Raw genomic sequence first — 251,826 nt, forward strand, 5'->3', positions numbered from 1 at the left:
AAGTATATAATTGTCAAATCACTATGTTGCACACCTGAAACCAACATAATATTGTATTATCAACTATAGCTCAACTAAAAAAAAAGTTGAATAGCCCTATATGAGACACGCACATAAAAATCATTCTTAATGCAACTTATTGCCAGAAAAAGTTTAGGCTACACACAATTGCATCTATTATTTGAAATATGACTAATAAGAGAAGAAAGTCTGAAACATATGGGAAGAGCATTCATTTTAATTATGCTCCAAGATGTTACAGAGCTAGAAATTAACAAATTCCAGGCAGTATGGAATAGATATATTGCTAATATTCGATCATTAATACAACACAGATAAATGAAACACCACTTCATACAAGGCTCAGATACTCTAAAAATGCATCTTAACTTTACACACATACTATAAAATGATAAATACTTAAAAATTACAATGCAAGGGAAAAATATTACAAAAAATACAATTTTTATAGACCCTTGTATGAAAGTTCTTTAAATTTCTGCCTTATGGAGTAATACCGTGCTAGATATCAGAACCAAAAGTAAACTATGTTCCTTGAGGTTACAACGCTCAACAATATACTGGATGTACTCTAAAATACCAAGTCGACAAGAACCAAAAGAGAAATAAAAAGACCTTCAATGATGTTGAGAGAAAAGAGATTAAGAGTAATCAACTGTGATACTTTGATTTCTGCCTCATTTAACAATTTACAACACTGTGGATGGAAGGAAAAAGAAGGGCACCAGTCCCAGCTTTACAGAAAGAATTTCCAAACTCAGGCAATTCTATAAGGCACTGTTTCCAATGCTCTCCATTCTTCAACTCTTTACATGGACTCCTTGTCCCATATCTATGTTTTTTTATAATTTCTTCATAAGTGTTCACTAAGTACACTTTGTTTTTTCTACTACCAGCATCCAAACCCAATAGCATTAAGCCAAACAAAAGAATCTATAAGTTAAGTCAGTTCTAAAAACACAAATTTTGGTTTAGATATTAATCATGAGATTTAGGCATATCCATTCCTCTGCTGCACATATTCCTACCTCCCCTTATCGACTACATCCTTAATTGTGAGGCAATATAAAGTTTTAAGATTTTTTTTCCCCTCATTGATGATCTGCTTGTTGACAAGCTGCTTGGTTGGCAACAGTATAAGGAACTGTTTGTAATGCCTGGTCAGAATAGAACAAAAAAAAAGATGTGGTGAATATCTGTAACATATTACAGTGGGCTTCTGCAGGCAGGCAGGAAGAATTTGCCCTACAGACTTCCAATACTTACTTTAGCAGGAAGAAAAATGTATCTTAAAGAGGAAAGAAAAAAGGTTAGATAAGGGAATAGAGTAAAATATTAATACTGTAGTAATAGCAGGGAAGGGAATGCTTATAGCCAACCAACCTTGTGGGGAAGCTTCTGTCTTAAAAATCAAATTTTCTCTCCCATTATTCTTTGAGCAAGATTAATAGTTGCTTTACAATAAGAGGGGCAGAAAGCCACTTAAAACACTTTTCTTCAAAGGTAGGGAATTTCTTTTTGAAATGAGCAGTTGAGAAAGGAGGTAATGTGATGGGAAGCTCACTCAAAGAGGTCCTCAAACATGCGTTGTCCCATTGCTATGTACGCTTCCTTCTCCTCCGGTGTCATCTGGGCCACCAGCTCTGGCCGTTGGCTCACTTCACTATAGGAGAACGGACGGCCAGCCACCATGACAATGGGGTCATCTGTTACTTCCTCAAACTCATCGTCCTCATCGTCCTCGTCCCGATGACGTGCAGCCACGGCTGCTGGACGGGGTGGGGAGTCATCATCTGATTCGCTGGTCTCACTCTCCGAGTCACTGCCATTGGCAGTGGTCACAGGAGCAGCGGCCCCCACTGAGCCCGCTCCGGCAGAGGGGGTCTTCTTCTCATGAATAAGCAGAGCCCGCATGACCTCCTCATTATCATCCAGCCCTACACGGCCCTCCTCACGCTCCTGAAATGCACCTATATCTATGCCACCTGGAAGAAAAAGCCCAGAAAATCAATATTCTCAAATATAAAAGGCATCCCTTTGTAACTAATGAAATATGTAATGTTTTAATATATTTAAATATAGGATAATATTATAACAAACTTCACTGGTTTCATTTTTTGAGCTACCATCCATAAGATATGCAAAATGTTTCTAACAAACTGGAACTTAAGTGATAGCTGGTTAAGTACATGGGTTTTAAGAGTAATACAGCCTGGGTCTGCATCCTAATTCTTTCACATGCAAACTATACCACCTTGGGCAAGTTATTTGGTCACTAAACTTCAGCACCTTCTTCTATAAACTGGGGTGATAAAACCACCTATCTTCTAGGTATTGAGATGAAAACATATGTAACAATGTCTATGAAGGATCAAGTGTACTAGCTAGCATAATAGGAAATCAAAACATGGCTTCTCACTTTGCTCAGAGTAAAAGCCAAAGGCCTTCAATGACCTATAAAGTCCTACATCATCTGGAGTTCTAAGGTTTGTGAGGATCAAGATGGCAGAATGGGAGGATCACCAGGTCACCTCCTACAGACTCACCAAGGTTGCAACTAAATACAGAACTATAACAAATAATCCTAAAATCTGTTTGGAACCATAAAGGCTCTGAACAACCAAAGCAATTTTGACAAAGAGGAACAAAGCTGGTTACAGTAACACACTCCCAGATTTCAAAGGATATGATAAAGCTATAATAATCAAAACAGTATGGCACTGGCACAAAAACAGACATGTAGCTCAATGGAGCAGAAATAAACAGAGAACCCAGAAATAAACCTGTGCTTATGTGGTCAATTAATCTACCAAAGGGGGCAAGAATATACAATAGAAAAAGACAGTTTTGTCAATAAATAGTGCAGGGAAAACTGACAGCTACATGCAAAGGACAGAAACTGGACCAATTTCTTAAACCTTATCAAACATGAACTCAAAACAGACTTAAAATGCAATGTAAAGACTTAAATGTTAAGACCTGAAACCATAAAACTTCTAAAGGAAAACATAGGCAGTAAACCCTTGAATATCAGTCTTAGCAACATTTTTTTGGATTCTGCCTCCTCAGACATAGGAAACAAAAAGCAATAACGAACAATTGGGACTACATCAAACTGGAAAGGTTCTGCACAGGAAAAGGAAACCATGAACAAAATGAAAAGGCAACCTACTGAATGGGAGAAGATATTTGTAAATAATATATCCAATGAAAGATTAATATCCAAAATACATAAAGAACTCAGACAACTCAACACCAAAAAACAAACTATTAAATTAAAAAGTGGGCAGAGGACCTGAATAGACATTTTTCCAAAGAAGACATAAAGATGGCCAATAGGTACATGAAAAGATGCTCAACTACCAGGGAAATGTAAATCAAAACTATAATGAGATATCACCTCAACACAGTCAGAATGGCTAATATCAACAAGGTAAGAAGAAGCATTAGCAAATATGTGGAGAAAAGGGAACCCCTGTACACTGTTGGTGGAATGTAAATTAGTGCAGCCACTATACAAAACAGTATGAAGCTTCCTCCAAAAATTAATAGAAATAGCTCATGATCCAGCAATTCTACTTCCAGGTATTTATCCAAAGAAAAGGAAAACACTCATTTGAAAAGATATATGCAGCCCTATGTTCATTACAGCATTATTTACAGTAGCCAAGATTTGGAAGCAACCTAAATGTTCACTGATAGATAAAGGGATAAAAAGGATATGGTGTATATGTACATACAATGGACTATTACTCAGCCACAAAAAAAGAAGGAAATCTTGCCATTTATGATAACATGGATGGACAGAGAGGGTATTATGATAACTGAAGTAAGTCAGACAAAGACAAATACATATGATTTCACTTATACCTGGAATCCAAAAATGAAATAAATAAACAAAACAAGACAGAAAGACTCATAAATACAGACAACAAACTCTTGGTTACCAAAGCAGAGTGGGATGGGAGGATGGGCAAAATAGGTGGAAGGGATTAAGAGATAAAGACTTGCAGTTATAAAATAAGTAAGTCACAGGGATGTGAAGTACAACATAGAGAATATGGGCAATACATTGCAGTAACTATGTACAGTGACAGGCAGTAAGTACACTTACCATGGGGATCATTTCATAATGTATATAAATGTCAAATCACTATGTTGTACACTTAGAAGTAATATAATATTGTGTTATCAATTATACTTCAATAAAAATAAATAATATATAAAGTCCTACATCATCTGGAACCTCTCCTGCCTACCTACTTACCTTTTCCTTCTTCCCCTCGCTCATTTTGCTCCAGCCACAGTGGCTTCCATGGTAGCCCTTGTACACACCACACACACTCCTACCTCAGGGCCTTTGTACTGCCTGTTTCCTCTGCCTGGGGTATTTTTCCTCTGGGTATCCACACAACTAACTCTGTTATATCTTTCATGTCTTTATTCAAATGTTACCTTCTTTTAATTTATCCTCACCCCTCATTTCTAGTGGTATTTTTTTCCCACAGCACTTATTTTCTAATGTATTAACTTATATCTATTGTCTTTGTCGTCTCCTTTCCCAGGACATAGGTTCTCCACAACAAACACTTTTTTTTAATTCAGTGATATATCCTATGCACCCAAAATAGTGTCTTTGACTTTAGGCACCGAATAAATACTTGACAAATGAGTGAATAAATGGCAATCTTATTTTCCTGAAGCAGTTTTCTTTGAACTCTTTATGAAAAGGAACCTAGCACTAGGAATGAAGCTTCTCTCACCACAAACCTCATTTCCCTTTGCATACACAGCTTGCCTGATATACTACTATAGATGAAAATTTTAAGAAAAACTTTTGTATTCTGAAAATACCACCAAACATATTTACATTTAAAAATAAAAAGGATTAAAGGTATTGTTTGGAACCTAACTCCTTGATTCAAATCCTGATTCAACACTTATTAGCTGTATGATTTTGACCAAGTTACTTCATCTCTCTCTGCTTAAATTTTCTCAAGTACAAAAAGGGAAAAACATAATATATCTATCTCACTGGATTACTGTAGGGATTAAGTGAATATCTGTAAAGTGGAACTTTAAATTAGTGTTATTTATCATCAGGCCTGGTACTTAGATTAGTGTTATCTATTATCGTCATCTGGAGAAGGTACAGAAATTACCAATCCTGGGCAAGGATGAAGTGACAGCATCTTCTCATTAACACATTAGAATGGACCTGCTGTAAACCTGGACATTGTAGAAAGCCTATTAGAATGCCTGAGATGAGACAATGGGCAGGTAAGAGAAAAAGGAAAACATGAACTGAGTTAAAAGTTTAGGTCAGAAAAAAAAAGGTTTTTGATAACAAGGATGTAAAAATGAGAATTAAAATCAAACTTTAAGCATTGCCATGGCTATCTTCCCTGTCTTCTAAAATCAGTGCTTCTAAAAAAAAAAAAAGAATTTTCCAAATAGCTTAATATTACTAATATAGTATTTTGATTAATGTTTAAAGTAAATATAAAATTAGGAGAAAAGCAATTTGGTTTTATAAATTAAATGAAGTCATATCTAAAATTTCTGACAAGGGTCTTGAGGGGCTTGGAGGGAAAAGGAATTGTTCTGTTATAGATGAAGACAGGCTAAATGAGCAAATCTCTGAGTGGCAAAGTAGAAACACTAGCGTTAGGAACAGGCTTATTTAATAGAGTTATAAATTACAAAGATGTATACTGGGAAATTGTCAGATTCACTGATGATGCTAAGCAATTCTGGGTGCTTAAAGGCCAAGCTGACAGCAAAAAATACAGGAAGAACTGAAGGTTGTATAAGTGGGCAGAAAAGTAGTAGATCTATTTCTATATTGGCAAGTGTAAGAAAATCTGCCTTTAGAAAAATAATCTAAAAAAAAAATCTAGGAGCCAAGATGGCGGCGTGAGTAGAGCAGTGGAAATCTCCTCCCAAAAACACATAGAGCTATGAAAATATAACAAAGAAAAATCTTCCTAAAATAGAGACCACAGGACACAGGACAACATCCAGACCACATCCACACCTGCAAGAACCCAGCGCCTTGTGAAGGGGGTAAGATACAAGCCCCAGCCCGGCGGGACCCGAGCGCCCCTCCCCCCGGCTCCCGGCGGGTGGAGAGAAACCGGAGCGGTTTTTTTTTTTTTTTTTTTTTGGCAAGCGCTTTTTGGAAGCCTTAGAGGGACGGGCCCCCGTTGCTGGGGAGGCAGGGTGGCGGGACCGGTGAGGAGGTGCCTGGGAACGGCGCCGGAGGACAAAGAATATCCCGCGTTTCTCCCTGCGAGACCTGGGGGCGGGTGCCTGAGACCGGTGCCTGAGGACGGAGGAGGTCGCGCGTTTTTCCCCCTTTTTTTTTTTTCTCTTTTTGGCGAGCGCTTTTTGGAAGCCTTGAAGGGACGGGGACCCCAGTGCTAGGGAGGCACGGTGGCGGGACTGGTGAGCGGGTGGCTGGGACCAGCGCCTGAGGACAAAGAATATCCCCCGTTTTTCCCTGCGGGACCGGTGGGCGGGTGCCTGAGACCGGCACTTGAGGACAGAGGAAATCGCGCGTTTTTCCCCTTTTTTTTTTCTCTTTTCTGCGAGTGCTTTTTGGAAGCCTAAAAGGGACAGGGACCCCGGTGCTAGGGAGGCAGGGCGGCGGGACTGGTGAGCGGGTGCCTGGGACCGGCACCTGAGGACAAAGAATATCCCGCATTTTTCCTGGTGGGACCGGTGGGTGGGTGCCGGAGACCAGCACCTGAGGACTGAAGAAATCGCGCGTTTTTCCCCTTTTTTTTCTCTCTTTTTGCCGAGTGCTTTTTGGAAGCCTTGAAGGGACAGGGACCCCGGTGCTAGGGAGGCAGGGCGGTGGGACTGGTGAGTGGGTGCGTGGGACCAGTGCCTGAGGACAAAGAATATTGAGCGTTCCTTCCCTGCGGGACCGGTGGGTGGGTGCTTTTTGGAAGCCTTGAAAGGACAGGGACCCTGGTGCTAGGGAGACAGGGCAGCAGGACCAGTGAGCGGGTGCCTGGGACCGGCACCTGAGGAAAAAAAAAAAAATCGCGTGTTTTTTCTTTTTTTTTTCCTTTCTGTTCCCTCTCTCATTGTTGCTGTTGTTGTTTTGGTTTGGAGAGTGCTTTTTGGAAATCTTAAAGGGGCAGGACAGGTCACTTAGACCAGAAGCAGGGAATCTGGGGATCTCTGGGCACTCTAACCCCCTGGGCAGCAGGGAGCACAGAGGCCCCTTACGGAGATAAATAGTCTCCTGGCTGCTCCCCCTCTAACGGGGCTCCACCATTTTGGAGGAACAGCCCCAGCCAGGCCAAGCCCACAGCAACAGTGGAGATAAACCCCAAAGCAACTGGGCAGGAAGCAGAAGCCCTGTCTGCGCACAGCTGCCCAGCACAAGCCACTAGAGGTCGCTATTCTCCCAGGAAAAGGCTACAAACCAACAAGAAGGGAAGCTCTTCCAGCGGTCACTTGTACCAGCTCTGCAGACTATCTCTATCACCATGAAAAGGCAAAACTACAGGCAGACAAAGATCACAGAGACAACACCTGAGAAGGAGACAGACCTAACTAGTCCTCCTGAAAAAGAATTCAAAATAAAAATCATGAACATGCTGACAGAGATGCAGAAAAAAATGCAAGAGCAATGGGATGAGATGCAGAGAAAAATGCAAGAGCAGTGGGATGAGATGCAGAGAAAAATGCAAGAGCAGTGGGATGAAGTCCGGAAGGAGATCACAGATGTCAGGAAAGAGATCACAGAAGTGAAACAATCCCTGGAAGGATTTATAAGCAGAATGGATAAGATGCAAGAGGCCATTGAAGGAATAGAAGCCAGAGAACAGGAACGTATAGAAGCTGACATAGAGAGAGATAAAAGGATCTCCAGGAATGAAACAACACTAAGAGAAATATGTGACCAATACAAAAGGAAAAACATTCGTATTATAGGGATACCAGAAGAGGAAGAAAGAGGAAAAGGGATAGAAAGTGTCTTTGAAGAAATAATTGCTGAAAACTTCCCCAAACTGGGGGAGGAAATAATCGAACAGACCATGGAATTATACAGAACCCCCAACAGAAAGGATCCAAGGAGGACAACACCAAGACACATAATAATTAAAATGGCAAGGATCAAGGACAAGGAAAGAGTTTTAAAGGCAGCTAGAGAGAAAAAGGTCACCTATAAAGGAAAACCAATCAGGCTAACATCAGACTTCTCAACAGAAACCCTACAGGCCAGAAGAGAATGGCATGATATACTTAATGCAATGAAACAGAAGGGCCTTGAACCAAGGATACTGTATCCAGCACGACTATCATTTAAATATGATGGTGGGATCAAACAATTCCCAGACAAGCAAAAGCTGAGGGAATTTGCTTCCCACAAACCACCTCTACAGGGCATCCTACAGGGACTGCTCTAGATGGGAGCACCCCTAAAAAGAGCACAGAACAAAACACACAACATATGAAGAAGGGAGGAGGAGGAATAAGAAGGGAGAGAAGAAAAGACTCTCCAGACAGTGTATATAACAGCTCAATAAGCGAGCTAAGTTAGGCAGTAAGATACTAAAGAAGCTAACCTTGAACCTTTGGTAACCACGAATCTAAAGCCTGCAATGGCAATAAGTACATATCTTTCAATAGTCACCCTAAATGTAAATGGACTTAATGCACCAATCAAAAGACATAGAGTAATAGAATGGATAAAAAAGCAAGACCCATCTATATGCTGCTTACAAGAAACTCACCTTAAACCCAAAGATAAGCATAGACTATAAGTCAAGGGATGGAAAAACATATTTCAGGCAAACAACAGTGAGAAGAAAGCAGGGGTTGCAGTACTAATATCAGACAAAATAGACTTCAAAACAAAGAAAGTAACAAGAGATAAAGAAGGCCACTACATAATGATAAAGGGCTTAGTCCAACAAGAGGATATAACCATTCTAAATATATATGCACCCAATACAGGAGCACCAGCATATGTGAAGCAAATACTAACAGAACTAAAGAGGGAAATAGACTGCAATGCATTCATTGTAGGAGACTTCAACACACCACTCACCCCAAAGGATAGATCCACCGGGCAGAAAATAAGTAAAGACACACAGGCACTGAACAACACACTAGAACAGATGGACCTAATAGACATCTATAGAACTTTACATCCAAAAGCAACAGGATATACATTCTTCTCAAGTGCACATGGAACATTCTCCAGAATAGACCACATACTAGCTCACAAAAAGAGCCTCAGTAAATTCCACAATACTGAAATTCTACCAACCAATTTTTCAGACCACAAAGGTATGAAAGTAGAAATAAATTCTACAAAGAAAACAAAAAGGCTCACAAACACATGGAGGCTTAACAACATGCTACTAAATAATCAATGGATCAATGAACAAATCAAAATAGAGATCAAGGAATATATAGAAACAAATGACAACAACAACACTAAGCCCCAACTTCTGTGGGATGCAGCGAAAGCAGTCTTAAGAGGAAAGTATATAGCAATCCAGGCACACTTGAAGAAGGAAGAACAATCCCAAATGAATAGTCTAACATCACAATTATTAAAACTGGAAAAAGAAGAACAAATGAGGCCTAAAGTCAGCAGAAGGAGGGACATAATAAAGATCAGAGAAGAAATAAACAAAATTGAGAAGAATAAAACAATAGCAAAAATCAACGAAACCAAGAGCTGGTTCTTTGAGAAAATAAACAAAATAGATAAGCCTCTAGCCCAACTTATTAAGAGAAAAAGAGAGTCAACACAAATCAACATAATCAGAAATGAGAATGGAAAAATCACGACAGACTCCACAGAAATACAAAGAATTATTAAAGACTACTATGAAAACCTATATGCCAACAAGCTGGAAAACCTAGAAGAAATGGACAACTTCCTAGAAAAATACAACCTCCCAAGACTGACCAAGGAAGAAACACAAAAGTTAAACAAACCAATTACAAGCAAAGAAATTGAAACAGTAATCAAAAAACTACCCAAGAACAAAACCCCGGGGCCAGACGGATTTACCTCGGAATTTTATCAGACACACAGAGAAGACATAATACCCATTCTCCTTAAAGTGTTCCACAAAATAGAAGAAGAGGGAATACTCCCAAACTCATTCTATGAAGCCAACATCACCCTAATACCAAAACCAGGCAAAGACCCCACCAAAAAAGAAAATTACAGACCAATATCCCTGATGAACGTAGATGCAAAAATACTCAATAAAATATTAGCAAACAGAATTCAACAGTATATCAAAAGGATCATACACCATGACCAAGTGGGGTTCATCCCAGGGATGCAAGGATGGTACAACATTCGAAAATCCATCAACATCATCCACCACATCAACAAAAAGAAAGACAAAAACCACATGATCATCTCCATAGATGCTGAAAAAGCATTTGACAAAATTCAACATCCATTCATGATAAAAACTCTCAGCAAAATGGGAATAGAGGGCAAGTACCTCAACATAATAAAGGCCATATATGATAAACCCACAGCCAGCATTATACTGAACAGCGAGAAGCTGAAAGCATTTCCACTGAGATCGGGAACCAGACAGGGATGCCCACTCTCCCCACTGTTATTTAACATAGTACTGGAGGTCCTAGCCACGGCAATCAGACAAAACAAAGAAATACAAGGAATCCAGATTGGTAAAGAAGAAGTTAAACTGTCACTATTTGCAGATGATATGATACTGTACATAAAAAACCCTAAAGACTCCACTCCAAAACTACTAGAACTGATATCGGAATACAGCAAAGTTGCAGGATACAAAATCAACACACAGAAATCTGTAGCTTTCCTATACACTAACAACGAATCAATAGAAAGAGAAATCAGGAAAACAATTCCATTCACCATTGCATCAAAAAGAATAAAATACCTAGGAATAAACCTAACCAAGGAAGTGAAAGACTTATACTCTGAAAACTACAAGTCACTCTTAAGAGAAATTAAAGGGGACACTAATAAATGGAAACTCATCCCATGCTCATGGCTAGGAAGAATTAATATCGTCAAAATGGCCATCCTGCCCAAAGCAATATACAGATTTGATGCAATCCCTCTCAAATTACCAGCAACATTCTTCAATGAATTGGAACAAATAATTCAAAAATTCATATGGAAACACCAAAGACCCCGAATAGCCAAAGCAATCCTGAAAAAGAAGAATAAAGTAGGGGGGATCTCACTCCCCAACTTCAAGCTCTACTACAAAGCCATAGTAATCAAGACAATTTGGTACTGGCACAAGAACAGAGCCACAGACCAGTGGAACAGATTAGAGACCCCAGAAATTAACCCAAACATATATGGTCAATTAATATTTGATAAAGGAGCCATGGACATACAATGGCAAAATGACAGTCTCTTCAACAGATGGTGCTGGCAAAACTGGACAGCTACATGTAGGAGAATGAAACTGGACCATTGTCTAACCCCATATACAAAGGTAAACTCAAAATGGATCAAAGACCTGAATGTAAGTCACGAAACCATTAAACTCTTGGAAAAAAACATAGGCAAAAACCTCTTAGACATAAACATGAGTGATCTCTTCTTGAACATATCTCCCCGGGCAAGGAAAACAACAGCAAAAATGAGCAAGTGGGACTACATTAAGCTGAAAAGCTTCTGTACAGCGAAAGACACCATCAATAGAACAAAAAGGAACCCTACAGTATGGGAGAATATATTTGAAAATGACAGATCTGATAAAGGCTTGACGTCCAGAATATATAAAGAGCTCACACGCCTCAACAAACAAAAAACAAATAACCCAATTAAAAAATGGGCAGAGGAACTGAACAGACAGTTCTCCAAAAGAGAAATACAGATGGCCAAGAGACACATGAAAAGATGCTCCACATCGCTAATTATCAGAGAAATGCAAATTAAAGCTACAATGAGGTATCACCTCACACCAGTAAGGATAGCTGCCATCCAAAAGACAAACAACAACAAATGTTGGCGAGGCTGTGGAGAAAGGGGAACCCTCCTACACTGCTGGTGGGAATGTAAATTAGTTCAACCATTGTGGAAAGCAGTATGGAGGTGCATCAAAATGCTCAAAACAGACCTACCATTTGACCCAGGAATTCCACTCCTAGGAATTTACCCTAAGAACGCAGCAATCAAGTTTGAGAAAGACAGATGCACTCCTATGTTTATCGCAGCACTATTTACAATAGCCAAGAATTGGAAGCAACCTAAATGTCCATCTGTAGATGAATGGATAAAGAAGATGTGGTACATATACACAATGGAATACTACTCAGCCATAAGAAGTGGAAAAATCCAACCATTTGCAGCAACATGGATGGAGCTGGAGAGTATTATGCTCAGTGAAATAAGCCAAGCGGAGAAAGAGAAATACCAAATGATTTCACTCATCTGAGGAGTATAGGAACAAAGGAAAAACTGAAGGAACAAAACAGCAGCAGAATTACAGAACCCAAAAATGGACTAACAGGTACCAAAGGGAAAGGAACTGGGGAGGATGGGTGGGCAGGGAGGGATAAGGGGGGGGAAGAAGAAGGGGGGTATTAAGATTAGCATGCATGGGGGGGAGGGAGAAAGGGGAGGGTGGGCTGCACAACACAGAGAGGACAAGTAGTGACTCTACCACATTTTGCTAAGCTGATGGACAGTAACCGTAATGTGGTTGTTAGGGGGGACCTGATATAGGGGAGAGCATAGTAAACATAGTATTCTTCAGGTAAGTGTAGATTAAAAATTTAAAAAAAAAAAAAGAAAGAAAGAAAGAAAAGGGGGATTACTCCTTAACAGGATAAAACTATTGGTAAATCAAAGATCAACGCATGCTTTAAATATCCTTAATGTTGATCACTTAAAGGGTGTCAGATGATCAGCTATGGAGGTACTCTTTTCTGATAATATTCCTTTCTCTTAATTAAAAAAAAAAAAAAAAAAGCAGTTACTGTGTGCTGACCTCCAATGAGTTCTGCACAGTGGTATAGAGGGCATGTCAAAGTGTGGGCAAAGGGTCTGTTTGTTTCTACGCAGAAGATCAAGGCCTAGCTTGGATACCCAGAAAATGAACTAAGATACGATATGAGGAGGAGCTTCCGGCATCAGCACTCTCTGGAGGACTCGTGCCGGGGGATGATCATCAAAAAGCCTCCACAGGGATCCGGACGATGCTGCGGTTGTGGCTGCATCCAGCCCACCATCTCCTGGACTTGCCATAAGAAGGAGGAGGGAGATGTCTAGGCTGGCATGTGCATACAGTGAGACAACGAATTTGACTGGATCTGTACTGTTGGAACTCAACCAGGAGTTGGGAGGGGTGCAAGTTGTAGCACCCCAAAATCTCATGACTATAGACTATCTATGGTTAAAAGAACATATGGGATGTGAACAGATCCCAGAAATGGGCTGCTTTAATTTGTCTGATGGTTCAAGTACAGTTGGAAAATATCCATCATATCATAGATAAATTTTCACAAATGCCTAGGGTGCCTAAATGGTTTTCTTGGCTTCACTGGAGATGGCTGGTAATTATAGATTTGCTTTGTTTATGTCACCGTATTCCTATTATGTCAATATGTGTGTGCAAATTAGTTAGTAGTTTAAAACCTATACATACTTAAGGTACTATACAAGAAGATATGTCAAAGAAATAATCAATCCTCCCAAGTTTCCTTCATATGCTACATCTATAGCTTTTCTTCTTCCTTCCTAATTACAAACTTTAAATAGAATTCGTGCCTCATATCGAATTTACCGAGTATCATAATTCCTCCAGGTGGTAAAGATACCTCGAGACAAGTGCTGGGCATAGAAGCCACAGGGCATAAATCTGCAAAGAAGTAAAAAGCTAACCTTTGCAAACAATATGGCTTCTCTCTCACTTACCAACTTTACATTTCCCTGTATGGCCCCGGAAGATGACTGGTTAGCCAGAGACGGGTAAGATTCCTCAAGGGAGGAACAACCTAAGACAGGCACAGTCGCAGGGGGGCCATCAGGTGAGAATTTGGGGATCAACAGAGGTGAGGCTCAGAACCTCACCCCCCCTGCTTTGAGAGAAATCTTCTGCATCCGTGGATGTCTTGCTGCCCTTGTCTAGCCTGGATTAATACTTAGTCCATAGGCACACACCTGATCATCTGATCATCTACATTTGCCTTCTTACAGCACTAAACTATGTTTTCTACCTTTATCTTGCATCTACCTACCACTTCAGCATTTTATTAAAAATAAAAATAATAATAATAATAGGAGAAATGTGGGATCAACATATAAATCAAGTACAAAAATCAAATGAATATTCATATTTGACCTGATGGTTTATAGGTCATATTGCATGATCAAAACCGAAAGTTTCTGTGATGACTGCCCTTGTACTGTTCACCATGTAAGAATTTATTCACTCTGTAAGAATTCGTTCACCATGTAAGAACTTGTTCGTTATGCTTCAGAAGATTGGAGACTGACGAGAATTAGGCTTGAGATGGATTAATGATTGTACATTGAGCATTGACCCCCCTATACTGAATTTTATTGTTGTTAACAACCATTTGATCAATAAATATGAGAGATGCCCTCTCAAAAAAAAAAAAAAAAAAAAATCTAAAAAAAGTCTATCAGATACAGGGCATGAGAGAGTCTTAAAAGCTCTCTGCACATGTTTCTGGAGTTGTTGGTCTTAATATCCTTCCACGCCTGAAGCAACAAACTGAACATCAGATAAAAAACAGAAAGATATTGGAAATAAAACTCAAATCATTAACAACGAATCCATGCATGAACAACATGTATTATTCTGGCCACTAGGTCTCAAGTAAAATATATGACTGGAGATGGTCCAGAAAAAGACAATTAAAATAAAACAAAAATGGTAAGTGGAGGTGGCTTAGGGGATGATGACTAACTTGTAAGGAAAGAAGAATCAAAAGGAATCCAAACATTCAGTATAGTAGTGAGGACATGACTGATGTGTATAAAATTCTGAAACATATTAAAATGACTATAAGTCTGAGGAAAATTAAGTGTAGGACAATTAAGACTCACTTTACACATTCACTGGATAAAGCTGGTTCCACTATCATAAAGCCTAATGAAGATAAATTTAGACATGATAGTATACTCTCCCATTTTCTACATAACGATTTGCAGAACTGAACTGGGTAGACTAGAGGGCTATTTAAAGCACTTGGGATTCAAATTCAATTATTCTAGGAATTATAAACACTGAATGCTAACCTTAATAGCCTAACTGTATATAATATTGGTTAACACTAGTTCTATTTTATTCAATTATGTTTCTAAGTTCAAAGAAAAGAAGGTTCAGTTACTTTAAGAAAGGAAAGAAGTCAGTTGGGGAAAAGACTCCTTAATTGCTTAAATTAAATTGCTGACAGCCTAACTACTATATAATCTAAAACAACTTGAGTCAAGATAACATCACAGACAAGCTAATCAGTGGGAAGGAGGAACAGTGAAGTATGGTTGCCAAGGAAAACATTTTTCTGATTGTAATTAAAACACTAAAGTGAATTACACTAGAGGTATTACCTGTTTTACCATCACCACTCAACTCCATACTACTTTTATGATTCTTTGCATACACAGTAAAGAAATGCTCATTTTAAAGGGAAAAGAGGTCAGGAGAAAGGCCAGAAACAAGTGGTTTTCACTTACTGATAATTCTTTTGCATTAAGAACCATACTCAGGTGATATGTTAGCAATGATACATAACCTGGGGATTGGGGCATGTAGATTCTAATACTGATGAAATCTAACCAGAGATAGAGACTCCCCTTCATTTCTGGTTCCCAGGTTCTGAGTAATCTTTGTCCAGGCTTAGCCTCCCATTCTCTATCCAATCATCACCCAAGTCCAATCATCACCCCCAAGTCTTTGAATCCAGTAACTTAGGCCACAAATCAAAATGTAAAATCTTGCAGTTCTCAAACTTCTGAATCAGAATTATTAACCCTTCAGAGCTCAAAGAGATTTCTAAAAATTTCCAGTATATAGTTCCATTAACTTTCTTGGATGATGAGAACCCTTGATCCTTTACTCAGGTGATATCTTTTTATATATTTCAGGTAGCACAAACTTCTCGGTATTTATGAGAAAGCAACAGAACAAGTTTGGACTAGTGCACAGTTATGGCTCCCAATTCAAAGAAAGGAAAATGCATGTAAATTAGGACAACAGAAGAATAAAAAAGAGGTGAATTTGGCCACTTTGAATACAATAGCACTTTACAAAGAAACCAAGATAATAGTAATTTCTCAAATCTAAAAATGGACATTTAAAAAGCTGTCTATTTGTTAGTTCAACTAAGTTGAAGGTAATGCAGGTACACTGGTTGGTTTTAATGCTTCTTGCTTGATTTCTTACTTCCTGCTTTAATGGAATTTCTTTGTAAAACAGATATAGCGGATTACCAATAAAACTAAAAATTGCCCAGGCAATTTCCCACTAAGTTCCTTCTGTGTTGAACCCAAGACATATTATTTTCCTGACTTCTACTCTTACCTTCTTTCATCTCTTCAGAACTAAATGCTCCTTGGACAGTGCTCTCTCTCAGCCAAATGGGTCTCTCTTTGGCAGATTTCCCATCGAGTGAGGCTCGATGAAGGTCTTCTTGGTCATCCATGTTAATTACAACATTCTGAGTGTATAAGTCCTCATAGGAGGGGCCTTTGGTGGCCCATGCTTCCCGGTGGTGCCCACCTGTCAGGCCAGCAGCCCCAGCAGCAGCTGCTGCATGGTCTTTGCTATATAAAAAGGTTAGAAGACAAAGTAAAATCTTGGTGTTGGAAAAGAAGTACAGCTGGGGAGGTGGTTACTTTAGTATTAAATGCTATTTAACATTCATGCACACAGGCATTAACAATTCTGAGCAACCTTTCTGATACCTCAAAGTAAAAGAGGCATGAGTTAGAAGAACATATCATATTTATATTTAAGTTTCTCAAAAACTGGATTGTCTGGTATATAAAAATGATTGCGATTTTATAGTTTAAGATGTTTTAATAAATCTACTTGGGAGAGGGGATACTGTTATGGTGACATAATCCACTTAAAGACACTAGTCTGGCAAAAAAATCTCTTTCAGTCACTTTTTTCAAGAGTATTTTTTAAAAAACAAAACAAAAAATCCCAAACAAACAAAAGACATGTTATATTTTTGAAAACACTCTCTCACCTCAACCCAGAATAATTCAAAGTGTTTCTGTATGGTTTTCTTTCTTTTGTGTGCTGAAATTCTATAAAAGTATTCTATCTACAAAGCCAGACCTTAACTTAGAATTCATGTTTTCCTGTTACTCAGCAGATAAGCCATGTCCCTATGCACAGACCAGCCTCCTTCCTGTAGAGCTGTATCTTTCTACCTCTACACCTCTGCTGACTCTTGTACCCATCCAACCATTTCTACCGTGAAGTTAAGTACCATGATCATTTCTCAGTCTATTTTGTTTTACTTTCGACCTGGACTACCCATGATCTCCTAAGCCTCTTTCAGACCTGATCATTCCTCATCTCTATGAGTTAACTTTTCAGTCTTTCTGCAGCTCCATTTTATCTGCTTATTTCATTTTCAATCTGCTCCACATTCTTTTGAATATATCTGATTCTCCAGGCCTAAGCTCATGCCTTGTCTATCTCTGCCTGCTACTGATGCTTTCCCCGCACCTTCTCTGCACAACTCTCTCTCTCTCTCTGTTCACATAGTTATGTTTTATCCCATAAGCTATCTTTATGTTTCATGAACTGTCTACTCACTGAGTGCCTGCTCTGTATCTTTCACAATACCTTTTGCTGAATTTGTTTCACTATCTACTGACTGACTCTCTGGGCCCCATGTTTCTCCGTTACTTCTCTTCCTTTTTGTTTCTAAATCTTTTCCATGGATCCTGGACCGTCTCCTGTGTGGAACCCTGCCTCATTTTGAGCTTAACCTAAACTTCTTCATGTATCTTCATGTTCTGTTACACTTCTCTCTCAGAATCCATTCACTATTTTTCTTTCTCTTTGGTCCTACTTCATTACTGCTTACTCCACTATTTTTCGTTTCTTCCTGGGCTCACGTACATCCACTTGAGTTTTCTGTCTCAAACTCAGCTGAGGTTTCTCTGAGGTATATCTGAGAATATGTAACTGATTGGCCCATCTCTCCCTGAGAACACTTTCTAATCATCCTCTGGAGGTAATCTCGGACTTGGCCCATCCCTCTTGTTCTGCCTCCTGATCTAAAAGGTTTGTCTCAATTTAATCCATACCTGTCCCTAGTCATTCTCTTCTCTCTCCTGCCTGATCCTGATCCACACTGTCTTCTTTTAAAAGGCTGTGTTGCTGCCATCCCTATAATCTGATTCTGCTAGAAGCTGGCTTTTTAAATTTTGTTCTCCCTCAAATGTTCACTTTTCTTTCTCTCCTCCTCTGTCTGGCCTGACCTGTACTATTAGGCTTCTGTGCTCACTCTACATTCTTAGCCCCTCCTCTCTCATCCAGTTGTCTCCTTGAATCCTTTTAATGTCTCGTCTGTCCTCAGCTAATGTCCTTATCATGTCATGGTGAGCCTGCTCTATCTGCCCCCAAATGTGTCTACCGGGGCTAGCCATATGCCTTTGCCTTTCTCCATCCACTTAGTGTTTCTCTAGCTCTGAACTGGCCAACTACATCTCTGTCCTTATGTTTCTCCTTCATCCAGGCCCATAAACGATCCAGTCACTCTTTCTAAAGCTACTGTTTCTCCCTATATATAATCTTGAACACATAGTTTTCATCTATGCTCTTTAGCATTAACTCTGAAGACTATCTTCTGAAAGTCAGCAAATATTCAGTACTTTGAGAAGAACAAGACAGAGGGAAAAAAGAACAGGACAATCAAGATTAGTGTTAGCCATGGTGTGGGCGATCACGGGGAAAACAGTGTAGAACAGAGAAGGCAAATAGTGAATCTGTGGCATCTTACTACACTGATGGACAGTTACTGCACTGGGGTATAGGTGGGGACCTGATAATATGGGTAAATGTAGTAACTACATTGTTTTTTCATGTGCAACCTTCATAAGAGTATATATCAATAATACCTGAATTAAAAAAAAAGATTAACGTTAGCATGAGACTAGTTTTAAATTGTCTTTTTTGTTTTCAGTACTCTGTCATAGAAACTCAACATTGGTTTTATTACAGTTTGAGGCAGAATAAATTTTACAAATTTTAAAATTTGGAAGAATCTTTTTTTAAAGATATTTTTAACCATGGAGAGTTGACTACACAGATTTCTACCTTCATCACAGACAAACAAATTGAAATCATCAGCAAATGTGACACTAATGAAAATCCAGATGACAGAAACGTAGATCATTCCTTTTGCATAATGAAACATTTCGATTTCTTCTATGGAGAGAATATACACATTTTACTTAAAAATGACAAAAGTGATAATTTAGTTTTGAATCATCTTATTTAAGAAGTTTTAGAACTTTAACCAAACTAACAATGACGCTACTTATTAAAAAAAAACAATGAATTACTATTGTCTCTGAGCTTCCACACAACTCTACCAATGTTTCCTTTCTTACTCTTGGGGCAAGATGGCTATTACAGACCCATCACACTCTGAAACATATCCTATAACACAGAAAGGCTAAATCAATAGCACTTCCAGGGTATTGTATCCAGGCAGTGGAGCTTGTCAAATGCTTGGTGACGCCACATGAGCCCAGGTCACACCTTGTAACCTAACTCCAGAACTTTCTCCTGACCAGGTGAAAGCAGTTCTACTTCACTCTGGCTGGCAGCTCCAAGTACCCCATTCTCTCTCTCTTGCTTGCCTCCATTTCCCCCTTTCTTCACTAGCAACCAGGCTTCTGGACAGCCTCTTTCCTGATCAGTTTATTTCCTCTATTTCCTGATTCTTCTTCATCCTTGGAGTAACCATCATTCCTAATGCTAAGTGAGGTGATTTGGTACAGTGAGCTGCTGTTGGGCCCCTGGCATCGCTGTACCAGACCTGTCTTTGAAATGGAGTGAGGGCTATCCAACTAAAGATCCTGGGATGGGAGGCAGACTGTAGTAGGTAGGGAACAGTAGGGGCAGGATGCCAGAGGTGGTGGTGAATGAATGCTATTACAGTGGGGAAGCATCTTGATAAATAGGAAAATAATTATAGTTAGAAGAAGAAACACAAAAAGAATTCATAGAGAGCACTGTATTGTGTGGAAAGCAATCAGAGAGAATGCTGACACATACCTCAACAGGAAATAACCCACAGGCTTAGAAAATTATTTATTTTTATAAAAGCAATTTCCCTCATAGTCTTCTATGTTGGAGTTACAGTATTACTTAAGTCAACAGAAAAATATTCAAAAACCAAATTCTTTACAAGGAACCAAATGACCAATAACAAAAATGTAAGGTTAACTGTGATGTGGATGATACTGGCTGCCTACCAATTGTGGCTTCTCTTTTCCTTACTGATTTTACTCAAATATTGATGGCTATTTGCTCCAAAGAACTCTAGGACCTTCCCCAGCCGTAGGAGGTCAACCATAACCAGTCTAAGCACCAATCATGTGATCTCACTTCCTTTGTCAGATGCTGGTTAAGAAATAAGTGTGTAAAGCAATTCTGGCTAGTGAGACATTGGAGGATAGAAAATGATGAAGACTGACCTCTGGGGAAGGCTTCTTCAGTCTTAAAATAAGACACAAAGAAGGAATGGTCCCTTCTTCTGCATTTGGACATTTTCATCTACATACGTTATCTAGAAACACATGGCCATCTTAGGCTTGCTCTCCTCATGGTCCCAAAGGACAACTAACAGGCTAAGTTCAGTGTAGTATAATCATGGAACAAATCTGATCCTTGAGGATGTAATGGAGCTGTGAAATTAATTCTGAACTCTACTACCTCAGGACTTTTGGTCATGCTAGACAAGTTTTACTTACTGGTCAAGCTACCTGTAGTTGGGTTTTCTGTTATCAGGGGTAAAGGCATTCTAACTTCTAACATTCTAACATTCTAACCCATGGTGCTAGGCTAGAAATTTCATAATAGCTTGTGTAGATAAAAAACTTTCTGTACAACTGGGTTGTTTTTAACCACCTAAAAGAAACAATTTGGTCAGGACTGCCAGGACTGGCATTTCTGCAACATCAGTACCAGAGTGTCTAAAATACTAAGAGTGCTAAAAACTACAGTTACAACTTGGAACTATTGGGTTCTATGAAGGGTATAAACTCTAAGCCCTCAGCTTCACTCTAGGAAAGAGAAAGAAAAGGGGTAGAGTAGGAAAACTCTCTGACCTCAATCTCATTGATGCTTTTCAAAAAAGAACATAAACTACTTTTTAGGGCCTGGCAAAACTAAGGCTACCTCTGCAATTCAAACATCAGGGTACACTGATAAGAATAGGAACCATAGTAAAAAGCATTAACCCACAGGTCATATCTACTATACTTCACTTCCAAGGGAGCTGCACTGACAACTAAGGAGGACAAGAAATGTGTGTTAAATGCTTCAAAAACAAAAAGGTGAATGCTGTATTCCTTAAAGAACTTCAGCCTTCAGAACTTGACTAGGAAAGTTCAAATAATCCCAAGAGGGATGACAAATTTAGGATTAGCTAACAATTAGCTAAATTGCAGCAGGCCAAAGCAGAGTGAACACTTGTAGTCAAACCTGACAATTTAAAGATTTTTGTCCAAGGCCCACACTGTTCTGTATTCAGTACAAACAAATTCATCACAGACACAAGTTAATCAGACAAGTACCGGCAGAGCTGAGAACCTGTGGAAGTCTTTAGTCTCCTGGTAAATGACTTACCACTCCTGTTTTCCAAAAGACAGGTAGTTTCAACAAGGGAGAACTTAAATGTGTTCCTGCTAAGAGCACAGGGCCTATACTCACCTCTGTTTCAGAGCTGGTATTTCTGTGGGCTCTGGCTCAAGTATTTCATAGGCCAAGTTCACATCCTCTGTCTCCCGAAGCAAAGCATAAATGGGCTCAATTTGTTCATTAAATCTTGCCAAAAGTGTGCGTGCATCTTTTTTGGGCATTGCTGATTCATCTTCTTCTACTTCTGTATGGCAAAAAGTACAGCGGAAAGTTCCTACAGAGAAAACAAAAATGTCAGGTCAGGGAAGAGAAATTCTCAAGACTAATCGTTGGCCAACAGTTTATATCTCCACTTCTCCTCTAACGTGTTATTATTAAAACTTTTATATATAAAGAAAAGATGAATTTTACAGTGAACATCTATCCACATGCCCACCACTGAGATTCTACAATCAATATTTTGCAATACTTATCACATATTAATCTATCATTTTTATTATATTTCAAAGCATTTTTTACTCCTAAGTACAGCATACAGTTTTTAGCAGTTTTTAATCACATTTCTAACATATTTATACTTATTTTAACTTTAAACCAAATTCTTGACAGCTTACCAGTGAAATCTGTACCCTTTCCCAGGAGCCTTCTTTTGCACATTACATATTTAGGTCTATGTTATGGAGAAAGCCAAAGAAACACCTGAAACCAAGTCTCCAGGCCATCTGTACATTGTCACAAGGGTATTTTATTTCTTTAAACTTATTAACCACTTATATCTTAAACAAATTTAACCAATCCATTTCCAAAACTAAAATTCAAGAAGCCTTACTTCTATATCCCTCACATTCAACTTACAACTAAATTGTAGTTAATTCCTTAGAAACATCTCAGATATTTCACTTATACTGTCATCTCTTCTGATCTAGGACCCCATTATTCAGGCTGAAACAACTTTCTAAATCTGGTCTCTGAACCTGTAGGTTCTCCCTCTCCTAATGCCACCATTTTTTCATCTCATCCCCTTGTTCTAAAGTCTATTTAGTAGCTGAATTTCTAAAGTCCATGGGATGAAATCTAAATTTCTCATCATAATATTTAAGACCACATACAATTTGGTCCAAAAACATCAAAACCCAACCATAGCCCTTTATCTGTCAAGTAAATTCAAACATTTGAGAGAAAATATACTAGACATCAATATATATTTTATTTGTTTGAGACTTTCTTTCTAAAATACTTTCATGTACACTTTTTAATCCTTATACCAATCCCGTAGAGTAGCACCAGAACTGAGGCTCTGTGATTTGTCCAAAGTCACAAAGCCAGCAATTTATAGACTTAATGCAATCTCTATCAAAATGCCAACAGCATTTTTCAATAAAATAGAACAAATAATTCTAAAATTCATATAAAAGCCCCCAAAAAGCCAAAGTCATCCTGAGAAAGAAGAAAAAAGCTGGGGGTATTACACACCCTGACTTCAAGCTGTACTACAAAGCTACAGTAATCAAAACAGTATGGTACTGGCACAAGAAAAGACCCATAGATCAATGGAACAGAATAGAGAGCCTAGATATAAATCCACACATACATGTTTAATTAATATACAATAAAGGAACCATGAATGTACAATGGGGAAAAGAGAGTTTCTTCAGTAACTGGTAATGGGAAAACTGGACAGCTGCATGCAAGAGAATGAAACTGGATTACTGTCTAACTCCATACACAGAAGTAAACTCAAAATGGATCAAAGACCTGAATGTAAGGCATGAAACCATAAAACTCTTAGAAGAAAACACAGGCAAAAATCTCTTGAACATAAGCATGAGCAATTTTTTCCTGGATATATCTCCTCAGGCAATAGAAACAAATAAAAAATGAACAAGTGGGACTACGTCAAACTAAAAAGCTTCTGTACAGCAAAGGACACCATCAGCAGAACAAAAAAGCAATCTACAGTATGGGAGAGTATATTTATAAATGATTCATCTGATAAGGGGTTAACATCCAAAATATATAAAGAACTCATCTGCCTCAACACCAAAAAAAAAAATAACCCAGTTAAAAAAATGGGCAGGGGACCTGAACAGACATTTCTCCAAAGAAGAAATACAGATGACAAACAGGCACATGAAAAGATGTTCCACATCACTAATCATCAGGGCAAATCAAAACCACAATGAGATATCACCTCACACTAGTTAGAATGGTCACTAATCAAAAGGCTAGAAATAACAAGTGTTGACGAGGATGTGGAGAAATGCGAACCCTCCTACGTGGTTGGTGGGAATATAAATCAGTGCAGCCACTGTGGAAAGGACTATGGAGGTTCCTGAAAATTAACTAAATATAGAAATACCATTCAACCCAGTAATTCCACTTCTAGGAATTTACCCGAAGAAAATCAAAGTCACATAACCAATAAAAGTAATGACAACAGCTTATTCTGTTACTTACTGAGTACCAAGAATCACTAAGCCTCTGAGGATGGGATCATTCTGGCCCATTTAAATCTGTAAAACTCACAGATTTAAAAAATACAGATGTTCCAAGGGGTAAGTAACTTGCTGAAGATCATATAACTACTAATTCTGGGGAGGGGGAAGGATTAAAAAACAAACTTGTTGAAACTCAAACTCTTAAACATGACTTAATAGTCTACACCACTAGCCCCACTGAGATCTACAGTTTGGTTCTTTTCCCAGTGCCAGGGATGTGCACCCTTCCTTCCTAACCCAATTTACTGGAGGGATTAAAAGAGATCATCCAAGTACTTCATGCCTGACACAGCAAATATGTAAACATTTAGCTATAAAAAGCTCCATATGTGACTGATACATAACTGCACCCCATAACCCTTCTTCCCCCAAGTAAGGAATAAATTAGACATCTTTGCCTTAATATAACCTAGATCCTATTGATAATATTATGGATCTAAGTTTCTTTACTGCTTCTCACACATGAACAGTCAAAACCATGAAAATTCTTTGTTCACAAAACCCTTTCTACAACACTCTTCATCCATCCTCCTGTCCAAATGGTTCCTAAACTTGTACATCTCTTCCAAATAAGTGAGAAAGAGAGAGAAAAGTAGCCCTTCATAGCTAGGGTGTGATGTTTTTCTGCCAAACCAAATCTCACAGATCACCAAAATCAGACAAAGTTCTCTGTGACGATGATGGAAGAGAGGTAAAACTAAGTCTGTCTGACTAAGCCTGAACCTGAGAACAGACAAAAGCAAGGTCTCTATACAGTCACAAAAATATCTCAGCTACCACAAGTAACTGCAGCTTCTTTACCAATTACAGTTTTAGCCTCACCCAGTGCTTCTTACCTCCTAGATAAGATTTATTAAGATACCCAATCATCAGGGAAATGCAAATTAAAACAACAATGAGATATCACCTCACACCAGTTAGGATGGCTAACATAGAAAAGAATAGGAACAACAAATGCTGGCGAGGATGTGGAGAAAGAGGAACCCTCCTACACTGCTGGTGAGAATGTAAACTAGTTTAACCATTGTGGAAAGCAATATGGAGGTTCCTCAAAAAACTAAAAATATAAATACCATTTGACCCAGGAATTCCATTCCTAGGAAGTTACCCTAAGAATGCAGTTTCCTAGTCTCAAAAAGACATATGCACCGCTATGTTTATCACAGCACTATTTACAATAGCCAAGAAATGGAAGCAACCTAAGTGTCCATCAGTAGATGAATGGATAAAGAAGATGTGGTACATATACACAATGGAGTATTATTCAGCCATAAGAAGAAAACAAATCCTACCATTTGCAACAACATGGATGGAGGTAGAGAGTTTTATGCTTAGTGAAATAAGCCAGGCAGAAAAAGACAAGTACCAAATGATTTCACTCATCTGTGGAGCATAAGAACAAAGAAAAAACTGAAGGAACAAAGCAGCAGCAGACTCACAGAACCCAAGAATGGACTAACAGTTACCAAAAGGAAAGGGACTGGAGGGGTTGAGTGGGAAGGGAGGGAGAAGGGGAATAAGGGGCATTACGATTAGCACACATAATGTAGCAGGGGGGCACGGGGAAGGCAGTAAGTATAGCATGGAGAAGACAAGTAGTGATTCTATAGCATTTTACTATGCTGATGGACAGTGACTGTAATGGGGTATGTGGTGGGGACTTGATAATGGGGGAAATCTAGTAACCACAATGTTGCTCATATAATTGTGTATTAACGATACCAAAATAAAAAAAAAGATACCCACCAAAATTTAAAAAAAAAAGATACCCAACCATAGAACTACCCCCTATTTCCTGATAGTACCCAATCCAAAGCAAACCCCCACCAGTTTTCTGAGTCCTTCCCAAAATTACCCAGTAAAAGCCCAATCGCTACATCTGTCCAGCAGTCTTAATGAGACAATCCAAGGTTCCTCATGGTGTGTGGCTTCCCTTGCTGCAGGAAGCAATCAACCCAACCATGTTTTTAACCTATGCATGTGTTCCTGATGGTCTTTGACTAATGGGCATCGATATAAAGAGTCTAGCTTACCAACTGGACAAGGATACTTTTTACCAAAATATATAGAGAACAAGCTTTTTTTCCTTGTGGGGAAAACATAAAGTTGCTTCAGTTATCTGAGTCCATGTTGTCCACTGGCCACCAAAATGGGTATGTCAGAAGCCAACGTATTACAAGTGCTTAGAGCTCAAGAGTGAGATTTAGACTAGAAATTTTGATAGTGGAATCAACAACATACAGATGGTACGTGAAGTCATAAAGTAGCTCAGAGTAGCCAAAGGGATTAGGAAAATGAAAAACACAGGCGGTAGTCAAGGTATAAACCCAAAGAAAAAGGAATCCTTGAGACAGAAATGGTACAATCAGAGGAATAGGATAGAATTTCAAGAAAGAGATGGAACGCTGTTAATTTTTTCAAAGTCAACAAAATTTGAAGACCAACTTTTATATTTAGTAACAAGGGTAGTTAGTGACTTTGGCTACAGATTAGTAGTTGGTATGTTATTTTAGATTATTCTCTAAGTATGCCGGGCTGCCTCAGAAATATAAATAATATACAGAAATATAAAATATATAATCCATATGGAAATTTAAAAAATCATATGAAGTAAGGTCTAAATCAGCTCTCGAATATCTGCTGATAAAAAGACCCACAAAGATGTGGGACCTATGTTGACTGTTGAAAGATGGGTACTTAGAGAGACTCTCAATGAGAACTAGAGAATATTACAGAAAAGTTATCTAATTCAATAGTTTTCAAAATTGTTTTTAAAGGAAGAAAACCCATTCCCCATGTGAGGAAGTACCTAATACATAAATATAAAAGCCAGTGCTCTGGTTGAAAGACAGCTATGACAAAGGACAACACTATTATCCTCTTACTATGTCCTCAAAGTATTATAAACAGCTTCCTCAATGTCTTGCACCAGGTACAATTTGCAATAGAACCTTTGTACTTGCTGTTCCCTCCACCCTGAATGCTTCCCCTCCAGAGAGTCACAGTTAATCTCCCAACTTACTTTAGTTCTTTACTCAAGTCACCTTACTAATATTTATAAATAGTAACCTGCCTTAGTAATTGGGTTGAGATGGTCTTTTAAGAATCTAGATCTTAACTTAGCGTTCATGTAAAAATCACTAGTGGAATTTTTAATTAATTACATAGGCCCTGCCCAAGAGATGCTGATTAAACAGTTCTGGAGTTGGGCCCAGGAATATAAATTTTAAAAGTTCCACAAGGAATTAATTCTAATGCATACCTCTGATGGAAAGTTGCTGTTAAGTAATCAATATGATAAATATCCTAACTCTTCTTGTTCACTGGATCATACCGCACTTAGTGTGCACAGAATATACTACTTGAGCATGAAAGAAGAAACTGGAATTGAAATGCAGAGCTCTGTACTATTTTTATCTTCCCACACGTAAGACCAAGAAAGCAAAAATCGGAAACAGGAAATCTTAGCCACATAAAAGAGAACATGCAAGCTAGATATAAGAGTGTGGCAGAGAAGGGAGAAAATGAAGGCTACAAAGATTCTCCAGGCACAGCTTGAAAAATGAGGGGATTAGAAGAAAAAGAAGTCTTCAATGATAACATATTGTTTGACTATCTACACTCATAAACCACAAAAGAACTAAACCTGGAAAGCTACTCTACAAATAATCCCATGCATGCCCACATAGCAAAGTGCGCCAAAAGTTTTATCCCAATCTAATATATGAAAGAACAAAGACTCAGATAAGTTAGGTTTACCAGGTCATAAAAACAAAAATTACTAAACCTGGGTTCAAACACAAATTTTTCTGACTCAAAAGACTTAATTCACTGCACCACCCTGAACTACACATCTTTCCCAACCTCCTATCACCCCTGCCAGCTACAATTTTGCAAAATTTCCCCACATATATGTAGGCTCTAACTTCTTAAAATATGGAACAGACAGAAAGAAACTTTGTAACAAAGAATTTATTTAACAAACATGAAGTACCCATCACATGCCTGGCTTTTACTCAACTGAGTCTTAATGTATCAGGTATGCCAGAGAATCAACATATATATGCAGTTGTAGTTAACTAACAATCACTGAAAGTAGACTGAAAAAATATCTTTTATAAATAGGTATTTCAAAATATCTTAGGGTTTCCTATTCAGTAAAATATGAATGTCCCAATTCTATGACCCAGGACTCTTCTCATGAAGGTTCTCACTCCAAAATGAGAAAAGAAATGGAGAACTAATTGGGGGATGAGAAGGGGAGATGCAGTAAGGGGTGGGGGGAAAAGTCCTATAAAATTTTTAACTCTCTCCCAAAGCAAAAAATGTAAAAACAAGAATGAATTGGGACTGGGGGGCAAAGGAGGGACTGGGAACAGAAGAAAAAACATGCAATTCAACAAAATTCAGATTTAACATTTTTCCTTTGTTAAACCCAGAAGAAGAAATGGTGTTTATTATACTGGCCAAGGTCTTCTACTTACGGTTTCTAACATGTTATTCATTTTAATGAATATGGTACTTATCTTAATTGAGTGAGCATTCATTCAGTCAAGGGAACAGTAAATAAATACAAAGAAAAACAAAGAAAAGCTCCGTTGCTTTGCTATGATTCAGGAGCTGCAGTGCTGAAGCAGGAGTCACGTTGAGGCCCAAGTCCTTCAGGCTTGCAAAGGAAACAGGCAGGATCAAATGTCTGCTGCTGCAGAGCCCTCAACCCAGCACGGTGGGACTGATGGCCCAAGGATTTCCCACCATTCTGCCTTCTTAAGTCTAGCCAATCATCTTCTGAGCTGCTTTTGTGGAGCTCATATTCTAGTGGGGACTAGTGAAGACAAAAAATAACAGCAGGTATTGGTAAGTATAATAAAGTAAAATAAAGTGGGTAAAGAGGATAAAGAAAAGCAAGGGTGTTGGAAAGGGGTACTGCTCTATTACAGAGGAAACTTAGGGAAGGCCATGCTGATACAACAAAAAATAAGTGGAGACTTAGAAGACATAAGACAGCCAGTCATGCACATATCTAGGCAAAGGAAACAGCACATAAAAGAGCATGTGAAGTCCAGGCATGCGTGGTATGCGCAAGGCATAAAAAGATGGCCAGTGTGGCTGTTGTGAACATGGGAGAGACTGGTAGAAATAAAGTCTCCAAAATGGGGAGGAAAAGGAGGGTAGATAAGACTTTGACTTTTCTTGAGTGACAAGAAAAGACTTTGGAGGCTTTTGAACAGAATGACATAAGCTGGTGTGCTTAGAAGGGTCACTGGCTGCTGTGCCAAACAGTCCATGAGGACAGCAAGAGTGAAAGCAAGGAGACTAGCCAAGTGAGTTGTGTAAAATCTAAGCAAGAGATAATGGCTTGGGTAACTTTTCTGGGCAATCTTATGAAAAAACTTTGAATAAACTCCCTCTTACTCAAAAAGCTTCAAGGAAAAACAAAAGAAAGAAGATTCCATGCTAAAACCAAGTACCTAAGACCTGAACTCCTAAGATTTTAGTGATATAAAGAGGAAACTATAACATTTTAAGATATAACACTAACATATGGGATTACTTTTACCACACTAAAAAACCAGCCATCATATATAACTTAAAAAGCACAGTTGGACGTTGTTTCCCCTCCCACTGAGTATTTTAAGGACCATGTAAATATGGGGAAAGGGAGTGAACTGGGGAACCTGGGAAAATAAGACTGCCAAAAATTATATCATTCACCATTACGCCACAATGTGTTTCTGAAGATGGCATAATTAAAGAGCATATTTTTCTATATGAGCACTACTATAACCAGGAGTTTCGATTCCTAAGCAAGGCTTTCAAATGAACTGAAAGTGACTAATATCACCCTCTAAAATCAGAGATAAAACAACCCCAAGCCTCTATACACTTTTTAAACATCAACTATTCTCCACATTAAAGGGTGCTTTGAAATTAGAGTTGAGAGAAATCATACGTGGTATAAAACAAACTGAGCTTATCAACCTACAACATGCTAAAAAGGCCTAGAAGTATTTGCCCAAGGTAATAATTACTAACAGCCCCAGACTAGAAGCCAGGGCTCTGGAATCCTAAAACTACACTGGCACTTCAGTGTCTTACAGCCTTTGCTTTAAAACAAACAAATAAAACTTCTGAAACTGACATGTCCACTATTATGCAAAAGGACTCAAGGTACTAAGTGCTCTAAAAACCCTGATAATACTATCAGAAGTCAACCAAGCACTAGTAACAATAAGCTGTTATAACAATATATTTAATTAAGAATCATTTTGTTTTCTTAGGTTTCAAAATGGTTTGCGGGGAGGGGGGCGCGAGGTAGGGCTGCGGGTGTAAGGTAAAAGGACTGGAAGGACATCCACAAAACTTAATAGTCATTAACACGTCGAAAGGTGGTGAGAGCAGGAATGGGCTGAGTGGGAGAACACAGAGAGGAAAAACTAGGTTTGCCATTTTATTCTACAAGTTTTTCTACTGTTTGAGTCCTTAACAAGTTTACATTCATATACTATCTTTGTATTTTTAGAAGAAAGAAATAAAGGTTATTCTGAACCCTCCAAAAGCACTCAGCTCCCCCTCAATATGCAGAAGCTATAGTCATTCTTGGGCTACTCTTTGAAAGCATTATCAAGTCCTTTGTTTTAATTGAAAGTTATAATTCAAAATTGTTCTGAGGCATATACATTAAAATCCTAGTCTCAGAAAGTCACCTTTTATTCAATTGCCAAACTTTATTTCATAAATTTCTTCAGTTTAATTGGGAAAAGGGAAGTATATGGGAAAAGGAATTGCTATTATACAATAGTAACAGGGAACATAGTTATATATTTCTTATATAATTATTTTACATTTAACAGAAAGGAATTTGAAAAATCATTCTTTAACAATTCACTGCAGAACACATAACACTGTAAAACACTCATCCACTTCCAAGCAAAAGGAAAAAAATAAGCAGGTTTAATGTCTTTTTTAATTCAGAAGATCTCTAATATATAATGACATATACAATAAAACCCTATACCCCAAAACTCAATTTATCAATTAAATTGGCTTGTGTCCTTCCTTAAATGAACACATTCAGATTTGGTCTAATCATGTATTATTCCTAGATTCTGAAACTCATTCTAAAGGGAAAAAATATACTATGCCTGGAAGGAAAAACAACAAATTGAAGTATGGTACTTGGGTGAATAGTAAAGCTTGCAATAAAGTCTTTAAATGAGTCCTAAATCAAATTCATCTCAACATGCAGTGAATAGGCAAAATGTCTGAGGTTTTGATAGGACTATTTGAAAGACAATAACCAATAGAATACTGTATATCAGCATCAAAACTGAAGAGCAGCTCTTCACAAATAAATTAGCTCCTATGTAATCAGCAACAAAATCAAGAAAAGATAAAACACAAAATTCTTTTTTTAAAAAAAGCTCCCGGATACTAAAAATTGAAAGCAAAAATTTTTTTCTTCAATCAGACCTAAATGTTTTTTGGGGAAGGGAAAGGTCAGAGGGAAGACTTATTCCTTACTCTCTTTCCATATTTTACGTTCCTCCAATGATCACAGCTGCCACCCCACCACCACCATCAAAAAAATCTACACCTCTGAGTTTTCCAGTATAATTTTCTAATGAACCCATACTATACAAGATTCCAAGTCAGTGACTGACCAAAATAATCCTACAAAAATTTTTTTGTGTTTCCGTTTTTAGCATTTCAGAAATTGAAAACACTACTTACAAGATATCTCCTGTCCTAAATAGAAAAGTAGCCTGCTCTATGAAGGCAGACATTATTGACAAGTCTTTTACATCACATAAATAGAGGACACTAATAGTTTTAAAATGTTAGGTTAAGGGAACTGAAGAGGAATTTTAATGATTTGGGGTAAGAAAACTGATCTGTCTATAAACCAAAACACTCTATCTGCAGTCACAAAGCAAAAGGGACTCCTCTGACTGAACCCAAATTTTATATATGAATATCCAAAGTAGACCGGAGTTTTCTTGAATATCACAAGTAACTTAGAACTAAACACTGGACAAGTTACAATTCCCACTGTTGGCTATTTTTAAGATTTCATTATTAGGGACTTATATTTTATTTCAGAGTTAGTTATTAGACTTCTTTTACACAAACCTTACAGTCTATCTAAGACTATTCCATGGAGCCACACAAAACAAGCTGAATCTCCATGAAAGCTGTCATATTCTTTCCTAACATTCAATCTAAAACATTCTAGAAATCTACATAGTCCTAGATTTATTTATTACTTTGTAAGTTTTCCAACCCCCAGAATACAGCATAGGCAGGTATAAATGCACTCATACACATTTCATGTGAGTAGAACTAGATAATCTCTTCCTATTTCTAAGATTTTATTAAATGCACACTTGTAAGTTTTTTTGTTTAATTTAACTTATTTTCAAGTTTATTAAAATTGGATTCCCAGGTCTTCAGGTGAATTCAGTAATAGGAGCTCCCAAACTATTTCTAGTTCAAACATCTAACAATTTTATCCCATCCACAATAAAACAACAGTGCCATATATGCCTTTACAGAAGCTATAAAACTATATTCTTTGGCCCAGTATTTTCACTTCTGAGAATTCTTAAAGAAAATCTTCAGCAGAAATAAAATGCTGACTACACCAAAGTATTCAAAGCATCATGTCTATATTGCAAAAAATATAGAGAAAATCAAAGTGCCCAAAAGGGGTGGAAAGGAAAATGGGGAAGGGAAAAAAATCACACGTATTACAACATATTTTGAACACTAGATAGAAACAGAGAAGTGTGATACATTAAGGAACCAAGGGATAACAAACTATTCTTAATTACAATTGCAATTATAGGTAATACGCAAAAGGCTAGTGGTTTTGTGGGTAATTTTTTTCTCTTCAAAATGTTCTCTACCATTATGAATGCATAATTTTAAATAAAAAATGAAAAATATAAAGCTATTTTCATATCATCTAGCAACATCTAAAAAGAGAATATGACCTCCTGCTCCCTTTGGGGAAGCACGTTGCTGGATTTAAGTTAAAAGTTAAATTTAGTTAAGTGCCATTAACTAAATCACTTAAGGTTGAGATTGCTAAAGTAGAAATACTAAGTCTATTTACCTGGTCAGAAAGCTTGCTAAATCTAGCTTATGCATTTATGAACCACAAGATTCTATTTTGCTGATTTGAGGGATTTCAAGTTGTTGCTGTTGTCTTTGTTTTGATTACATGAAACCCCCACATTTCAGGAAATAAAACAACTGGTTTTGCCTGATTAGGTTTCTGAAACCAGGGACTAGTGAGCAACGGGTAGGCTATTCCATTTTAATGAAATAATCTATAAATACTGTAATGGAAAAACCTCAGTCTTTTTTTCATTCAGTTCTTCCCTACTATGTGTTTTTCTCTGTGTGTCTCCTTTAGTAGTCACACATAATACTTCACTTCTGACACTTCTGGTCACCAAATGAGCAGAGGTTTTACCCCATATCAGTCAATTTTCTGTAAAACCAGCTAAGTGAAATACCATTTAATTCAATTCTGACACTTTCTACCTAGAGAGAGCGTCATATCCCACAGGTTAAGGACTCAGTCTCCCAAAACTGCCACCTCTGACTCCACTTCAGACTCTACTCACAAGCCCAGGTTATCACCTGTCCTTCTGACCAACTGGCTATAGATCACAAGTTACAATGACCCCCTCTTTGGATTCAATTAATTTGCTAGAGTGGCTCACAGAACTCAGGAAAACACTTACTTACATTTACCAGTTTATTAAAGGATATGATAAAGAATACAGAGGAATATCCAGATGGAAGAGATGTACAGGGCAAGGTATATGTTCCAAGCACATCTCTCTCCCAGCACCTCCATGTGTTCACCAACCTAGATTCTCTCCAAGTCCCATACTTTCGGGATTTTAAGGAGGCTTCAGCATGTAGGCATGTCATTCACTCCATTTTCAGCCCTTCTCCCCTAGAATGCAGTAGGGACACAGGGCTGAAAATTCCAAGCTTCTAATCATACTTTGGTCTTTCGGGTGACCAGCCCCATCAGGAGCCCACCCAGAGCTGCCTCATTAGAACAAAAGGCCCTCCTATCACCCAGGAAATTTCAAGGGTTTCAGGAACCCAAAGTCAGGAACCATGGCCAAAAACCAAATATCAGAACAAAATATGATCTTTGTGCTCTTATCAGTTAGGAAATGACAAAGGTGTTAGGAGTATTACACAAGGAACTAGGAGCAGAGACTAATATATTTTTTCTATTACCTCACACACATCTAACATCAAACATTTGGGGAGAGTTCAACTCCAGAATACCAAAGCCAAAATCTAAATGGACAGTAGGGAGAGAATCTACAATTTTTAAGAAAAAGAGAGGGGGTAGGCAAAAGGTGTAACCTGAAGTAGGAAGATCAGGCTTATGTGTGAATTAATACTGGTAAAACGATTCTCATGGACCTCAGAATTTCCTGAGCCCAGAATTGCCACATGGTCAGCTAGTACTTGCTACTCTTTGTCCAGTGGCAGAGAGCTGCCTATTTTATCAGGGAAACAGTAAAGTCTAGAAGGCTTTAAATCTACTTTCTGAATACCCCCGAACCGCCAATCTAAACCACAGTTCAACTTAGTTGTTGTTGAGATGGGAATGAAGATAGAAGTCCATTAGATACTCCCATTATTTGGTCAGAAATATCATATATCTCCAATAACAACCAGGAAATACAACAGCTTTGTATAGGTGTACAGGGCTGAGCTTATAGATAGACTGAGAATGTACTTAGCCTTTTGAGTACACCCCTGGTGAAGAAAGGCTTTGCAAAAGCTGCTGACCCCTGTATGACAGTCAAACAGAACATTAAGAGTAAGAATGACTTACACCAATCCACACACTTTTATGATGACATACATGACTATGTTAAAAATTAATCAATTTATAAAAAGGATTCATATTTTATTTTCAAAAGTTACTTTAAAAAAGATTAATAAACTGGAAAAATCTCACCTGTCATGGGATCAAAGAGCTGATTAGCTTCTAAGTCTGTAAAAGTACTACTACAGACAGGACATTTGAAAGAAGCCCGGTTGGTAGAATCCCTCTCATCAGTTTCAATCCTCCGTCTCATGTGGTCCAATTTATATTTTACCACATTAACAAGAGTACGATAATTGATAAAGTAGTAGTTATGGCGAGTGGTTTTCCCATCTGCAGCAGTCTCTACCCTCATTCTGCATTTGATGAACTTGTCTCCCTTTAAATTATTCAAAACTGATCGTAGTTGCTTCCGATCAAACTTGAGTAGCTCCAGCATGTCCTCCTCTTTCACACAGGGGTTTCGTATCAAGATGTCCAAGGCCAATGCATGCTCAATGCCATAAAATCCCCGGATCACATACTTGGCTAACCTCTTCAGTGCTGCAGGGACCTCAGTGAGGACATCTGGGTCTGCCATCGTGCAGTAAACTTCAACTTTAAATAAACTAAATTCAGGAAAAAAGAGAAGATGAGCTAGGCATAAGGACGTAATAATCATTTTAAATCTAGAATAATCAACCCATTAGGGAACTGGTGGTTACCATTATTCTTGGAATGCCACAAAGGTATTCAAAACATTGTTTTAAAAGATTTATAATGCCTAAGCATTTAACAGGCAACAAGATTATCCTCTAGAGTGCACAAAAAAGTTTACAACTAAAAAGCCTGATGTATTTCTTAGGTTGTTATTTTCATGATTTACAGGGTGCTGGATCACAAAAAGTAACATTACTTATAGCAATGATATATTACATAAAGTTCACCTTATTTTATGCAGAGAACACAAAAAAGCTAAATGAAGTCTCACTAATCTTAATGCTATAGATCTTTGGGAATGCTGGATACCTTCTGAGACCCTAACAATAAGCATACCCTTAAAGTGTCTTTATTCCTTTTCTTAAGTAAAACTTTTCTACCAAGATAGATTCTAGGACCTTTTACATAGTCATGGTCTCACAATAACATCACAACAGACCAAGTAATACCTAAGTATTAACCAATTGGGGTGATTGGCAAAATTACTGTTACAAATCTGAAAGAAGTAAAAACTTAGATCCAGAGAGCTTTACCAATTTTGCAAAGTTAAATCTGATAACCAATTATATACCATACAGTCCTTAAAAGTTTCCAGAAAGCACCCCCCACCCACATCCCCCGAAAAAGCCCAAGATATCCTTAAATACTGGGTCCCTTACAGGAAAAAGCAGAAGCTCACTATACCCAATTCTCATGTCATGACCCAGAAGGCTGTCTCCTAGAAGCCTGAATTAACATGGGCTAGACTTTCATGTGGTTGTTAAAAAGCCTGAGCTTTGGAATTCATACTTACACAGCCTGTGTTTTAGTAGCTGTGTGATCCTGAGCAAATCCCCTAAACTCAAGCCCCACTTTACTCTCTGAGAAATAAGGATAGTATCAACTATCTCAATGACACTGTTGTGATGAATAAATGAGAATGTAAGTAATATGCTTAGGAAGTACTTGATAATAAGAATAACTTCTATATCAATTTAGTATGTCCCAACTAAAAATGGCCAGGCTATCCACACTGGCTACACCATAGAGAAATTTTTAACACAGACATTTCATTGAACTAGATGAATAAAAAACATATTGTTAATATTAATATATTAATCGTTTCTATTGAAACTTTTATAAACTTTGTAAAAGGCTGGATCTATTAAAATCAGTGGTTATCAACCCTATCTGATTTAATCTCTTTTTATAAGAAATATTTTCATATCCACAGTACTGTCCTAAAAAGATATTCCTAAATAACTAATCTACACATATTTTGAGGGGGAAAAATAGAATGCCCTACCTGTCATACAGGAAAAGTCAAAGGCAGGTCAGTTATAATACAATATATAGTTCAGATTGTAAATACTCAGGCAAGACTATATACAAGAGTAGCACCCAAATCCAAACCTATAGTCCTAGGGCTTTCCTGCCATCCCAAGGCTTAAGGATGTGAGCAAGTGCCTGGGTTCAACAACATAGTATTGTAGCATACTAGAAAATTTATAAAATGTATCAATTTTATACTGGATGCATTTGGTTCTCCTGTCCAATTTGGTCTATACATTGTACTTGAACTCAGTTTTGTTTTTTTGTGGTTGTTTTATTTTACATGCTCAACAGTTGGCAAAACACAATATATGTTCAGAAACATCCAACAGACCAAAGAATGGCAGACAATGTCAAAATAACCTCTTTTCCAGTTATTTCCTACTATTGTATTCCCCTTACTGACCTCCCACCCCACACACTCCATTTTCCAGACCAATGATTCTCAACTCTGGCTATCAAGCAGATCATGTGGGGGACATTTAAAAACAGCCACCCTAGGCCCCATTCCCAGAGATTCTGTTTCAGCTGACCTGGGAGGGCCAGATTAGGCATCATCATATTTTAAAAGCTCTTAGGTGACTCTAATACATAGAAAAAGTCCCTGATCAGAGCTTCAGACAAATCTGGTGCTCAGCTGTTACATACCCTGCGCCAAAGTGCATCCTACATGGGAAGGACCCCGTGCTATTTAGCATTCAGCCTGTTTCCTTTGTTTAAAACACCTCAGGGGATCCTAAAGATTTGAGTAAGGGAATGACAAGAGGACTCTGCAATCCAATATTTTTGGGTTTTGAATCCCAGTACCACCATTTCTTAGCCTTGTAACCGTGGAAAATTCTTTTCTCATATATAAATGCACTAATAGTGTCTACCTCATAGAGTTGATAAATGGATTAAATGAGACAATTCACCTAAAGTGTTCCGCTTTCAGGTCTGGCATCATAAGAGTTCCATTAAGTACTGGTATTCATAGTAAGACCACTTTTTTACAAAAGTGACTCTTGAAAAGATGGCAAAATAATAAGGCAAACCTTCTCCTAAAAACACATAAAAGAGGAAAATACAGAAAATACAACTAGAGTTGAAAACAACCTGAAGACTAAAGAACAGACCCCCTATACCTTAGGAAGAAGAGAGGACCAACAGAAAAGAACCAGAAAGCATAGCAGAGACATCTAGTAAAAGGAAGAAACACAGAATCCCTGACAAAATGAGTAGAAAAGTGACTCATAACGATATGAGGAATGGACTGAAGTAAATGAAGACCCTGGAAATATTATGCACTATGGTAACCAAGCCTAAAAAGGAAGAGAGCAAAAACTGCAAAAGGACAAGATACATGCAACTTATGACAGGAACAAAATCAAAATAACCCAATAATATAATGGAAATGGCGTCACAGAACAGGAAAATTTTAAACAGCTATTTGTTTTGTTTTGACAATGTTTTTGACACAACATAAAATTTAACACTTAACCCTTTTTAGGTATAAAGTTTAGTGGTATTAAATACATTCATAATGTTGTGCCACTATCACCACCATCCATCTCCATAACTCTTCATTTTGTAAAACTGAAATATTATATCCATTAAGTAATGACATAGTTTAATATGTTATTAAACAATAACTTATAGTATTTGCTTTGAGCCAGTGCAATTAGGAAAAGTGCTACTATGAGAAATAGGTCAATACCAAAAGAGGAACAGGTTTGGAAGAAATGAGGCATTCACTTTGAGTTGGTTGTCTTTGAAGAAATATCACAGAATATTCCTGTGAAGGTGTCAAGCAGGTAGCTTAAGAAATGAAATTGTAGCTCAGCAAGGAAGCCATGCTGTTCCACCTTGTTATAAATCTCTACATTCTAAAATCCTCCTTCCCAGCCAGAGTTCTCTCCTCCACCACTTCTACTTCCCTACTAATGCTGAATTCCCTACTCAATCTCTGATTTAAGTTACTTAGGTCAGAGGTCTCAAACCACAGCCTCTGCTGCATTGTTTGACCCAAAGAATGTTTTGAAAGTTTCTGAACTCTTTGTCAACATTTAAAACCTGTGAGATTTCACATAAATTTCAACTTTCACCTCCTCTTAGAAACTGGAAATATCTGAGGAAAAATTAAGACTACGTTCCCACATGAAGCTGAAAGAGCAGCTGACAGTTTTAACAGGTAAAGATCTTAGCTGGCCTCTGAAGACTTCTGTGTGTGACCTCTCACTTGCTAGCCCTTGTTTCTTCTTTTTAGCCTCAGCGTCCATTTGTTACCTTCCAGGCTCACCTACCTCCCTACCCATTCCAGATCTCCAAAGGCATGTACACTGGTTTTGTTTCTGAACCATATGTATTCTAATCATACAAACATTTAAGGACCACTATGCACCAGGCACAGAGTTGGAGAAACAGTTTAAATAAACGCTTTCTCTGCACTGTCTACCCTTGTCAGCCTCATCTCCAGCCACACTGGCATTCTCTCAATTCCACAAGCTACACATGCTTTTCCCATTTTCGAGGCCTTTGCACATGCTCTTCTTTCTGCATCCAAAGCTAAGCCCAAACTTCTTCCAATCATCCTTCACATCTCAAATGAGGTATCCCCAGGGAGACCTCCCAGATTCACCTTAGCTCAAAATGACTCCTTTTTCACATGCTCCCATAACTCCCCTTCTTCGTTACAGTGAACAGACTTGTGCTTTCTCCATGTCTGTGTCTAAGATCAAGGACTTAATCATGTTCACCACCGACTTTCCAGCATCTAGCACGGCTAGTCAAGCACATCCATACAATTTTCAGTATGTCTCCTAAGCATGTGTTCTTCCAACAGGCCCACCCTGCCAGCTTTCCCCCCAGTTCACTTTCTCCATTGCTGCTTCCATAGTAGAAAAAAAGGCAGGCTATTGGAAACCCTCTCCTTAAAACTTCAAATGGTTTTTTTAACATGCGATGACAGGTTCAAATTCGCGATTTTAAAAGGTTATGATGACCACAGGTGCAAAATAAAACAAGGAAGAGCTGGGTGCGTGGCGTCCGGTTAGACTATTTCAGTGTGCTACTACTATTCCAGTTCTAGAACTTGGGTTCTATACATATAACTGTGGTTTTCTCAGCTACCATTTTTCACAGTACTTTCCATACTTTCATACAGGAAGCGGCATATCACCAGATGTCTCCACGAGCTCGGTTCAGTAATGTTCACTCCTGCCCACTACGAGACCTGGAGACCCTAAATTCCCTCGAACTCTGCCAGCTGGGTCCAGGGACCACACTCAGCTCAGCCAAGGCCGTCCTACCCGAGGTCGCACACGGGCCGCTCCGGGTCAAGGGTTCTTTGGAGGACCAAGTCAACACACAGCCAAGGGGAGGAAGGTAACTAAGGAGAAAGGAGCGAAAAGGGGAAGAAACCCTTAAATGCGACGCCAGGCCAGGGAATCGCGAACAATGAACAGGGAACAAGGTTTACCAAAGCGAATCCTCGAACACTCCCACTACAGCTTCCCTCAGCGCTTCAACTACCGCCTCAAACTTGTCGCGCCTTCACGCGAGAAAAAGCACGCCTTATTCCTGCGACCAGTTTTTGGAACCCACCCACTACTTTTAACCTGGTTGGCCAATCAGCACGGTGAAGCCTTCAATCAAGACAGTCTCACTCCGATTGGCCAATGAAATTGAAGGCCCGGCTTTGTATGCCCAGCTCTGATTGGCCTATAATCCCGGAACAGGCGTTAACCTGGGAAGGAGGGGTAAAATGGCGTCCCTGGACCGGGTGAAGGTGCTGGTATTGGGAGATTCAGGTAAGCGGCTTAATCCAACTCTGGGGCTCCTGACACTTTGAGTTATCCGTTAATCCTCAGCTTTAACTACTTCACCGCTCTCTCAACTAACTGGCTCCCCTGTGGCCAAAAGAGTTCTCCAGGCCCACAGACTACACTTCCCAGAGGACTTTGCTCTCTAACAAAACGGCGGCTTCGCGCGGGTGGGGACGCGGAGCCCGTGCGCTTTTCCGCCTTCGGAGCTTCCTACGTCAGTCTCCGGGCTTTCGGGACCTGGGGTGTTTTGTCAGTTCCATTGTTCTAAAGATAGGCAGGTGTAGAGTATTGTATTAGGCGCCATGCTAACTGACACAGAAGCTAGGAACGTGCCTTCAAGAAAATGTAATTAAGGAAGTCAAACGTGCACTAAGAATGACTGTTCCACGTGCTTTGCAGATTTTAACTTATTTAATCCAGACTTCAACCCTATTTCCCCATTTTACAGATGAGAAAAGTGAGACGGTGAGCTGCAAATGAAAGAACCAGTCTGAACCCAAAGCCCACTCACTTCTAAGCAATGTTATGAAATGAAATGCTGGGTGGTAGTCCTGCTTTACTCTCAACTGGGCTTGATTTCTTTATTCTATTTAATATTTTAATGTTAGTTAAAAACTATATATAATAAGAAATAGAGAAGATAAGGGCCATATTATGAAGCAGCTAGGACTTAATGCTGAGCCCGGTTGAATCCTAGCTTAAGATTCTTTTGGCACACTGGACATTTGAGTACTAGAAGTCAGGCTTTCCCCTTCCCACCTCACTACCCTTCTCTTTCTCACCATAATTCATACTCTCATTTAAGAACTTGTGATAAATGCTAACCTTGCTTTTCTGGACATGACCTTTGAATGTGTGCTCTGACCAAAGACACTGTCAGATGCTTGGAGGTGGAGAGGACATACCTCAGAGCTAGAAAGCTAGCCTTAACAGATAGCTAGCATACAGTTGTCAGCGTGAAGGGGAACTTGACAACATTTTCACAGTGCCTGAAGGTTATTTGCATTGCAAAATACAAAACAGAGCACTATTTAATATTCCCTTAAGAAAGTTGCATTATGAAATTCTGTGAATATAATCCAATTTATGTTAACTCCAGTTCTGTAGCTTGAAGTGGTACTGAAGGTAATTCAATAAAATCACTACAGATGAAGAAAGTAATAGTGATCTAAAGGGACTTGACAAGAGTATCACCAAGTGGGCTTTGAAACTGGAATCCAGAGCTAACACACTCCGGGATATGTGAAGGAATGATGTCTCTCGTCTTTAATTCCCTTTTCCCTTTTCTATTGTATCTAACAACCCCCTCATTTTACATATTCTTTAAATTAGTCAATTTATTCCTTTTTATTTTCTTTCTCACAAAAATACTAAAGTACCTACTATAGAGCAGGCAGTATATTAAGTGCTGGGATGGAATCAATGCATTACATAATAGGGTTGAATTGGCTGCTATATTAAATGTGGAAAAGTGACTGGGAATTAGTATAAGCTTTTTTTTTAATAGTTTGGTTGTACAACAGAGGACACAGCCATGCCCTCTAGGAAGTGATTGATCTTGTCACACATTTACTGATGTTACTGCCTTTTTTATCAGTTCCCTTTTAACAGTGATTTGCTATCTGAAAGGTTAGAACATACTGTTTACACTTGATTTGCCTTTGTATTCAAGCTTCAAAGTTTACCTTTGAGTAAAGGCTTATTTCCCTTGTGAAATTTTGAGGATTTCACAAATATGTAAAGGAATAACTTGGGATTTAGAAATTTGTTTTGTATCCCATAGATATATTTGATAATTTACTCAGGAACCCTGAAAAGTCTAATATGCACATACTTTTTTCTCTTTGTTCTTTCAGAGATAAGATTAACAGATTACCAACAGTGATATTTGGAGCTGGCATTTATTTAATTATATTTTTCCCCAAGCAAATAAAATACATTAGATCTAATTGAGTTCTAATGATGAAAACAGAATTAGAACCTCCCAGAATTCCTAAAGACATGAACAGTTAGCCAGTATTCCTGGCACTTCAGTTGTGCTTACCACTTTGTCTACCCAGTGTTAACTAACTCTTATCACCCAAAGCAGTTAATTCCTGGAGAGCTATACAGTATTACTGCATAGAGATGTTTACTCTGACCCAGTTAAGCTTAACTAGAATCTCAAGACTAGCATCAAACTGATAACTAAATGGCTAGATGGATGCCTCCAATGTAAACAAACCTAAACGGAAACACAAAGAATCAGTATGCCCTAAAGGCTGTGATACAGATGCAGTGCAGTAAATACAAAGACAAAGCTAAGTGTGAATACTCAAGAATATTAAATGTTAGTAGGTAAAAAAGTAAAAACAGTAAGAGGGAAACCTAGGAGAACGTTTGATTGAATTACATGAGCCAGCTAAAGAGGTCATATAAATTGATACCACTAAAACAAAGTAGAAAAATGGGTGAAGAGATCAACAGATAATTCTTAAGAGAGGAAAGAAAATTTATTAGCAAAGATGATCATAGCTTACATCTTTAACAGAAGGTAAAGAAATGCAGACTAAAGCAACATGTCACTTTTTTTCTATTACCAAAATAGCAGATGAAAAAGCACCTACATACATACTGTTGAGGTGCAACAAGACCTGCAGGCTGATATGCATGGCTGGTGGCAGAGTAACCAGATGAAAGTTGTCAAAAATATACCAACTTTAGTGTTCGTTTCCTTTTACATATTAATTTCACTTCTGGAAAGGTATGCCAAGGAAATAATTTAATTTTAAACAGAAGTTTAAACAGATCTTTTCTTAGCATACTGAAAAGTTCAAAATGCTCTAAATATCTAATAAGGAGTTAATTAAATTGTTATGTCTATTCTCTGAACTACATGGAGACATTAAAAATGTTTATGAAGATTCTGTAATAACAATATTTTAGTACTAAGTAAATACTAATTAAGGCCCTGCTTTGAGCATTGGAGATAAGAAAGATGAGTAAAACCCAATCACAACCCTCAAAGAACTTAAACAGAGAGAATAAAACCTACAAACAAGTGTAATATGTGTTTTAAGTGCTCTGTAGAAAAGTTTATAGAGTACAATGGAGACCCAAAGGATGGTGGATGGTGTGCTTACTTCTACCTGTGTGGGGTCAGAAAAGACTTTATAACTAGAAAATTGCTGAGTCTTTAAAGATTACTTCACCAGACCAGTGGGGGAGGGGCAATGACGGGACAGGAAGGGTAAGATATTCCATACAGAACCAGCTATGTAAGCAAAGGCTCATGTTTTATTGCTTGTAAGTACACCATGTATATGTTAACTTGCTTATAGAAAAACCCTGTTTATGGAATTATAAACCTACATGTTGACCATAGTGCTGTTCAGGTGATTTTTTTCCTTCTTTTTGTAATACTTTCTAGATTATCTATAAACATAATTTTTACAATAAAAAAATAAACAAGTGGCAGCTTCGTACACAATAATGCATGCAAGGAGATGGTTTAAATTTTTTATACAACTAGTGATACATAAAGATTTACCAACTGTACTTGCCATAAGGGCATCCCAAAATGCTGTTAATTGATTGACTCTACACATAAATGTATAAGGAGAACTCATTCCCTTTCCTCTTCATACAGATCTCCAAATGCTAGCCCCAGCATTAACAACTAGATTACATTATGCCCAGGGGATCTAAAGGAAAATTAAGTGCTGCCTTAAAATAAAGGGCCATGATGTAGAAGAGAGAGTAGAGTTATACTCTTTTCCCAAAGGATAAGTCTGAGCCAAGTGGTTGGCTGCCTTTTGGGGGTGAACTAGAGTGTCTTAGTATGAGATTAGGAAATGATAAATCCTATCACTGATAATGTTCAAGCAAAATTTGAGAGAACCACTGTCCTTGACCATCTTCTCTTTATCAATAAAGCTTAGTAAATGGTTGGGATGGTATAAACACCCTATAAACAACCATACTTTACCTATCATTTTTCTTGTATATGCTCAGTCAGTCTTAATTTTGCCATATAGATTTCAGTATGTCTCTTGTATTACTAGAGTTCTTTTATCTTTCACAGGTGTTGGGAAATCTTCACTAGTTCATCTTCTGTGCCAAAATCAAGTGTTGGGAAATCCATCATGGACAGTGGGCTGCTCAGTAGACGTCAGAGTATGTATTTCTTATATTTCAGTTTTTCAGTAGTCATATTATCCTCAAATACTAAGTCCTTCAAACTGCATGATCAAATTATAGTACTGTAGTTAAGACTAAATAGTAATAATAGGTGGGCTTTATTAAGCACCTACTGTGTGCTGGATACTATGCCAAATACTTTACATGTCTTTGCTTGCTTGATCTTTTTTTGACTGAAATACAACTACAGAAACTAAGGCATAGGGAAGTAACGTGACTACATTCACCCTGCATAAGAAGCCGTCAAGATTTGATCCTAAGTAGTCTGATTTCAGAGTTTTCAGTTTTAAGTACTATGCTGTGTTTCTGGAGTTTGCTTAGTATGCTCCATAAATAATTCTGCCTAAGCCTTTGGCACTGAGGTAGGCAACTTTTGACTAGAAATAGTGTAAAGGCAAAAGCTGTTTCTGGGTCCTCTGTTCCACCTCACATTAAGGGAACTCAGGTGCAGTTCCACTGAATTATGTATTGTCCCATATTGTTGGTCTTTGCTAATTCCAACTGCTGCTGTCCAAGTGTCTCTTCTGCTAGCATATCTCTCTCCTTTGAGTTAAGAAATTAATAGGAAAGGAATAGTAATAGCTAGATTAACAGTTACTTTCCTTCAGTTCTTTGAAGTTATTGTTCCACAGTCTGTGACTTATATTGTTGCTGATTAGAAATTTTCTGTCAGCCTAATTATTATTCCTTTTTAAGGAAATTTCTTTTCCCTAGTTTCTTTTAAAAGTTTTTTATGTAATTTTACTAACCTATGTCTAGGTATGGATTTGTTTTTAGTTATCTCATTCATTAGTAGTATGCTTCTCACATATGTCCTCATTTTTAAAAAATTTCCATTATGTTTGTCTTATCTCATTCCCTCTATCCTCTTCTTTTGAACTTCTATTAGATATTTGTTCTCTATTTCTTTGATTTGTAGTTTCATGTTTCTTATTCTTTATTTCTCAGAGGTGCCTTCTAGATGAGGTATGCATGTCTGCCTTCCGGTTAACTAGGAATCTCTTCAAAAAAATGTGCTTAGTCTTCTTTTTAATATAATCCACCCAGTTTTTCCTGTCAGTAATTGTAATTTTTAATTTCTAGATATTCCTTTGGGTTATTTTTCAAAAGTCGAAAGTTTTCAAACTCTCCTGCTTTCATTATGGTTTTACTTTTTATATTAATCATTTTCAACAGACTATTTTATGGTTTCTTTTAGAGTGTTCTGTTTTTTTCTTGGTGGTAGATATTCTACTTGCTATATATGCTGACTCTGTGTCATGGAAATGTATCTTTTGAGTGGTTTGTAATTCGTTGAAGATGATCACATCTTCAGCAGGATTTATTTTCCCTCTTCCCTGTGGAAGTCCTTAGGCCGTGTTGTAAAAGTATAGCGCCTTTCCATTTCTGTTATTGCCAGAGCCCTAGGGATTTCAGCAGTCCCTGTAATTTCTCAGTAAGAAGTTTTCATTCCATCTAGAGAATGTAAACTTCCCCAATATCCAATTGTAGGATGGGCCTGTGGTTCCCATATTTTGTGGATCTTTTACTCTCTACTACCCCTACCTGAGGTCTCTGACAAAGTTTTTCCTGCTTTCACAAAGCAGTGGATAGACTTTCTCCTGCTCTCTTTCATAGACTGAGCAGCTCATCAAGGGAACTACAGTCTGGTCTTTGTCACTCACCCACATATACCATTGCCTTAAAACCTGAAACAGATGTGTATTCCTGGATGGGCACAAAAACTCTAGGAACCAGCCCCTGAAGCTATATTTGAATCTGAGTCAGTTCCCACTTCTCACTCTGATTTTAAGTTCTTCCTTCATTTCTAGCATCTGGGGATTTCCCTTTCTTTCCCTTGAGCTTGCCCTCTTTATTTCTAAAAAATATTTTTATGGCATTTCAGCCTACCAAGTTCCCAAATTCTTAGGTACAGATGAAAAGCAAAGTCTAGATAATGAGTTCAGTGGCAACTTTGTTTAACTTGAGAGACCCAGTAGCAAGGTCTGGACAAAATTTCCCTTTGGACTTTTCTAACTCCCTTTCTGTGAGAGAGCATGGCATATTGAAAAGAAATGTAGATCTAAACTCCCACTTCCTAGGTCTGTCCCATATTACCTTTTGCTTCTTAAGGAGTGACCTTAGACTAATCAGTTTACTTCTCTGAGCCTTAGTATGTCATCTGCAAAGTAGAGGTTATTAATACCTGCTTTTCTAGCCTACAGGTTTGTAAGGTTTTGTTTTGTTTTGTAGGCAGGGAGTGGAGTGGAAATGGTAGAGTTGGCTGAAGGTGGCCAAAAGGTACAAACTTCCAGGTATAAGATAAGTTCGTTCTTGGGATATAATGTACAGCATAGTAACTGTAGTTAAGACTGAATTGTGTCAACCAGCTTATTTTTCATTAATGCTTATGTGGTGTAACTTACTTCCATCTTTTAACTTGCATGCTTCCTGTGTCCTTATATTTATGGTATATCTCTTATAAGTAGATATAGTTAAATTTTGTTTTAATAACCATTCTGACAGTCTTAATCTTTAAATTAGATTCTTGGACCCTGCCTGTAGATATTATGATTCAGTTATCTGCATTTTAAGAAGCACCTGAGATGATTCTGATGTAAGTGGTGAAGAGTGTTTTGAGGAACACTGGATACAATGTGGAATCATTTTTCCAAGTGGATGTTAAAGTGGTTAATGATAGGCATTAGAGCAGAAGGGCCAGACTGAATATGCTGATAGAAAGCTAGTATGTATTAACAATAAGGCAAGTGGGAGGGAAGGGAGGATAGTAGTCCAAAGCCTATAAACAACACAGGGTTTTTATATACGGGCAGAGGAATAATATACTGGAAGTAGCTTTGGAGAGGTAATCAGAATGAGGAAAAGTGAACAGCATCCATCTGAGCGGGCAGCAGGAGAAGTTGTGTCTTCAGGGTAGAGGTTGGCATCCCCTAATACAGTGGGGTTGAGGATAAGAATATAATGGAATTTTGTAACAATAGAATACAGTGCCAGGAGAAAAGTGGGAAGATTTGGAGGAATGAATCAACTGGGAGTTGAATATGTACAGATGAAGCAGAAAGCAATTTGGGAATGAGAATATACAAAACCAATTAAAGAGGTAAAATGTATGGTAACTGAGGATAAGAGATGTAAAATGTCTCGCATATAGTTGATGACAAAATTTTCAAGAGAAATTTTGTCCCAGCAGTCCCCTATATATGAAGGTGGAGACTTGGTTGTGTCTGTCTGTAAGGAGTGCTTCTAAACAAGTCCCAGAGAGCAGACCAACATGAGATTAGTTAGTTCTCAAGATTCTGACCAAGTTTAGAACAGCTGCAATTCCCTTTGGAAACCCCTGCTTTGGAGAAAATGAAGTTGGAGTTCCCATGAGTTAGCTAGACTGTAGATTTTTTAACTCTCTCCCTACTTCCCAGGAACACTGGGGAGGACATAAAACTGCCTGCAAGGAAGCTGGAATAAAGGCTGCAGTAATCAGAGATAAATGTCATGTAATAATGTGACTAATTTTACTGGAATGAGTATGGTACTAATTGACTCCTTCAATGGTAGAATGGAGTATGTGGGGATGAAAGTGACCTTACTTTTATTACTTTTCACTCTGTCTTGGGCTGGTTGATCTCTTCCATCTTTGAGAAGAGTGAATTTGAGTGACAACATAAGTAAAAGGCATTTTTAAACAATAATGTCAAGGAAAGTCATCATAGACATATGAATCATTTTGACTATTGTGTTAATACAGGGAGCAGTTCTTCCCTCTAGCAAGAATGATTAAATCTCATAAAGCTTCTACCAAAATAGCTTGGAAGAACACTTCTTAGGTAGCAGCTTTTATATTACAATTATAGCTTCTGTGTTATTGAAACCTGTGAGAGGGGATCTCCAGAATCAGTGTTGATCCATGAATACACACTTTTAAAACTCTTGGAAACAATTGTCCCATTTAGCTCATTTCACATTTGTTAAAAGGCAAACTAAAAATAGAGATAATAAAGGTGATAATGTAATTGTTTAATTTCAAGTACTGGGTGAAGCTAGTGAGCTTAATGTATGTACTCAGTAATTAGTAACATTTTGGATTTAGTATGCAGTGCAGAGGTGTTCATAACTAAACTGAAGGGAAGGAGAAAAGCTTTATTTCGTGCAATTCTTCGTTCATTACTGCCTTCCAATTTTGTTGATCCAAGTCTAATGAGATTAATATAAATGCATGGCTACTCTTAATTATGAAAGAAGACTTATAGAACTTAGTCTTTTCACAAATTATGAATAAAGAAATTGATTTGTCATTTCTAGTTCACTTTAATGGGATTTTAACTCTCTAATTTATACATTGCATACAATCAATATTTATTGAATTCCTCTTGGGCAGCATAACAATGTATAAACAATGAGAAATTTTTTTTTTAAGGCAATGTCTGTCTTCACTAAGAATAAGTGGTGGGATCTAGTAAGTGTGGCAAAGTGAAATGATCTTTAAAATAACAATAATAATGAATGACGCCTGACATTTTTTTGGCACCTATTTTACATACCAGTTCCTTAATACCCACAACCCTTCATACTCTTAGGGTCCCTATGTGGCAGTGAAGCAGTTGAGTCGCAGAAGTGCTAAATAACTTATCCAAGGTCACATTGTTAGTAAGCAATGGAGTTGAGATTCAAACCTGGGCAGTCTAGTTCAAGAGCCTGTACTCTAGATCACTGCTCTGTACTGCCACTTGTTCCAGAATGGTATTAAGAAAAAAAAGTATTCTAATGCTGTTGAATACAGGAATCACTAGACTCAAGTGGCATTTAAATTTAAATTAGCTAAAATAAGATTTAGTTCCTTAGTTGAACTAGCTGGATTTCAGCTGCTCAGTAGTCAAGAGACATATTGCTAGACATGTCTACATACTGGACATTTCCATCATTGCAGAAAGTTCTGTGGCACAACATTGATAGAGAAGATAAAGTGTAAACTTGAGCTGCTTGTAAAGAATAGAAAATTATACTGGGTGTTAATGGTTGAATCGGTGACCTGGGCAAAGGAAGAATGGACTATTCCTCAAGGAGGGGCATGTATATTATAAGTGAAAGAGAAGGCAAGATAATAAATCCGGTTCTGGACAGGATGAAGGGAGGATCTGAGCTATCCAACTGAAGCTATACAGAAGACATTTACAAATGAGGTGGTGAAATCCAAATGAACATTCTGAGTTGGAATCATCTATATAGAGATAATCCTGAACTGTGAGAGCTGATGTGTTTTTCAGAAAAGAAAAGTTAGGAAGAAAAGAGCTGGGGGAGAAGAATCTTTGGGTGTATTTAAAGAGTTGAAGGTGAAAAGAGGGATCAGACAAGGATCAACCAAAGAGGTAGGTGGGATAGCCAAGATGATGAAATTCCACAAAAGCAAAGACAGATGAGAATTTTCAAGAAGGAGGGATTGATTTTTAGTATAAAGCGCTATAGATACAAAGCCTAAGAGAGAGAGAGAGAGAGAAAGAGAGAGAGAGAGAGAGAGAGAAAGAGAGAGAATTGAATTCATGATGACAAAGCCAGTGCTGGCCTTTGAAAGTGCAGTGGACTTTTAGTGTTAAAAACCAAATGATGTGAATAGGCATAGGCAGAGAGGAATAGAGATGGAGTTTTAAATTAATCTTATACAGAGTTGAGAGATTAATAAAGGAGTGAATGGTACAGAATAGAAGAGAAAGGTGAAAGTTTTTTTAAACACTAGAGAAAATTAGTTTGGCTGGAGGCGAAACAAGATTCCTGGAAAGGAAGAGGCAATTAGCAGTAACCTTTATGTTATTCATTCATTCATTTATTCATTTAGTGCATATATTACATGCCTACTGGGTAACAGACCCTGCAAGGAGTTAGAAATAGAGCTGTGAATGAGACAATTCAGTTCCTGCTCCCATCGTAGTCTGCTGTCTGCTCATTGCTGTCCTTTTTTTCTCCTAAGTCCCTCCTAAGACATCCTACCTCTTGCCTCTCTAATAATTCTGCAGGCACACATACTAAACATTAGAGAGCACCTACATCATTTAGTATTCTTTGTTGATATGTGTCATTTTCTTTCCTAAATTTGTTTCTGCTTTTTGAAAGTTTACAATGAATAAACTCTTCCAATGAGACAAAACCTTTTGTATTTAGTCTTGACCTGGTTTCCAATAAAAAGGCAAGAGGTGAGTAAATGAAGTACCCAAGTGACAGTAACATTGGGAGTGTGGTTCTTTCTCCCATTTGATGATCAGTACATACTAGTTTGCTCCCTGTTGAGAAAATCCTTCCTTGTATAGCTGTAATACCTATAATGACTTTAAGTATCAGAGCCTTGATGACTGATTTAAATATAAAACCCATTTCTTATAGTTTGGCATTACCGCCCATCATGTTGGACTCTTAGTATAGTATTAGGCTACCACTTACTGTGTCAAGAGCAATACTTGTTATAATGTCAACCTTTCCCTTGGAGATCACTGGCCCATGTGAAAATATAGTTCTTAGGACTTATTCCATTTGAATTAAGTTAAATTTAGTATGAACTGAGCAAGTAGGAAAGGAAATAGGGCACCTTCTTTTGTAATCTTGGAAGGAAACATGAAAACACTTGATTGAATGTAATAAGACCTTGGAGGATGAGATATTTATACCATATAGCAAAATAGTGATACCTTTTATCACAGTATACTAGGCTAATTTCCATATCCACAGTAGTCCCCAACTGGTTTTGTTATTCTCATTTTTCTGTCCTATTGTCCTTGTTAGTCTACCATTGTCTACACTTAATGTCAGTGTGGTTATCTATAGAGTATCTTATTTACTTAAACTTTTCATTGGACAAAAGGATTTGGACAGAAAAATTATAAATAAGTAAAATGTATGAAGCATTCTGTTAGAGTGAGTTTTAGTGCATTTTATGACATCTATTTTTAACTGTAAGCTATTTTGCCATTTATTATTTCAAAGTTAATACATAATACAACTCCTTCCTTTTTTAGACAAAGAAACTGAGGCTCAGAGATACCTGGGATCATCAGTGGCAATCAAGGAACATAGTGTAGGCCTGATAACAAAATAGTTCCATCCTATAAAATCAGCAGTTCTTAACTAGGGATTGGAGCAAAATCATTTGGAGAATTGTTCAAATTATGCAAAGGTCCTGATTCAGTAAGTCTGGCTTATATGTTTCTTTTTTTTTAAGGATATTTTGTCTTTTTTTTTTTTTCAGCTTTATTGAGGTATAATTGATAATAAAACTGTAAGATATTTAAAGTGTATGTAGTGATGATTTGATAAACATTGTGAAAGGATTCATCTCACTCGGTTAACACACCATTACCTCAATTATTTATTTATTTACTAAATTCTTTGGTGAGAATATTTACATTTTACTCTCCTAGGATATTTCAGTGATACAGCATTTTCAACTATAGTCATCATGTTATATATTAGATCCTCAGATCTTATTTATCTGATAGCTGAAAATTTGTACCTTTTACCAACTTCTCCCTATTCCCCCCACCTTCTAACCCCTGGCAACCACTTTTCTACTCTTTGTTTCTATGAGCTGAGCTTTTTATTTAGATACCACATCTAAGTGCCACCATGCAGTATTTGTCTTTGTCTGATTTAATCCACTTAGCACAATGCCCTCTGGTTTCATCCATGTTATTGCAAATGACAGGACTTCTTTTTTTTTAAGTCTGAATAATATTCTCTCGTGTGTGTGTATGTGTGTATGTCTGTATGTGTGTGTGTGTGTATATATATATATATATGTATATGTGTGTATACATGTAACAGTAGTTATATCAGATGGTAGAGTAAGATGCAAACTGTTCATTGATGATTGTGTTTAGCAATGAGGAGGCCATTGGTGACTTTGATAAGGAATATTTCAGTGGGATGATTGAGGCAAAAGTGTGACAGGAATGAGTTCAAAAGAGAATGTAAGTAAAAGAATTAAAGACAGTTGAGAATAGACAGCCCTTTGGAGAGCTTTGGCTGTAAAAATAAAGAAAGAAATGGTATGGTAGCCAGAGGAGGGCATGAGGCCAAGAGAAGGCTATTTTAAGATGGGAAAAATTATGGCATTTATATATTATATTTATATGCTGGTGGGAATTATCCAACAGAGGGGGAAAATTTGATAGTAAGAGGGAGAATTGATAAAGCTACATCTTTTTTTTTATATATAGTCTTATATTAATTTCAATTATACAGCACAGTGTTTTGACAGTTACCCATATTTTTAAATCCTCACCCCCACTAGTGTGGTTACTATCTGTCAACATAGGAGGATGTTACAGAATCATTGGCTGTATTCTCCATGCTGTACTACTATCCCCATGACCAGCCTACCCATTATCCCCCTCACCCACCCATCCCAACCCCTCCCCCATGGCAACCACCTTTCCCTTCTCAGTGTCTTTGGGTCTACTGCTGAATAAACCTGCATCTTTGATAAGAAAGAAGATATGGGATCCCATATACAAGAAAGGGATTTGACCTTAGGGACACAGAGTTCATCTGTAATAACTGGAGGGAAAGCAGATTATATGGGCACAGATGCAGGGAGATAAATTCAGGAAGGAAAGGTTGTCGAAATTCTTTTCTAATTGCTTCTGTCTCAGGAAGCAAGGTTATTGACTGTGCTTGAGGATAAGGAAGAGTACTGGAAGTTTGAAAAAAAGGAGAAAGCATAAATAGGTATCTAGGAGTGGAAAAGAGGAAGTGGACTAGAACTGACTGAAGGATATCTCCAAAGGTAAAGTTGAATTTAAAATGAATCCAGTCTGCTTGAATGTGCTTTTTTTTTTTTTTTTGAGCTTCTTGTTCAGTTAGCTGGGTTGGGGAATGGTAGATATAATCGATATAATCAATTAGAATTTTGTCAGATGAATACACAGTGAGAGAGGCAAAGGAGTGACTAAAATGAGTCATGGAATTTACGTTTAGTTAGGAAGTGAGAATTAGATAGGGTCTTGTGGAGTCACAGATTATTATTAGAGGGAGAAAGCTTGAAAATAGGAGGTAATGATGAGAGTCAGAGGGTGAGAGGCTGATATAGATCGTCCAATGCTTTAAACATGAAATAGGGGCTATAATAATGGTTTTGATGGATTGACTTGTTAGGTTCATGACTACAAAGAAGGGACCCCGGAAGAGAAGACCTACTATATAGAATTATGGGATGTTGGAGGCTCTGTGGGCAGTGCCAGCAGTGTGAAAAGCACAAGAGCGGTATTCTACAACTCTGTAAATGGTAAAGCATTTCTCTATTTCTACCATATATTAATGGTCTAGGAGTACAGATCATCTGATATAGAATGCTTTGGGATGCTGGATTCATCTTAAGAAAGATCTGATATATTCACAACTCTTATTTAAATCTGCATATCACATTCCAATTTGTGTTTCTAGATTCTGTGTAATTCTGAACATTAAATATTTGCTTTGTCTAAGTGTTTCTATTTATATTATCATTAAACTAAATATTGAGAAATAAAATTGTATTTCAGGTATTCGACATAAAATATGGACCTTTCAAAACACTCGCCTGGGAGTGCTGTTTCTCTAATCAGTTAAATACGTACAATAGAACCATTAGGAGTTCCACAGTCTAAGCCAGATGTTATAGTGCTAGAAATTTCTTTTGTCTGCTCCATAGAGAGAGTCCTATGTAATTATAAAGAGCTGCCTAAGGGTGTTTTCAGGAGTGCAGAAATTTTATCCAGCCACAGATAATCAAACACCTGGGGTGGACTTACAGATGGAGGTGTGTGAAAGAGGACATAATTGCAATTCATAGCCTAGCTACTTGGTGTCAAGGGAATAAACCACTGACACTTGTGATTTACCTGTATAGTTTTATCATCAACTTGTCTTTTTTAAAATTCATTTCTTAAAACCTTTTTTTTACCATGAAATGTAATTTCAACTTGTCTGTGATTGATGTACTATGAGATTTGGCATCTCACCCCTTCGCTTCTGGTAGATGTTTAGCTATTATTCTACCTCATTTATACTGTGCTTAGATCAGTATTAGGTAAGCATTGCAATTATTCAGTACCTTTTTCATTCCTGTTTTCTTCTTTCAGTATCTTATCTTCCCAGATCAAAAGGTGTTGTGGATACTACAAAAAAATGTAGAGAAGGTTCTTGCCACTGGATACATACTACAGAATAAAGGATGCCTTGGTCAGTTCAGACCTATGTCCCATTTAGCTCAAAATTCCCTCTGAAAGTGTCACAGTCTAACTGAAGAAACAAAACAGTCATAAATGAAAGAAAATACAATTAATAGTGATATTAATATATGACATTATCCTGCAAGAAAGTATATAATAATGGCATCTATTAATAGAATGTATACAAATGAGAAAAACAGTAAGATAAGACTGGTATAGTGTTAGGAGACTTCTTAGAGAACAGGAGAAAAAGAAATGAAGCCTGGTTTAGATCTAGACTCCAGTGATAAACTTGGATTATATCAGTCAAATGACTTGATCAAAATTGTGATCTGGCAAAGAGAAATTTGGAAATATGACACTTTGGCTGTTTAGACCTTTTCGAGAAAGAAGATAAAAGTTATAAATAAATACTAAAGACTATTCAAATCCTAGGAAATGTGAAGGAATCCTGAGTTGCACACTTCTTAAGTACTGAAGAAAAAATCCATCTAAATCCATATATATGTGATTATCTTTTCTATGCCTGTTGTTCATTAGTGATTTGTTTCTTCCTTGAATATTATTGAAATAATTGCATATATCCTGTTAGTTTTACAAATAAGACTGAGATATATTTCTTTTTCTTATATTAAAAAAAAATTCCTTTTAAGAAAAATCTATTTCATGTTATTTGACCCTAGCTATGAAACATTTGTCTTGGTAGAAGTACTCAACTTAATTTATCTACCATCCTTTGTTTCCTAAGAAAGCAAGCATAGGATCACTCCATTTAAATGCACAGTATTTATTCTTAGCAGTAACTTTTCTCCCCTAATACCCTACTTTCTTCCCACTATGATGAGGATGACTGGGTCCCCAAAGGAAACCTGTAAAGTGTGTCTACCTCTCTCTCTCTTAAGATTAGATCATATTCTGATCACCTACCACCAGACTTCGCTTTGGGGCCCACTGTGGCCCATCTAGCTCATAGACTACAAAGCAAGAACTCTCAGTCCAAATGAAAGAAGGAAAATAAGGGAAAGGGGTGTGCAAATGTCCCTAACAGCTCAAAAGCTTTAAATAGAAATCCTCAGAAAATAAACTTTTCCCTCTCCATCTGTTAGTTCATCTGAGCCTTTGTAATCCTTGCCCTCTCCCAACCAAAATGCTCACCCATATAGTTGAGTGACATTAACACAACAGGGAAGGGAGAAAATACCTACCACTCCTTTGCCCTAAAGTGACATTTTTCTGCTTTCCCCCGGTCCTTTACTGTCAGATTACCTGTGTTCAAATTCTGGCTAGCCCACTTACCGAGTGACCCAGGGCGAGTTACTCAGTCTTTCTGATCCTCAGTTTCCACGTGTGTAAAATGAAGATAATGATTCTTACCTCATAGGATTGTTCTGAAAATCATAGACAACAGGGTAAAGCACTATATGTAGCATATAAGTGCTGAATAAATGTTAGGTAGGTTCTTTAATGGTAACTCTTTATCCCTTTTTTAAATTCTATCCTCTATTACATGTTTTTAATGGCTGAAGAGCCCCTCATTGAGGAAGGTATAGTGAGTGCAACTCAATATGAGGGCAAGTGTCAGATCTCTGTTCCAGAAGCCAGGAGAGATACAAATTTAACTTTTGCACAAATGTCTGTAAAAGCTAGAGAAGCCAAATAAGTCTAACTCTTCTGACCTTTTTCAAATTGATATAACTCAACAGTCTGAACTCATCAGTTTTACATCATCTCTTCACAGTAGAGTCTGGAAAGGACTGGGAGTTTGAAAACCTGTAGTCTCTTGACCACAAGATGATACCCTAAATTCTACATTTAAAAGCTTTTCCTCTTTTGTCTGTATCTTATTGTACTAAATACCTGCTGTGCCTTTCTGTCTGGAATATTAACTGATTCTGTGTATTTCTGAGCCTCATTACATTTTGTTATTTTTCTCAGTGTCTCAAAAGTCCATCTGTTTTCTACTATTCATATTTCTTGACTGTCTTTTCCTCCCCCCTTCTAGTGGCATTTTTTTTTTTTTTTTTGCTCTGCTAACTAAATCTCTTATAGGTAGCAAGCTTACATGGCAGTCATTAACTCAAAGACCCAAAATATTAGACGTTTCAGTTGATTAGGCCCAGGTTATCTGCAGGATAACATTTTGTCAGCTAAAGAATAGCAATTGTATCAAATTAAATCAATCCTATTTTAATAAATTTTTATCATTTAATATTCTGAGTATAATTAATATGTGTATGTATGATATCTATGATAGTACTATGTACAGTGCAGTTAAATTTTTGAATGAATAATATTTCATATACTTGAAGTAGTTTTGATTCTTTTTATTGATGAGGTAGCTCTGTAATTAGGACCAGGCAGAGCAGGCATTCATTAAGTGTTGAATGAAGAAAAAAGAAGACATCCTAAAAGTTTAATGACATTTTGTCAGTCCTTGTAGAATCTTAAGAATTATATAACTGACAGAGACAACTTTGAAGATAATTATTTGTAAGAATTTGTAGAGGAAAGTTTAATATAATCATGTTTGAGTTTGTTAGTCATGCTAGAATGCTAGGTTTATAATACTTGTATTTACTAAGCCTCACTTTTTTTGAAATGAACAGCAGTTGTTAACAGTATTGACGTCATTTTCTCTGATTATTTTAGGTATTATTTTAGTACACGACTTAACAAATAAGAAGTCATCCCAGAACTTGTATCGTTGGTCATTGGAAGCTCTCAATAGGGATTTGGTGCCAACTGGAGTCTTGGTAACAAATGGGTAAGCCCAGATTACATCACAGTTGGTTTGAAATGTTACAGCAGTTATAGGACTGTACCCTCTGAAATAACACTTTGTAAGGTCTTTGATTGGCAAATATTCTCTTCCAGTCCAGACATTGTCTCTTCACTCTCTTAACAGTGTGTTTCAAACAATAGTTTTTCATGTGAAGAAAGCCTGATTTTTCAATGTTTTCTTTTATATATTACATTTTTAGTGTCATGTATAACAACTCTGCCTAATCCCAGATCAGTTAGTCTTAAAATTAGGCAGTGTGATTCCTTACTTTTCAAAATTGTTTAGCTATTCTAGTTCATTTGCTTTTCCATATTAATTTGAAATCATCTTGTCTGTATTGACAAAAATTCTGTATGGATTTTTATTGGAATTGCATTAAATCTATAAATAAAATTGAGGATTTTTGTTGCATTTTCTAATCTGTGAACACAGTATGTCTCTCCATTTATTTTTTGAAGCAAATCCTAGACATCATATCATTTCATCTGTATATACTTCAACTTTAAATGATAAGCATTTTTTAACATAACCAAAATATAATTGTCACATGTAAAATTTCATAAGAATTCTTTAATATCAAATATTATTTTAATTTCCCCAAATGGCTCATAATTGTTGGCTTTTTCAAAAGAGTGGCTAAGGAAAGTCCACTCATTATATTTGTTTCCTTAAGTTTCTTTTAATCTTAAGTTCCCCTTCCCTTTTTTTTTTAACCCGCTAGCAGTTTATTTGTGAAAGATGGCTTGTTTGTCTTGTAGAATTCCTGTATTGTGCATTTTGCTGAGTGTCCCTATAGTGTCCATTAAACTTTTTCTGAATCCTAAACTTTCTCAAAAATGGTATCAAAAATAGTCTGTAAAGAGGTAAGGTTTTTGGTTCTGCCAGAGTGGTATTATGCTTTTAATATAATACCCAGTTATCTGTCTCTCTGTGATGGTAAAGTGTTGTCAGCCTTATCTGTCCATAATAAAATTCCCCAGTAGATTTCACCTAAAAAAAATTAAAGGATTTCAAGATCAAATTTCAAATTGTATAAAATTTAATGGAAGAGAGAAAAAAAGGAAAGCTAAAAGAGAAATAAGAGAACAAATTTAATATATATATAAAAACACGTGGGAATGTAATATGTTATGTTACATATATAAATAAATTTGTAGTATATTATGTGTGACATAATGTGTTAAGGTTCAAAGGATTATGTAAGACTACAAGTGACAGAGATATATGTGTATCAAAGATGGAATTTGATAAAATATATACAAAAATTTGTGTGTGAACCAGAGTTAGTAAATATAGGTAAAGAAAATAGTCCTAAAAGAGGACACTCTCAAAATATTCTCTAATACAGCAAATTTCAATTTTGGAACATGTCTCCTAGGTCACAGTTGATGTTGGTAAGCCTTGAACTCAAGACATTATTGGCTTTGATGCAATAAATAGAATAACATTTTTATGAAATGTGAGGTTACATAATTCAAAATAATTGTGTTCTAATTCTGAACAGTAATTGAGGCTCACTGAAATTATTATGAAGGGCAAAAAGATTTAGTAATTTTGCTCATAAATACATGCCCAATTTAGATTATTCAAAGAAAGAGAAAAATAATGTCAAAGGAAGAAAAAAAGCTATGCTCAACTGGTTGTATTGATTGTTCCATGCCATATTAATTTACTGTCATAAGGTGTTCACAGCCAGATTTTGCTGACTATAGTAAACTGAGCTTATAACATGTCAGAAATCTAAATCTGTTTTCTCATATGTGAATACGATTTAAATTAATTGAACAACATTGGGCTCTATGTTCCTTTCAGTAACAGAAGGAATACCACTCTATCCTTTTGGGTAAAAATAAAGGATTGTAAAAGCCAGTGACCCAAGGCCACTAACCCTAAGTGATCCTGATTGCCTGTCCTCTATCTCCCATGGCTTTCTTTTCAGGATAAACAACAATTTGGTACTTAATTGTTCCTTTTACTATTCATTTTACATTTCAGCTGTTTCCTTTCCAGTCCACTTGTTGCATTCTTCTCTCCCCCAGGCTATAGCATCACCCATGGTTGATTTATTCTGGCCTTCAGCATCGCTACATCTTACTTTCTTGAAATGGTCTATTTTTCTTTACTATTCATAGGCAGAAATGTACATGGTAGGTATAGAGCTTATGCATAATGCCAGAAGCTTGCCATTTTCCCCTCTGTCAAAAGGCTTGAGTACCATGCTAGGTTCTTGGGTTTTCCCTCCACATAGGTTTGAATCCACTCTCTACCTCTACCTAGAAAAATCCCTGAGCTGTTAGCCTTAGAAGACAGATCTTTAGGAAAAGTCAAGTCAACCTACTTTCATATGCTTGGTGGGCACTCAGTAATAGATTGCTCAAGTAATCTATAAAAACTCATGGGAGCATATTTGGAGTAGTTAGATGAATATTTGGAACTCTAAAGATGGTGAGGATGGATTGATAAATGAACAAGTAGATAAAAGAAATTGGGAGAAAAGTAGGTTTACAGGTAATGGGTGAGTAAGAGTCAGTGAAGCATCAGTCAAATAGTATAAGCAACTTGCATTTAAATATTAACACATCTATATCAGAAAGATAAATTCTGTTCACCTCTTCATTATTATTTATTGCAGGGATTATGACCGGGAACAGTTTGCTGATAACCAAATCCCACTGTTGGTAATAGGAACTAAACTGGATCAGATTCATGAAACCAAGCGCCATGAAGTTTTAACTAGGACAGCTTTTCTGGCTGAGGATTTCAATGCAGAGGAGATTAATTTGGTATGTATTTTCATTAATGCATGTTTGTGTTATTATCAAGTAAGGGCAAACTGAACACTTCACAAGTCAGATATTCTCACAAAAGAAGCTTTATACTTGAAATCAGGGATTTGGGTTCTAGTCCAAAATGTAGTAAAGATTGGAATCAACATAGATTGTCAAATGGGCACACCACTTCAGCCTCCTTGTATGCTATCTGTTGCGATATTCAAACTTTGTTCTGTAAATAACATAAAAAATGGGCTTTTTCTTGAAAATATTTTTTAAAATCGCACCAAAATCAAAATAATTAAGATGACCGAAGGGTCCCTGATACTGTACCTTGATTATTCTTGCTTTAAAAAAGCCTCATAGCTTCTTAAACTATGGAACTTACCTTAAAAGGCAAACAAATTGATAAGTGAGAAAACTGTAAACAATGAAGTGCTTTATAAGCATTAGTTTATACAAATGTAGGCATATACAAAAGATTGAGATTTTTGGTTGCATTAGAATTGGATGCTAAAAAGGTTGAGTTCTCATATAAGCCCAAAGAAGGATCCTGACCAGCAGCTTCAGTCGTGGTTTCTGTGTCATTGTACCCAAGTAGGGTTTCTGCAATACAGTCAGTGCCCTGGCATTCTAGATTTGTGGTGGTAGTGGTGACTTAATAATACTAATGGATAACATTTCTTGAACACTTACTACCTGCTGTATACTGTTCTAATGCTTTATGTACATTATCTCACATGCATCATCCTCACATCAGCTCTCTAAGGTAAACACTCCAGGTATCCCCATCTTACAGATGAAGACCAGAAGCAGAGAGAGGTAACTAGGCCAAGGTTACGCAGGTCACACCAGCCACTCTGACTTCAGAGTCTGTGTTCTCCAGTTAAGCCTATTTTCCACATAATTCTCCTTCAACTAACATTTAGAATTTTGGAGCTGTAAGAACTCTTAGAAATCATCTAGGTCACCAGTTATTCAAACTTGACTTCATATTCATGTTACCAATAGTGCCTGTGAAAAATGTTGAATAAATGCCCCATAGCTGGAGCTCTTTATTCATAAGGTCTGACAGGAGGACCAGGACTCTGTAATTTTAACTGATGACTCAGGTGGTTCTGATGCCCTTACTCTGAATCGACATTGGTGAGCAGTGCTTGGCTCAGCCCCCACCTCCGCCCCCATAGCTGAGTCAGCATCTGCCTGCCGTTCCCTGCTCTGCCATGGAGGCACCTCCTCTTCCTCAGCTGCCACCATGGAATATTCAGCTCTATACCATGATAATTGCAGAGGATCCCTGTTAGAAAGAATAGATGATATCCTTGTTGAAAAAGTGCTGAAGTTATTTTGTTTGAACATTATTTCCAAAAGGAAATATATCATTGAATACACTTAATTTGTTTCCGTAATTAATGTATTTTGGAACCTGTTTCCAGTGCTTGTGGGTTTCTGCAATCACCTAGATATTTTTTTTTCCTATTTTACTTACAGATACATCTTTTCATTGTTAACAAGATGTAAGTAAAGGTGCTCAATTGGTGGTACCTAGCACACATGGTCTCCCCAGAGTTCACAGATAACATAGTATGGCATTTTATCAGTGTCTGACTTCAAGAACACAGCAGAAACAAGCAGATCTTTTTTTTTTTTTTACAATATACCTTTTATTTTTTAACTTTTTTTAATTGAAGTATAGTTGATATACAACATTATACTACTTTCAAGTATACAACATAGTGATTTGACAGTTATCTACATTATTAAATGCTCATCCCAACTAGTGCAGTTACTGTCTGTCAACATTAGAAAGATGTTACAGGACTATTGACTATATTCTCTATGCTGTACTATCCCTGTGACTAATTTATATTATGATTGAGATTTTGTGCCTCTTTATCCACTTCACCTAGTTCACCCACCCACCCCAAACCCTCCCCCATCATAACCACCAGTCAATTCTCAGTGTCTATGAGTCTATTGCTGTTTTGTTCATTTTGTTTTGTGTTTATTCTTGTAAATGAAATTGTATGGTATTTGTCTTTCTCTACCTGGCTTATTTCACTTAATACCCTCTAGGTCCGTCCATGTTGTTGTGATTTTGTTTTCTTCCAACAACATAAATTCCTACAGGTGGAATTACTCGGTATGGTATTTCTATTTTTAGTTTTTGAGGAACCTCTGTACTCCTTTCTTCACTGATTTATATTCCTACCAACAATGAAGGAGGGTTCCCTTTTTTCCATATCCTTGCCAACACTCATTATTTCTTCTCATTTGGACAATGGCCATTCTGACTGGTGTGAAGTGATACCTCACTGTGGTTTTGATTTGCATTTCCCTGATGATTACTGATGTGGAGCAGCTTTTCACGTGCCTGTTGGCCATCTGTATGTCTTTTTTGGAAAAATGTCTATTCAGGGCCTTGGCCCATTTTTTAATTGGATTATTTGTTTTTTTGGTGTTGAGTCATATGAGTTCTTTATGTATTTTATATGTTAACCCCTTATCAGATGTATCATTCACAAATATATTCTGCCATACTGTAGGTTGCCTTTTTGTTCTGTTGATGGTATCCTTTGCTTTACAGAGTTTTAGTTTGATATAGTCCCACTTCTTTATTTTTGCTCTTGTTTCCCTTGCCTAGGGAGATGTATCCAGAAAAAAATTGTTCATGCTTATGTCAAGAGATATTTGCCTATGTTTTCTTCTAAGAGTTTTTTGGTTTCATGTCTTATATTTAGTTCTCAAATCCATTTTGAGTTTACTTTTTGTTTGGTGTTAGGGAGTAATCCAGTTTCATTCTCTTACAGGTAGCTGTCCAGTTTTCCCAAAATAGTCTTTATTGAATAGACTATTTTTCCCCATTGTATATTCTTGCCTCCTTTGTCATATATGAATTGACCATATATGTGTGGGTTTATTTCTGGGCTCTCTGTTCTCTTCCATTGCTATATGTGTCTGTTAACAAGCGGGTCTTGTGGATATAAGGAAGAAAGAAGGAGGAGGAAAATTGGGAGTTTCAAAAAGAGACAGCAATCAAAATGACTTTAGCAAATAAATATGAAGCCTCAAGTAAAAAACCAATGTAACAGATTAGTGCTAGCGACTTTGGCTACTGTATGAATTTACTTAAACTATAAAAAAGTAAGAATTAACAAATGTATGTATCAAAGATGAAAACAAAGTTATCATCTTATGCCTGAAAAAAGGCAGATTGTTTACATTATAAGTAGGGAGAAGATTACTTATTTTTTTCAGATCCTGTTAGGCTTACTGTGTCTAATCCAAATGTTTTTGTTACAGTTTACTTCAAAGTGATCATATTGAAGCATCTTCCCTGGGTAATATTCCTTTCTCTAGCTTAGACAAGCTCTTTAGAGCTATTAATTTTCAGGCTTTGCCCTCAGCCATGATCAGTGGCAGAGGCTCTTTCAAGTCTAAAATTCTCATCCTGAAATAGGGTTTCTCTAACCTGGTCAACCTGAAATTGTGAAGCCGTAAAAACTGAATTTGGGGGGGTTTTGTTTGTTCCTTTCCTGTTTGATATACCTTTTGTATTTAGTACTTCAGCTCTATTTGGAATCATATCTGAAGTCTTGACATTCTGATGGCTATGGAATCAATATCCAGTTGGTAAAATATATTTAACACAGGTTTATCTAAGGTCTGTCTCTTACATGCCCCAACTGCTGAATAAATGTGTTCAAATATTACTTCAAATACAACAGTTCACACAATGATGTTTCAGTCTATTTAATCCATATATGGAATTATCTTTTATTATGTTAGGTGATTTTGTGTCTAAAAATTCAACCTGATAGCATTTTCTTCGAATGAAGACAGAAGGGAACTAACATTTTAGTACCCACATACCAGGCATGCATTATCTCATTTAATTCTCACCAAAATCCTATGAGATAAGTATTGTTTTCCTTTCCCCATTTCACAAATGAGTAAACTTAACTTAAAAGGTTTGGTAACCTAACCAATATCCCACAATGTGGATGACACTCTGGTGTTGGGACAGATATTCAGATTCAGAGCATTCTGGCTTCAAGAGACCTCTGATTTTTCTAGCACTTCATAATTTTTGAAAAGTTTGTTGTAGTCTCTTTTTTTATGGTTTTGGAAAACATATTTCAGTTTATGCCCAGAATATAAAATGTGTCTTGAAATGCTGCATATGGATAAAATAGGTGATTGTTACAAAATGAACCAGAAAGAATCGTGTGGGTTTAGAGATTACAAAACAGAGTTAAGTGTAACAACAATAATTTTAGTTTCCCAAGGGACAAAGACAATCTACAACTGAAAGATAAATACCATCCTTGCAAAAAAGCCTACATGATGTCCTCGTAGTTTGGTCTTGGGTGGCATTTGAGGCAAAAATCAAAGTTCTGTCTCTTGAGGTGTCAAGTAAACAATAACAAGCAAAGACAACTCCATACTGGAATACCAGGAAAAGGGATTTGAAGGTCTTTACTAATCACTGTAATTTACTAGGCATTTCATTGGAGCATTCCAAACTGTTTTGTCTTTCTTGGCCACGTTTTTTCCCTATACTTCAAAATCCTATTTAATTGTGATATATATCTATTTCTATTATTGTTTGATTATTATTAATAACAATTGATATTTAATATTAATAAATGTGCCATTTTTCTATTGTTTATAATCCAGAAATATATCTTGTTTATTACTATCTTTATGGCCTACTGAGAGATTAGTCCCTTGCCTTCAGTGAGTGAGAAATACCTGCTGTTTTGTTTTGTGCTTCTCTAACTCCTTGCTTTCTTGCTTCCTACTATTTGTATGAACTGAACTGCACATACTTAATTAGCTGAGCACTGGTGAATAACTAGTGCTAAAAAGTGAAGTGTTAGCTGTTTTTAATGTCTCTGTTTCTGCTTTTCAGGGTGAATGTAGGTAGGTCACCTGGTAAGTACTTTGGTTTTGTTATGAGTAAGATATCAGCAATTTTATCTTCCTTTATGAATTATTTGATGATGAATACATTGGTTCAATGTCCTCTAAAATTGCTTAAATAACAAAAGTGGCCTTTCTTCCTTTAGCACTTTCCTCTCACTTTGTGCATCATAATTTGAAAATTGCTTGACTATTTTATGGGAGTGTTACACCTAATATTTTACTATAGAAGTGTGCAACAGGAACAGTGATGACTAACAAAGAGCTTACATTTCCAGACTTTTGATTGTGGATTTGCTGTTTCATCTTCTAGGATTGCACAAATCCACGGTACTTAGCTGCAGGTTCTTCCAATGCTGTCAAGCTCAGTAGGTTTTTTGATAAGGTAATGATTTCAATTAAGTTATTTTTAAACTTAATTTATGTGTTATGAGAGTTTAAATTCTTTGTAGAAATGCTTTGTCCTTTTATTCTTTTGTCCTAAATTTCACAACCTGAATAATACTTGTTTTGATCTCTCTTATCTGTTGGTATAATTGCCCAAGGCCTGCTGACATATTTATTCTATCACCAGTGTTATCTAAGCAAAGGATGAAAGCTACTGGATTTCAATGGGGTTTTTAAAAGCTGCCTAATTCCCTGCCTTAAAACAATTTATGTTTCCTTTTCTAGCTCTTTTTTACTTATTTACCCAAACCTCTGCATAAAAGGCACTGAACTGAGGAGATTCATCTTAAAGCCTTGCGTTCTTGTTTTCCCAGCTACTGATGTTCTTTCTCCACATAAACATTACAGTTACTTTTAAGATGATGTCATCTTCTCGATTCCCTAAATTTCCCTAACAGAAACCTTTGCATTCCAGTTACTGACTCTTGCTAGCTTCATCATATTGTCCTAAACTGGAAATAAAATGTAGAGTGACTCAGCACACTAGCAAAGTAGAGCACTGTTTGTCTTTCCTTTACAAGGCCCTACAGCTTCATTGCACATGATATTGACCAGTTTAAGGTTTCTGCACAATGTTGACATTGTGCAATAAAGTAAAATAGAATTTATTTCTGTATTTCTAAAAAGATTAATTTCTGTATTATATTTCCTCTTAAGTGTAATTTTTCAAGAAAACATTTCTCTCCTCACAGCTTTTCTCTGTGAATCATTTTCTTTTACCCATTTAGGGCCCTTTTGTCCAAAATGTCAGCAGAATATAAGCCCCACACTCCTCCCTGTTTGATATTGGACCAATGGTAAGTTTTGGTTCATTGCCAATAAAGGTACAAGATGTGGCAAATAGAGTAAAGGTGTGCCAAGATAGTGACTCCCCTTAGTTATCAGTGCAGCCAGAGCTCCCCAGGCTGGGTGATTGGCAGCATCTTGCACTTACCCCCAGTGTGCTATACAATTTAACGTTTTCTGAATGTGCCATGATATTAAGAATGTTGGGAAGCACTGTAAGGAACCAGATTTTTTTCTCCAAATTGTTTTCAAACTTAAAATATAAGAACTCTGTTTGGTCTAGATCAGTGGCCCCCATCTGAAACAATATTCTGTCCCTAAAAGCAACATCTTACAGACCTGTGTCTAATATGGAAAGATCCCATGATATATTGTTTATGCTTTCAAATAATTTGTTGATTTTGAAATTAATATAATAAGATGTAATAAGTTATAGCCTAGAGAGACACAATAGGTAATAGACTAGCATGACCCAAATTTTCAGGCAAAGCTTTATTTTAAAAAAAGTTAGAGAGAACTTGGTTGGTTTTAGGAAGAGAGCAAGATTGGGTAAGAGGAAGACATTGCAAGTTGAGGGTAGGGTATTATGAGCAAAAGCAAAAAGGTAACTTCTCTCTTCATTACCTAAATCACAATGAAAGGTATATGAATTAGGAGGTCAGCCAGACCTCCAGAGTGTGGTGGTTGCCTGAAACTAAGGGATCTGGCAGCTAAATTTTGCCCAGTTTTCTATACATCATATTTTCCAGAATTTAATGTAAAGATTTTTTTTTTCAAGAAGGAATCTAACTCCTCCTCTAGACTCACCTGGCTAGTAGTAATTCCTCTCCACTCTAGGATGATAGGATTTTTCTATCCTGCTATGGAGAGAGGAAAGAGAGTCAGTCACTTCTTGATTTTTCTGGGGTCAAGTATTTTGAGATGTATGCTACTCACAAGCCAGCTTTCCTGTCTCAGGCACCAGTGAATGTAAACTTAGCCTGGGTTACTTGTGGCTAAAAGTAACCCAGTCTCACAGATGGAAAGAATCTAGATGACTTGGCAGTCAGGCCAGCCAGAGCAAGGTGGCACAAACCTGGGGGAGGATGCTCTGCTCTTATTCAGAGGTGCTCTTAGCTTCCTAATTATAGATGCCAGTGTCTTAGAGTTAATCTCCAGCTAATTTGTATTCTTACCTGATTAACTTTTCTTAATCACAACATCTCTATGTAAAGAAAAATAATATTGCTTCTGCAAAAATTGCAGTGTTAGAACAATTCATTATTTCCTAAAATTATTTTTCATCATCTGAAAACATGATGCATTTAAACTTACTTTGTTAGAGGCATATATTTTGAGGATTCCCCACAGTATTTGTATGGATTTGTGCACATACAGCCACTGCTTTACCTAGTTTCTCCTACTGACCAAAGATAGACAGTTCTGAAACTGCTGAAGTAAGGGTGCAGATTAAGTCCCTAAAATGAAGCTAGTTGACTGTCTATGATAGTGTGTCATCTGTCTGCATTGATGACCTACAGAATATATCACTGTGTTTGCTAGAAGAATGTGGCAAGTCATTGCATTAAACAGAGTCTTCTTTAAGAAATAGCTGTACTCCTGTAGCAGTAAAAGTGCTTTTATCTTAAGAATTCTGTTTGGTATCTTCTGGGCTGACTGCTAGGAAACCTTGAGCCAAATTCGCCACCACACATTAGGAATTGCATGGGATCCTATGTCATTCTGATTATTTAGTTGTTTTTGTTAGCTCTTTTTTTTTTTATCTATCATTAATGCTTTTTGGAATGAGGCCAGATTTTATGGAAATACTCCCACAGTCCTGATCTCATTAGCACCAGATTTAACTCATTACACTAGATGTCTGTAGCTATTGAAAGCACTCTTAATTTGGATATACACTCTGTAGTGCCATTATTGTCTACTGCAATTAATGCTTTTTCCAGGTATGTGTACTAAGCTCTTAAAATCTTTGTTTCTCGCAGGTCATAGAGAAGAGATACTTTTTGAGAGACGGTAATCAGGTGTGTATCTATCTTTTATTGATAAAATGGGTTCTTAAATTTGGATAGAGTATCCAAATTTATCTTCAGAAGTTAAAAAAAGGGGGGGGCGGAAATCCTTGTAGGTACCAGCAACTAATTTACTTCTGTTAAACACAAAAGAAAAAATAAGATGAAGGGAAAACATGGGCCTAAGAAACAAAAAGAACCCAGTGATAAGGTCATATTATAAAGTAATAGAAGCAATATAAATATAAGACTCCACAGGTACATATTGCAAGTCAATCACAATGCATGTAAGTCACATAAAAGTCCATAGGTGAATATTCTGAGCTTCACCTTCATCTTCTCTGATTTAGATGGCACTATCACTGATTTTTTGGCAAGTGTTTTCCTTTTTGATGGAATTTGTTTTTATTATTGAATCTGAAGAAGAACTCAGAGATAGCTCTTTAAGGAACGATGAACTGACATAAAGAAACAGAAAATAAGGTGAAAAAATTAAAAGCTATTAGCATTTGAACTCTGCCTGCTTAACAGGATTATCTTTCCTGCCTACAGGTTCCAGGCTTCCCTGATCGGAAAAGGTTTGGGGGAGGAACATTAAAGAGTCTTCATTACGACTGAATTACACTCATCCTTTGGGAGATGAGCAAGCAGTGACGGTTTTTTACAGCTTTCTTCTTGCTGTGTCGATTATTAATGTCTCAGCCTTTTAATGAAGTCATCTTAATATGACACCCTTCAGCCTCACCGTTTAGTGGAAAACTGAAAGGAAGTGACAGTGTGGGAGGTCCAGACGTTGTCCCCATTCTCTCTGTTCCTGACCTTTCTGTCCCTGTTTCTAGATTATGTAAAAGCCTTGTGGAAATATGAGATGTTGTCAGAGTGATGCAGTAAATGAGCAGTGACAGGAGTGCTGCAGAGAAAATGTGCTCTGGCCTGGAACTGGAAGGTTTCTATGGGTCTGTAATTTTCCCACACTCCTTGCTGAAGGCTTAATTAAGTACTTCTAAAATATATCTCTTTTGTTTTACCTTTGTGAGGGGAAAGGTTATGTTAACCAGCCCTGAGTTGTCCACCCCAAACAGTCCCTGTCATTTTCAGAGAAGCAAAATGGTGTTATTTAATTGTCTCCATCCTCATCACACACAAGGATGCCTAATAATAGCCACCCTCGTCTCCCTCTCCTCTCCTTTGCAAATGGCTCAGTGGCTGGAAGAGGCAGACTAATAGCTGGAGTTAAATATAAATAGATTAATAATACATAGAGAATAGCAGTACCAGAAAAGAATTATTGTGTGAGAAACTGACAGCTCGCTAAGTCCTTCACTCTTTAGGTTACAGCTGTCTGCACTCTCTCACTGTTTTCTGTTTGGAAATAGGGTGAAATCTAAGACCTGCACAAGGGCAGTAAGAGACATTTACAGCGTCTTCAGGGATTTGGGCGGGGGGCTCTTATTTTTGAAGGAAAAACTCAACTCCTGAAATGTCTCTTAACTGTAGTTAGTAAACTAAGTGTCAACAGAGTAATTATGGAGAATTAAAGGAGGTTCCATGGCAACACATTTACATGAATTATGGACTAGGATTCTTGGATTTCTTAATCCAAAGTTTTCTGGGGGTGGTGTGTCTATAAAATGCATCATTGTTCTTCATTACTTTTTTTAACCCATCTTTTTTGCTTGTTTAAATCTCTCTGCCCTAGTTCTTCTTTAATATGTAAAGCTGGTTTACAAAAACTCATTTGCTGCCTTATTCACCACCTTTTCACCCATCTTCTTTCTGGGTCTGCTGCAGGTCTCTGCACTACGAATTTTGCTCCATATTAAAAAATAGTAATAATGACTACACAGTTGCAGTTTCCATTTTAAAACTAAATTCACATTCTATATACGATTTTAATTAAATTTCAGAAGCACTTTGGAAATCAAGGTATGCTAAAAGAGGTTATTAAAGTTAGAATGTTAATGCTTTTAGAAAGGCAGTCTTGGGAATTTGGAATAGATTTTTAAAAGCACTTTTCATCAGCTAAAATATTCTCCAGGTTTTCTTTGCATCCTCCCCCACAAAATTTGACCTCAATTTCTTTTTTGACATAAAGAAGAGCTATGCAAATCAGGATCCACATGTGGAATTTGGGACAAGGGTGTTTTGACAGAGGCTGTGCAGGTGGGAAGTGAAAACCAATGCATATACACATAGACGTAAACCCACACAAGCTCCTTGTATTCCTCTTTTGAAAAATAAATTGCAAAGAAGTTATACTTAGATTACAAAAATAATGCAAAAGCAAAAAAAAAAATCAATGACCTTTTCCTTTCCTCCCCTTTATTCCTCTTCTTTCCTTTAATTAAAAAAAAAATCTATCCCAATTTCCTTATTTTCTCCCTTATTAAAAAATAAAAGTAAGCCATCACTGATTGCTTCACGTTCAACCTTGAAAAATTAAGAGTACTTCTCAACTCCATTTTAGCTCCAGGCATACCTTGTTTTATTGCATTTTGATTTATAGCGTTCCACAGACACTGCATTTTTTACAAATTGAAGGCTGGTGGCAACTGGCATCTAGCAAGTCTATCAGTACCATTTTTCCAGCAACATTTGCTCACTTCATGTCTCTGTCACATTTTGGTAATTTCTGCATCATTTCTAACATTTTCATTTTCACTATTATATTTGTTATCATGATCTGCAGTATAGCCTTTTTTAGCAACAAAGTATTTTTTAATTAAGGTATGTACATAGTTTTTTTAGACAATGCTATTGCACACTTAATAGACTACTTTTGTGCAATAACATATATTCGGTGGGAAACAAAAAATTCATTTGACTCCCTTTATTGTGATACTTGCTTTATTGTGGTCTGGAACCAAACCCACAGTGTCTTTCGGGTATGCCTGTATAGTTTTCTAAGGAAAATCATTTTTAATAATCTAAGGTAAGTTTGTTGCAAGTATTAGTAGCAGCAAAATAAGACTGTTTTCCTAAGTGAATGTTTTTAGCCAGAGTTCTTCAAAAAGAATGCTTTGAAGCATTTTTCTAAAACTTCTGAGACCTGCTTATAAAAATTGATTTTCAGTAATAAACAAATATAAAGACCAAAATACTTCCTAAGAGCTGTTAATTAAATCTTAATTTTTTTTTACATTCTTGATGGAACAAGTTATACAGGTTTTTTTTTTTCTGTTGTCATTTTGATGTCTAACCAGTGTTCTTACTCATTGTGGAGGCAACCAGATGTGAAGGCATATGGCCACTCAACTGTCCCTTGGGTGGCAAGACCCTTAGTTGGAATCCACCTAAAGGACTGGGGTTGGTCTGTCCACCTTAATGCTCTAAGAAGAAAAACTGCTTCCAAAGGGGTTGATCCAAACCAGCTTTATCTCAGGTTCTCAGGAGTCCCTCACCTTGAGGCAGCGGTGATATAATCCAAGTATCTCGACACTGCTATTTTTCTGTCCATTCTGAAGGCAGGTTGCATGGACCTGATCTGCTGGGACATCAGAGTGGGGTAAAGAGGACTTACTGCCCGCCATAATCAAAGCTTTTGCATCTTCATTTCAATAATGTGTTTTGTAGTATCCACCTAGGAAGGGTCTTATATAGATATTAATAAAGGTTTAATTGGAATTTTCAAATTCTTAGAAGTTTGAAGCTACAACAGGGTGTCTGCACTGATTTACTGTCAAAGTTTGAGGGAGGATACAGTTTGAGGAAAGGAGAAGGAAATAAAAAATTCACTTCTCTGTAGTCCCAAAACTGAGTTAAATCAGTGTAGTAGGACAGGAAGGGTTCCAGGAAATCTAGCCATGGGAGAATCCTGAGCCTCAAATGCTCGACAATGTGTTTACTTAATGCAAAATTGGAGCTGGAGCATGCCAGGGCTGCTCCGTGGAGTGGAGAAGGGATCTGATTTCCAGCTAGTCAGTCAGCACCTCCATTTAAAACTTGAAGCAATGGCTTTCAAACTCAAAGTGCATAAAAATCCTCTGAAGTGCCTGTTTAAATGCAGATTCTAGGATTTCATGGGCCCCCTTCAATGCTGTGTTTGGGATAGGGCCAGGATTTTGTGTTTTTAACAAGCAAGCAAGGTGATTCTGATGCAATAGTCCAGGATTCACGCTCTGAAAAACATAAGCTCACCAAACACTAGAGAATACATGGACTGTAGGCTGTACTTTATGACACCTTTATATCAAAGTTAATATTTGGCTTCCTCTGCATGCCTTTTAATGAGCTGAGCCATCCCTCCCTCTCAGGGCTGTACATGCCACAGCAATCCAGTGGTTGTCACACCCTACGTGGGCAACACAAGGACTGTCTGCCTTTGATGTGCTACTACTATTTCCTACCCTCCAGGTGTATCTATTTCTAATAATCTACCTTCTTTTGTACCACATTTATTTTCTCAACTAGCTAACTACTAAGCTTTACCAAGGTTATCAGTAAGCAATGATGAAGAATTAAACCCCTAAAATCCCAACAAAAATGTAAAATCATGCTCAGTACCATCAAGTGTATCAGGTAATCTAACAGTTCCGTGTTTTTCCCAGAGGCATTAGTCCTGGGGTCCTCCATCCTCTAACTCCATTCTGGAGTGATTGCTCTGTAAAACTGTCACACTCTCCTCCACATCCCCTGTGGCAGCCGCCAGCTTCCTGGATGTTTTCTACTTTCTTGTTGTGGATCAATAGTCTTCCAACAGGGATAGGTACAAATATCCCCTCCAAGAGGTACATGGGCACTGTTTTAAGGGAATCGTGTTCCAGATCAATTCCTAAATACATGTTAAAACTGATCAGCTTGTGAATGCAGCTTAATGCTAGTTGTTATCTCCCACCTCTCTTTTCACAGTCCTTTTCCCACTACAGAAAAAGGAAATTCTTACCTATAGTAAAATGGAAATAAGGCATGTCACCCCAGGGTGTGAATGTCTTCAGGATGCCAACAAAATATTAGTTTTACTTAAGGACTTTCTTCCACTTTCCACAATTTAATGCAGGGCACTAAATGAAGAGTTCCTGAAAACAAAGCAAAGAGAGCTTTGGTAAGAAATAGGCTGTGGCACATTCTTTCACTGCAAGGCTTCTTGCTTAGCCTACTAAAATACCAAACTAACATTTTTATCAAAAATAATTATATAGGCAAAGACTATAAATTAACAAAGTTAAATTAATTATAAAATGAAAGCGTTATTTTCTCAACCCTTCCTAAGTAAATGAGACAAAGCACCTGTAAGTGAAAGGGTAACAGTTAAAAGTCCATGGTTCTAATAGCTGAGTAACAAAGACTTTTCCAATCTGGTTTCCAATTATTTCCTTGGAACAAAATTAAGAACCAATTGAGCTATTTACTGATATTAAAAATAATGTCTAGTGATAGATCAATATGTGATTTTGGTATTTAATTCGGGAGAGTGACACCATAACAAAATGCCTTCCATTCATATCTATTTATATGAACAAATTTTCTCAACACTTATATGTCAGTGTAAGCAAAACAGAGGATTAAATGATGCTGCATCATGTCTCATTCTAGAAATAAGAATCACTTAATTCATGGATATATGAGTTAATAGGAGGAGGAGCCATCCATCTCAATAAAGAAAGCATTTCTAGAAAGACTTTTATCTTTTATATTTAATAATTATTTATCAAAATGTATAGTAGTTGCAGGTCACTGTCCTAGAGAAGAACCCACGGGTAAAAACAGTTGCTGATAGCGTCCTGGAAGTGCAGTGGGAGAAGAAGACTGGCAGTTTCATCCTTAGTACACTTGGTTTTCATCCTACTCCCCACTCCCTGGTGTTTGTGAGTATGGAACTCGTCTGACTTTTCTTCCAGAGCTTCTGTGGACAGTAAACCTATCTTGTGCTGCTGTCTTAGAGAAACAGATACCTGGTGTCGCCAATTCCTGCTCCTTTTCCAATTCTCCACCTTAAATGTTCCCCATATCACTTCACTGAATGCAGCCTCCTCTGCCTGGGTTTTAGCATCTCTGTTTTTATTGCTGACCAATTTGATATTGTGACTGTGTTCTGGTCTAGAATGCTTGCCTCACCCTACACGCAACCTGCTCCTTCTACTGGAGTCTTTGAGTGCTAGAAGGCACACGCTGCCCAGAAGTTCCCGTTCCCCTGCTTCAAGTGTATGCCAAAACTCTCCCCTTCTGGAAAGCCTTCCCTCACCAGAAGACTACCCCTCCACTCAGCTACATCAGTCACTGTCTTGTTCTTTGAATGCGCTGCACTTCCACTTCTCTGTACACACTCTTCCCTCTGTTCAGTACCCTATCCAACTCGTTCTGTGTGACTTGGCTCAGACATCATCCTTTAGGAAGCCTACCCTCCCTGTTAGGGCCATAGCACCCTGCCTCTTCTCTGACAGCACATTCGGCACTATTGTAATTGGCCCTTTATTGGTCAGTCTTTCCAGTACGCTGCCCTCCTGGAAAAGAGAACTGTCTTAGTCATCTTTCTATCCCCCACAGTGTCTGGCACGTGGCATGTCCTCAATAATTATAAAATAAATGAGTGTGTAATTACATTAATTACATTGTGCAGTTACACTGATTTTGGAAAATGGAAAGCCATCAAACAAAATCAGAACTCTCTGTTCCTGTGTTTTATTTATGCTCATATTCCCTGTATGTATAAAACACAGTGCCTGGCATGTAGTTACAAAGGAAATTCTTGTTTTATTGAATTGTTATAAAAACAGAAAAAGACATAAAGTTAATCCACTTAGGAGGAATCTCTATTATTTGGTGATAGGTTTATTCAATTTTAAATATTTTCATGCCCCTCAAAGTAATTTTCATCCAGTCAAGGATCTGTTATTACTTCCTTACTCTTTCAGAAATCTCAGATCTTAGGAGAGAACTTAAACACCTCTGAAACCTGCTTTCAGATCTGATTCAATGAAAGAGCATAAGAAGTTTATGGAAAAATACAGCAAAAAAGCTTTTTCTTTGTGTTTTATTGCCTCCCATACATTTTTTTTTCCTAGCCACCAAAGAATAACTTCTAGGATCAATAGAGATTCAAGACTCAATGTACTCATACATTACATTCAGATGCCAGAAGTATTTTTTGTAATTCACTTTTGATTATGAGTCTGCATATTGCAGTTCTAATAAGAACTTTGTCTCAGTAAAGCTGGTATCTACACCACCCCTTCTCCCAGGTTTGCATATAAATTCAAGGGAAGTTTATGTAACAATACAATGTCATGTCTATGCTGACATATGCTGAGATGCTCTATAAGTTGTCTGTAGTCTGCAGGCATCAGTTTACCCAGTTTGCTACCAACCTGTCACTTGTTTCTGCTGAAATGGCCCCTTTCAATCTGGCCTGTGGTAACACCTCATACACAGGCAAATCATTCTGCTGTTACTAAAGAGTGTGGGGAACCTCTGGAGGTCTCTTAGACTTGTTTATCTAAAGCAAGGAGTGGAAACTGGCAGCTCATAGCCATTTCAAACCTGCATGCCTGTTTTATGACAATTATAGTATGAGTTACCTCTCACTGCTTAATAGACCACCCCAAAACTTGGTAGCATAAACAGACTCTTCTACAAAAAAGACATACAGATGGCCAACAGTCTCATGAAAAGATGCTTCACATCACTAACCATCAGGGAAATGCAAATCAAACCACAAAAAAATATCACCTCACACCAGTCATAATGGCTAGTAACAAAAAGACAAGAAATAACAAGTGTTGACGAGGATGTGGAGAAATGGGTACCATTCTACACTGTTGGTTGGAATGCAAATGGTGCAGCCACTGTCAGTATGGAGGCTCCTCAAAAAACTAAAAATAGGAATACCATATGACCCAGTGATTCCACCTCTAGAAATTTACCTAAAGAAAACAAAATCCCTGATTCAAAAGAACATATGCACCCCTATGTTTATCACTGCACTATTTACAGTAGCCAAGATATGGAAGCAACCTAAGTGTCCATCAACAGATGAACAGATAAAGAAGATGTGGTACACATACACAATGGAATATTGCTCAGCATTAAAAAAAAAAGCCTGCCATTTGCAGGACAATGGATGGACCTAGAGGGTATTAGGCTCAGTGAAATAAGCCAGGTGGAGAAAGATAAATAACATATGATTTCACTTATTTGTGGAATATAAAAACAAAGCAAAACAAAATGAATAAAACAGCAGTAGACCCAGAGACACAAAGTGACTGGTGGTTACCATGGGGGAGGGGTTGGGGTAGGAGGGTAGGGAGTGTGAAGGGGATAAAGGGCACAAAAATTCTCAACCATAATATAAGTTGGTCACAGGGATGGAAGTGCAGCATGGAGAACATAACTCAGTGATTCTGTAACATCTTCCTATGTTGACAGATAGTAACTGCACTAGTGGGGGTGAGGATTTAATAATGTGGGTAAACTGTTGTACCACTGTGTTGTATACTTGAAACCAATGTAAGATTGTATATCAACTATACTTCAATTAAAAAAAAAACTTAGTAGCATAAAGCACAGCATTCCGGTTGCTCACAGTCCTGTGGGTCAGCAGTTGGGCTAGGTTTAGCGGGCACCTGTGCGGGTCTCACCTGGGATCACTCATGTGTCTGCAGGCATCTGGCAGCCAGACTGCCTCATTCACAAGTCAGGAAATTAGTGCTAGGCTGTTGCCTGACATGTGGTCTTTCATTCTCAAAGAGGCTAACCCATTTCATTGCATGGTGATCTCAAGTAGCAAGAAATGGACAAATCCTAAGGCACAAGCACTTCTCAAGCCTCTCTTGTGTCATGTTTGCTATTAGCCAAATTAAAATTCAAGGAGGTGAGAAAAATTTCATCTCAGCAAAGTCACACTGCAAAGGGTCATGCATACAAGGATGGGAGGAAATTGTGGGCATTTGTTACAATCTACCACACTAGTTTCATTCGTTCATTCATTCATTTGTTCTCATTTCCAATGTTTAAAAATTGGCCCTTCATGAACAAAATAGCAGCAGACTCATAGACACTAGGAAGGGACTAGTGGTTACCAAAGGGGAGAGACTGGGGAGGATAGGGTGAGAGGGGGAAGGGGATTAAGGGGCCCAGTAATTTACAGTCACAACATAGGTTGATCATGGGGGCAGTAGTACAGCACAGAGAATACAGTTAATGATTCTGTAACATCTTACTATGTTGATAGTAGGGGTGAGGACTTGATTATGGGTAATTGTTGAACCACTGTGTTATGTATTTGAAAGTAATATAAGATTGTATAGCAATGATATTTTTATTTTAAAAATTGGTACTTCATGTAAGTCTTATCTGAACAGAAACAATTAGCCTACTCTAACCATTCACATATCCTGCCTTGCCTGTTGAAGCTGAATTTGTGACAGTAAAGCCTAGTTTACAAGATTGTTTTTGAGAAATTAAATGAGGTAACATCTATGGAAAAATCTGGCATGAACAGGCACTCAATATATGGTCTCTTCTTTCCTTAATACAATTAGCCATGAAGTGGATACCTGACCACAGCTAAGAAGAATAGCCAAGGTGAAGGACAAGAGAGTCCTAAGAAAGGTGGCTGAAAAGTAATCCCTTGGTCCATTTTTAAAGGGATAAAGGCATTAGGAAACAAGATTCTTAGAGAATTTATAAGAACACTAAATACATTTAAGAAATTAAGAGGGACAATAATAAACATCTCAGACTGTGTTCTCTTCAGGCTTCACACAGCTCATCCCTGGGAGACACCTATGAAGAGTTGTCAGACCCGGTCCCTGTTTGAGGCAGCTATCCGAACACCTGTGTCAGAGCACAATTAATTTTCTCATTTGTCTCCAGAGTGAACACTCTGCCCTGTTCTTTCCCAGCCTGAGTCAGGACTGAGTGGAGAAGCCTCTGCCACACACAGCAGGCACTAACTACAACAGTTCCTTTCCTAGAGAGCTTTACATTCTATGTCTTTAGTAATAAGCCTCCTTCTTTTAACTGAAACAAATTATTGCCTAATCTTTAATTCAGGTGAGGAGGAGACAGGCCCCTGCAAACTCTTCCAGAGACAGCCTGAGTTTAGCAAAAAACAAAGGCAATTGTGTAAGCAGTTTGGCAAGAAGCCTGCTGGACTTTCTCCCTAGTGTATCTACTGGTTAGTTAATGTTTGTGGCTAGTTTCAGTGACCTGCTGACTCGGGAGCACACTGACGCAGTGGGACTAACAATCCCAGAGAGTGGTTTGAAGGAAAACAAAAGTATTTGGGCTTCATATCCTCTCTGTTTCTGGGTTTCCTAAAGTCGTCACACTTGTTGCAGAAGGAATATGGCTGAGTTGAAGGTAAGAGACTATCTGGCAAGTTCTCAGCCAGAATGTATGGAGCTTCTGAGAATTCCAGAGTGTCAGGGTTGGAAAGGACTGAGAGAGGCCCTGGCCCAGACACCTGTGCTCAGGGGCTTCGCCATGGTGTCTATAGCCATGGTTGGGGCTGGGGGCATGAGGGAGACTTGATAAAGAAAAGAGAGAAAGGTCTTATATGATGTTCCTATCTTGCCTTTGTTCATTTCAAATACTTTCTTGGGAATCTGTAGACACCATAAGAGCTACCCTCCATCACAGGCAGACACACGTCTCACCATGCCTGTTCCCCAGCCTCCACTCTCTGACTCCTTCCTTTTGCTGCAGCTTCCTGGACTGCATCCAGCCGTCCAGTTAGATATGTTTAATCTATTCAGTTATTTTGAGGCTCACAATCAGCCCTTGGCTAGTAGAAGCCCTAGTACTTCCTCTAAGAAATAATTCCTTTTTATTATTTAATGTGCAATTGAAAAGTATGTGTGGGTAATGTGCTATTAATGAATTAATTCATATTGTAATCTTCAAAATAAAGCTGGGATGTAAGAACTTTTGTTCCCATATAATCAGTAAGGAAAGTAAAGAGTAATTAAGTGACTTGCCCAAGGTCACTGGTAAAAGGAATGGAGACTCGATTAGAATCTGGGTTTTTCTGAAACCAGGCAGCTATCTGTGAACACCTGTGTCAGAGCACAATTAATTTTCTCATTCCTCTCCAGAGAGTGAACACTCTGTCCTGTTCTTTCTCAGTCTGAGTCAGGACTGAGGAGATAAGCATGAGTTCTCCAAATAAGCCTGAGTGACATCCACTAGACTGAGTGCCTTAAGGCCAGGGAAAGGGAGTATGTCCCCAGTGTCTAAAACTGTGCCTAGTGTCTAACACAGGCATGTATCACTGCCCAGCAGATGCATGTGAAAGCAAGTAGAATTGCTCAGAACCTTGACTCAAGCCAAGTGGACCAGACTCCAGGCTTTTTCCCAGAATGCAGGGTTTGAGCACCTCTCTAATGTCCTTCAACTGATGCTGAGTTTGAAAAATGAAACATTTCCCTAATTTATAGGGATCCTGAAAACAGCACTGATGGAGTCTGTTTCTCTATCTTTTTGCCTGATGGGTAGTTAGAAAGCCTGAGAAAGAACTCTCCTTCTTTCATTCAGCAAATATTATGTGTTAGCAAATGATGCCACAGATTAATATCGAAAAGGAACTGCATCTGAGGTAGGTGGGGTCAAGAGAAACTTCTTGAAGGAGGCAGTTCCTAAGCTGAGTCTTAAGACAAGTAGAAATTGGTTAAGTGAAAAGGCATGGGGGCCAGAGGAAACGACAAATGCAGAGGCACAGCCCACAACCTGCATGTTCTGGGGTCCAAGAGTGTGTCTCCTGTGTAAACTGTGTAAATATGAATTGCTGCAGGAACAGCCAAGTTGAGATACCAGGAGGGGGTTGGATGTATGGATCTGGATCTTGGGGGAGTGGGAAGGGCTAGGAGAATAGATATGGGAAGTCATCAGTGGTGATAGCTGAAGTCTTGGAAGAGGGAGAGTGCATAAAAACATTGTTTCCTGATGAAAATCCTATGGGGTGTTCAGCAGGGGTTGGAAACATCCTTACCATTTATAAATAAATTATATCTAAAATCCTGGCACACTGAAATTTTTAAGCAACTCATTATGCACAGCACCCTCACACCAATGTAAATTGCATGCTGGTCTTTGTTCTCAATTTCAAAGGTGTCCTTCTCAGCCTGCTGTCTAATCTCCCCAAGGAAAGGTTAGCTCTAAAGATGAGAAATCCAAACACAGAAAGCCAGATTGCATCATTCTAATCAATAAAAATTATATGAGTTAAAAAAATATTTCTCAGCTTTCATTTCTTCATTTGAATGGATATGTCAACACAAAGCCTTAAATGGGATCATGTTTACATAAGAGCAGCACAATTGGAGGAAGAAAATTGGAATGATAAAATAATTAAATTTAAAATAGACCACCCTATGTTCTTAAATTGCTTCACTTCTACAAGTGTTGATTTCCTCATTTCTAAAATGAAGAGCTGTTTAACATGCAGACTTTGGGCCCCACCACCAAATATTTAGATTCACTAGGTCTGGGTCTGTATTTAACAAACTTCTGGGGTGATTCTAACAATTCTACATAACTATTGTATTAGCTTCCTGTTTGTGCTATAATAAATTACCACAAATTGAGTGGCTTAAAACACCACATATTTATTCTCTTACAGTTCTGGAAGTCAAACTCTGAAATCAGTTTCACTGGGCTGAAGTCAAGGCATTGGCAAGGCTGGCTCCTTTTGGAGACTCAAAGGGAAATCCATTTCCCTGTCTTTTCCAGCTTTTAGAGGTTGCCCACATTCCAGAACATATGGCCCTTTCTGCATCTTCAAGGCGCATCACTCCGATCTCTCCTTCCATCATCACATCGCCTTTTCTGTAGGGTGCACCCAAATAATCCAGGATTTCTCCCCATCTAAGATCCTTAATCACACCTGTAAAGTCTCTATTGCTATATAAGGTAACACTCACAAATTCCAGGGATTAAGACAAAGATATCTCTGAGAGTTATTATACAACCTACCGCAATAATCTGCAAGTTCCCCTAACAATCTGTATGCTATGTTCCCAACAAGGTTAATTGGAAATACTAGACTCTCCACAGGACAAAAGATAGTGTAGTTCCATCTCTGCTCTGACTTCTCTCTCTTTACTGCATGCCCAGTAAAAGGAAGTAAGGAGTACCATCTTCTCATCCCACTGGGGTGTTACTAGAATTAAAGTTAGGAGAAAGCACCTCTTAAAACTACTCTGACAATAAATCATATCTTTGGGACCAAGTGAGAATTAAAAAGGTCTCTACTGGGGAGCTGCCAATCAACTGGTGGTACCAGAGTTACATGGAGCTCAGCGATTTGTTCATTCATTTAGAAAGGATGCATATAATTCTCTTGCAAATAAATGAAATCATATTTTCTTGTTGTATCAAATTATTCAGAAGTCTGGACAGAAGAAAATATATAGCCACACTTGCTTAATGTTAGATTTTATTTATATATATATATATGGTATATTTGTACATAGTTCCTGAGCCAGCTGGAGTTGAATGCTTAGATTTTCACAGCTGATATAAGTAGAGTTCACATTCTGTCCTTGACGTCAGAGCCTTGGGGAAGCAGCTGCAGCATATTGCTTCCTCTAGTCTGATAGCTTCAGCATTGAGGGACACGGCACTTTAAAGCTTGAATAAACTCATCTGTAATGTCTCTCCCACAGGATTAGGAAAACCAACAAGGTCGCTGAGAGTGACTCAGCAGTTTCCACCTTCCTCTTCAGCCAATGCACCACAGCTAAGATTGAGAAACCGGTTCAGAACTCACACCTCTCAGAGTTGGGTGGCTCCCTTCCAAGCCACCAGCTGTTCTTTTGACTTTCTTTCCTATTTCTTAAAGCAGTCAGAAGCAAATGCTTCAGAACTACATATATTAAGTCTCTTTCCCTTCGTTCCAAACACACATATAACCCTGGACTCTGTGCTGAGGCCTGCAGTTGCAAAGAATGAGGAAGGTTAATGAGTAAGCCCACCGGTGCCTGCCAGAAAGCCCAGCTGTGCTCCTCGCGCTCCGACCGCCCGCCTCTCTCGCGGGGAGAAACAATGCTGCAGCTGAACAAAGCGAAGGCCCTCTAATACCCAGTGGCTGCAGTCACACAGTGGCCTGAAATTCCATTCCCCACAACTGAAGATAATTTGGGGTCATTACCGTTTCTAAGCAGCTCAGATTCAATCATGTTGACGGTGGGCATGAGGTTCATTTAGAAGGAAGAAAATTGTTTTCAGTGGAGAGTCGGAATGCGGGATAGTCTCTGCCACTTCCCCAAAGCAATCATTCCAACCTGCATGCTGCAATCTCTGTATAATAGAACTCTGTGTTTTTAGTGCTGATGGATTTTCAAATATACCCCCAAAATTGTGTCTGTTGGCAAAAAGAATAATTTCCCTTTTCAAATTCCTTCCAAACTGAGAGAGCTGTTGGCCTGGTCATCCCCCATACATTCAGGCCCGCTGCATCAAGCTCGTCCTCTCCGAGCGGGTGAGAACTCCTAGGGCTTGCCCTCTACCCACTGACGTCCTTCCCACATCTCCTACAGACATGTCCTCGGATGGTGGCATTTCACTCGCTGAGTGAGACCATACTTTCATTATCCTAGGCTAAAATTAAGTACATTTATTAGGAACAACTATGGGAAGAAAATGGCCATAATTTTTTCCATATTTAAGTTAGAGAAAAGGGGTTCTAACCTCACTTACATGCATTCCTATTAGAATAGGCTGTAGGTGAAATGCTAAATCAAACAGTAGGTATCTGCCAAGTACCTTCAATAGGCCAGGCACAGAGCATACAGATGAAACAACGCTGCCAGTCCCAGACATCGTGGGGCTTATAAACTAGCAGATAAGCCCGACAGTGAACAAGAACTCACAGGTGGGTTATGTGTTGTAGGGGTAAGTGTTAGGGGCTCCACATACTTTACTTTGTTGAGACACTGCCAACTTGTTTTTCTTTGGGTGTAAACAGAGGGTAATCAGAATAGACTCTCTTGTACCAATGTGAACAGATTCTGGTCTGGCACTTCTCCCAGAAGCCACCATACCTTCAAGCTTCATTTTCCCGTATCCACAATGGATACAAACATGTATACAAACACTCCATAGATAAGCCAGGTAAGGTAGGCGTATTCCTACAGCAAGGCTGGTTTGAAAAGCTTTCTCTCAAGGGCACTTCAGTCAGGTTGGATCCACATACCTCTTTATAGTTGCTCATTTCAGAGAATAGAGAGGGAATAGAGCTCCAAACTCAGGGAGGTTACAGTCTAGGAGGCCCAGGAAGTTCCTACTAATCTAGAGTTGAGGTAATATCTGAACCATCTCCCATCTCAGGATCTCCCTGATAGAGTCAAAATTAAAGAATCTATTTTTGGAGTGCAATAATTAAGAACAAGTACATAGATTGACTAAATACAGCCAAGGGTGGAGAGTGTAAGCAATACACAGTGTTCTTCTCCCAATTAATTGCCAGTCTTTAAAATTCACAGAGAGCATATTATCTTTCCTACATGTTTCACATGCCAAGACATTGCAGAGATATTATGTATGGAACATCATACACAAACATTCTATAAGGAAATTCTTACCTTTGTAGACTGTTAATGTTGAGAAATGCTCTTTAAATCTCATTATGGTGGCCTTTGTGTCTTTGTCACATGCAGTACATTTCTGGATTTGGGAACGAGTGTGCCTCAGAGGACCCTCGTTGTCCAGGAGCCCTGCCAGAAGGACAGGTATGAGTGAATAGAATCTTAGCTTAGAGAGCTCTGAATTGTAGAAATGAATGATCAGCCCTCAGGCCAAAGCACCTCCACCTACCTTGGCTCTTGTAATTTATCCTGTGAACTGTTTAATATCACAAATCATTAAGACAATTGGGATACATAACAATGACAATACAAAGATTAAAGTTGGGTGGTAGTTACCTAAGGCAAACAACCCAATCCAAATTGGTAAGATTAACTACAGGACTTTGAGGAGGATCCTCTAAGTTCAGGCTTAACGGGACTTCCTTGTAGTTCCTTCGAACAGTATTAGATATAAAAATGATGAGAAAATGTATGTATACTAAAAAAAAAAAAATGTATGCCCAAAGATGTCCACACTAATGTTGGTTACAAAGGAAAAAAAATTTTTTCAAGATAATTTGAAGAATTTTTCATGGCATGAAAAAATGGTCTTTGATACAGTGTTTCCTCTTTAAAAAATAGTCCACATTATTACAGAACTACAAGTCCCATAGGATCCCCATTTTGGAAGATAAGAATGGAAAAAAATATATTGGTATGTCAACATTGGGTTACTTCTGGATGGTGAGATAATGGGTTATATTCTATATTTTATTTCTTCATCAGGGAGAAGAGTCACCTAAAGAGTTATTACAAGAAATATACATGGGTTGAGGTCATATGCAGTGGCTCAGAGTATCTCCATCCAAGACAAAATTCCTCAGCTGAGTTGCTTATTGGGAAGGTGGGATGATTTTCTGACCTGGAATGTTATTTATTGCCTCCTTTGTTCTAGAATAATCCTCAAGTCTGCCCCTACAATCTGTATGCTGAGCAGCTCTCAGGATCAGCTTTCACTTGTCCACGGAGCACCAATAAGAGAAGGTACCAGGGTAATGGTTAATTCTGACAAGCAGACTGTGGGAGTCACGACTAGTACTTAGTGTTACCTCCTGCACCTGGGCCACAGCCTCTCAGGGCTGCCCAAGATCCTGCTTCTCACAGGCTATGCTCTGTGTTGGACTCAGGGGAGGACGGGCCTCGTGTCCAGCTAGAACCGAGTGACTGGTGGGAGAAAGTGAGAGAGCAGCTGCACAGCCTGGAAAACGGATATTCAGCTCCATTTACAAATTCTCATTTGTACTCTGAAGAAAATGTCCCCAATAATCTGTCCTTACCGTAAGGATTGTCTGATTGAGTTTTGGGTTTTGGTTTACATATTGTTGTTGTTTTTAATAAGCATGGACTCAAAATTGTAGAAGACTCAGTGCAGTATCTTCCCAAGATGATTAGAAACATTATGTTCTTTGCATGCAAATGTCGGATAATCCAAGCTTGGGCATTTGAAAGGTCATGTATTATGGTCCCTTGTGGTTTGAATTAATAAGGCTTTTACTCTTTGGAATTTGCCTTTGCTGGAAACCAGCACATTCATTAGCACAATGTGTCATGGTCCCTGTTTGCTCCAGTCCTACAAGCCAGGTCAATGAACTTGCTCCCTTGATTAACTCCTATGGGCAGATTGGGTACAGCAGGGTTGTGGTTTAAGCGTTGTGACTTAAACAAGTACTGTCTAATTGTAGGAATCTCAGGCTAGGGCATCTGTGAAGAGGGCTGCTATTGATATTGGAGATTTAGAGAGGGGGCAGGAGGTCTTGTACTGCTTAGTGGAGGGAACTGGGTTTATCTCTGCAGAGTCTTCCTGAGAAACAAATGAGACAGTGAGTACAAAACACAATGGAACACATAAATGATAGACTGTTTCCCTTAATGGTAAATCATGCCCATTCTGGAGTCAGGCCCTTGAGTTTAAATCCTGGCTCCATCTCGTTCCAGCTCTGTGACCTTGAGCAAATCATCTGCCCTTTCAGAGTCTCTAGCTCCTCATTTGTAAAAGAGGTAATAATAGTACCTATTTCATAGTTATGGTGAGGATTAAAGGAAATAATGTATGTAAAGTGCTTAGCAGATAGCATGGCACGCGGTGAGTGCTCAGTTAATATTAATTAATATAATCATCTTTATTGCCACCAAAGCAGTTTCTCCCTCCAATACACAATACCCCTGTAAGGCTGTCAGAGAATTGAGTGTGAGATACGGCAGGGGCTATGCCACCATGTTAATGTCAATATTGCTTCTCTCTTGATACATGCATGGGGAGATGAAGAGATAGTTTACCATACTTATCAAAAAATGAGGGGTTAATCCTATTACTATTTGACCATCTCTTTCCCTATGCAAGTCCAAATAGTCAAGATAAAGTAAGCACAGAGACAATCCCTGTCCATTCTGTTATGACAGCCTGGCCTCCAAGACTATGTTCTTGACTTTATGACCCATTCACTAATGGGACACCTGGACTCCAGATCCTGCTGCCTGCCCACATTATTCAGCAATATCTCCAGCCAGCAGGAGCTCAGCTCCATTCCAGGAGGCTGAAAAGGAGCTGTTGACATTTCATTAAGAAGCTGGCACTATTCCCTGTATTGGAATTAAATCTCTGTCCAAGACAATGTAGTGCTGCCTGGGAAGTTTTATAAATTCAGCTAAAAAACAAGGGACACTAGGTATGGCTCACCCATCTGTTAAGAACTGTGCAAAGGTATCCACAAGAATTTTGTGAAAATGCTCAAAATCCCCAATAAGGAGATGGAACCAGCCCCATCCATAAGTGAGCAAACCTGGATTCATAGTTACTCACTACTCATTTAAACCACAGAGTACAGGGCCCCCGCAAAACCATCAGAATTCTATCTAACAGGGATTAAGTTTTATCAAATCAGGTAGCTTATTCCTGAGGTGAGAGTCAGGACAGGGAATGTGGAAAATATGGACCATCATGAACCATCATAAAAACCCCGATGCTTAGGGATAGATTGAGAATTCAACAATTATCTAATAAGTGAACACTTACTGTGTGCCAGCCATCTGGGTACATAAACTGAATCCTCACAACAATCCCAGGAACAGGATGAGGAACATCGGATCAAGGAATGTTCGTGACCTTCACTGGCTCGCACAGCTGGTTCTAAGAGTCACGCACGTGCTGCTGGGTATACCTCTAGGAGCTGGAGATGCTTGGTTTATTCACAGCCTGAAGTCCAGCGTCTGAGTCCACATCCTCTAGAGCTGAAGGAATCAAATGGAAACTGAACAAATTTAGTCTTTTTATCTCCCAAATGGTTCAGTGTGGAGCCAGGCCATCTCCACCCCCTGAAATAGACTGTCCTAGGGCTTAAAAGGCCAGAGCTCATTCAAGCAGGCCTGGTTTTCCATTGTCAGAAGTAGTGTTCCTCTTCCTCTGTTCACCATCAGGGTAATGTACTCTGAAAGGACAGGGGTCCCTCTTAGTGATTTTCAGTGTCCCTCTCAACTTCTAGAAGGTTCTCCTCCTGAAGTCCTTCTGGGCTCCTTCACCAGAGTCTTCTTTTCCTGAAGCCTGAGATCCAGGTCCTGGCCTGGAGATCCTTGGCTCAAGCCTTGACATATATAGATAGTGAAAAGAAAGAAAAGAGAAGAACAGAGAGGAAAAAAAAGGAGGGCAGGCAGGAAAGAAGGAAGGACGTAAAGAAAGAAAGAGGAAGGAAGGAAGGAAGGAAACAAAGAAGCCATATATGTACTATAAGAAAATATGGACAGATTAAGTCTTATAATTTTGGAGTACAGAAGTGTTAATTTCTTATAAATTAACATAAAAAAGACAACCCAATAGAAAAATGGTAAAGGACTTGTACAAGTAATTCAGAAAACTTACAAAGGACCAATATATACAGATTCTCAACCTAATAAATACAAAATAAAAATGAAATACTATTTTTACCTATAGTGCCAATTATTAGTAATAGCCCATATTTGTGAAGATGTGGGCAATCAGGCACTCTCACACACCATTGTCATGAGAATAAAGTGGTACAACAATTTGGCAGTTTTACTTGTATAATTGAAGATATCTGAGAATATATTAGAAAGTTGTAAAGTTCTGATGCCTCTGAAGATTGACCCTGAAGAAACCGGAGGAACAAGCCATTTTTGGGGACTTTAAATTACTTGAATTATTTTTACCACTGACTAATACTATTTTTATAATTTTAAAGAACATTGATTTATATTTCAAAAGTATCCCATAAAACCCACCCATATCTCTCAATCTGCATAGGATTCATTGTCCTTATCTTCCAGAGCAAGGATTAGTACTTGTTGATGTATATAAGCTAATGTTTTTCTATGGATTTTCCTGCATGATGTCCTTCCAAGTACTTCTCCTTCCTTTACAGTTGTCATTGGGAAAGACACTTCATTATTTTTGTCAGTTTAAGAACAGCCAAGAGCTAGAGCCTCAGTTTGAAGAGTGACGGGTGGAGTGGGAAGGTGGGAAGAGGACAGGGCCATGGGCAGCCGTGGCTATTAAGAAGCGACACTGTCATTGCTTCTCACATTAAAGCCCACAGATCGTTGCTGACTTGGGCGTCCTCCTGATGATACTTCCTGTGCCAGGCTGTGTCTTCCTCATAATATCACCCTAAGGTTTCCGTGTCCTTGTTTCTACCAGCTGGCTATATAGGATTCTACCTTCAGTTTCTCACAAGCCCTTTGGATCCATTGACCAAGGCCATGTCACTCACAGCTGGGATGAAGTTGATCCTGATCCTAACCAGGTAACCTGCTTCTGTGAGTCGGAACATAACAAGTATCCAGAACCTTGAATATAAATATTTGGTGGGAAAAATCAACATGCTCTTAGGCGCGTTTGTTTTTATCTAAACTTACCACAGAATATAGAAACATATTCAACACATGTATCTGAAAAGAGGGCTCTGCTATAGGGATGAGAGGCTTGTTGTCTGAGCTGGATTCTTTAAGTCTATTGTGGTGACAGATTGCCGTCACATTCTCCATAGACCTAGGAACTTCCATTCCTTGCCCAAGGGTTTCCTCCTTTTGGTCTAGTGGCCAATGAGCTTTTCCTCTGCGCATCAATATTATTTAAATACTCTGCTTTTAGTAATGAGACAGACTCAATGTTATACTGAACAGAGCTCTATTATTTTTTTAACCTTCTGAGCACCCCAGTGTATTCCCTGTGTCCCTCAACTTAGGTACATGTCACTAACAGGTATATAGTGCAGGAGGAAAAACAGACCTGGGTTTGCTTCCCTTCCCTTCTACTTACCCAGTGTGTCTTTGAGCCACGGTGTTTCACCTGTAAACTGGGGTGATCACGACATGTGCCACGCAGTGCTGTTGTGAAGATCACATGAGAGAACAGGTGTGAACATGCTTTGCACAGCACCTGGCACATGGGAGACAAGAACCATGACTCTGATACAGCCATTTTGATATATTCACTTAAAGCAGAAATAGTACATATACGTATCAGAGTTTATACTCTGGTAAATTTGTTCTTTCATCTTTTTTTTTTTGTTCCAAGGTCCCCATCTGCCAAAGTGGCAGAAAACAACTTCTTCTCAGTCTTCCCTGGGATCCTCTGATCTTAAACAATAGCAACATAGGAGCAGGCGCTGGGCCTTGCTGCTTGGTGCCCCCTCACTAGGTGGTCTTACGATGCTGATTGTTCTGCTACCATCCTGCCAGGTCTCGACTTCTTGACCTGTAGTGCTGGATATGCTTCACATCCGTTCCCTCCTTCTGGGAGCTGCCAGTTCACAGGCTGGAGTCCCATCTATATTCAAAGGCCACACAAATCTATCAACTTTTCCCTCTCCCTCCCCCTCCTCCACCCCCTCTACTCTTCCTTCCCACTGCTGCCTCCCTTTGGTTTACCAACACATTTTGTCTATGACTACAAATCCCCTTCCCCTAAATGCTTAGACTTTTCGTAGAACAAACGCCAGAATAATTCATAGTCACTTTTGGTTTCTTGCTCTGCTTCATCTCTTCCCTAATTTTGGAAATCTCAGAGAACTAAGTACCTGCTTGACTGCTACTCACCCCCACCCTCAACAGGGACAGAAACAGAGGCATTACAAGTGGAAAAGAAAATGTGAGGTAACAACTTAAATCACTATCCAGGATATTTTGTCTGAAAAGCTGACCCTTAAACTTGTGTGAAGTTTAATGTGTGACACCCTCCCCAGGCCACCACTGACCTATTAGCATACAGGGAAAAAGTCAGGCCCTGCTCCAACCCCAAGCCCCATAGGCACAGTCCTCTGCCAAGACACAAGGCCAGGCTTTCAGGCCCTGTCCTTTTCACCTTCCTGTCAGGGCCCTTGTTCAGGGCACAATTTGCACAACTGATAGGGGTACTCTGCCCTCACCTTGTCTTTGAGTCTCACCTGGGGTCCTAATCCAATCCCATCTCACAACCTTCTCTCCATATTCCGGTGCTAGGAATGCATCTGGAAGACCATCCTCATTTATCTGTTTACCTCTCATTTGACCAGGTACTTCCCCACTCATCTCATAAAGGACCATAAATCCTTTTAGCTAAAATCACTGCTCATTCTCTAAGAATCTGCTTGATTCCTTAGTGGATTATATCTAAAATTCTCCTATTTCTCTTGTAGAGTTATAAGGGTCATTCTCTCATTTGTTTTAGATTAATCATTAGATCTGGCTGCTTTATAAATGGAATTCATCTTCCATTAGAAAATATAAAGGATGGATACCTATACTTTGTTAGGATTCATAGTCAGGCTAAATAAATTAAGCATTTATTATAAACTAGTTTTGAAAAGTTGAAAAGGTATTTAGACTACAATAAGTTTTCTTTTCTTTGGGTGGCATAGGGAATCCCCAGTTAAGTTTCTAACAGTTCTCTCAAGTATAGCCAAATGTCATAATATACAAAGGAACAGGATGGTTGTAAAGTCATCAAGGAAGACAAAAATTAAGCACAAAGAAAAGTACCTCTGAAAATTCCTTTAATTGCCAATAAATTATAGAATACATGGGTTTGGGTATGCTACCCTGTACAGTAATTCCCATGTCACTAAATTTGAGAACCATTGAGCTAGACTGAAAGTAGGATTATAGAAAAAGTCCATAAGTAGATGTTTGGGAATTCAAATCATAGAGCCTTTAAGATAACTATCCAATTAGTGGTAGAGGGGATGGAGTGGAGAGTGACTGTGCTCCTGCCTGCTCATCTCATCCACACCAGTCATCTAAGCTCTAAAACCTTAATCCATCTTCATAGGTCCATTTGTGGTTGTGTGGGCAACAGTGGAGCCACACCTATTTTATATCATTTTATTTGGGGTTGGGGGTGAGGTTTTAAACCCAACCTTTAAGGAAAATGTGAGTGTGATTATAATATGCTCAGTAATATCCTTTTATTATATTATTATTATCTGTGACTACTATTGATACATTTTATTTAACACAAATACACACCTTTATAGTGATTATTTTTGGGGACAGGTTGTTTATTCATGGAAGCTACCCTTGTTCTGATAGTTTTTCTGGTTTCATCTCATTATAAAGTAATACATAATTTATAAAAACACAAATGACATAGAAATGAACAGAGAAGAAAATGGAAGTGTCCCATCATAGGTGAGAGTTGAGTATGCCATTTGGGCATGTTTGTTCATTATTTCACCTGCATTTAAAAAGCCTGCATTAATATGGAGGCAACGAAATAACTGCATCAGAAGTTTCTGCTTGCTCTCTAGTTGACCCTCAAGCATACTTGTTTTCTCTCTCTTTCTCCATGTTTTCCATCTAAACTTGCTTTGCATTTCTCCTTGAGCTTGTTGCCTTTCTCCTGTTTTGAATTCCTTCAAATACTTTTTTATACAGTAGCCACCAAATGAGTTTCTTCTCCAATATTTCCCCTGCTCATTTTGACTGTGTGCTCGCACACATTGGGACAAATGCGCCCCAGAACTCAGTACTGACTCTGTGAACACCAGCTCCATCAAGGTAGCAGCTTATCCTCCTGCTGTTCTCAGAACCAGGTCACCTGCCAGCCTGTTTCCCCCGCCCTGACACCCTAGCTGTTCTCGCTACATTTATCCTTTTGTCTTTCATTTACACCTTCTTGACAAGTTGATATCTCTTCCCAGTTTTGTTTCACTAATAACCAGAGCAGTCTGCATTTAACACTTTTCCCCTCTTATAACTCCTTCCAAATATATCCTCCAGACTTGACAAAGAAGTATGAGAAAATTATATTTAGGTGCCCATCTGACAGTCCTTCCCAGATGAAGCCTGTATTGTAGGTATGTCTTCAGTTATCACAGGCCAAATCAAATAATTCATCAGGTTTGCCAACTCCCCACATGAGCCATCTCTGGGAATTTGAAGACCTGAGACTGACCTAATGTTTCCTCTAAGAGAGCATCAATGGGAGGTGCTCTCCACCTCCAGGACATGCAAATTACTGCCACCTCTGAGACCCTCCCAAGAAGATTGGGACTGTGTCCCCAAAACCTTAGTTTTCTTTTAACAGAGTTTTAATCAATTGTCGAAGAATTAATACAAACTCTTTGAGTATTTAGATTCAGCCTGTGGACATAAGAAGTTCAATCCATTAATATCTCATATAAGAAATACACCTAGTTGTGTTCATCGTGTGCTGTTCTCTAGCTTCTAGAATCTCAGAATTTAACAAACAAGTCTGTATCCAACTGCGATTTTACAGATTTCAATTAGCATTCCTCAATCAGCATTCATCTTTTAACAGTCAAAGTCCTTTAACATTTATCTTTCTTATTACTCTATCCCTAATCTCTTGAGTGCTGGAAAGTCAGACTCCTGACCCAGTGAAGCCTCAGCTGAGGAAAATCACCTTTTAGTTCTCAATCAGTATAATTTGGACCAAGAGATAAACACCTCAAAGCTAATGAAAGGCCACATCATAAAATTCACTCCACCTCCAGGATATGCAAATTATCAAAAATGTTTCAAAACAAAATACCCTTACAAGGTGTTTGTTATCTAATTTGTCAAACTGTTCAGGTCTCATCACCCTAAAAGCCCCCTCTCTCCAAAAATGTGTTGGGGTTCTCACCTCTTTGAGGTTTTGTCCATCTCTTCTATTCATAGCCAGACTTCTTGAGAAATTAATCTAAACTCACTTTATCACCCCCATTCATCCTTATCCCTTTTTGATTTAGCCAGCCCAGACCACTCTATTGAAAACTATTTATACCATTTTAAGCAATAATCCACCCCCCACCATTAATACGTTTTTATTCCAAACACACATACACCTCAATGCCCTATCATCCCACCAGCACAGTTAACCACTGCTTATGTTTTGGTTTCTTTCTTTCCAGTCTTTTTCTTTGTACATATATAAAAATCAATAAGGTTTGGGGTCCCACACAGCCAAACACCAAGTAACTAAAAATAATTCCAATCTTCATTTGCTTCTGCTGAAAACATTAAAGAATATATCCTACAACAACACTTTTTAAATTTTCCTTTCCCCAGTTTTTCCCAGATTTCAACCTTCTCAACCCAAATTTTCTCTCATCTCTCCTCTCATGTTCCCCATGCTCCTCAAGCCTAACCACTGGTTCGTGGCTCCCCACCCCCTCTTCCTCCTACCTTCTGTCTCTAAAAACAACACAGAGCAGGTCCCCACCCCTTTTCCCTAGAGGACCACACGTAACATTGAGCTATATCAATGGTGAGGCTGGAGTTCAAGGCACTGAGAGGAGTGGGAATAGACAAATCAGAATTTTCCATACGGGGCAGGGAAGAGAAGGGGAAGAGGCTGTGAATACTTTTATATAATTGCTGTTTTAAAAAATCAGTCACATATATATTTATGAAATTAAACTCATGCCATAATACAGCATGCTTCCTCTGCTTGTCAGAACACCAGTCATATTGGATTAGAGCCTACCCAATTACCTCATTTTAGCTTAATTACTTCTCTAAAGACCCTCCAAATACAGTCACATTCTGAGGTACTATGGATTAGAACTTTGACATGTAAATTTTTAGGAGAAAATTCAGCCCATGCAATCTCACTATGATTCCTCCCCTTTCCTTCCAAGTATCAGTTAGTGATTCCCAGTTTTGATGGACATTTTTTGCCTTAAATAGGGAGGGTTAATCACTGTTGAAAAGAAATACACAGCCTGGGTGAGCTAAGAGAAGGAATCCTCTTGCGTAGCAGAGGATTTTTCTAGCCCACTTCCTTTTCCACCTCACCCTCCCCCACCACCCCCCAACATGTACACACACCTCAACAGATGGGATTATAGAGATCTAACTTCACCCAACATCACTCCAACCCAAAACTTGGTATGACCTTGTAGGCCACATTGCAGAAAGTCAGTCCCACCACCCTAGAGTTTGGAAAGCATTCTGGGACTACCTTCAAAATGGATCCTCATTTACACTCGATTGTCCGCTTCTCCCTTTTGCCATCTTCTGCACCTCCCATATTTTGCTTTTTAATATCTAATAAATAGCACTCATTCCCATGACATAAACTATCGCCTCTCTGCAATCAATGTGTTTTACAAATCTCTCCTCCAACTTCAAACCCACATTGGGCGTTGTCATGTATCTGTCACAGCTCAATAGGTTCCACATAGAAGTCACCATAGTCCTACCTGAACTCTCCTACCTCCCTAGCTATTCTAGGGCTGTCAGTGACACAACCATTCTTTACACACTCAGGTATGAATCCTTAGAGTCATCAAGAACTCTTTCTCCCTTTACATTGAATTAGGTGCTAAGTCCACAGAATGGTGATACCCAGGTATACATTAGAGTTACCACAGGAATTTATTGAAAGTGTAGATTCCCCAGACTCACTACCCAGAGATTCTAATTAAGTAGATCTGGGGTGGTACCTATGTGTCTCTCCAGATGTCTTCCATACGGGTTGCCTCTAGATCACACTTTAAGAAGTACTGCTATAGAGTTTGTTTCCAAGATGTCTCCAGTATCCATACTCTCCTTTTCTTTAAAGAAATTGAAGTACAATTTTTAAATTGACATGTACTCTCCTATTAGTTTCAGGTGCACATCATAGTGATTTGACATGTTTACATATTATGAAATGATCTCCACAGTAAATCTAGTTACCATCTCTTACCACAAAAATTTATTATCATATTATTGACTATGTTGCCTATGCTGTATATAACATCTCCATGGCTTATTTATTTTATAACTTCTTCCCACTTTCTTCATTGAACCCTTCCAGTATTTCCCAGCATGTTTGAGAGTAGAATCTATGTCTCCATCATCTTAATATAACCTCCAGTGTCCAGCATGTGCCTTCTTCCAAATAGTAGAATAACAAATATTTGTTCAGTTGATTCCCTGATAGCTCAGATCCCATCATCCTATAAACAGACTAGTTTGCATTTCCCCCTAAATGCATTCACTTGTGTTTGCCAACACTGCAGTGCATATTGCCCTGTTCAGCCATTTTTGGACAACTTGCTGGCTCTTCTTACAGTGCATCTCCATCAACTTGCATTTCATCCCTTGGAAAGATGTTGGAGCAGTCTTCAAACTAGATTATTTCCTTGTGTGTGCCTCCTATTTTTCACGTATAAAAATGTCAAATAGGCCAGGACTTATTCCCGAGGAAACATTCCTGCTTATATTTCTCTTCCAAAGTAACTTTTACTTATCCATTTTATCAGAAGTATCCACACTTCTAGGGCCTTCTGTAATAGGTTCCCTGAAGGCAGACTGTCATGTTCACCTCCAGCATCTAGCATAAAACCTGGCATACAGAGGTTCAATAAATCATTTTGAATGAATTTATATAAGGGGATTGGACAAGAATGCTGACACTGAAGGACCTTAGCAGGGTTTGGGTCTCAGAAGTCAGACTGAGCCAGGGCAACTTAGCACTAGAGGAGCAGTAGTAAATAGGGGTCAGATTGAAGTACAAGATCTTTTAAAGGAGGCAAAGCTTAGGTTCAGGAGCCAGGAAAATCATGCATAGTTTGGAAAGCAGATCAAGACAGCCTGAGATTAAGAGCTCAGGGTACAGGTTACTAAGAGAGGCTGAAGGAATGTTGGCATTAGTTCTTAGTAGAGACAACTTAAATGCTTTAAACCATCAGTTTTTTTACTTCTAAAATAAAGATGATAACAATCATAGGACTCTCTAAGGGTTGTAGTGAGAATTAAAGTCATCTAACAAATATTTATTGAGTGACTACTATGTTTTATCCCCTCTGCTAGGTGCTAATGAATGTAATGCCCTTAGTTTTATACTCAAGGGCAATGTCAAATAGGAATCCAGATTTCTATCCATGAAAAAACATCATCCAAATCCATGAAGGTTCATCTTTTTTGTGGCCCCATGAAATACTTTTGAAAGTCTAAACAAAGTGCAGGGACCTAAATCCACCTTACCTGGGCTCTTATCTATTACCTCAAAGAATTTCTAGGGTTACTCAAAGCCTGATTTCTCTCCACCAAATCATATTGCCTTTTCCCTCAGTTTCTAGATTTGCTGAAGAATTCAGTGAGCCACGGCATTATTTTATTCAATACATTCCAACTTCCCTAGTCTGGACTGAAATTCACTGTAGTGAATGACTCTGGGCCTCTCCTATCCATAGCTGCTGCTAGTAATTGTTTACACATTGCGATTGCTACCGCATCTACAAGTTACTTCCAAATTCTTGAATAGGTGGTACTGACTAATGATATGTCTACCTCTAGCCAGCCAATGTTGTTGAGAGTATCTAATTCATTGACTCTACATGAGTTCAAGGCAATTTTGGAGGGAACCTCAGTCATCAAAGAATCTCAGTGTTGAAAGGGACTTTCAGATCATCTAATCCAACTCTTGATCATCTGATTCTGGAAACACTGAGGCCAATTCTCTGGCTTGTTTTTCATCCCTGAGCATGAATTTCAAATCTTGATCATTAAATGTTGTTAGTGGTTCTCTTGACAATGCTTTTTAAATTATTTTTTACTATTTCTAATAAGTTTATTTTCCAATAGAATCTTCAGAATACAGCTGTAAAATAGGTGAAGCAAGGATAGAAGTGAAAGGAGAAACAGACAAATCCACAATTACAGTTGGAAATGTCAACACCTCTGTCTCATTAGTTGGTGGAACAACTGGACAGAAAATCAGGAAGGATATGGAAGAACTGAGGATTTTTTACATGTATAAAGAACTGACTTACATTTTAAGAATAATCGTTGGACTTTTAGAAACATTTGTCAATTTCCAGCTATTGTCTGAATGTCATTTTGACTTCCCAAATCTCACAGATTTGCTTTAGTATTGTTCTTTGAGATATTAACAATGTTCTCAATGCCTTACATTGATTCATTCAATCAATCATTCTACACACATTTATTAATATCCACTATAGTCAAGATATTGCATTGGGTAGTACAATTAATTTCATTGTTTTGAAATGTTTTATAATTAAATTCTGTATGGGGGACACTTTAGCAATAATATGTGGTATGAATAACATCTTTTATTCATTTTATTATTATTAAAGAGTTACAGGACTAAATCAGTTAATAAGCACCCTTTATTATTTCCAGAAGCTCTTCTCTGAAGAGAATTATGGAATTACAGTTTTCTCCAGCATTCCCTTGTTACATGTAAGAAAAGCCACAATTCAGAAAGAGAAAATGACTTGCCGAAATCATGGGATAAATGGGAACCGGAGGCAGTAGCAGAACTCAGGTATCCTGGCTCAGCCCAACACACAGCCCCCTGTGCAAGCCTTAGATCAGAGGGTTACTGCTCCACAGCATGAAATTAAGCTAAACATCTGGCTTTAGCAAGAGATGGACTCTTCCTGTTTATCTTCTCCCTCCACTCCATAGAGTTTTCCTGTTTATCCTCCATTCCATTACTTTTCCTGCTTATCCTCTCCCCACATCTCTCTCTTCACATTCAACAAGATATCACACCAAAGCTCCTGACCCAAATCTCTTGCCTGAACACCTAAAGCTGGCTACTTCTTCAGGGTACTGGGTTTATCAGACCATCTTGGGATCTTTATTATCCTTTGTGATATACTGAATACAGGCATTGTACAATCTGTTGCAATCAGACATAACAGATACATTATTCCTTTCCATATACTATCTCCATCATTTGAAAGGCATCACTTTTTGTATCAGAGAAGGCTCTTCAAGGCCACTGTCTCATCCAGGATGTGGGCCCTTTTGAAGACATGCTTCCCACATCATCATGGAGGCCCATCTGCCACCCAGGCTCTGTCTCATGACTCGAGGGCTAGTGTGCAACAGAAGACTTTGAAAAACTGACCAGAAAAAGCCTACTTAAACCCACCCATCAGCCTCTCTGGTTCAGTCTTCCCATTCACAGAAGATGAACCTCCTGTTTGGGAGCCAGGACTTTATTTCCACCCACAACAGGTATTTTAATTTCAGGAAGATCTCAATAGCATTTTCTCAGTGCAACAAACCAGACAGAACTTCCCCTTTACTAGGATTTCTCTTCTTCCTGTCTCTCTTTCATATCTTTCTTTCTGTTTCTTCTTTCTCTCTCTTTTCATGCTCTCCTTTTTCTTCTTAGGTTTATAAATCCTTAGACTTGTATTATTTACAAATCCTTGCTATTTGGTGACTGGCATGTCACTGTCACATCTGGCCCAAGATACCATAATTTTATTGATGGATTAATTGCTTGGCTGGTTGGCTGAGTGGCCTTTCCGAACATGACGCCTGGTTCAGCCATCCAAGAATCACAGAATGTCTGGGTTAGATACACTGATTCTTAAACTGTAGCTGCACATTAGAAGAGCTTTTATAATATGGAGATTTATAAAATACTGGTGATGGCTTGCAGGAGTCCAGCTCCAGCCAAGGGGTGGGATGCCCGAAGGTGCAGGACGGAGTCGGCGTATGAAGAGACAGGACACGGAGTCAGATGGAGGTGGTCTCTCGACAAAGTGCCGATGACAGCTTTATTTATACCATTTTGCACAAGGATATGATTTTTTATTATTCTGATGATTAATTAGTATAGGCAGTTGGTTAATAAGTATAGGCAAGCTTTTTTCTTTCTTTTACTTTCTAATCTATTCATGGTTGCTCAAGTGTTAGACAGGTGATTGTTTTTCTGTTCCTTGACCGAAACTTTTCCTATCAACATGTACTCTATTGTGTTTTACATTTCTATGCAACGTAGTTTTTAAGTAGTGCATGTGACTGTAGGAGCGTGCAGTATGTAGCAGCGACTATGGAGTCTATCAGCTCAGGGTGAAATACAGCTCAGTGCCACAGTTAGCTAGGATTCTTTCCCACAAAAATATTCTTAGAGGCTTTAATAAATTTATAATCAATCTAAAATCATAAACTCATATTTTCACTTTATACCCCTTTATAGGGCACAGTAGGCAGCAAACTAAATTTCCCCTTCTTATCTACATTTTTCTTTCTTCTGTGTGGATACCAAAATCTCCCTTACATATGCTACACAGGTTTCCATGACTCCACTACTGCAGGGACTAAACAAGTTCTTACATGGTGAACAATGCAAGGGCATTCATATCATAGAAACTGTTTCTGTTTTAACTACAAACCTTAAACTATAAACAATCACGTCAAATATAATGTATGATTATTCATTTGATTTTTATACTTTATATGTGAATCTAATAAAATGTTAATGTAGTAGGTAAATGCAAGATATAGATAGAAAGCATAATTTAGAAATGTAAGAAGGCAGGTGTAGATGATCAGGTTTGTGCCTACAGACCAGGTATTAAACCAAGCTGAACAAGGGCAACAAAACATCCACAGGTGTAGAAGATTTCTCTCAAAACTGGGGGGGTGAGGTTTTAAGCCTCACCTCTGTTGGCCCCCTTTTTCTCACCTGATGGCCCCCCTGCGACTGTGCCTGTCTTAGGTTGTTCCTCCCTTGAGGAATCTTACCCATCTCTGGCTAACCAGCCATCTTACGGGGCCATACAGGGAGATGTAAAGCTGGTAAGTGAGAGAGAAGTAATATTCTTTGAAAAGGTTAGTTTTTCACTTCTTTGCAGATTTATGCTCTGTGGCTTCTATGCCCAGCACTTGTTTTGAGGTATCTTTACTTCCTGGAAAATTATGGTACTTGGTAATTTCACATATGAGGCACAAATTCTAGTAAAGGGCCATAGTTAGGAAAGAAGAAAAACAAACTATAGAAGTAGTAGAGGGAAGAAAACATGAGATGATTAATTGTCAACAGGGTTATTCTATTCAATATTTTCTCATGACTGTATTTCTATAAAACTTTCCATCACTAGTTTCACTAGCAAAACAAGGGGGGCCTTCTCAGTGGAAATGGGGTGGTCAATGTTTGACTAACAGCAGATTTCGGTACTTTATGCTAAGATCGCCATTTGGCCCCTGCGTGTTCTATTCTTCAGGAGCACTGTCCTGAAAAGCTTCTGGGAAGTTTATGTTCTCATCTTTTCCGTGCTGCTTAGCAAAGGTTAGTTAGCTTAGTCTTTGGCAACAATGCAAGCAAAAACAAAGCCAATAGTATAATGGAAAATAACAAAATCAAGGTGGGTAATAGAGGGAGCCAGCTGCGAAGGCCCCTGATTTGTGGGGGTCTTCCTCCAGCCTGAGCTTTGCTACACAGCTTGAGTAACATGGCTCCCAGAAATGGCTGGGCCCCACCTTCACAGATTCTGATTTAATTTGGAATTGGGTCCAAAGTCTCTCTGGATGATTCTTGTGGGTATACAGGGTTCAGAATCTCTGGATATATTTAAAATTTTGCTCAAGCAACCACTGATCTGATACTTAAATCCCTTCTATCAGGAAACCTGTAATGATGACTCTTCTAGGGAACCAAGATTCTTGGTAGTATTATCTTCCAGGGTTTACAATCTTCCAGGGTTACAATCTTCCTGGGTTTACAAGTTGCACTGTTACTATACAGGGAAGGAGCAGGGAATGGATAGTAGTAGACCAGAACCTCCCCTCAAAAAGTCAGCAGTGCTTATCTGTGGTGCCCCCCCAACCCCTGCTGTCAGTTGTTCTCAACTGGGGAGATTTGTCCTCCATGTGACATTTGACAATATCTGGAGACGTTTTTGGCTGTTACAACCTGGAGGAGTATTACTGTCACCTAGCAAGCAGAGATCAAGGAGGCGGCTAAACATCCCATAATGCACAGGACAGCACACCCCACACCCCTAACAAAGGAGAATCCAATGCAAAATGTCAATAGCACCATGGCTGAGAAACTCTTTCTGCGAACCTTGCTCTCAGGTTCTCCCAAAGCCCCCAGGAAATATCCTTAATGGAATTAGACCTAACCCTTTTGCTTCTTTCTGAAGCATTATTTCAGCACAGTTTTCAAATCAACATTTTACATTCTTTTCAAGTAGTCCCAGAATGTGATCATTCTGCTTTGCTTTTAAGAAATAAAGGCTGCTGCCTGTGTATGTCAGAGAGGCAGAATAATCCCAGCACTGCCTTTTCCACTTGCTGCTTCCTCTCCCACCTGGCTGCCTCTCTGAAATACAGAAGAGCTGAGCCCCATGACCTAGTGGAGGCCCTCCGCGCCTGACTTGACCAGGTGCAGCAGCCAGTGGAGCAGCCCTCGGGGTGCAAGTCACTCCGTTAGAGGTCCTGCAGCTGCTAGTTTATCAGCTGCCAACCTGGCTGCGTCAGGCGGGCTGCTAAGCTGATTAATAAGTGCTGGGATGACACTTCAAGTAGGGCCCAGATGCTGGTTTTTCTTCCCACTTCCTTAGATCATGTCACTATTAAATTAAAAATTGTTGTGATTTAAACTGAACCATCACGCGGCCTGGGAACAAACGTGGGGTTTGGTGAAGAAACTGAACCTGGTACTGCATTAACTAAATCCAATCTCAGCTGCGTACTTTCTTTCTCTTAAAGAAATAATTCAAAACTCTGAGGGCTGGAAGTAGAAGTAGAACCTTCCTCTGCAGTGTCAGGAGCCCACACAGAGGCTGGCATGCCAGGAAAGGGAGCTGATTATAAATAGCATAAAAAGCAGCATCAGTCAAAACTCACTGATGTGCCTGAGCCAAATGTTAAAAGGAACAAACAGCTTCTGAAATAAGAAGCAATGATCTTTTTCCATTTTTGTAATTTAAAGTGCTAAGGAATGAGCATAGTATATATACATAGAGGCTGCACACACACATACCCTGCATATACACACAGAGCCCAGCTGAGCCCCTTTAAGCAAATGATGGATAATTATTAATTTTTAAATATCAAAATCAAAAGTAGTCAGAGCCTCACAGAGGGAGCAGCTGTCCTTTTTCTGTGTAATCAATGTTATTCATTTACAAAGTCTATGGTTTCCCCTTGTGAAATAATTTTCCTATATGTGTATTTTTTGTCCAGCTTAGATGGAGACCATTTGATATTCCAAAAGCATCTCAGAAGAAAGTGGATTTTGTGACTGTAAGTCAAAACTATCCACACAGTCTCACTGTTCTCCCTCCCATGGCGAGTGATCCAGACAGTTGCAGGTTGAATGCCAAGCAGAAGCCTCCTTAGACACAGGCAGCAGACAGTACCACCTGCCTCTGCACTGGGACTGGCCAAGGGATGCCTTACTTACAGGCACCATGTGGCCCCTGACCCCAAAGGGCATAGTGAGCTATTCACAACATCTCCCAACAGCCAATGGAAATTGAGCATTTACCTACCTCAGTTTCCTCTGTTTTTGGCTAGAACTGGGGTACTTAGCCTCTTTTCCCCCATTGACTTCTTTGATAGTCTGGTGGAGACTATGTTTCTAAATGCCTGAAAAAAATACATAAAATTACAAAGAAGCTGATTATATTGACAAACAATGCTAAAAATATTAAAATAACAAATTTGGTTTGGTTTATAGTAACATATATGCTTCCTTGTTAATGTGCTAAATCACAAGATCTATGAAAAGATCTAATAACTCTGGTTGTTAGAAGTATATGGGCATAAATGACATTTGGGGATAGCTGTAACAAATGTAATGTAATATAAAAATATCTATCATTTCTATGGATGAAATGTTCCATAGAGTGAAAAGTTCCAGACAGTTCTAATACTGCTGTGGTTTGTTGTTTATATTTATATTAATTGATGGAAATGATAAATTTCAGAGATTAGTAAAAATAAATATATATTTTGTCCCCAAATATATGAGCTTCCCACAATGGACCTCTGGGCTAGAAGAGCATCAGCTCAGGGTGGCAACTCTAGTTAATATAATGCTAATCAGAAGTTCTGCTTGATAGTTATAGGGAGTATTAGAACACCTGTGCTCAGAGCAAGGCATATGTAGGGGACAGGGAGAGGAGCTACAAGGAGGTGGGGCTCCAAGAAGCTGGTGGGCGGTTCTGCAGCCCAACCTCAGGTCACAGCTTACTTAGTGAGAGCCCAGGTGCCAAGCCACAGGCCAAACTGTTTGGATCATGCTGATTTCCTTATCCATTTTAAGTACTCCAAACCCTGTGGGGACTCTTCTAAATAGGCCCCAAATTTGCAAATTTAGTTGAAATACAAAAAGAAATCTCCTACTCTGTGTAAATTATGGATGTCTGGAAGAACAGAGCTCCCTCCTTTCAGGCTCTCCATCCACAGGTTTGGGGCTGAGGGCTGTTTTGAGAAGGCCCATGTGTTAAGGTTTCTTGGACGGTGGATTATCAACAGAGAAGATTACAGTTGGTCAGAATGTTTTCCTCTGCCCTATTCTGGAAAGATTAGGGCTGACCCTACTTATAAGGACAGGGCTGCCCAAATAGTGGGGCATATTTTAGGGTCATTAATAGGTCCCTAAGCTGCAACTTTGCTCCATGAGTCTCCAAAAGAAATCCAAAGTGATAAATACCAAAGTGATAAAATGCCAAAGAATGAATTAACAACCTGTAAACTCATCTGATGTAGCTGTTAAGACAACCTAGGTTAGGGCCATGGCTGGCAACTAGGGTGAACCATCACCTACTAAACATAAATCAATAAATTCTGGGCTGACCAGAGGCAGGCTGGATCACAAATATACCACTGGTCTCAGAGGGAAAACCCTAGTAGAACCTTGCCTCATAGCTCTCAGGAGTCAGGAGGGCTGGCCTCTTGGATACCACTCAATTCATCCTTTCCTCTCCTATGGTCTCTCCCATCTCCCAGGGCCTGCACACCTTGTGTGGAGCTGGAGACATCAGGTCTAACAACGGGCTAGCTGTCCACATTTTCCTCTGCAACACCTCCATGGGGAACAGGTAAGTGGCTCAGGGCTGGAACAGGATATTACCAAGGGCTGTTGGCCAGAGGATGAGGGCTGGGTCATTGTTTTGTTATTGTTTTCCCCAGTGCAATGTTGATATACATTTACTACTAAGAATAAATAAGCAATAACTGACTTCTGTGGCATAAACAGGAAGGTCACATAACAATGCAAATAGAAAAGGGTTAATGAGGCACTGGAATGTAGTAGTAGTCCAAGAGGTATTTTGACTTTACCAAGTTTGGGTCAGAATATAACTAATCTCTTAAGTTTCCCCAGGGCTGTTGTTGAGTCTAAAGTCATACTGCATGAGCAGCCACTATGGCCACCAGTTGGTGGCAGGTGAAGCTGTCAGATATTGGCTTCAGCTAATAACTTTGGGTAAGCTTAAAGTTACTACATAGAAGAGCTTATATATTGGATATTTTTTAAACAGAAAAAATACATAAATGGTATTCATGCCTTTTCCAGTGGTTTTGCACACTACTTCTGGAACCAGACTATTGCTTCCAAAGCCCAATTCCACTCTTTCTGGCCGAGATCACAGGCCTATGGCAAGGCACTGGAGACGTCTCTTTGGGACTACCTTCATATCAAGCCACTTCCCATCTCTTCCCTTGAGCCACACTAGCCTATCATGTGTCCTCCTGCTTCAGAGCATTTGCACATGCTGTTCCTTCTACCTGGAGCATTATCTCCCTCCCCAAACCCTCGCCTAGACAGTTCTTTCAGATCTCAGGTCAAATGTCTCTTCTTCAGGGAAGCTTTTGCTCACTCAAGTCCACTATTCTTTCATTCCCCTAAACTTGACTTTTCTTGTGCCATTAGAGTTGGTGATGATGTAGTTCAGTAATTCTTGATTGCTATCTGACTTCCTACTAGACTCTAAGCTGTATGAGGGCAGAGATTGGATTGTTTTGCTCACTATTTTATACTCAGCACTGAGCCTGGCACATAATGGGTACTAAACAATAATTTGTGGAATGAACTAATTTGTCTGAACAGTGCTAAAACTGAAAATCACAGGAATTATTCTATGTTTCAGATGCTTTTACAATTCAGATGGTGACTTCTTGATTGGTAAGTCCTTGAAGATTTCAGACCCCTTTGCTGTGAATTGATCCCTAGTCATAAACTGCTTTTTAACTCCATAAATATTATTTTCCTTCATCCTTCAACCTGTCTTGTTATATCTTCTAGATAGTAAAATAACTAACCTAAGCTGTCAGAATATGCATTTTCCTCCATAAGACTCAATTAAGCTCTTTTCATTGGAATAAAAAAGGAATATAACTTGATAATGGGGGGAATCTAGTAACTACAATGTTGCTCATGTAAGTGTATATTAATGACACCAAAATAAAAAATTTAAAAAAAGGAATATAATCCTTAGGCCTTTTACTCTTTGTGAAGTGGTTCTCACATAAAAAGAATTGCTTGCTGTTGTCCTTTCCTTTTTGTTAGTTCCCCAGAAAGGGAAACTTCTCATTTACACCGAGTTTGGCAAGATACTTGTGCAGCCCAATGAGATCTGCGTTATTCAGGTTGGTGATGTGTCCCCCTCTCCTCCTTGCCTTCCCTAATTTTAGAGCAATCCAAAGATGTTGCAGCTGCTGCTATTTCCAACTCTAAAATTTCTCTGTCATGTCTGAGCAAAGGGGAGTAGGGGAATGAGTTTTAGTTATGCAGAAGGTCCCTGGACAGAAGAGTACACAGGCTTGACTGCCTGCTTTGTTTTAAAATAGCACACAATCACAAAGCAAAGAGCATTATCAATTCACTTTCCTAAATATTTTTACACTTGGGATAAGACTGTTTTATGGATGGGAGTGGGGGTGGTGAGGATAGATTTCTTTAAAATTTGACTAAATCAGGGCACTGTTATCTCTGAACCCAATGAGAGATCAGACTAGAATTGGTTTGGGTCACAGATGTGATTAGGTGGTAAATTTTTCTTTCTAACTCATCTCTGAGCTGGTCACCTCTCAAACATAGTTTAACAGACTATATAACTTTACTTTTGCATGTGGGGTAGCTGTGGTTCTGGGGGAGCTTCTTCATAACTATAGATATGATTTGGGAGGGCACACCAGTGTCTGCTTTCTGTTCCAGAGAGGAATGCGGTTCAGTATAGATATCTTCGAGGAGACCAGGGGCTACATCCTGGAGGTCTATGGTGTCCACTTTGAGTTGCCTGACCTGGGACCAATTGGTATGTCCTCACTACAACCCTCTAAGCCTCCCTTGAAATACAGGACACCTGATTGCATGACAGTTAAACATCCTTTTCTTATTATCTCTACAAACTTCAACTTTCCTCTCTAGACAACTTCTTCTCTGGACCGAGTACACTTGGGAATTTCAGAAACCCACTGAAACTCCAAAAGCAATCTCAGACCTTTTTTTTCAGGTCTCTTTAAGTTCAGGGGCTCCATGCAGTACGGCTGACCCATCTGATGAAATGAAATCTTCATTAATATGCTCATCAGTGTATCAGTCCAGTCCAGACTATCAGCTAGTCTCAGCTCCTAAGTTGTGCTGAAGGTAATGAAAAAAAACCTCATCAAGGGTAACACAAGCACCTTCCCATAAATACATGCCTAACAGAAAACACCCAAGCCAACCCATTATGGATTCCTCTGTGAGTAATAGATAAGACTACTGGGGAGCAAGATGGTATGTGGCAGGCTTCTGGCTATACAGTGTACACCCTGAAGGATATAGAAGCTTAGGTTACTGCGGGTTAAGTTACCATTTAAAAACAACTTCACAGAAAGATGAGATTTGACTAATTCTTGATCAAAAGTTGAGGAAAAATTAAGAGGAAAGGAGCAGCTTAATCAAAACATAAAGTGGGAAAGAGCTTTGTGAATAGGAGGGAAGTCATTTTCTTAAGTCAGTGGGTTGTGTGTAGACAATGTACTTGGGAAAGCCATACAAATGGCAGGTGCTTTGTTCCTATGAACTGAGAGACAGGTGTGTCTCTCACATTCCTACTAAGCACACTCCACAAAAGCTACACTCTTAACAGTCAGAAAAGTCTCACAGCTCAGGGCTATGAAGGGGCTGGAAACCACAGCCTCCATGAGGCAGATGACAACTTCCAAAAGTGAATCAAGCCCCCCCCAACCCCTGATTCTTCTGGCAAGCTGGAGGCAGAAGATGTAGGGGAGACATGAAGGTAGTAGAAAGGTTGTTCTTAAAACATCTCTTGGAATGAAAGGAGTGGTTGGGAAAATTGGCCCTTGGTTTCATCTTTGGCATGTTTGCTGAAGGTGGTGGCCACACCTCCCAGTTCTTCCCTTCCTTGTCAACAGCTTTTTTAGAGCAAAACAGGGACAGGCCAGCATGTGCCTCCTGGTCACTCCCCTGGGGGAATCCAAAGAGAGGAAGGTGGGAGGCAGCAGAGAGGCAGCTGGAGCCGTGGTGGGCCGTCTGTCACCGCCCGCTCTTCCCACTTTGGTCTGGCTTCCTGCTGCTCTACAGTCAGAAGAGCCTCCAGGTTCCAGGGAACATGTACACTCTGGAAAATATATATAATTTACTAACCAGCTGGGAGCTCATACTTTTTAGCCCTAGGAGCTGGAAATGATAAAACACTCTCCAGGCCCTCTCCTCTTGGAGTTAAATTATATTTCTGCACTTATGCCTTTCATTTTTGGTCTTTTGATTTATTTCCTTTCTCTGGAGGAACACTCGCTCCTAAGCAAAGGTAGGCAGGCGAGTCCTGCCTGAATACCTTTTCCCTGAGTGGCAGACAGATTAGTCAGGCTAGAGAGCAATTTTACAGACTTGGGTTGACTCTGAGTTCTGCCGGAGAAGTGGAGGCATGTCTAGGGCAAGGGTATGTAGCCCTTCCTTTCTGACACCAAGGACTGTAGAGGAGTTCAGGAGTCATCAGGATTTTCTTAGAAAAAAGGTCCGTCTTCTTCCAGATCTTCCCTTTTATGCTTTTCTAGTCTTTTCCTCTTCTCCCCTCCTCTCACCTGTAGCAATGCAATAATGCATGTAACTTGGTTTATAAACCTATTCACTCTACAACGTTAGAAGGTGATGCTGGCAATGAGGATGAGGATGATTTTCATGATTTTTTTTACTGACCAAATTCCTCATAAGAAGTACCAGATTGGAATTTCAATGAGCTTTTTTGAACAATGAAAGCAAATTATGGAGTGGCTCTTGACATGAAACTGTGGGCGTCTTTCCTTTGTGATTAAAAAGTGTCTAAAATACTTCTGGGTCATTGTGTTTTAGGAGCCAATGGCTTGGCCAATCCTCGTGATTTCTTGATACCCGTTGCATGGTATGAAGATCGCCAGGTGCCAGGTGGCTACACTGTGATTAATAAATACCAGGGCAAGCTATTTGCTGCCAAACAGGTAAAGTAAGAGGATCAGCAGACAGGGAGGGAATGAATAATTATTGACCGCCTACTGATTGCCAAGGCCAATGTTAAGAACTTCACATATATTATATCCTTTCATCTTTACCATACCACTAAGATACTACAAATAAAGTATTATTTGCTTTATTTGTAGTCATGAAAACAAGCCAGGTAGTGACAAGTAATTTCCAAATGTCACAGTCAATGGCAGAACCAGCATTCAAACCCATATCTGTCTGACTCCAAAGGTCATGCTCTTTGCACTCACCAAGCAATGAAATCCTGGCAATAGGTATGTCTCCATAAATGGTGTGGAAAGCATAATATACAGGCAGGATAATATGTTCTGAAAAGAGAATAGTTGACAAGCAGATTATCTAAGGTTTATATTCACCAATGGCCAACATATTTAAAATTCAAGCAATGACTGATACAAAGCAAGTAGAATTCAGTTAATTAGCTGCACTTGTTTATACCACCAGCCTTATAAACCCAGGAGATTAGCAAAGGCATAGGTAATAATAATAATATAACATGTAATCTATAAAAAAATTAGCATATATTACATCATTTAACATACTGAATACATAATATATTAGCATAAAGTATCATGTAAAAGTAATCCAAAGAACTCTTCTGTTTACCATTATTTGTTTGCTTTATTTTTGTCCATTTGATTTATTGTTATATTTTGCCAAGGTATGTTATTTTCCTTGGACAGCATCTGGAAGGTATGCTAACCAGTAGAAGTTAAATAATGTAGCACTTAAAATTAATCTCTGAGAGTTAATTGTAACCATCATTGATACATTATCATTCATATTCTCTGGGTCAGAGACCATTTGCATAAGAAATTCTGAGGGAGGCTTGTTTAAAATGCAGATCCTTAGATTCTACTCCAGCCTGGCAAAAATGATAACCTCTGGGGATGGGGCATGAAAACCCACATGGAGCTCTTTGAGAACTTCTTGCCCTCCCGCACTCACCAAAACCAGGGACTGTGTCTACCAGAGGCTCCGGGCAGTGACTACCTGGAGAGCAGTCACAGCAAGTGCCTGCCTTCCACACCAGGAATCCCAGATGGTGGCCCAGATTATCTGAGAACTGATGACATCCACAGAGTCTCACAATTGTGTTTAAAATTGTTGAAAAGGCACTACTTGGAGAATGTGCTGTGCTTCTGCTGCACCTGTGATCAGAAGCAGCTGCAGCTTATGAACTGGAGAAATAGGGTTTGTGGCTTAGCAAGGGACAGTCTGAGGGCATGGGAGGCAACCACAAACTGATTCAGGGTTATGCTGCTCCCAAAGGATGGTGTTATTAAATTATGAGAACAAAATCAAATAAAAAGAGACAGTGATGCCAAGTACAAACTGTAGACTCACAGCTATAAAAGCATTTGGTGCCAAGATCCTCCTTTCTTGCTTTTTTTTGTGATCAGGATGTGTCCCCGTTCAATGTTGTGGCCTGGCATGGGAACTATACCCCATACAAGTACAGCTTGAAGAACTTCATGGTCATCAACTCAGTGGCCTTTGACCACGCAGTAAGTCTGCACCATGGAGAAGCCCTGGGGATAGGGCAACCCTTGGGTGGGAGTGGTCCACAGTAGACCCCTGACCTTCAGATTTAACATTCCCAGTGTCACCCTTGGAAGCCTGAGATATTGTCCTTTGACATTGTGCTGACAGGAATTGGGGTCATCTATAGCAAGAGTTCTATAGCTCAGTTCTCCACACAGAGTATTTACAGCAAGTCTCATAGGTAGCTAAAAGCTTAACTCCTTCTTGGAAAATGTATCCCAAAAAGTAAGCCAACTGCTAGTGTTAGTGGTGGAGTGATGAAAGAGGAACATTTCTGGATTTGGAAAGTCCTCTGTTCTGCTCACAAATGCCAAGAGTCTACTTGCTCTGGCTGCCTACTCCACTGCCTCCAGTCCTGGCTGTTTTTAGCAGTGATGAGGCAGACAGCCCTCTTCTAAAGTTCCTCACATGTTCAGTGCTTGAATTTAAACTACAGAAATTCTAAAGTATGAACTCGGTCACATTTATCACTCAATTAGGGGGCTACAGCTAGGTCCCTGGTCTACAGTGCAGGCCCCCAAGGCCCCACATTTGTGATAAAGTGCTTATTCTGAGATCCTGGGGAAAAGTTTGTTTTGCAGCCTAGTTCACAATAGATTAACTTAATCTACAAGCTGGAGGGATAATTAGAGAGAAGCCAGAGACAAAGACAGAAAAATTTCTCTGAACCAGTTCAGCTTATCTCTAGGGGGGACAAAAATACCTTTCTGAAGAGCAACAACTCTTAATAAAACTAAACTAAACAGGAAAAAAAAATGAGGCATCAAGCCCAAAGCAGCATGACAAAGGACCTGAGACACTGATAGAGCTGTATTTTAGTCTCATCACCTTTTCTTTAACAGTTTCAGGTCATTTCTCATGACAGATAAGATGCTGGCTCTCACAGCAATAAGAGTTGGTTTCTCACTTGCATTTACACATGTTCAATCTCCTCTGCCTTGATGCCATAGGTAGTTTTTCAAAATTCAGGTCTGAATATTCTACCCTGCATTAGAAAACCTTTGCAGGCTCCCTGTGGTTTAGGATTAAGTCTGAGCTCTGAAGCGTGGTATCTGTGCTCTTCACCATCTGGCCCTGGACTCATTTTTCAGCACCACCTCTCACCCCTCTCCCTTCTGCCAATGTACTCTGGGCTTTAGCTTTCTTGCCTCCTGACAAAATCCCTGTGCATTTTGATGTCTTCCCTGTTTTCTGGGCTTAAAATGCCTTTTCCTTTCTTTCCTTCCTTCCTTTCTTCTTTTCTTCTCCCCACTCTCCCTCCCTCTCTCTATCTCCTTTCATTTTTCAGGATCTACCTCAAATGTCACCTCCTCTTTAAAGCCTTCTCTGATCCTCCAAAGCAGAGCCACTATCTCTACTCCCTTGGATCTGTATTTATAAAGCTAGATTGCCCTTCGTCCTTTGCAGTGATTAGTTATTCATGCACCCGTGTTATTACTCCTTCAGTCCTCCCCCCTCAGTGTGAAAGGGACAAGGAATAGATCTCAATTGTTAAATCCCAGACCCTTGCATGGCATTTGAAAGCAAACATAATCACTAAACTGAAACTCAATCTTTTCACTGAAGGATTCTAAAGTGCTTTTAAAATCATATTGTGCCCTAATCCATTACTTCTATGCTACCAAACTAGTGATATAAGTGATATATTTTAGACCTGAGAGTCAAACAAGGGTAAGAAAGCAATGGGGTGTCATCTAGAGTCTCTATGATTCTCCCAAAGAGAAGCACATCCTATATCTATACCAAAAATTGGATATTATTCTATTTCCTTTTTAATCCAAACATCCCTCCTGCCACAAGCTCTCTGTGGCACATCCCAGCTCTAGTCACCCCAACCTGAGGGTGGAATGCAGGCACCACTGGGTGGTACTTAGATGAAATGGGGCTCAGCAGGGTGAAGAAGCAGCTCAGAATCCTCTTGGCTGGTGTTAATTCAATTTGCTTCAAGCACAGCAAGAGAGGAAAGTCAGATGAAAGATAACTGCACTTCAGTGACAAGCCTAGACTTCTTATCCTGGCCTGTGTGGTTTGATCAGAAATCAGAATGTGGGGGACACGTGTCACTGCCCAGCCACCTCCCTTCCATCATGTGTTCAGCCTCCCCTTGTGCTTTCACAGGACCCATCCATTTTCACAGTATTGACTGCCAAGTCTGTCCACCCTGGGGTGGCCATCGCTGATTTTGTCATCTTCCCACCTCGATGGGGGGTTGCTGATGGGACCTTCAGGCCTCCTTATTACCACAGTAAGTCTCTCCTTTACCAAGCCACGTTTGGAAACCAAAGAGACAGCAAAGGGGTGAGTGTTACCCATTGGAAACACTTCCATGGTGCTTCTGGACACCCTGCTCTGGCTGGAGTTCAGGATCCTGCCTCCCAAGGTCGAGGGCTGCTCCCCAGACTTCCAGCCACTTAAAGACCATGGCTTCCGCAGGGGGTGATTATGATATGCTGACTCTGAGAAGGAAATACCGTGTAAGGCCTAGAGCCCAGTTCCAGGCAGAAAGGCTAGTTAAATGTGAAGCAAGAATTTTTTTTACATTTCAGATGCTTCTTTTGGGGAGGAGGAACAGTGGGATGCTATTGTTCAGCTTTTTGTATTTGGACCGTTCATTACCTGTGCCTGGTTCAAGAGCCAGTAAAACGTGCCATCTCCAATGATTTTGGTGGAGTAAAGCAGACTGTAGTCCACACTAGGGATGAACCCTATTCTGGAAGCAGTTTCTGCAGAACATTTGTTGCCTAGAACAGAACTTAAATGACCTATTACTTTTATTCTATTAATATTATTATTACTAACGGCCAGGAATTACTGACCATTTTCTAAGGCTCTCTTTCAAGCTCTTTAAAGGTATTAACCTATTTAATCTTCATAACAGTTGTAAGAGATAGGTAGTATCATATCCCCCGCCCTTTTTTTTTTTTCAGAAAATGAAACGGAGACAGGAATGATTAAGTAGCTTGCTCAAGGCCTCACAGCTAGTTAAGTGGTGGAGTCAGGATTTAATTGAAGGTGGTCTGATGCCAGAACAGACACTGGTGACCACTAACTAGCACAGTACCCATACATGATGGGCATCTAATAAATGTGTATTTAACAAGTGAATGCATCACCAAGAATGAATAAGGCATTTCATAGCTGACATGAAGTTGGCATTTTTAATTGTGCTGTATGTAGCACAGCTATAAATTCAGCCTAAAGGTCAAGGTACTATTGCACCTCTTGGAGATTGCATTTTTGTACTTACAGTTCTGGAAAAACTATGAGGTGCATTTCAGCTGGAACATTCTTAAAAACTAACCCCTTTACTTAGTTAACCTCAGGGCCTTCTGCTTATATGAAGCTCCTCTCTCTGTGTGTCAGCTCCCAGGAGCCAGGGCTCAACAGGATAGAACAGTGCACTGAATGGGCCATTTAGGCACTTGCAGAGGGTGTAGAACTAAGGGCCTCAGGATGGGAAGAAGACTACCTCATGGCCAAATTCCAGCCCCACCTTTTTCAGATGACACCATTATGATGGAGAAAAGGAAACAATCAGTTACCACTACAAAGATACCAGGTAGTTTGTGAATAGAGTCATAAGAAACTACATCCTTTCTGAAGATTGTCAAGCCCATCACAGGCCCCAACTTCTCCTCCTCGAAGTTGGTCCCTAGAGGACCTATTATCAAGGAGAGAGAATTGTTCTGGTTTATAGCCTGTACCTCACATGCTAGTCCTAATAATTTGCAATTTCACACAGTTCTCGTATTGAGGTGGCTCTATGTGTCCATAGTGGTTTCCAAATATTAGTATGTGTCAGTGTCACCTACAGGACTGTTAAAATACAGACTCCTAGGTCCCATCCTCAAAATTTCTGCTGCAGTAGGTTCAGGATAAGCCTGAGAATTTGCATTTGTAACAAGCTTCCATGCAATGCTGATGCTACTGTTCTAGGCACCACACTTTAGGAACATTAAAAATAAGAGGCACTGAGGAGTGACTGGTGGTTACCATGCAGGAGGAGCTGGGGTGGGTAAGAGGGATAAAGGGTCACAAAAATATCAATCATAATTAATTTTGTCACAGGGATCCAAGTGCAACATTGAGAATATACCCAATGGTTCTATAACATCTTTTCTATGTTGACAGACAGTAACTGCACTAGTGGGGGTGAGGATTTAATGAGGTGGGTAACTGTTGAACCACTGTGTTGTATACTTGAAACCAATCTAATACTGTGTATCAACTATACTTCAATAAAAAAATACACTTAAAATAAGGTATATAAAAATCTCTTAGAATACTTTTTAAATATTTTATATCTCCAGGGTCCACTGTCAGAGAATTTAATTAGCTGATGTTGAGGTGAAACCTCAGAATCTGCATTTGAAATAGCAAGTCAGGGGATTTTGATGCAGGAGGTATGCAGACCACATGTTGAAAAATCCTGGCCTGGGGCTTGTTCTACCCTCCCTGCCCCTCCACCCCAGGGAGAGAGAGAACAGAGTAGTCTGACTTGGACAAGTCTGCTATTATGCTACAGCTCTCAAACCACTCCTTGATTTTGGTTTGTCATTGAATGTGCCTGAAACAAAGGACCTTGTGAAATGCTTCTTGTAATTTTTAAAAGACTCTCAAGTAAATTTGGCCCAGAATAGATAGACCTCAGAAAGGTATGGTTGCCCTTATTTGGGAAAAACCACAGAACCCCAAGTTAGAAATTATTTTTGCCAATGATATTAAAAATGTTGTTTTAGTAATAATCAAAATCTTTGCTACTTTAATGTGACTTTACAGGAGAAGTGGAGAATTATTTCTATAGAAATATTGCCTCTGGTCATCTTAATGTACCTTAGTTAACTGGATTCAGCATTAAGCAGAAAGGCAAGGTCTACCCTCCCACTGTCCTTTGAAATATGGAAAATGATGTAGCAATGCCATCTCCAAGGTCATTGCTACCTAAATTCATATTCGGATCAAAGCTGAATTCTATATTTCTCTCTTCTTAAAATTAAGCCATGAAAGTGACCCTGAGGATAAATACCAGACTGAGAAGTGTGACAGCATATTTAAGAGATGAGCAGACTGCTTTTAGAATATGACACTGTATGCTTACAGTTGCTCCTCCTCTCTTCTCCTTCATGGAGAAACAAGAAGAGCTACGATCTGAGTCCTACCTTTCCTGCAGGGACCTGAAGCAGCATTTTGTTTATTGGGCAGGATAGGTATGGCTGCTTAGTCAATTACAGAACTATTTTGGCACGTGGTTATATTTCACATGTAAGGAAGAGAGGTAGGGTATTTATCATGTCAAATGTTTGGCTTAGTAAGGGTTGTCAGTGCCTTCTCTCTCTATTGTATATGGTTTACATCCTCAGCACTCTCACAGGACTTAGAGATTTACTTCTCTGTGCTTCATTTTGCCCATGTGTAGAGTGAGTATAGTGCCCAACCCAGCAGGTGACAGAGATTTAACATTACAAAGTGTCCAGCACTATTAAAATAAAAGAGGATGTTATCTATCACTATGAATAACTTTAAACAGGCTACTTCTTATCCATCTTTATCACAGTACTTAGCACAGTGTCTAATTATATATTTGGAATAGATGGATAGGCAGATGTACAGTGCAGGGGATGGACAGATGAACGGATAGATGGATAGATGGATGGAAAGACACTTAAATTTACTCAGGTGTTGTATTTCTTTAATTCTTGCTCTAAATGTGCTACTGTTCTAATGAAGAGCTTTATTTCAATAGAAACGTGAGATTGAAAGTGGGAACATGCTAATTTTTGTCAAAATTTTTTGACTCAAAAAAGCACAACTATGACCACTGCACTTAATTTATATGAAAGCAAATTTCCATTTAACATGGGAGAAATTTCCAGAGTTCTTTATAATAGGTTCCTTTGTTGAGAAGAGAAGAGAGCTTCCATTCTTAGGAGGCATGCAGGCAGAGCCCAGGAGGTAATCTGTCTGGAAAGATACAGAAAACTCTTCTGTTCTAAGTAGAAGTACGAATCCCTTCCAATTTTAGGATTCTATGAGGAGAATGTCAATGGAAATAGAAAAGAATAGATCTGACACATTTTGGAGAATGGAAAAATAAGACGATATTAGATTCAGATCTAGAAGATGGTATTTGCTAGAATATACAGCATTTGTGGAGTATCTTTTACAGACACTAAGATCCTTTCATACAGATAATCATTTGACAATGGACTCCAGGTCCAGGGTTCTTTCCATTACATCATCCTTCACACACACACACATCACTTTAGTTCTCTAGATTGGGAACCAGGAATATGGTGATGCCATGTAATACAATCTGGCTCTTTGGCGAGGGACTCAGATCTGGGAAAGAAGAAAAATGTTGATATGGGGCTTTTAAGCCCTGATGATGGAGTATATCCACTCTTTAGAATGATTTGCATTTTAATTATCATTAAGATTCTTGTCTGGGCCTGATTTTCTTTAGATCCGGCATAATTTCTTTCTTGCAGTGGAATTTAAGATCTCTGATAATCTTCATGGACATGGGGTAGAGCTTTGTCTACTAATGAGTGTTTAGTGCTTTTTTTCCTACCTGTACTCTTCATTAATCCTAAAAAACTTATCAGATTCTCCTATCTTACGAGCATGCTTCAGAAATAATGTTTAAGAGATCTTGGTGTTTTAGGGTCTTGCCTTGGATAATAAAACTAATGTTGTTTTCAACCTTCCCAGGGAACTGTATGAGTGAATTCATGGGACTCATCAAAGGTCACTATGAGGCAAAGCAGGGTGGGTTCCTGCCAGGGGGAGGCAGCCTGCACAGCTCAATGACCCCCCATGGGCCTGATGCCAACTGTTTTGAGAAGGCCAGCAAAGCTGAGCTGGCACCTGAGAGGATTGCTGATGGCACTATGGTAAGCAAGCTAAATGCTAGGCTCTTGTGGCCACTGGGCTCCCCAACCTTGTTGATAGGAGTGGCTGTTTCTTATTTCTCCAAAGTCACAGAGGAGGAATCAGGAGAGGAGAGTGTATGTAATCTTTCTGTGTGTATGTACACACCCAGGTGTGTAGAGTAGGCCCCTGACGTGGTAGAATAGAAAGAGCTTTGGACTTGGGAGTCGGACCTGGGTTCAAATCCTAGCTTCTAGTTCCCGAGTGATGTTGAGCAAGTCACTTAACTTCTCTGTGCTTCATTTTCCCCATGTGTAGAGTGAGTATAGTACCCAACCCAGCAGGTGACAGAGATTTAACATTACAAACTGTCCAGCACTATTAAAATGTAAGGGGATGTTATCTATCACTATTCAAATGTGAGGGGTCTTCCCTTCTCTGTATAAAGCCTTGTTGTGTATACACATTCTGTCTCAGAGTCATCTCCTGCTTTTTTGAAGCAATTCCTAGAGCCATAGTAGCAGGGGATGCAGGATGCTACCTTCAACTGGTTTCTCAAGACAAAGAGGGTCAGGAAGCCATTGCCTCACTCGAGTCAGGGCTTGTGAACAGCAGTTGTCAGCTGTTTTCTCATTTTCTTTTGCTCTCCCTTGGCATGGGATGAAACTGATGGGATTTAAAACCTGTTTTGTATTCCTTCTGTGTCAAGCTGTAAACACTGAGGCTGAAGACAAATGCATTGGCTGCAGTACCTGCTTTTATTTTATTTTTGCATTCTTTGAGGTAGAGTTTATTATCATAATGAGCAATTTTGCTAAATCATATGATGCAAATTTGCTTTACATTTTTAAACAAATGCTTCAATGCTACTTGGTTTTAAAAATCAATAGCACACACCTGCAATAGTCCACACCCAGCCTGAGAACTACCTAAGTTGGGAGCATTATCTGTCTGTCTCTCTCTCTAATGCATTTGCTTTCAGTCGCAATTCCAAAACCTGAGTTGACGGAGCTGATCTGCAGAGGGAGGGTGCAAAAAGTCCCATCTGCTTGACTTTGGCTTTATTTCCCCTTGCAAGTGTCTCTGCAGAGTTTCTGTAGAACCCCTACATCTCTACGAGATGCAGTTTGACAGTCTCAGATAAACTATTGCCTCGGAAGCCTCCTGGAGGTGCACATGCCACTCCATTATCTTTGGTGCCCAGTTTAGATAGTCAGTGCTGCCAGGGAGCAGTGTTCTGAAGCAGTGAGACAGGCTAGGGCTGTTTTTATGAAGAGCAAGACTTCGGGAAACAGCTAGAAACTGGAGCACAAGTGAGAAAAAGCTCTGTGTAGGAAGGTCAGGGGTTGGGAGACCCTGGGTAGCCAGGGAGTACAGACTACATGCTTGGGGAGGGTCCAATACCTTACCCAGACTTTGGGTCTCCCTCACCATTTTCCATTATATAATTTGGACCCAGGACCACCTATACACCTTATCCTTATTCCAATTTGGAATAAATTAACTTTACACAATACTATTTTCATAGCTTTGCTAGAATGGGGTTTTGTTACTCCAGTCAGAGAGCAAGTCTCCTAAGGAGGAGTTATTAAAGAGACAACAATAATGGCCACAATATGGACCCTTAATATTGGCATAGTGCTTCATAATACACAAAGTTCTTCCATATGATCTCATCTAGTCCTCACATCCAGTCTATGATGGAAAGTCAGGTAGGGACAATTATCTCCATTGTTTTAGGCAAAAAGGAGTTAATGTATATAAGACACCAAATATTAATGTGTATTCTAGGGGTTGTGGGACAAGAGAATTTTTATCTTATTTTTGTCCATCTGTTTTCAAAATTTCTAACAATGTGGGCACATTAGGATCACAGAGTTTTGTTTTGTTAAAGCCACAGTGGGTAGGGAAATCAGTAGTCAGTGAAGCTAGAATGTCTAAGATGCACAAAGCATTTGTATATTCTTTCTGTTGCAGACAAAAACCTCCTGAATTCAGACCTTTCTGGAATAAGGCTTTTAAAAGTACTACAGCCATTCCCATCTCCCCTTTTCCTCTTGGTCAGAGTCTTGAAAAAGAAGGGTCAAATCTCAGCTCTGCCACTTCTTGCTACCAATCACTTTGGACAAGTTATTTCCCAGCTCTTGAGCCTTGGTTTCCTCCTCTGTGAAATGGGGATTATGGTCTCCCTCACAAAGATGCACCTACAGTAAGTGATGGCCACTGAGAAGATGACTGTCCCTAGGACTCTCTTGTGCCCTAGACTCTAGCAAAGTTAGCTCCCTGATGCTACAAGGACAATGTGCTGCTTACATGCCCAATTCCATCCTACAGAATTAAACCTGAGGCTCAGAAAAGTTCAGGAAGGGTCTTTTACACGGCACATCACCTGCTTTTAAGGGGTAGGCCAGAGCCAGAACCCAAGGCTTGAGCTAGCTCTGCTCACATGCCAACACACAAAATTTACTATTCAAAGATCCTGCCTACCCACATCTTCTTTCTTGACATCTATCCCTTGACATCTAATCAGATGTGTCTTATTATCTACCTCACCTCTTCTCTCTCATCCCCACACAGGCATTTATGTTTGAGTCTTCCCTAAGTATGGCTGTCACCAAGTGGGGGCTCAAGACCTCTAACTGTTTGGATGAGAACTACTACAAGTGCTGGGAATCTCTCAAGAGCCACTTCACCCCCAATTCCAGGAACCCAGCAGAAGCTAACTGAGACTGGAGCAATGCTATCATAATTGAGAATGGATTTGTGCAGTTTCCTGTAGAATCTCACACTCTTTGGCAATATTGGGGGAGGGGGTTGCTTAAAATGAGAACTCACTTTTTTAAAGTCAAGTAAGTGAGACATTTGTAGAAATGTATTTGGAAAGTTCCATGTCAGCTTAATTACTCAATAAATACTTGCTGGTATTCTGTGGAAGTGGCAACTGGTCATAATCAGGTCTTGATGAAGCATACCTGTAATAGCCAAACTGGGAGTCCATGAGACTGAACCAAGACTAGGGCCCCTTAGCATGTGTGCCTGAGTGCCTTTATTCTAGAAGTGCAAGTCCAGGGCATCAACTACACAAGGCCACAAGACCAAACCACAAGAAAGGAAAGGCCAACATAAGGACCATGAGCTGAGGAGGAAGCCAAGGCCAACATCCCAGGTATCAATCCAGGCAGAGGGAAGCTCAGGGGGTCAGCAATGCTCCAAAGATGCAGTGTCATCCTAAAACAGATGGGTGGCCAGGCCAGCTGACTGACTGTCTTGCCAAAGTATTTCAGCCCTGAACAAGTTCACTATATAGTCAATGAGACCAAAAAAATGACAATGGAACTTTCTTGGGGTGAAAGGGTTTATATCCAACTTCTTTCCCACAGTGGCAGGTCAATCACTAGAATCCCATCCACTCAGAGCAAGTCTGCCTGCGGCAAGCCGGTCTCTACCTCTGGACCTCTCTATCCCCAAAGCCGTCTCAGTCTCTGTCTTCAGCGCTGCCACCACTCCAGCTTCTGCTCTCCTGCAGCTGTGCAGCCCAGAGCACTGGGTGGAGCTCTTCATACAGACTCAATAACAATGTACTGCCCACATGTGCACAGTGAGCAAGCCAACTAGGGCCAGGTGAGAATCCTGGCCATAGGAACCTTCCCTTTCTCCACATTGTCTAATCTTGATAGTCAGGTAGTAGCCAATATGGTGATGATGAACAAGAAGCTCAGCCACCAAGAGTGAGCATCATTCACCAAGGGTGAACAACTGTCCCAAGTTTTGCATTGAACACCCCACATCCCAGGAAACTCCCCAATCCTGCTCAAAGCAGGACAGTTAGTCTCTGTACTATTCAACTCATATATCAGTCCCTTGGGTAACTATGCATTGACTCCTTTCTATGTTCGAGAGTGAGACACTGGGAATGAAAGATTAAAAAGGAAGAAGTTGTCTCTCCCCTTAACAAGCTCAGTCTGGGAAGATCAGGGCCAAAGAAAATTAAGGCCCAAGCACAGAACCACAACAAAACAGACAGTTCTCCCTTCCTGTGGTCAGCATCCCTTCCAGGGCATGGCACTGCCTGAGACTCCAGGAGTGAGTTGAGTAGATTCTCTGCAGTGAGAAGACAGACAAATCAAAACAGAAAGGAATGAAAGTGATATTTGTGGCTACTTTTGTCCTATAGTTTTAGCATTTCCCCCACTTTGTTGCCATAGTAGCAATTTTGATATGCTGCTACCAAGTTTTTATTTAACAGTATGTAATGATAGCCGGCTATGTGTCAGGGCCTAGGAACTAGAGTTACTAAATAAAATACAAGATGCCCAGTTAAATTTGAATTTCAGGTGACTCACGGATAATGTTTGGTATAAATACATCCTATGCAATATTTAGATATACTTATAGTAAAATATTACTTACAGTTTATCTGAAATTCAAATTTAACTGAAAAGCCTGTATTTTTATTTGCTAAATCTGGCAACCCTACCAGGGATATGGTGTTGAAGGAGACAGACACAGTCTTTGCCCATATAGAGGTTACAGTCTAGAAAGGGAGACAGATGAAAAAACAAAATAATTACAAGTTGTGAAACACATCAAACAAAACAAACAGGAAATGAGAAGGGAATAACAGGTAGGATGGGGAGATTTTCTTTTAGAAAGGAAGGTCTTCAGTGAAGAAATGACATCAAGCCAAACCTAAAGGAAAGGAGCAAGTCACAGGAAGAGTGGGGTTGGACAGGGGTGGGGTGGAGAAGAGAAGCATTTTTAAGAAAAAGCCTTGTGGGTTCAAGTAACTGAAAGATGAGCAGATGTGAGGAGCCCAAACAGAAGACATTGTCCCAGACTGCTAAGGCAGCAGCAGGGACGTAAGTGGATAAACTCCCGAATGTTTCAGAGTAGACCTGAAAGGGCTTGTTAGTGGGCCAGATGTAAGAGGCGAGGGAAAGAGGACCTGAGGTCAGGGTGGGTTGTGACTGCCTGGTTTCTGGTGGTGGTTATTTCATGGTCTCATGGTGAGGGTATCTTTGAGGGTGACAGAGGTTGCTGTGCCTTCCAAATGTTCCTTAAATAAAGAAGTCTTAAACATTGTTAACTAGTAAGGCAGTAAATACCTTTCAATCAATTTAAAAATTGACCACAATTGCAGAAGTTGCCAGTGGCCCACCTATACCCCATCAGCAATCACCATCCGGTGCTGACTGGCTGCTTCCAACTGCCAGTACCATATGGGCAGCTCTGCCTGAGGCCCACGCCAGAACCTGGCAGAAGTGCTGAAGACTAAGGCTCTGGATGCAGCCTTCAACGAACGACAATGGGAATGAGTGGATAAATGGGCCAGACCTCTTTCCCTGTGCCTCTGAGCACTGTGTTGGGCTGGCTCCCTGCACCTTCCAGAGTGAGGAAGCTCCACTGCCTGTGGTGCAACTTCTGATAATGACCTGCTATTAGCTTCCTTCTCTCTCACTTCCCCACTCTCCTCCCCAGTGTTGCTTCCAGGGCTCTTCTGTCTCCCCAAGCTAAGACAACCACTAAAATATTTCATTCCTAAACTCCAACCTTTGCACAATGAGCTCCTTGTAACCCTAATCTTACACACACACCTAGACTCTCACGTATTTAGGTTCTACCATCAGTTTGGTGGCAAAAGCTTCCGAGAGCCAAGGAAACGTTCTGGGTTTACATCCATTTAGTGTACAGGCCCTTGTAGTTCATCTCCCTGCTGCTGGCAGGAACTCGTTAGCAGGAGGCAATATTTTACCCACCAGGCTGTTCACGCTAATTAAAGAAAGACTTAGCTTCCTTCTGCTGTGTTTCAGATCAGCTAGAAAGATTTGTATCATTTTCTTGATTCACTATTCTCAAAGACACCTTCCTTTACCATACTCCTCAAAAAAATATACCATCTCTTTACTTAGTAATAGAAAATCTTAAAAATAAAATAAATTTTTTAAAAGCCACCTTGATTAAACACACCATGAAAAAACCTCCTTCAATGACAGGAGAGTTTTCTGCTGGATCCCCTTGGCATCTTTATATTTTTCCTGTTAGAGTGGGTCAACAGAAGCCAACTTCTCTTTTTCCTTTTTGAGAGACTTCTCTAACAGCTTGGACTATTAGCAGTGGCCCTAGACCAATGGTTCTCAACAGGGCTGATTTTTTTACCCTGCCCCCAAAACATCTGGCAGTCTAAAAACATTTTTTGTTGTCACAACTGTGGAGGGTGCTACTAGCATCCAGTAGGTAAGGTTAGGGACACTGGCAAACATTATACAATGTTCAGAACAGTTTCCCCACAACAAATAATTATCTGGTGCTGAATATCCATACTGCTGAGGCTGAGAAACCCTGCTGCAGACACAGTAGTTGTCCACTTCTGCTCTCTGGTGGATCTCCCGGCAGCTTCTAAAGCTCTAAGTGCCCAGGGTATAGCTCAGATCTACTAAATTAGAAACTCTGGGGATGGGACTCAAATGAGAATTTTTTTTAACTCAGGTGATTCCAATACATGGGCAATGCACTGTTTTAGAAACTACCTTAAAATCAGTATTCAAAACACCCTGTTCCCAGCCTCAGATCCTGGTACAAACCAAGGCTTCCTAGGATCACCTCCTCAGAAAGGAGGTGAAAAATGCCCTAATGCTCTCAACATTCCAACAAACACAGAAGGAATGAGATGGAGTAGGGTGTGTCGTGAGGGATTACCCAAGAGGACAAGCAGGCTACACGGCAGGAGCAGGGAGGGCCACTACTTCCCAATGCGGGAGCACAGGAAGAGGGCTGGGAGGAGGGCAGGAAAGTTAGGAAAACAAAGGATGTAAACTAGAAGTTAAAAGTTAATGTGCAGTTTCTGTGTTGCGATTTCCCAGAGTGATGCAAGAGTTATCACTTCTGGTTCTAAAGGTAGTTTTATCCTTCCAGAAAGATGTCTTACTACTAAATGGGGGGTTGGGGGGAGTTTGCATGCTGACATTTAAAATTCCTCACAACATGTAGTGATCAGCTAGCCTTCAGTTTGATATAATCAACTGTATATATTGTATCACAAATCTGAGTTATGTCCAAAATTTATCCCTTTGTGAGTCAGTGTAGCACAGTTAAGTGAACAGATACCAGAGCCACATGCTTAGGTTCAAATCCAGGCTTTACCACTTAATAGCTGTATGACCCTGAGAAAGTTACTTACCTCCCTGAGCCTCTGTTTTCTCAGCTGTAAAATCTGGGTAGTGATACCTCTTTACCTACATCATGAGGAATCCAGACTCTGGAATCTAGACAGTGCTTTCATACCTGAATGAATTGAGCAAGTGACTTAACCTCTCTAAGCCTCATTTTCCTCATTTGAAAGAAAGAAAATGGTTTATTTCACAGGGGTTTGGTGGAGGTTAAATAAGACCATGCATTGAAAACACTATTTTCACACATAGCATAGGCAAATATTAGCTATTAATATTGTTGTTTATTATGGCTATTGTGACTCAGTTAATACTTATTAGTTCCTACTTTGGGGAAGCTATTGTGCCACCTACTGTAGGAGACACTGGAATGAGTAAGCCAAAGTCCTTGTCCCTAAATACACTAGCATTTAGCTAAAGATTCTAATGCAATAAGTAACAGAAGCCCAAAGTGTGGAAAATTTAGAAGTACTGCCTACTTTCATCATCATTTAAGTCTTAAAACCAGAAAACCATATTGAAGTTCAATTTAAAATCTCAACAGTGCATATTAATAGCTCAATTAAAGTGAAAGTTAAGACAGAATCTAAAGTGGCTCGTATATAAGTAGTTCATATATGACTAACCACAGAGCTTTTCCAGGAGAAATTGTGCCTAATCATGTGAGCATTTTGGACTCTAATTAGCCTACTTTAGGTTTTTTAAATCTAAAATTATACCAGAAGCTTTGATACAACACACTATAGCACTATTAACAATGATATCTCATAAAAATCAAATGTATGCAATTCCATAGTCTCTGGAAGAGAAATTTAACAAGTGGAGCAGTTTTGCTCATTCATGAGCATTTACTGGCTTTATTTTTGATCCTATGAATAAAATCTGAAGAACAGGTATACTTTATGATACCATTTCTCTTCATAAAAGGACATGGTAAGCCAGAGACGGGTAAGATTCCTCAAGGGAGGAACAACCTAAGACAGGCACAGTCGCAGGGGGGCCATCAGGTGAGAAATTGGGGATCAACGGAGGTGAGGCTCAGAACCTCATCCCCCCTGCTTTGAGAGAAATCTTCTGCATCCGTGGATGGTTTGCTGCCCTTGTCTAGCTTGGATTAATACTTAGTCTAGAGGCACAGAACTGATCATCTACATTTGCCCTCTTACAGCACTAAATAATGTTTTCTACCTTTATCTTGCATCTACCTACCACTTCAGCATTTTATTTAAAAAAATAATAATAAGGGAGAAATGTGGGATTCACATATAAATCAAGTATAAAAATCACATGAATAATCATATCTGACTTGATTGTTTACAGTTCATGATGCGTGATCAAAACCAAAAGTTTCTGTGATATGACTGCCCTTGCACTGTTCACCATGTAAGAACTTATTCACTATGTAAGAACTTGTTCATTATGCTTCAGAAGTTGGAGACTGTTGAGAATTAGGCTTGGGATTGATTAATGATTGTGCATTGAGTCCCCTATACAGAATTTTATTGTTGTTAACAACCATTTGATCAATAAATATGAGAGATGCCCTCTCAAAAGAAAAAAAAAAGGACATGGTATCAATATGTCTTAATTGTAACTGGGAAATCTAACAATAGACTAACTAGGACTTTACTTACCTCATTAAAGAAGTTTGAGGTTGGCAGGTCAAACAGGGACAATGATAGCATGAAGTTATGTTGGACCCAAGTTCATTCCAGTTTTCGGTTCCACTATTCTTGACACTCTGTCTTATTTTCATTCCATTTCAAGGCCTCACATCCTTGTTCTAGGTCAGAGGAAGGGGAAGAGCACAAGAGTGAAGAGATAGGATCTCTCCTTGGGAAATTCCATGTATTTATTCAGGGAAAGAAGCCCTCCCCAGCAGATTCTCCTTATATCTCAGGCACAGAACTGGGTCACACGTCCACCCTTAGACCAATCCCAGATTCATTCCCTTGAGCTGGGATCATGCCGACCCTCCCAATGATAAAGCATCTACTACCAACTTCCTGAACAAATCAGAGTTCTATCACAAGGAAAGAAGAATGAGTGGATGTCAGTGGTGACAGCTAGTGTCCACCATAGATATTGTTGTGTGGAAACTTGGCAAGAAAAACATGGGAAGAGCTGGATTTCAATCTAGTATCTTCCCGCTCTAGCCCCAAACCAACAAACCAGCTAACGCTTGCTTTACCCAGAAAATACTCCAAACATCTGCCTGACATCTCTCCAAATACAGTCTTCTTAAAATGGCTTTTCAACTCTCCAGTTTGTATGAGGTAAGGACGTTGGCTGGCAATTGTCTCAGTTGTCCCAAAAGTCTCATTTCTATTCACAAACAGGTGACATGGGCAGAGAGTTCTTAAATCAAAACCAAGAATCTTAATCTTCAAATTAGCAGTTTCTTAAAGAATTGGACAAGTCGGGGCGGAGCCAAGATGGAGCTTGAGTAGAGCAATGGAAATCTCCTCCCAAAACCACATATATCTATGAAAATATAACAAAGAAAACTCTTCCTAAAATAGAGAACAGAGGACACAGGAAAACATCCAGACGACATCCACACCTGCGAGAACCCAGCGCCTCGCGAAGGGGGAGAGGAAGGCCACAAACCAACAAGAAGGAAAGCTCTTCCAGCCGTCACTCGTACCAGCTCTGCAAACTATCTCTATCACCATGAAAAGGCAAAACTACAGGCAGACAAAGATCACAGAGACAACACCTGAGAAGGAGACAGACCTAACCAGTCTTCCTGACAAAGAATTCAAAATAAAAATCATGAACACGCTGACAGAGAAGCAGAGAAAAATGCAAGAGCAATGGGATGAAGTCTGGAAGGAGATCACAAATGCCAGGAAGGAGATTACAGAAGTGAAACAAACCCTGGAAGGATTTATAAGCAGAATGGATAAGATTCAGGGGCCATTGAAGTAATAGAAACCAGAGAACAGAACGTATAGAAGCTGACATAGAAAGAGATAAAAGGATCTCCAGGAACGAAACAATACTAAGAGAACTGTGTGACCAATCCAAAAGGAACAATATCTGTATTATAGGAGTACCAGAAGAAGAAGAGAGAGGAAAAGGGATAGAAAGTGTCTTTGAAGAAATAATTGCTGAAAACTTCCCCAAACTGGTGGAGGAAATAATCGAACAGATCACGGAAATACACAGAACCCCCAACAGAAAGGATCCAAGGAGGACAACACCAAGACACATAATAATTAAAATGGCAAGGAACAAGGACAAGGAAAGAGTTTTAAAGGCAGCTAGAGAGAAAAAGGTCACCTATAAAGGAAAACCCCTCAGGCTAACATCAGACTTCTCAACAGAAACCCTACAGGCCAGAAGAGAATGGCATGATATATTTAATACAATGAAACAGAAGGGCCTTGAACCAAGGATACTGTATTCAGCATGACTATCATTTAAATATGATGGCGGGATTAAACAATTCCCAGACAAGCAGAAGCTTAGGGAATTTGCTTCCCACAAACCACCTCTACAGGGCATCTTACAGGGACTGCTCTAGATGGGAGCACTCCTAAAAGGAGCACAGAACAAAACACCCAACATATGAAGAAAGGAGGAGGAGGAATAAGAAGGGAGAGAAGAAAAGAATCTCCAGACAGTATATATAACAGCTCAATAAGTGAGCTAAGTTAGGCAGTAAGACACTAAAGAGGCTAACCTTGAACCTTTGGTAACCACGAATTTAAAGCCTGCAATGGCAATAAGTACATATCTCTCAATAGTCACCCTACATGTAAATGGACTTAATGCACCAATCAAAAGACACAGAGTAATAGAATGGATAAAAAAGCAAGACCCATCTATATGCTGCTTACAAGAAACTCACCTCAAACCCAAAGACATGCACAGAATAAAAGTCAAGGGACAGAAAAACATATTTCAGGCAAACAACAGCGAGAAGAAAGCAGGGGTTGCAGTACTAATATCAGACAAAATAGACTTCAAAACAAAGAAAGTAACAAGAGATAGAGAAGGACACTACATAATGATAAAGGGCTCAGTCCAACAAGAGGATATAACCATTCTAAATATATATGCATCCAACACAGGAGCACCAGCATATGTGAAACAAATACTAACAGAACTAAAGGGGGAAATAGACTGCAATGCATTCATTTTAGGAGACTTCAACACACCACTCACCCCGAAGGATAGATCCACCGGGCAGAAAATAAGTAAGGACACAGAGGCACTGAACAACACCCTAGAACAGATGGACCTAATAGACATCTATAGAACTCTACATCCAAAAGCAACAGGATATACATTCTTCTCAAGTGCACATGGAACATTCTCCAGAATAGACAACATACCAGCCCACAAAAAGAGCCTCAGTAAATTCCAAAATATTGAAATTATACCAACCAATTTTTCAGACAACAAAGGTATAAAACTAGAAATAAATTCTACAAAGAAAACAAAAAGGCTCACAAACATATGGAGGCTTAACAACATGCTTCTAAATAATCAATGGATCAACGAACAAGTCAAAATAGAGATCAAACAATATATAGAAACAAATGACAACAGAAAGCCCCAACTTCTGTGGGACACAGCAAAAGCAGTCTTAAGAGGAAAGTATATAGCGATACAGGCACACTTGAAGAAGGAAGAACAATCCCGAATGAATAGTCTAACATCACAATTATCAAAACTGGAAAAAGAAGAACAAATGAGGCCTAAAGTCAGCAGAAGGAGGGACATAATAAAGATCAGAGAAGAAATAAACAAAATTGAGAAGAATAAAACAATAGCAAAAATCAACGAAACCATGACCTGGTTCTTTGAGAAAATAAACAAAATAGATAAGCCTCTAGCCAAACTTATTAAGACAAAAAGAGAATCAACAAAAATCAACATAATCAGAAATGAGAATGGAAAAATCACGACAGACACCACAGAAATACAAAGAATTATTAAAGACTACTATGAAAACCTATATGCCAACAAGCTGGAAAACCTAGAAGAAATGGACAACTTCCTAGAAAAATACAACCTCCCAAGACTGACCAAGGAAGAAACACAAAAGTTAAACAAACCAATTACGAGCAAAGAAATTGAAATGGTAATCAAAAAACTACCCAAGAACAAAACCCCTGGGCCGGACGGATTTATCAGAATTTTATCAGACACACAGAGAAGACATAATAACCATTCTCCTTAAAGTGTTCCAAAAAATAGAAGAAGAGGGAATACTCCCAAACTCATTCTATGAAGCCAACATCACCCTAATACCAAAACCAGGCAAAGACCCCACCAAAAAAGAAAATTACAGACCAATATCCCTGATGAACGTAGATGCAAAAATACTCAATAAAATATTAGCAAACAGAATTCAACAGTATATCAAAAGGATCATACACCATGACCAAGTGGGATTCATCCCAGGGATGCAAGGATGGTACAACATTCGAAAATCCATCAACATCATCCACCACATCAACAAAAAGAAAGACAAAAACCACATAATCATCTCCATAGATGCTGAAAAAGCATTTGACAAAATTCAACATCCATTCATTATAAAAAATCTCAGCAAAATGGGAATAGAGGGCAAGTACCTCAACATAATAAAGGCCATATATGATAAACCCACAGCCAGCATTATACTGAACAGTGAGAAGCTGAAACCATTTCCTCTGAAATCGGGAACCAGACAGGGATGCCCACTCTCCCCACTATTATTGAACATAGTACTGGAGGTCCTAGCCATGGCAATCAGACAAAACAAAGAAATACAAGGAATCCAGATTGGTAAAGAAGAAGTTAAACTGTCACTATTTGCAGATGATATGATACTGTACATAAAAAACCCTAAAGACTCCACTCCAAAACTACTAGAACTGATATTGGAATACAGCAAAGTTGCAGGATACAAAATTAACACACAGAAATCTGTAGCTTTCCTATACACTAACAATGAACCAACAGAAAGAGAAATCAGGAAAACAATTCCATTCACCATTGCATCAAAAAGAATAAAATACCTAGGAATAAACCTAACCAAAGAAGTGAAAGACTTATACTCTGAAAACTACAAGTCACTCTTAAGAGAAATTAAAGGGGACACTAATAAATGGAAACTCATCCCATGCTCATGGCTAGGAAGAATTAATATCGTCAAAATGGCCATCCTGCCCAAAGCAATATACAGATTTGATGCAATCCCTCTCAAATTACCAGCAACATTCTTCAACGAACTGGAACATATAGTTCAAAAATTCATATGGAAACACCAAAGACCCCGAATAGCCAAAGCAATCCTGAGGAAGAAGAATAAAGTAGGGGGGATCTCACTCCCCAACTTCAAGCTCTACTACAAAGCCATAGTAATCAAGACAATTTGGTACTGGCACAAGAACAGAGCCACAGACCAGTGGAACAGATTAGAGACTCCAGACATTAACCCAAAAAAATATGGTCAATTAATATTTGATAAAGGAGCACGGACATACAATGGCAAAATGACAGTCTCTTCAACAGATGGTGTTGGCAAAACTGGACAGGTACATGTAGGAGAATGAAACTGGACCATTGTCTAACCCCATATACAAAGGTAAACTCACAATGGATCAAAGACCTGAATGTAAGTCAAGAAACCATTAAACTCTTGGAAAAAAACATAGACAAAAAGCTCTTAGACATAAACATGAGTGACCTCTTCTTGAACATATCTCCCCGGGCAAGGAAAACAACAGCAAAAATGAGCAAGTGGGACTACATTACGCTGAAAACCTTCTGTACAGCAAAAGACACCATCAATAGAACAAAAAGGAACCCTACAGTATGGGAGAATATATTTGAAAATGACAGATCCGATAAAGGCTTGACGTCCAGAATATATAAAGAGCTCACATGCCTCAACAAACAAAAAACAAATAACCCAATTAAAACATGGGCAGAGGAACTGAACAGACAGTTCTCTAAAAAAGAAATACAGATGGCCAACAGACACATGAAAAGATGCTCCACATCGCTAATTATCAGAGAAATGCAAATTAAAACTACAATGAGGTATCACCTCACACCAGAAAGGATAGCTGCCATCCAAAAGACAAACAACAACAAATGTTGGCGAGGCTGTGGAGAAAGGGGAACCCTCCTACACTGCTGGTGGGAATGTAAATTAGTTCAACCATTGTGGAAAACAGTATGGAGGTTCATCAAAATGCTCAAAACAGACTTACCATTTGACCCAGGAATTCCACTACTAGGAATTTACCCTAAGAACGTAGCAATCAAGTTTGAGAAAGATGCACCCCTATGTTTATCGCAGCACTATTTACAATAGCCAAGAATTGGAAGCAACCTAAATGTCCATCGGTAGATGAATAGATAAAGAAGATGTGGTACATATACAGAATGGAATATTACTCAGCCATAAGAAGAGGGCAAATCCTACCATTTGCAGCAACATGGATGGAGCTGGAGGGTATTATGCTCAGTGAAATAAGCCAAGTGGAGAAAGAGAAATACCAAATGATTTCACTCATCTGTGGAGTATAAGAACAAATGAAAAACTGAAGAAACAAAACAGCAGCGGAATCACAGAACCCAAGAATGGACTAACAGGTACTAAAGGGAAAGGGACTGGGGAGGATGGGTGGGTAGGGAGGGATAAGGGGGTGGGGAGAAGGAGGGATTAAGATTAGCATGCATGAGGGGGAGGGAGAAAGGGGAGGGCTGTACAACACAGAGAAGACTAGTGATTCTACAACATTTTGCTATGCTGATGGACAGTGACTGTAACGTGGTTTATAGGGGGAACTGGTATAGGGGAGAGCCTAGTAAACATAATATTCTTCATGTAATTGTAGATTAATGATAACAAAAAAAAAAAGAAAGAAAAGGGGGATAACTCCCTGATAGGATAAAACTAACTGCAAATCACCTATTAATGCATGCTTTAAATATCCTTAATTTTGATCACTTAAAGGGTGTCAGATGATCAGCTATGGAGGTACACTTTTCTGATAATATTCCTTTTTCTTAAGAAAAAACAAAAACAGTTCCTGTGTGGTGACCTCCAATGAGTTCTACACAATGGTATAAAGGGCATATCAAAGTGTGGGCAAAGGGTCTGTTTGTGTTTATAGAGAGGATCAAAGCCTAATTTGGCTACCCAGAAAATGAACTCAGATACGATATGAAGAAGAACTTCCAACATCAGCACTCTCTGGAAGAGTCATACCAGAAGATATCATCAAAAAAACATCAGCAAAGATCCAGGTGATGCTGCAGTTGTAGCTGCATTCATCCCACCGGTTCCTGGACTTGCCATTGGAATGAAGAAGGAGATATCTAAGCTGGCCTGTGCATACAGTAAAACAACAAATTTGACTGGATCTAAACTGTTGGAACTCAACCAAGAATTAGGAGAAGTGCAAGTTGTAGCGCTCCAAAATCTTACGACTACAGACTATCTACTGTTAAAGGAACATATGGGATGTGAACAGTCCCCAGGAATGGGTTGTTTTAATTTGTCTGATTTCTCTCAGTCTGTTCAAGTTCAGTTGGACAATATCCACCATATCATAGATAAGTTTTCACAAATGCCTAGGGTGCCTAACTGGTTTTCTTGGTTTCACTGGAGATGGCTGGTAATTATAGGTCTGCTTTGGTTATGTAACTGTATTCCTATTATGTTAATGTGTGTACGCAATTTAATTAGTAGTTTAAAACCTATACATGCTTAAGTTACTCTACAAGAAGATATGTCAAAGAAATAATCAATCTTCCCATGTTATCTTCTGTCTGCTACTCCTATAGCTTTTCTTCTTCCTTCCTAATTACAACCCTTAAATAGAATTCGTGCCTCATATCGAATTTACCGAGTATCATAATTCTTCCAAGTGGTAAAGATACCTCAAGACAAATACTGGGCATAAAAGGCACAGGGCATAAATCTGCAAAGAAGTAAAAAGCTAACCTTTTCAAACAATATTGCCTCTCTCACTTACCAACTTTACATTTCCCTGTATGGCCCCGGAAGATAACTGGTTAGCCAGAAACGGTAAGATTTCTCAAGGGAGGAACAACCTAAGACAGGCACAGTCGCAGGGGGGCCATCAGGTGAGAAATTGGGGATCAACAGAGGTGAGGCTTAGAACCTCACCCCCCGTTTTGAGAGAAATCTTCTGCATCCATGGATGTTTTATTGCCCTTGTCTAGCTTGGACTAACACTTAGTCTACAGGCACACACCTGATCATCTAAATTTGCTCTCTTACAGCACTAAAGTATGTTTTCTACCTTTATCTTGCATCTACCTACCACTTCAGCATTTTATTTAAAAAAAATAATAATAATAAGGGAGAAATGTGGTATCCACATATAAATCAAGTATAAAAATCAAACGAATATTCATATTTGACCTGATTGTTTATAGTTCATAATATGTGATCAAAACTGGAAGTTTCTGTGATGACTGCCCTTGTACTGTTCACCATGTAAGAACTTATTCACTATGTAAGAACTTGTTCACCATGTAAGAACTTGTTCGTTATGCTTCAGATTGGAGACTTACGAGAATTAGGCTTGGGGTGGATTAATGATTGTACATTGAGCATTGACCCCACTATACTGAATTTTATTGTTAACAACCATTTGATCAATAAATATGAGAGATGCCCTCTTAAGAAAAAAAAAAGATTTGGACAAGTCATTTCTCCTGTTCAAACCTTTCCAGTAGAATTAGGCTTGAAACTAGCAGATCTTTAAAAATCTTCCCAACTCTAACATTCTATATACCTGTGAATGTACTAGAAAACCTACCTAAAAGGGCAGACAGGAGCCCTGCTTTTGAAGGTGCCATCTCTTAGACCCTCCAGGCTGGATTAAGCATGTTTTCTCAGTACTGGACTCCATACAACATCAATCTTTATTGACTCAAAGAATCGTTTAAGATATGCTATCTGGAGTCAGGCAGTCCAGATTCAAGTTCTGTCTCATCCCTTATTAGCTAAAGGATACAAGCAAATAACTTAACCTGTCTAAATCTCCCCTGCATAAGGAGGATTTTGAGGGTATGTTGGGAGGGGTGTAAAGCCATTCTTTAGCTTAGTGCCTGAAACACAAGTAAAAGCTTATTACTCCAAGGAGCTGGGTCATCTTCCTGTTAGTACCCTTGGTGCTTAGTATATGCCAAGCTCAGTGTTTGATCAATGCAAAGGAGACTTGACCACCAGTGTGCTACTAGATTTCAATAGGACACAGACTCCGCTGCTCCAGTGGCTCCAGGAAACTGATGAGCCGCAGTACCTGCAGACCAGGAGTAGCTCATTCTCCTTGCACCTGCATTGGTGCCTCTCCCTAATGCCCCAATGGGACCAAATCACTTCTATGCCACTCCTTCTGCACAACATGATTTTGGAGAAGCTGCTTATTCAGCTTCTAACTGATGGCTTTGGGATAATACCACCACCATCTCCATGTACTCTCAAGTAAGCCACTCCACATAAAATACTACTACTCCTCTTTGATGCTCTCTGCATCTTATACAGAGTATGGAAAAAAATTGTTTAGAAAACTGTTTTAATTGATATGAAACATGAGGGGAAAAAATGCTTAACTGTGCAAATGCAGTTTCAAAAATGTCCCCTACCACCTTCTCTTCCTTGCCACAGCAATTTCAAATTAGATCGCAACCCCTGAGTCCCTCCTAGACTGATACTGGAGCAGCCTCAGCCAGTTACCTCCTTCCCCAACCCCCAAGATTTTTCCAGAGCTTAATTATTAAATAAGAAGTGAATGATTTAAATGCAATTGGTGATAGAAGTAAATAATTGACTCAGAACTGATGAGGTGATACTCCTTTTATCATGGGGAAAATAAACTTGAACTCTAGCATCAGGTTTGCTCCAGAAATCTCAATGTTTCACCAGCCATCCATCTCCAAGGACATTCAGAGGTCAGATGTCAGATTTTCAGCTTGACTTTAATCCTTTAGATCTTGAAGCTTGGAGATGAAATTAATGCACTGCACTTCCCTGGGATGATAAAGGGTCTCCAGGTAGATGACACGGCGCAGTGTCTTTCCAGGCTACAGTGGGAATGAGCAGAAGGAGGAGTTTCTATCTCAGCTAGAGAAATGGCAGTAAACAAGGCGGCCAGAGGGGAAAGTACTGGAAGTATTACAACTATAGTTATAGGAACAAATGGGTCCTCTAGTAGAAACACAATAAAATTTTCTAAGTTCACACAAAGGTAGAAAGTGGCAGTGGAAGTTTTGAAAATTCAAAATCTTTGAATATATTCATAGCATTATATTTTTACTCATTTTAAAGGGCTATCTGTATTTTTTAGTCATGCATATTTGATGAAGGCAGTTTCTTGTACAGATCTCTAATCTCTTCATATACCCCATTAATGATCCTGAAGAATGTAGACATAATCAATACTCTGTATCTCCCCCAAAGTTATGAGAAGACTGTGTCAGCTGCCACCAGGAATGAGAAAAAGTAAATCAGGACTGAACCTAATGAGATTTTGATCAAAGTACGAATATAATCTTTTTCTCCAGGCAGAATCCATAATAAAGGGAAAAAAAGTCATAGTAATTAAATAAACCATTCTGGTTAGAGAAGCAGTATTGTTCCAGAGGGGAAGGGATGTCACACAAGGATAAAGAATTATTAAGACTGGCTCTTCATGCATGTGCATAAAGGGGAACTAATAGAGATAATATATTTAGACTTTCATAAAGCTTTCAACAAGTTCACATTCAAATGAGTCATCCTGGGATTGGCAGGGACTGCTGTGTTCTGCACTGACGGCTGTCTCAAAAACTGAAAATCATTTGATCCCTAGTCTTAAAACAGCCTGATTACCAGTCATATTCCAGCCTCTCTTGCCCCAAGATCACCCTCCAGGATCCAGAATGATCTTCTAAGAATGCAAATCCAATCAGATTTCTCCCACTTCATACCTTCAGTGGCTCCCTCTGTCATCAAGTTGGAAGTCTAAACTACTTCAATGTGATAAGGGCCTTATGATCTGGTACCTTGTTACCTTCCTCACTACAGATTTCTTGGATGCTCAGTGCCTGAACCACTTTCTTATGGTTGGGAATTCCTTACCTCTTATACTTTAGAGCTGAACATGCCACATGCTTGCTTTTTCAGCCTCCCTTGTAGCTAGAATTCAGGCACATGACTTAGGCTCAGCCAATCGTATGTCCCTGGACTCAGGAGCAAGTGAAGGGAAGATACAGAATCTTGGGAAATGATTTTCATTGGCTGTGGTTGTAACAGGTTCCACTTCTTGGGCCAACAGAAGCAGCAGTACCAGTGTGAGCTCCTGTGCCCAGTGCCTAGGTCTTGTGGCAGATACAAGGCAGCATTAAGTGCCCAAATGAGGTGCCAACTGGTGTTCTTACCAGACCACTTCTGGGTGTGATTTGGGGCACTGTTAATAATTTTAAAAATCTTTTGAAATTAATCATTAAATTCTATTTTTTTATTTTTAACATATTACTGATATACACTCTTATGAAGGTTTCACATGAAAAAACAATGTGGTTACTACATTCACCACTGTTATCATATCCCCCCATACCCCACTGCACTCACTGCCCATCAGTGTGGTAAGGTGCCACAGAGTCACTATTTGCCTTCTCTGTGCTACAATGTCTTCCTCATCCCCCCACACCATGTGTGCCAACCATAATACCCCTCAATCCCCTTCTCCCTCCCTCCCAACCCACCCTCCCACACCCCTTCCTTTTGGTAACCACTAGTCCCTTCTAGGAGTTCCATCAGTTTTGCTTCGTTGTTATACTCCACAAATGAGGGAAATCATTTGATACTCATCTTTCTCCACCTGGCTTATTTCACTGAGCATAATATCCTCCAGCTCCATCCATGTTGCAAATTGTAGAATTTGTTTCTTTCTTGTGGCTGAGTAGTATTCCATTGTGTAGATGTACCACCTCTTCTTTATCCATTCATGTACTGATGGACACTTAGGTTGCTTCCATATCTTAGCTATTGTCAATAGCACTGCAATAAACATACGGGTGCATATGTCTTTTTGAATCTGAGAAATTATATTCTTTGGGTAAATTCCTAGGAGTAGAATTCCTGAGTCAAATGGTATTACTATTTTTAGTTTTTGAGGGACCTCCATATTGCTTTCCACAATGGTTGAACTAATTTACATTCCCACAAGCAGTGTAGGAGGGTTTCCTTTCCTCCATATCCTCATTTGTTGTTCTTAGTCTTGACACTGGCCATCGTAACTGGTGTGAGCTGATATCTTATTGTGGTTTTCATTTCCATTTCCCTGATAATTAGTCATGTGGAGCATCTTTTCATGTGCCTGTTGGCCATCTGAATTTCTTCTTTGGAGAATTATCTGTACATACTCTCCACCCATTTTTTAATCAGGTTATTTGATTTTTGGGTGTTGAGGTGTGTGAGTTCATTATATATTTTGGATGTTAACCCCTTGTCAGGAATGTTGTTTACAAATATATTGTCCCATACTGTAGGATGCCTTTTTGTGCAGTTGATGGTGTCCTTTGCTATACAGAAGCTTTTAAGTTTGATGTAGTCCCATGTGTACATTTTTGCTTTTGCTTCCCTTGCTCAAGGAGATGCATTCAGAAAAAAGTTGCTCATGTTTATATTCAGGAGATTTTTGCCTATGTTATCTTCTAAGAGTTTTATGGTTTCATGACTTACATTCAGTTCTTTGATCCATTTCGAGTTTATTTTTGTGTATGGGGATAGACAATAATCCAGTTTCATTCTCTTGCATGTAGCTGTCCAGTTTTGCCAACACCAGTTGTTGAAGAGGCTGTTATTTCCCCATTGTATGTCCATGGCTCCTGTGTCATATTAATTGACCATATATGCTTGGGTTAGTATCTGGACTCTCTATTCTGTTCCACTGGTCTGTGGGTCTGCTCTTGTGCCAGTACCAAATTGTCTTGATTACTGTGGCTTTGTAGTAGGGCTTGAAATTGAGAAATGAGATTCTGCCTGCTTTATTCTTCCTTCTCAGGATTGCTTTGGCTATTTGGGGTATTTTATGGTTCCATATGAATTTTAGAACTATTTGTTCCAGTTCACTGAAGAATGCTGTTGGTATTTTGATAGGGATTGCATTGAATCTGTATATTGCTTTAGGCAGGATGGCCATTTTGACAATATTAATTCTTCCTATACATGGGTATGGGATGTGTTTCCATTTATTGGTATCTTCTTTAATTTCTCTCATGAGTGTCTTGTAGTTTTCAGAGAATAGATCTTTCAGTTCCTTGGTTAGGTTTATTCCTAGGTATCTTATTTTTGATGCAACTGTGAATGGAATTGTTTTCCTGAATTCTCTTTCTGTTAGTTCATCATTAGTGTATAGGAGTGCAACAGATTTCTGTGTATTAATTTTGTATCCTGCAACTTTGCTGAATTCAGATATTAGATCTAGTAGGTTTGGAGTGGATTCTTTAGGGTTTTTTACATACAATACCATATCATCTGCAATCAGTGACGGTTTAACTTCTTTACCAATCTGGATGCCTTTTATATCTTTGTGTTGTCTGATTGCCATGGCTAGTAGTAGAGAGAGTGGACATCCTTGTCTTGTTCCCGATCTTAAAGGCTTTCAGCTTCTCGCCATTAAATATGATGTTGGCTGTGGGTTTGTCATATATGGCCTTTATTATGTTGAGGTACTTGGCCTCTATACCCATTTTGTTGAGAGTTTTTATCATGAATGGATGTTGAATTTTGTTGAATGCTTTTTCAATATCTATGGAGATGATCATGGTTTTTGTCCTTCTTTTTGTTGATGTGGTGGATGATGTTCATGGATTTCCTAATATTGTACCATCCTTGCATCCCTGGAAAAAATCCTACTTGATGATGATGGATGATTTTTTTATGTATTTTTGAATTCGGTTTGCTAATTTTTTTTAATGTATTTATTTATTTTGTTGTCATTAATCTACAATTACATGAAGAATATTATGTTTACTAGGGTCCCCCCTTCACCAATTCCTTCCCACAAACCCCATTACAGTACTGTCCAGGTTTGCTAATATTTTGTTGAGTATTTTTGCGTCTATGTTCATCAGGAATATTGGTCTGTAATTTTCTTTTTTGTGGTGTCTTTGTCTAGTTTTGATATTAGAGAGATGTTGGCCTCATCAAATGAGTTTGGGAGAATTCCTCCTCTTCTACTTTTTGGAAAACTTTGAGGATGGGTATTAGGTCTTCACTAAGTGTTTGATAATTTCAGCAGTGAAACCACCTGGTCCAGGAGTTTTGTTCTTAGGTAGTTTTTTGATTACCAGCTCAATTTTGTTGCTGGTAATTGATTTGTTCAGATTTTCCGTTTCTTCCTTGGTCAGTCTTGGAAGATTGTATTTTTCTAGACAGTTGTCCATTCCTTCTAGGTCATCCAGTTTGTTAGCATATAATTTTCCATAATATTCTCTCATAGTTCTTTGTATTTCTGTGGTGTCTGTTGTGATTTTTCCTTTCTCATTTCTGATTCTGTTTATGTGTGCAGACTCTCTTTTTTTCGTGACGAGTCTGGCTAGGCATTTATCAATTTTGCTTATTTTCTCGAAGCAGCAGCTCTTGCTTTCATTTATACTTTCTAATATTTTATTCTTCTCTATTTTATTTATTTATGCTCTAATCTTCATTTTATTCCTCCTTCTACTGACTTTGGGCCTCATTTGTTCTTTTTCTAGTTTCATTGTGAGTTTAGACTGCTTATATGGGATTGTTCTTCTTTCCTGAGGTAGGCCTGTACTGCAATAAACTTTCCTCTTAGCATGGCCTTGGCTACATCCTACAGATTTTCTATGGTGTTGAATTATTGTTGTCATTTGTCTCCATATATTGTTTGATCTCTGTTTCTATTTGGTCATTGATCCATTGGTTATTTAGGAGTATGTTGTGAAGCCTCCATGTGTTTGTGTGCTTTTTTGTTTTCTTTGTGTAATTTATTTCTAGTTTCATACCTTTGTGGTCAGAGAAGCTGGTTGGTACAATTTCAATCTTTTTCAATTTACTGAGGCTCTTTTTGTGGTCTAGTATATGATCTATTCTTGAAACTGTTCCATGTGCACTTGAGAAAAATGTGTATCCTGATGCTTTTGGATGGAGAGTTCTGCAGATGTCTGTTAGATGCATCTGTTCTAATGTGTTGTTCAATGCCTGACTCCTTACTTATATTCTGTCTGGTTGATCTGTCCTTCGGAGTGAGTGGAGTGTTGAAGTCTCCTAGAATGAATGCATTGCATTCTATTCGCCCTTTTAATTCTGTTAATATTTGTTTCACATATGTAGGTGGTCCTGTGTTGGGTGCAGAGATATTTACAACGGTTATATTCTGTTGTTGGATTGACCCTTTATCATTATGTAATGTCCTTCTTTGTCTCTTTTGACTTTGTTTTGAAGTCTATTTTGTCTGAATCAAGTACTGCAACACCTGCTTTTTTCTATTAGTTGCATGAAATATTTTTTTCTATCCCTTCACTTTTAGTCTGTTTATGTCTTTGTGTTTGAAGTGAGTCTCTTGTAGGCTGCATGTAGTTGGGTCTTGTTTTTTAATCCATTCAGTGACTCTGTGTCTTTTGATTGGTGCATTCAGACCATTTACATTTAGGGTGATTTTCAATAGGTATGTACTTATTGCCATTGCAGGCTTTAGATTCGTGGTTACCAAAGGTTCAAGAGTAACTTCCTTACTATCTAAGAGTCTAACTTAACTCACTTAGTATGCTATTACAAACACAATCTAAAGGTTCTTTTTTTCCCCCTTTTTATTCCTCTTCCATTCTTTATATATTAGGTATCATATTCTGTACTCTTTGTCTATCCCTTGATTGACTTTGGGGTAGTTAATTTAATTTTGCATTTGACTAGTAATTAGCTCTTCTACTTTCTTTACCTCTGGTGACAGCTATTAAACCTTAGGAACACTTCCAGCTGTAACAGTCTCTCCAAAATACACTGTAGAGATGGTTTATGGGAGCTAAATTCTCTCAGCTTTTGCTTATCTGGAAGTTGTTTAATCCTGCCTTCAAATTTAAATGATAATCTTGCTGGATAAAGTATTCTTGTTTTGAGGCCCTTCTGCTTCATTGCATTAAATATATCATGCCACTCCCCTTCTGGCCTGTAAGGTTTCTTCTGAGAAGTCTGATGATAGCCTGATGGGTTTTCCTTTGAATGTGATCTTATTTCTCTCTCTGGCTGCTTTTAATAGTCTGTTGTTATCCTTTACCTTTGTCATTTTAATTATTATGTCTTGGTGTTGTTCTCCTTGGGTCCCTTGTTTGAGAGATCTGTGCACCTCCATGGCCTGAGAGACTATCTCCTTCCCTGATTGGGGAAGTTTTCAGCAATTACTTCCTCAAAGACACTTTCTATCCCTTTTTCTCTCTCTACTTCCTCTGTTACCCCTCTAATACAAATACTGTTCTGTTTGGATTGGTCACACAGTTCTCAGTATTCTTTCATTCCTAGAGATCCTTTTTTTTCTGTGCTTGGCTTCTTTGTATTCCTGTTCCCTCATTTCTATTTAATTTACCATCTCCTCCACCAAATCTAATCTGCTTTTAATACCATCCATTGTGTTCTTCAACGACTGGATCTCCATCCTAAATTCGTTCCTGAGTTCTTGAATATTTTTCTGTACCTCCATGAGCATGTTCATGATTTTTTATTTTGAAATCTCTTCCAGGAAGATTTATTAATTCAGTCTCACTCGGTCCTTTCTCTGGTGTTGAGATTTTGAACCAGGTCCCTTTGACATTTTATTTTTTTATGTGGTGCCCTCTAGTTCCCAGAAGCTCTACTCTCTGGAGCTGCTCAGCCCCTAGAATGATGTTGGGGGTTTCAGGGGTGTGGTGCTGGTGCCTGGGGGGAGGAAAGAGCTGTTTCCTGTTTCCCGCTGTTATGCCTGTCTCCACTGCCAGAACCAGGAGCCAAACACACAGGTGTACACCTCTATGCTTTGTGTTTTTAGCTGTCATAGGTGGGGCTTCCCTCTGGCTGGCCTGACACCAGGGCAGCGGCTGCTGGTTTGCAAGCCAGGTGCAGGTTAGCCGGGAGGAAGACACAGCAGGCTGCATATCACAGTGGGGGCCTTGGAGTTGCGTAGCCAGCCAGGGGGATGGGGTGCCTGAAGATTAAGTTCTCAACCTGCTGGGCAGAGCACACCCAATTTTGTCTACTTGTCCTTTCTCCTTAGCAGTAAGCTCTGTACAGTCTTTGCCCCTTAGCAGTCTTCTCACTGTTACAAAGTCTCTCAGACTGCCCACGCAGATCAGCTGGATATGAATTCCTATTTTCCACAAGCAGCTGGAATCTCCATCTCTCCTGATATTCTGCCTGTCTTAACTTTCCAACCCCACTAATCACCAAAGCACCATGCAATGTAGGTTCATGCTCCCAGAGCAGATCTACAGGGCTAGGTATTCAGCAGTCCCAGGCCTCCACTCCCTCCCCACTCTGTTTCTCTTCCTCCTGCCAGTGAGCTGGGGTAGGGAAAGGGCTTGGGTCCCCCTGGGTCACAGCTTTGGTATGTTACCCCTTTTCATGAGGTCTGCTCTTTTCTCCAGGTGTATGCAGTCTGGTGCAGCCTTCTTTCCTGTTGCTCTTTTTGGATTAGTTGTATTAATTATATTTTCATATTATATGTGGTTTTAGGAGAAGGTCTCTGTCTCACCTCTCATGCTGCCATCTTTAATCCAATCTCCTAATCATTAAATTCTTACAAGTGCACTGTTCAATGATTCTCAATGTTAAAAAAGGTTTTAAATTTCTGATTATATCTCTCTGGGTACTGCCTTCTTTCAAAGTTTAGGCACCAAAGATACACTGCAAGTAATTCCACTCCTAGGAATTTACCCAAAGAAAACAAAATCCCCTATTTGAAAAGATATATGCACTCTTTGTAATAGCCAAGGTATGGAAGCAACCTAAGTGTCCATCTCGATAAATGGATAAAGAAGATGTGGTACATGTATACAATGGAATATTATTCAGCCATAAAAAGAAAAGAAATCCTGCCATTTGCAAAAACATGGATGGATCCGGAGAGTATTATGCTCAGTGAAATAAGCCAGATAGAGAAAGAAAAATAGCACATGATTTCACTTATTTGTGGAATATAACAACAAAGCAAAACAGCAGCAGACTCATAATGAGAAGTGACTAGTGGTTACCAAGAAGGAGGGTTTGAAGGAGGTGGGGGTTGGGGGGAGGGGGATAAAAGGGCACAATAATTCGCAATCACAATATAAGTTTAACTACTGTGATATACATTTGAAACCAACATAACAGTGTGTATTATATTAATTATACTTCAATAAAAATTTTAAAAATTAAAAAAAGATACACTGCAAATGTTTTTTCTGTTACTAAGGTGTATTAGAATAGTGAAAGACAACTGGTAAAATCAGTATCTTTAATTTACCTTGTTTAAGCCATAAAATCATTAAGAAAAAAGGTATACTACATCAGAAAATTAGGGCAGATAACAAAATTAATATTAAGTGGTCAGACCTAAATAATAAATGAAATGCAAATTTAAAACTTTTCATCAATCAGGTTTAAAAATAATATATACTCCCCAAGATCTTAATGGGTGTCACTGTTCTAAATCATAATAACTCATATAACAATGATCTTGATAACAATGTGTTATTAGTATATCCATTTTAAAGATAAGGAAATTAAGACACTGAGAACTTAAAAAACTTTCCAGGTCCCTTCATCAGTACGGGGCAGAGCAGGGCTACAAAAGCAAGGTCAGAGAGCGAAAGTTCCAACCCTCTGATCACAAGGTTGGTTCTGGCAACACCTTACCTCGAGGTGTGGTCTCAAAGTTGCCTCATTAACAAAAGACCACTTTATAGATCTCCTCACTTAGGAAATCCCAAGGATTTTAGGAGCTTTGTGCCAGAAACAGGGACAAGGAAAACATATATTTATTATAAATCACAGTATCACAGGATTTCACTTTGATCTGAAGCTATGCCTATGTCCTGGTCATTTTGGACTTCTTGTTATGGGAATTGATTGACATAGAGGAAAAAGTGGTTTCCGTACTGGTATCACTAAGTGACCTTGATTACGAGGGGCTAGGTTGCCGCTACATACTAAGGTCAGGAAGGGATATGCCTGGAACCCAGGAGAGTCACTAGTGCACCTAGGTGCTTCCATGTCCTCTGGTAACTGTAAACAGGCAACTGCTGCCAACAAAGGTCTGTTGACGAGGCTGGCCTGGAAATGAAGGTCCTGGTGACTCTATCAAGCAAGCAATCTAGACCTGCTCCAATGATGGCCAAGGGAAGAGACATCTAGAAGGCACAGTAGGAGGAAATGCTATCAGTTATAGCCTCACACCAGTTACAACAATGTGGACTATGGCTTCTGCTACTAACCCTCATATACTGAGATTATACCTAGCCACCATCCTGAATGATATGTTACAGACTGGACTTTATGTGTACAGATCCAAGCAGCATATGGAGTGGTTGAGGAAATCATATACTTGTGCCAGCGTTGCATCCTCTTGGCCCTTCTTTTTCCTCCAATTGCTGCTGCAGATGTCAGCTGTCTGCAGGTGTGACAGGGCAATACTTACTTCAGCTGTACAGCACATCACTTGTTTTCTGCCTAGGCTTCCCTCCTCCATGCGAGATGCCTGTTAAGAGCAGTCAGCAATTCTGAGGCATGCCCATACCTGGAAGTGCAAGGGAATTTAAGTGCATAAGACAACTCATGACCAGAGAGAAGAGGAGCTAGTGGATATTCCCTTTTTCCAGGTCTGGAGCAAAAATTCTGTGTATCACAGGGCTCCTTGGGTCTCTAGTGGAATTAAACCCATTACTCTCAGAAGCCAGTAGAGCATACTCAATAGGTTTTCCCTCTATCCCCGTTTCACTCTTTCCAGTCTCCCACTCAATCTTCTTAAACTGTCTGCATACAAGCTTTTCTCTCAGGCTGTTTTGGGGTACCCTAGGCTCATACAAGGTCCAAATGAGAGAGTATTTGTGAATATGCTTTAAAAATTAAAACCTATGTATTACTGTAAATCAGCTCTACAAAGCATGATTTTCCTCCCACAGCACTTGATTTTACTCTGCCTTTGCAGACCAAACTGTCATCCAACTGTTTCAAGATGGAGATACACAGCCTGGGGTAGCTTTACTTTATTGAGCAATACTCTGTTATTTCATTTTCAACTTCATGACCTTATGAGGTAGCAGGCATTACTATCTCCATGGTATAGATGAGGAAACAGAGGCCAGATATTCCAGCTGTTAAGCTAGAACTAGGATTCTAGCCCATGCTAGACCTCCAAAGCCCATGCTCTAAACCATTTTACTTCTGTTACTCGGCATGGCCTCCCCTCTGTCTTCTCACCGTGCAATGGCCCCAATCTTGCCATACCTAACACACCTTGCCCTTCCATGTTCCTATTCTTCTCTGTCAACCCTGTCACTTTCAGAGTCTAGATCAAATGCCATCTCCCTGGACAGAACTGCTTCCCCAACAGCTTGCCTATATCACTTTCCTGAATCTCATATTTTTTACCACACTGCTATTACTTTCTGCTGCATTTACCACTGCATTTGGTGCTGACAAGAGCTTAGGTATTAAGTAGTACAAATAATGAGCAAATAGTAATTTTTGAGTGCACAGCTGTCAGAGTATGTATCCCTTAGCAACAGGGCTTACCTTTAGCTTACTGAATGTTGTAGTCTCAGCACATAGGACAATGCCTGGCTCATCAGACACTCTTGGTGAATGATTAAGTGAATGAACATGTATCTGTTTCTTCATGAAACTGTAAATTCTTACAAAGTAAAGAGTCTACAATGTCCAACAAATGTTTGAGTCAAGGTAATATTAAGAATGAGAAACTACTTAATGATTAATAGAAGATTTATTTAACTTAAGACATACAATCATCATTGCCAGACTTAGTATGAGATATTAAATGTTCGATCCAATTTTCCTTCCTGGATAAGTTTTTCTTTCCTATCCTGTATAGACAGAAAAAGAAGTACATTAAAAAAAATACATTCTGACTATGTTCATTACGGTATTATTTACAACAGCCAAGATAAGGAAACAACCTAAGTGTCCATCAATTGGTGAATGGATAAAGATATGCTATATATTTACAACAGAATACTATTCAACCATAACAAACAATGAACACTTGCTATTTCATATATACAAGCTCACTGATACAGATAACAGACTGGTCGTTGCTAAAGGGGGTCATGGGTGGGTAAAATGAGTGAAAATGTGGGGGTCAAAAGGTAAAAACTTCCAGTTATAAAATAAGTAAGTCATGGGGATGTGATGTATAGCATGGTGGCCATAGGTAACAATATTATTTATATATATATATATGTATATTGCACATTTGAAAGTTGCTGAGTAAATCTTAAAAGCCCTTATCACAAAAAAGGAAACCATTTTTTATAACTATGTATGGTGTCAGATGTTAACTAGACTTATTTGTGGTGATTATTTTGCAATATACACACACAAAAAAAAAAGTTGCTGGAAAAAAATAAAAACAATGGATTCTAACACAACACACAATACAACTCTGAAAAACATGACTGAAACCCTTCAAACCTAACCTAATTCCAGTTCCCCATTATCTAAAGCCTCAGGAGTATAGGTGAAGAAGTAGTTTAAATAAATAAAGGGACAGTGAGAAATCACTCCTATTGAAAAACCTTACCCACATTTTAGTAAGTAGAATTACATTAACCCACTAAAAAACATACATTAAAAGCAGAATGTAAATACTTTCTGGGTAATTGTGACCTGCCTTCTGTTAAGCAGATAATTTATCAGATAATCAAAATATGTGAGCTTTAACAGGAGAGTGCATTGGCTGATTTAAGGCAGAGCTAGATGACTGAGTTTCAGTCTAGACAGCAACATAAGGCCTGTAGGCTGAGGCTGGGGGTTTTGTTCCAGAGTGGTCGAGCGTCATAGTTAAGGCAGGCTTTCTCTGCAGTCATATACCCAAGCCTCTAATGGCAGGGATTCCCACCAAGCTGCTTTGCTTTTCTGTTGTTACAGTATGTGACCAACATAACTAGAATTCATGTAAAAGGGGAACACACTAAGTGACTTATATATTCTGCTAATAACCCAATAAATAGCTCTTTTTAAAACAAGTGAACTAAGAAAACTCAAGTCAAAAGTTTGCAAAGATAATATCTAAAGGTAAATCAGAATAGGAAAGTTTAACTTTTGCACATCTTCTAATGTGAAAAAGAAATTTACATTTTAAAATTACTTCTGTATTCTCTTGCTTTAATATTCACAGTATAATTTCCTTACATCATCTAAAGCAACCAGGAAAAGGCTCATGAACTAAGGTAAAGTCTGAGGCACTTTAACTGACTAATTTATTACTTTAAATTGCAGAGCAGCCATTAAATTAAATCTGGAAGGTCCAGAGACTACCATGACTTTTAATAAGGTATAGTTCCATATGAACTAAAATGATAAAGCAATAAAACCAAACACATAATTGAAACTTTCTGTTTTAACTCTTGCTGAAAAGGAATAAAGATAAAAAAGAGAGGAAATGAAGGAAGAGCAGGGGGCCACGATGGCAGAGCACTGGTGGCAATCATCAAGAGAAAGAGCTGCAGGCAGCCCAGAGGGAACCTATCCCACAAATACTAAGCACCGGGTCCTAATACTTACTCTTTCAGTTTTGAAAACGTAATACCAGAAGAAGAGGGGCCCAATTCCAAACAGAGCTCCTAAGAGTGAGGTCTTGGGAGTAGGTCTGAAATTAGGATAGACATTTGCTGATCTTGCGTAGGTCCAACGAAGCAAGGCAGGATCTTCCTAAAATTAATGAAAACAGAAAGTTACAGGCTCTTAACCAAAGCCACACTGAGATTATTTCATCAGGACTTCGGTGTGGGAATACAGGAGATGCCTTCTGTTTTTTACTACAATTAAGGATATACCCTGAATATTCCTGAAGAGCATCAGGGAAGATCTTTCATTTCTAGTATTTATTCAATAATCCTCTGATAATCTTGCTCAAATCCCTCAGAATTTAAAACACTCTTATAGCACCTTCAGCTTTATTTATTTAAGATTTAAGAATTCAAATCTTTTTAAGCTGTCAGAGAAGCCACCTTTTCTCTTTGATCATTATCATCTTTTTCTGGATTGTTTTTAGCCTCATTGTCCTTCTTGAAGTATGACCAACAGAACCATATAGTATTACTGATGAAGACAGACCTCATATACTCTATCATGCTTTATATTTGTTTCCAGAATGCTTGCTACTTCTACCACTATACTGGTCCTTCCAGGCTACAAATAAGCTGCAGGACGGGGAAGACTGAGGTATGCTAACTCTGAACTTTAGGTTTTTTTAAGTGGACTTGGCTGATATTTTAGGAGCAAAATTACTCTTTTTCACCCTATTAAAATAGCTTTGTGGAAAGGACAGGGTTGTTGTTAAAGAAAAACAAATTGTCTTGGTTAAGAAAAAAGTAATTGTCCATTTTAATATATTTATAATAGAATAACTATGTAAGAATAGCAAATCTACCCCAAACACATAATTAATTTGAATTAGCTAAATCCCCAAATGATTTTATAAAGTTATTTGCTCTAATTAACTGATAGATAAAAATAAGCAAATGAAATCAACTTTAAAACTTTAATACAAATACGCTGTACTGGAGAATATTCAAGTCCTAACTAATACATCATTATTGGTAGGACTAGAATAGTTAAACTGGATGTTCCACAGTAACATTTTAAGCCAAACTGTTTGCAGAAACAGTAAAGGTGAAGACACAAGATATAAATTCAAGGGGATGTTTGAGCTCAATGCCTGAAAGTATAAATACATCTATTCTTCTACCTATCCCTTCTGTTATTAATGTATTTGAAGGATTCCCATGATAGAATTCTCAACCTGTCAGTCACCTTTCTATCCTTTGGTATCTGCTGGATTTTTCTTCCAAGAAGACATTTCATTTCACAAAAATATCAGTATCTCCATGACTATAGTTCATTGAGCCTAGTACTGTCGGTTAAGAGAGTTTCCAAAACACACATCACAGGAGACAGTTCTTTACCACCACTCCACGCCAAAAGGACTATTGGCAGCATCTGACATGAGCACTCCTTCTTGAAAGGTCTTCACTTGACTTCCAGGGAACATACCTGCTTGGTTTTCCTAACACCCCGGTCATTCCCTCTTAGTCACTTTTGTTCTCTTCTTCCATCTCCCCAGTCTCTTACTACAGGACCTCAGACCTTGTTGGTCTTTCCTATCTACATTCACTCCCTTGATGATCTTCTCTAGTCATATGGCTTTAAATATCCACCTATAGGCTGGTGGCTCCCAGAATTATACCTCCAGCCCTAGACCTCTACCTTGAACTCCAGACATAACATCCAACTACCTGCTCAACACTGTCATGTCATATAACAGGCATGTCAAATGTGATGTATCTGAAACTGATTTCCCAATATTCCACTCCACCTCCATCCCTGCCCCTTTAGCATTCTTCTGTATTTTGGTAAAATGCAACTTGATTTTGATTGCTTGGGTCAAAAACCTTGGTGTTATCCTTGACCCCTCTGTTTCTCTACACCCCATATCCAATCTATGAGCAAACTTGATTGGTTCTACTTTGAATACATACTCGGAACTGACCACTTCTTTCCATCTCCACTGCCACCACCCTGGTAGCCACCATCAACTAAGAGATTAAATTACGGCAAAAGCCTCCTAACTAGTAGTGTCCCTGCAGTTGCTCCCCCATTGTCTCTTTTCAACTATGCAGCCAGAGAGATGTTCTTAAAATGTTAAATCCAGACTATGGGACTTCCTACTCAGTGAAAGTCCTTACAATGACCTACAAGGTCTGGTGTACTCTAGTCCCAGGTACTTTTCTGACCTCATCTCTTGCCACATCATTCTCTAGTTGGTCTCTTCACTATCTGGGGAATTAAGAGGGCACATTCCTGTCTAAGGCCCCTTCACCCAAAATGCTACTTTCCATAAGAGCTGTATGACTAGCTCCCTTGCCTCACTTCTTTCACTTTACTAAAATGTCACCTTCCATGTGAGGCCTTTCCTGGGTCGATCTAAAATGACAGATGCTCTTCCTTCCTACTATATTTTCCTAATCCTCTTCCTTGCTTTACTTTTCTTATCACTTTTCACTATCCAACATGCTAAGTGACTTAGATTTTTAATTTGTTTGTTATTTGTCTCTCCCACTGGAAGGAAAACTATGAGGACAGGGGCCTTTGCTTGCTTTGTTCTTCACTGTTACTTCAGCATCTAAAACACCCTGAGCAATCACTCAGTCACTGAATCAATCATTCTTAAAGATCAGGCAAAGAATTTCCATGTATTGATCAAGAATGATCAAGTGCTAGACACTCAATTAACAGAACCAATGACACAGGATTTTATATGACAAAATTTAAACCTCCCTGAAATTCACAGAACTAGAAAAGAGAAAATGGGGATTAAATCTCCACTCTGTCTAACTCAAGGCTTTATTCTTTTTTACTACATGATACTCTGTGGCACATCAAAACCAATCATGTAAGTACATAACAAACGTCTCTCTCCGTATCTTCCTGTGAAAAAAGGTTCTGGTTGGAAGTAGTACAACCAACTGATTAAGCAAATGCTTTCAATTACACAGACCAAGTTCAAATTCTGCTCTATGACTTATTAAGGGAGTATTACTCTATGACCTACTTATTTTTCCCATGTTGTCTTATCTGTAAAATGGGGATAGTAATAAAGCATAACTCTCTGGATAGTTGTGATATTTGACTATGTTCAGAAAGGATTCAGATAGTACCTAAACGTGGTAAATTTCCTTCTATCTTCACAACTTCCAAAATTTCCTACAGAACACCAATGCAACTGTTAGGAAAAATCTTTTTTAAAGAAGTAACACATTTGACATATTTAAAGAGCTCTGGAGCTTTTGTACAGAAAATTATCTAAAAGCACACTGGTTAAATAATAATAGCTATCAGTTTACTTGGGATATACAATGGGCCAGGAATATCACACAGACTATCTCATTTAACTTCACAGCAACTTTATAAAAACCATGGGTACTGGCATCTTACTACACTAAGACACTGACTGTAATGGGGTATGGCGGGGGACTTGATAATATGGGTGAATGTAGTAACCACACTGGATTTCATATGAAACCTTCATAAGAATGTATATCAATGATACCTTAATAAAACAACAACAACAACAAAAAAAACCATGGGTACTACCATTCCCATATGTGAAGATCAAAAAACTAAGGTTCAGAGGGCTAGAGCAAATTACAAGGTCATAAAGTTTGCAAGTATGTGGTGCCTTGGCGTCTAATTTCAAAATCCAAAGTTTCAACAAGCTGCAGGGTCTTTTAAAAGACATGAACTGAAGATACACTATATTCCCATCAAGAGGGAGCAATATTTGCAATTAACTGTTAACTGAAAAGTGTAAACCGCTTTAAACACACACACAGATTTTCTGAACTCTCCTTACAAGCCAGGTGCCGTGCCAGCGGGTCACGTGCCTTATCTCATTAATCCTAGCAGTTTCCTAAAATAGTAAGTATTATATTATCCCCATTTTTCAGACAGGAAAACAGGCTAGGCAACAGAGATGAATCACTTTCTCAAGGCTGTAAGGGATCAAGGCAGGTCTCAAACCCGGAACCTGTCCTTCCTGACCACCAAGCTCTATGCCCAAGGTCAGAGGGCTAGTGAGTAGGTCTTCTCTCCGTGCCTGGAAGAGGGCCAGTGCTAAGGCCCTGGTAGGGAACGGGGGCCGCCTGCTGCGTGGTCCCCCTTGCCAGGGCTGGGCCACCCAGCCGGAGGAGACCGCCCGGACTCCGGGCTTCGGTTCCCGCCCGGCCGGCTCCCCACTCACAATGAGCACTCGGCGGTTGGGGTCATTGTACTGAAGCAGGTACTCCCTTTTAAGCTGGGACCTTATGGCCAACCGCTCGGCTTGCGCTTTCCGGGCTTCCGAAGATACGTCGTATTCAGCTGGGTCGAGGGTAGTGGGCAAGGAGGCCAGACGCGACGGCTTATACTCGGGGAACGACATCTTGGCAGCCCGGCGCACCGACTGCGCCTGCGCAGCACTGCGGTCCGCCCCTTTATTCTGACCCTCATCCTGAGGAAGTGCGCTTGCGCGTTAACCGGACATTGAAGGTGCTGTTTGGCAGGGAACTTGGGCTCCTTTCCTCACAGCCTTTGTCCCGCGGTCCTGGCCCGTAATGGCGATCTGCGCGTGCGCAGCGTGGTTTCCGCTCGTACCCCTATTTCTCTCCCCAAACCCTGCGCCCCAGAGTCTAACGCTTGTTGCTTTTCATTAGCTTCTTTATCTCTTCTGACATCGCAGTCTATTATGTGAAGTTGAACTTTGTGGGACAGGCAGAGAAAGGAAGCGGAACTGATCGTGGAATCCTGTTTTGTTGTGGGTTCAAACAAGCTTATGTGACCTTGGACAAATCGCTTAGTGTCTCATGAATTTGCTCTTTCTTATCCTGGCGATACGTCCACATAGCAAAATTGATGTGAGGATTAAAAAGGCGAATACATGTCAAAGTGCTTTGAAAAGCATAATTACCTATCCAAAAAAAAAAAAAAAAAGAAGCTGTACATTACCACAGTGGATCCATACAACATCAGTAAAAGCTTTTTTTCATAGCACAAAATAATGTTTAATAGGAAAATGATGTTATAAGACAAATGCTGCCTGCCTGACTACAGATGGTCAAGAAAAAAGATGAGTTACTGAATAAAGCTCTTGAAGAAACAGTATCTTAGTTAAAGTACCAAAACTTCTAACCTAAAATCCTTAGCACCCTTAAGGTGCTAATAATGAAAAAACATACTTAGTGATATGAAATACACATAGGGACATTGTGCCTTACTGTGAAGGATGCTTTGGGGAGAAAAGAGAGGTTACCCCAAAGAAACCTCCACTCCTACTGTCCTTCCTCCACCACTACCGCCAAGGGGAAAAGCTCCTTCAAGTTGCATGGAAGTGTCTTTGGGTACCAATCAGATATTACTCAGGGGAAAACATGCAAACGATCTTTCCATAAGTCAGGCAAGGAAAACTGAATCAAAAGAGAGCTTCAGCTTGGAAAAATGTCTGGAGACATGTACGTATGTGGGGAAATGGTTGCTAAGCAGAGACGGGACATAGAAAGTGTTGGCACTTGAAGTGATGAGCAGCACTGCTGTCAAATTTATTCAACATTTTCATACTGTTTTAAAATATTTATTAAGCACCGACCGCGTGAAACATACAGCACACTAGTCAGTCTCAGTCAATCTTCCAGGCTTAGTGGGGGAAATGCAGATGAAATAATGGACAAGGATTTCCTCTTGGAGGAACTGACAATCAGGCAGTACAGAAAGAACAGGCAGAATGTGATAATTTTGCAAAGCAATTTAATGTCCATATAAATACACAGCAAAATGGGCTCATGAGAATGCAAGCTGAGGGAATGTAGAAAAAGACATTTGAAACACTTGATTTTAAAGGAAAAAAAGGAGTTGTGGTTTTTTTCGAAGGTGTTTTCAAATATTAAGACAAAATGAAATGAAGGAGCAGGTTGTACATTCTAAAGACTATGTTGATAACGTTTAAAAACACTTTTGTTTATAAATTAGACACTGATCTAGGAAGAAGGGCATGTGAAAAGAAAAAGAAAGGAGTACAGTGAGTATAAGCCAGCTGACAAAGTTTAAAGAAAGACTTCTTAAGGTTAAGAGAGCAGGAAAGAGAAAATGAACCTCATCATTTAGCTTTGGATGAATTAATATGGTTATACGCGCATTTGCTTTATTATCGTAAGGATCGTTTAAAGGGGTGTTAAAAATGTGGAATCCTAGGTTCTGTTCTGCTCTTAGACATTTAGAATTGATCTGGAAGGGGAACGCGGGAGCCTGTATTTTTTACAGTTTCCGGAGGGGTTTCTTATAATATTCATGTTTGGGAAACACATATGAGTCCAAGAGGTCCTCCTTTCTCTCTACCTTTTCCCAGAAAAAGCCCTCTTAGAGTGATTCTATTTAAGATGGAGATCTATATTTCACAGCGGGACAAAGACTTAATTGGGACTTTAGTCTTGAAATAATGCAGTTATTATGAAAATGAATTTATCTTATGTTTAACACATTTTAGGTTACAATTACAATTGTGTGCTGATTCTGATAAATCAAGTGTTAATTTGTGGGTATGCTATTTTTATATCATTTGTTTTACATTTCTGCATTTGACTTTTGCAGCAGGGTCGTATTTGCAAAAGGCTTTATCCGTTTTCCCAAGATCCTCTCTTAATCCTTTGAAACTAACTTATTTCCATTGAAGCACTGAATGTCATTATCATTCTTATTGATTTTTCTCTTTATCATTTGTTATCTGGTCCAACTCTGTGAGATACGCCTTTATTACTGACTTTACAAGTGGATCGTTCAGTTCATCAACATTGCTTTCATCAGTTTCCTGAAATTCCCCATCTTTTGCAGGATTTGCAATCGATTTCTATTGTATTTGAGGGCCGGATATTTCCAAATGTAGGACCAAGACTTTGATAGGATGATTGTAGACGCTAGGGTTCGATTGAACAATTTAAGTGGGGAGCAATTTCACAAGTGGTTACTTCATCAGTGAATAGGTTACGTTCTGAAGACTTTTACTTCTCTAAGAAATCTAATAGAGTGGATCAAAATTTATTGGGACATGGACTGTAAGGACTAAGTATATGTACTTGTATTTGGCTGGAAGAAGGGGGATGAAGTAGTGAAGCAGAAGTGGGGCAGTCAGGCTGTATGAATGGGGCGGGGCTTCAGGGAACAGAGTATCTTTAGATGAATATACAAACTGCAAGCAGTAAGTTCCAGCTTATAACAATATGAAGAGCATTCCTTTGCTTAATTGCACAGGGTTATAGAAATATTTGTGAATAAACTCTTAACTTTGGGTTAAGAATAAACCCAATGCCCAGAGATTTAATATATCAGTGATTAATAGCAGTTGACATTAAGTGAGTACTTTCCTTTATTATTATTTTTAAAAATCTTGTCCTAACATCGAATGTCAGGAAAGGGCTCCCTCCTTACATGAGCCCTCTCCAGTACCCTGGCAAAAGCCCTGGAAATGTGTTTACATGACCATCCTGGTTTTATAAGATTAGAAAAAATAAGATATTTAAATCACAATTGCCTGAGACTGCTGTGTCTCTCCTCCCTGATTTGCATTCTATCAAATTTTCCTTCCTTTGGGTGGTATTACAGTGGCCTTAGACATTTTGGGAATCTGGCGAATGAAAGTTTGGGTTTAGTGGAATATATTTATTTGATTCACATCAATTCTGGATGGAGTTGAGATACTGCTAGCCATCCAGATGCAGGAGTGGCTTCCCGGCATGCCACCACCAACCAGTGTGCCATGAAGGTGCAGGGTCAGCTTATATTGTGATATGAGCTTTTCCTTTGAATGCTGGCCCTGGAAATTTGTGGGTAAAGGAGGAGAAACAAGGTTTGAAATACACAGAACCAGAAGCTAATTTGTGGAAAATTCTTCTAGTTACCATTGGAATTTTTTCTTAAAGAAACCCCTCACCAAACTATGTAAGCTTCAAGTCCCATCAAACCTGGATCTTCCTTTTTGTCAGTCCTATTAAGGCTGCAAAGCAGAGATACCAAGTGCTCCATGAATTAATTTAATTGCAAGGAGATCCAGGAACATGGAGTAGCAAGGAAAGTCATCTCTCATTCAGTTTTGTAGCCTTCCTGGGAGAAAGCTTCCAACTTGTCTCCCAAAATTGATATGAACAGTGGCTCCAAGGGAGAATAAAAAATATTCTAGAGTTTTCAGCTTTCCACTTAAGCTCTAATAACCACTTTCTCTTTGTTTACATAGCATTGACTCTTCCTCCAAAAGATATTCTTGAGTCAGTTTGACACTGTGCAGTGTAGGTTGCCTCAAAGCCCCACATGGGAGGTTGGCTTTCATTGACTCTAACTCACCTGTGGCTCTGTTGACCTGGCCACTGTTTAAATCAGTCCTGAGTAAGATTACGTGACTGTTTTTACTGAACAAATACACCTAAATCACAGAAGTTAATCACATTTAGGAAAGACCCATATAAAACCACTTGTTTCAGAATTGGTAATGTATCTAGCAGGCACTTTGAGACTACATAGCCTGTCCATTACAAACATATGGCACTCTCTATGCATTTCCACTACAGCTTTATAAAAAGTCTTGCTGTTTTGGAGGGCAAATCTCTCCATTTTCTTATAGTTCAAAATTGTCGTAGCTACTTTTGTTCCTCTTTTCCTTTTCAGATGAATTTTAGTATTAAGATGTCAAGTTCCATGAAAAAAAAATCCACTGGGTCTTTGATTGGAATTGCACTAAAATTATAACTTGATTTGAGGAGAACAGACATTTTTATTATATTGCATCTTCCCATCCTTGATTGCTCGTGAGGTCTTTTATGTCCTTCAATCATGTTTTTTAATTTTCTCAGTAAAGAATTCTGGCTTCTTTTATTAGATTAATTCTTGCTACATTATAGATTTCATTGTATTGTTTATTTTTCCTATTACATTTTCTAAATGGTTATTGCTGGTGTATAGTAATATTACTGATTTTTGTTTATTGATCTTAGAACCAATATCCTGGTTGAACTTTTTGTTAGTTCTGTTAGCTTTTTACTCATTTTTTGGATTGTTCTATGTAGTCAGTCATATGCTGTGCAAACAGCAGTCTTGCCTTTTCTTTTCCAAGTCTTATACTTCCTTTTTTCTATCTCTTCCTGCATTAGCTAGGATCTTTAGTACAATATTGTATAGTAGTGGAAATAGAGGGTCTCCTATCCCATTCCCAGGTTTAATAGGAAATCTGTTAGTCCACTATTAAATACATTTGTTGTAGGGTTTGGTAGAAGCCCTTTATCAAATTAAGAAAATTCCCTTAAATTCCTTGCCTGAAGTTTTTTTTTTAATCATGAATGAGTGATAATCGATCAAATGTTATTTGCACATTTTCTTGGATCTATTCTTATATGGTTTTTCTCTGTTAATCTGTTGAAAAGAGAACTTTGGTTGGTTTTTCTGATATGGAGTCATTTTGGATTCTGAAATAAACTCTACTTCATGACCATGATATGTTTTTTAATACACTGATGAATTAAATGTATTAGCATTTTATTTAGAATTTTACCATTTATGCTCATAGGTGAATTGGCTGTATAATTTTCTTTTTCTTCTTTTATTCATCTCTAGTTTTGGTACATATTTATATGAAATAAGTTGAGTAGATTTCCTTTTTTATTTTTTTTAAACTCTCCAAAACATTTGCACAAGACAGGAACTTTTTTCCTTGAAGGCTTGGTAAATTATCTTACAAAACTGTCTGGATCTTCCATCTTTTTTTAGGGGAGACTTTGGCTATTGATTCAATTTATGAAATGACTATTTAGGTTTTCTGTCTCTTCTGGAATCAGTTTTGGTAATATACATTTTCTCAAGTATTTTATTTTAAATTTGTTGCCATAGAGTTTTCTAATCTTGTTTTCGGATTTTAAAATCAACACCGTCTTTATAACTATGATCCACTTTTTGCTTCTAATATTGCTTATTTATTGCAACTTTCTTTCTTCATCCATCTTGCAAGAGGTTTGTCTACTTTGTCTTTCCAGATAACTCATTTTTTAATTTTCTGGATCATTGCTAACCAATAATTTTCCTCTTATGCTTATTTCTTCCATTTTCCTTGAGATTACCCAAATATTCTTTTTCCAGCTTCTTAAGCAGAGTGCTCATCTCATTCATATTTGTTTTCATGCTTTATAAATGTTTTATGCATATAACTGTGTATATTTTATTCTAGCTAAATCTCCACAAGTTTTTATTAGTATTTTCATTGTCTTGTAGTTCTGAGCATTTCATAATTTCCATTATTTTTTCCTTAACTCATGAGTTATTTAGAAATGCATTTTTCACTATCCAAAAGTTTTTTGTTTTTTCTGTCTTTTTATTGTTAATTCCTAATTTAATTGCATTGTTCTTATTGGAGAACTTTGTATGCTATTAGTTCTTTTTGCTGAAACTCTCTTTGGGACTGTGTATGTGGTCAGTGTTTCATTTGGTTAGTTTGATTTTTAACAAACCATTTTCTGGAAATTTAACAGACATATAGGAAAATGCCCACATCACACATATGCTGTTTACATACATACATGGGTTATTACAAAGTGAGCAAACCCTTGTAATCATACATAGTCATTTTTATAATAGTTCCATGTGAGCTTATAAAGAATGTATACTCTGTAGTAATAGAGTGCAAGGTTAGATAAAGCTTGTCAACCATGTGTAGATTGGACCTCTCATATGCTTATTCACCTTTGTCTATATGAGCTATTTCCACTATAGAGGCGTATTGTATTTTTCCAATGCCATTATGGTTTGTTCCGTTCTCCTTGAGCAAAATTAGAATACACAGGGTGAATTGAAGGAGATACGGAGACATTTTAATGCATGCATCTGAGAAATGTTTTTACCAAAAGTCAAAACAACTTATACATAATGGTTTGCTCACTCTATCCATTTAGTGTGCTGTATACAAAGCAACCAGGAAAAAAAGATTTCTGCTTAAAATATACAGTACACTTAGAAACACATCTGTCATGTAGACATATCCAAAAGCTTATGAATATTACATCTTGCATTCGTCTTCTTCAGAGACCGTCTTTTCCTCCTAGTCATAGCATTTATCTGTTCTTATTGCTAAAGTCACTTACGTAAACACATATTTGTACTTGAAAGGAACAATAAGTTTCCTACACAGTGTAAGGTGACATTTTCTTGCAAGTTGTCCATTTAACATAAAAGAGAGTTAATCCTCTTAGCTGAGGCTATGTCATGATTTCTTCGGGATACAGTGCTGCCCTATCATCATCTTTTGCTTGTGAGCAATGACCTCCTAGTTGGTTTTCTTAAATCCATCTGCACTTGCCACACCACCATTTCTTTTCCATACCACAGATAGAATGACATTGTTGTAGCACTCATAATTAAACCCTTACATGGTTTCAGGAGTCCATGACGTATGCTCCCTTCCTCTTCAGCTCCTCTTGGCTCCATGCTCATGTCTCTGTCTATGCTCCAGCCACACTGCCCTAGTCAGTTCCTTCCTTCCACAGGGCTTTTGCACTTACTCTTTACTTTACTTTACTTTAAATATTAGACACTATACTCCTTTTCTTCCTTAAGAACTGACTCAATTCTACCCTCTTAACTAACCAACAAGGTCAAATCCCTCTATGACTCTATGACCTTTCATATCATTATAGACCTCCCCTTTGTAACACTTATTACAATCCTAATTTCACATTTTTTAGTATTAGTTAATCCCTACCATAATCTCCACTAGAATGTAGCTCCTTTGAAGACCAGGACCACATCAGTCTTGGCTCACCCTACATCCCAGCACCAGCACAATGCCTGGCCCATCATAGCAGTTGTGACAGACTAAACGACCAGTTGCTTTCTTCACTTCAAGGTTAGTATATTAACCAAATGTGCCCATGCCCCTCTTGCTGACTCTGCTTTCATCCCATGCTCACCTCCAGGCCATACTCCACACTCATGACCCTTTCCCGCCCCTCCAATTTAAAGTTCAAGTCCAAAAGCATTGTTCAGGAATGTATATTTTTACTGACAATTTTGTGTGGTTAAGAGGAAGGGGTATATCACAAAGCAAATGCCCTAACAATGCCCTTTTACCATCTCTGCTTTTCCCCTAGTCCTTAGTGTCTGTAGTAGCTGGAGCTGTCTCATCCTTCTTCTTTTCCCCTCCTGCCTGTTCTGCTCTGGGAACCTCTCCAGCCAAGCTGCCTCCTCCTCCACCTGCGTCTAAGTCTATACTCAGCAAACAAAAGGCAGCCATAGGCCAAGCCACAACCTAAGGTACTTAGCTCATAGGGCCACATGCATTTTCAAAATTTGGAACAGAAAGTGTCCTTTTCTTCATCTTATGCTTTGCTTGATGAAATTCTTCCTTCCATCAGTGCCATCTTATGTCTTCCCTTGCTGTCTGTGGCCAGCTGAAATCTTATATCCATCAGAGTCCACTTCAAATGCACAGATTTCTGGAAACCTTTCCATAAAACCCATAAGTCAATGTGATTTTTCTCTTCCCTAAAAATGCATATTACTTCTTTTAATATACTTGGTATTGCAGGCAAGGTTATGGCTATTTTTCTCTCCTTCTCCTTTGTGAGCAAGTTCTGTTTCTTCCTCTGCATGTCCCCTGAAAAGCCTGGCTCAGGACTCTGCACATGGCAGGCTCAACTACTGGGTGAGTTACAATGAGACATTTTTTATTTCTTTTCTTAGGTTTTTCTTAGGTTTCAAGAAAGCTACTGAATTCATGTTCCTAAAGGGCAGATATCCAATCTTTCAATTTCAGAATTAGCTAGCAGAAACCACTCCCACAGGGGAAGGAACTCTGGAGGTACGGTGGGTGTGTATAGTACAGCTTTTGGTTTACCAGCGTTGGAGAGAAGGTCTCTATCCAGATCATATATGCAGTGGATGTTTCTGCCAGGCTTTGACTCTAGCTTTCTAAAAGGCAGCACCAGTCTGGCCCCTAAAAGACTATCAGCATCCCTGAAAGAGTTTGAGTCTGGCTCATATGACTTCTTAAAACCTCCAAGAAGATGGATAATTTAAAATGTTGGCATATGAATTTAACCTCCTGATGTCTAGAGAGAGACCTATTGCTAGCAGTCCGTGTTCTGTTATTATTATTAGTGTGATCTTCAGTTGATCAAGTGAACTGATTTCTCAGTGTTTTAAGTGTTTTGATCAAACAAAAGGGGCAGAGGCCCAGTGATGGGACTTTCTTCACATGCATATGGCCACCTGAGGGCAACTAAGTTATAACTTACCATTGTGTACTCAGATTTTCTGCCAAATTATATTTATCTTCTTAACATGAAACTGTAAACATCTTTAACTTCTTTAATTCCTATTGGCATCTTCATTACCCTGGATTAAATAAAGATAAAAAATAAAATGAAGTCCTGGGTTTTTTTTGACATTTTAAAAACATCTTTTACATTTTAATTCCACTTATTTTATTCTAATTATAATTAATTCCATTATTTTAATTTTTTTAACATTTTTTCCATTCTAAAAGTAACACAACCCATGATAGGAAAATAAACAATATAGAATAAAAAATTAAAATATAAAAAAATCCGTATTTCTACAACAAGGTCACAAGATTTTTGACATTTTTTTCTCCCTATCTTTTTTCCACGTAGAGGATGTTTTTTGAAAATTGTAATCACGCTTTAGATATACTGTATTTTGCTTTTTCACTCAGGTGTTTAAGCATTTTTCTGTAGTATTTATAATGGATAATAATATTCATAATATTGTGGATACACAATCCTCCAACAAGATGAAATAATTGTGATTTACTTAGCTATCTCCTTTACTTGCCCTTAAAGTTGGTTAAAAAGAAAAAAGTATTAAAAAGTGCTTAAATAAACACTGCTTTTCTAAACATTGCACATTTACTCGTGGAGTTATCTGCCTTTTTACAGTTCAGTTTATCTTTGCCTCTCCTCTGCTGACTTGTCCAGATGCTGTGTCACCTCCAGCTTTCCTGGCACCCCCTGGTCAATCCCATGAAGCTCTGGGGTAAACAGGCTTGATGCTTCCTTGTCACTCCTCACGGGGTCCAGGAATTCTTACTGCCCTATCATCCCTCCCAACAGGGCATACTCTTAATTTCTCTTGGTTCAGCCTTATCCTGAGCAGAAGCAGGCCAATTCCCAGAAAATCAGTTCAATGGGAGCCAATTTATGAATGACTTCTCTGAATGGTGAGCTGACTAGGGGCCAACCACCATGAGCCAATATGAAGGCTGTAGAACACAGCCAACGTGGAGCCAGACACCTGGAGCTTCAGACCTAGGCCCCTTCCCAAGGCCCCTGCAGTTTATCACCCTATGATCATTAGGCTAAAGACCTGACCTCTCTAGCCTGTTTCCTTTTCTGTGAAATGGATCCCTAGACAGAGTTTTGGAGATAAAATGAGATCATGTATTCAAAGCACCTGATGTAGGAGCATCATGCAGGGCCTGATGGAAGGGTGTTAGATGCCTTCCTCTCTGGAGAATGATGGGAAAGATCCAACAGTTGGCAAAATGTTTGATCTTCTACATATGAATCCTAGTTTATTCTCTCTTTTAAAATCCAGCTCCTGACAAGTCTACTTCTTAAAAGGACCAGCCCCCCCTTTTTTCTAAATATTCTAGAAATATACAATCCACCCAAAGTTTTAAAATACACTTTTGCGGTTGTTTTCTTCACAAGTGGTAAAGACAGTTGGATATAATATCCTTCCAGGAGTATTTTTAAAACATCAGGGTGACTTCTATTTTTTTATGGAAATTTCCAAATATACACAAAAGTAGAGGAAACAGTCCACGAACTCCATGTACTCATCCCTGAACTTTTTACAGTTTTAAATGTTTTGCCAATGCCATGTTATCTATCCCCCTACATATACATTTCACTTTTCTTTTTGCTGTATTATTTTAAAGCAATTCCTGATGGTGTTTCATTTTACCAAAAATACTTTAGCATGTATTTCTAAAGGTTAAGAAGGTTTTTACCCTGCATAACCATAATGCTATTATCACACATAACAAAATTATCAATAATCTCAGGAGCATTTTAAAAACAAAATTCTAGAAAAAGCAAGCAAAAGGAATGAGTAATAAAGAATTTCAAGCACTACAGCGCACAGTTTGAGAGGAGGCTTTTGGCAAAGGGGATGCTTTAATTCTTGCAAACGACATCACAGACCCAGATGCCACCGTCTTCTACATTTCGAAATTGGATTTACTTTCTTACTCCCCAAATGTATTCCCTAGCTCAGTTCAAGGCATCTGCATGCACCCAGAGGCTCAAGCTCAAGACCCAGAGTCCTTGCAGTCTGCCACCCCACCCCACCCCTCTCTCTGGCATTCCATTTTAACACGTTCTGACGTCCTCAGTGTCAAGGGAAATATTGCTCATATCCATCCCCTCCTCTCCATTCCCACCTCTGCTCCTTTTCCAGGCCCCCATTATGTATCTTCACACTGAGGTATTGAAAGGTCTTCATTCAGGTTACCCAGAAACAGAGCCTGAGATGAGGATTTGACTAAAAATAATTTGAGAGGTGAGCCCAGGAGACCTAGAAGCTGAGTCAGGGAATGAGACAGGGAAATGAAAAAAACAATAGAGGGTGTGTTATCAAGCTCTGCAGAGCACTGAAGCTCCAACCCCCTGGAAAGCTCCGAAGGACAGTGCAGAACATGCCTCAGAGTCATCCCACCCAACAGGCAAGGAAACTGGGGTTTTATCCATCACTCTCCGCCCAGCAGTGCTTAATGGCTGTTGTCAGGGACAAGAAGTCCCCAGCACTTCTGGCCTGCACTGCGTATGGGCTGAGCATGCTGCCAATCAGTACAGAAGGTCCCAGGCCTTCCTTGCATGATGGTGAGTATGGAGGGGATGTGGACAGAGCACTACCAGCACTACTATATGGTTTCCCTTCTCACTCTTTTCCCCACACCCAGGTCAAGGAGGACTTTCTAAAAGGCAAATCTGATTCTGGCACTTCTCTATTCAATAAAAGATATATGTGGATGATTAAAAAAAAGCAAAGACCAATCTTACCCATTCCCCCTGGTGGAAATGACTGTCTTGAGCGGTACTGAACTATGATCCTGGGCACCTTTGGCATACCTTTTGCAGGTAACTGAAGTTTAGATTGGACTTTGAGAACTACATGTGAATTCAATGGACAGATCATTTTATTCATATGTTCATAATCAAAGCCTTGTTTATTTACAGAACTGGTTGGGAGGGAAAGGGACAAATGATTGCCTCTGGTATGGATTACACTAGTGCTGCCCTTTATATCTTTACCTCTCCAAGTAATGTATAGTGCCTCTCTCCACCTGCTGCTGCACCAGAGCTATCGGGACAAAGCTTGGTTCTTTATACAGCCACATTATCTGGGAATCTCAATGTGATTTATGTGCTTACATAACTTCTCAGATGAGTCAGCATGCTCATCAAGAAGGCAGCATGGTGCGCTGGAAAGAACAAAGCATTTGGTGCCAGGTAGAACAAGTTCAGTTCCTGCACCTGCCACTTTTGAACTGTTAGACAAGTTATTCTACCTCTCCAAGCCTCAGTTTATTCCTCCAACAAACAGGAAACAGGGTACCTACCTAGGAGCCTTTTTATAAGGATCAAATGTGGAAGAGAACACTCATTGTGACATATAACAGGTCCTAAATCAGTGTTCACCTTCCCCATCCTATATTCTGACTTTAAGCACCTGGCAGCAAGTTCTTGACCCTTTCTGACCTACAGTGAGTAGAAAATGCTGATTTATCTTTCTCTGCTTTTATCACTCATGTATTTTAGATGGAAGTCCAAGCCAGTTCTTTGTAAAGGAAAATTGCTCTTGCTCTACTGTGGGCGAAGCAGCTACATTAAGTACGTGTGAAGTAGTCCGTGCCAGCAAGGGCTGGGGTGTCCTAGGAAGGCCTGGCTCAGCCCCGACTGCAGTGGCCAAGCCAAAGATCGCTGGCGTTCAGAGGCAACTCTGCCTGCTGGAAAAGCAAAACGTGCAGGAGGGGACGTGAGCTCGCATCTGCATAGCTGCTCGCCGCAGTGCGGGGAATTTAAAAGGCGCTGCAGAATGAACAAAGCGGCAGCATAAATGAGGGCGCTGTTGTGCCGCCAGGGCTGCGGACGATTCTAGAACTGTTTTTCCCAAGTGGTTGAAACAAATGCCTGCAATTTAAAATAAAATAAATAAATAAAATCCCTGGTGGACAGATGAACGCTGCTGCAAATATTCTTCCCTGCGGGCACAACGCGCTGGAGCAGGATCACCAGACAAGCTCATTTCCAGGTCGTTACAGCCCTCAAAACGCGTAGTTAGTAATCAGATTAGGGGCAGCAGAGCGAGTATTTGTAATTAGGGGTTGATCGGTGAGTGTGTTCATAAAAGCAATGAAATCTCTAAAAAATACATCCGGAGCCAATCTTTGAACTTAGAAACTCCAGAGTGTTTGGACAAGAAAGGTTTTTTCTGCTCATCCAGCTGTTCTGGTAATTTTTAAGTGCTAAAAAAAAACCAGCAGAGCCTTTTTTTTTTCCATTAAAACCTACGCACTCTCCTTCTGTAAGGCAAGTAAAAAGGATGCTGCTCTGAGTTGGGGAGGCGAGGAGGACAGGGGAGGGTGTGGCTCTGGAGCCACAGCCTCTGAGCCTCCGCTTTAAATCTCCTAGTGTGGCCGGGAGCCGTGTCTTCGGAATCCTGAGGTGCCCTGACCACCGTGTGAAAACCTCTACTCTACCCACGCTGCTTCAAACTTCAGTTTCCCAGCTGGTAAGATGAGGTTCAAGACCAGTGTCAGCCCTAAAAATGGATATTCTAAGAGTAAGACAAACAAATAATAACACTTTTACTAAGCACATTATATACCTGATGCTGGGCTAGGTGTTTTACATATAGTATCTCATTTAACCTCCTAACAACTCTGTGAGGATAGGGCCGTTAGCCTCACTTCACAGAGGAGGGAGCTGAAGCTTGGAGAGGTTAAATAACTTGCCCCAAATCACAAGTGGCAGAGTTGGTTTCTAATGAAGATCTTTCTGATGCCAACCCCTGTATTCCCAAGTCCAACACATACTGTTTCCTTATGGGCTTGCTTTGGGGTTTCCATTCAAGGCCGTGACCCATTTGGACTCACATTAAGCTAGGAATATTTAATGAGAGGAAGGAGCATGCTGTAGCAAATGATAAAATGACACCAAGTGGGTGTATATAAGGGGAAGAGAAGCACAAACTTTTAAATGCAGTATCTGAGGTACTTTGTTTACCTTATTCAATGTCATCCTTATTACAACTTTCAAAGTAGGTGTCTTTGTTTTTTCCATTTTACAGATCTAAATCAGAGAGGTCTAGCAACGTTTTTAAGAAAACAGATATTCTGTGTAGTTGTTGGGACTATAAGCTCCCTAAGGAGCTCTCTCATTTGTGCTTCTGTCATCAACGCCTAATACAGTGCCTGGTACATGGATGGTGATCAGTACACATTTACCAACAGAGGAACTGAGGAAAATGGCCATGTGTTACATTCAAATCTGACCAACTCCAAAATCTAATTCTTTCTACCACTAACCTCATATAATGTATTAAAACTAATTGGTGTTTGGCCACTTTTTCTTAGCCCCATATTTACTGCATAATTGGGAGTGTTATGAGCTCTGGCTCCAAAGCCCTCTTGAAGCTCTGGCTACATAATTAGCTACTGAGTTCCCATCTCTTGGCTGAATCTATAATTAAGCAGGTTTTGTAATACATAGTTAGACATAGTCCCCAGTTCCCTAAAATGCGTAACATTCACCCAGAGGACCAGACTTGGAGAAAAACACAGGATTGGAAAATGTTTTATCATACTCCAGTATCATTGTTCTCCCTGGTCACCATAAGCAATTACAGAACAGAAAAGTGTGGCACCTTTTTTTTTGTAAACACAAATTTAAAAGGCATACACTTTCACAGAGCTTCTTTATGGTGCATCTTAGAAATGAAACAACTCTTGACTCATTAGCACACAGTAATATTAATGTATTATAGTTCCTGTCCAGGGTGGATGAAGGTAAGGAAAGAAAGATGACCATGCATGCCATACTAGAAGGGCATACTCACAGGTGCCTGTGATCTTGCCCTGCTAATGCTTCAGGACTCAACAAGGAAGGCCTGGTGATCAGTGAACAGATGGTTCTGATAAAGAACAAACAAATCATATCATTCATATCATTTCTCCTCGAGTTTCTCACTCAGGGACACTTCCTCTCTGATGTGTTGACTTGATGGTGGCTCCTGTCAGCTCAGTGTTTTCAGTTGTGTACTCATCTATTTCTTCATTCCTCCACTTTTTCCAAGTATTTGAAGGGCTCTCATGGGCTCAGTCTCTGCAAGGTGCTGTGTGGTACAGGAGTAAAAGAGGATGAGCTTCTAGATTCTGTGGGCTTTACTGATAATATACCTGGAACTCAGATGTGACCATGAGGCCCTCAGCAGCTGAGCTGCTGACTTATTATCACCTTCCTTTCTTGCCAGTTCCTAAGAGCTTAGGAAGGCTTTCTTGTTACTGTGGCTTGGAGAGTGTGATTCTCCTTATTTCCTTCTGCTCAGGGGGTCACCATGACATCAACACAACCCTGTCCCTGTTGCCTTGAATGAAATAGCTCCTGTGTAACCATGCTTGCACAATCAGAGAGGTGTCAACCCCTAACAAGTCAGTCAGTTGGAGGAGATGCAGGATCAGTTCACCTCTGCAGATAATTCTTCTTGCTTCCTACACTGAGTTTGGACACCTCTATTTCTGGTCTGTACAAATCTACTGTTTTCATCCAAAATTTTTTTTTTTTGCTCAGGGCTGGAACTGGCTCTCCCAGAAGTCAAACATGCTTTTTATATTTTTCTTATTTCCTGCTCTGAGTTTCCCTCGGTAACATCTGTCCTGGCCAAAAAAAAATTTTACTAACAGTTTTATTGAGATATAATTCATCAGTTTCAAGTGTACAATCCAGTGGTTTTTAGTATATTTGCAGAGGTGTACATCACCACTAATTTCAGGACATTTTCCTCACCCCCAAAAGAAATCCCATGTTCATTGACAGCACTCCCCAGTCCTCCCTTTATCCAGCCTCTGGAAACCATTAATTTAGTCTTCATTTCTATGGGTTTGCCTATTTGGGACATTTCGTATAAATGGCGTCATACAATATATGGCCCTTGGCAACTGATTCCTCTCAGCATGCAGTGTTCAAGGTTTATTCATGTTGTAACATGTATCAGTATTTCATCCCTTTTTGACTGAATAATATTCAATTGTGTGGATATATCACATTTTGTTTGTCCATTCATCAGCCAGCGGATGGTTCAGAATCCACTGTGATGAATATGCTGCTATGAACAGCCACCAACAGGCTTTTGTGTGGACATATGCTTTCAAATCTTTTGGTTATATATCTAGAAGTGGAGTTGCTAGGCTGGCTCAAAACATAGGGAAACATTTGTAATGATGCTCATTCCTAGCTCTGTTTCCCAGGGAATAGGTTTCTCTGTATTCAACAAACAAAACGAAATGACCAACAGCAGGAACTTTTTCACTAGGTCCTGGACAAAACAACTGCTTTTCAGGTGCAAAGCCCAAATATCTCCACGCTAAACAATATGCAGCTTTGAGTGACTCTAGACTGGGGACTAGTCACTGCAGTGACTCATTACCTAGCAGCTTGCAGCGCCCAGGGAACGTACTCAGAACCAGCCTTTTCTGTGCAGGTTTCATCTGATAAACAAAGGAACATTTACAATAGTGTCATACCTGCTTAGAACTGATTTCCTGAAATCTCCTTTCCTATCAAGAATCTTGGGCTATGACATCTGGGGGTTCGCACAGCACGGAATAAGTAGTTAACCTTGGAATCCTAGATTGCCCTTTCCTCACCATCCGCTCCAGGCTTCCGTCTATAACTGAAGTCCGCCCTCTGCTGGTCTCGGGCAGCCCAGACCCACAGCTGGAGCCGCCGGAGCGGGTCTCTTGAAATCATGTCTTCTCCAGGGAAAATTTGGAAATTGCTACAATTTATGTCGCTATAGCAATTCAGAGAAATGACATCTTCTGCAGAGTGTTCCTCTTTTATTTATTTTTTTATGTTTGTGGGTTTTTTCCTTTTATTTAACAGAAGCAGAACTGGGCCAGTTTCAGTTATTTATGAGCCACTTTGACTTGTGATGAATAACCATTATTTGTATGCATGTAGTGCCTGCCAAGGCCCTTCTGCGCCTATTGACTCTTGAGTCACTAAAATACTTTTCCATGGTAGAAGTGAGCAAGGGCTATTTGAGATAAGAGAGAACACAATTTATGGGCTGTCATCTGTCTAGCAGTTTTTTCAGAGGTGGTTTGAAGACTGAGTGTTGATTAATGAAAGAGACTTCTCCTCAAATTCTGTGGGATATCCATTTGCCATGTGAGAAGCTGCAGGGCATCAGACATTTGGGAGTCCTGAGCAGCCACTGGCAACCTTAGCTTTCCCTTCCTTCCCCGTGGGCATTCTGGTCAAGGAAGCAGATCCAGGAGGGACACGAAGGATGAGTGGGGCAAGGAAGCCAGAGCCTGCAAAGACATCAGACTGAGCCCGTGGCAAGAGGAAAGGAGAGAGCCAGAGGAGGGAAGAGAGGTAAGAGAAAGGACCAGTGGGCACGGGCAGAACAGAGCACTGAAGTGACTCAGTCTCCTGGAGGGTATTTAGTGCTCTCTGCAGTGCAGCTAACTGTACAAATCTGTTTTGGTTTTAGTTCACAAAGGAAAGGGAATCCATTTTGACGTTTTTACCCCGGTCTTGAAAGTAAGCCTATGCTCTGACCTAACATTTTAGGAACATTTGTACTTCCTGCTCTGAGAGAAGTGCAGCACTTTCAAGAAAGAAAACTTGCATTTTAGAGAGATGGTTTGGGTCTCTAACCTCTGAGTAGCAGGGGGTTGGGAGTGGGGAAGAGAGCTTCTGTGTGAGCATACATCCTAGCCAGAGGTCTGGTTATCTGCTCCCCACCCCCCCCCCGTGTTCTGCATATACAGCCAGAGTTGGGGCTCCACTGCCTAGAGCCCCAGCTGGCTCCATTGCTGCCCCAGGGCCACCCAGTGGTCTGACGACTCTGTCAGTGTGCGTGAGCTGAGGCAGCCAGGGCTCAGGGCATGACAGGGGTTCCTGTGTCGTGTTCCTTCTCTTCCCCTTCATTCCCTCTTGCCTCCTCTCTCACCTCCTTTGCCTGGTGCTGTGGACTCAAGTTCTCTCCTCCTACATTCCCCCACTCTCAGCCTTTGTGACCCAGAAGTCCCTCCCTTGAGGAAAGACAAGGCTCACAGCCTTCCTTGTAAAGGGTGCTGCCCCTTTAAAATCAGCTGGGAGAGAGGTCTTCTGCCTTTCCTCCCAGAGATGAAGGCTATTCTTAGCAGTAAAATGGGCTTGGCATCTAGGGAAACAGTGTTTTTCTTGTTTCCGCCCAAGGGCTTTGCATATTGCAATTCCTCTTCTTTCTGCAAAGATAAACCAGGAGAAACAGCAAGCCGTGCCATCACTGTTGCTGTGACAGACTCTTCCCAGGCTGGCTGGGTGGGTCACCCCAACCCCAGAAAACCAGTTTAATTCTAGCAGTCACTTTGGAGGCAAGAAGACTGAAGGCCAAATGAGCTCCCTCCAGGCCTCCCCACAGCACTCTGAGGCATGTGTTCAGTGTTTGCTCAGCCAGCCTCCGGCATGCAGCCTCATTAGGACGTCTCTCAGGACTGCCCTCACTGGCGTTGGGACTGTGGCAATCAGGGTATTTAAGCCCCAGCATTATAGACAGCAGACTTCGGAGAAACCAGGGACGTGGGAAATACAAAAGAAGGGGTCGGGAATGGAGGAGAAGGAAAGAAAAGAAAAAGGGCGGGTAAAACTCGAGAAGACTTACGTAATCTGATGCCACTTTGAACCCAGATGGTGAAGTTCTGCAGAGTGGCCAGCAGGGGGAGCTCAGGCAGTGTGTCAGAACTCCAGCTCCAGGTTGCCAGGAGCCAAAACCTCCGGACAAACAAAACAATGAACCTGGGTTCTCTTAGGTTCTGAACTCAGAGAGGCTCAATCCAAGGCGCCCTGATCTTCATCCTAGAGGACCCAGCTAGCATCTCGCAGAACGCTCTCTTATCGGGTCTCTCTGTCTCTCCCAAACTGCTTTCTCTGTGTTCTACCACTAATCCCTTTTCTCAAGCTTTCTATTCTTTGTGTGTATATTTTATGTAATTCTGGTTTTCCCTGAATCTGTGTTTCTGCCTATGCTTCTTTCTTGTTATTTCTCTGTATTAACCTAGGCCCATGAGTAAATGTTAATGAAAAATGAATAGAGATGAACCCAGCCACAGGCTAAGCTCTGAAAGATTTGGAGATCTGGCACTTAAAATAAAAAGAATATGCTGTACAGAAAAATGTGGCTAATTCTACCACCATTTAGCTGTGCAGTCACGTCTTTGGTATTCGTTCTCCCTTCCCCGTCCCCTGAGCCTGCTGCCCCTACCATCCCACAGTCTCTGCTCCCGGCTGGTTGCTGTGAGGCTGCTACCCAGTCCCTCCCTGACCAGCAGAACAAGGCCTCCCAGGGCTTTTAGAGGCGATGCCCACACCAGAATAGTTGTACCTCTATTGTCACTGGGACACAATTTTTTGTTTCTTAAGTAAAACCCAACCACTTCATTTCCAGAGCACACTGGAGCTCTTGGAATGGAATGGGGAGAAATGGAGCGACCTGGCCTTGCGTCCACCTGGATCTCTTGCAGTCCAGCGTTCTGGTGCTGACTGGATCTGGTCATCTCTGCCAGGGTATCTTTACTCATGGTGACTTTCCCTCGGATCTTCCTCATCAGGTTTCTCTCCACACTGACCCCTGGGGGCCTCTAGCTCATCACACAGTCTGTGTGGATCTGACCCCTTGTGAGAACAGAGTTGAAATTCTTTTTCTGGGCTTTTTGGCCTTCGGGAATCAAAATATGCAACTATGCATGTATTTAAAGCTTCCAGAATATCCCATGACAGTCAAGAAGCACCCCTAGCATCAGCTGGAAGGCCTCTTTGCCTGGAGCACACAGAGCCCAGGTGAGGGCGCTGAGTGTAGCAGCAGCCTGGTGGCCCCAGGGCAGTGCGATCAGGGGGCTGTCTCAGTTCCAGCCCAGCACTGCGGCTATGGTGGTGGTGATGACGTGTCCTCATTTCTACATGTTGTGGTCCCTGCCTCCAAATACATCCTGTTCTACTCAGGTTCTCATTTTTTAGATCCTAATCATGTGTGTTCCGAGAAGCAGATTCCAGGCCCCATCATCAGGGAGCAAATGCTTTTCCTGGACTGAGGCACTGGGTCTCTGAAGGGGAATAAATAGGACACTGCCGCAGAATGCCAACACCAGCAGGCAGGTGGCCTCTGCAGTGCAATCCATAATCTCCGTGACTTCCAAAACCAGAAGAATTGTTACATGACTGTCTAAATTAAGCTTTGCATTACTTTAGAAACTAACAAAGCATTCCTTCCCACAGACACTGTTCCCAAATTAAACACTTGGTGCTCATACAGCTGTGCATGTATTGGTGAACTGCAGAAAGAAAGATCCTCAGGAAGGGAAGAGGGGGCTGCCTAGCAAGGGAGGGGAGCACAGAGGGGAGTTCTTGGGGAGGGCGAGCTGGGGATCAGGCAGCAGACTGCTACAATGGTTAGCAGAGATTGTAATCAAGTTAGTGAGGGCATGAAATGTTTTTAAATTAGTAGGTCTAAATAAGTGTAGGTGAACGGGATCCATTATGATCAAGTATTTAAAAGCATACTGTTAAGTGGAAAACGTGGTGAGTGGCTATTCCCCACCTCTAATCAGTCAGCACTGGAGAAAATAAACTACCAAGGTGGTGTCTTAAGGTTCCCGTGAGGCCTGCTTTTCATGATCTGACAACAGTTAAACACTCGAATGGGTCACAGAGAATAGCTGGGCACTCTCTTCTAGAGGCAGTTACGGTGCGCTGCTGTTCTGCAGGGACCATCTCTAGTGGAGACAGAGGCCTGACCTGGATGACCTAGCTCCCCACATTCTCTTTGAGATTGGGGAAGAAAATAACTTACAAAATTAGAGGCCTTCATCAGCAGCTGAAAAGAAATGGGCAAATAGAAGAACACAGTCCCCACTGACCCACCTCTCACGACGTGCCAGGGCGCCTTCTATCCCACTGCCTCTGTGTCATTTGTTTCATAAAGTTGTGCCTAGATCTGTTCTTGCAAAGATGTGAGTCATTTTCGTAATTGTTTTTTAGAAAGCCCTTGTTCACAAAAATTCTGTCTGCAATATTTGGATTGGCTGGCAGGCCTCTCACTTTTCCATACAAGCTGCCCCAGCTTAACTCTGGGTCTCTTGCAGCAGGGCATCAATTATTTGGTGGTGATGTAACTTGAGATTCAGGTTCCTCCTGGAAACCATTTTCATAGGGATTTCCTCTGCATGACAAGGAATGCAAATGGAGGTTGGAGAGAGTAGAGTAAGGAGGTAAATACATCCAGGTTTAGCCAGGTAGTGTGTTCTTTGAGGCTGAGGGACCAGGAGGCTCTGCCTGCTGCAAACAGCTCAAGCCTCCCAGAGGTGGAGAGCTGTGCTGGACACTGGCTGCCAGCTCTCCCTGTGGTTCCAGGGCAGAGCCCTGAAGAAGCTGTCCTCTGGTTTTGGCTGTGTCCCAGATTAGCTGTTTGTCCCTGGGCCACTGTCCTCTCTGGATCTCAATTCCATTGTCTGCAAAAGAAAAATATTCACGTAAACATCTCTAAGTTTCCAATAAACAGTATGTTCTGACATTCTGTATGACCTTGTGTTTTGGTTTTAAGTATTAATGATACTTTCACACACTTGGGTCATTTGATCCTCACAACCACACTATGAGGTAGGACAGAAAATTTCCCCCATTTTAGAGATTAAGAAACTGAGAATCAGGAAGGTTAGGCTAGATGATGTGTCATCACACAGATAGCGGCCCAGATCTTCTAACCAGCTCAGTACTTCATCCTTTTGTGGGTCCAGTGTGCCTTTGAAGTCACATAATTATGGATCAGGTCTCCAAAAAATAACTTGGAGTTTTCAGATGCTTAAGCTTAACATGGACCCCAGGTAAAATTCCCCACTCTCTGCCCTCCTTTTGAACTCTTGCAAATGGGTGTGTACCTTGCTTCTCTGACCGGATTGGAGGTCCAGGCCCTGTGTTTTCTCCTCCCTTCCTCTGCCCCCCAGGAAGTGTCACAGAGCCAAACCCTTAGCAGAGGCTGTTGCACTGCTAAGAAGAGGAAAGCAACGTAAGAATATGAAATCAGTAAGTGGGACAGGTGTCCATTTCCATGTTTGACCACTTGTCCTTTGACAATTGGTATCCTTGTACATGTCCTTCCCTAGATGGTCATCTGCCTGCCAAACTATTCCCCAAATCCTAGAACACAGCATGGTTTCCCATGGTGCTGGCAGCCATAGCCTCCTCAGCATGATTTCTCAGGCACATAAGATGGGCTGATGGGCACACAGAGATGTGGCCTCAGTGATTCATGCCCTAGGAGCCTGGTGTAAGTAAAGAAAGCAGACTAGCTGCCTCAGGTGGGGAGAGTTAAGGTCATGGGAGGGGCTACCTAGAGCTTAAGCTGAGAGGGAGAGGTGAAGCAGAAGGGGCAGGGGCCTCGGGGAAAGCCACTGCCAGTGACATCTGGGCAACTGGAAGGAGAGAGGGCCTCCTGGCAGTGGGAGGGGCGGGCAGGCTGCTGAATGCAGGCCAGTGACGCTGAGCCCGAGTCCGAGGCCTGTGTATGCTCTCTGGCTTCTTGTGTACAGTTAGCGCTGAGCCTTGGTGCAATCTTGCTTCATCTCTCTAGACCTCTAGCCTCATCAGCAACTGTGACTTCAATTCTTTCATCAGGGCTGCAAGAAGGGAATACTCAGTGATGATCCAGGGGCAAGGACAATCGACTAGATAAACACAGATGGCTCCAGTTAAGACCTTTGCTCCATTATCCTCCTGCCATCTCTTTATTATCCTATGTCCCAAGTCCTTACTTTCCCAGGCTTGGTGGAGAAGGAGAAGGATTCCAAGACTGTTGTAAGCTGGACTACTCCCTATACATGAGACCATCCCATACCCAAGGGACTAACTCAGTTGAGCTCCACTGGCCAGAAGAAGAATCTGAATTCCAATCAAAGGTGGTCTCTGCCTGTTCCCTTGCAGATGCCAGTGACTCCACTATGAGAGAAATCCTAGAGCTACAGAATATTAGAGACAGCAGGGACCCTAGAGGTCATGTATTCATCCAACACCCTGAATAACAAATGGGGAAACTTAGAAGTATGGCAAATGCCATGTGTGTCCAAGGCCGCCCAGGAAGTTAGTGGAAGAATCTGTACCAGAGACTGGAGGTCTTGATGCAATCCCATACTAGCTCTCTTCCTGTCTGACCTGACTCTGGGGCCTTTAGATACCAAAGGTTTCCATTCAAGAGCAACTCTGAACAACCGAGGAAGGATGGTCTGAATTTGTAAAACTTCTTTGCGGGAGCAACTGTTCTTTAGGAGACCTTTTTATGTTAGAGCCAGTACTAAGACTCTCTCCCTGCCTCCCTGTGGCCCTGCGGCCACCAAACTGCCTGTCTAAGAAGCCTTTCTGGCTGCCAGTCCTGTCCCTCCAGTCAGACATGGCACCTGATCTCATGCTAGTGACTCTCCACCCATCAGGCAGTCCTGGTGCCTCCTCCTGGAGCCAGGGTGGTGATGCCGTCAAGTGCAAGGTGGAGGTGGAGCGCCTGCAGAGACCCTTCATAATGTCTTACAAGCAAATAACCCAAGATTCCAGCTCTTCTATACTCTCTTTAGCTCACCACTTCCAAAAGCATCCAGCACACTTGCATTCAACCTGTGGATCAAATCAAGTCAAATTAACAGATATTTGTTGAGCTACTATTGGCAAGCTAATGTATTAGGTGCTGAGCTCTATACAAAGGAAGCTTGATTCCCTGCCTTCAAAGGTCTTATGGGCTAACTTGGGGAGACCAGGTGAAATTACACTTGAAGTTCATATCACAAGGCAGCAATACAGGAAGTGCCATGCAGCAACAATGGGTCATTTGTAAAATCATTAGAATAGACAATTTGTGTATTGGTATACAGAAGAAAAGAATACTGTGAAATGAACAGTCCAGAGAAGTCTGTAGAAAAAGAAAAGTATGATCAGGTCTTTAAAGGATGGGAAGAATTTAAAGGGGTGGAGAGAGGGAAAGAGCATTCCAGAATTGGTAATTGTGAAAAAAGGTACAAAAATAGAAAAATCCAAGTGCGTTGAGGGTAATGAATAATAAAAATTATAGTGGCAGATGATGGTTATCATGTATCAGAAACTACTCTCAGCAGCTAACACTTATTAATTATCTTGATTCTCATGCAATTCAAATTATTGCTGTTATTTTCATATTTTTACAGCTGAGGAAACTGAGGCATAGAGAAGTTTAAGTAACTTACCTGCAACACAGCTTGTGACTGAGCTGGGATTTGAGCCCAGAGGCTACACATTCAGCCACTGCTTCTCTCACTGTGGCTGCGGGGGCTGATTTCTTGGAAAGATATGTTGGGGGCAAATCATAGAGGACCTTGAGCACTATGTTACAAATTTGGACTTGATTTTGTGGGCAGCAGGTTTCTGAACAGGGAAGTCGGTTTAGGTTTTAAAACTGAGGTACACACAGGAAGAAAATCCTAAGGACACATTCACATAGGAAAAAGCAGAAGGAAATATATTTGCTACGTATAGATGCCATTACTTTTCATGAGGACCTTGTCCAGAGTTATTTCTGGTGGCCTCTGAGATCTTAAACTACCAGGGGATCAAATCCTCAGTTGGTGGCACTGAGGGAACAATCAAAAGGTAAGCAGCCCTCAAATCTACCCAGGCCCGTGCTCAAAAGCTAAGTGCCAACATAGGCTTGCAGAATGGTGTAGATAGGGAGAGAAGAGACAGCAGGAGAAAGTGGGAAAGTGGAGGGACAGAGGATGTCAGAGAGCAAGGGAGAGGTCAGCAAAATAAGTTGGGACCTTGTGTGTGTAATTCAGCAATACCTTAAGCATGATTGAATAAAAGCTTCTGGAAGAAGAAAACATGTCATCTATCTCCTTGATTATTTTGCAGTAGCAGATAATTTCTTAGTCCCTTCCCTCTCTTTACAGGCTAAAATGGAAAATCTTTTTTCATGCATGGAATGCTTTTATTTCTCTCTCTTCTTTAAGACTCAATTTTGCTAATACATTCCATCAAGGACTATAAAGCTGAACTTTATATGACCATGCAATATAATGAATGTGGAGAGATGAAGTAATAGGACCTCTGAAAGGGTGGTAATTGAAATAAGAGCATCTTTTTTCTTTTATTTTCCAAGAACTGTATGCACAAAGGAGACTGCTCAAGCCAATCAAGTAAAAACATAAGGTAATTTAAATCCTGAGCAGAGATTAGGTAATTGTTTTGAATGGGACTTTGGGAGCAGTCACAGGAGATGAGGCATCATCCTGTTGAAATGGTCTTCAGGGAATATCATGTTTGTGTGAATGTTGTTCAGTTCCTGAGTCACAAGCATGGGTTATAGGCTGGCCTTAGTCTGGGTTCCTGGCAAAAATTATGTACCTACTCTTGTAAATGGTGGTATTCAACATAGGCATTACCTCGATTTCAGCCACGCCTTCATGAGCCCTCTTTTGGAAATGGACTCCAAAGCTGAGTCCCGGCAGCTGTTCTGTGTCCACTCTCTGGAAACCAACAGAGAAACAATGTGGAGGTGGGGTGAGGAATGGTTCTTGAATACCCAAATCTTATTCTTTTGAACATGTATTTTTGTTTGAAGAATGAGTTGACTAGTCCTGTCTACATGGGGGGCAAAAACACTCTAAGAAAATCAAATGGGGTCATACAGACATCCCCTCTTCAGTCATATGTATGGCTTTCATAAGCTGTTGGTGTCCCCTGCCTTTGCTTCCTTCTCAGCTGCTGCTGCTGAGACCTTAGCCCATGCCCAGTCCCAGGTCATTTCTGGCTAGCCCTATGCAGAAGGGGCTTGGAAATAAGTCACATTCCCAGACCCAAGTTCTAGGAACCAAGCCACTACTTTCAGACTCCTGTGCTGAGCCCACATTCTTCTCTTTCAGGCAGATCTGGGATATCCAGTACCAAGAATAAACCCAGATGCCTGTGTGGCCGGCCCCACAGACACAGTTCTTTCTGTGTTGGCCCAAGTTCCAGAGGTGAGCTGTCACCCTGCTTTCCCCTCCTAAATTCTGATTTACTGTCCTGTCTGGAACTCTACTACTTCTCCTTCTAAAACTAGATACTCTACCCAACTTTCATCCATCCTTGTCCCTTCTTCCTGCTAGTTGAGTTTTTCTCAGTCATAGAGTGATTGTGCTGTCCCACCTGTCTCTGCTGCATTCACTCTGATCTCAAAGCAACTGGCTGCTTTCATCTGGCTTCTGGTTACTCATCCCCAAACAATATACTCTAATACATACTATTTTATAACAAATTATTCCTTTTCTGTCAGTATTTTTTATTTTTATAGTTAGGACACTATATTGACTTTTAAAAAATATGTAGAATTATTATTTGTAAACTTCCTTTCAGAATAGTAAATGGGATCTCACAAAACCTTCATTTAAAAATAGGTCAGTGGGTCTGACCGGGTTAAGAATCCTTGGCTTAAGTGGATACTGTGGAATCATCTGCTGAAAGCATTAAGGGGCTGACGATGAGGTCGGTGCATTCCCAGGAGAGGCTGTAGCTCCTACCAAGGGGTCTCATGGGCAGTGTCCCCTGGAGAAAATGACCGCTTCCCAAATTTCTGCATTTATCCTCATCAGGATCCCAGAAGTTTTCAGAATCCAGGGTCACTTAAACCAATCAAATCCATGAGGTTACTCGTGGCCAACTTACACATTTATACTGAGAGACACATCTCATAGACTAAAAAGCTTCTGTCCACTGCCCAGGGCAGCCAGTCTCAGAGCAGAATGAACACAAATGCTGAGCAAAGGGCACACAGGGTAGTGAAGAGAGATCAGAAGAGGCAGTCCTGTAGCACAGCAGAGCATGCTTCTCCTGCAGCCGCAAAGGGCAGGCTCTGCTCTGCACAATGCTCGGGCCCTCCCTGCCAACTTAAGATTCCTTGGGTTTTTCTTTTCTGCAGCCCAAGCTGACCACTCCCCTGTGTCCACATCCCCACCACCTTTTCACAGTCTTCCTCCAGGCAATGTACAATTCAATTGACTAAATATCTTCTACTAAATGATGCTCACATTCTGGTCCTGCTTTCCTCTGATCACTCCCACATCGTCTACTTTGATCAGAGTTTTGTGAGCCCACGTATTTCAGACAGACTTTTGCTTTACTCCCACAGATAATTATTACATCCATTGTCTGCTAATTTTACTAGTTCCACTCAGAAGGTGACCTTATGTCCCTGGTCTCCGAACTCATGAGAAGGAGACTTCCCACTCTTGCTTCATCCTGACAAAAGTGATACCAGAAATGAGGGCTAAGACTGATTCAGACTATTTTCCTGCTCTGCATCCATCCCAATAGTGTTCTTGATTCTTATCTCAGTCTAATAAAGAATATTCTTGCCTTACTCCAGCTCCTCACTGAACCCAACGCCCACCTTGGGTGGCAAAGTTCCAGCCTAGAACAAGCCGGAGACCACCCAAATGATGACAGTAATTGATTATGGTTCAGAAGAGATAACACAGGCATGAGAGCATGTGGGGTTTTTGTTTGTTTGTTTGTTTGTTTTTGTTTTTGAATACAAGTGACTCTCATATAGACTGGTCAGGGATGGAGTGATGAGCTGATTAACTGAATGGTCTAGTTAATTAAATGACCATATCTATAACATAGACAATGATTTTCAAAGAATTATTAATGAAATACAACGAATTCAAAACCTATATTAGCTATAGTTTAGTTGTTTTTTTCATGGACGACCTTGGGGAGGTGTGCTTGCCCCTTTGCACCTTACATTATTACATTACAGGCTGAAATAATGTTTTCTGAAGCTTTTTGTCTCAGTCACTCAAATTCTCAGTCCTCAGTCCTCATCAATGCTGTCTTTGCCCTTTGACTTCCTAGAGTTGAAACTCTCGCTATTATTTCTGCATCAGTACGAATCTATCACTTTAACCTCCTTGTAGCGTCAGCGCACTCTTGCGTTACTTTCAGTAAGTCTGTTGATTGGATGTGAAGAAGCTTCCCTCACCAAATCAAGGATTTATGTTAGTGTATTTCTGTAAGGCTTCAATGCCTTCCTTTCTTCTTCACTAGAAGAAGATACCGTAAGTACAGCACAAGTTCATAATTTTCTACAAGAGTTTTCATTAAATAATGATGAATGAATGAAATTTAGCACAGGATGTAGTTTAAATTTATTTAGTTATTTTGTTCTCTGTAGCCCAAGCTGACCACTCATTTATTCATTTATTCATTCAGTTAATTTTTCATTATATTAACATTTATTAAGCATCCATAATGTGGCAGACACTGCATTAGGCATTAGAGATACTAAGATAGCAAGTCATGGTCACAGTTCTCAAGGAGTTCATGGTGTTCAAAAGGAGGGACAGGTATGAAAAAATACAGTTTCAACTCAATGTAATAGGTATGCTACTGTGGAGGTTTGATTAAAGCTCAGTGGTGGAAGAACAAAATGATCAACTCTACTTAAGAAGGAGGGCTGTAAAGGGGGTTCACAGAAGAAGATGTTTCTACTGAGTTTTGAAGGACATAAAATTTGTTAACTAGACATGACGAAGAAGGACATTTCAGGAAGATGGAAGAACATGTGCTAATGTACAGAGGCAAGTAACAATATTATAGCTTCTAGGAACTGGAGTCAATTTGATGGGACTGACACCTAAGACAAGACCTCATGGGAGATAGAGCTGGAAGGGTTAGATCCTAAATGGTCTTGAAAGCCTTGATGAAAGGTTTGGATTCACTCAGTTGGCAGTGGGCAGTCAGTGGTGGGTGCTACCTGGGGAAGCAACACAGTCATATCTGTATTAGGAAAGATCATGATGGAGTTCATGTGGATGGATATGTGCTAAGACCAGAGGTAAGAGATGTAGCTGAAATAGCTGGCTGACCACTGAAGATTCATGATCCCCTTCTATAATATAGACCATGCTGGAGAGCATTTGCTCCACAGAGGTTGACGTTTTCCATCTCTCTCCAAGCGGAGTCATGTGACCAGCTGTGGCTAAAGGAATGTGAGTAAAAGTGTGCACGTCATTCTGAACCAAGGTGGTTAGGTGAACCTACCCCATGCCATATCCCTTTCCACAGCGATCCTGGAAGCCTCATGCTGAAGATGGCTGTGTCACAGATGGAAAGAACCTGGATTCCTGAGTCAGAGAAAAGGTGCCCAGAAGAGCCACCTAACCAAGAACACCTACACTGGACTTTGCATGAGAAAAGAAATAAAAATGTTTGTGTTAAATCCCAGAGATCTAAACATTGTTAAAGTGGTTAGATCACCCTGACTACCTGTGGTTTGCAATATTTGAGATAAGATAGAGTCTTTCCATGTTACATGCTGAAGTGTAGGAGCCCTTGGAGAAGATAAATGGAAGATGAAAGGAAGAGGGATAATAATTTATGGGTATTCTTGAGAAGAGAGGAGATGGGATCCAGAGTATAGGAAGCAATAGCTCCTTCGAGGAGGGAAGGAGGGATGTCTTTGTTTAAAACAGGATGGAAGACATAACTGTGAGTGAGCAGTCAGAAGCCGCCTAGTAGCTACATTTTCTCTGAGAAGTTGGAGGTAAAGACATCTTAAAAAGTAAAATGCATAATAGCAATAGCACAAACTATGGGAGGGTGATGCAGTTAAACTGTTGCAAAAGTTCCTGCCTTATTAGGAAGTGGTAAAATCAGAGGTACTCATTTGAGGTAGACTGTAACACATCCAGGATGCATACCATGATCTCTCGGGCAACCACGAAAAAAATTATCTAAAAATGTATAACTAAAAAGCAAATAAAGAAGAAAAATGGACAAATGAAAATGTTTTCATATCCAAAAGAAGGCAAGAAATACTACACAAACACTAATCAAAGTAAATTTGATGTAGGTAAATTAATATCAGACAAAGTAGACCTTAAGGTACATATTGCTAGGGACTAAAAGTGACACTTCATAATTATAGAAAGATATTTTAAAATACTACCCATTTCTTTCTTTCTGTGTTAAGTTCTACAATTATCTAATAATAGAATAACTACCTTCAGGTAAGATGATAATTCCAAAATACCTTGTCATTTCAAGCACAAAAATATGATGAAACCAATTTTTATAAAATTACTGTTTATCCATGCATAACATTAGACTTTTTAAGAATGATACCTTTAAAAATGTTAGGACTATTACAACTGCAGATGACCAAAGGTTTTATTTGTACCTTTAGCATTAACATATGTAAAAATACACATTGTATCTGACCTGTTTAATAGTCTGTTTCTATTTCCTGAAGTCATGGGTAATGATTTCACTCAGAAACCAGGGGTTACTTAGCACTGCCAAAATAGACCAGTTTCATTAGCTTAATGAAAATTGTTCAAAGGCAAGACCTTCAGCAGCTATTACGTGTCCTGATTAGAATTCAAATCATTACACGTCTTTTAAAAAACTAACTTTACTATAGCTACATGTTCAGCTATTTTTTCAAGACATGCAACTAGCTTCTAAATAATCTTAAATAAAAAGTAATAAATGTAAATCTATAGAGCTTTGTACCAGTGTAAAGTTCTGTTATTATTTTTCACCAAACTCTGAATGTTACCATTCAGAAACCATATATAGCTCAATGAGATGCTTTTGCTCATAAAAAAAAAACCTTTATTTTTTCCTCAGTGAGCTGGAGCCAGAGATAGAGATACTCTCTAAATGTTTAACCAGAAGCTGTTCAGATAGAACACTGTGTAGGATAAGCAGAATGTGTCCATTATTGAACAGCTTCATTTGCATAAGGACCAACAACAAAACAAAATGGCAAGCCAGTCATTTCAAGCCTTCATGTCTTACAGGCTTATGATCTGAAGTTTACTGCACATATGTGACACACTGCAACTGGGAGATTTGAGAAAATGTGACCAGAGCGTAGGGTTCTCAGAGGAGGGAGTGATCATCAAAACCCAGAGGAGGCATCCTGTGGGGAGAGGAGCTAGAACTTCTGGTAGGTGGAGAAGAAGGAAGCTGGAGAGGGGAGCATAGCAGCCTTGGCCTCACTCTCCTCCTTTTTCTCACCTCCTGCCAGTAGTGGCCAACACAACGGGAAAATAGAAGACAAACTGAGGCAGGGTAGGAGCAGAGTAAGATGGAGAAGCATACGGAGAGGATCTGCGTGGACGCAGGGAAGTTACATAGCACAGGGGCCCCTGCAACTGTCTGGATAGAAGACCACTTACTGAATTTGAATCTCAGCTGTGTTGTAATCTGTATGCTGTGTGACTCTGTGGAAGCCACCTAACTATTCTGAGCCACAGTGTCCTATTCTGTTAAAATGAGAGGAATAAACTTACCTTACTAGTTAGTGTAACATTTAGTGCATTACCTGGTACCCAGTAAGTGCTAAATAAAAGATGTTACCATCCCTTCTCCATTAAACTTATTCTGTGCTTGCCTCTTTTAAGCCAGGCCTAGGGATCTACTTTCTTTTCAATGTTAGCATGCCTTAGAAAAATCTTCTTATGCCTAAAGGCCATGGGAAAGTGTCAGGATCATTCCTAGGCCAGGTACATTACAGTAATAATTGCCTTGGATCAGGATACTATTTAAGCAGAAAAACATTGACGTTTTAGTCTTCAGTAATGCTGCACACACTACAAGGGACTGATTTGGTCTTTAAGCAAATGATTCAACATAAATTACCACCTATTTACCAGAAGCAACAGTTTATGTCCTAGGACTGCTAGACACTGACATCAGCTGTACCCTTATTTGTCAATGTCAGGCAATAAGGTGCTTGGCATGCAGAACACTTTTGTTGGATCACTTTTTGGGTAGGCTCAGAAGATTGACTTTAAGCCAATTGCTCATTCCAAAGATTAGAAGAGCATTTTGTATTGTAAACCGCATACCAATTTGTAATGCCATTTCCAAGTTCTGAAGGAAAGTCTATAATGTATTCCTATAATCATGTATGTTTTTCCATGACCCCTTAGGCTAGAATATTTTGCTGCTACTCCAGTCACCCAAAGTAATTCCAAAAATAATGATGGTTGCCCTGCCTCCAGAGGAGCCTGAACATGCCCAGGCTGCAGGCTTTCCCTACAGGGCTCTGACGACAAGGGACAAAGACTGAGGGTACCAGGAAAGGCTCACAAAATTATAATAATGCTTACATGTGTATCCATTCCATGTTCCCCTTTATTAAGCAGCTTCACGGCATTATGTTGATTGAGGTGGGTAGAAATAATTATCTCCTTGCTCTTTACACGATGAGAAAACTGACTCTCAGAGATGTTCAGTGGTTTGCCCAAGGCCTTCCACAATTTGGGTTAGCATGAGGATTAGAATATAGGTCTTTCAATTCTAATACAGGGATGAAAAAGTAAACTTACAGCCTAGAGTCACTGACTGCCTATTCTCTGTAAAAGAATAAAACAAAGACCACCAGAGCTTTAACAGTAAAAAAAAAAAAAAGCAGAGTTCAGAGTTTACTTATTTGCCTGACAAGAAAACACTCATCGGTTTAAAAAAAAAAAGTCACTAACTAGTTTGCTGAGGGGGAGAAGTCAAAATTTTGCAAGTGCTTTAGAAAGGTAGATGAGATCTAAGGTGGTTATAATAATTATTTGAAAACTAATGCTCCAGATACAATGGAACCAGACCAGAAGTCTTAGATGATTGTTTAAAACAAATCCCATGTTCACCAATCTGGAGTCTTTATTTAGGCCCAGTTAAGGTCTGAAGAAGGGGTCCCAAAAGTTGATACTCCATTTTCTGCTTCAGCTGGTCAGAATAGTTCAGCACAGCATTCAGTTTTGACATCTTCTCAAACTCAAACTTCTCAAATGTTGGTGAGAATCACACGGAAGCTTTGCTGAAACACAGCCTGCTGTGTCCCCAAAGTTTCTGATTCAGTAGGTTTGGCTTAAAGCCTTAGAATCTGTATATCTAAAAAGTTCACAGATGAAGCTTTGTAGACAGTCTTGGGCCTGTGCTTTGACAACCACTATCCAAGACACGTGATGCTATAAGGGGGGAATTTTAATTTTCTTCCTTGTAAATGCCAACCTCTTCTTTAAGATCTATCGACCCGATGACTTCCTAACACCCAGGAGGAACAGAGGTCTTTCCTGATAATAAATTTTATATTTGATTTATCAAAGACTTACCTTTTCTTCCAACAGCTGTTCTCAGAGGAGGGAACCATTTTTATGGGGGAGGAAGAAATAAAGGAATTCCTCATGGATTCTAAAGTCAACACAACTTCATACCGCCACTTCATACCCTGTATCTCACCATTTCCCTTCATTTGGGAGGAATTAGTACTCAATATTTGACTTACCTTTTTAAAAATAGTATTACATGCATTGATTCAATCTCATTACATTTGCAGCTTGCTTTTATTGCCTTACCCTTCCTGATCAATAATCACATTTTTCCATGCTCATAACTTATCCCCATCTGATTTTTAGTCAGTGCACGATCTGATTTATTTCTGCTGTGACTCAGCCTTACAGTTCTCCAAGCTTACAGTTCTTGTAAGAATCTAATGTTCTCCACTTACACCTTCTTTGTGCCTTTGTTGGGCACATATCCCCCACTGCCCCATGGCAGTTACTTATGCACCAGTTTGTGTCTTCCAGTGGATTGGCGCCTACAGAGAGAGGGAGCTTTTTATGAGGTTTTGTTTTCCTTATAGCACTGGTCTGGGCCCTGCTCATATTAGGTATTCAATAAATATTGGCTTGGATTTGTTGGCAATTTTAAATCAGATATGTCTTGACTAATTCTTTTTCATTATTCACATAAATAAAATTCACAGTTTTTTTGGCATTTTTCTGAGTCACGACAAACACACAGAACTGCATACTACCACCACAATTAACATACAGAACAGTTTCATTGCCCTTAAAAAAATAATCTTTCATACACACTACCCTTCTGTAGTAAAAACAACCTTCCCTTTCCCTTAGTCGCTGGTAATCACTGGTCAGTTATTTAACCCTATAGTTTTGCTCTTTCTTGAATGTCATATAAAGGGAATCATACAGTATGTAGCCTTTGGATCTGCTTGTTTCACTTAGAAAAATACATTTGAGAGTTATCCATTTTGGTGAATGTATCAATAATTCATCCTTTAGTGCTGAGTAGTAATTTCCATTATGTGGATGTACAACTGTTTGTCTATCCATTCACCAGCTGAAGGACATCTGGGTTATTTCCAATCTTTGACAATTATAAATAAAACTGTTGTATATGTTTGCATACAATTTTTTGTGTGAACCTATATTTTCATTTCTTTTGGATAAATACCTAAGAATAGGTTTGCTGGGTGCTATGATAAATGCATATGATAAACTGCCAAAGTTTCTTCTCAAGTAGCTGTACCATTTTGTACTCTTATCAGCAATGTATAAGAGTTCCAGGCACTCCACATCTTTATCAGCTCTTGAAATCATCAGTTTGTTTTGTTCCAGATATTCTAATAAGTGTATAGTATTATCTAATTATAGTATTAATTTGCATTTCCCTAATAATATTTACTTGCCATCCATATATTACCTCCTTTGATGGAATATCTGTTCAAATCACTTGTCTATTTTTTTTATTGAGTTGTTTGTTCACTTACTGTTGAGTTTTGGAATTCTTTATGTCATTTGGATAAAAGTCCTTTGTCAGATATGTGATGTGTGAATATTTTCCCCCAGTTTGTAACATACCTTTCATTCTCTTAACGATGTCTGTGTAAAGCAAAATTTTTAAATTTTGATCAAGTCCCATTACCAAGTTTTTTCTTTTACAGGTCATGCTTTTGGTGTTCTATCTAAGAACTCTTTGCCTAACTCAAGCTCACAAAGATTTTCTCCTGTGTTTTCTTCTAAAAGTTCTATAGATCTACATTCTATATATAGTTCCATGGCCCATTTTGAGTTAATTTTTGTATAATGTTTGAAGTAAAGTTTAAGGTTCATTTTTATGATTATGGGTATCCAATTTTCTAGCATCCCTTGTTGAAAAGACTGTCCCTTCTCCACTGAACTGCATTTGCATTTTTATCAAAACCCAATTGATCATATTTTTGTGGGTCTATTTCTGGATTCTCTGTTTTTTTCCACTGATCTATATAAATCTGTATAGATATATATACATACTATTGTATCTATATTTTCACCAATACAACACAGTTTCGATTATCGCAACTTTTTACTTAGTCTTAAAACCAGGTAAGATGATCTTACAACTGTGTTCTTTTCCAAAGTTGCTTTGACTGTTTTAGTTCCTTTGGCTTTCCACATACATGTTAGAATCAGATTCTAAAAATTTCTACCGTCACTTGATTCTTAACTTACACTATTTGCTTTTACTAGCCTGTGGTTCTCAAACTTCAATGTGCTTAAGAATTATAAAAATGCACATTCCTGGTCCTGACTGAATATTCTCATTTAATAGTTCTGCCAGGGGCCTAGGCATCTAGATTTTTAATAGGATCCCTAAGGTGATCTGTTGTACATGGTCATAGACCATGATTTGAGAAACATGTCACTAACTTTCCTAGAACCTTGGAAATGTTCTGCAGGCTTTGAAGAATCTTATAAATACTGCAGATTTGGTAGGACATGGCACTGCGTTCACAGACAAATCTATCAGCTGACAATATACATCATATAATATATGGCCAATCAGTGTTGTCCAGGTGGTGCTGGAGCACAAACCAGAACCTCAAAGATGTCCTACTGCCCTTTTTTAGACAATAAGAACAATTATATGGATTTTCATGTCCCAGGAGTGGTGCCTCTGTGATATTTGTCTGATGGACCAATTCCATGAACATTTTCTTATACTCAGGGCAGAATTCTTAAACTACTCTCAAACAAGGAAAATCTTGATTGGAGAGATGCACAAGGTAAGTGAGAGAGTAACAAGGAAAAACATTAATCAAATGAATAGGTTCTCTAGTGAAAAGTTAATGACCATAAATATTAACTTTGTTTTACATTGAAATATGGATTGACCAGCTTGTTCAGGGAATTGGGCATTCTTGTTAATTTAATTTTCTGGGTATTAGGAGATGGAAGATTAACTGGAAAAAACCTTCCAGTAGAAAAAAAATCTTTCTAAAATGAATTAGTGTATTTTCCATGTTAATTTATTATTAAGCATTCATTGCTTTGCTTGTTTCCTAAGGGTAGAAAATAACAATTTAGAAAAGACCAAAGTCAATTGAAGAGGCTTCTCACAGGCCCCTAGACCAAGAGGCTTGCTGAATGAATAGTCCTGGCAAACAGGAGGGAAGAAATAAATGATTGTGGAACACTACTGAGGAAATGGGCTCCTTTCCAGGTGTTCATCACTTTGCCACTAGGCCAAGGCAGCATAGGAAAGGGGAGCACAGAGTAACAATTTACAGGAAGACCAACCTTCATATTCAAAAGAGCCTTCTTGGAAGCCCCAGAATGAGCAGCTCTTGTGAAAACATCTGGCATCAGGCAATACTGATTCCCACTGGGGGAAACATGTGGGAATCTTTCCCAGCACAGGACCTTTCTTTGGCTTAAACTTAATCAAGTAGCCACCTCTTCTTAAATCTTCCTGTAAGATTTCTAGAGGCACCATAGGGAGGCTTGATGAATCTTCTAAAGGGCAACATAGTCTAGGGGTTCCTTGGTGGGCTTGGAGCCTGCGTGCTTTCATCTATACCCTGACTTCACCACCTGCTAGTTAGATGCCCTTGGCAAAGTCACTGTATCAGATGCAAAGTCATCTGCAAAATGGGGGCAACAACAGCTTCTACTTCATAGAGTTTATTGTTGTGAAGAGAAAATGGGTTAATGTGTAATTATCTGAGGCTCAGAAAAATCCCTGGATAGTCACTGGATAGTAATCACTACTTAAGTGTTAACCACTGCTAATGAGATTATTTATTTATAAGGGAAGATTTAAGCCCAAGAAAGTATATTCTCTGAGGAAGATGTTGTAGGACTTGGAGAGTGTTTCTCTTTTTAACTGAGTTGCTAACCAAATATATGTTGTTGTATTTACAAGGTGGTTATTGTCTTAGAAGAGAGGATGCTGAGGTTTGATGTATAGCCTTGTGGAAGGTGAGCCATCCTCAGAGTTGACTGAAGGGTACATTCCGATGAGAGACACCTTGTCTTTAGGTTCTGCCTATTCTATCCTGAGCATCTTCTTTTTAAAGGCTCCGATCAAAGCATAGAGAAATGATCCTTCCCTTGGAAACTTACACAGCCTCTATGAGGCAGGACTGTTCAGACTAAACTGCAGCTAGGGGTAAAACAATTGGGAAAAAAAGTGGGCAAACAAGCATGGGGAAGACCACCGATCAAGGCGAACAAAGGTACATGCATGGCTTGATCTCCAGGCCTCTGAATCTGTCCCATTCCCTTGGACCATAGGGTAAAAGGGATCTTGCTTGGGTCCCTCTACTCAGACAATGACATCTTTAACTCCATTCAAGCTACAGTCAATGAGCAGTGAGGCCTCTGGGGCCCTAACCAAGGACTGGCTGGGGCCACCTTTGGCCTGCCTAAGGCCCACCTTCCGAAGCCTTCCAGGCCTAATGCCCTGCTACTTGTTGGAATTAGGTAGCTATCTTAGACAACCTCAGAATCCAACATAATACCACCTGACATTCATGTTAGCAACAGAGTTACCATTTCCTTCCAGTCCTTCTGGAGTTATGGCATCTTTTAGAAAGGGAGAATGTCTCCACACAATCTTAAAGAAATTATACTGGAAATAAAAAAGATTCTGAGGAGATGAAGGTGCCACAAAATAACTCACAAGAAGTTGAAAGTGGAAGGAGGCACCTAGTAGAATCAGGGTATGGTGTGGAGAGTATCCAGGGGGATCCAGGAGCACAAAGGCAGGAGGAGGGCCGCATAGCCCTGTGTACCTTGGTCCCTTTTCTCTCCTTTGATTTACAACTAATCACACATCTATAGCCCCCACGACCACCACACCACCAAAAAGTGCCTCTGCACAGCATACCAAGACACTTGAGAGATCCATCCACCTGCGCACCTGAAGGCAGGTGGACTGGACCACAGAGGAGGTGGCAGAGCAAGGGGAGTGGCGGTGGAGCCAGTGGCTGCAGACACAGTGACAGCAGAGAAGGCAGCAGCTGGTCAGGCAGTGAGCCAGTGCATCCTTTCCGGCTGAAGAAGGGGACGAGAATGAAGGTGGTGAGTGGGGTTGGGGTGGTCTCTGTCCACATTAACTGTAGCTGGAGGGACCACAGGGACTGGGGGAAGGAAAAGGACAGGGAAGGAGGAAGACAAAGAGAACTGAAGGAAAGTGCCTTCTTCTGTCTGCCCTAGGAGGCAAGGGGAACGCCCAGAACCTCTGGTACCGCTGACTTGAGGGTGCTGCTACTGGTGGGCATGTGCAATGCCCCAAGCACTAAGGACACACCTCCCAGAGCCTCTTCCATCATCCTTTGCTTTTTATAATGTACACACTTGCAGTCTCAGCAGTGAGTCAGCTCCCTCAAGAGAAGTGTTAGTAGCACCCCTACTGAAAACAAAAGGTTTCCAGTTACTAACCTGTTGAACTGTTAGAATCAAAGTAAAGAAAGCCTTGCCTAAATAAGAGGGGTGTTTGCTACTTCAGATGCAGGGGCAATGGCACATCTCATCAAACACCATGAGAAATCATGTTAATATAGTATCACAAAAGGAAAATGATGATTTTCGAGCAACAGAACCCAAACACATAAAATACTGCACTCTAACTGACAAAGAATTTTAAATAGCTGTTTTGGGAAAAGATTCAATGAGCTACAAGAAAACTCAGAAAGGTAATATTCAAGAATAAAATTAGTGAACAGAAGGAGTACTGTACCAAAGAGACTATAATTCTAAAATAAGAATGAAACAGAAATTCCGAAGCTAAAGAACTCAATGAGATGAAGAATGCATTGAAAATAGAGCCAATTGGATGGAAGAGAGAATCAGTGAGCTGGAAAATAGAAACTTAGAAATGATTCAGGCATTTGAAGAGAGAGAACCAAGATTTTTTAAAAATGAAGATACCCTACAAGAAGTATCTGCTCCACTAGAAAAGCCAACATAAGAATGATGGTTATCCCAGAGGAAAAAGAGAGGCATAAGCGCACAGACAACATATGTAAAGAAGTAATAACCTTGCAAAGGAATTGGATATATAAGTCCATGAAGCTAATAGAATACCTTATTGTCTCAATGCAAAAGACCTTCTCCAAGACACATTACATTAAAACTGTTCAAAAGTCAACATAGGAAATTTGCATCAGATATTTCTAAAATTCAAACTTTCTGCAGTATATGTAAACTACAACCCCTTGCTTTAGAAGTCCAGAGTGAAATTGTGTCTGGAGCTAATTTTGTTGTACATAAACCTGTAGCAATTTTTGCTGAAGAGAAGCAAATTATAGAACTAAAAGAAAAACAAATGCAAAACATGCTTTAACAATGGAAAACACTTCCAATGAAATTCTAGATTCACAAGCAAGAGCCCATATCTGAATGAAACTTTGTCACACACTTCTCAGGTATACCTGACAGGAAGCTTTTCGTGACTTTGATGAGGACGACAGTCTTCTAAAGAAAATGGAAGAAGAGCTCTTTGCAAATTTGGAATCACAGAAGAAACATAGCCAGTCTCCAAAGCAGAGTACAAATTTTGTCACCAGCAGTTTGAATACAGAAATGGGCAAATCATAATCCATGCCACTCCTCAGCTAGTCTTGGGGGTGTAAGGTCCCAACCTTCATTCAGACATGGAGGTGCTTTTGGTAGAGAAAAAAGTAGATGATAGTCATCAACGCCAGACACAGAGACCAGCAGCACCTCTCACCTGGTGAGTGAACTAGACCTTGTACTGTCAGTGTCTATGACCAAAGAAGTGAAGTTTATGTGAATAAACCATATAACAATGGGACTTCCAATCAAAAGTGGAATTACCTGGAAAATATGAAAGCTTTTATGGCCTTTCACAGGGCTGTCCTTGGTAAAGAAATCACAGCAATAAATGATGCTGGTATTTGTACATCTTTTGTGATCAAAGAGGAAAACCTTGATCAACCAGGATAATATTATCTTTAACCCACTGGAAAGACAAAAACATTGCTCTGCTTGGCATGTGGACCATCCATGAGAGCAGAGACAAGACTGAAACAATTGTTTCCAGGGCTGCCATTCCTCTGTGCTTCAAGCTCCAAGATTCAGGAGGGCCTTCAGGGTCATAAATGTGGCCGAGGCTGATTTATCTTCTTAAAAGGCTGAAAATACTCTAAGTTATTATGAAGAACGTCTGTTATCTTTACAGATGAAGATCTGCACACAAGTTGTATCTCATGGTGGTGTAGCAGCTACATACCAGAAAGCAGTGAAAATAATTGCATACAAAAATGGATGGATGGATATCGAAATGGAAAGTTAATTATGGCTGGAAAATTCCCCATACTTCTTACAGAATGCATGGAACAACTTGGTCTTGCCAGAGCAGCTTCCAAAGTGTATGCCAAAAATGGAACCACAATCTTTTCCTTGCGTGATTTGGTTTTATGGGCTCTAGATGAATATTTTATCCAGAGAGACTCTGAGAAACAAAAGAAAGAGGCAGCCTCTCTTTTGTTGGAACAAAATAGACAACTGCTAAAAGTATAGAAGAAAACACAGGAGTGAATGCGAAAACCAAATTATTTCCAAAGTCTGTGACATCTGATTTGGATGGTACAGATAAGTCTCAGATAAGACCTTCATCCTTAGAAATCCCATTGTCATCTGGGTATCTTGCAGTGAACCATCTCTCTTTGAATGTTTTGCAAAAGGCAGAAAAACTAGGAAAACAGAACTGGTTAAACAAAGACAAAATTTGGGCTAATCTAGACACCATGAAACACAAAATGAGAGAGAAGGGCGGTGAGCAGCAGCATGTCAGCCAGCAGACCAGAGGACGGCACTTACGCCTGGGGCAAAACTACTTCAGACTTACTGGAGGAGTGCTCCTCACATCTCAGAATGGCCCACCCAGCTGAAGCACTGTCCCCCCCAGATGGAGAGTCAAGTCACTCATGGATGACATAGAGAGAGACATGGTCATCTGTGTGTCCACAGGACATGGCTTTATAATGGAGTTAATGCAACTGATGGAGGTCAGAGCAACTTATGCCAGAATCCGAAGGCAGCAGGGCCCTCAAGCCACGGACATCATGGCATCACCCTCTGCAAAGCTACCATCTCCGGGGAGAAAACTTCCTTCACCTACTTGTAAACAGAAGACTGTGAGAGAAGGCTAATTATTTAGATTGCTGAAGACTGAATTTGGGAAAACCCACTTCTATAAAAGAAATCTGGGTAGTTTATTTAAAATTTTAGGCTTCAAAATAACTGGATTTTTCATGAGCAGATTTTGAAGAATTACCACCACTGATAAATCAGCACAAATTATCTATAAATTCTTAAGGCATGTCATAATCAAGAGCAGTGTTAGCTATAGGCATTTTGTATTCTAGTGAAACCCATATACAAACTAGTTTTTCCCATCTACAGAGTGGCCTAATAAAATTGTATATATTTTGGGCATATGTTCATCTCCCCAACTAGATATAAGTGCATGGAAGGCAGAGACCCTTGTTTTTATTTGCTTGGGACAGAGCTCTGCCCACAAGGACTGAGTGATAATGCCCGGCAATCCACTGCCAGAGCAACAAGATGGGGAGCTGAGGCTCAGCCGCCTTCCCCTCGGGTGCTAGACCACAAACTGAAATCACAACAGTACAATAGGAACAGAGGGTCTGCTTTGTAGAATTTCATTTCAGTCAGCTATTTGGGAACTACAATCCTCAGAGTCCAATTACATTCAGTTATAGTTGAGTAGCCTTTTCTGCTTTTCAGAGGCAAGAAACACTTCTCAGGATTTTACAAATGAAATAAATGCCATGGTGTAAACTAGACATCTTATATTCCTAACATATATCTTTGATGATAATAGATTTTGGTTTCAAGTGCCAAGTTTCAAGAAATATCCAAACTTATGGGAAATTATTTATAAATGAATTGACAACATTCAAAACCTCTATACTCTATTATAAAGGAGCTCACCAACTGTTTTGATTCATATACAATTTGAGAATCTTTTGAAAAGCCATAAACTTACAAAATGCAGATACAAAAAATATTTTTTAATACCATTTCATGGGGTTCACAGACCTGCCTGAAAAACATCTGTGAAATGTCAAGTAAAGCACTCCTGACATAAAAGAAGATATTTCTAATCTCCATAATCTTTATGGTTTTAGGGACATACCATCCACACTTCTGAATGGAAGATTTCAAAATACATGTCAGATGAAGCAGATTCTAACTTTCACTGTAGCAATATGTTATATTGTTATAATTAAAAACAACAAACTGTGGAAATATCATATCATCCAAAAAAAAAAGTCAACAATAAAGATTTTAAAGACAACCAGGGGAGGAAAAAAACAGTAACCTTCTAATGCACTCCCCTTAGGTTCTCAGCAGAAGCTCTATAGGCTACGAGAGAGTGGAATGACTTATTCAAAATACTGAAAGATAGAAACTGCCAGCCAAGAATACACTGTCCAGCAAAGTTATCCTTCAGATATGAAGGAGAAATAAAGACTTTTCCAGAGAAACAAAAGCTGACAGAGTTCACCAACACTAGACCTGCTTTACAAGAAATGTTGAGAGGAGTTCTTCAAGCTGAAACAAAAAGACAAAAGTACACAAAACTCTGATTAAGGTGATAAATAGTCAGAATTTGAATACTGCAACTTTTTTAGAATAAAATATTCAACTTCTAACTATATAGCATAAAGGTTAAAAGAAAAGCACATTAAAAATAACTATAGCTACTACAACTTGGAAATGAAATCACAGCATAAAAAGAGATCATTTGTGATATCAAAAATATAAAAAGGGAAGTATGAAAGGATGGGATCTTTACAGTGAATTAAGATAAATTGCTATCAGCAGAAAAAGGACTATTTCATCTATGAGATATTTTATATAAATCTCATAGTAACCATAAAGCAAAAATCTGCAGCAGTAACATAAAACGTAAAAAATGAGGACACTGAGAAAATCACCAGGAAAAACGATCAACTTACAAAGGTAGATAGAAACCGAAGGAAAAAGAAACAATGGAGAGACAAAATAACCAGATGACAAAAGATACAATGGCAGTAGTAAATCCTCACATATCAATAATCACCCCTCATGTAAACAGATTGAACCAATCAAAAGGCACAAGGTGGTTGGATGTATTAAAAAACAAAGAATGAGACCCAACTATATGCTGCCTACAGGAGACTCATTTAAGTTCTAAAGACACACATAGGCTCAAAATGAAAGGATGGAAGGTAATATTCCAACCAAAAAGAAAGAAAAAGAAGGGAGGCACAGACATATTCATGTCAGACAGAAAAGACTTCAAGCCAAAAAAGATAAGAGACAATAAAGGTAATTATGTAATGTTAAAGAGGTCAGTACATCAAGAAGATATAACAATCATAAATATATACTCTCCCAAAACCCAGACACTGAAATATATTAAGCAATAACAGCCCTGAAGAGAGAAATGATAACAATACAACAATTGTAGGGGACTTTAATACCTCACAATCAGCAATGGCCAAATTGTCCAGACAGAAAACTAACAAGGAAATGTTGGCACTGAACCATATTTTATACCAATGGGCTTAAAAGACCTTTGCAGAACATTCCATCCAACATCAGTACAATACACATTCTTCTCAAGTGCACACACAATGCTCTCTACTACAGAACACTTGATAGGCCACAAAACAAATCCCAGCAAATTTAAGAAGGTTAAAATTATACAGTCTTCTCTGACCACTGTAGTATGAAAGCAGAAATCAGTAATGGGAGGAAAGTGAGAAGATCTACAAATACGTGGAAACTAAATGCCACACTTCTAAACAATCACTGGGTCAAAGAGGAAATCAAAAGAGAAATAAAAAATTATCTTGAAACAAATGCAAATTATAATATAACATATCAAATATTATGGGAGAGAGCAAAAGCAGTTTTGAGAGAAAAATTTATGGCAATAAATTCATATATTAAGAAATCAGATCCTTAATAAACAACCTAACTTTTCACCTCTAGGAACTTGAAAAAGAACAAATTAAGCTCAAAGTTAGTAGAAGGAAGGAAACAATAAGGATCAGAACAGAAAAAAAATGAAATTGAGACCAGAAAAACAATAAAAAGGATCAACAAAACCAAGAGTTGGTTCTTCAAAAAGATAAGAAAAATTGACAAACCTTTAGCTAGACTAAGAAAAATAGAAGACTGAAAAAAATAAAATTAGAAATGTAAGAAGAGACATTATAATTGAAACTATAGAAATACATGGAATCATAAGATTATATGATAACAATTATATGATAACAAATTAGCCTAGAAGAAATGAATACATTTCTAGAAACATACAACCTACCAAGACCAAATCGGGAAGAAAAAGAAAATCTGAACAGATCAATAACAACAAAAGAGGTTGAATCACTAATCACCAAATTCCAGGACCAAGTGACTGGAGAATTCTACCAAACATTTAAAGATGAATTAACACCAATTCTTCTCAAACTCTTCCAAAATATCAAGGAGGAGGCATCACTTCCAAAATCATTCTATGAAGCCCGCATTACTTTAATACCAAAATCAGATAAGGATACTACAAAAAAAGAAAGTTATAGATCAATATCCCTGATGAATACAGATGTAAAAATTATCAATAAATATTAGCAAACTGAATTCAAGAACACATTAAAGGGATTATACACCACAACCAAGTGGGATTTATCCCTGGAATGTGAGAATGGTTCAACATACACAAATCAATAAATGTGATTACTGGAAGTGAAAGGTGTCTCAGAAGATGGTGTCATTATTTTTCTTCTTAACCCTGATTTATAATACCAAAATGACAGATTCCTGGCCAAGCAAGGAATGCACACTAGGAAGAGTAGAAAAAATGTTTGAGTGACAAAGATTGCTAGTCAGAGGATTACACATGGAGTTTGAAGGACAGAGGAAAAAAAGGCTCAAAAGAAACTTCTCAGTCACATAAATGGAAGTTAACATGAATGCCATAGAAAGAAGATTCAGAGTGGGAGTAAGAGAAGCTCAGTAATTCTAAGAAATAACAGAGAACCAGACTGGGACTAATACTGGGGCCTAACTATTCATATTTCACAAGTACAATGTAATTGCTTACTTTAAAACAAGCAGGTTGTCCCAGGCTGGGTTGCTCAGGAAGCAGTCCCTGAGGTGGGAAGATTAGCTTGCAGGAACTTTATTTAGAGAGTGCCCTCGGTAAATTAATACGTGTGGTTGGGAAGGGAAGAAACAGAACTGAGCAGAGGGAGGGGTGGGGTTCCAAGGCTGCCTCAATGCCGTGCCTCCGCATCCCTGCTGAGGAGTTCACGTGATGCCCTTGAGAGCTGTCCTGAGCTGGGCAAGAGGGCCTGGCCTTTTATCCCCACATCAGTCAGTCACTGGGCACAGGCCCCCTGGAAGGGGCATGACCTTGAGACATGGGGCCTCTCCCTTCAGCTGAGACAGTCCCAGCAGAGGCCGACGGGTGAAGACCAGCTTCTGTGGGATTCTCAGTAGTTAGAATAATAATTCCTATATATTTTTTAAATAAATATTTTTATTTTAGAATAGTTTGAGATTTACAGAAAAATTGCAGTTAGTACAGTTCCTGTATATCTCCCATCCAGTTATCCCTGTTGTTAACATCTATGTCACTGTCACATTTGTCACAACTAATGAAACAATATTGATACATTACTACTAAACTCTGTACCTCATTTAGATTACATTCCTTTTTCCTTTTTGTTTCAGGATCCCACCCTGGATACCACATTAACATACACCCCAATTATGTGTCCTTAAAGCTTTTCTGGCTGTGACAGTTTCTCAGACTTCCCTTGGTTTTAATGACCTTGACATTTTTTGAGGAATACATCTCAGATATATTATAGAATGTCTCTCAATTTGAGCTTGGTTGATTAGGGATAATTTTTTTATTCCTGGAGTGGACTGGGTGACACGTCAGGGCATCTACCACACAGATAAATACAATTTCCTACATGTTCCTGAGGCTTGGGAAAATAGAACTGCTTTAAGCAATGAAATGGCATATGTTTTTCAATATAAACAGCTCTGACAAAAATGGACACATAGTATCACTGTGTTTCAAAACTGCAAATGTATGGAATCCACAAGGACAGCACACAGCATATGGAGAGGATGAAAGGAGAGAGAGAGCACTGCTGTCTGTGGCAGCAGGCTAGGAACGTCAGGCTAAAGGGAAGAGCTGGAGGATGTTTTCCTAAATCAGATGATAAAAATGTCACAGAGGCAAGATGTGCTGTTGATGTATTACTTCAACTACTTAGACATGTGTTCGAAATCTCTACAACAATCTTAGAATTTAATAGATGCTTGACTTGCTTTCCTAACAATTTCAATTTTCAAAAAGTTCAAGATGAAATGAAGGAAGTGCTAACACCAGACTCAAGTCTCAGCAAAAAGGAAGATTTTGTTGGTGATGTTTGTATGATAGAAATCTTTCAACAGACATATGAAATAAAATGCGGTCTTTGCCTTCCTGAAAATGAAAAAAAGGGATCATGTCATCCTAGAATCTGCATTGGTAGGGTGGGGGTGGGGGAGGACCTTTGGTCATAATAGGCATGCAATTGAGGCTTTAGGAAAACAAACTTCAAAAAGTTCACAATAATATAAATCTAACCCCAAGGCCTGAGGCAATAAAGAGGACTATGTTGTTTTTTTAATTGTGGAACTCTGAAATATTAAACTGGGCACTATAGTAATTACCTGCAGAAGCCAGTATGATCCAACATGGAGTTTTCTGATGAGTCTATATTTTGCAGAAATGCATACAAAGATGAAAGAAGGGTCCCAACCATATGAAGCTATGCAAACCCTGTAAGAAAGGGACAGAAGGCGGCAGTCCAGAAGGAGCTCAGGATTGCTAAAGGGTAAGAACCACTGGAAGGGCTTTGAAAACACACACACAGTTTGAAGCAAGAAGATGAAGAAAAGGATAAGCTGACTGCTTAGAGAAGATCCTGTTAAGTGATAACAGAGAAAAGGCAGAGCTACTCAATTGCTTCTTTTTTCTCCAGCAACGAACATGATATTCAAGCTGTGAAGGGTACAGCAGATATCACAGAGAATAAATTGAAGCCCAGCCTAAAGAAGGAGTCAGAGAGAACCGTATACAGGCTTTGCAGACTGAATAAAAGATTGTAGGCTTCAGAAACCCTGCCTCTCATCTCAGGGAAACAGTAAGTAGGGTGGGTGCCAGAAATCTAAACCAGGCAAAAATACAGATATTCTAAAAGGAGAAAAAAATGGATTATGGAATCTGTAGAGTGAGCAAGCTTAGCATTACTTTCTGCAATATTCTAGAATGCATAGTACATAAACATTGGTGAGTTAATCATTAAGACAGTCTAAACTAACTTTGTATTCTTTTCTGATAGAGCTAAAAGGTAGGCAGCATATAACAATACCAGGCACAATTTTTTTTTCAACACGGTATTTTGCAAAGATGCTCATAATATGCATTTTGAACAAAACAGAGAGATGTTGCCCAGTTTGTAAACTGGTTAGAGGGACAAACTGCTGGCCACACAACTGCTTTCAAATATCTGTCAGTGGATCCATGCCCACCATGGAGGAAGGCCTCTAAGTCTGTTTATGGCTCTGTACATACTATTGTCTTATTCAATACCTTTTTTGAGGTGCACATGAAGACAATATAAAATATGATAGAATATTATGCGAAGATTAGAAATCCATAGAAGAAAAAAATATAAGATGCTTAAAATCAGTAATGAGAATGATTCAGATAAGTAAAACGAAAGCAGTTAGTACTAATCAGTATTACTGAAAATGTGGGAAAATGCTATCCTAGTGCACATTGGCTGGAAATACATTGCTGGGCCTATTTGGAGGACAATTTTGATATTTGTCATCAAGATTTTAAATGCACATACTTTGAAGCAGCAATTCTGCTCCAGATATCCAGACTAGAGAAAGTTCCATACACGTACCCACAGAATCATGTACAAGATGTTTATTACAGCAGTGCTTTAGTAACAAAACTGAAAACAATCTTAATGTTTATCAACAAGGGGAACTTAAATAAATAGTACACATCTCTACAATGGAACACTAGATTAAAAGACGAGTGATATTTGTAAATGCTGACATGGAAAGAGCTCTAAAGTATAGTATGAAGTGAAAAGGTCAAATTTCAGAAAAACAAGTACAACCTGATACTCCACAAACTGAACCCTCTCCAAGAGTAAATAAGTGGATATGAAAAGGTCTTGAAGAATATATTCAAGCTGAGTTGGGGGAATATCTCTGGACAGGTATGGGGTTGGAGGAGGGGCCAAAGGGGATGTTCACTTAACCTACAGTGTTTGGTTTTATACAATGTTAATGTACTAACATATTACCTGGAAAATCAAAAATAAATGAAAAGACCTCTTTTAAAAAATATTTTTTAAATAAAGAAAGGGCTCCCGGGCACTAGTCTGAAGACATGTATCTTTGTCCTGGCTCTGAACTTGCTTCTAAGTAACATCCCTGCTCTGAGCTTCAGCAACCCCACCTGTAAGCGAGAATAAACACTGCTCTGAGCCTGATAATGAAATGGGAAAACACAAACAATAAGGTTTTACAAACTTCACAGTACTCTAAAATTCCTTATACCTAAGGTATATCCAAGTTGGAGTTTCAGGGGACCAAAGTTAGGAGGGAAAGCTAATTGAATGATCAAAACAAGGTCCAAATTATTTTAATGAATTGGAACAATGGGCCTCAGCCAACCAGAATATTGGAATAGAGATGAGTGCAAAGTTTTATTTCTGGGTGCAAAAGGTGAACTGCATGAGTGCAGGATATAAGAAACCTAGTGTTAGAAACATTATTGTAAAACTTTTTAGAAGCCATTGTATGATGATGGAGATGCTAAAAATGGAACACAATTTCAAGCCATTTTAAGAGAAGGTTTGGGAAGTGAAAAGTGGTCAAGTTGTCCACTGGGTCACACACCAAAACTGACAGGTCTAAGCTGGTTGACCATTTAGAAACATGAAATATATTATACAGGAACATACTAGATGTCTCTGAACTTCCCTCCATCAAATGCCATAAAATTAAGCATTAAAATGATTTCAGTAATTTTCACTATTACTCCTACTATATTGTAAGCTCCTTGAGAGCAAACACCACATAATATATTTCTTCATTCCCCATAAAACCTGGAGAAGAGCTAGGCATGTAAAAGACATTTAGTAAATACTGAACATAGTGAAACAATTTTTTAAAACCAAGATAATGCAGTTCCTTTATCTGTCATTCTAAAGATCAGTGATATGATTCTGCAAGAGTAGATGTAGGGAAGTGGGTTGAACTATACTGCCAGTTGATTTTTTTATTTATTACCTTTATAAGACTTCATTTTCTAGGGATGCTCTATTCTTTTTCTTCTTAAGCAGCGTGCAGTGGAAATTTCAGTTGATTCATTACTGTATCATACTAGCAAAGGTTTTATGTGCAGAGGATTTTATGTTACAAGTGGCAGAAATTACTAGAACATCTGTTAGAATAAGAGGGGAAATTATCCATCATTCAGAAGCAACTGGGAAAACAGCTAATTAAACGAGGAAACCCTTTGTAGAATTTTATGAGAATTCAGATACATACAATTTTTCTCTGAAAAGAAAAAAGATTCACTGAGGGATTTTAACCTTCTTACAGTTGTGGTGCTCTTGAGGGAGTCAATATATCCTTTGGAATATGTGGAAAGGCAGGAGCAGTGTCTATTATTTTGTGTTGTTTCTATGAATCCTTCTTTAACATTTAACTGTGGTTTGCCTCAGGACCAGCCAATATACTTTTAAAAAAGGATGTATGTATATATGACCCAGTCCCCTCTTGGTCTGAAATGGAATCCCAAATACATGATTTTTTAGAGCTTTTCATGATGCATGGCCAGGACTGAAAAGAACTTAGCTATACTATCAAAAATAAATTTTGAAACCCTAATGATCGATTTCTCCTACTGTAATATTTTGAAATATTATCTTGTTTTAATTAATCAGTGATGTGGGTTTGAGAAGAAAACAAAAGGAAATACATTCCATCCTTTGGGTTAGTGAGATGAGAAAATAAGATATGGGTCTGTGTGGCAGAGGAGATGAAAGTATTATTTAGGATCCTGGCAGGGAACCCATAAGAACATTCTACTGGAGTCGTTGAGGAACATTTAAAAGAAGCTATTTACAAGATGTGGAGAGAGAGAAGGAAAACCACTAGGGCTGGGAAAGTGCCCCCCAGGGCTAACCATAGAGAAGCCCATTAGGCCTGGAGGAACGGGAGAAAGGAGTGGTAGCCCACTGTAGGAAAGGGCCACCCAACAGGGGCCTTTCAGGAGAGAAACTACCTGCAACCCAGCCAGGAGGGAGCTGGGGGACTAAATGCCCAAACCTCCCCCTCTGCTACCTTCCCATGTCCTGCAGCCCCTCCTGCTGGCCAAACCTATCTGGAGACAGAGGGCAATGAAGGTGGTTGGTGCAGTCCACATAGGTCAGCCTCCATGGGCACAGTGCAGGATGGAGAATAGTGGAAGTTTGGTGTGGGGTAGAGTATTTCCAGAATCGCCCTCCTGACCTTAGACGATTTACATATCCTACTGCAGCTTCCCACAACCTCTAGGGCAAGGGGTGGAGAGAGGCCATTTTCTCCTCCCCTCCTTTGTGTAATTGGTCTGGCGCCTGTCAGTCACCAGGGACCCGCCTGCGGATTTCCTCCCAGAAGGGATGGTGGGGAAGCTAGCTCATGCCATGACTGCAGGGGACAGAGAGCACCAAGCCAGCTTTTACTAGCAGGTACCAGTTAGAAAGGAGAGAGCACGCTGCTGATGGAGCCTGGCCTCACTGTGAGCAATAAAAAGGGTTTCTCCCAATCTATCCTTTCCCTAGACTTATTTTGGTTTCACTGGTTTATTCGCCCTGGGCCAGGAACACGCACACGTCCCCCGGAACTACAGTTGGATTTAGAGGAGTAAATGGAGAATATCTAGCATATGCTACCCCATGGGTACCTCAACTCCTTCACTTGTTTGAAAATTTTATTTTATTAATTGTAGTAAATGTTGGCAAACTTTCTAGTTGCTCTATTTGGAGAAGCTTCCACATTCAGAGCCCTGGCTTTCCAAGATAGAAGACAGAATCTTGTTTGCCCAGCCTCTCATATAAGCTAGCTTATCAGTGCATAACCCAGAGTATGTGAATTAGACATATCTAAACACAGCAGATTCTTGCTTGAATAAGGGAGCTTTGCACAGAGGATGTGAATTTTTTTGTTTCTGGGGATGATAGGCTAGACTGGCTTTCAGGGTCAGCAGAGGTTGTAACTGGCCTCCCAAGCCTGGAACAATACCAACACACAGCACAATTCCAGAGAGTATCATTTACAGTATGGTGTGTTCTGCACACAAACAGCATTAATGCTGGTGGCATGTAGTTTTGGTAAAGCCAAATTCCTATAATCATTTAGTTCACTATAGCATCTAGTGAATCATCTAGTTCACTATAGCTCAGTGCTTGTAGCAGTTTTCTCAACAGGCTAGTTTCAAAGTTTGAGGCCTTGTTTCTGGAAGTTTATCCTCTAGCCTGATTCTTTAGCCTTCCCAACAATTTTATGAGCTACACAAAACCTTTGTAATAAATTACTAGAGTCAGCTTCCAATGCTTTTGACTGTGGACCCTGAAATATATAATACTTCTATTTTCATATACATTCCTATTTTGTATTCTCATATTTACCTAAATTAGACACTTAGCAGGATATGGCCAACTGAAAGACAGAATAAGCATTCTGGCTTACTCTGCTTTCTATCTGGTGCAAGAAATGATGTTTGTGCACATATTTGCATTTTCAAAACACATAGTAGATTGAAATTGACATCTAAAGAAATCTGGATGTAATTTGTTCTGTAAAATGCCTCCCATTTGTAAATAATTAAGCATTGCAGTGGAAATCATTTTTCAAGCATCATAGTTCTATCATGTCTGATATATGCTAAAGTAACTTGATTAGAAAAATACAAACCTAGGAGAACCCAATTATTCAAGCTCTAGCTTTGCTAACAGTATACCATATGATCTTGAGCTAGACCTTTAATTTCTCCAAGACTCCTTTCTGGATCCAGAAATGAAAGGCCCCAAAATATATGATCCTTGATGTCCCTTTGAGCTCTAAAGTGCTATGATTATATATATTTTTTAAAATCTTTCTGGATTTTAGGCCTGGAGGGACCACAGATTTTGCAAAGCAATTCAGATGTAGAACTCTTGATCCAATAAGAACAGTTTGACCCTTGACAGGGAAAATCATGCCCTATTATTTTTATAACCAGCAAGTCATTCAAACACTAAATAAAAAATTCCCATTTAGTCCTTAAACGCTACATGACCTGTGTACTAATTAGTGGTCAGTTGTCTATCAGAGAAAAGTGAAAGCCTGACAAAGTAGATTTTAAAATAGATGCTGGACTTCTAATAAGACAGGACAGGAAGTTCATATTTTGGCATTGCTGTTCTTCCCCCAGACACATGGCAAAGATAGAAAAACTATAAAAAAAGAAACAAAAATGATATTACAGGTGTTAAGGGGGAAAATACTGCTGTCCTATGGTCTGGAAAAAGCAACAGAATGCCGAAGAGTGGGTTGGGCTGAAGCCATGAACTTGCTGGTCTCCAGGTCCAGAATTAGATGGTGGTGGTTGGATGACTGTGAGTCAACTCTACTTGAGAAAAAGACCTGAATAAGGTCATTGCCTTAGCCAGAAGCCACCTGAGCTATGAAGTTAGGAGAGTCTGTCTATCTAGAGAGGTAAGAGGAGATCCAGCCTTGAAACCAAGAGAACTGGACCTGAGATACCTCTGACATCACCATGGCCAAGAGCCGTGAACTGCCTTTATAGCATCTGGTTTTGAAGTGGAATTCCAGGAGACCAAGTAAATAGATAATCACAAAACAAGTGATTTAGAGAAATAGAGAAGTAATGAAGAAAAAAAGCAGACTGAAAACAAAGAACAAAAATGTTTCAATTCAAAATACGCTTGCAGACCAAAATATTAGGATCCATGAAATCTAATCCTTAAAAAAAATTCAATAAAATATGAATCAGAACATGAATTCACTGCAGAAAGAAATTAGTTTTAATGAACAGTATAAAAAATTAGTTAAAACAAGGAAGCTCAAAAAGATAAATAAAAGAGTAACTTATAAAAAGTACTTGTCATTATGGAACAAAACCAGGCATAAATGAAGCAAGAATAGATGGGTATGCAAAATAACCAAATAGAACACTTGAAATTTAAAAGGTAGCCTTTGGATTTTTTAAAATGCTTAATAGATTAAATGAACTCTAGTAAAGGAAGCACTGGTGTCTGGGAGGATCAAACTGAGGCATTCATCCCAAACTCAACACACAGAGACAGAGTTCAAATATACAAAAGTGGTTGCATGCATGTAACATGAATCCCAGAAAAAAGAGAATGAAAGGAATGACAAAAAAGCAACAGAAGTTGCTTAACATAAAAGCAATGGCTGAAAAATCTCCAGAGAAAAAGACGTAAGTCCCTAGATTGAAATTCACTCTTGGTAACAAAAGAATAAATAAAAATAAATCCTTCCCTAGGAACATTGTAATGAGACTTAGAACATGAAGGATAAAAGGAAATCTTAAATGTGCCAGAAAGAAATCACAGATTATCCAAAAAAGAAGGAATCATCAGATGTCTCAGGAGCAACATTAAATAAACAATGGAGAAAGCAGTCTTCAAAGGGCCGAACGAACAAAACTCTCAACTTAGACTGTTACATCCAGCTAAACTGCAATTTGAGTGGTGGAGAAAAATAAAGATATTTTCAGACACACAAAACTAAAACTGTAATCCTGAGCCCCCAGTGACAGAATCTTTGCTTTACCAACCATGCTTCCCACCTGCCCTTTCTTCAGCAGTTCTTCACTCCTAGACCACCCCCAGCTCATTGTCTCCCCTGCATATGCCAAGCTTGGTGCCCTGATCTTGCCCACATTATTAATACCTTCTCTCCAGTCTCTCTCTACTCTTCCTCACTTTACTCTTTCCCTCATCCACCCCAGATCTCCTTCTCCCCATGGTTTGTGTGCCAAGCAACTGCATTCTCCTGCATCCCACTCCCTAAACCAGGCAGCCATGCCTTTGAGGCCTAATTTCTGCTCTCTGCTTTCCTAGCACTGCAACCTGTTTGACCTAAGACTGGAAGCAGAAAAATGCTGCTCCATCATCCTTCATGCATTGGGTTTGTGCAGTGGGTGGAGTGGAGGGAAAACACAGGAGTGTCAGGGAGAGAAAGAGGAGCTCTGGGTCACTGTCAGAGATGAAACTAAGATTTTTGTGGATTTTCAGCACATGGGTCTCAAATCAGGAGCAGCTAATACAGTAACACTTTCGTTTCCTTACAATCTTGGATAATAGGGCTTAATGACTAAGAATCACTCTCATTTGTGCTGTGAAATTGCCATAGTCAAGGATCCTCCTACACAGGAGTGTTTGATCAAAGGCCTGGTCTTTCCCCAGCTCACCATGACAGGCAAGTCTTCCTGTCAAAGACTCAATTCTCTGTCAGTCAAGTACCTTGATATGTATTCTGCATGCAGGAGCGCCTTTGCTTAGCATGTGTGTCTTCTTTTCAGTTTCTGGAGTTTGCATGTTGTTTTGAGGGTGGTGTTTGTCCATGGAAGTTTTTGCAAGTAATAAAGAACTGTTTTATTTCATACCTGATGGCCTTTTGACCAATTAAACAGCTTATTAACACCACCTAACAACTTTTAAAGAGGCTTCACAGAAACAAAATTAAAGCCACTTCTGATGACTTTGGCACAATTAAATGTCATTTCCCCAAAGCATCCCAGAAGTACAGAGCAAAAAGTCTCCAAATATGATAGGAAGTGACAGATTTTTTTAATTGATGAGAAATGTAGGGAGTAGATAACATCTTAAAAAGCCAAGGAGTATGAGAGTTCCAGTTTAAGAATAAGAGATTAAAATATGGACCATGTCTTAGCAGATTTTTCAAATAAACTATCCTTTTATGGGATTTATTATTTCTCTCTCTTTTTTTTTTTGATTACAAAGAACTTATAGAAAAGGGCAGAGAAAAAAATTGTTTTTTTTGGCACTGCTCTAGATACAGGCACAATTAACTTCTGGAATCTACTATTTTTAGCCTGCTTTTTTCTTTACTACATAATTATTAGTTTAATTTATCACAAAATTTTCTTATGACTTTAGCATTACTACAATATAATATTATTTTATGATTACATAGTATTCTGTGTGAATGTATCATAATTTGCTTAAACAATTCTCTTTTTGGCTATTTGGCTATTTCCAATTTATCAGTATGATCAATAATGCTACAATAAACACCCTTCAAAATTCATTTTTGCACATCTTGGATTATCTGTTAAGGTGACTTCTGAAACTTTTTTTCCTCCTGAAAGCTAGAGTACCTGACTTGAGAGAGAACTTTTAAGTGCCAATTTTTCTTCTAGCTCAGGCTGTCCCAGGAGTGTTGACTTTGTTTCACAGTGGTGTCAAGTGCTGGAAGTGTTGATATTAGTAGCTAGATTGACTACATCATTCTCAATAGACAGACTCATGATTAGTAAACTCTTCATTTCCATTTTGAAAGCTTACAATGGTTTTTGCCGTTCTATTCAAACCAATTAAAAAAAAATCCTGGACTGATTCATATTCATTTTTGGTGCAGCTGAAATTAATTTTGATGTGTTTAATATGAGTTTGAAAACTATTCCCTGAGAACTGTTATTTTTGGAGTTTTAGTAGCTGTTTCTGTGCTGCCCAATGTCAATTTATTGTTAAGTTTATCATATCGGTAGTGTGCATCTTAATTAACTCCATGGTAAGAGTTCTAAGTAGAATTCTGCAGTACTTAATTGAAATTTTGAAGAAATTTGATGGGCATCTTAACATACATTCAGTCCTGTTTAACATGAGCCAGAAAAAAGACATCTTTGGCTCACAAAACTGCTGCCCTTACATCAGCAGGCAATTAAATCCCAGCAGGCAGAAAATGAAGTCACTTTGGACCAAAGCCTAAGAATACAATGACTTCAGAACACAAAACCTTCATTTGGGGAGGAGTTCATAATAGTCATCCTAATAAGAAGTAGAATTTAAACTCCCCTGGACATTACTGAAACTGCTTATGTTCAAATAGCCAAAAAGCAGGAGTGGGGGAAGTGGGTAGAGAGGATAGAGTTTTCTCCTGTTTATCTGTTTCATTTCATTGTTTTTTCTTTACTGGCATTTTTTGATAGTACAGTATCTAAATGCATAATCATGGGATACAATAGTTCTCATAAGTTCATCACCATTAAAAGAAGGGGAAAGAAATGCTGGTTTATCCCAGCTGACCTAATTCCTGATTAAGTAAACCTGATTGATTAAACTAAAATATTTTTCTCTGAATATAAATAACAATGTTCAGGTTGTCTTGGGTTTCCAAGGTGCAGCAGCTGAAAAGTAAGCTTATGGCCAATGACCAAAGCAACATATCTTAAGGTATGTCAGATTTTCTGGCTGCGAACAAATAGCTGAGGAAACTGGGCACAATGAAAGCAGAGAATTTTTAAGTCAATGCTGCATATTTTTAGCAGTCCTGTCCCCAGAAGAGTTATAATCAGTTTTTAACAAAGGCCAATTCGAAAGTTGCAGTGTAGAACCTGATGTTCATAGCACCTTTCATAATCATGGCTTATTTCCTTATAAACCCCTATCGCACCATTTATAAAAATTAGACAATGCTGCCTCACTTATTTATAGTTTGCTTGAGTTTAAACTAAAAGGATGCCAGAGAAGGAAAGAGAAGCCTTCAGAAGGGCTGGGAGAGGAAACGGAGGCTGCACTGAGAGCTCAAGAGGCCTCAGGGCACCATTCCGACCACACCCTCTTGTGCATCACCTGAGCCAGAGCAGCCTGTGGGGAGCAGAGAGACGCAAGAATAAATACTCCCTTGTGTTCTCTGTGTCAGAAAAAAGAAAATCATGTGATCTCTCACACTCCATTTGTAACTCTAAGTACATTAAAGTTGGGAAACTGGGGAAAATGCCTGGGGTTGATGGAACTGGTGGTGCTCTGATTATGAGAAGGAAGAACAGAATCAGGACCTAGTAAGATGAGTCTGGGCTTATTGCCAAGGCTGCACAGGATACAAGGATGGACTGGGCTTCTCCTGGGTAATATGAGCAGTAAGTCACCAGTTGACAGGGCCCTGTTCCCTGACTCAGCACATAGAAAATAGAAAGCATGGGGAGGGGAGAAGGTCCACGGGATTTTATACATCAAAACAATTATAAAAACACTAGCACATTAGAGTTTACAAAGCACTTTCTTCTCTTTTTCTCATTTTTACTTCATGGACTCCTCACAATTCCCCACAATGGGTGAACTCTTAAGAGAAATGCCGAAAATAGTGTGCAATTCCCAGGTTTCCAGGGAAAGGCTCAGTAAGCGGTTCTAAAACAGTCATGGCAAAAACAAGTTCCAAGGGAGTAGTTAGCACACATTTGTGTGTAGTTCTGGGGACTTGTTGCACTGCTGAGCTCACTCCATAGGCCAGTTTTATTTTGCTTCCTTAGGGGTGTTTAGATAGAATGTTCTTCCAGTTACAGAGAAGAGCATGTGTAGGCTAGTCCTACCCAGAGTGTGGTAAAGAGCCATCAGAGGGGACAGGGAAGACCTTGCTCTGTACAAGCCTTCATTTCTCTCCCAGGTGGAGATACAACATTTCCGGAAGGAGAGAACACTATTTATACATTTTCTAGGCAAGTAAGGCTGGCATCCCCAAATGGGTTGAGTCAGTCATCGAGACCAACTCTCTCCCATACTTCAGATTTCCAAGCATGATTTGGCCCTGGGAAAGAGGGCTTCACATTGATACAATAACCCTCATGAAGTTTCACAAGCAGTCTACAACTTCCAATGTCTAGTCTTGCCTTCAATATCACAGCTCCATGTGTAAGTAGCACAAATCTACTCCAATGGCTCTTCAGTGTTACCATCCACAGACAAGTTGCAGTGTTTCCTAGAACCAGTTTTGGCTTTGCTCCCATTGTGAGAGCCTGTGACGCTAAATGGTCCTGGACCATGGATACAGCACCATCAGCAATGGATCCAGCAGAAGCTATTTTAAGCATTCACTCATGCATGGAGGCATAGGGGAGTCAGCTTTAGGGAATGGGGGTGGCATTCAGTCTCTCTCAGCTCAGCTTGGGTAAGTCCACATTCGGCCTCACGGCCTTGGGGTTAAATGAGAAAGCTCTTGGGGCTGCTGGGAATGGACCAAGAGGTCCCCAAGCCTTACAGTTAACTGAATGCTAACTTGAGGTTTGGTAAGGAAACAACTGCTGGTGACCCTAGAAGGCCAAGTGGACAGCAAACAGAGCTTCAGAAGGCTCTGTCTCAGGTCCTCCTTAGCAGCTGTGTTACATGGTGGAATGTCTCTGGACTCTTCACTGTTCTAGATGTCACCTCTGTCATCCATAAGCATTGACAAGGAGAGTATCCAGAGAAGGTGATTCAACAGGGGAGAAGAAATAAAGGCAAAGAAAAAGTTGGAGAACAAGCAATTTAAGGGAATGCAGAGAAGAGTAGGAGCTGCACACCCTCTGTATTTGATGCATGATCTGATTCACAGTATTGGCATCCCACCCTTTAACCAAACTTCTTAACAAAGATTTGTGCATTAACAGGTAGGTGTCCTTATTTGCAATTCATAGATGGAGACATGAAGAGTAGGGACAAAGTGCCCTGGCCCCAAAACACACAGTGAAATAGAGATTTCCCCAGCCCTTCATTCGTCCTCTAGCCTTTGGAGACTAAAATGCCTGTCAATTAGGCCTAAACCACTTTATGTTCTTGGAAACCTTTCCCTCAGTGAGTTCTAAGATGCAATCCGCTGTTGCTGTTTTGCACATTTCTTAATTAGAGAGCGTTGTACCATTGTTTTTCCAGAGTTGTACAGAAGCATCAGCATAATGAAAATCAATTATAGAATCTAAGAGATGGAAGCAACTTTTGAGATGACTGAGCTCAATCTCCTCATTTTCTATGTTAGGAGACTAAGTGCAGTCCAAGGTAAAGAGGTTTACCAAATTGTATGCTGGACAGGGAAGGCTCGGACTTTCCTGCAGGAAGCTCTCTACTCCAGTCTTTTCAGGCATAGATTTGTTTCTTTTCTAATACAAATTCAAAGTATTTAACATTCTCAGAGCATTTCAAATGAGTAAACAATAGCAAAGAGCTCGATGTGATCCAAAGCACCGATTTCTGGTGTTTCTTCTAGGGTGTTTTCGGCTTTCAATCTGTTAACCATAAGGAATATTGAATTTAGCAAAGTACATTGAATTTTTCTAGGCAACATGCTAAAAACAGCTGAAAGCAATTAAATACTAATCAATTTTACCCTGTCCGATGCAGAGTGGAAAAAATGTCCCAGAGGTCTCTCCACCCTGAGATGTTCTTGGCAATGGGTCTCTGTGCTGTGCGCCCCCTCCCATCTCTCTTAGTCATACACACTCAGGGAAAAGAGATCTGGCCCACTCCCTTCAGACCTGAGGAGAGCAGAACCCAGCCCAGAATTTTCCCTTGAAATAAACATTCATCCTGGGAAGAGAAGGCTGTAGTGTCTGGGACAATGCACAGCACAGTTGTGAGAACAGGAGGGACTCAGCAAGGCAGTGAAGTTAAGTCACATCTATCCATCCTTTGTTAACACTTCAGGGACTGACCAAGCGTCTCTGTTACCTTTACTCTGAATGCTTTCCCCCAAGTCCCACCTTCTTCGAAGAGAAGTTAATAACATTATAAATAGGGAAGGGTAAAGGGACATAAGGGGAGCTTAAGCTTCTGTAACACTACTCAAACTGGTAAAATGATGACACCAGAAGACTGACATGTTAGGTATATATAATTTAATACTTAGAACAGCTATTTAAAAAGCTATGCAAAAAGATATACTCAAAAATCACAGCAGATAAATCAAAGTGGAATTCTAAAAAATGTTCACATAATCTACAGGAAGGCTAGAAATGAAAATCAGAGAGAAAAATCAGAAAATAAAAAATAAAATGGTGTAGCTCCAGGAGAAGGGGGTTGCCTGCCCAGCGCGAGTTCGCTATTAACTCGCTAAGACCAAAGGAAGACAAGGGTGAGAGGTTGCGGATGAAAGGGTTTATTCTCACAGCTCAGTCTCTCCTCGCTTGGAACCGGTGCTCGGCTCTCTTTCCCCACTCTCGCTGGGCCATGCTACGACCCTGGGCACAACTCTGTGTGGGCGGGTCCCCGGTGAGTGGCAGGCACCTGGCCAATCACCTACAGGGGGGGAGGAGAGAATGGGTGCTTCCTCTCCACCCCTACCCTGGACTGGTAATTCCGTGACTGACCAGCAGTGCTGCAGCTGGTAAATAGCCCATAAATAAGCAAGCATGCTCTTATATACACAATGGGCACTATTAAGGCCAGGCAGGAATCCTGGTCAGAAAGTTCCATTTTCCCCACAAATGGAAATAATAAAAAGGGCTCAGGAGCCCAGACAAGTGAACATACCAGCACACAAATGCGAAGCGACCACTGCCATCTGTCCGCAGTCCCAGCCCCATCACTGCCATACTCACTGGTCTGGCCCTGCTGGACCCGGGCATTGTCCACCACCCATCGGATGGGGGGAGGCAAGGAATGGCTTACAAAGTAAACTTGACTGCCAAATGACCATGGCCTCCCTCAACAGGGCTGAAATAGTCCACTTGCCTCTCATCTTCACTGCAATGTCCTCACAGTACTGCCAGCTGCTGAGTGACTACAGGCCACCCTGAGCTATGCCCAGGAAGGTGGAAATAGTGGGGTGCCTCTAGCAAGCACACTGAGCCACCATTGAGAGCTGGGGGAAGTGATGAGAGTCGCCTCCGCTGAGACATCATCATGCTGGAGGACTGCTTAGGGAGACTTGGCTGATACAGAACAGATGCCAGATCCCAACCACCTTGTTAGCTTTGAAAGGTTTTCCATTTTTTGCAAGTGGAGAAGTTACAGTTCCTCTCTTCTGTACAAATGAAACATGTTTCAAAATGGTAACAGGTTTTTTTTAAGCCTTTTTAAAGCCCTCAAGGTTCACTAGGTTCTGAACTTGCAGAAAAGACTGCAGTTGGTTATTTACATTTTAAGCAGTTAGGAACTATCTATTTTTTTTAAAATACTGATTTAACAGATGCACCTAAAAGTTATCTATCTTAAAACAAACTGTGGTTTGCCTCCAAAATACCAGTGTCTCACTTGAAAGTTTTCTGTTAAATATATTTATGTAACACAAATTGTTCCTTGTTCCTTTTTAATAAGCCACTAAAACTCTAAGGATTTTGTTTTTAATGTATACTGATAGCATGTTTTATTTTATTTTATTTTATTGCTTTTTACTTACAGCCATATTTACTTTACTTACTTTATAGCCATACAGTATAGATTCTGCATAATCTAAGTTCTTTTTTACTTAAGCATTTACATTACTATTAGTGCTTTGAAGTCAATTTAAAGATATACCTGTTATAAACACAGAAGAAAGAGCAACAAACAAAATGGCAATTTTTATTCTAAAGCTGTAAGTAGATTTCAGTTCTGTTTATTGTAAGTTGATCAAAAAATCTGGAAAAAGTGACTAAAACTGTTTTCACCTTAGTATATAATTATTACTTGATATAATGAAGCTTATTTTCATTAACAAAAATTTTTTTAAATAAAATTAAATGGAAGACTTAGGCTCTAATATATTAATAATTCTACTTAATGCAAATAATCTAAATGCACCAATAAAAAGACAGAGATTGGCAGACTGGATTTAAAAACATGACCCAACTATGTGCTGCTACAAGAAACTCACTTCAAATATAATTATATAGGCAGATTAAAAGTATGGAAAAGGATGTATGTTGCAAACATTAATCAAAGGAAAGCAAAATAGCTATATTAATACCAAAGTAGACATCAGAACAAAGAAACTAGAGAGATGGACATTATATAATAATAAGAGTCAATCCACCAAGAAGATACAGCAATCCTAAATGTTCTGCACCATACAACAGAGCTGCAAAATACATGAATGAACACTGATAGAACTATAAGAAGAAATAGAGGAATTTTGAAGGAAGGAAACAGCAGAGTTGAATCACTAGAGGATTGGAGCCCAGAGAACATGACAGGAATGGAGAAGAGTACAAAGAGGCTCTACTCTGCACAGATGGGCTGGTCTGGGCCCAGTGAGAGACAGGGTCTGCCAGCTAAGATGGGGCCGGGATTCTGGCAAAGTGTTGTATCATTTCGGGAGGCATACCATCGAACTTTTTTTTACTTTATAAATAAGTAATGTTATTAGAAAAAAATACATTGTGCACAGTAGGTTGAAACATGGCTACACAGATCACTTCAAATAACAGACTCTGCCATAAATGTTTAGAACTTCATGCACTAAAAGTTTCACATGACATTTTGGAAGTAGGGATGAGAATAACTGCTCCCACTGTCTCTCCCATGGTGGTCTTCTTCGGCTATGATTCCCAGGTTGAGATTTCATCCAAATGGGGGACAGTGTCAAGGTGCCCAAGCGCTATCAGACCACCAAGCTGGACCTTGGAGGAATCTAGGCTTGGTAGCAACATCAGTTACCCAAATGGCCAATCCTGAATCTGGACCAAGGTTTTCCCATGTTTAAATTAAGCAGCTATTTTCTTATAGGTATTTAAAAAATAATTTATTTTTACTGCTAGATTTTCATTTTTTTAAATAATTATTTTTAATATACCTTTTCTTGTTTTCACAGTGTATATATAAGCTGTATGTTGAGCAAGTATGACTGTGACCATCAGAATCCAATGTTAAATGTTTTGTTTCCCAAGTCTCCTTTAAACTTTATCCAGTGGGAAAACTTTTTTACTCCCACTGGTTAATATCCCAGCAGTTCCCATGTCTTTTTTTTTTGCCAACTCTTAAGTAAAGTAAAAGACAGTCTTATAGTCTTTTATGTGCAAACTCAATCTTAATTTGGTAATTTGAATGTCAAATCCTAGATATTATTCACCTCTTCAATCTCGTCCCCCACCCCTGGCCAAGGCCTGTATTTGACAGCTGCCTGCCTTCCAGAAACAGTATGGCTGTCTTCTGCTTTCTCCACTAACCTCCTCCTTCACTTGCTAGCTGCTGCTCAAAGTCCTTGCAGAATTTAAAAAAAAAGGGGGGTAGGTAGTTCAGGGGAAGGAGATGTAATGCTGCCAGGACAGTATTTCCTGGCTGGTGGCTGAGAGCCCCATGAGCCAAGTAGATCAAACCTGACTCCTTACAGGGAGCGTCAGTCAAGCATTTCTAGTCTGTGGTCGCTGATGACTCCTTTCACAGCCCCCAAGAAGCCAGCATTTCTCCTCTAGCTTCTTGCTGGAGTTTGTCTGGGCCACGCAATCAGAAGTACCCAAGATGATCTGACCAGACTCCAGTTCTCCTTCTCCCAAGTGGCCCACATCTGGTCCAGGGAAACATCACACCTTCCTTGTCCCCAAAACTCTGGGAGTGCAGCCCAATCCTAACACAGCCACTTTCACCCTTTCTTAGGTAGAAATCAGTTGCCTTTGCTGTACATCCCCTAACTGCAGAGAACACCTTCCATAGCTCTCCGTGTGGTCCCAAGGAAGCTTGTAAAACTAGGCTTGAGGAGAAGGCAGTGCCCCCTTCCCTCCGGTCTCTGGCACAGCACCAGATGTCTCCTAAGCGATCCTCCCCCAGTCATCCTCTCCCGCCACACTCTGACTCATTTAAATATTATTGATCTGGCTAAAGGGTTCACAAACCATGAAATCAGTTTTCCACAATATCCTTTGTAAACTCCCATGTGGAGTCTGTCTTACACTAACGTTGGTAACGTATCTATTGTATATTATATTGCAGCATCAGTCAAAACTGTGGTTGGAAACCACTTTCTAACATCCTACTGTATTTATTTGAGAGACTACCTTCTATTTAAGGAAAATGATATTGGCTTTACATTTATGGTAGACAGTTTATTATTTAATGTATCTAATTATAGAGTGAGTTGATTTTTCAAAATACTAAGCACTGAAATACAGGAAGTACATAGATAAGGCTAAAAACACAGAAATCATATATAATAGTCATCACAAACTATAAATCAAAGGTATTTTATAGAGATTAATTTGGTAGAAGTGAGGAGAATACACTGGAGGAAGGAGAAACTAGTTTTACATGAATCCTGAAAATACACACAACACATAATCATAACGAAGACTTAGATTACAGGAGACACTTGCAAGCAGAAACCTACTGAGTTACAGTACAACACAGACTGCAGGGAACCATTATGTCCTTTGTTTGTCATGTTCTCCAACCTTTGAGGAGACTGACCAATCTCCCCCCAATGAATATACAATAAAAGCAGTACATTCATAGGGGCCTTGTTCCTTAGCCACAGGGGATTGATCCAGGGTAGAAAATTATCTAAACTTGGCTAATTATACTCCCTCCTGAGGAATTTGGAATTAGGACCAATCCCCTGAAGGGAGAATTCATTATTAGTGTGCTGGCAAATTATATCTGAGTTTGTAAAGCAGACAAGCCCTCATCTCAGAGCCTGAAAGTTACCCAAGTCACAGAAACATATTAGCAAAAAAGCAGAATTCTGATTTTTACATTTACAATGAGAAATTTAAGGATACAACAAACTAGGTACTTTGGTGTACAGATCAATGTGTTCCATTACTATAGGCTAATCTACATAAGTGGCCAAATTATTAGAAAGATCCTTGAAATCAGGAAAAGGGATGCTAACTGAACAATCAGAAGGCCTGTTACCCAAACCACAGTGAGTTACATGACACCTCCCTCGCCTCCAGGGGGAATGCCAACCTTGAGGGTCAGACGCTGTCTGTGTTCTTTGGATCTAGATGCCTTTTACTCCAGCCTGTGCTGAAAAAACTCATTGGCTCTACCTTTCTTTACAGTGCCAGTGCCAGCTAACCCCTTTTTAAATTGGCATTTTGTTTTTTAAATATTTACCATGTGATAGGCTGAATAAGGGGCCCCTGAAAGATATCCACATCCAAATCCCGATAATCTGGGAATGTTATCTTATAGGGCAAGAGGGGTTTATGCAGCAGTGGTTACATTAGATGTCTTGTGATGGGAAATTATCCTGAATTATCTAGGAAGGACTTAAATGCCACCACAAGTGTCCTTATAAGAACAGGGAGGTTTGATACACAGACAGAAGACAAGAAGGCAGCCTGACTCCAGGAGGCAGAGACTGAAGGGAGCACAAGTCATGGAGTGGCGGCAGCCGCTTGGTGCTGGAGGAGGCAAGAAACAAATTCTCTCCTAGAGCCTCCGGAGGCAGCATGGCTCTGTAGTGAGAATGGCCTTGCTAATACCTTGACTTTGGCCCAGTGATACTGATTTTGGACTTCCGGCTTTCAGAATTGTGAGAAAATAAATTTCTGTTGTTTTAAGCTACCAAGTCTGAGGTCGTTTTACAGCAGCCACAAGAAGTGAACACACCAATGACTAGTTTCAGCTGGAGAGTCACCCTTTCTCTTACAGGTGACTTTACATGCCTGAATTCTGATTCATTATGTGTGTGATGCCATATGTGTAACAGAAACTGACTTTAGCTACCATAAGCAGAAAAGGGAATTTGTAATCAGTGTCGAGGGGAGAGTCATGGAGCCAAAAGGCAGAAATGCCCCTGGATCTCAGGAACACCCAGAAGCAGGCAAACTAGCAATCCTCTTCCACAGTCTCACATCGCTGCTACTTTCTGAGCATCTCTGCTTCATAGCGCCTCTCCCCGCAGTTAGGTTTTCTCTGGCCCTCAGCTTGTATGGCAGATAACTGCTTCCTCCGATGCGCGCTCAGCTGTAAATTGTGTCTCTTTAGCCGTTAAATGAAGAAGTTAAATACCATGCTCTGAGAGCTCCTTCTGGCTCTGAAATTTTTTTTACTGAAATGAAATCGACATACAACATCCTATCAGTGTCAGGTATACATCATAGCGATTTGATATTTTCATACATTATGAAGTGATCCCCACAATAAATCTAGTTACCACCTGTCACCATACCAAGTTATTACAATATTATTGAATGTATTTCCTGTGCTGTACATGCCCATGACTTATTTTGTAACTGGAAGTTTGTACCTCTTAAGTTTGATGGCATTTTTTTAGGAGTCCCATGTGCTAGGTGATGGGAGGGACCCCGAAGAGTGGAAAGCCAACAACAGTAGGTGCTGGGGTCCTACAGGGAAGGTGGCTGCAGAGTAAGGCTCAGTGTGCAGAGCTGGGGTCTCCTAATGGACCTGGTGAGATCATGGGCTTGGCCAAACTGGACAAGACATTTGATAGATGATATAAATGGGGCTTCACTTTGACATTCTACCTTTAAGCTGGCTCTGTGCACTTAAACCCTGATGGCTGACAGAAACTCCAGCTAGGTTGATGCTTACCTCTAATTAGCATCAATTATTTAGCCCAAAACGTTGATAATGTCCTGCTCTAGACACATTGACTTAGTGATCTCATTCCTGTCCATGCCATCAAGCACCTTCCCTCACTCCAGCCCAGAACAGCCTCCTGAGCTTCTGCCTTACACAACCAACTATTTAGCAGGAACCTGGAGGTCTCAACGTCTCCTCAAAATCAACATGCCAAAAACTCACCTTCATTCTCATTCAACAACATAAGTAAGCACTTACTGTGTGATGGACACCATACTTATGATGTAAATAAGGAGTAAAGAAGATAGTCTCTCCCACCTTAAAAATGCTAAGCAGCCAAACAGGCAATTATGATATTGAATGGAAAGTGGTCATTATTCCAACAGAAGACTGGATTTTAGAATTGGCGAGAATGAACCCTCAAATATATAGACTGTATGAAACTTTTGCTTTACTGTTGTTGGCTTAAAGGATACAGCTGTCAGCAAAAGAATATAACAACAAGACATGCTTGGTAAGCACAAGTTCTTGGCTCTCCTCTAGTCCCTACTGACCCATACCCTCTGGTGGTACAAAGGCCAGACTGGGCTGGGAGTTGAGAGGTGGGGTCCTATCAAGGTATAGAAGGCTATGAACTCAGGCCCTTGGGCACATTACCCTGCAACTTTAGCTTAATTACCTGCATTGGTTATGATTCCTGTTTGTTCTGTTTTTCTTGACACTGGAGTTCAAGGTATACCTTCTTACTCAACTGCAAATACCATTTGCATTATCCAGAGGCTATATAATAATAAATAGACTCTACACAGTGTCCACAGCATTGCTTTTACAGAAGTCGCACTTAGCCTGAGGGCATGGAGGATCATTTAACTACTACCCCACAAGCCTAGAAGGATTAAATGTGACCTTATTAAAGGGTGATTCAAAGGGAGGCCCTAACTCAGGCTTAAAGGTTAGGGAAGAATTCCTGGAAGAAATATCTCTATGCTCTGAAATACCAGGGAAAATTGTACAGATGCCTTAGAGTGGTACACAGTTTCCTAGAGACTTGCCCATGTTTTTCCGATATTGACCTTAGTCCCGCACAGTGTGAATCCCCCCAATTTCTCTGATGCCTTGATTTACATTGCTACCCTCACTCTCAGTGGCCCTCAAAATCCCCAGCTTTCTTCTGTTCTTGAATGCCCTGCCCTGCTGCTGAGTTCCCACTGCCTCGTGGTTTGTCATGCCCACATACAACCTGGTTGAATCCTCATCTTGTCAATGGGTTTCAGCCCTGAGCAAGTTCTCTCTTGGTGAGACTGAAAAAGTACAGTGGGATGTTCTTGGGGTGAAAGGGTTTATACTCAATTTTATTCCCGTGGTGGCAGGTCAAGCACAAGAATTCCGTTTGCCTCAGAGCAAGTCTGATGCAGCAAGCCAGTCTTTGCCTCTGGGCGTCTTGGGGCGAAGCCGTCTCAGTCTCTGTCTTTGGTGTCGCCACCGCTCTAGTTTCTGCTCTCCTGCAGCCATGCAGCCCAGAGCTCTTTATATAGAGTCACTAATAATGTACTGCCCACACGTGTGCAGTGATCAAGCCGACCAGGGTCAGGTGAGAATCCTGGCCGTAGGAACTTCCATTTTCCCCAGTTCTCATCTTTACTCCTCAACTTAGCAGTTGTGGGACATTATGCAGTGCCTGGTTTCTCATTTGTATCATTTCCCCCAAGAGTATAGGCAAATCAGACTACCAAAGGACTCTTGTTCCAGAAACAAATTAATTAGGGCTCAGTGCATTTATTGGTCTGTCCCTCACTTGTTCCCCTTCAAAAGTGGTTCTCAAGTGAAGCTTCCCATCAGAATCACATGAGGTTTTAAAAACTAGTGAAGTCCTCAGAGTTCTTATTTAATTGGTATGCAATGCAGCCTGAGCAACAGTTTTTAAATCTCCCAGGTGATTATAATATGCAGCAAAGTTTGAGAACCATGAAGCCCTATTCAAGGCTGCTGGGCTCAGGACACAGAAGCTGTGAGCTGATAATCTGTGGCCCCACACATGCACCCCATGCACCCCAACCTGAACTGCCAGGCATGTGCCTTGTCCATCCGTTCCCACTAGCACTGCCTTGGCCCACATGGAATTGTCTATGCTTTACTCTTGACTTGGAACAATGTTATTGATTCTTCCTCTCAATTCGGAGCCTATTCAGTTTTGTCAACCACCTTCCCACCCACTCTGTTCTACCCAAGTGCAACCTGACAACAAAGGTTTCCCCAGCAAAGGACTGTGAACCTGCTTATAGTGTTCTCCTATATATTAGTTTATTGAAGCTGTAGCAATTTACCACACACTTACTGACCTGACACAATACCTACTTATTCTCTTACAGCTTTGGACTGGGCTCCAGTGAGCTGTAAGCAAGGTGTAGGAATTGATGTAATCTTTTCTGGGGGCCCTAGGAAAGAATCCATTCCCTAGCCTTTCCAGCTACTAGAAGCTGTCTGCATTCCTTGGCTTGCAGTCCCTTCCCCCATTTTTAAAGCCCATACATAGCCCAGCATCTTCTAATCAAACTCTCTCTCTGACCTTACCTACATCATCACATCTCCTACTCCCTAGTGATTTGCATTGGGCCAACTTGGATAATCCAGGACTATCTTCCTATTTCAAGGTCTTTAACAATCATATCTGCAAAATTTCTTTTGTCATGTACAACAATATATCCTCATGTTTCAGCAATAAGGTTGGGCATCTTTGAGGGGCTTTTATTCTACATATGACGCTCTCTTTGAGGTAACTATCATCTTTGTGATCTGTGAGCTTTAAAATATCTAGAGGTTTGAGATTCCCTAGAAGATGGGGATATTATAAAAGGACTTCTGTTCCAGTAAAATAACAAGGTTGGATTAGATCAATATGGTGGGGGTGGTGGTAGTAATGGTAATTTTGCCTCTCAGGGTTGTAGAGAAAATGGAAGTTCCAATTTCCAGGGTGCTCACCTGACCCTAATCTACTTGCCCACAGTGCATGTGCAGTGATGTAGCTGGCCTACTGCATAGGCGCACGCTTACACACATGTTGGCAATGAGCCATTATTTTCTGTGTTGCTATATAATGATCCCTGTCCAGTGCTCTGCACAGAGGCAGAGGCAAATTGCAAATTGTGGACTTTCTGTATTCGAACATGATTCCAGTGCTAGACCTGCCCTGGTAAGAATAAAGCTTGGTATAAGACCTTTTACCCTCAATATTCTGTTGTCTTTATACAGTCTCACTGAATCCAGAGCGAACTTGCTCAGAGCTAAAACCCTCCAGTGACAAGAGGTTATTTCACAATGTCTAGAGACACTTCTAGTTGTTACAACTGGTGAAGGATGAGGGAGTGCGCTACTGGTATTTGGAAGGTAGAGGCCAGGGATTCTGCTAAACATCTTAAAACAGCCCCTAAAGCAAAGCATTATCTGGCCCAAAATGGCAATATGACCCCCGAAGTGCCTTGTTTGAGAAACACTGCTTTTTGCCATTACTACTCAAATTGTGGTGTGAAAACCAGCTTTTTAGAAATGCAGAATCTCAGACTTCAGGCTCAGGATCGTCATTTTAACAAAATTCCCATGTGATTCCTATACATATTGAAGTTTTGAGAACCTTCGCAATCCTGGCTGCATATCAGGAAAACCTAGGATGCTTAAAAACAAAATAAAAACAAAACACTGACACTTCAGTCAAACCACAGACCAATTAAATCAGAACCTCTGGGGTTTTAATCCAGGCATGAATATTTGTTAAAAGCACTGCAGGTAATCAGGAAAGAAGAACAATCCCATATGAACAGTTTAAACTCACAAGTAATGAAACTAGAAAAAGAAGAACAAATGAGGACCAAAGTCAGTAGAAAGAGGGACATAATAAAGACTAAAGCATAAATAAATAAAATTGAGAAGAATGAAACAATAAAAAGAATCAATGAAAGCAGGAGTTGGTTCTTTGAGAAAACAAACAAAATAGATAAACCCATAGACAGACTTATCAAGAAAAAAAAGAGAGTCTACACACATAAACAGAATCAGAAATGAGAAAGGAAAAATCACTATGGACACCACAGAAATACAAAGAATTATGAGAGAATACTATGCAAAATTATGTGCTAACAAACTGGATAACCTAGAAGAAATGGACAACTTTCTAGAAAAATACAATTTCCAAGGCTAACCCATCAAGAAACTGAAAATCTGAAAAGACCAATTACCAGAAATGAAATTGAATTGGTAATCAAAAACTACCTAAGAACAAAATGCCGGGACAAGATGGCTTCATCACCTAATTTTATCAAACATTTAGTGAAGACATAATACCCATCCTCCTTAAAATTTTCCAATAAGTAGAAGAGGAGGGAATACTTCCAAACTCATTCTATGAAGCCAGCATCACTTTAATACCAAAACCAGGCAAAGACACCACAAAAAAAGAAAATTACAGACCAATATTCTTGATGAACATAGATGCAAAAATACTCAACAAAATATTAGCAAACTGAATTCAAAAACACATCAAAAAGATCATCCATCATGATCAAGTAGGATTTATTCCAGGGATGCAAGGATGGTACAACATTCGAAAATCCATCAACATCATCCACCACATCAACAAAAAGGACAAAAACCACATGATCATCTCCATAGACGCTGAAAAAGCATTTGACAAAATTCAACATCCATTCATGATAAAAACTCTCAACAAAATGGGTATAGAGGACAAATACCTCAACATAATAAAGGCCATATGTGACAAACCCACAGCCAACATCATATTTAATAGCAAGAAGCTGAAAGCTTTTCCTTTAAGATCCGGAACAAAACAATGATGCTCACTCTCCCCACTTTAATTCAAAATAGTTCTGCAGGTCCTAGCCATGGCAATCAGACAACACAAAGAAATAAAAGGCATTCAGATTGGCAAGGAAGAAGTTAAACTGTCCCTGTTTGCAGATCACATGATATCGTACATAAAAAACCCTAAAGAATCCACTCCAAAACTAAACATTCAGATCTAATACCAGAATTCAGCAAAGTTGCAGGATACAAAATTAATACACAGAAATCTGTTGCATTCCTATACACTAATGATGAACTAGCAGAAAGAGAAATCAGTAAAACAATTCCATTCACAATTGCACCAAAAAGAATAAAATACCTACGAATAAACCTAACCAAGAAAATAAAAGACCTATCCTCTGAAAACTACAAGACACTCATGAGAGAAATTAAAGAAGATACCAATAAATGGAAACACATCTTGTGCTCATGGAAAGTAATAATTAATATTGTCAAAATGGCCATTCTGCCTAAAGCAATCTACAGATTCAATGCAATCCCTATCAAAATACCAACAGCATTCTTCAACGAACTAGAGAAAATAGTTCTAAAATACATATGGAACCACAAAAGACCCTGAATAGCCAAAGCAATCCCGAGAAGGAAGAATAATGCTCGGAGGATTATGCTCCCCAACTTCAAGCTCTACTACAAAGGCACAGTAAACAAGATAATTTGGTACTGGCGCAAGAACAGACCCATAAACCAATGGAACAGAATAAAGAGTCCAGATATAAACCCAAGCATATATGGTCAATTAATATATGATAAAGGAGCCATGGATATACAATGGGGAAATGATAGTCTCCTCAACATCTGGTGTTGGCAAACCTGGACAGCTACATGCAAGAGAATGAAACTGGATTAATGTCTAACCCTATCAGTAAACTCAGAATGGATCAAAGATCTGAATGTTAAGTCACAAAACCATAAAAGTCTTAGAAGAAAACATAGGCAAAAATCTCAAAAATAAACATGAGCAACTTTTTCCTGAACGCATCTCCTTGGGCAAGAGAAACAAAAGCAAAAATGAACAAATGGGATTACATCAAACTAAAAAGCTTCTGTACAGCAAAGGACACCATCAGCAGAACAAAAAGGCATCCTACAATGTGGGAAAATATATTTGTAAATGACATATCTGACAAGGGGTTAACATCCAAAATATATAAAGAACTCATATACCTCAACACCAAAAAGCAAATAACTTGATTAAAAAGTGGGCAGAGGATATAAACAAGCACTTCTCCAAAGAAGAAATTCACATGGCCAGCAGACAAATGAAAATATGCTCCACATCACTAATTATCAAGCAAATGTAAATTAAAACCACAATGAGATATCATCTCACACCAGTTAGGATGGCCAACATAGAAAAGACTAGGAACAGCATATGCTGGTGAGGATGCAGAGAAAGGGGAACCCTCCTTCACTGCTGATGGGAATGTAAGCTAGTTCAACCATTGTGGAAAGCAGTATGGAGGTTCCTCAAAAACTAAAAATATAAATACCATTTGACCTGGGAATTCCACTCTTAGGAATTTACCCAAATAAAACAACTTCTCAGCTTTAAAAAGACATATGCACCCCTATGTTCATTGCAGCATTATTTACAATAGCCAAGATACGGAAGCAACCTAAGTGTCCATCAGTAGATGAATGGATAAAGAAGGGGTGGTACATATACACAATGGAATACTACTCAGCCATAAGAAAAAAACAAATCCTACCATTTGCAACAACATGGATGGAGCTAGAGGGTATTACACTCAGTGAAGTAAGTCAGGCAGAGAAAGACAAATACCAAATGATTTCCCTCATTTGTGGAGTATAATAACAAAGCAAAATGGAAGGAACAAAATAGCAGCAGACTAACAGACTCCAAGAGACTAGTGGTAACCAAAGGGAGGGGAGGGAGTCCCTGGGTGGGAAGGGAGGGAGAATGGGATTGTGGGGTTTCATGATTGGTGCACATGTTGTGTGTGGGGTCACGGGGAAGACAGTGTAGCACAAAGAAGACAAGTAGGGACTCTGTGACATCTTACTACACTGATGGACAGTGACTGCAATGGGGTATAGGGGGAATTCGATAATATGGGTGAATGTAGTAACCATATTGATTTTCTTGTGAAACCTTCATAAGAGTGTATATTAATGATAACTTAATTTTAAAAAAAGCACTGCAGGTAATTCTAATGTGCAACCAAGATTGAGAACCTCTGCTTTATGATGGCTAAAGTTTTACTGTTCAAAGCATGGTTGGTAGACAAACAGGATTAGCATCACCTAGAAACTTTTTAGAAGTGCAGTATCTTAGTCCCCACCCCAGACCTCTCCAATCAGCACCTGCATTTTAACAACTGCAGGTGACTTGTATTCACATAAAAGCTTAAGAAGCACTGGTAAAATTCTTTCCAGCCTCAATTAGTGTTGTACAGAAAAACAAAACCAATAGGGTGTGTGTGTGTGTGTGTGTGTGTGTGTGTGTGTATAAAGATATTTATTATAAGGAATTGGTTCACATGATTATGGAAACTGACAAGTCCCAAGATCTTCAGGGTGAGTCAGGAAGCTAGTGATGGTCCAATCAGTCTGAGGGACAAAGAACCAGTGGTGCAGTTTCCATCTGAAGGCCAGCAGGCCCCACAGACAGGAAGAGCCTATGTTTTAGTTCAAGTCTGAAGGCAGGAAAAGCTGATACCCCAGTTCAAAGGCAGTTAGGCAGGAAGGATTCTCTTATTCAGGGAAAGGTCAGCCTTTTTGTTCTATTCAGACCTTCAACTGATGGGATGAAGCCCACCCACATTAGGGAGGAGGGAGGGCAATCTAATTTAAACAGTCTACTGATTTTATGTTAATCTCCTCCAGAAAGATGCTTGACCAAGTATGTGGGCACCCTGTGGTCAACTCAAGTTGACACATAAAAAAAAGAAACCTCATGAAAGTAGTACTATAGCACCGTCCTAAGAAGCACAGTGAACAGTGAGTGTGTGGGACTCATAAACTCTGAGCAAACTAGGAGTGATATCTCTCAATACAAGACACCACTAGATGGACAGACAAAGGGTCATCCGTTCATTCGTTGCAACCATCACTGAGCCGTGTGCTATTTGACAGATAAAAGAAATCCTGCCAGGTTAAATATAAATAAATAAACTTTGTGTATATATAAAAAAAAACTAACCATCATACCACTCTAGAAATTCTACTTCCTTTCAAAATATTATATATATAAGTTTCACTGAGGCTTCTCACTGTATCCCTACCTGGAAGAACACTATTCAAAATCTTGTTTGAACAATGGTCTTCTGTTTCAAAATACTGCATCTTGCATGACTATATTTAGCTGTGCTGTTCATAGGTAACCATTGCCTTTCAAGCAAGTCACAACTAGTTAGCATCCAAGAACAAGGATTTCTAAACAAAATAATGTATGGAAAAGCACTCTCCCTTGAGAAGGGTGTGGTTAGCAGGGAGAAACTTGGCTACAACTTCTTTTGGAAAGTAGGGTCTCTAACAGAGACACATCCATATCATGCCAGAAGAAGCAGACAAATGAGTCACAGAGCAAAGAGAGGTGGGAGAGGGGCTGGTGATACTGGCTGAGTTGGAATGAAGGGCTGCAGGAGCTGTTACAGGTCTGAATTCCCAGCGGCAGTATAGCCTGTGTCATCCAAGCCTCAAAGCGTGAGCAACCCATCTCCATCTTTTCATCTAAACAGGATAAGAATAATAGAATGAGCTGGGGAGAAGGAGCAACATGTTCATCTCCTAGAAAAATACAAAAAAAAAAAAAAAAGAGAGAGAGGCAAATTGAGGTTTTTAAATATTACCTAATTTAATTTTTGAAGTAGAAATTATTATATCCATTTCACAGAGGTTACAAATTGAGGCTTTGAGATAATAAACTATTTGCCCAAGGCCCTAGAGATAGAATCGGGTTAAAACTTAAACAGTTTTCTCTAATTGTTCATTATGCTGAAGGTGACTGTTACTCAGGTAATCGAGTTGAGGTGAGGTCATTAGGTCTAATCTAATATGACCAGTGTCGTATATAAAGGAAAAATGCGGAGACAGACACACATAGAAGAAAGATGGTGTGAGCCTAAGGAGAAGATGGCCAATAACAACCATCCCGCACGGCCGTCAGGGGAACAACCCTGCCAACAAGTGGATTTCAGACTTCCATTCTCCAGAAGAGTGAGAGAATAAGTTTCTGTTGTTGAAGCCACCAAGTTTGGGGTAATTTGTTGCAGCAGTGTCTTGCCAGTGGGTTTCAGCCCTAGACAAGTTCACTGTGGATTCAATGAGATCAAAGAAATGATAGTAGAATATCCTTGGGGTGAAAGGGTTATACCCAACTTTATTCCTACAGTGGCATGTCAATCACTAGAATCCCATTCACTCAGAACGAGTCTGCACGCAGCAAGCCGGTCTCCGCCTCTGAGTCTCTCTGCCCCTGCAGCCGTCTCAGTCTCTGTCCCCTGCTCTGCTCTGCTCTCCTGCAGCCTTGCAGCCATGCCACCATGTAGCCCAGAGCACTGGGCAGGGCTCTTTATATAGAGTCAATAACAATGTATTGCCCGCATGTCTGTAGTGAGCAAGCCAACCAAGGCCAGGTGAGAATCCTGGCCACAGGAACCTTCACTTTATCCACAAGCAACCCTAATAAAATGATACAGTGACACTAAGTAAGAATTTAATCAAGAAAACAAAAACCACACCAGGTAGTTTTTACAGAAAGAATTTAACTGAAGAAACTGGCTAAGCAGGTGTTGGGGTGAAAGGTAAAGGGGAGCAGTGACATGACACAGAACTGCAGGTAGAACTACCATGAGCAGGGCTCCAGCTAAGGGAAGAAGGTGGGCTGACCAGAATACAGAAGATTAGAAAAGGGGCCCTGCTGAGCTGGGGCCCAGACTTGGGGGCTGCCTGTCAGCATTGATGTCTCTGGCACTCAGAGAAGAGACTCAGCAAGCTGCAACTAAGGAGAGGGAGCTAGCTGGCTTGGGCTGATACCTCCAAGGGGTTCTGTGAGGATGGCTTGGAAGTGAAAAAAATAGAAACTGAGCCAATTGTCAATGTCAAGATTGAGAACCTTTTCTGGAGTGACACCAACAGAAACAGGAAGCAAAAGAGTCCTGGGAATCTTCTTCAGCCTCAGTCTCCTTTTAGCATCCCCTATTGTCAGGGCACCCCAGGGAGCCAAGGAGAAGTGTGGTGTGATGGTACTTCCCATATTAGAAAGTTCTAGGTGACCTTCCTTCAAGAGGATCCTGCTCAGCAACCCTTCTTTGGCTCTATTACCAGTCACCCTGGGATTTGGCAATGCTTACTTGCACCACCTGATATACCAGAACTAAAAAATTTCCAATTTATTAGTTATCACATTACTCCTGTCCTCAAAAACCTTTGCTAACTCACTGTTGTCTCTATAACCCTATTTTCTGTCTTGCCAAGGCCCTCAGCCCTGACCAGCGATGATCTCACACATTCTATGAAATACCCTTTCTTGTTCTTGGTGTTGACAACTCCCCACACCCTCCATAAGCCCTTTCTTCAGCCCATCCCCTTCAATCCCAGAAGTTGAGATCACTTGTCACAAAGAAAATGGGCTATCAGACAAGAAGCCCTCAAGTTGTCTTCCCTCTTCCTCTAACCTACCTACAATGGCCCTAACTTTCCTCCTTCCTGCTTGTTCCAGAGAAAGAACTCTCAGTCCTCCTGCCCCAGGCTAACCTCCTCACCTGTGTGGGCCTCCCTCTGAGCCCCTCTTGCATCCCCACAGGCCTTGCTATCTTGTCTATATTTCTGTAATCTCACCCTCTCCAAGAGCTACTTCCTCTCCTCCTAGAAATACATCCATGTCTGCTCCCATCTGAAAAAAGGCTTCCCCAAGCCCAGCTTCCTTTCCACACTCTATCCACACCCCCTTCACCCCTCACTTTTCAGTCACTCCTCCACCGTGAACTCTGGCACCTGTCACTGTTGCTCACATAAACACCTTCCACTGACTTCAGCAATGGCCAAATAACCAGTCTTCATGTGTTCTCTTACCTCACCTCTTCGCAGATTTTATGATTTTTTTTTTCTTGGTTTAAAATGTATACACAGTCACATGGTTGGATGTAGAGGGCATTATGCTAAGTGAAATAAGTCAAACAGAGAAAGACAAATAGTGTATGATTTCATATATATGTGGAATCTAAAAATGCAAAAAGCAAATGAACAAACAAAACAGAAACAGACTTATAAATACAAAACTGATGATTGCCATATGTGAAAGTGGGGTGGGAGAATGGACAAAATAGGTGAAGGGGATAAAGAGGTACAAGCTTCCAATTATAAAATAAATAAGTCACAGGGATGAAAGTACAGCGTATGAAAAATAGTCAATAATACTGTAGTTTCTTTTTGTATGGTGACAGATGGTAACTATACTTTTTATGGTGAGCATTTCATAATATATATACATATAATTGCATAATCACTATGTTGTACAGCTGAAACCAATATAAAATTGGGTATCAACTGTATTTCATTTTTTTTAAAAAGAGCAAAAGGAAAATTCAACCTAAATAAAAATACCACAGTCCTACTACATCTCTAGGCTGGTGCTGCCCTCAAAGGGTATGGGAGTCAAAAGCATGTTCAATACAAGGGGCTCTTTTCCCAGCTGTAATAAATCTGGCCCTCGCTAAGAAAAAATTAATACACAGTCATTATAAACATTTTGGAAAATACAGAAAAGAATAAAATACAGTACAAGAAAAAGTTCTGAGAGGTTCTGAGAAGCCATGGGGCATTATGGGAACAGGGATCCTTGGGGTAGAGAACTAAAATGGAAGAATGTGAATTGAAAACAGTTCAGAGGAATAAAAGGTTTACACTGAAATCTCAAGTACTGACAGTCTTTGGAGAATAATTCTGGATAATCCAGCATTCTGAATACCCACTGCTCATCCCCTTAGCCACCAAGGCATTGAATCTTAACGTATAAGGTTAAAATCTATTTTTAAAATAACATACTTCCCTCCCTTCTTCAACAGAGAATACCAAATACGGTTTCATCTTTTAGTGGTGGCTTAAGGACATGATAAAATGAGTAGAAATAATAGAACCACAGTTGTTGTCTGCCTATTATATGCCATGCCTATACTAAGTATTATACATGTGTGTATTCTCACAGCCCATCTATGTTTTATAAATAAGCAAACTGAGGCTCAGAGAGGGGAAGGAGATTATAAAATGCCACCTATCTTCTAAGTGGAAGGGCCTAGATTTGAACCTGGAGTTGGATGTTCTTTCTGCCACCCCAAGGTGCATTTCCACAGAGAAGTGCACTGGCCTCAATTCTGGGTCTTCCTGGAGACCTTGGAAAAAAACCACTGGACTGCTCTGTGGCCAAACCATAAAGCCTCGGGTGGGCTTTTTTCAGCAGAGTGCAGGTAACAAAGAAGTTGGTTCTTGGCATTTCGGTATCAAATAGTCTTCATTTTAGTTTGCTAGGGCAGCCATAAGAGAATACCACAGACTTGACAGCTTAAAGAACAAAAGTTATTTTCTCACATTCTGGAGGATGAAAGTCCAAGATCAAGGTGTCAACAGGTTCTGTTTCTTCTGTGGTCTCTCTCCTTGGCTTCCAGATGGCTCTCTTCTCATGTGTCCCCATGTGGTCTTTTTGTACCCACATCCCTTGGTCTTTGTGTGTCCCGATCTCTTTCTACAAGAACACTAGTGTAACTCCAGGGAAAGGAAATACTGGGGCAAAATACTTCTAAAACTGAAATCAGTCAAAAGGAGAAATAATTTAAGACCTGTTTATTGCTTACAAACTGCAGTCCAGGGGCCGTTTCTCTCTCCTGCTCCAGCAGAAGCAAACCAGCCCTTCCCCCCCACAACCTCTTAGGTTCAGATAAGCCCTCAGCTGCACAGGTAATTACCCACTGATATGGAGATGAACAACTATCCACCCCTGAGGAGTGCTTGTTGATATGCAGATGTACTAAAGCCAGGGGCAATACTCTGGAAATATTACAATTTTACCCATAACTAGTCAGATTGGATTAGGGCCCTTGTTAATAACCTCATTTTAACAGGCCTTATCTCCAAATACAATTACATTCAGAGGCAATGGGGGGTTAGGGCTTCAACATATGAGTTTGGTGGGCACACAATTCAGCCCATAACAGTCTTTGAAAGGAAAAAAGTTTTGAGATCTAAAAGCTTGGCTCAGGGCATAAAATTATGTCACACTATCATAATTATGTCATATTGTTAAATTATGAATCCCATATTTCATACTTGAATTAGATTCCTCTGAATTCCCACTGAGCTCTAAAACACTGATAAATTATAGTACTGGTTACAGGAACAAATGAGAAATTTAACACGTTATTTTTACATTAAAGTCCGTAGACAGCAGTTTCAAATGTTTGTACCTGATTTTTGTTACACTTCTGACCCTTGCATTGTTATCATGCTATCAGCAGTTTTTCTTATTGTTTACAATATACAATCAGATCCTTCAGTGGCTTACCAACTCCAATCTAGCCTAGGAACTTGATTACTGAGTGTGTTTGGATGTGCAAATAAAAACAACTAGATTTGATTTGAGGGTTTAAGGGGCTTCCTATGAATTAACTCTTTGGTGTGTAGCTTCTATGAACCTTGTTTCAGTAACTTAGAGACTTTGCCTGCTGTCTCCCATCCCCAGCTGTATTTAGACTGTTGAAGTTGCCCCACCCAATCCACCTTTCAGGTAGATGAGAGATTACCATTTAGTAGAAGCTTGGCAAGGGAAAATCTTTTACCTTTCCATAGAGGAAAACCTTAACCTTGGCAAGGGAAACTCAGGCATCTATTTAAATTCTCAAATTCATGAATACTACATTGCCATATAAAGTAGATAAAAAAAAACCTGACAGGTTTTCCTCTTACCCACCCCATACATTTTCCTGTATCTTTGAACAGCCTCCATTTGATCTAGACCTGAAATTGTCATTGCCTCAGGATAGACTTATTAAAACAAAATGCAAACAGCACAGAAGTCGGTGCTTAGCCTTTTGGTTTCAAAGAGGCTTTGCAAGAAAAAAAGATTTTAAGGTCTAACATTTTGCTTTTAGATATCAAAAGCTATACTCAAAAAGACTTAGGGCGTAAGTCATGCCATATTGTATATTGTTAAGTTGTGAGTCCCATGTTTCTAAAAGAGCAATATAGAACATCTCTGGTTATTTTGTAATTAAAGAAAACAACAAAATATGCTATTTCTATGCAGAATTCAACACTAAGTTTTAAAAGAAAATGTGCCATAACAGTAGACTGAAAAGAATTCCAGAGGATTTATGATTCAGTACCCTATCCCAGGGTTGCACAAGAGGGAAGAAAGAGACTTTCACCTAGGTGACCTGACAAAGGCCCTTGTGCCATTCCGCAAGCTACGCTAGGGGGAGAGGTGAACAGAATTCTCAGCATCTGTTGGGGAACTCTGAACTCAGGGAGTGGGAAGATTCTACACCTGTGGGGCAGGGGCAGTTGAGTGGTCTGGTCCTAGTTTAATGGTAAGGCCGGAAGGTGCCGCAGAGAGTCACTGCACACCCAGGCAGCAGGTCTGGTCCCCAAAAGCAGATGGGCCAGAGGAAGCCTCACAGTGAGAACCAGAGGGTAACATCTTTGTAAATGCCAGGCGTGCATCAGTGGTGATGCCCCAGGGTTACACCCTATTGCCCCCAACATAATCCCCCAGTGGAAAAGAGGGAAAACACTGAAGCTAAGGGGAAAACACAGATTCTGGGACCAGATAGATGGAAGGCTGCAGGTAGGACTTAAGTACAGCATAGAAAAGGAAAGAATGTTACTCCTTCCCCCCAACCCCAACCTACATCTGAGTTTGTGGCCTGAGGAATATGTTTCCACTACACGTGTGATTTACCTCCTTGAAAGCTGTAAAGTACAACCAAATGCTATGTTTCCAGTTAATTTTTGTATTCCGTATCATACATACTCCATTGAGATGCAGGTGCTAGCAGTCTGCAAGGCACACTGTCTAGCTGGGCCCATTCATTCCACACTCACCAACTCAGAGGAAGAGTTCCATCCATGCCTCAGTGCACCCATTACTCCAGCCACCCGGGGGCTTAATCAGAGCCCACTTTGTCTGAACCACTCAAGGTATCTTAAGCAACTTCTTTTTTTCTAAAAAAATTTTTTTGAAAGATTCCAGAGTATCTCATGGAAGTCAGAGGCAGAAAGGAGAGCCAGGCCTCTGGAGCCAGAAGCAGGAGCTCAGGAATCCAGCCCACACTCCCTGGTTCCCAGGGATCTCAGGCCCTGTCCCCACCCTCTACTTGCTTCTGTATCTCTGCTTCTCTTGTTCCTCCCTGAAATACAGCTTTCTCTTTTGTGTGTGCTTGGCCCCTCCATCCAAGATTAACAGGCAGTTTCTCAGTGCAAATCCTAGGAAAGATGGCTAGAGGCTCTGGAGCTAATTTCTAATTCAGAGAGTTGTGTTTTGTTTTGTTTTGCTTAATCTTTTTAAAGGCCTTTTGTTTTCTATTAAGATTTTAAACCAAAGAAAAATTGAAAGAATAGTACAATAAACATTTATATACCTGTTAGTTAGATTTACCAACTGTTATAACTCTGTGACATTTGCTTTCTATCTCTTTCTATAATATATATACATATTGTAGCTTTGGGAAGAGGGATTCCCCGCCTGGAGCAAGTTAGCTATGAAGCCACTGAGACCAAATTAAGGCAAGCGCAATGTAACTCCTGGGGTCAGCGGGCAGGGGATAACTTCCCAGCCCAGGGAAAACTACCCTTGAAGCCAAAATCTTTCAAAGGGAGAAATAAAGTGAAAGAAACCCATTTTTTACTTACAAGCAATTGTCCACTTCTGCTCACCCATGTCTCCTGTGACCCGGCTGCAAAAAGGGACCCCACCAAATCTCTCTGGTCAGGAACAAAAGGGAGGAGAGAATGGGTGTTTCCTCTGCACACTACCCTGGACTGGCAATCCCATGACTGGTCAGCCACTTTGACCCCAGTAAAACATCCATAGATGTGCAAAACAGAATACCTGTTAAGGCTAGGTAGGAATCCTCATCAGAAAGTTCCATTTCCCCACACATATATACACTTTTTCTCCTGAATCATTTGAAAATAAATAAATACCATGAGATGTGATCTCCAGATTTTCTTTTTCATGTATCTCCTGAACACAAATAATCCAGGAGAGAAAATTAGGTTGACTCAAACACCAGATTGGCTCTTCTTGAGGGAGATGTCCAATCACCTGTGGTAAGGGGTCATGAGGCACAATACAAACTGCAGAGGCAGGGGTGTGTGGGCAGCTCTCAGAGAAGGACATGACTCGATAGGTACTCAAAACCATTCTACTGCATCCTGACTTCTTCTTAGTTCCTTTGAGATTGAGGTAAAAGATATATAAATAAAATCTACCACAGACCCTTAAGGTTATCTAAGAATAACTGAAATTGGACGTGGATAAAGTGAAGGTTCCTGTAGCCATTCTCACCTGGCCCTGGTTGGCTAGCTCACTACACACATGTGGCAATCGTCATTACTGACTCTATATAAAGAGTCATGCCCAGTGCTCTGGGCAACACAGTGGCAAGGCTGCAAGGCTGCAGAAGAGCAGAGCAGAGACTGGAGTGGTGGCAGTGCTGAGGACAGACACTGAGACGGCTGTGGGGACAGAGGGGCCCAGAGGCAGAGCCCGGCTTGCTGCATGCAGACTTGCTCTGAGTGGACAGGATTCTAGTGACTGACCTGCTACCCTGGGAATAAAGTTGGGTATAACCCTTTCACACCAAGTATGTTCTACTGTCATTTCTTTAGTCAAATTCAATCTATAGTGAACTTGTCCAGGGCTGAAACCCATTGGCAAGACACTGCACAACTGAAATCCACAAATGCCAAAGTTCTACTACATTTTGTAAATAGCTCTGTAGGGACCAATGGCAGGCTGCCCCAAGATGTGCCACTGTGACATGCAGATTATTTAAAGTTGAGGACAATCAGGCCCAAAAGACTCAGAAAGAAACTCTCACCCTACAACTGCATAAAAAGAATGTAGATGATGGAACTGGAAGGATGTGGCTAAGTCTGTTAAATTCCCTCTTTGTGCTCTCTCGCTGTTTTTGTGTGGCCCAGTGAATATCTGATTATCAAACATGTACCCTTTTTATATTCTGGGACTTGCTTCCCTTTTCCTTGGAAGTCTCAGACCCCTTCCCTCTTCTCCTTGGTTCAGGATGACACATAGACCTCTTTCTCCCTGTATTTGGAACCCATTTCTATGGCTTCCCTGTACATACATAATTAAACTCTTTTTTTTTTCTCCTGTTAATCTCTCATGTTGATTCAATTCTTACCAGCTAGAAGAACCTTGAGGGATAGAGGAAATTTCTTCCTCCCTACCAGCTCCAATCTACCCTTACTAAATGTGTATAAAATATTTTGCTCTTGACTACTTCCAGTGATGGCATTCTAATATTGGAAGTTTCAGGAATAGAATAATCATATGCAGGATTCATTACCTATGAAAAAATAAAATAGTTAAATAAACAGCTAGTAGTAACTGAGTGTTCACTCTGTACCAGACGCTGTGCTAAATGCCTTAATATATTCTCCAATCTCATCCTCATAAAAACTCTGTGTGATATTACTATTATTCACATTCTACTGAAGAAATTAAGGAGCAAAGAGCTTAGTGACTAGCCAAACAGCTATTAACTTGCAGGACTCTAATACCCCAGAACCTGTCATTTTAACCACTACCCTGTATTCAAAAGCACAACCATGTCCTGAATGCTTAAGGAAAATGCTGTTCATTTTCACCACCCCTAAAAAGAAAGAAACTTGAGCCCACTTTTAATAACAAAGGATGGAAATGGCCCCAACAGTCTAAGACAATCCTTATCTCTTTTACTGCAGGAAGCTCTCTAGGGAACAATCATCACAGAGTAAGTACTCTCCTGCCATTTAACACGATAAGAAGCCCCAAATATTCCAAGTTCAGCTAAAAGGTCACATGCAGATAAAGAGAGGTATCCTTTCCTTAAAAAGGGGATGGTGTTAGGATGAAACCATCCTTTCTAATCACAGTCCTGCCTCAGCCAAGAACATGTCAATGGGAGTCTCTGAAGTGCTTAGCCGTGAGGTAGGCGGGTACTCCCCCACATTACCTGTGTGTTCTGAGGGGCCTTTCATAAGAAAATCCTGGGCTAAGTGTGTCCATGGAGTACACTTCTAATTACCCTCATCCTTGCAGAGTCCCAAAATGTTGTCTCTCAAGATATATTTAAATCCCCAGGCAAGTTGATAGATACATTATATCCTCCTGCCTCTGAGGCTGATTGGGATGGAGGGGTGGAGTATTGTCTCCCACTGAGCCCATCAGAATGCTTCAGCTCACCATTCAAGTCCGATTTGGGACTCCAATCCTCAGGGGCTGTTCTCAACTTCACAGCCTCGCCGGCAGCCTCACCAAGGGAATCCCTTGCTCCAGACCATCTCGGGTTCATCATGCCTAGGATTGTGTGCCAAGGACACCAGAGTTATATCAGGAGATCATCACTCTTTCCTGACATCCATCATGGAGGAGAGGAAATAGTGCCAACATATGAGCTTTTCTGAGTAACTCCTTGTAACTCAACCCCACAGAAAATTTTTAAGCTTTTCTTAAGCTTACTTATGTTTTCTACTTTTGAGGGAGTGGAATGTATTCTGAAACTTCCTTTTTGCAACGTAAGGCACTACCTCCTGTTATTGACCTAAACTGTACCCTATCAAGTTTCTTTGGACACCCTCGAAGACAACTATTCTCATTTTAGCTGTCAAATCCCTTTAGAAAGGAAACATTTACCCTTGTGTTAGGTAGACTCTTTCAGGCTGCTTAGAAAAGACATGCGCCCTTAGTGAAGGAAATGTGTTCATTGCAAGGACACATGGGAATGTGAGCCAGGAGGCATCATTCATCTTAACCACAGACTTTCAAGACTGAGGAGGTACCAGGCTTCCTGCAGACCTAGAACAATAACTCAACATTGTCTTCACTCAGTCTGACCTGTAGTCATCCACTTTCCTCTTCTTCATTTAGCATTTATTCTTCCAAAGATGGTGGATTGGATCACTTTGTAAACACTCCACTTCACAGCTCCCCTTATACATTAGACTCTATGACTCTTGATCTCTATCATGTCCAACTATACCTCTTAGCTTTTGACTTAAGGAGAAACCCCCTATTCCATTGTTAGGCAGAAAGACAGAAATGAACAGGATGGAAAGGAGACAGGGCCACCCAAAGATGACTCAGGGAGTTGATTCAAATAGAGTCAAAAAGCCAGAAATGACTCAGAGAGTTAATCAGATGAAGCCACAGGGTCCAAGAGTGACTCAGGAAATGTCCAGGGTCCCCCAATTAAGAAACATCAGAGGCACAGGCACAGCACAGCCCCTGTCCCCATTTCACCAATTGGAACCAGCCTAGAGAGCTGACAGCTGTCAATCAAGGACCTCTCTGCCCTGCCAAAACCATATAAAAGAAGCCTCAGAAGGAGCATCCAGGCCTGCCTACCTTAGGCAGGCCCCCTCTGTTACTCTACGCAGAGTGTGCTAAACTTACTTTGTTCTTGACTTTGGTCTCTTGTCTCACTATATCTGACTTCCCTGTGACACTGAGCCAAGTCCTTCCCTTCCCAGCACCATCACTTATGGCCAGGATAGCAGGGTAAACACGCAGCATGCAAGAAACTTTTAAGAAAAGCTGGGGACATGACAGATATCTGAGGCTTGGTAGTTTATCTCCTAATCTATATTTAGCACATTCTATTGTATAATTTCAAGTTTTCCTTAATGCAGGAAATGCTATGGTCACTAGTAAATTGTGGAGATTAAAGAGTGACATAGCAGGCCTGAGACTGCTATCCTTAGAAAGCCCTGATTACAAGGTTGGTCCATGGCTGGCATCAGGATACTTGGATTCAGGAGGGTTGCCACCATCCCCAGAAATGATGAGAGTGGCTCATTGTCCCTAAACCTGGAACCAGTATGGCTTATGCAGAACACCTGCTTTCCCTCCAGGAGCCTGGGATTCTGGTATGCACTGGGAAGAGTGCCTATATAACCAGCCCACAATAAAGACCCTAGGCACTGAGCTTCTCTAAGATGGCGTTTCACATATGTTGTCCCAATCTGTGGCTGGAGGAACTAAATGCATCCTGTGTGACTCCCCTGCGAGAGGACTCTTGGAAAGTTGTTTCCAGTTTCCTATGGCCTTTGCCCCACATGCCTTTTCCCTTCACTATTTGTTTTGTATCCTCCCCCTGTAATAAATCATAGGCATGAACACAGCTATGTGCCCAGTCCTGTGAGTCCTCCTGGTGAATCACAGAGCTTGGCAATGGTCTTGGGGATCCCCAACACACAGTCAGTCAGGTCCAAAGATTTTCAGAGGAGTAGCACCATTCCTCATATTAAAAAAGAAACTGTAAGGTCTCTTCCTTACAGAGATATTACATCTCCCTCCCCCCAAAAATTCATTACAGCTATTTAAGTCAGTAAGTTGAAAGAGTCAGCTTTCTTTGGAAGTAGCCATGAGTGAGACTAAAAATTTAATAAGGGCAAGGAGGAGATGTCAAAGGGGTAGACCCAGCTGGAGGTGGCTCCCAAGCAGCATCTCTGGCAGGCTCACTCTAAGTTGTTCTGCAGTTTAATGGCAGCATTTCTATTCACCATGAAAAGCCAGTAAAAATGAGCATTTTCTGCCACGTTCACACATTCTTAATGAGCCAAATTCTGCTGCACAACCTTCGCTTCAGGACAGTTCCTTTAGCCAGCTGCATTTATTCACTTCCATTTTTAGGTTTTGCTGGTACATTAAAAATAACACCTAAGGGTCTGAAAGAAGCCCTGTCATTGCTCAAAAGTGGTTTATTTACTCCTGGGGAGTAGCCAGACCCTGGGAGAATCTCAGTCAGTGAGGTTTTACGGTAAATGTCAAAGATTATGCTGATAATAGAGTGTTCTACCAAAACTAGGCAGGGGAAGGCATTTTCTTCTCAGTGGGGAGAAAAGCATAAACTGCTTTCGACAAGGTCTGTGGCTGGTGAGTTACCACCCTGCTTCTCCTCCCCAGGGTGGGAGTTGGTAGAGAAGAAGAGGGAGGGAGGGCATTGGAGGGGGAGAGACTGACAGGGGGAAGGAGGGAGAAATGAAGTGGCCAGAGAATGAGGAAAGCTCTCTTCAACCTCAGCGGTCTTCTCAGGAGAGCCTCAACCTACCCATAAGGTGTAGCCTTAAGGAGGACTGAGGCCACCCTCTCGGCCAGCTTAGACCAATCCCACTCTGGCAGGGTAGGACGGTGGGCCCATCATTCTGATTAAACAGGTTGCTTTTACAGCTCACATAGATTCTAAAGGCAGTTGTTTACTCCCACATCTGGACTAGGGGAAGGAATGCCCAATGGCCCATGTCCCAGGAACAAATGTGTTCTTCTGCCCCAAATCTGCATGCTTCATGGTGCCCCAAGCTGGGCAAGAGCCTGGGAATCTGGCCCACTGCCCTGTGGTGGGTATTTGTTTCTTCAGTCTGCCTCATGCCCTTCTTTGGACAACCTCCTACCCCAAAATCATGTGGTTTGTGAAGCTATCAGAGTGTGCTGCCTGCTCTGGGGATGGTATCATGACCCACACACAGTCAACTACAGGGCCCGTGCCTTAGCAATATGCTTTGTCCAAGAGAAGCGGGAGCATGACACAAACGGGAACAGTCAGAATCCTTCCCTGGGTTGGATATATGGAGCTGCAGAAAATAAATGCTCTCTGCTTGCTGGGGTCCAAAGCTGAGGGGATGCAATTTTTGGAATTGTAATGGCCATCTTCTCAGCCATATGGAAAAATAAGGCTGCACAGGAAGCTGAGAGTCTGATGAGAGAGCAAGAGAGAGGAGAGAGGAATTGTGAGAGACTGAGAAAGCGAGAGAATTTGTAGTACTGAGTCCTGTATTCATTTCCTGGGGCAGCCATAAAAAATTACCCCAACCTTGGTGGCTTACAACAATAGAAGTTTATTCTGTCCTAGCTCTGGAGGCCCAAAGACTGAAATCCAGGGCAGCGCTCCCTCTGCAGCCTCTGGGGGAGAATCTGCTCATTGCCTCTCCCAGCTTCTGGTGGCTGCCGACATTCCCTGTTACTCCTGGGCTTGTGGCTGTACCACTCCAGTCCCTGCTTTCATCTTCATGTTACTTGCTCTTTGGGTGTCTTTTCTCCTTCTGTTTGTGCCCAATCTTATAAGGATGCATGGGACTGCATTTAGGATCCCCTGGATAATCCATGATAAACTCCTCCTCTCAAGATACCTTATTTGAAGGGGTGGAGGGAGCATATTTTTAGCCTACCAGAAGTCCCTTTCAAGCCCCTGAGACCTCAGTCCCTGCAGCTCTTCCTTCAACCCCACACATCCTCACCAGCCAGTAAATCCTCTCTTGGCTTAGGGTAGTGTGAGTTGAGTTTAGTCGCTTGTGTTAAGGCATCTTAAATAGCACACCTCCACCCCCACCCCCAGGCCTGCAGCAGGCTGGGAAATAGAGGAGGCAGCCCTGCTGTGGATACAACATCTGCTCTTCTGTAAGTGTTTGAGAAAAGCCTTTCCTTTCCCCAGCTTTGATGTTTCCTAACTCGTACAAATATTAGACTTGAAGGACTTTTGCATTTGTTATACTATTTTGTTGTTTTAAATACTCTGTAATTATATTACAGCTTGATGATCAGTTGGGATTTTTTCCATTATGACAAAAATAACCCAAATTGTAAAGGCTTGAGCAAAAACAAGCAGACAACAAAAGCTCAAAGTCTGGGGCTAATCAGGCAAGCTTAGTGTGATGCTCAGATTATTGGGCTGCATCTCTTGGCTGTGCCTCTTTAAGAGTTGGCAGTATCTCAGGCCCCAGGCGGTGGCTCCCTGCAGCTTCAGACTCATTTATTTTGTACCTGGGCCAGTAGAAGAGAGGATTGGTTTCCCTGATGGGTAAAACAAACATCTCAGAATTGGATCTATTGGCATGACTTTTGTCCGATGCCTGCTCCTGAACTGCAGCCAGGAAATGAAATGCGCTGACTGGCTTACCCTAGATCATTGTTTTACCTCTAAAAAGGAGTAGAACTCATGGATGAAGAGTGGAGTAGGAATGGTATTCTAGAGGGATGAGTAGATAGATTATAATAAATCAGAGTTTTGTGAATATAACATGAAAACTTACCCTAGCAATTTATAGAACTTCAGAAATTGACTTGGAGGAGACTGTATTAGACAGGGCAGAATACTCATACATTTAAGTTATATGTTGCTTTGTGTGTGTCAATAAACACATAAATATTTACTAAATATTTTATTCCCTCAAGTTGCTGATTAAAGCATCTTGTCACAGGTGCTCTCAAGGATAAAACAAAATGTCACAATGAATATGACTGACAATAATAAATATTGTACTTAATTCTAGAAGGGTTCTTTTGGCCTATGTGTGAGATTTGATTTCCTGTAGTGGTGGGCTTCAAATCTTATGGTCACATGCCTCCATGAACAATGGGCTAATACATTATATACATTTTGAAACATACACAAAATATAAAATAACAGTATGAGGCAAAGATAAAATAATCAACTTTTTAAAAACAACCATTGTACTTAGTAATGATCAGAAAACCTTTTCACTGTCATGGGGAAAATTAATTTAATGAGAATGATGTCTTTATTTCATTTAGAAAACGTTTAATATTCTGTGACAGAGAGAGTTGAAGGTCTGATTCTCAGTCCAGTTTACTGTGATATTCAGTATTATGACTGTCAGAGAGGGAAAAGAGAACTCATTGTTACAAGCTGAATTGTTTCCCCAAAATTCATATATTGAAGCCCTAACTCCCAGTGTGGCTGCATGTAGAAACAGGGCCTTTTAGGAGGTAATTAAATATAAATGTGGTCAAAAGGATAGAATTGGTTCCCATAAGAAAGGAAGATACTAGGGATGCATGCACACAGAGAAATGGCCATGTAAGGACACAGCAAGGAGCTGGCCACCTGCAAGCCAAAGACAGAGATTCACCAGAAACCAGCCCTGCTAGGGCCTTGATCTTGGACTTCCAGCCTCCAGAACTGTGAGAGACTAAACTGCTGTAATGTAAGCTACCCAGTCTGTGGTATTCTGTTACGGCAGCCCTAGCAGACTAACACACTCCAAATATATGTGGGCCTAGATGGATGATGCACATTATTTGCTCACTCACAAAATTAGAACACTAATTTTTCAGTCCTATAAACTAATCATGCAAAAGTTTTTGTTGAAATTGGTTAGGAAATTTCCATCTGCCATAGACATCATTCATCCTTCAAGTTAAAGGAAAGTTGTCACATTTTTATATTTTTCACAAATGAATAAGCAAACTACAGAAATTCTTGGTTGGAATATTTTTCAATAGGTTAGGAAATTTTTTTGAAATTTAAAAAATGTGCATATATGAGAGTTTGTGCATGCCGCACCTTTATCTTTTGGGCAAGATCACCTCATGATGAAACATTTCCAAATAATTTTATAAATAAGTACAATTTCACAGAACTTTTTCCATAGCACAAGTTTGTTTTTTAAAGCAATTCTCACTCATTATTAGCAACACAATTTTTCTTGAGGTGGTATGTTGTATGTGGATTTTTTTTTAATTTTAATCTGACAGGTAGGTATTGGAGAGGAAAAATTTCCTCTGCTCTTCAAGGTTCTTCTGGCTGGTCTAAGAATTAAATTGACATGAGACAGATTAACAGGAGTAAAACAGACATAAATTTAATGATATGGCTATGTCCTATATACATGGGAGAGACCCAGGGAAACCAAGATGGCCAATGCCATCACCTTAGATGTCAAGTGCAGCTAAAGACTAAAGACGTTGGGGGTTGGAAATCGATTATGGAAGGTTACCAGGAAAAGCACAGTAAACAAGGGTAAGACTGTTATGAATATTTAAGGCACTGCCTTCTCCATTGATAACAGTTTCTAGAAATGGAATCATTCCCTCCTTTCTGGTGAGGAGGGAGACAGCCTTACAGAGTTTCTCCTTATGATTGTAAATGTTTATTGCAAAAGGGTAACTTACACTGCATTTCAGAGTGTCTCCTGGATTTGCAGTTTCTTAAAAACATTCTCCCAAAGAGACATATTTTGGGCTGGCAAATTCTGCTCCCCTCCAGTAGTATTCTATTTGTTACCACATAAAAAAACAACAAATTTGGAACAGCTGTCTTTATGTCAAACAAAGATTTATGTTTTTGAGTCCGACAACATTTATGACCTCTGTTCCAAGAGAATCAGTGAGCCTCAGAGTGGTATGAAATATATTCGGTCACTTCCCATTTCATTACTGAGTATTAGAAATATTCCACTATATGTTAATTTATAAAATTAGCCACATCAGTGATTTTCCACAACATGCTGTGCCACTCCAGCCTCCTGTCTTTGCCACAGTAGCTCATCTGTGAACGGTGCACTGAGAGATTCCCTGTGAAGGGAACTGTGGAGCCTTCCTCTGAATCCTTCTTCCACTCCATTCAAAGCAGCCATTCCTCTGTGGCTTCACTTACACAGTTCTTCAGGAAAACATTGCTCTCATTAAAGAAGTCATTTATTATTAAGAATGTATCTTTTCCCGGGTCAAATGGTAATTCTATTTTTAGTTTTTTGAGGAACCTTCATATTGCTTTCCACAATGGTTGAACTAGCTTACATTCCCACTAGTAGTGTAAGAAGGGTTCCCCTTTCTCCACAACCTCACCAGTATTTGTTGTTCTTAGTCTTTTCAATGCTGGTCATCTTTACTGGTGTGAGGTGATATCTCATTGGGGATTTAATTTGCATTTGCCTGATAATTAGTGATGTGCAGCATCTTTTCTTGTGCCTGTTGGCCATCTGAATTTCTTCTTTGGAGAATTTTCTGTTCATATCCTCAGCTCATTTTTTAATAGGGTTATTTACCTTTTGGGTGTTGAGGCGTGTGAGTACTTTGTATATTTTGGATGTTAACCCCTTGTTGGCCTTGTCATTTACAAATATATTCTCTCATACTGTAGGATGCCTTTTTGTTCTGCTGATGGTGTCCTTTGCTGTACAGAAGCTTTTTAGCTTGATGTAGTCCCATTTGTTCATTTTTTATTTTGTTTCCCTTGCCCAAGGAGATGCGTTCAGGAAAAAGTTGCTCATGTTTATATTCAAGAGATTTTTGCCTATGTTTTCTTCTAAGAGTTTTATGGTTTCATGACTTAACATTCAAATTTTTTATCCATTTTGAGTTTACTTTTGTGTATGATGTTAGATAATAATCCAATTTCATTCTCTTGCATGTAGTTGTCCAGTTTTGCCAACACGTTGTTGAAGAGGCTGTCATTTCCCCATTGTATGTCCATGGCTCCTTCATTGTATATTAATTGACCATATATGGTTGGGTTTATATCATGGCTCTCTAGTCTGTTCCATTGGTCTACGATTCTGTTCCTGTGCCAGTACAAATTAACTTGATTACCGTGGTTTTGTAGTAGAGCTTGAAGTCGGAGAGCATAATACCCCCCACTTTATTCTTCGTTCTCAGGATTTACCTAAAGAAAATAACTTCTCAGATTCAAAAAGACATAAACACCCCTATGTTTATCACAGCACTATTTACAATAGCCAAGATATGGAAGCAATCTAAGTGACCATCAGTAGATGAATGGATAAAGAAGGGGTGGTATATATACAAAATGGGATGCTATTCAGCTATAAGAAAGAAACAAATCCTACCATTTGCAACAGCATGGATGGAGCTAGAGGGTATTATGCTCAGTGAAATAAGTCAGGCAGAGAAAGACAAATACCAAATGATTTCCCTCATTTTTGGAGTATAACAATGAAGCAAAACTGAAGAAACAAAATATCAGCAGACTCAGAGACTCCAAGAAGGGACTAGTGGTTGCCAAAGGGGAGGGGTGAGGGAGGGTGGGTGGGGCAGGAGGGAGAAGGGGATTGTGGGGTATCATGATTAGTCCACATGGTGTGTGGGGGGTCACAGGGAAGACAGTGTAGCACAGAGAAGACAAGTAGGGACTCTGTGGCATCTTACTACATTGATGGACAGTGACTGCAGTGGGGTATGTGGTGGGGACTCGATAATAAGGGTGAATGTAGTAACCACATTGATTTTCTTGTGAAACCTTCATAAGAGTGTATATCAAGGATAACTTAATAAAAAAATTTTTTTACTTTCAAATTTAAAAGTATATTATTCTATTTAGCTTTAAAACTGCATTTATTTATTAATGTAAATAAAATAAAAACTAATTCTTTTCTGTGACTTGCCTATTCAAATCTTTTGCATGTCTTCTTTAGTAACAGAAGAGGAAAATGTATGTTTCTAACACAGGAGAGTAGATACCACAATAAATATTTTTAAGAAAAAGAATGTATTTTTTCCAACATAGCTTTCCTTGGTTGCCCACACACAGGCAAAAAAGCATTTCTTGGTTTATTTCATTATTAAAACAATCTAGTCAATATAATAAGCTGAGAAACATTTGAAGCATCTAATTTTCTGTTCTTATATAGCAAATCTATATGGAGTAATTTCCTCTAATGCTTGTTTTTCCTGCTAATCTTCAGCTATAGATATATAGATAAAGCTGGATGGTTTTTTGTTTGTTTTTTGCTATTTCCAATGCTGTGTGCTGACCAAAGAATGGGTCTGAGTTTGTCATATTGTTTTCCATGCACCATTTCTACTTTTCCTGATTAGAACAGGAAGACAATTGTTTCCCCTAAAGGTTTATCTTTTGCTATTGTGTTAGAAACCTAAAAGAAAGTCTCTAAGCATTTAACATTAAATTGAGTCAAATTTTCTAAAGCACTAAATGGATACTGCATATTTCAAACATTACCAAAAAAAAAAAAAAGGTAGGTATTTGTCTTTATGTTCCAGACACCTGGTTTCTAAAGTCCTTGCTAAGTGTTTTAACTAAAATCACAAAGCATCATTAGGTTGAGGATATCACTAATAATAATGAATGGGAACCCATATTTCAAATAGCCTTATTGTTACTTCTGAATCTTTCACTGACTTACTGTCAGATCTGATTAACTCATTGCTGTTATCTCTAATGTGGCCTACAGTGAGCTCTTCCCATAAGCAGGACACGTGTGCATGCTTCCCTTTTCATATTAATAGGAAAAAGCTTTACCCTCAATTTACAGTTTCCTAGCTGAAATGTTTTTAATCTAGGTTAGTTAAAACTAGATAGTATAATATGTAAATCCACCTAAGTGGGCACTTTGCAGTATATCACAATATGTGAAAGGGAGCTCGCTGCTGTCAGTCCCCTTATGTGGGGGAACACCCACTCTCGCCTCATGGCACTTGGCAGTGGGGTGTAACTCATGACTGTCTGCATATGGACCAAATATGAGTGCCAGAGTCTATCTACATATTTGCAAAGTCACTATCTACCTTAAATGGGAAATAAGTAAAAATAGAATTCTAATAATTTTTTCCCGTGCCTTCTGGGCACCCTGCTTTGGAGAGCACTGATTTCACAGTGCAGGTTGGTGATTCCTTGCTGCAGCAGACACTATTTGGTTTGTTCCAGCATTCATTCTCTGCTTTTCCTGCCAAATTGGTCTGATTTTCTTTGGGTGGGTCCATATTGGCTAAAGTTGATCAGCGCAGCCCAGCATCCAAGTGACCCAGTGATTGGCGAATCAAGAGACTCAATTTAGGCTTTAAAAAAAGTGAATCCTAGGACTTTTATAGCAGCTCCCAAAAGAGGTTCTCTCCCTCAGCCAGATGGTTTAGTCCAAAGGCACAGTGAGGCCAGCACTGCAGCCAGTTTACTATCCTGACAGTATAGACAGGAGCGTCACCATGTGGAGCCCAGGGCTGAAATAAGATTGCTGAAGGTAAAGGTGAAAGATGGCAAGAAATTGGGTCCTTGGTGACTTTATCTGAACTCCCAGAGGAACTCTTTCCTGAAGCCAGACCTATGCCTCATCTCAGCTGTATGGGCTAATAAATTCCATTTAATTGCATAAGCCATTTATTTAAGTTGGCTTTTTTTGTCACCTGCAACTAAAAAAAAAAAAATTCCTCACTTATATAACTGTCAACTCCCTCATGCAGTTTGTTTTCTTGCTATTATTGTTTTATTTTGTGTTTATTGTAGAAAGCTAGCCATACTCTGTAGCACAGAATTATCATGCAAGGTCCTTCTGTTGAATTATTAGCACACACTAGCAGCACACACTAATTATAAGCTTGTGTACCTGGCCCTGTTCTAAGTAACTCACATATATGAACACATTTAACCTGCACAATAATGCTGTAGAATTAGTACTATTGCTATCCCCATTTTATAAATGAGGAAACAGACACAGAGTAACTTGCCCAAGGTTACACATAAGTGTATAAAGCCAAGATGTACTACCAAGGCAAACTGGCTCCTAAACCCATGCTCTGAATCACCACAGTACATCAAAAAGACCACACTACTCCATACTAACATTTGGTATTGTCCAACTGTTAGGTAGAAAGATAGACATGAGAAGCCAGGGAAGGGGAAAATAAGGTTCAAGAAAAAACTGCCCAGGCTCTGCCCACATAGGGGGTCCCATGCAAAGAGAACAAAGGCTTTGCAAGGAGTTAACTTCTTTCCCTACTGGGACCAGGCTAAAGTGGTTCCAACCTGATTCCAGAGTGGGTGCAATCAAACAAAACTAAGAACTGCCCAAACCACATGTCATCATATAATTGTGGTTTTGTGCACCTCCTGTCAATGGGCTTTTCTGCATGCATTTTGGGAAACGACATGAACACCAAGAGGAATGGGTGTGTAACTAGAACTGTTGATCAGGGAAGTGACTCCCAGAGAGGTGGTAATATAATATATAGACCCTCCCCTAAAAGTTGGGCTTTTTTGTCTACCTTGACTCTGGCCTGCTCCTCCCTTGGAGTATATTCAAATAAACATCCTTAACTACTTGCTTCACTACTGTGTCTCTGCATTTCAGTTCTTTTTTTCTGCAGGGACAAGAACCACAGAGAACAAACTCAGCCCATAACACAACTGTCTAATTTTTGCCACTTTGATGAGTGGAAAGTACTATTTACCACTCATTATGTAACTTTGGACAAATTACTTAATACTGATTTCATAGTGTTGTGATTTTGAGCATCTTCTCCCTACTTGTGAGCTATTTGGGGTTCCTTTTTTGGGAATTGCCTGTTTATACCCTTTGCCCATTTTTCTATTACGTTTCCTGTCTATTTCTTATTGATTTGCAGGGATTGAATATATATTGCAGTTATGCATCCATGTCAGTTTTAGATATTGAATATCTCCTTCTAATCTATCATTTTTCCTATGGTGCTATTGATTGAATAGGAAGCTTTTTCTTTTATTAAGGTATCCTTGATTACAACCTTATGAAGGTTTCACATGAGCAACATTGTCGTTACTACATTCACCCCTATTAGCAAGCTCCCTCACATACCCACATACCCATTACAGTTACCATCCATAAGCATAGTAAGATGCTACAGTCACTACTTGTCTCCTCTGTGCTATACTCCCTTCCCCGTGTCTGCCCTACATTATGTGTGCTAATCATAATACCCCTTAATCCCCTTCTTCCTGCTTCCCCACCCCCCTTCCCTTTGGTAACCGCTAGTCCCTTCTTGGGGTCTATGAGTTCTACTGCTGTTTTATTCCTTCAATTTTTGCTCTGTTATACTCCACAAATCAGTGCAATCATTTGGTACTTGTCTTTCTCCACCTGGCTCATTTCACTGAGCATAGTACCCTCTAGCTCTATCCATGTTGTTGCAAATGGTAGGATTTGTTTTCTTATCGCTGAATAATATTCCATTGTGTATATGTACCACATCTTCTTTATCCATTCATCTACTGATGGACACTTAGGTTGCTTCCATGTCTTGGCTATTGTAAATAGTGCTGCTATGCACATAGGGGTGCATCTGTCTTTTTGAATCTGCAATCTTTTTTTCTTCAGGTAAATTCCTAGAAGTGGAATTCCTGGGTCAAATGGTATTTCTATTTTTAGTTTTTTGAGGAACCTCCATATTGCTTTCCACAATGGTTGAACTAATTTACATTCCCACCAACAGTGTAGGAAAGGAAACTTTAATTTTTATATAATCAAATCCATCAATTATGCCCCAAATATAGAGATAATAAGGATATGAAAAACATTGTTTGTGCCCTAAGCAACTTAAAATTTAGCTGGAGAATCAAGCACAAGTATGTGAACATTGTATAATAGTATGCAATAAAATCTCAAGTTGTAAGTCTGTATAACCAACTGTTAACACTAGAAAGTATTCACTTTTTTCTGAGCATCAGTTTCCTTATTTGGAAAACAGAAGCAATAAAAAGAGTTTTCCATTTGTTGTGATAACTAAATAAAATAAGACTTGCTGAATGGCTCTGTAGTACTGGTAACTAGTACCAACCACAATTCAGATGCAAAGCAGATCAATTAGATAATAATGGCTACTATTCATAGAGGTCTTCTACCTGCCAGGATCTTTCTATAAAGTACCACATTTAAATTTCACAAACCCCAGCAAGACAATATTTCTATTATTTGCCAGATGCAGAAACCTGGGTTTAAAGAGCTTAAGTAATTTGACAAATGTCCCAAATGATAGTGACAACATAGAAAGCCAAGTTTATTTGATCTGAAACCTCATGTGCTTTCCCCTATGCAAAGTTATTGTCAGAAAAGTTGCTAGAGAAGCAATTAAACTTTACCTGGGTCCTAAAAGAAAAGACAGAATTTGAACAGACTGAAGAAGGAAGAGAGCAAATATCACAGCAGATTCTGAGGGGGTGCAGTGTTATGTGCAAGGGATGGAAAGTGTAGTGCTGTCATTACTAAAGGCTAGAAGCAAAACCTCGTCCATGACAGTTCTCATCAGCCCTAGCACAGAGAATGGGACAGAGTAGCTGGTGCAGGGACATCCATTCTCTACTTCTATTATTTCTGTATCAAGGATGCAGGAGAATTCTCTGACTGGTGAGCTTGCAAAAGGAACAAAGTGTGCGTTGTTCTAACCCCTCAAGTCTGGAGGAGCAGGCCTACCCTAGAAAGCCTGTGTTTTCTGCTTTTCCAGAAAATAACTGAAGTCAATTATATCCAAAGGGGT

At 39.6% G+C, this 251,826-nt stretch overlaps 4 protein-coding genes, 2 long non-coding RNA genes and 1 pseudogene across 10 annotated transcripts; 4 read left to right on the forward strand and 3 right to left on the reverse strand.

Moving 5' to 3' along the window:
- Positions 1-218: 218 nt before the first annotated feature.
- GTF2E1 (general transcription factor IIE subunit 1) lies at positions 219-40,849 on the reverse strand. 3 transcript variants are annotated; one of them, XM_017651273.3, is made up of 6 exons: positions 40,726-40,793; positions 40,556-40,635; positions 35,391-35,866; positions 21,960-22,161; positions 16,575-16,816; positions 219-2,006 (listed from the first exon to the last, which is right to left on the reverse strand). In XM_017651273.3, the coding sequence occupies exons 3-6, from the start codon at positions 35,836-35,838 to the stop codon at positions 1,582-1,584; spliced, it is 1,317 nt and encodes a 438-aa protein (XP_017506762.1). In that variant the 5' UTR covers positions 35,839-35,866; positions 40,556-40,635; positions 40,726-40,793; the 3' UTR covers positions 219-1,581. The 3 variants fall into 3 exon arrangements, with proteins under 3 accessions (XP_017506762.1, XP_017506756.1, XP_073087681.1); XM_017651267.3 differs by lacking the exon at positions 40,556-40,635 and having other exon boundaries at positions 40,726-40,849; XM_073231580.1 differs by lacking the exons at positions 40,556-40,635; positions 40,726-40,793 and adding an exon at positions 38,183-38,308.
- Positions 40,850-40,924: 75 nt separating this feature from the next.
- On the forward strand, positions 40,925-70,998 carry RABL3 (RAB, member of RAS oncogene family like 3). Of its 2 annotated transcripts, XM_017651230.3 has the most exons (8): positions 40,925-41,056; positions 45,135-45,226; positions 54,383-54,512; positions 58,087-58,201; positions 60,852-61,002; positions 66,230-66,301; positions 69,132-69,170; positions 69,711-70,998. In XM_017651230.3, exons 1-8 carry the CDS (start codon positions 41,011-41,013, stop codon positions 69,774-69,776), a joined length of 711 nt encoding a protein of 236 aa, XP_017506719.1. In that variant the 5' UTR covers positions 40,925-41,010; the 3' UTR covers positions 69,777-70,998. The 2 variants fall into 2 exon arrangements, with proteins under 2 accessions (XP_017506719.1, XP_073087682.1); XM_073231581.1 differs by lacking the exon at positions 66,230-66,301.
- Positions 70,999-72,386: 1,388 nt separating this feature from the next.
- On the reverse strand, positions 72,387-84,803 carry LOC118971487 (uncharacterized). The gene is made up of 3 exons (XR_005059914.2): positions 84,677-84,803; positions 74,041-74,173; positions 72,387-72,642 (listed from the first exon to the last, which is right to left on the reverse strand). It is a non-coding gene; the product is annotated as an uncharacterized lncRNA (long non-coding RNA).
- Positions 79,285-120,737, forward strand: HGD (homogentisate 1,2-dioxygenase). 2 transcript variants are annotated; one of them, XM_017651218.2, is made up of 14 exons: positions 79,285-79,457; positions 84,752-84,823; positions 85,614-85,702; positions 89,367-89,472; positions 103,100-103,159; positions 104,870-104,961; positions 106,012-106,046; positions 106,431-106,510; positions 107,079-107,178; positions 109,221-109,345; positions 110,792-110,896; positions 113,052-113,178; positions 117,645-117,826; positions 120,381-120,737. In XM_017651218.2, the coding sequence occupies exons 1-14, from the start codon at positions 79,443-79,445 to the stop codon at positions 120,528-120,530; spliced, it is 1,338 nt and encodes a 445-aa protein (XP_017506707.1). In that variant the 5' UTR covers positions 79,285-79,442; the 3' UTR covers positions 120,531-120,737. The 2 variants fall into 2 exon arrangements, with proteins under 2 accessions (XP_017506707.1, XP_036868988.1); XM_037013093.2 differs by lacking the exon at positions 84,752-84,823.
- A 26,157-nt stretch (positions 120,738-146,894) lies between these two features.
- Positions 146,895-153,173, reverse strand: NDUFB4 (NADH:ubiquinone oxidoreductase subunit B4). Its single transcript, XM_017645427.3, has 3 exons — positions 152,950-153,173; positions 148,713-148,859; positions 146,895-147,013 (listed from the first exon to the last, which is right to left on the reverse strand). Exons 1-3 carry the CDS (start codon positions 153,127-153,129, stop codon positions 146,951-146,953), a joined length of 390 nt encoding a protein of 129 aa, XP_017500916.1. The 5' UTR covers positions 153,130-153,173; the 3' UTR covers positions 146,895-146,950.
- Positions 153,174-170,263: 17,090 nt separating this feature from the next.
- LOC118971498 (uncharacterized) lies at positions 170,264-184,604 on the forward strand. Its single transcript, XR_005059930.2, has 3 exons — positions 170,264-170,392; positions 178,933-179,028; positions 182,117-184,604. It is a non-coding gene; the product is annotated as an uncharacterized lncRNA (long non-coding RNA).
- A 5,719-nt stretch (positions 184,605-190,323) lies between these two features.
- LOC108387214 (doublecortin domain-containing protein 1-like) lies at positions 190,324-194,036 on the forward strand (annotated as a pseudogene).
- Positions 194,037-251,826: the final 57,790 nt, after the last annotated feature.

The sequence above is a fragment of the Manis javanica genome, chromosome 3 (assembly GCF_040802235.1).
Source record: "Manis javanica isolate MJ-LG chromosome 3, MJ_LKY, whole genome shotgun sequence".
Lineage (NCBI taxonomy): Eukaryota > Metazoa > Chordata > Mammalia > Pholidota > Manidae > Manis > Manis javanica.

Excerpts from the sequence above, each read along its gene's own strand:
- GTF2E1 (XM_073231580.1), bottom strand. The coding sequence starts at position 38,214 with ATGATGCCAGACCTGAAAGCGGAACACTTTAG. Across the intron at positions 22,162-35,390 it reads GCTCTTTGATCCCATGACAG|GAACTTTCCGCTGTACTTTT; the intron begins GTGAGATTTTTC and ends TTTTCTCTGTAG. Across the intron at positions 16,817-21,959 it reads ATACCAGCTCTGAAACAGAG|CAAAGACCATGCAGCAGCTG; the intron begins GTGAGTATAGGC and ends CTTTTTATATAG.
- RABL3 (XM_017651230.3), top strand. The coding sequence starts at position 41,011 with ATGGCGTCCCTGGACCGGGTGAAGGTGCTGGTATTGGGAGATTCAG. Across the intron at positions 45,227-54,382 it reads GCTGCTCAGTAGACGTCAGA|GTTCATGACTACAAAGAAGG; the intron begins GTATGTATTTCT and ends TTGACTTGTTAG. Across the intron at positions 69,171-69,710 it reads TTTTGAGAGACGGTAATCAG|GTTCCAGGCTTCCCTGATCG; the intron begins GTGTGTATCTAT and ends TCCTGCCTACAG.
- HGD (XM_017651218.2), top strand. Across the intron at positions 89,473-103,099 it reads TTGATCCTGATCCTAACCAG|CTTAGATGGAGACCATTTGA; the intron begins GTAACCTGCTTC and ends TTTTTTGTCCAG. Across the intron at positions 106,047-106,430 it reads AGATGGTGACTTCTTGATTG|TTCCCCAGAAAGGGAAACTT; the intron begins GTAAGTCCTTGA and ends CCTTTTTGTTAG.
- NDUFB4 (XM_017645427.3), bottom strand. The coding sequence starts at position 153,129 with ATGTCGTTCCCCGAGTATAAGCCGTCGCGTCTGGCCTCCTTGCCCACT. Across the intron at positions 148,860-152,949 it reads CCAACCGCCGAGTGCTCATT|GAAGATCCTGCCTTGCTTCG; the intron begins GTGAGTGGGGAG and ends CATTAATTTTAG. Across the intron at positions 147,014-148,712 it reads ACGTTTTCAAAACTGAAAGA|GATAGGAAAGAAAAACTTAT; the intron begins GTAAGTATTAGG and ends CTGTCTATACAG.